At 39.1% G+C, this 262388-nt stretch overlaps 1 protein-coding gene and 1 long non-coding RNA gene across 7 annotated transcripts; one reads left to right on the top strand and one right to left on the bottom strand.

The window, feature by feature from the left end:
- Window positions 1-44069: 44069 nt before the first annotated feature.
- Window positions 44070-251979, bottom strand: ZNF704 (zinc finger protein 704). The gene is given in 10 exon segments (XM_054692169.1): window positions 44070-56511; window positions 57199-57296; window positions 64756-64860; window positions 67018-67285; window positions 71164-71264; window positions 84095-84327; window positions 89686-89789; window positions 204505-204746; window positions 251486-251926; window positions 251929-251979. Coding segments are annotated over 10 exon segments (1755 nt in total). The 3' UTR covers window positions 44070-56399.
- On the top strand, window positions 66438-79511 carry LOC129145294 (uncharacterized). 6 transcript variants are annotated; one of them, XR_008550625.1, is made up of 8 exons: window positions 66439-66638; window positions 66956-67020; window positions 70876-70943; window positions 71626-71758; window positions 72803-72916; window positions 77050-77356; window positions 77490-77605; window positions 79207-79510. It is a non-coding gene; the product is annotated as an uncharacterized LOC129145294 (long non-coding RNA). The 6 variants fall into 6 exon arrangements; XR_008550626.1 differs by lacking the exon at window positions 72803-72916 and having other exon boundaries at window positions 66438-66638; window positions 79207-79511; XR_008550623.1 differs by lacking the exon at window positions 77050-77356 and having other exon boundaries at window positions 66446-66638; window positions 79207-79505.
- Window positions 251980-262388: the final 10409 nt, after the last annotated feature.

The raw sequence follows: 262388 nt of genomic DNA, 5'->3' as shown, positions 1-262388 counted from the left end.
GGAGGCCTATTCTGACTACTCTTTAGCGCTTGTATTGGTTAGCTTTTGAGACACAACCCCAAAACCCAACACTAAACAGTCACTTAGTATTATAACTCCTGCATCTGTAGGTTGGGTGATCTAGCTGGGCACATTAGGTGGCCCTGCTGATGCTGGCCCAGCTAATACATGTATGTAAGGGTTTCTGCGATTTTTGTCTTACACGTTAGGCTGTGGAAGCTTAGCTGTAGCAGCTGTGCTCCATATCGCTTTCCCCTTTCCTGTGACCTGCAGACAGGCTTAGATATGCAATAAGTTTTTACTCAATGTTGTGGCTAGGCCCTTGGAAAATACAACTTTAAAACCACTTATAGCAAAAAACAATTTTACGATAGGCTTATGGATATAAACAAGAGTTTAATTTTTATAGCATATATCTGAAGATAAATCTCTAAATAAAAAAATCTCTAAATAAACCCCCAATACTTCTAATATTAAAAAATAATTTGTATTCATTCATTTATTCATCTTCCTACCCACTTATTCAGTTCAGATCGTGGGTGACTGGAGTCTCTGTGGAAGCTCAGGGCACAAGGTGAGATCAAAACTGAGACAACTCACACATACCAATGAAGAAAACATGGACATCTTTTGGATGCGGCAGGAAACCAGAGTACCCAGAGAAAATCTAGGCAGACATGCAAAGTTTACACACACAATGGCACTGCTGGGAGTAGATTTTTTTTCTCACCAACTTTGTAGCAAAATAATGTTGAATGAAATGTTATTCCATCACCTGCTCTATTCTTTTATTGGCAGTGGAACAAGAAGGCACTGGAACCAATGGGTGGCTCCAGTCACTTAAGACCTGAATCCTGAAGGCCTCTTAGAATGGGGACTGGCACACTATTATTTCTATCTCATTCTGTTGGCCAAACTCAAAATCAAGGAGAAAGGAGATCAGTTCACCACAAAGAATGTGACAAAGGAAATAGACAGGGAAAGAATAAAGCAGTGAGGCCATTAGCACAATCTAACACAGCACTTGTCGACATCTGACATATTATATAGTTTTACTTATATAGACTTCTGTTTCTCTTCCTGCTAGAATGCAAGAGCCATATGGTGGGATGGTTGTCTGATTTTTTATTGCTGTATCCTCAAGACCAGAACAGTGGCACATTATTGGCTGAGTCAATGACGATAATTCTATTAACTATTTTGGTTTATGCATGAAGTCAAAATTTCCTGAGATAGAATGTCATTTTGTTAATTTATCCTTATTTTTTGATTTAAAGATATTGTTCATATTTGCTGACTAGAGAAACTGCTGGTTATTTAGAACAAACATTTCTTTAACGTTTAAAACATTTCTGGGTGTCAAAATGAATCAACATATCTCTAGAACATATAAATAGGTACCACATAAAAGTTGTTTATTAGATGAGTAGAAAATTAGTAGTGCAGAGGTGGGCTTTTACACATATTTTGGCACAGAATATATTTCTTATTATTGTATGGGAATACATTTCTCCTCTGATATCCAAAAGAAGAATGTACCAATTTGGTATGATTTGGTAGATTTTTTGGGTCTGGCAACATGATTGCCATTAATTTATATAGACTTTTTTTTAGTCTTTTCCGATTTGCAGAAGTCCTTTTGCATTCATTGCCTCCTCTCCACCTGACAGTTCCTCTACCTGAAGACTAGGATTTTATTCCTGGGGGGGGGGGCAAGGAGTACAAATGCTGAAGGGTGTACCATGTAGGGGGCTCACTTTGTAGGGGGAACCTGCATTTGTATGAGGGTCTCCTGATCCTCTTACAAGCTACAAGCTTGTTTCCAACCTCATCTGTCTGGCATGCTTGGTGATTTCCAGCTGTGTGGCCTGGTCAAGTCTTCCCAGGTTTCCCTTCCTCAAGTGTAAAATTACACCAGGTTCATGATGATTTCTAAGATTTGTGCCACTAGCGGTCTATAATTCCAAGAACCTTTGCTTCTCTAATCAATATGAGGAAGCTTGATGTGAAAATACTGTCATTTTTCTATTCATACTTTGCAGAACATGTGGCAGTTGGTCTTAATTTTTTTAAAAAAATATTTGTTTCAAGATGATAACATTGAGGAAGTAGGGCCCATTACTTCTTCGTGACTCCACAGGGTACTAGTGGGTCAGCCTTCATGCTTCTGTCTCCTGAGTTTCTGATTTCTTGTTCCTCTGTGTGAAATGGCTTTCCTGGTATCTTTTAGTTTTTATTTTATTCCCATTTCTAGGTGTGATGCTTAAAACTCTTTTTTGAAATTAAATGTCCTATTTTTTCTCTAGTTTTTTTTTTCTTTAAAGATTTATTCATTTATGCATACTAGAACTGGGGTGCAGGCCAGAGGTGTGGTGGGTGAGAGGATTCACCAGAGACAGTATGGGAGCAGAACAGGCAGATCTACTGAAATACACTGCTGAGGGAGCAGCGGGCAAGTCAGGAGAGGTCTGCTGTGCCATGTGGGTAGCTCCCTGGCCGGCTTGGGATCAAACTTGTGCTGCAGTGGCTGCGGATAGCTTCATAGGTTGCGTCTTAACTCATTGCGCCACCAGGGAGGCCCAGGTCAGACATAATTTTAATTATTATTTTATTTTGAACCAATAACCTTTGAAAATGGTATGAATTCCAAAAAGACCTGTACATGTTTTTAAATTTTTCAGCTGAGAGTTAACAATTGGGGATTTCATATATAAAAATCTAGATTTATGACTTATTATGAAAATCCAATCTGGCAACACAAGGCCAGCTCTCCTATAATGCTATCAATCTGTCTCAACCTTTTGGAGGCTTGTGGGTTCACAACTCCTGCACCTTTACTCCAAATCCTCACTGCTGACATGTCAATCTTTCTTTTAACCCTTGCTTGACCCCTGCAGACATCTGTGTTTGCTCATTGCAAGTATTTGCATATAGGAGCTCCATTGACACACAAGGAATTCTCTGTGACACCCAGGGGTGCAGGAATTCTCTGTGACACACAGAGGGGCTGCTGCATCTGGGGCAGAGCAGCAACTAGCCAACTGGTGTTCAGAAAGTGATTTTCACCTGCAGTGTTAGGGTGAAGTGGTTAAAGTCAAACATAAGATGCTTGAGGCCTGAGAAGAAACTGCCCAACAGGAGCGACTTGGGGTTAGCTAGGAAATTTGCTCTCTAGACCACAAACCAGCAACAGTAACAACAAAGCTGGTCAACCAAAGGAGAAAGAAAAGAAACAACAGGACTCATGAAAGGACAAAGTTTGCTAGTGGGGCGGGGCCAAACAAAGAATCACATGAAATGGCCACTTTGAGCAAATGATTAATTTCCTTACCTCTCATCCACAAAATGTGGCTCTCTCTCTTAGAGAGAAAGTCATGAGGAGAAGGGCAATATAATTGAAGCCTGTTCTGTAAAGCCTGGCCTTGGATGGATGATAGAGGATGAAAGATGGAGTGATAACCCCTTAATGTGGGTGTGAGTGCCTCATTATATGTGGTAGGAAGTTAAAACAAAATACATCTTTTTTTTGTGGTAAAATTCTATTTTTTATCTCTCTACCCTTTGGGTATTGAAAATGAGTTTTTGAATATGGCAGTGTTTCTCTTCCCAAATACATGTGGGCCTCCAAAAAAGTTATATAGGCCTGCAAAATAGGCACCTGTACAATTAGGGCGATAGCTTGAACTTCCACACTATGTGACTTTATTTACTCATAATTCTAGTAAGGTTGTGGCTGAAGGGGTTCAGAGTTTGGTTGTGTGCATACCTGACAGGTGGGAGAACATCTATTTGAGTGGGTTTATTTGATGTCATCAGGTTGTTCACAATTCTGTTTCTCTTCCTTCCAAGCCCTTGCTAAGATTGCACTCTCCTATCCACTTGAGGTAAGTCATGCCCATGGGATTTTTTTGGACTGATGACATGCATTTAGAGGTGATTTCTGTCACATCAAACAGCTTTTAGGAGCCAGGCCACAGAAGCATGTGGAGATGGAGCCTCCTTTGGCTTGGTTTCCTAGGTGACTCAGAGAGCAGAGACCCACCTGACAATTTGCATTGCATGCAAAGGAGGCACAGGAAATAGGCTTCTGCTGTGCTGTGTCACTGTTGATTTTGTTTGTTATTGCCACATAACTTGGTCTATCCTGACAAAGTGGATATTCTAGAGACTTTAAGCATTTATTTTAACTCAAGAAGAGGATGTTAGTATGTTCTCTTGCTTCTTTCGTGGAAGGAAGTGGAAAGGTAGAAGGGACAAAGACAGTGGAAGGAGATGACACTATCTTTTCTCTGTCTAGGCCTTTGGTCTAGCTTGAAACCCCACTGGAGAACAAGATGGGTGGATGCATCTCTTTTCATGGGTGATTATCAGAGAGTGTTAGGGCCCTGAAATCAGGAGGGGCTTATATGTCCACCTCTCCCACAGACCCAGCAAAGCTAGGGCCGCTCATGGACCAGTGGTTTGAGGTGGAGACTCCACTTAATCAGACACTGCTATTTCCACATGGGGGTACATCAGAGGCAGGTATGATGTCCTGAAGTAGGAGCAAGAAAACATGGGTAGATTTGTGACTGGACATGCCTGAGACATCACTCTGGAGATCTCAAAAATAACTGGAGGAACAGCTAAGGTCCTGGTGTTACCACTTGATGCCAAGAGCTGCTCTCATTAAGAATTAATATTAATGTGACCTCATATGTATAAAAAAGGAGGGGACATTGAGTCAGATAATTAGTCAGCTGCTCTGGTTCAGCTGGGCCTGAGGCATGGCTGCAAACCAGTTATAATATATACCTATTGATCTTTCTGATTAAACATCAGCTTTATACTTGGTCTTTTTACACATTGAATATCAGCAGCAAGGATCAGCATATGATTTCCTTTAGCAGTCAAACTGAATGTCTGAAACTATTCATTCTGGAGGAAAGAGGATTTGACATTATTATATAGTAATTATAAGGAAATATTGATATATGCTAACATAAATAAAATATCATAATTTAATATTATTTTTAAAACCACTGTAGCTTCTAGACTTCATTACAGGACCAACATTGCTTTGTTTTTCTTTTTTTTATTAAATAATTTTTGTTTTTTAAAAATATTTATTTATTTATGCATACAAGAACTGGGGTACAGGCCAGAGGGTGGGGTGGGGGTGGTGGTGGTGAGAGGATTCACCAGAGACAGAGTGGGGAACAGAACAGGCAGACTGACTGAAATACACTGCTGAGAGGAGCAGTGGGTGGGATAGGAGAGGTCTGCTGCACCACGTGGGTAGCTCCCTGGACGGGGATCTAACTCGTGCTGCAGAGGCTGCGGATAGCTTCATAGTGCTGTGCTTAACCCCTTGCACCATCAGGGAGGCCCTTAAATAATTTTCATTTTTGGAGTGTTTGGCAGGTAATTTGCCAACCTATATTTACCTTATATAAGAAATGACTTTAAGAAGCCAGCATTTACTTGCAAGGTAGATTTTATAATGAGTGAATAGTTTTTCAAGAGAAGAAATAATAAAGAAACTGCTTTCGAAGCACAGATGTCTGTGCAAGTCTAAATGATGCAAAAAAGAACAAGCAGCTTCCTCCCTGCCATGTATTAATTACAGCCCTCCACTCAGGGTTTGCAATAAAAATGACAAAATAAAGAAATAAAGATATAGAGAGACTATTTTATTATAGTTAAACTTAAATTGGATCAGGGGATCCCATTGTAACGCCCTTTGCAAACTCAGTCCTACTACCTAGGAGATGTTATTAACAGCTTACATTCATTCATCTTACATTATCTGACCCTAGAAGGTGATCTGAGAGGATTGACTACTTGTGTCTCTGTCTCTATTTTATTGTCTGTTTCCCTATATTTAGGCAACAGTGCAGAATTTTCTGGTGACACCTGCAATTGTGACCCCAGCTTTGAGAATCCGTAAATTCTCCTCCATCTACTGGGATGGATGATTAAGGCAACTAGGCAATGTGGTTTTATACATAGCAGAGTCATCTTACTCTTGAAATATAATGTAAAAATCTGGGATAATGTCATGGAAAATAGCAGGTAGCCAATGGCGAATTGTTATATTTGTTATAAGGTCACATTTCTTTCCAATGATGTATCTTAAATTTACAAAGTCTTTCATATAGAGTATAATCTCTCACTCCAAAATGGGGAAGTCTAGAATCTGACTCTGTATCACCAGTTAGTAGCAGAAATGGAACTCAAACTCTGGACTTTGGGATCTCTGAGCATTGCCCTCCCCATCATGCTCATTTTGGGGCCATTGCTGAATAATTAGAGGGTAACATTGTCTATGATATTTTAAACTTTAACACTGTTACTTTGATTCTATAGAAAAGACAAAAGAAAATTGATTTCTGCTTTAATGTAAAGTGTGATGACATACTGCCAATGCAAAAATTGCTCTATTTCTCTGAATAATAGTTCTCTTTCTTACACTGGCAAAGCAATCCTGTGTCTCTGAAACATCCTACAGATTTATTAAAAAATCTAGTTGCTAAGGAGTCTATTTACAAGCAGATATCTGGACTCTGACAGTTTAGGATTAAAAAATATTAAAAGAGAAGTAAATAGTGGTCTGGTCATTACTCTATCCAAATCCTTCCTTATAAGTTGTAAAGGTGATGATGGTGATGATGATGACAAACTGCTAGTAGCAACCACTTTCTGAATGTCTGCCTGGGGTTAGCCACGACATTCAGGCTGAGGTCTGTCTACTGTCACTGGAGGCTCACAAAACCCCCATGATGTCAGTACCATTTCTAACCCCATTTTACTGGTAAGGAACTGAAAACTTGTGTGACTACTCCAGGTTTTGCAGCAAGCAAGAGAACAACTGAGCAGTATTCACCACCACATCATTGATTTTACTCTTAAACCCAAGGAACATCATTTAAAAAAAAAAAACGACTTTCCACAAATTAAAAAAAAATTCAACCAACCCAGAATAAGCTGAAGAAGCCATGAAACCCATGTAACAAATTTAAATTTTGCTTATTACAACCTGACTTCAAGGGTCACTTGTTAATCTTGTCAATTTTCCTAGAAAATCAGTTTACTCTGGAGCAAAGCCTTGCGTCTGTGTGTATTAAATATTACAACTAAGCTAGAACTGTCCTACTTATAGCTGGGCAAAACCTGTACAATTTAGAAGGGAAAACCAGTAAATTAAGATAAAGTAACATTTTTCATTTAAAGAAAAGCTAGTCGTTTAATATATATATATTTTTCTAGCCACTGGGTCTTGACCTTTGGGGATATTGAAAAGAAAGGAAAACAACATTGATTGAGGAGAGGAAAAAAAGCAACTTTAAAAAGGTTGTGGCAGATTAGATGTCGTTATGATGCCCGGCATGATTTCCTCCTGCCAAATGAGATTCATTAAAGAAAATGCTTAACTAAATTAAAATTCTCCTTGTCAATAGCTTCCCCTCCAGATGTTAACAACCGGCTGCCGTCATTTGACAGCATGGCTGTGGGCAGTCAGTGGAAATCTTTCTAAATAAGAGAGATGACCAGAAGCACTGGAAAATATTTATTTACTTTTCATGAAAAATGATGAAAACAGCTGACTCTGATGAATGACTTGTCAGGAGGCCCCAGGAGACAACACGGTGTTCTCATTACAAGGGCCAGTTGCCCCTAGCAAGTTCAGACACCACTGTCCCTGCTCCAGCGAGGCGCTGTTGTTATTTCCCGACTTACACGAGGGAAAGATGTCTGGGAGAGTGGCCACAAGGAGACAAGTGTCAGACCCCTGGTGAATCACAGGCTTTTCTATACTGGTCACCAGGAAGTTTGTGCTCTGGCTGAAAACTCCTCCTGTGGGCATTTCCATGGATGGAAAAATGGCAGAAAACAGAACTGCACCTGTCACATAATGTCTCTCTAACTCCAAGGGGCAGTTTAGAGTGCCCCCTCCCATCACCTTAATCCCAGGAATAGAAATGTTAAGGTACCTCAAAGTAGCATTTATTTACTTAAAACTTCTACTGTATTACAAACTCCCTAAAAGTAGGGACACAGCATTCCTGGCCTGAGTGCTTTAGCCATCATCTCTCCGTCACAATCATGAACAACGTAACTGTAGCCATGAGTCAATCCCATACCATGAGCGTGAAATTCCAAGGACTGCCCCACACATGCGATTTACAGGACATTTTAACATCCTCTGATTTAGTAGATTAGCAGTAGTTAGAGTGACCTTTTCAAGGAGTTAATACATAACACAATCTTTTACCTATGACAGTAGGAAAAAAAAAGTAAGGACACAACTCATCTGATTGCCCAATTTCTAGCATGGCTCAAAAGAGGAGCATAATAAATATTTTGAATGAATTAGTAAATGAATGCGCTTAGGTCTTATTTTAAAATGGAGGAGGTCTGACTTTTTTCACTTTCTTTGAGGATGGACTGTCAGATAGTGTCCAGTGGTGTATTTGTTGGTACTTCCCCAGACCACCTGCATCAGTATCAGCTACAAACTTGGCAGGAATACAAATTCTGGGGCCCTACTTCAGACCTACTGAATTAGAAACTTTGGGGTTGGGTCTCTGTTATTTCACAAGGCTGGCAGATCATTCTGATGCCTGTTCAGGCTTGAGAACCTTTGCTCTAGTTTCCTGTTTCTCAATGAGTGGGACTCAGATCAACAGCATTGGCATCACCCTGGAACTCGTTAAAATGCTGAATCTCAGGTTTCACCCCAGACCCCACAAGTAAGAATCTACATAAACAAAAGAGTTCCAGGTTTTGTATGTCCATTAAAGTTTGGTAAGTTCCACTTATGTCCAGATAAATATCACATTGCTATGGGGATAGAAAAATGTAAAGTTCCATTAATGAGAAGCAGAATCTAAAATCAATAATACAGGTATCTTCCGGTTTCAGAAGCTTTCTTTGTCCCACTTTGCTTTTAGTACCGGTTTTCCCTATAAAACAAATCCAAAGAAGATTTTCATTTTTATGACAAAGGTGTAAAGTGAAAATACTTTTTAGCATTTGTTTTGCTGCACTTGTAATAGAGGAAGCCCACAGCCCTAGCATCTAGAGTGGCATCATCAATCAATCCCCTTCCCCTGGACTACTTTGTAATTGTTTGTGTATGCCTCAAATTATTCCTGCTTTTGCTCAGTGAGTTTTCTCTTTGGTTTTATGCCTTATTTGGTTGGTTATTTTTTGGGTCTAGGACTGCTAAAAATTGTTACATACAAATTAATGGTAATTGCTTCTCCTTATACCATTTTGACTCGCAAAAGATTTCACCAGAAAGCTTTACTTTTGGGTAGTGGAGAAAACCTGTATGTCTCCCTTTAAGAGTAGAGATAACTTTGACAAACAGAAACTATGAAGATCACTTGGAACTATATTATAATATATACATTCCTGCATTGTGTTGTTAGTTAAGCAGAAGTAGAAGATTCAAGTAAAATTAGATATCAAGATCTTCTAACCCTCTTCTCACTTCTTTCCAGCCATGTTACTTTTTCTGTACATATAATTCAGTTTAGAGTTTGTCAAAGTATTTTATTCTAGAGCCTAACTTTGGAATATAAATGCCATACACACATGCTAAACATACAAACAGACATGCAAATGTATTCAGTTTTCCAGAGAAACAGAGCCACAGTGGGGGGGGGTGGAGGGGAGACTCTAAGGAATTAGCTCTCATGGAAGAAGTCTGTTACCTAGAAAGTCCAGCAGAACTGCTGTTTCAGTCTTGACTTCAAAGGCAGTCTGGAGGCAGAATTCCTTCCTTCTCAGAGGATGTCAGCCCTTTTTTCTCTATAACCTTCAACTGATTGGATGAGACCCACCCACATTATGGAGGACAATCTGCTTTATTCAGTCTACTGATTTCAATGTCAGTAACAGCTGAGAATTGTCCATACAGAAACATCCAGTCTGGTGGGTTGACTAAACCACTGGGTGCCATAGTTGCAACAGCCAACTTGACACATAAAATTAATCTTTCATATTTATGAGACATAGTTTTTGAAAGTTCTCAAAGTCATAAAATGTGACTAGAATTAGAGCTAGTGATTCATAAGGTGTGCCTATTGTTAGTCATTTGAAAGGCAATTGAACTCTGGGTTTTTCTTTTTTTTTTTTTTTTTAAAGATTTTTATTTATTATTGTTTGTTATACATACAAGCACTGGGTACAGTCAGAAGTGCGGAAGGTGAGAGAATTCACCAGAGCCGGGAGCAGAGCAGGCAGAAGACCGAAGTACACTGCTGAGGGAGCAGTGGGCGGCAGGAGAGGTCTGCGCGCCATGTGGGACCCTCCTTTGGTGGCCAGGGAGCAGCGGGGATTGAACTGGTGCTGCAGAGGCTGCGGGCAGCTTCGCAACCAGCGCTCACCGCTGCGCCACCGGGGAGGCCCGAACTCTGGGTTTTTCTTCTGTCCCCCCTACCACTTCCTCTGCCTAACATTAAATCTTGTGTTCAGAAAATACAAAATCTTGGTGCTACTTGTGATTTTACATGTAGCTATTATCATTACCTGCTATAATTCTTCATGAATATGAATTAAATAAAAACTTCCTGACCGTGGCAACTGAAAGCACACTGGATTTTCATTTATCTTCCATATTTCCCTTGAGGTTTAAGTAAACTTGGCCTGAATTCATCTTTTAAAGCCTGGATCAGTCAAAGGAACTTACTGCTTTTCTTTTCAAGTTATCAGTTTAACTTTGTCACTGCTTTGTCTGCCTCTATTTCTGTGGAGGCCATTTAGTTGTGGCCTCTGTTATAGGAAAGTCAGATTTCAGATCAGACAAAGACAATGGGACAACAGACTTGGGAACTAATATCTACTAATTCTAAGGTCATTTCCTTTATTTTTTAAACAAGAAATGATCTTTGTATGACAGGATAGAGGTACTTTTGTTTAAGCAAGACTGAAAATATTGTGGTTTTGTATGCCCCAAAAGTAAAACAAGAGGGCTGATTTTATAAGAAAATGTTATAAAGTGTGGTCCCTGATAGCTCCCTGGATCTTTGCTTTGACTGTTTTTAGTTGCTGTGCATGTGAGTCACCTTAGCCCACCCCTGGCATAGGGTTTACTAAAAAAGTCATGCAAAACACTGTTGGGCAGGACTGCCATTCCAGAGCTGCCTATGTTCAGGTGGATGATGTTATCAGGAGGGACTCTGGGATAGAAACTTGACCAGGTTTAAGGATAAGGGAGACTTTGTTGGAAGCTATCACAGAACTGAAGACTGACTACAAGACTGAGGGTAGCTATAGGCACTTAGGATTGGCTTATCCTTTGTAATTCTCTCAGACGTCTCTGTAGTTGGGGGTGAGCTGTGTTACATGACCATTGCTAATGGTCAAAGAAGGAGCAGCCTTCCCTTTTCATCTCAGAAGAAAAATCTTGAGAGGATTTCACTTAGTCCCAGTAGAGGCCCATGCCCATTCTAGACCAGTCTCTACAGGCAGGGAGAGGATTCTGTGATGACTTAAGCTAGGGTCATGTGTACTTACAGATGGGGCATGGGGTGTTTCTAGGAAAAGTGGGGACAAGCTAGTAGTATTTAACCAAGAATATTCAGTACATGGGAAATGAGGAAATATGCTCTTATCATCTGGATTTATTTACCTTTGTGATGGGTCAATAATAGTATTGCGTTATAATCAAAGTATACTCTAATCAGACAAAACTACAGGATTTCACGACTAATGCAATAGTAGGCCCTGATTTTGTCAATTATGTCTCATAAAGAATATGAGAAGAGTTGTGGAATAATAATTAAAGATAATAGATGAAGGACAATATTATTAAATATTTTGCGAGTAGCAATCAAGGGAAAGATCACATCCTTGACTGTGTTAGATTCTTCAGATTTGATAAACAGAAACATTTTCAGTTATCTCAGTTACTGGAAGTTTTTCTTCCTAATATAAATTTTATTTTGAAGAAATCTACTGAAAGTTGCAACTTCAGAAAAGACGTTTCCTCTTTATCAATTTGAGGATAATTTGCCGACATAACGCCTACCACTACTGAATACTTTTGTGTTCATATCTACCATGATATTCTCCTACATAACCATATGCAGGAAAAAAATACTGATATTTCTGCATCTAACTTCAAATCCATTCAAGTTTTGCTAATTGTCTTTACAGTAAAAAAATCCAGTTTGGAAGTAAGCATTGCCTCTTCTTGTCCTTCTCTTTTGTCTCCCTCCAACTGAAAGACTTCCAGTCTTTTCTTGACTCTCCTGCCCCTGATACTTTTGAAGAATACAGGATAGTTATTTTAATATCACAGAAGTGGTGCTGTGTTTTCCTCATTACATCTTATCAGGTAGCATACGATTTTGAGTCATCCAGTTTACTATCTGTTCAGTAGATTTAGATGGTGTCTACCAGGTTTTTTCACTTTCAAATTATTTCTTTGCCATTTATGGTTAACAGGTATCTTGGGTTAGGTACTCTGAAACTATAGAAACATTCTATTCTTTGTCAAACTTTGAATTTATATTAATATGGACTCATAGTTTCTTATCATTCAATGGGTTATAATACAGTGCTATCACTATGTATTGATTGTTCCAGCGTTGGCTGCTGTGATCTTTTGACATGGTCCTATCATTTTTCAAGTTTTGCGGTGCAGACTGAGGGTACCTCAGGATCCCCAAACCTGCACACTCTAAATGGGTTCTGCCATCTGCTACACAAAGACAAAGCATATTCTTAGTATGAATAAACATTAATAGAAAGTGTGCCTAGAAAGAGAAGAAAGGGTAATAGTTTCCCAATAAAATCCATCCCCTTGTTGGTAAATGTCCAGTCAAACAGTGTTGGCTCAAGGCTGGGCCACTGAGGCCTGAAAACTTGCCAGCGGTCTAAGGCACCTTCTATCAGGGAAGCAAAGGAAAGGGGCAGAAGGAGCCAAACAAGATTGGGATGAAAGGAGCAAAATTAAAATAAAAATCAAGATAAAGACTACCATTATTAGCCTTTCCATGGGTCTTTCACCTACATCTCCTCCAACTGTCTCCTTCCACGTTCCTCAAGTCCCTGGTGCAAGTCCAAGAGTAAGAAGCAAGTGGGACTTCTTCACATATCTCTGGTCCACGTTCCTCCTCCAAGCCGTCTTCCATGTCTTCTCTAAGTCTTCTCTAGCTTCCCCACTCAGCTTTACTCTTCATTAGGTGGGCAGGGCACATGGAACCTCCCCTTTGACTGAGACTGCACTGTTACACAAGCATTTTCTTGATTTCTGGCTCAAGATGTTTGAGGCTCATTTTATACATTTCCTGCCACAGCCTTGGAATCAGCCATTTCTTCAAAAACTTCTGGTTTATTTTGAAAGTATGTTTTTTAAAAAAACAGAATATAGGTACTAGGCATGTTTATAGTTGTTGTGCTGTGCTCATTACTCCCCAGTTCTTTTTTTTTAAAGATTTATTTTTATTTATACAAGAGTTGGGGTACAGTCCAGATGCGCGGGAGGGTGAGAGGATTTACCAGAGGTAGCGCGGGGAACAGAACAGGCAGACTGACAGCAGCGGGCGAGACATGCTCGCCATGTGGGCTGCTCCGAGGCCAGCGGGGATCGAACCGACACTGTAGAGGCTGCGGACACCTTCACAGCGCTGTGCTCAACTGCCTGCACCACCAGGGAGGCCCACTCCCCAGTTCTTATGTACAAAGAACTAGGGAACACACACACACTATATATATGTTAAATATATATATAATATACACTTTTTGTGTATATATATATACACACATGCATATATATTTGTTTCTATAACTAAATATTATCTATCTATCTATCTATCTATCTATCTATCTATCTATCTATCTATCTATCTCTATCTATCATTGCTCTTTTGTCAGTCAAAAAGCCTAAGGTCATACAGAATTTACAACACCATGGGGCCTGGCTTCCATTATCCCTAATATTGCTACTTCTTTAATCAATCTCCCTTTGTGTAATCCCACTACCTCTGCTGCCTCCTCCCTATCATGGCTACCTCCTCATCCAGCCAGTCTTCAACCCTCCATGTTGCCTCCACCCTCCTGGGTGGACACACTCTCCATCCTGTCTGGGCACTAAAACCTCTCGAAAAGCTGCCCTTACCACCCTCAAGGGCTGTGCCCTTTTCACCCTTCTTAGGCTCTGACATCACTTTTTGGGAAGTCCTGCTGCATGAACAGAAGGTTTCTTTTAAGGGAGAAAACACCAGAAATGGCTTTAGAAAAGACTGCTTTGGGAGCCTTTTGTCTTAAGGGAAAATCATCATAAAGCGTGGGTGAAGTACAGCAGCCATTTGGAACTGTTAAAGGGGCATGCTAGACTACTATGCACCCAAAAAGAGCACAGAAAAGCTAGAACTCTTCAATGTGACATAATTTTCAATGTAAATGGCCTCCCGCCAACTATTTTGTTCTTGAGGAAACCAATATCTAAGCGGATCGCTCATACATCTCCTTTGTTTTTGTCCATAAGAGCACAGACCTCACTCTCAAAAAAGTGTTCTGTTCCTTCCTACGGCACCTATCTGATATTTCTAAAGTTATTTGAGTTAGAAAGTTGAGTTTTTCTCACCCTTCAACCTTAGTGGGGAATTTCTGTTGAAGTCTCCGCTGCAAGTGTCCCTGTGCTTTGGGAAGACAAATTCAAAGATAGCTGTTTAGCTGAACATGGGACTACACTGAGAGGAGGCTCTGGACAGACTTCCTCCCAGCAGATGCCAGATGGCATCTGTGACTTACCAAAGCTCATAGAGGTGGTGGGAGGCACAGGTGGGGCTAAGCAACCTGGTTCCTGACTTCTGGACTGGTATTTTTATTTCAACATATCTGGTTGTGATAGTTGTTTTTATGTGTGAATTTGAATGGGTCACAGATGTGCAGTTTAGCTGGTTAAAAATTATTCTGGGTGTGTCTATGAGGATGTTTCTGGAAGAAACCTTGAATTGGTGGACTGAGTAAGCAGATGGTGTTCTCCAGGTTGGGCCCAGTCTAAGTGTTTTTAAAAAAGGAAATCCTAACATGAAACACACAGGTTATTTGGAACTTCTGAAGGGGCATGTTGGACTAACAGTGCAGCCAAGGAGACCACATAAGAACCAGACTATGAAGAATTAGAGCATTTTGGATGTAGATGAATATTCTATGAAGTGCTCAAAAAATCTGACCTGAACTGACATGAAGCTATTTTTGTTTTTTATTTTTCCCATTCAGTATAATTATTTTTTTCTGTTGTAGAAATATTAATGCTATTATGGGCAGATTTTTGGCTCTCCTTACAGATATATTCTATTGCCTGGGCCTTAAGAAACAGCCAATTAAGATACTTCTTAATGTTTTCTCTTTTCTACACTCAATTTTCATTTAAAGCAAGTATTTCTATTATTTCCCTGATGGGATGGGAATAGAACAAGGGCTTAGTGAAATGAGCAAAAAAGAACGAGGATAACTTGCCACATTTGTGATCATTCCTCCTTTATGGTTCTACTTCTTCCTCTTCATTTAGAGTTCAGTGGAGAACTCCCAAGTGAAAAAAGAATTCTTTTCTATCCAGGACTTTTTCCCATCCAGAAATAGTAAATCATTTATATATCTTTTATTAATATAACCTCCATGTGGCTTGCCATGTGGAATCTCTGCTTCTCAATGCTTTCTAGGCCTCTCCTTCCTTGTACCTGGAAATTGTTACCTGCCTGAGCCCTGAAGCGTTCTTCTTTGCATGGCTTCCTTGTGAGTATTGTAGCACAGAACATGTCATGATGTGAAAGAAAAGAATGCATTATATAACATTTTTGATATGAATGAATTTGTGCACATATTGAATGAGATAATATAGATAGCACGTGTAACACACATCCTTGCATTCTATTCAGACCATCACTGTAAACCCCAAAGCTGCTGCTGACAACAATGATGATTTTTAAAAAAGATTTATTTATTTATGCATACAAGAATTGGGGTTTAAGCCAGAGATGCGGGGGTTGAGAGGATTCATCAGAGAGAGTGAGGAGCAGAACAGGCATATCTACTGAAATATACTGCTGAGGGGAGCAGCGGGTGAGACAGGAGAGGTCTGCTGCACCATGTGGGTTAGCTCCCTGACTAGGAGCAAACTCATGGAGCAGTGGCTGGCAATAGCTTGACAGCACTGTCTTTAACCCCTGTGCCACCAGGGAAGCCCAATTTTTTTTTTTTTTTTTTTTTAAAGATTTATTTATTTATTTATTTATACATGCACTGGGTACAGTCAGAAGGGCGGGAGGGTGAGAGAATTCACCAGAGCCAGAGCGAGGAGCAGAGCAGGCAGAAGGACCGAAGTACACTGCTGAGGGGAGCAGCGGGCGGCAGGAGAGGTCTGCGCGCCATGTGGACCCTCCTTCGGTGGCCGGGAGCAGCCGGGGATCCAACCCGTGCCGCAGAGGCTGCGGGCAGCTTCGCAACCCAGCGCTCAACCACTGCGCCACCGGGAGGCCCGGAAGCCCAATTTTGGGTCTAGTTACTGTTCTCAGAATCTCCAGGCAACCTTCTTGTTGTCCCATGTTCCTTTCCCTTGAAAGTGACTCTGGGCTCATCTTGTATTTTCTGATGCTTCTGCTTGAATCAAAGTTTCCCCCAGTTTTGTGGAAACTCAAGGAGAAGGCTGATTTTCAGCAGATCTTAATCTGGATTGCCTCCTCATGCAGGGAAATGGGACACTGCCTCCCTACAACTGGTGATTTTGTACAGCATACATTTAGAGGGAGAAAAACTGATTTGTGCCAAAAGACTGGTCAGATTTCCTCTTCATGGATCATAACACTGTTCCCTCTTCCAAAAAAGCTCAACCTTTCCCATTCCACAAAAGAAAAGCAAATCCTTACTCTAAGAACACTCCTACATGTTCCAAATTTGGCTGCCTCCCTGAATCTTCCAAGGGCAATTCAAAAAAATTATACCTTGTTTTCCCAGGAAAATGTATATAATTTATGAATTATCTATCCTTTGAACCCAGATTCTTCACATATTTTATTTTTCAGTATTATATTAGTAACCAATGTTTATCACCAATGATTACAAAATATGTGAATTCCATAAAAAAAGAAAAGAAGATTTTATATAATGTCAACACCCAGGATTTGCTCTATGAGCACATTAATATGCGGCCTTCCATATTTTGTCATACTGTCCAATCCTTGGGATGAAATTACTTCACACTTGTCATTTTTTAATTTGAATTAAAAGACTTTAATTTAACGTATTTGGAAAAATTTTTTTTTGTCAATAAATGAAAGCTAATGGAATCTCAACATAAAGTTCCAATCACAGAAGAGAGAAGAGATATAGTTAATAACAAATGGTTTATCAGCATTCCCATGGAGCCCAAAAATGACAAATCACCATAGCAGAGAGGCACCCTAACTATTAGTTCCCACTAATATTTCTCTTTGTGGCTCATATCACCACTTAGCTATTTCTTATATATTGTTTGTGGATTCTCTGTGATTTCCACCAGAATATAAGCTTTGTGAGAGCAGAGATTTGGTTTTGTTTGTTATTATATTCTTGGTACTAGAACTATGTTTAATACAAAGCCAGCACTCAACCCATATTTGAATTGAATTCAATTGAAAATTGAATGAACTTTGAATTCACACTATAATCTATGTATTCTTGTTCATTTACTTGTTATCTTGTTCATTGTTTATTATTCTTCACTAGGAAAATATAGACTTTTTTTTGATGAATGAATGAATAGGCAAATTCAGAGCCTCACTTAATATCACATAACCAAGTAGATAATATCAGAGACAGTGCCTACAGAACATCTATATTCACCCCTCTGTGTCCCAGCATTCCTTGCAGAGAAATGGTAACCATGTGACAAGTTCTGACCATTGGACTTTGAAAGGGAGTAACCTGTGTTACTCTGGGCATAAGGCAATTAAGAGCTAGTGGTTCTTTCTCTTTCTGTTGACTAATCTTGGCATAAGGCAATTAAGAGCTAGTGTTCTTCCTCCATCTCTTTCTCTGACTTAAGATCTTGGAGCAAGGTACTTTTGCTGACATTGCTACAGAGTAGGAGAAAGACACCTAAGCCATATCAGACTTTGGATAAATGAGAAGTAAAGCTTTTCTTGGATTAAGTCACTGATATTTTAGAGTCTGTCATTTTTAGGACTTACTGTAACAAAGCCAAAACTACCCTGACTAATACAGATATAAAGCCAGAATTAGAAATTTGCTCTTTGGCTGTGGAATTGAATAATTTTAGTTAATATAAACTGGGATGTAACCTATGAGCTCAACCTTATGATTTTCTTTGCTTGTTTGTTTTTGTAACACCCATCCTAATGTACTTGGCTGAAAACAAAGGACATAAAACCTGGCAATGTAGTGAACATAAATTAGATTTCTCCAGATGTGTCATGGATTTGAAATAAAACATGTAGTTTGTATATTATATAGATTTTTCTATCATTAATTCTAATTTCACTGAACCTATAGGTTGTTTTTAATTTCTGAACAGGAGCAGTTACCTTAGAGCTATAGTAAAAAGCCAACAACTTACACACTTAGAGGTGTCATATTTTTAGGTTGACAGTGGCAGCGATGGCAATTATGAGGAAAATAGAAGCTGTTGGTTTGCTGCAATCAATTACCTATTTGGAGGTTCCCAAACCTTTTTGGTTCATGGTTGTACAGTCAATTCAGTAAGTTATTCACAGGTGTAAGATTTATATACATAAAATATAGGGCCTCCCCTGGTGGTGCAGACAGTTGAGCACAGCACTGTGAAGCTGTCCACAGCCTCTGCAGCGCCGGTTCGATCCCAGCCGGCTGGCGAGAGTCCCACTTGGCGCGGCAGACCTCTCTTGCTTCTCCCGCTGCTCCCCTCAGCAGTGTATTTCTGTCATCTGCCTGTTCTGCAATCTGCTCTGTCTCTGGTGAATCCTCTCACCCTCCCACGCATCTGGCCTGTGCCCTGGTTCTTGTATAAATAAATAAATAAATCTTCAAAAAATACATAAAATATATATTATAAAATATATTGCAATATATTAATATATACTATAAATGTATATGTAATAAATAATATTTATATATTATATATTCTAAATGTATATATAATGATATATTTTAATAAAATATATAATTTTTATAAATATATATAATTTTTATTAAAAATTATAATTTTTATTAAAATATATCATTTTATCTTAGGTCCATCTGATTCACTGTGGTTATCCACAGTCCTTTATTATGCATAGTTTTGAGTCTACAGATCTTTGACTCAGCATTTATAAGGATTTGAGGAGCCCAATCTTTTGAGAAGTATTTCATGAATTTCCATTTTGCTGTAGAGAAATCTGAATATTTATATTCACAACATACCAAAAGTTAGTTACTTGAGCTTCTCATAAAATTTGAACCACGTGTTTTGTTCTGTATATTTCACATTTCACTGAAAGAAGTCACCAGACTAGATTAAAATCAGTAAGCTCATCTGACAAAATTGCAAAATGGACAGTCTAGTCCTTGGTACTTCCAGACTCTGTTCTCTTGGCTTCCAGAGTCTATGTTCTTGTGGGTTTCCTGTGACCTCTCTGGATAATCCTTCAGTCTTTTTGATCAGCTAATCTTTGCTATGAAACTTTTAAGTCTTGACATTCTTCAAGTTTTGGTCTTAGATTTCAATTACAGTCTATGAGCAGATGTCTCCCAAACCATTCATTTTTTTCTTCCTACGGTGTTTCCCTTTTAAAATCACCCCAGTCCGGGAGAACATTTTTGTACACAACACTAATGATAAAGGACTGATCACAAAAATCTACAAAGAGCTGATGAGACTCAACAACAACAAAGAAAATAATCCAGTCAAAAAATGGGCAGAAGAGCTAAAAAGAAACTTCTCCAAAGAGGAAATGCAAATGGCCAACAGGCATATGAAAAATGTTCAACATCACTTGTCATCAGGGAAATGCAAATCAAAACTACCATGAGATACCATCTTACACCAGTGAGAATGGCACATATTAAAAAAACTAGCAACAACAAATGTTGGCAAGGTTGTGGAGAAAAAGGAACTCTCCTGCCCTGTTGGTGGGAGTGCAAACTGGTCCAACAACTATGGAGAGCTGTGTGGAGATTTCTGGACCTACTAAACATAGAGCTTCCATATGATCCAGCAATTCCACTCCTAGGTATTTACCCAAAGGACACAGAAACATCAATTCCAAAGAGCACCTGCACCCCTATGTTTATAGCAGCACTGTTTACAATAGCTAAACTTTGGAAACAGCCCAAATGCACAAAAATAGATGACTGGATCAAGAAGATGTGGTACATATACACCATGGAATATTACTCAGCATTCAAAAAAGATAAACACATGCAATTTGCAGCAACATGGATGGCGCTGGAAGGGATCATGCTCAGTGAAATAAGCCAGAAAGAAAAAGAAAAATACCGGATGGTCTCACTCATAGCAGGAATCTAGAAAACTTAAATAAGGGACCAGGAAAAAGAATAACTATAAGAAAGTGAAAATCAAAATCAACAAACAACTATGAACCAAAGACACTCTATGGGGGGTGGGAGTTGGGGAGGGGAGGGATTGGGGTCAAAATAAGGGGGTTGCAATTGTATGGGGAATATAAAAATAAAAGTTATTTTAAAAAAATGTAGGGAAAAATTAATAAAAATAAAAATAAAAAGATAGTTTTTTTAACAAACAAAACATATAAAAAAATAAAATAAAATAAAATCACCCCAGTCCTTTGGCAAAAGACAGTCAACCTTGACAGTTAGGTGGAGAGATCTTGGGAGGACAGAAAGGCAGTGCAGTCAAGGGGGGCTTCTCGACCTCCTTCCCTCAGGCCCCAGAGAGAGAAGCTAAAGCTAATGAAGCGCACACAGGTGTGACCAGCAATGCAGGGAGGGGTCCCTTGATGAAGCAGCATCCAATGGGGGGAGACACATGATAGTCATACATAGTGTCTGGGGAGATGACTCCAGAGAAACTTCCATTTTCCTTCAGTATGCGAGATCAGGGGTTCTAAGCACTACACAGAATGACCTGGGGAGATTTTAAAATGCCAAACCCCATCTTGATCAATACAATTTAGGAAGAGAGACCTCGGTATCAGGAATTTTGAAAAGCTCCTGAGAGGATTCTGGGGAGTAGCAAGAGTTAAAAACTACTTTTCTAGAGGAAGCTGACCTTTGAAACAAAAGGAGGCAAGGGTGGGGAAGAGTGAACTGGAGTTTCTCCCTGGTCTACCAGCAGGTGCAGGGCAGGGGCCTGGATCTGTGGGCAGCTATCTTGCCACCACAGAGAGCACATCACAAACCTAACGTGAAAAATTGTGGAACTAAAATCTGGAGTCAAATCTTGATGACATCATTTGAGACATTCTTGAAACTTGCCCTGTGTCTGAAAATTCTAGTTTTTAGATCCATACATCTTCTCTCTCTTTCTCTCTCTCTCTCTCTCTCTCTCTCTCTCTCTCTCTCTCTCTCTCTCTCTCTCACTTCAATAAGTATGGTGTGTTTTTTTTTTTTTCCTGCTTTGTAAAAAGAGATAGCAGAGAGCTGCTTGTATTCCATTACTCCTCGCCTCCCTCTTTTCCACCAAAACCTTCAAGGGTTTTTCAAGGGGTATTCACATCTTAGGTCTTAATAAAGGACTTTGCTTTTGCTTTGGTTGGCTAAGACTGCTCTTTATGTCCTAATATTTGTTCTCCCTGTCTTTCATGTAATAGCATTTCTAATGAGCTGCCTAGAAAAATACAGACTACAACTCGTGGCCTCCACTGCAGCTATTGCTAAAAGGTTAAGTTTGGGCCACCAGGATGCAAGCAGACAGCTAATGTGGTAGCATCTAGAATTCTTAAAAGACAACAAGAACTGGCCCTTTTTTCTACCTTTACTTCGTTTTACTACCTGAAACATAGATGTCACCATCTTTGACTTGAGGATGAGGTCACAATTTAGGAATGGTGGAGTGGCAAGCTAGATGGGGGGCTTGAGTCCTGGGAACTCTAGGGAGCAGAGCCACCAACCATGTTGATTCTGGCCTGACACTTCCAGAGTTCATTTATGTGAGTGAGAAAGACATTTCTATCATATTTAGCCAATGTTATTTTGGATTTTCTGTCAATCACAGCTGTCTAATCCTAACAAAAACATCCCATTAAGTTTCAGCTTGATAGATTTGGACCACCACTTTGTATTTTTGGGTGCTGAAGTCACCATTTAACACCTCTACCCCATCCAGCTCTCTGTCATCTATTAGTGAGATCATTTGCCATCTGTGCCACCATCCAAGTCATTAATAAAAGTAGGATCAGGAGAGGGTCAAGGATAACAGTTTCTACTCCAGAGATTCCTTTTGTTAGGGGCCTGTGACCTCTCCACCGTGTCTTTGGATACAGGAGTAGAGTGCTGTAGAGGAAAGCTGAGGAGCGACCCCCATAGATCAGTGGGTCTCAAGCTTTAGTGTTCATCAGAACCATCCAGAGAGCTTGTTAATAGACAGGCACCAGGGCCTCATCCCCAGAGCTTTAGATTCAGCACATCTGGGGTGAGGCCCATGAACTTCCATTTCCAGCAAGTCCAGGTGACGTGACATTGGTGGGACAGTGTCAGTTTCTCCACCTTGAGATGTGGTCTCCACTTTGACCATTACTCTAGGCTGTGCCTTTTAGTTGGGGGTTGGGAGTAAATCATTAAGAAAGAGAATATTTAAAAGTAGTTCAGCTCTGGACGGAAAGTCCTTGCGGCGACAAGAGGGAACAGACTACAGGGAGGCCTGGATTCTGGCTTTCGGGAAGGAGGTCAGCAAGGTCAGGTACACATGAAGGCAGACTGGACTATTAGATGTTGGGAGGTTGTGGGAACTCCTGTCCAGTGGCTTCTATTTTCTCTGTGAAGAATATACAAGGGCACTAACTGCAAAGAGGGATGTTAGCTCTGTGAGAAGAAATGATGAAATGCTTTCAGCATGTCCAATAGCCCAAGGGAGTGTAGTACATACTAGGGAGATATAGGAAGACTCAGGTAGGGCTGAGTACCTGTTTAAGGTATTAAGTGACTCATCTTCATTACATTACTAAAAATAAATATTAAACTTTAAGCAATTCTAGGGAGGAGATGGCAGGTCCAGCAAAGTGCTCACTGAATATTCAGTTCACATTTAACAGTGAACGAGCATGTGAAGCGCAATTTGTTGTTTAGCCCATCCCCCGCAAACAGAGTGACAATTCCTTAGTTTGTACATGGGTATACTTTTTAGTACTTTCAATGAATAAAAAATAATTTGTTTCATAGGCAGACATTACTTAATGTGTGATTGTCTTAAGAGAGAGAAGTCTTCACACACCATCACAGCATCACACCTTAAAAAAAAAGTCAACAAATGTACAACCACCAAATTCTGAAATGCAGTTTTTTTTCTAGAGTACAATTGCAAGCTATTCCAACAGGTGTAGCCCCCTATCAGCCTATTTCAGCTTACTGACATGTGAGCAGCCAGAATCGTGGTTCAGCCGCCTTCTCTCCAGGACTTGAGAAACAAGGCACTAAATTGGGGGCATTTGGAATGGCTCACACCCAGCTCAGAGATGGGCATTGACTTGCTACTGGTTCTGATAAGCAGAGAACAGTTCTGTCACTAGATGGGTCCACAGAGTACAAGGTGGTTCTCAAATATATTAAGTTTTGAGGAGTAAAGCGGGTGCCTGGGAGATGAGGCTTCCCATGTTAAACCTCTGAAAGTCCAGGGCAAACCAGGACAAGTTTGTCACTCTAGCAAGGTCTGACCATTGTGAGGAAAAACTCACACACAGAAAAAGCATCTCCAACAGCAAGATTGTTGTTTTGATTTATGGTAGGAAACAGGAGCTCCATGGGTGTGTGACCAGTAATAGTGTCGTCACACATCCCATGATCAGAGGAGCTCAGAGGAGCTCTGTGTGTAATCATCACTTGAAAGTCGTAATAATTTTTTTAAAAAAGATTTATTCATTCATACAAGAACCGGGGTACAGGCCAGATGCACGGGAGGGTGAGAGGGTTCACCAGAGACAGAGCAGAGAACAGAACAGGCAGAATGATGAAATACACTGCTGAGGGGAGCAGTGGGCGAGACAGGAGAGGTCTGCCGTGCCATGTGGGATTCTCGCCAGCCGTCGGGGATCAAACCCACACTGCAGAGGCTGCGGACAGCCTCACAGTGCGGCGCTCAACCTCCTGCACCACCAGGGAGGCCCTCGTAATAATTTTTTTTAACAACAGGTCCTTCATAATGATTTTGTACTAGGTCCTGCAAGTTATGTCATATGCCTTTGTGACATAATGTATCAGCAACTAATTTTAGGAAGGAAGCTGGGATTTCCTTTTTTATTTCTGTGTGACAGAGAAAAAGATGGAGAAAGATCTTTTCCTCCTCTTTCTCTCCCCTTCTCCTCCCTCTCTTTTCTCTCTTCTTTTTGGTCAAGCAAAAATGATGTGAAGACTGCTTTGTCCATCGTGTTTTTATCTATCTATCTATCTATCTATCTATCTATCTATCTATCTATCTATCTATCTGTAAATCAATTAAATCAATCATCTATCTGATCCAGTATGTTTATTAAAGCCACATTGTCATAGCACAAATGCTAATATATAAAAAATTAATGGCTCAAGTGTACCATTTTCTCCTTGGAGCTGCTTCTTTCAGCAAGAAAAAGTGAGCAGAAGAAGGAACAAATAATGTATGTAGAAAAGTTTGAGAAAGTGTGACAGAAATATCACTAAGTGTCTCCTGCCATTCCCTGAGAAAAGCTGCACATAACCCCCGATCAAAAGAAAAAGCCTCAGTGAAGATAAAAAGGGTGCTAATTGAAAGTTGAGAGAGAGAGAGAGTTTTATAACAGAGGTGATAATAATAGGCACTTCGTGTGAAACTGAGGAAAAGTTAAAATTGCGGAGGGTGGGTGGTGTGCTGAGAGGGTCCATTCACAAATCTCTCCTAAAGTTCTGTGTGCTGGTAATTTTAAATCTTTCAAGTAATTTTTAATTTCCCTATGGGATGTTAAAACCAAGCTTTTACAAACAAAGGGATTTTTATTGGGGTACTTTTGGTCGTTTTTAATGTGCTCTGAGGACAGGGATGGTGACTGAGAGAGGGTGAGTAGGGCTGAAATGGGAGTGGAAGCCAGGATGTGCAAACTGGTGTAAGGTTATAGAGGTGGCCTTGGGGAACTAGCTGAGCTCTGCTGTGTTCCTGTGTTCCCTCAGTGACAGAGCCTCCAAACCGGGAAGGTTCCAGGAGATCCACGAATGGGCCTTGGAAGGTACTGCTGGCCCGGGAAGGTGAGTGTGTTCCCTCTGGAGCCGTGTCCTCATCAGATGCAGCCAAGGCATCTCCCTCTGTCCTGGCACGTCCTGGCATGGAGGCCTGCTCTGAGCATCATGCCGTTGGACAACGCCACTTAGAAAGTTCGGTGGAGAAGGGCCTGCTATGCAAAACACAAATTCTTGGAGATTTTAATTTTTTTTCTAATTTTTTAAAAAAAGATTTATTTATTTATACAAGCACCAGGGTACAGGCCAGAGGCGTGGGAGGGTGAGAGAATTCAGCAGAGGTAGAGCGGGGAGCTGAACAGGCAGAAGGACAGAAGCACACTGCTGAGGGGAGCAGTGGGGGAGGCAGGAGAGATCTGCCTTGCCATGTGGGACTCTCGCTGGCCGGCCAGGAATCGAACCCGTGCTGCAGAGGCTGCGGACAGCCTCACAGCGCTGCGCTCAACCCACTGCGCCACCGGGGAGGCCCTCTTGGAGATTTTTAAAGGTCATTTTCTTCCTATCTTTAGGAAGGGTACATGTCCGGTAGTGTGATGAATGAGGCCACGGAAATGGCAGTTGGAATCAGATGCTAGGATTCTGCCCCCAGGCCCTGGAAGGAGGCTTACATCCTTATTTCTCTTTCTCCATCTGTTGCTCGAAGGTAATAGGGTTAACAACTGCGCTGTGGAGATTTGGAGAGAGAAGTCTGCATTTCTTGGTGGAGAAATAAGTGTACTGCAAATACAAAATACGACCTGGCTGGAAAAGAATAATTTCTAAAGCTTATAAAACTTGGCAAACTGGTGTTTGGGCCCTCGGTTATATTAAAGTAAGCTATGAATGACTTTCAGGCAGTAAGGGAGAAAGGCAAGAGAGAAGTTTCCAAAGGACTGCCAATACACTCAGAATTAGGACACCAAAACTGGGTTCCCTACTGCTTTTTTGCTAAAACGCTCTTTCATTATAAAAGTTGCTCCTTTTTAAAGCTCTGCTTTATCAATATTAAAACTCAGGGCCTCCCTGGTGGTACAGGCAGTTGAGTGCAGCACTGTGAAGCTGTCCGCAGCCTCTGCAGTGCCATTTCGATCCCCACCAGCCTCGGAGCTACCCACATGGTGAGCAGACCTCTCCTGTCTTGCCCGCTGCTCCCCTCAGCAGTGTTTTTCATCAGTCTGCCTGTTCTATTCCCCACTCTGTCTCTGATGAGTTCTCTTACCCTCCCGCGCATCTGGCCTGTACCCCAGCTCTTGTATAAATAAAATAAATCTTTAAAAAAAAAACAAAAAAAATACACCCCCCCAAATTATTTAAAAAAAAGAAAAACACAAAACTCAGAGCAGGGTTGTTTGATATGTGGTTTTAAAATTATTGTGCGCATCTGCTCATTTTAGAAGTAAATTTTATAAAACTGGATGCATTTAAGCATTCTGTTAGGGTGTCTGTAAAGACAACTCAGGTCCATCTAGGAAAATATATAGGCTAAATTTGTGTGTAAAGGTAAAATTTTGTCAGAAAGGTAAATATTTAAAATATTTAAGGAAATTATGACACTGTCAACATTTTATGAAATTGAAATTATTGTTGGATAGTGAATATTTAATTTCAGAAGATGCGCAGCTGTTCATAATGGCCTCTTAAAAAGCACCTTAAGCCTTAATTAAAATCTATTTTTAACTGAAGTCTTTACTGAATTATCCACTAGAGGGCAGCATTCGATAAGTTTCAACCGAAATATACATTAACGGTAATTTATAGAAACCATGGAAGTTTAATTTATTGTATTAACAATGATAATAGTAGAAAATACTTATCCTGTTTCCATCAGTACAACTGACGTAAAGAAGCTATGCATGCTTGATTTATACAAGGAGCAAAGTGTTAAAGCAGCATATCCTAAGTTGGAAAGGGCGTGTTCTATAGTTAAGATGAAAAAAGCAATCAAAGGAACTAAAAACAATTTAGGTAGTACTTTACAAGCCCTGGATTGATCCCATTGGTTTGCTAAAAAGGAGTTTGGTTGTTTTAACTCAATCTCCAGCACACTATTTACCCTCCCTGGGAAACCATCCAAATTTGGCTGCATTCCATATGCTAGAAAAAGCTCAGAGCCAGAGCCAACTGTGGGTTTGACTGCGGTGACAGAACAGCAATGAGGAGAGGATGCTGGCTGGTTGCCAGAGGCGAGGACCATGGTGGCCACACCCACGGGTGATGGGGAGGTGGCAGGGAGATACGCCTGGTACTTAGAAGGTCATCAATAAATATTGGTTTTTCTCTAGCCACTTGCTATGCATTTTTTTCCCCTCCTCGTGGTATTGCTTAACTTTTGCTTGTTGTATTTGCAATTAAAAAATTTAAACACACACGCGCATGCTAAACAGCGTCTATCTGATTCCACATAATAAATCCACTCTTCAGAGGAATACCAGCAATGATATTTTTTTGTTTATTATTCAGAAAATTTCCATGCAAAAACTTGTCTTTATAGACGTATATATATTACAGACATATTATATATATATATATATATTACTCACCTATAACTTACCTATATAGGCAAATAGGAGCACACTATATAGATGCTTATGTAACACTTGTCTTTTTTTTTTTTCTTCTTGTTCAAAAACACATCTTGGATATTGATTGCTAAATTGCTTTTTTTCCCAGCAAGATACATATCTCAATGGCAGATATGTCTTTCTCTGTTTGCCTCACAGAGTCAAAGGAGAGTACTATCAACATACTAGGCATTTAATAGCCATCAGGGGTTGATTGGCTGAATTTCAGTCTCCTCCTGACAAGGTGGAACAGAAAGAAAGGATTATAATCACACTGAGGAATTCGTGCTGTTCATTTCCCCAAACTGTGAACTAATAAGAGTACACTGGGTCAGCTTGTCTAATATTTTTCTTAGTTTCTAGTACTTAAAATTGACCACAAAAGCCTTGCATGATTTTTGTCTGTGGGTTGTCTCATCTCCTCTCATGTAACATTCTACAGAGAGCTTTGCCTTTAAATTGGCAGTTGTGCATAGTTTCATTATTACGACTGAATATTCTGATGAGGGGACATGAGGAACCCTCAGGAGCCAGAATGACGTTCATGCTGTGTAGTCCCAATCATGTCCTTGTTCTGTCCCCCTTCCCCCACACCTCAATCAGGACTTGGGTCTCCAATTCTTCATTTTATTTTACATAGGGCTAAATTTAAAAAAATATCTATAAGAACTGGACACAGAAAACATTGCCGAGTGAATTAAAGGAGATCTAAATAGAGAGATAGTCCATGTTCTTAGCCTAGAAGATTCAATATTTTAAAGATGCACATTATCCTCAAACTGATCTAGAGATTCAACGGTATCTCATTCAAAATCTTAGCAGTCCTTTTAGAAATTAATGAAATGATTTTGAAATTTCTGTGAATGAGAGGGCCTCCCTGGTGGTGCAAGGGGTTGAGCACAGAATTGTGAAGCTATTCGCAGCCAGGGAGAAACCCACATGGCACAGCAGACCTCTCTCGCCTCCCCTGCTGCTCCCCTCAGCAGTGTATTTCATCAGTCTGCCTGTTCTGTTCCCCAATCTGTCTCTGGTGAATCCTCTCACCCCCCACACCTCTGGCCTGTACCCCAGTTCTTGTATGCATAAATAAATAAATCTTTTAAAAAATTATGTGAATGCGATCTAAAATGCCCAGAACATTTTTGTTGTTGTCTAAGTACATGTTTATATTTTTCCACCACCATCATTTAATACCACTTTGATCCTTTCTCTTGCCCCCATTTTCTTAACCTCAGGAACCTGCCTGGTTATCAACATCTAATAGGTGTTTCCTTGTATGTAGTGTATATTTCTCTGGATGCTTCCAATAACCTTTCCTTGTCACTTGTTTTTTTTTAGACATTTTATTATAATGTGTTTTGGGGTATATCTGTTTAGAATTATTTTGTTTGGTACTCTTCAGGCCTCTTGGGATCAGGGTTTCTGTTTCATTTCTCAGATTAGGGAGTCTTAGCCATTCTTTCTTCAAATAAAATTTCCACACCCTTTTCTCTTTCATTTTCTTCTGAGATCCACTTATGATACAGTTTAAGTTACCCTAAAGAACTCTTACACTGTTTCCCGCTTTTTTGATTATTCTCTTTGCTGGTCTATTTGTGTTTTCCACTGTTCATTCATGTTTTCCGATTCTTGCAACTATTTGTGTTTGTCTACTGTTGTGGACTCTCTATCACATTGTTTTAGTTCAGCTGTGGTATTTGTTAAGTTCATTAATTCCATTTGAAACATCATATTTTCTCTATCCTTGTTGCATTCCTGATTTTGTTCGTTCATTGTTTTTCTTATTTTAACAAAAATGGGTATTGCTGTTACATTAAGTTCCTCATCAGGCAAGTGACATTGTTCTGCTGGATTCAGACTTCTAGAACTTGTTCCATAATTTGTGGTATGGTTCTCTAGTTCCTCATTTTCAGTTTTTATAGGTTGAGATAAGAAACTTTCTTTTCTTGTGTCTATGAATTGGCCTTTTATTACATTGCAGGTTGTGGGATATAATCCTGGGTTGTTACCCAGAATCCTTGGGTATCTGTCACTTCATAGACTGATGCTTCTGCTCCTGTTCAGAGGACCAGAGCTCTAGTTGGGCAGGAGATAGGAGCCAAGGCAGTAGGTTCAGGAAGGCTGCTGGTAGCCAGTACCAAGAGTGCAAGTCACTGAAGGTGTTGTGGGTGCCTGAGTTGGGGATGGAAGAATTCACAGCGATCAGTTTCCTTAGGGAAATTCCTCGTTTCAAGCATCCCAAATAATGTCAGCATCAGCAGCTCAGCTGTGGGTCAGTTTGGGCTGCAGGTTCCACAACAGTGGGATTTCCCTCCCCAGGGATGTGTGCAGGAGCAGGGTTATAAGAGCTGCTTGCTCACACTGTGAGCAATCAGGTTGATTACAGGCCAACTAGATGTGTGTGGTTCTCAAGGTTTGCATTTGCCTTTCACAGCCTGCCCTGCTGACATCTCTCAAGCCTTTCTAATAATCTTAGGACCGGGAGGAGGCTATCTTTGTGACTGTGTGGTGGGCAGGGTTTCTTTCCCTGCCTTTCAAATACGGTGTGTCCTGAGGTGCTTGCACCTGTTGTTAGGGCCCAGGTGCTATGAATTTTGGTTAGGGACAGAATGCACTGGTCTATAGTTATGTAGCCTCTGGCCCTGTGGTGATTCAGGTGTTTTGCATAACACAGACTTGCTACAAGAGGAGTCTCCCCTGTATGGAGGAATAGCTGGGTCAATCTAGCCTTTCCCCACCAGTACTGGCTCCAGCTGCTTACTTTCAGGAGCTATTGGCTCCAGCCGGCCGTCACCACTTACACAGTTGCACAGGGCAGGACTGTCCACAGAGCTCAGGATCTCCTACTGGCGGAGGTGGCATGTTTCATGCTTAAGCCCTGGCTGCTGTTTGGGATATGACATCTGCTTTTGCAGGTGTCGATCTGTTCCCTGACAGGTTTCTGCTCCTCTGCTCCTAGTCCTCTGGAGGTAGAAGCCTCTGTCCTACCCATCACTCCAGCACAGTCTCCCAATTCCAAGTCCCCTGTGTGGGCCAGAGCACATCAGTGACAATAACAGAGGCCCCTGTGCAGTTTCTCTCCTGGGCTTTGCTGCCCCATAAAGCTCCAAACACAATTGAATCTCAGTTTTTTCTACTTTCTCAGCTCATTTATCCCTTTTTATGCATACAGCACCCCCTGGGGGTGCTCCAGGGGTCATTGGCTTTATTTACATATAATGTGGCTATAAATATCTGGAGGAAGTGAGCCTGATGTCTGCAGTATCTCCCCGACACCCCACCCTTTGCTGGACTCCTTAATTCTTCTAAAGACTGTGATTAGCATAGTTGAAATCACATGCAAAAATCTTGGTACATTTTATATCATATCTTTAAAAGCTAAAGTTTTGATAGCCTTGATTTGAGAATTTTTTTTTTGTTCTCAAAAGATAGATGGACTTTATCATTTAAAAAAATTCATACTTGGAGACATGATTGTGGTGTAACCTCCTATTTTTATTTCAAACTGGGATGTTTTAACAGTTGCCTAGTATTAACAGTGAGTTTTGACTATTTCCTTCTGCATAAAGGCTAACTTGGCATGTTAGGATAAGATCAGGTGACACTGAAATATCTATTTCCTTCCAAGGACCCATGTATTAGCACACTGCACTGCTCCCCAAAGGTGCCCCCACATTGTGCCTCTGGGTCTTTCTCCTCGTTTGCCCTCGGAAATTGCCAGTTTCTTACAGCACAGATTCAACGCTGCCATTTGCATTCAAACCAGGAGCCTTTTTTTTTTTTTTTGTGGGACCCTCGTCAGCGGCCAGGGAACGAACAGGCACTGCAGAGGCTGCGGGCAGCCTCGCAGCCCAGCGTTCAACCGCTGCGCCACCAGGGGAGGCCCAAGCCAGGAGACTTTGAGGGCATTCTGTGCAAGACGCATCATGGGCCTGGGGTACCAAGGTGGGTAAGGCCTGGTTTCTTGCCTGTGGCAGCTCTACAAACGGTGCTGCTAGGGAGGCCCCAGAGAGGACAGAGGGAGCAACTGGGGGTGCATTTGCGGGTCACAGCAGCGATCATTGAGTTGGTTTGACTTTCAAGAGTTTGAAGTTCTTGGTTAATTCATTAAAAGTGAAAGAATATTTCAGTTCTGAACAAAGGCTTTTGGTATGTCTAACGATGGCATTTGGTGAATGGCAAATAGCCTGTGTCTGAAACGCAGGGTGCATGTGGAAGGGGCTAGAGGAAGACCTCATCTACATTTTGAAGAGTCCCTGTTATGCACAAGAATTTGTTGTTGTTGTTTTTTAAAAAATATTTATTTATTTATGCATACAAGAACTGGGGTCTAGGCAAGATGTGCAGGGGGTGAGAGGATTCACCAGAGACAGAAACAGAACAGGCAGATTGACAGAAATACACTGCTGAGGGAGCAGCAGGAGAGACAGGAGAGGTCTGCTGCGCCCTGTGGTTTGCTCCTTGGCTGGCTGGGGATTGAACTTATGCTGCAGAGGCTGTGGACAGCTTCACAGTATTGTGCTCAACCCCTTGCGCCACCAGGGAGGCCTGCACAAGAATTTGTAATGGAAAACCATGGAAGAATTCCATGCAAGGGATAACTGATGTATGATGATTATTTTAATCAAAACAGGTAACACAAGGTGACCAGGGAAGGAGAGAGAAGAGAATTATATGGGTCTTATACCTATTGAACTTAGGGTGAATCAGAGACCTCTGGTTGGTGGTTCTAATATGATTTTGGGAGCTCAGGTGGTAGGCATGGGAATGTGTGAGTAAAAGGTTAACAAAGAATTTTTTGCTTTATTATGAAAAAAATGACTTTGGCTTAACCTTCTAGCAGTGTTTGCCTGGAAACCTGACAGAAGTGAATGTCAGCCGCGTTACCAGGCAACACTGCGGAGGGCGAGAATGACCGGTGGTTGGTAAGTTGTGTGTGGACTGGGAGGACCGTGAGTGAATGTAGCAGCCTGGTGAGAAGGCACAGCTCAGGGCTTCCTGAGTGTGGTGACATAATGGGGCACTGTTCTCGAGGACTTGGGAGCTGTGGCTCTGGAACTATTAAAATGTAAATGGTTCTTCCAATATGGGACTTCTGAGCCACAGGGAATTTTGCACCCATCTGTATGTTCTCAGGCTCTCATCTTTGACCTGTGACCTTGATCCTTAAAACCAGTTCCTGGTGTGCTGGGAGCAGCTCTGTGGGGCACTGCTTCCTGCTCTTACCCCAGTGAAGCCAGCAGAGGAGGCTTCCTAGTTTCTCTGCGTTCCCCTAGCTGAGCCTAAGACTACAAAGAATGGACATTTCAGGAAGTAAAAATTGGATTTATTTATATGTAACAGGCAAAACCCCAAATTTCTTCCCTGGTTTTGTGTAATCAGTTTTTTCCTCCACTGAACCCCAACAATGCACAGTCAGTTCTGGTTACATGGCAGATGCTTAGTAAGTGATTATTGCATAACTAATATTTATTGATTATCTGTCATATTCCAAGTATCCTGTTGTTTGCCAGGATACAGATAAGTGTCAGTACATCCCTTCCCAGGACTTCACATTCTATCAGACAGAAAACACTTCAAATTTTGCCATAGCATGTGGTAAAGGTAGTGGTGAAGAATGGCTAGAAGTGTTGCTATTATCTTAGAGTAGCAAAAGTGAACCCCCCATTAGGATCCATTGTTAAAGTATATCTTTATTTTTTTTAAGATTTATTTATTTATACAAGAAATGGGGTACAGGCTAGAGGTGTGGGGGATGAGAGGATTCACCAGAGACAGAGTAGGGAACAGAACAGGCAGATTGACTGAAGTACACTGATGAGGGGAGCAGTGGGCGAGTCAGGAGAGTCTGCTGTGCCATGTGGGTAGCTCCCTGGCTAGGGATCAAACTCATGCTGCAGCAGCTGTGGATAACTTCATAGGTTGTGTCTTAACCCCTTGCATCACCAGGGACGCCCTGTATCTTTATTTTTAAAGGGTATTACTTTTTTCAAGTTTATATTTAAATTCTCAAAATTTCCCCCCCACCACCAACTAATCATTAATTTTTGTCATCATCATCATCATCATCAGCAGCAGCAGCAGCAGCAGCAGCACATATTATTTGTCAGGACCTGTGCTAAGTATTTTATATAATTACCTAACTGAATCCTTATAAAAGTTCTGAGGTAATTTAAAAAATATTTTTTTAACTCTTTTGTTTTCTTAGCTCCTTGTTCATTTTTGTGCAATATTTGACTTCTTCCCTCAGGTGTAATCCCCATAAACCTCCCACCACCACATCACCCTGGGAACCATCACCATAGTCCCTTGTGCTCTTCCCTCCCCTGTTTTCACCCCTCCCCCTCCTCTCCCCTGTTATATGCCTCAGGTCTATGGTCAGCTTGCAAGCTTTGTCTTTTTTTTTTTTGACCCTTTGTTTTGTTTCCCTATATCCCTCCTATAAGTGAAACCATCCAATATTTTTCCTTTTCCTTCTGACTTATTTCACTGAGCATAATCCCTTCCAGCTTCATCCATGTTGCTGCCAATGACATAATTGCATATCTTTTTTGATTGCTGAGTAGTATTCCATTGTGTATATGTACCACATCTTCTTGATCCATTCATCTGTTTTTGGGCATTTAGGTTGTTTTCATACCTTAGCTATTGTAAATAGTGCTGCAATAAACATAAGAATTAAGTTTTCCTTTCAAATTAATGTTTTTGTGTCCTTTGGATGGATTCCTAGGAGCAGAACTGCTGGATAAATTGATAATTTGTAATTTGAGGGTCCTCCATGAAGTAATTTTATATATGAGAAAACTAGGTTGGTGGAACCAGGATTTAAAACCTGAAGTGTGACTCCAGAGCCTGCCTTCTGAATAACCCCAACACCCCACTTGTTACTGCCATCACCTCAGTGATATTTAGGTGGACTCTGTCAGGCATTCAAGACATTTATGTCCTAGGCCACAAAAAGGACAAAGCTGTATCTTCTATGTGTCTGCAAGTTAATTAGGACAAATTTTTCTTCAAATTTGCCAAAGTTCAGGGACCTCCCTGGTGACACAAGGAATTAAATCTCATCACTATCAAGTTGTCACCAGCCAGTGCAATATGAGTTCAATCTCTGGCCAGGAGCTACACACATGGCGCAGCAGACTTCTCCTGTCTCACCCCCTGCTCCCCTCAGCAGTGTATTTCAGTCAGTCTGCCTCTTCTGCTTCCCACTCTGTCTCTGGTGAATCCTCTCACCCCCCGCACCTCTTGCCTAAACCCCAGTTCTTGTATGTATAAATAAAAAAAACTTTAAAAATAAATAAATGTGCTAATGTACAGAGGACTTAGGACTAATGTGAGAAATCACATAAAGTTAAAGTTCCATGCAGGAATTTAAAAATTGATATGAAGCCAAAAAATATGACTTAAAATTGGACAAAATACCTAAATAAATATTTTGGGCTAATAGGTATATAAAAGGTGTGCAACAGCTTTAATCATCAGAGAAATTTCTATGAATTCACTTTTAAAAATATTTTATATATATAAAATATATACCATTTATATATACATTATATAGAGATAAATATGTGTACATATATGTATAAATATATACATATATGTATACAAATATGTATAAATATGTATACATATGTATCTCTATATAATATATAAATGGTATATATAAAATATAATATATAAACAATATATAATATAAATATATTATACATAAGTATATATAATATGTATAAATATATTTTTTATAAAATATAAAATCAAAACCACAATGAGAAATCATTTCATGCCTGTTAGGATGGCGAATCTTCAATAGACAAGAATAAACAAGTGTTGGTGAGGATGTGGACAAAAGGGAACCCATGCACATTGTTGGTGGGTATATAAATTGGTACAGCCACTGGGAAAGAATAAGGAGGAGGGTTTTAAAAAAATTGAAACTAGAACTACAACATGGTTCAGCAATCCCACTTGGGAGCATATATCCAAAGGGAATGAAATTAAGTTCTTGAAAAGATACCTGCACTCCTATGTTATTGCAGCATTACTCACAAAAACTGAGATATGGAAATGACCTGGGTCATGGATGGATGAACAAATAAAGATGTGTTACACACATACACACACACACACACACAGGAATATTATTCAGCCAATAGAAAGGAAGGAAATCTTACCATTTGCAACAATGGATGAAGTGGATTACATTATATTAAGTGAAATCAACCAGAAACAGAAAGACAAATACTCTATAAGTAGCTTGTGATCATACTTACATGTAGAATCTTTAAAAAAAAGTGAATTCACAGAAATACAATAGTGGAATGGTGGTTACCGGGGGCTGGTATGATATACCACATTGTATTGCATTGTATTTGACATTTGCTAAGAGAGTAGATCTTAAGCATTCTTACCACACACAAGAAAAGGTAAAAACACACATGAACAAACAAAACTTAGGTTCTAAAATTAGAAATTAATGTCTCCTGTATTTTAATTAGAGTTCAGGTTACAGGACTTTTTGTGTTTTATTTTGCCTTACATGTGTTATTTCGCTTTATTCCATCCTTGTGGAAATCACAATAATTTTACCTTAAGCTTTAATGATGCCCGAAAGAATGTTACAAGTGTTGTTATGGGTTTAACGGCAGTAGAGCCTTCTGCTTACTGATACTGAGTTTTATCAAGCATGGGGAAATGGAAAGAAATTAATCAGTCCAGTTTTTCTTGGTAATGCTTGCAAATGCCAGGAAAGCTTTGTTTCTCTTTCCTTTCTTGTAGTGGGCACCCCTTTCATTCCCTGACACCTCTCTCACCTCCCTGTAGTTTATACCAGGAAAGATGATTTGGTCTCACTTCCCCTTCAGACTCCGCTTGCCTCTCCCCTGCCCTTGCACTGGGCTCTGACTGAGGTGACAGGGAAGTCCAAGCTTCTCTTTATAGTCATCTCCCTGTCTTTACAACACCATGAATACAAGGTTGTGTACACAAGGAGTCGATATGATGTATCATCCAACAGAGGAACTCCTGAGAGTGAAACTGGGACTGTTAGTAATTACATCAGACCTCAGACAGTGGCAGTCTGAGCAAGCTGAGAATCTGACCCTAGCATGGAAGCCATTTACTGAAGGTTTGTGGACAGTAGGAGGAAAGAATAGAATAAGCAACAACTTAAAACTCTCTCTCACGCATCACTTTCTTGAAAGTCTGTCAGCATCCTGACCAGGATAGATACTCAGGAATTTTCTGGTTTCTTCAGGCTTCTCCCTGATGCTTGTGGTTCAAGTTTGGAATGGCGAGGGATTGATGTGAAGGATCTTTTTTTCCTTAGTGTCCAATAGGGTAAATCTTAGCTACATATCGCAATTTAAAAATAAATACAATAAATCAAAAAGTTCAGTTTCTCACTCATATCAACCACCTTTCAAATGCTCAGTAGCCATGTGTGGTTAATGGCTACTTTATTGTATAACATAGATGTAGAACATTGGAAAGGTGTATTGGACAATCTACTCTCTTCATGTCTCTCTACTTGCTTTCCCTGTTCTTTTATCACACACACACACACACATACACACACACACACACACACACACATTCTCTCACACTACCTGACTACCCAAATTTTGTTTTCTTATCATGCAGAAAAATTGGCCATTCACCCTCGCCCTGAGGGCTCTTTTTCTTTCACTAAAAAGAACTGTTAAAGCTCTCTGACTTATTTTCCTCATAACCAAAGGCCTGTCTACCTAGAAATGAGTGATCCCTTTCTCCTAGAAGGCAGAAGTATCTATAGTCAATTTAGGTTTCTCCACAGTTATAACACTGATATTTAAATGTGGCATTTGGAAGCAGTTTTATTACTTTATCATCATATGGTGAAGAAAGAAGTACAAGAAGTTCTAAGTCAAATCCTTTGTTTATTTGGCTATAAAAAGCAAAGGGAGGAAAATGAAAAAAGAATTACAGTTCAGCCTTAGGCACAACATCAACTTTTAAATAGAAAATATTTGACTTGTGCTGAGGAAGAGTTCGTCTGCACTGTGTTGACTAGTCTTGCCAGATGGCCGGCCAAACAAATGAACTGAAGCAAAACAAGGTTAATGGTTTCGTTGCCGTTGAAAATAACTTTTCTATTATTAAAAGTAATAATTTCATGTTAAGGTGTGTAGTTTACATAACAATTTTGGATTGTGAGAGTTTCTGGAGGATAGCTATGTTGCAGAAGAAGGAAGCATTTGCCTGAGAGGAGAGATGATTCCTTCTGTCTAGACAATGTCAAGGGTGTAAGTTTGGAATTTGGTATTTCCAAGTGACCAACAGATTGTAAAAGTTCTAGGGTATAAACCTCTGTTCAGAGTCACTATTGCTGATATTTTCTTAGAAAGTTGTATTTCTTCCATTGCTACTATCTCAAAATAACTTAAAGGAGAGATGCTGCTCTTTGTGTTTTCTCTTTTTTGCAGCACCCCCCCCCCACTTTTTTTCAGGGACTATCAGATTCCATGTGGCTGAAGTAGACTTGCAGTTCTTTTTCTCTATTTGTTCATTTAACAAATGTTCGAGTACATTTGATGCATGTGTCAGTCTAGGCCTTATTGCCTTCCTTTCCCCTAAGTTTGTGTGATTTTAATTTTCCATTTCTGCCTTTGGTAGATGAAGTAGATAGACACTGAACATCTATCAAAGCAGGTTGATTCTTTTTTTTTTTTTTTTTTTTAGAGGCATGTTTTATTTATTTGTTTGTTTGTTTATACATGCACTGGGTACAGTCAGAAGCGCGGGAGGGTGAGAGAATTCACCAGAGCCAGAGCGGGGAGCAGAGCAGGCAGAAGGACCGAAGTACACTGCTGAGGGGAGCAGCGGGCGGCAGGAGAGGTCTGCGCGCCATGTGGGACCCTCCTCTGGTGGCTGGGGAGCAGCCGGGGATCGAACCGGCGCCGCCGAGGCTGCGGGCAGCTTCACAACCCAGCGCTCAACCGCTGCGCCACCGGGGAGGCCCAAAGCAGGTTGATTCTTAAGACTTACTTCAAGTTTCCCACCTGGATCTCCTGCGGCCATTCTTTGTATTCATTCATTCATTCACTCATTCATTCTTGACATTTTTGGGGTGCTACAAACCAGAGAAGTAGCAGGTAAGACCCACATAATTTCTGCTTTTACAGAGCTCCCGAGAGTAACAGAGAGACCTAACTGCTGGCAGGGATGGGAGGCTTCCCTGAGGAAGTGATGAGAAGGAGCTAGCCTGATAAAACGTGGTGAGGATGGAGTACAGAGGTGACATCAGGAGAAAGGACAATGAAATGCAGGGGGAAGAGCAAGGGCCAAGGCACTGGGATGGGAGATAGAATGAGTGTGTAAGAGCTGCTGGAGGGCATCAGGTGGGAATGAGGTGCCTCTAGACATATCCAGAATGGGCAGGGATCCATGCACAGGCTATGCCAGTGATTGCTGTGTTTGGAATTGGCCTGCCAAGATTCTAGCCACGTGTGCTGGCAGTTCAATAAAAGTATCTGGTGGCCATTTTTCACCATGTAAATGCCAAGGGAAGCCAAGAAGGCAGCTATGTAGAGAGAAGCATCCCACAGAGAAGACAGGACTCCGGAAACTGCAGCCCCCTGGAGGCCAGATGAGGGGCTGGGACTGGAAGAGCAGGGAGCATGACTTCCTTGTTGCCCCCAGCTGCCTTCATCTTTGTTCTTGGACTCCACAAAGATGGTCAACATTATCTGATCATGGGGCTCACCCTGGATCCATTCAGCAAATCCCCTACTTATGTTTGCTTAATCTAGTTTCAGTGGGATTATTACTTTCCACAGACCGTGTCAGACAAATATGTTGAACTGGTTCAGTCACAGGTGAATAGGTGTCAACTTTTGCATTGAGCCCTTTTGTAAAATCTACCTTATGATATTGTCCTGTGGTGAGCTGGGAAGTACAGCGAAGTCTGCAAAATGAAAGGATGTATTGAAAATCAAGAGATGATATGAAAAGAGGTGGTGAGAAGCCTGCGAGCCAGTTGATTGGTCTGGGGTCTGAGGCTAGTTTGCAGGTGTAAATTAGAGTGAGGATGCTTTCTTGTTGTTTTTTTTTTTAAGATTTATTTATTTATGCATGCAAGAACTGGGGTACAGGTAAAAGGTTCAGGGGGGTGAGAGGATTCACCAGAGACAGAGTGGGGAGCAAAACAGGCAGATCTACTGAAATACACTGCTGAGGGGGCGAGACAAGGAGAGGTCTGCTGCACTGTGTGGGTAGCTCCCTGGCCAGCTGGGGATTGAACTGGTGCTGCAGAGGCTGCAGACAGCTTCAAAGAACTGTGCTCCACCTGCTACGCCACCAGGGAGGCCCAGAATGCTTGATTGTTTTCAGGTTACTCAGGGTTTACCATGCTTTATGGAATTGATTTATAGCCAGAAAACTCATGAGAGTCTCCTAGCTCAGCCAGTGGGCCAGCATCTTGACATCCAGGGAGAAGTTTGTGTTGCTTGGAACATTAGATCTTGACAGAGGCACCTTGGGTGAGGCTCTTTGCTGTCTCTGCACACTCTGCAGCCTCACGCTCAGCCCTATCTCTCTTGCTCTTGAGGGTGTTGATGCCCTGACCTGTGCTAGTTTTTCTATTCATCTGCACTATTTGCATATAATTTAGAGAAAATGAAGTCAAATATCAAAAGAAATTTAGATGAATTCAAAGTAGCAGCTTCTCACTATTTACAATAGGTGAGGTATGGAAACAACCCAAATGCCCCAAAATAGATGACTGGATCAAGACGATGTGGTGTATACACACACACACACACACACACACACACACAATAGAATATTACTGAGCAATCAAAAAAAGATAAACTCATGCAATTTGCAGCAACATGGATGGAGCTGGAAGTGATCATGCTCAGTGAAATAAGCCAGAAAGAAAAAGAAAAATACCTGATAGTTTCACTTACAGGGGGAATGTAGAGGATCCAAATAAGGGATCAGAGGGGAAAAAGTTATTATAATAAGGTAAAAATAAAAATCAAGAAGCAACTATAAACCAGAGACATTCTACAGTGGTGGGCAGAAAGAAGGATCAAAACAGGGGTGGGAAGAGCACAAGGGACTATGGTGATGGTACACAGGTGAATGGGTGGTGGGAATTTCATGGGGACTCTAACCGAGATGAGAAAGCATACATCGTACAAAAATGAAAACAGACAAAAAAACCCCAAAGTGGCTGCTTCTGGTGCCCAGGGATGAAGTTGTGGAAAGAGGCAGAGCAGTAGGGACGTGCTCTCAATATGAACTTTTACTACCCTGTTTTTAAAAAGCTATATATTTACTTAGATGCAAACAAATAAACAATCATTCTAATACTCATTTCCCCATCAGAAAATAGTATCATTATGTCTTGGTGCCAGCCTAGATTTTCTCTCCTGTGTTATTAACTTAAATCCTAGCAGTCTCATTCCATTTACTCTGCATGCTCTCAGTGGCACAGACCTATGTTGCAATTTATTTCATTCAGAAGCATTCAGTTTTTTCACTCAGATGTTTATTAAATTCTGGCTATGTGCAAGGAATTTCTACATGAAAGTAGTGTATGTTACTATATACTTTATCCTACATTGGGTAATTATTAGGTAATCAATATAGTCATTTGGAGTTGGCAATTTCGAGAATGAACACAGTCCAAAGAAACTTAAAAAATACTTCTGAGAACAAATAAATATCTATGGTAGTTTTCAAAATGTTTGCTCACTTCTTTTGCCTGTGTTCAAGCAATGGGAAACTGAAAGCAGAAATATATGTAAAGGCTGAAGAAATGTTATGTCTGTATAATTTGCTCCATCATTCATTAAAAATTTTATTGATCACCTGTTAGATACCTGACTGGGTACTGGAGGCGGCAGAAAGGACATAGTGTGTACCCCCAAGAAATGTAAGTTCTTAGAGGGTATTTTGAGAGAAAGGTAGCTTTCCTTTTTACATGAAAAACATCCATTACTTCATCGGCTGTTTGCTGCAGTGTCTCCTTAAATAGTAAGCATTTGGTAAAATTTGTTTTGCAGATATATGATTTACACACTTTGCAGGACAACATCTACAGTTCAGATTCTCAATATTTTCTCCCATTCCCCACCCCTGAAGGCAATCTGGCTTCTCAAAACAGCTCTTGCAGGAGGAGAACTTCTTCTGGAGGGACCAAGGAGCTGGAGAAGCGGGTATAGGTACTTTCAGCACCATTTATGGATTTTTTAAAAAAAGATTTATTTATTTATGCATATAAGAACTGAGATGTAAGCCAGAGGTGCAGGGGGTGAGAGGATCCACCAAAGAGAGTGGGGAACAGAACAGGCAGATCTACTGAAACACACTGCTGAGGGGAGCAGCAAGCAAGACAGGGGAGGTCTGCTGCACCATGTGGGTCACCTCCCTGCCTGAGCATTGAACTCGTGCTGCAGTGGCTGCAGATAGCTTGATAGCACTGCCTTTAACCTCCGTGCCACCAGGGAGGCCCCATTTATGGAATTTCTATATTGCAAAAAGGTGGGCAGTAAAAGTCAATTAACTGTCTAGGAGCCCTGCAGGCTTCAGAACCCCTGAGGGTGATCATGTTGTGTTGAAGGACAAACGGCATCTGGTGTGGCTGTGGGTCTGGCAGACGCCCTGAGGGAAGTCTAAGGAGAATGGCCACTGTTGGAAGGTGAAGTCAGGGTCGTGCTTTCCCTGCAGTGGTTCTAGGCTGTGGGAGAACACTCAAGTCAGAAGAGTTGCAAAGCGTGGGGAAGACAAGGTGGAACTGGAGTCAACAAGGGGGTGGAGAGGCACCCACACCTGGTTGGAAAGTGGAGGAATGCCAATTAACAGGGAAAAGAGATTTGCTCTGCCTGAGATAATTCACAATGAAACCATATACTAATAGCCTCTCAATAAAATAGAACATCGCTTGGGTGGGGCCAGGCGTGGGGGACATCGCATCCGTCAGGACTGTGTGGCCTTGTGCTAGTTACTTAACTATTCTGAAGGTGTTTCTTTCTGGATAAAATGGGATTTTTTTTTTGCACTCCTCCCCAAAATGGGAATATTTTCCACACACAAAACTGTTGTGGGAATTAAATGAGATGAAGACATAAAAGCGTTCATCACATTGTCACGCTCAGCAAAGTCTGTCCATCTCATGACCAATGGCAGCTCAGGAAATGTCTAAGAGCTCAGTGTCCTCTGTGCTGGGCATGAGAAAATCATAGAAATTCCATGACCATGAGTTGGCTGGGGCCTAGATGGTGTGGAAGAAAGAGGTGTGTGGGGGCTGGCTGCACCTCTCTAGTTCTCTTATGGGCCAAGCTGAAAAATCTCTGTCTATGCTGCTCCTTCTAATTGGTGAATGATGATGGCCAGGCGTAGCCAAGAAAACATTTAGCTGTGGTGGATAAGCCATTTATTAAGGCAGGGCGTTTTTATTTTAGAACATCTTCTCAAGAAATTGAAAAGATAAAATGCTAGCCTTTGGGGCACACATCCTAGAGAGCTTTGGGTTCCAGATTTTGAGTATTTTGGCTTCCATGTGAGCAGTGCCTTCTGTGCACAGTGACGTGTTATCTCAGGCACTCTCACAATAACCCTGTGATGTGTAGGAACGTCTCTGGACGAGGAAACAGACCATGAGCCACTGTCCTCCCTGCCTTGGTTAAGGCTGACTGAACTAGAAATAAAGATACTGTCTAATCAGGACCATTAGATTCTCTTTTATTAGCATTCCCATTATAGGAATGAGGTTTACAAGGTTTAAACCACTTGTCAGGTAAACTGTCTTTGCAAGAGGCAAAACTCAACTTTGTGTCCAAATCTGTTGAACTCCAGTGCCTGCTGCTTTGCTTCACACATACGTATGCTTGGCAGTTACAGGTGAACATATCAAGGGGTGTGGACATAGCCTTGGCCTATGGGCCTTGGGAAGGTCTTCAGGTGGCTTTGGCAACAGAATGGACAGTCTTTCCTCTGTTTGCCACATTGTATCTACATGCTTGGACAATTGAACCACTACTCAGGGGCACCAGCTACCATATCTGGGTGGTCATGGTTAAGGGCCTGGGTTTGAGATGTCATTATTGGGGGAACAGCTGATTTGGGGAAGATCTCCCTTTGGTTTTAAATTATTTTAAAAAATATAGGTAAAAGCTCAAACTCTCCATCCCCTGTGAACCTTTCTTGGATACAAGTTAGTTATCTTTTTCTTCAACAAACAGCTCCCAAATAGAAGCAGATACACAAAAACTTTTATTAAGTGGAAGTTAGACTCCATGGTAATTAACCAGGTACAAGTGCATTTAAATTCATGTGTGTGGACACTGTAGAAGTCAGAATGGTCTTATCGCAAGTCCAGTGTTCTGGCGTGGCATGTGCCAGTGCAACCCAAGGTAGAACCATACACACAGTAAGTACAGGTCAACGATGATGTCAGACTAGATCGGCGACACCATATTCATTGTTACAGCTAAGCATTACAGAACATGAAAGTCCAAAGACCAGAAGACTATTACTAAAGTGATTCTTACTATAAGCATTTACTTCTACTTAAATGCTTCCATAGAACCAATGCAGCAAATCCTCAACTCTTGGGGGGACAGAACCACTTATATTTTACATGTAAATGGGCCACAGAAACTGTAAACATTCAGTGGTCCTCCTGATGCCCATTTCAGGTAGATGCCAGGTGTCCCCTTAGGAAAGTGCAGTTTAGTTTAGTTTAACTGGTGTGAGCATTTTATATTGTAAATCTTCTGTCTGAAAGTTTTCTTGTTTCAATTAGCACCAGTTTAATTTAAATATTTTTTCTGGTGTTAAATAGTTAGGAAACATTTTTTTTTAAACCAACACACAAAGTCCAAAAACAATGGAAAGCAAAAAACATTCAAAAAGTTTTAGAGAACAGCATTTAGAAAAACAACATCATTTAAACATTCAACAAATCTATGTACAATGTGCCAAAAGCTGGCAAGGAGCATGGCTGAGCAACAGTCATGTAAAAGATTTATTAACCTGAACCCCCACAGGCTGTATTTACAGTCAAATAGGTATTCAGAAATGTATCAGAACATCTGAATTTGGCTAAAAATCATATAAAAAGACATATTCCCGCTCCCAGTAACTACTAAATATGTAGCAAACTTATCCAGTATAATCATAAGTACCAGGTTTAGAGGTGTGTTTCCTCCTATTTTACATACAACCATTTGAGAAACTTTCTCAATGGACCTAGAAGTGAACTGGAATGGCAGAGAAATGGAGTTCTGTATTCCACATTGTCAGAGGAAGAAAAGAATATTTTTTCATGCTGAACAGTAAAGCACTGATTAAGAGCAAAGATAAAATATTAGGGGAAAAGTTTATGGAAATACAAAATCAACAAGAAGGCTGAAGAAATGTATGTATGTTCTATAGGGGTTTTCCAAAATATAAGTAATCATCTCCATGATATTTTGAAAAGGATCAAGGATTTGCTTTGCTGGACAATATTTTTATACCTTGTTTTCTGAAATTATATAACCCAACCCCTTTGAAGAATACTTTCGTTCCTTAGATTGAGATTAAACACAACAGACACCGCCTATGCTCTCTTTATCCAACACAATACTATTAACTCTATGCAGTTTCATTTACTTGTTAATTCAGGGTTACTAGAACATCCACCTTTAAAGAACTGGGTACATATTATAACATTTCCCATTTATGATTAAGAAGCAAAATATTTCCGATTTTCCATTTATTCACCTTAATGACTACATTTGTTTAGAGCCTGAAGTTTCAATGCACTGTCTTTAAAAACATCAGCTAGAAGAATATAGGAGGGAGTTCTACATCCCCACAACATTATTCATTCACATTTATTTTGAATAATTTGCTGTTGTGATAAATCTCTATGAAAAAAATTTACTTGGATTAGATAGAAAATACGTGTTACTCTTTGAAAATGCATAGTTTGTAACTTCATACATTCATTCACTAATATTAAAGACTTTTGTAAGCAAGTATTTACCTCTAAATGGTAGTAAGATTGTATTTTAAAAGTTGGATAGAATTGCCACATTGTTTTTGGATTATTGCCCAATTGCAAGTTTATGTTTGTCATTTTAACATTAGCATCTTACAGGAAGGACTGCTTCTGTCTCTAGCATTTTCCCCTTACTTGTTTAGCAGGCACTAAAAAGCAATACTTTCTACTGACAGCATTTCCACTAAATACTCCATTTAATATATGTCTTAATTTCTTTTTAATATTTTAGATTTGGTGTGGACAGGAAATCAAAGATGGCTTAATTTTTACAGCAGATTTTTTTTTTTAAACCTTGTCGTGAAATAAGGGCAACCGAGGTTCGGTGATAACTTGTTCTCTTACTCCTCAGCCCCTCATTTAAAAAAAGATTGCAGGCCACCAGTAGTTGCACTTGATGAGAGTCACGAACCCTTTGGGACCTAGCAATTTTTTCTTATCCTGAGTTCTTCTTCTAAGTATATAGATTTTGATACATGAGATACTTTGGAAACTACACTAGTCTGGTTATTCCAGAAAGTGTATGTTTAAATGGTCGACCATTGTTCAACCATTCATTACAAAAATAGGAATTTTAGGCATGTTGTAGGAAAATATTGATCAATGGCACTAAAAAAAAAAAAAAAAAACATAGATGATCCACATTCCTGGGTGATTTTACACCCGTGGCATTTTCAGTTCTCGAAGTCATAGAACAAGTATATTTTGGGGGTATTTCCCTAAAAATCTAAATCTACTCTAAAGCTTTCTACCAGTGATCACAGAGGTTTCCCAAACAGTTGGGAAACTTTGGAAGAAAGGGCTTTGCTATCATCACAGGGCTTGGTCAAGTCACAGTCGTTGATGTCCAATTAGCAGAGTCTAGGAAAAAAGGCATAAAAAGCAAAGCAAGGATTTGTAATCTGCAAAGTGATGCACTCTTTTTTTGAGGGGTAGTGGCTTATGATCACGCTACACCATAGATCCCTGAGGGGTAACTGGAGCCTCAGCCCAAAACACTCTCTTTCCTCTCTGGCCAGCCATCTCAGCCCAAAACACGGGAGGGGGGCGCCCACTGGGCAAGGGATAAGTGTTTAAGTGAACATGAGTCAATTGGAGTTGTCCTTTTCTCTTTCCAGAAATATAAAACCATTATATGCTGCAGGAGCCACTTTCTTTTCACAATAGAGGCCAATTCAGTTTCCAAGTTCTATAATTGTGGGGAGAGGTCCGGGCCTGGAGGCTATTCCTTTGTCCTTCCTGGTCCCTCACACTGTGAGGTGTTGGTTGTAATTATTCCGTTGCTTCTCACATGGAGGGAGCTGGAAATGGGTGAAAGGGTTGGATACCTGCCTTGTTATTCCTTATCAGGGACCCTGAACCAACCTTTTGTGATGAGCATGGCAGGTTGTAGGTTCACCGACCTGCTCTCTGAATGATCACCAAAAATTGTCCAAGCAGATGGAAACTTTTCCTTAAAGGAAAGGGGTAACCTTGCTGATGAAACCTAAGGTACCATTCATGGTAACATGTATTCCATTGGAACTGGATTTAAGAGAAATCAGCAGCACAGAAGTAAGGATGCTTAATCAGGGCTTTGACAACGAACACACATAGTGACAGGCCGGTTTCTGGCTTAGGCAGCGGAAGTCAGAGATGGTAGAATAACATTTCACTTAGCAGATGTGATGTGGTAGCCAAGATGGGGAAGGAAGCAACATTAATAGCCACAATGGGGACTGTTCTCTCTCTTAATTTCTCAATTTCTTCTCCAGGGTACTAGTTTCCCTTTCCAGTGAGGGGTGTAGAGAATTCAGAAGCACACAGATGAGCAACTTTTTTTAAAAGAAAATTTCCTTCTTTAGTGGCAGCTCTTATCTTTTCCAGGAGTTGCTACTTTCCTACTGTGGTTTTCTGAATTCAAGACTTAGGGAATTAAATTCCTAGTAAGGAGATATAATCGTTAATTAGATTCAAAAATTGATTTTTAAGGATTTTCCTATTATAAAGGGAATCTTCTCTTTGGAAGGTGGTAGTTAATAATTATGTTGATGGTTTCCAATATGGAAGAATAGTTTGTAAAGCAAAGGACTACAATTTAATCCAACTTCCACCTTCTTTCAAAATCTAACTGCCCTCTTTTGGAATGGTAGCTTTCTTCCTTAAGTCCTGCTACCACTGCAGAATGGGCTTCCTTTCTAGCAGAGGAGGGAAGAATTCAGCTGTTTCTTCCCTCATCACTGTACCTCTTTAGAAACATAACAAAATTATCACTATCAAAAAGCCTGTTAACAAAGCAGGTGACAGACTAAAATGATTTAGGCTCCCTTCAGCTCCATGCCTAAACTCCCTAAAGAGGCTTTACCTACAGTCCAGATGTGAAAGCTGGTACACTGATGGAAGGTGGGAAGATGAAATCCATTCATAAAATAGACTGCCTTTTAATCACTCACAATGACAGAAATCTCAGGCACGGCCAGAGATTTAAATTGTTTAAATTGTATTCATAATTTAACATGACTGAACCCTATTACCAGGTGTTTTCAAATCTGATAGGACTTTTTGACTTCATTACTACAGATTGTAAACTTAAACTGTTTTTAAATTTTCTGGCATCTATTTAAGTTTGCATGGATAACTAATGGGTTGGTTGTTAGCAGCCAAATAACTTGTTCCCATAGGAGTCAAAGCTTTTACTTAGAACACTGAATTAGCTAATAAACTCCTATAATTAACCACTTAGATAGTTGAGTCTTAAGGAATAGGGGTATGGTAACTACAGTAGAGGGATTTGTTTGAGCATGATTAGGTTTGATTTGACAATGAAATCGAGTGGGCTCTTCACTTTCATGCTTAAGATATGAGCTGAAAATGTGAGTCAAGCACATGATGGGTCCCTCATCTTCTCAGATCTAGTCATTCTAGAAGGTTAGGTCTGAGCCAGCTAGTTAAGCCCTCTCCCTCCCTGGCAGGCAGTAATGAGCTTACTCACAAGTTCAAGACTACTCCTGGTTGGCCTTGGAGGTGGTGATTGTGATCTTCAATATTCCCTTCACCACTGGGTCCTTATAAGGGCAAATGAAATGTGCCAAAAGAGACATACTTTGTTTCACATATGAAAGGATTTGTGATTATTCCAATACTACCAGGACTCAGCTATAGGATAATTAAAAAAAAAAAACAAAAAACCCCAAAAACTCAGTCCATTCAAATACAGGAAGCAACTTCTAATTTCTTCTATGACATGTTTATTTGTATTTGCTCTTAAAGATGCAATGGGCTTTTATGCGGAAAAAACCTCCACTTTGAGGTTAGTGGACACTGTGAATACCTAAGTGCCTACCAGTTCCGAAGCAAGCATTTTGCCATATCAGAGGTGAAACAACAATAAATTTACACTGGAATGAAATCTTATGAGGCAGATGGAGCAGGAAGGAGTGTGGAGGGGGTGGCAAAGGGCTTTGGCACAAGGAGGCAATATGTGCTATTTTAAAACTTTAGTGGCTCCTGGCTGCCTTCTCTGAAGGCACAAGGCTGCTCTTTGCCAGCCCCTCATCACAGTGGTCACGGTAGTGAAAACAATAAAGTTAGGATTACAGTTATTCAATGCTTTGGGGCATGGTCTGGGCACAGAAGGAAGAAGCGTTAAGAGCTGGATAATAATTCAGTACACTTAGGAAAGGCTTAAAGATACGACATGTCTATAGTCAAGTCTTCCATGAGAATCATTTCTGGAGATTTTAGTTGCCCAGATAATGCCAATGCATGAGTTTGTGGGGCAAAGGGGAGAATGTGATGGTCACGGAATGTGAAATCTGCAAACCCCAATAAATGAAATTAGTGGCCAAAGGCTGCATCTGCCCACATTCGGGTTCTCTTTGGTCTGCAGTGTTGGCCAAGAATTTGAGTGAGTTGTCAACATATAGATTTCATGTAATACCATATTTCCAATTTAGAAAAACTAGCAGCCCTGAGCCTGATTTCTGAGTGGTGCTGATTGTCTAGAGCTGAGTGTGGGGTCCCCTTCAAGGGGGTATATGTGCTCTTCACCATTCTCTACTGTCCTGTCTTTTGCCTGATCTGACCTGCTCATTTACAGAACCTGCCCGTGAGGCATCTGCTATACACCATTAGGAAGAATCTATTTAAAGATGAAACAAGACTCAGTTGGTTCAAGACCATATGCAATAAACACTCCTTGGGAACTGAATGCTAACAGTGGAGATATTCCAAGGGAATGAAGATAGAGATCTGCAGACTGCCTCATCTGAGACCGGGAGCCATGGCTGCACATATTTCATCTAACTTCGTGCATTTCCAGTCCTCATGTGTGCATACTTTCTTTAAAGCCCATTTGACATAAAGATCTGAAGGACCCTCTGACCACTCATAGGATTGCCCAATGGGTGCATGATCATTCTATCCCAGCTTTCCCTTTGATGTTGTCTGCATACTTGGCTAATTAACCTAGCCTAAATGACTAAAATCTTAGAAAGAACAGATGCTTTTTTGTTTTAACAGTGAATGGGTTAGGGAAAAAAAATTGTACAGCACTATGAAATGGATTTGGCAAAGTTCAGAATTATTTGTGCAGTTAATAAACTGTCCATGGCTCCCCATCTTGTTTCCTGACTCTTGTGAAAGCGGTCACTTTCTGATCTCTACCTTGCATGTCTGTAAATTTTTTGCATGAAAAATCAAGTGCTTGTTCTGATAAAGAAATTAAAATTATTTACGTAGTGCTGAGGGCAAATTATTGTAAACACTACTAATCACCTAAGAATCCTATCTCTGGGCTTACCTACCATGATTTTAGAAATTTCCACCAAATGATACTTGCTAGTTAGGCAGGTTTTTGGTTCCAGCAAGTCAAACAGTCAACTTGTCTTTGTGATAGACTACCATTTTATACTAAAGAATTAATAAGAATACGTCTCCCATTGCCTATATGCACATCTAGGGACATTTAAAGATTTAAGGTGTACAGGATGATTCTGAAAGTGTCTTTTCTATAATACTTTGAAAACACACAGGTAATGATAAGAGGAAATAGCCATTGTCATCTCGATTCTCTTGTAATTGGCTTTCTATCAAATCTGCATTTCTACCTTTGTTGCAGAGGGTTAATTGAAAAGATATACATCAAAACACTTTGCTTATAAGAGGCATAGCCCTTTGTTTGGAGAGCAGGAATTGCTTATAATATTAACACTTCCTGTCTGGTAAAATACTGTATTTTAAAAAATAAGCTACAATGTATAAAACCAAGGTCATTTCCCACAAAATGTTCATGTTCTTCGTGATTACAAAACACTGTATCTTGTAAAATATTTCCAGTTCGGCTAACTTGAGAAGTTAAGTACTAATGTTTATTACTACAAAAGTGTCATGTCTCTTAGAATCATAGAAGCCTAAGCAGTATATTAGTTGTCTTATTTGGAAAATTAACTTATAATTATCATTGCATTTAAGATTACATTTTGACACAACACATTACCATTGTGATCCTCAGACCCACGAGAAAAGTTATAAAACATGAGATTGTCTTCAAAAAAAGGGAACTATTTACAAACCCAACCAGAAGTAAAATTTCCATTTTGATTTCTGGTCCTATGATAGATTATACACCTCTTAAAGCACTATATCCTATGGGCGTTTCCAAAGTCAGTCACAAAAAGCAAACCGGTAGGTCAGAAATACATTTTATACTTTCTTGCCTGCTTGGTGTGCATTACTTAGTGATACAATTGGTACCTAAAAGTGCTAATCTCATTTTATTTACTGACTTCTGGTTTGACTAGTTACAAGCAAAAAGATACAATAAGACAGTCCCCAGTCCCGTTACAGAGGAATCCTCACAGAATGAGGAACAGGGAGTGGGTGTATGCTGCTGGTAGGGTAATTTTCGTAGAGAAATGAAATTTCCAGTTGACCCATGTACCCAGCGAATTCTCCAAATTGATCCACATCCTCATCCATATTCATGAATCCTGCTCTGTTTCCACTCATTTGTATGCACAAATTCTTCCCTCCATTCATACAGGTCAATGCTACAGTTGATGTGGTCGATAGAATTTCTACAGGGTCATGAGAAAAAGCAGCATCTTGTCGACAAAAGTCCATGGAAGTTTGCTCCTTAATATGCTATTACAGCGAATACACATCTCTAATGGCTTTCGCCTACAAAATTCTGCTTATAGTTAGTAACCAGTCATCTAAGCGGGTGATTATAAAAAAGAACACTGAGGCTTCATATTCACAATTACATTCAGAAAAAAGACTTCCATGACTCTATGAATACCCACGAGGGACAGCGCCTGTGGTTCAAATGTCAGCCTTAGACTGCAGGTCAGCTACAAAGATAGCTCTTTTTCACAGAGCATCCCTCTGTACCTCAACAATCGGCACTGTCCAGTTCACACAAGTTGGTCTTGAAATGGTATCATGCTCATTGACAAAAACAAGTGTTCTGACTAGAAAAGATTCTAAAGATAATAAGTCTTTCTAGTCTCAGGATCCGCCAGATCTATTTTTCACATACCCTTTAATTTTCCCTGAGGAAATGATATTTTTACAGTATTTTGCTACTCTTCTCAAGGTATTCTCTCCTATTTGGACAATTCTTGCCACTTTTCTCTGAATTGTTCTTTGAATATTCTCTGAAAAGTGTTCTCTGCAACACTCTCAAGCAAATGCTGCCCTCTCATTTTCCAATGAAGACTGAAGAAGGGGGAGTGGATTCGGCAGTGCCAGTTAGTTTAGAACCCAGGGCTACTTTCAGAAGTGTGGCTGAGCATGACACCAGAGACCCCACTGAAACCCAAGTGATCTTGAAATCTGAGGGGGGCATTTCAGTTTCAGAAATCTTCTGTAACATACATGTTACCATTTCTTTAAGAAGTTTTATGAGAGTCCAACTGTAACACATCATTCCCTTCTGAAAGTTTTCATTTGCAACCTGGGTCCCCTGGACCAGGAATAGCCTGGTAAGTGGCACCTTGTTAGTGCAGGAATCTGCTGGCAGGCACTTTGCAGCTGAGCAAGCACATTTCTGCTCAGAATCCCCTCCCCCACACCTTGCTTTTACCAACCCAGGGATGACACTTTCCAGAAATGAGCTGGGGAGAGTTCTGTGCCCACCAGGGATACGCATGACAGGCCACACCCCTGGCCCAGGGACAGTCACCACGGGCCTATGAGCCCCAACATGATAAATAGGAGCTGTTCTCTGGTATCTTCTGTCTGTCCCCGATCCACTTGCTATTTGGGTGTTTGCTCCAAGTTGTCACATTGCCAACCACAAATTGAATGCACACATACCCACAGGGAAGGACTAAGGCTTAAAACTACTGTCTGATGAACACTTTTTGCAGCTATCAGGAGAGCTACCTGTTCAATATACAACATGCTTTCTTTGGAGAGAGATGAGATACCTTTGCTGAAGGAAGAAATATCAAGGGATAAAAAGCCAAAGGCGACAGCATGCCTTACTCAGAAATACTTTGGGACCGGAATCGATTTTTTTGCCACTCTGTTTGCACAGACAGGCCTCTGAGCACTCTGTGGATGGGGCCCGGCTGTTGTGTTCCGCATGCCATGGGGATCCCCCTTCCACCCATCCTCTTTCTTACCCTCTCAAATGAAGATGTAAAAGAATGTGGTACCACACAGAAGGCATACATTGAATGTCTGGCTTAATTTGGCACTCCCTTTAGTTCCAAAATATAACAAAATAGCTCTACTTTTTTTTTTTTTTTTTTAAATTTTAGTTTTCACAACCAAAGGATGTATATTGTGATTCTTGCTTTCTGGGTAGCTTGCAAGAAGTTTAATCCCTTTTCTTCATGGCCAGTCAGGCAAAGCTTGGTGGTCCCCCAGTTATTACATGTCTTGGTACAGGTAATAGGGTCTGCATTTGCAGGAAAGTAGTGAGGGTCTGTGCACCTAAATGTCAGATAGGAAGGTGCACCCCGGGGCTGGTAGGCAGAAAGGAGTCCTTGTGTGGGTCGGAGAGGTATAAGAGTGTGAACAAAGTAGGTTTTAGAAAGGATGAGAAATTCCAGGGAAGCTTATAGATCTATGCTTCTGCTTATACTTATGCACTGGCCAGCAGCCAGTGAGCTGAGCTTGACTCAGCCAGGCCGGAACTCAGACCTACTCACGGGCTAGGTCTCTGGAAGCAGAGCCACAGAGTTGTGCTCCAGCACTGCTCCACTCAAGGATCACTTCCCCCTTTGTTCCCAAAGTTCTTGGAGAGGGAATGGGTGTAGCCCCTTATCATTTCAATCTTTTTGATTACTGGCTTATTTGCCAAAGAGAAAACTTTCTGCTCCAGGCCTGAAGCCTGGCCACCATTTCAGCATATGGCAAACCTGCTCAAGTGCTTGCCCGGCCTGGGGCTCACTGGGGTCACTGTGCAATCTGCCCTAGCTCAGGGTCTCCGGACAAGGCCAGAGCATCAGCTCACAGCAGTAGATGGCGCAACAGGACAGCGGGGAGGAGAAAAGACATGCTGGGGAGGGGGAGGCAAATACATTTCTGCATTTAAAAAAAATGCCCTTTCCTGGCTGGCCATGTTGGTACCAAAACATACATAGTAGCTGGCACTATGCCTAGTACTGATTGGTAACCACGATGTGCAATTAAATGAAGCTCTTTCATCTCTTGCAATAGTGTTTTTAAAGAAAATAATAAATGAAGGAGGCAAACAGAATCTCTTTCAAGGAATAATGTTTACAAAGTCAGGAGACAGTTGAAAAAATAAAGTTGCAAACTCTATGAATGCACAGATTGTGAATGTTACACTATAGAACCTATTTCCCTCATTTATAAAAAAAAGGGTATCTGTTATTACTAGATGACTTCTTTCTGCTCTTTTAAAAAATGTGTATGTACAGTCTCTAAACATATATTAAACTCTCCTCTGTGCAATTTCATTTAACATTCCTATGGCTGATCCTAGGCCCCCCGTCCCAACACAGTGCATCCTATAAGGTGCTCTTACTTCTTTGCATAGGTATAGGAGAAAGAACTCTTTAGCAGGGCATTCAGGAATAGGGTAGATAGAGAATTGAGCTTATTTATAGGGCTTGACAACTACTCCCCTCCCCTGACACAACTGCCACCATAAACGCACAAACAAATTAACAAACATACCAGGCTAGAAGGAACACAGTACAAGCCCTGGTCCTACTAAATTGAAAGATTCCTATACCAACATGCATTTTCCTTTTGGTGCTCTGCATGTTTCCTTCTGAGTGAATTCTTAACGAATACCTCCAATATTTTTATAAGAAAAATAAAGGTTTGGGCCTTCCATTTACCCATATAATGTCCATATTATTCATTAACCCATCTCCCAGACATGCTAAAGCATAAAACCTATAAAAGTGCACTCAGAATGGATGTTGGCTTGTTGACCTCACACAACTTTCTCAACAGATGGAGACGCGTAGGCCGTGCTCAGCTGTCTAAAGCAAACCTGCTGGGACATTTTGCCATTCTCTACCTCTTTGGGAATCAGTCAGTGGTAGAGTTTCGTGGGAAGGCTGGAAGGCCCTGAACCTGACCACAACCTTGTCAGACAAGCACCAGCAAACAGATTCAAGCTGCAGTTTGCCTCCCATCTCTGAAAGGAGCAGCGAGGCTTACCCAGGTGGCTACATGCACCAGTTCCTGATTGGATTGTGGACTGCTAGCAGGGCATTCAGCAGTAGGGAAGATAGAGAAGGAGCAGGTAGGGAAGCAGCTGTGCTGCCTCTTGGGAAGGAGCTTCTTATAAAAATCCAAGGACTCCTAGACGTTTCCCAACTGTGACAGCTGGATGTCCTGAACTCAGCTGGGGGCTGAAGTCTGCTGGTGATTTCCATGGTCAATCTCTTTTTTGAGTTTAGGTCATCCCTGTAAGCTAACAGCTCTACCGTGGTTCAGCTGGGGCCGTTCTTCCAAACAAAACAAAATGAACAAACGAACAACAAAAAAAAAAGACCTCAAAAAGATACCCCGGGTGCTGCACTTTCTGGCAACACCTCATGATGTGTACTGCTCTAAGTCAGTGGCAAACAGGGAAGAGACTATTCACAATGAAAGCAGGTACTGTTCTCTGTACAAATGCTACTGAAGAATGTGTAGCTTCTTTGAAATGTCCAAAAAAAAAATCTCAGAAATGGCAGTTTTCAGAAAGGTTATCAAAATATGCCTTTCTAAGTAAAATGGGCTTTATTGGTTCGGTTGCTACAGAAGTCCAGTTTTCAGATCTAGACATACAGCAAAAAAGGTTGACTTTTCTTCTCAAGGAAAAAAATGAGTTATAGCTGCTCTAGGTTGGATTCTCAGTAAGAGCAGTGAGGGTGGCAGCCTTTCTTTTTGCTGTAATTCCACCAAGGTTCCTGGAAGTGCTTTTCCTGGGGTTTCAAGTGTATCTTGCTCAGAAGGGAAAGCTCTTTCCAAAATCCACAGTGGAAGGTGCAGACAGGAGTGATGGGGACATGGCCCCTCTGCCCGCTGGGGGCCTCTCAGTCGATGAACCTCTGGCAGGCCTTCTTCCAGCGGCAGGCGGTGCACCACATGTCTCGATTCTCCATGCCGTAGACCTTCCGGCACTTCTTGCCCTCTCCCCTGGGCTTCCTGCAGGACAGATAAGGAAAATGTATTCAGTAGAAGGAATTCCATGGGTGTTCTATGGAAGGTTCAAAAATCCCTTGAAAGAGCCAGAAAAAAGTTAGGAGAAAGAGTCGGTGTTCTCTAGGTTCAGACACAAGCTGTGTGTTTCCATGGCCACCACACTAAGTGGTTACGATTTGCTACCGTAACTCACAAGCTTCTGTATGTCTATATGTGGACACATCCATTTGGTCATCTTTATAATATTGAGCTTAACAAGTCAACACAAGACTTTCCAATAGAGAACACTACTCTTCCAAGTTTTTAAATAGGTACTTTCAGGTGCTCTCGTGTTTCTCAAATTTTTAGTGTTTTGGTTAAGGGATTTTGGGAGAGATCCTCCTTGATCCATGTTAAAAACTCTAATTTTTAGTTCATTTAATAGAGAGGTTAATGCACATGGCTTTAAACAGACCCAGTGATCACCATTACCTATTCTGTAAGAAAATGCACCACAAGCTGTTAGCCCCCCAAAACAATGAAAGTCCATTAATAGTGGAAAGAGAAGACCATGGGGACAAAAGAAAGGGGGCTTCATCCATTCTGGGGAAACTATGGAAGGTCATATCTGTGATTTCTCTTTTCCTTGCTATTCTTCTATTTCAGTTAATTTCCTTCAAATGAGGCACACACAGTTTCCAGTTGGCATACCTTAGGCTGACTGTCCCTCTGGGTGGGGAGGACAAGACGGTGTGGGTGTGCTGTCTCTGCTCGCCTGTGCCCACCGCATGATTATGTGTTGGCGACACCTGGGGAGTATATGGAAACAAAGTTGATGGGGCAGCTTCTCACCATGCATTTATTTTGCTTTTGCCCACATAGGTAGTTGTACTTGACCGTCAGGCATAGAGATGACATGCATCCTTCGCAGAGAAACATACGTTTGCTAAAGTGTGTTCACAGTAGAACTTGAATGCATCCCCGAACAGAAAAGACCCGACAGAAATTAAAACTTGAAAATCTGCACTTCCTCACAGCTATGCATTCCAAGTTGCCACAGTAACACAGTTTCACTTGAATAAAATTTTAAACTTTAGGGCCTCCCTGGTGGTAAGCACAGCACTTTGAAGCTATCCACAGCCTCTGCAACAAGAGTTTGACCTCTGGCCAGGGAGCTACCCACATGGCGCAGCAGACCTCTTCTGTCTAGCCTGCTGCTCCCCTCAGCAGTGTATTTCAGGCAGTCTGCCTGTTCTGTTTCCCAGTCTGTCTCTGGTGAATCCTCTCACCCCCCACACCTCTGGCCTGTATCCAAGTTCGTGTATGCATAAATAAATAAATCTTTTAAAAAAATTTAAACTTTACATTCCTAACTCGACTCATGACCAATTTTTTAAAGAAGAAAAATAACCTAAAGCAATTAAGAGTTTCTTTAAATTAGACTTAGGCAGTGGCAGTGACAGAAGGTGGGCCATAGCCTTCAGTTTGCTCTACGAGACTGTTCACAGTCAGTAAGTGAATGGTAAGTCTTCTTGCTTAAGACACTTACACAACGAACTCTGGTGTCCAAACAGGAATAAAGACAAGAAGCAAAGAGCAGAAGCAAACTGAAAAGGATGTCATCTTTCATAGTCTAATACCTGCTGAGCATTCTCTACGTAATGGGTTTGTTGACTACAGCTTTAATTTTCACCATGATCCCATGTGATCAGTGCTGTTGTTCCCACTTCATAGGTGAGGAAACCAAGGTACTGGGAGGTTAAATAATTTGCCTAAGGCCCTAGAACTGTAGTGGCAGGGCCAGGGCTGCATCGCTGCTTGGCCGGATGGTAGAGCACATGTTTAACCTCCTCACCCCGCTGCCTCTCCATCATAATGGGAGGGCTCCTCACCTCCATTTCTCACTTTCTTTGCATCATCTGTTCTCATAATACTAAATATCTCCCCCGCTTTGGGGATTCTCAAAGGCTGTAAAAAAAGTAATTTTCATAACAAAAGATAAATGATGTCTCAGGTATACGATATTGCAATTTACAGAAGAGCAGACATTTAATAAACTAAAAAGTTACTTATCTAGAAGCCAACATGGAAATGCCATTCTCAATGAATAATAATGGGAACATCCCTACAATATACCGATTATAGAGTTGGTTTTCTCTAATACAGGTACTAGAACTTTTTATTTTCTTTTGATATCAAGGAATGTACATCAGTGTTATTTCCCAGACAATAACTTCAAAAAAAATTAAGCAGATCAGTAAAAACTTAACACCAAAGTTACATTAAAATTTTATTTTTCTCAAGTTGTATTGATATGCATTAGTTCACATTACTATATAATCTTAGGAGTACAACTTCACACAAAACCTAATATTTTATTTTATTTTAAAGATTTATTTATTTATACAAGAACTGGGGTACAGGCCAGAAGCATGGGAGGGTGACAGACTTCACCAGAGACAAAGCGGGGAGCAGAACAAGCAGAGGGACCGAAGCACACTACTGAGGGGAGCAGCGGGCGAGATAGGAGAGGTCTGCCGTGCCATGTGGGTATCTCCCCAGCCGGCCAGGAATCGAATCTGTGCTGCAGAGGCTGTGGACAGCTTCACAGCACTGCGCTCAACCCACTGCGCCACCAAGGAGGCCCCCAAACCTAATATTTTAAACCATTGTTCATGTGAGTCTGAATTATTCTATATTTTTGGTCTTTGCTTTTTTTTTTTTTTTTTTTTTTTTGCTGAAGTTTAATAGAGTCAGGTCTAGCAGGAATGAGTGACACATAGAGACTTTGAACAAAGAAACACTTTGGGGTTCAGTGTACATATTTTATGTGGGTAAATAGCAGGTACTTCCAGAAGCAGAATCCTCCCTGCCCTCCAATTCCCATCCAGGATGTATAACAGCAAACCAGAAGGTGTGAAGATGAAGACCTCAAATGTTCAAGGACAACACAGATGATCTAGGCTAATAAGCAAAGGATGATTGAAGGAAAGCACATTGATGCATTGAGGGTGCTGAGAGGCCTCTGGGGATGACACGCCCAAGAAAGGGAGAGCAATGACAAAGTCCACCAAGCAAGCAGAGTACCAAAGTGGTCTTAAGATCTTGGTGGGAGGAAGGAGGTGTAGATTCAGGTCATACCCTGAAGCTGTATCGTTTGACTGTTACCCTAAGTGTAATGTAAAGCCACTGGAGAGTTTTACAAAAGCGAATTTTTAAATGCTTAAAAAAAAAAAAAAAAACCAAACTGCTTTGGCTTCTAAGGGAATGGATTGGAGATAGTTTGGAGAGAAGCCCTGTTTGCAACATTCCAGGGAAAACACACTTGCTTTAGTTTAGGGTGTGGCAAGGGTGGGGAGGAGGGGCTGGAATCATTGGAGGCAGTGCCTGGGGCTTGCTGACAGATGGTACGTGGCACCAAAAAAAAATAAATAAATAAAAATAATGATGACAAATGATGAATCAGAAATGAATCAAAAGGAGTCAAGGATAAATCCTAGGTTCTAGCCTGAACAGCTGGAGGGCTGGACAGTAGTAACAACGGACTAAGATGGGAACACTGCTTAAGTGGTAGGTTTGGGGGAACAGTGAGGATTTGGGAAATTGCAAGAATACAGTTTAAGGAATATGGACCTAGTGCAGAATAAGCTTGCGCTACATTCTTTATTTTGTTCTGGTTTTTTTTTTTTTGTTATTTTTGTTTTTTATTAGTTATTGTGTTCTGTATATAGTTCTGTCCAATAGCAGCTCCCTCCCCATTCCATGACAGACCTGGGTTTCTACTGAATCCACAAAGCAGAAGACACAGCAATGACAGCTCACTCCTCAGCATGAGGCTCAGTCCTGAGGGAGGACCAATATGACCTCACTTGTGAGTTTTTCTGGAGACTTTTTAATAGCAAGACCATCATGTGATCAAGACCACTTTTTAATAGCAAGACCATTATTTGTGATCTCTTTTAATCCTCATGAGAACCTTGCAAAATGAGAATGTTATCTGCATCTTATAGATAATTTAGGCTTCATGCAGAGCAGCAGCCTGCAGAGTATCTCAGAGCTGACAGCAATAGTGTCTGAGAGCTGGCTATGCAAGCTGAATACTTCCTCCAGGTTATCTGGTTTAACCTTCACAGAAGCCCTAGGATAAAAGAACTGGCATCATTTTCATTGTATAAAGGGGAAATGGAGAAGTTAAGTAAGTTTGAGAGTTTGGAAATGGTGGACCCAGGATTGGAATACATGCCGTCTGATACCTGCTGGTCTTGCAACTCAGTTCTGAATGATGTCAAAGCCTTGCTTTTTCCACTCATCCATCCTGCCATGTCACTGATGCGAGTAAAGAGTGCCCTAAAATAAAGCCTTACAAAGCATTATCTTCACCATTTAAATTCTATTCGGGGGCATATTTTATAAAGTAAATTATATACTTGGAGCGCATGAGATGATATTATTTCTAAGTAAAAATGTATCAGGCTATCTGCTTATAATTTGTCTTCTGATGAAGTATGACCTCAAAAGAGTTTAAAGAACTTAGGCTGCAAAAATCATGGCCTATTTCTCCCATATGTTGAATATGTTAGTATTATAGGAATCAATCCCAACTGTGGACAATCTCTTTTCTCTGAGCTCTGTTTTTTACTTATGAGACACTTCAAAGGTAGCAATACTGGTTAGTGCTCGGTAATGTTAGCCACGTGGCAAACACACTGCTGAACAATACAGTTCCACAGGTCATAGTAGAGTTGTGCGCAGAGCTTGAGAGAGGTAACATGAACCGCTGGGGGTCACGTGACCGGCTGGGGGTTCATAGCTCCTAAACGCCCCAGGCAAGATCTGCACCTAAGCCTCACACCAGAAAGGGGCTTTCAGGAAGTAACTGAAGTTAAATGAAAGTTATGAGGATGGGGACCTTACCCAATGCAGGACTAGAAGGATCAGTGTTCTTGTAAGAAGAGATGCCTCACTCTCTCTCACTCTCTCTCTCTTCAACCCCCCACTCTTTGAGCCCCCAAGTGAGGACTTAGTGAGAAGGCGGCTCTCCCGCTATAAGCCAGGAAGGGAGCCCTCATCAGTAATTGAATCTACCAGCATCTCAGCCTGGAACTTTTAGCCCCAGAACTGTGAGAAAACAAATTTTGATTGTTTAAGTCATCTGGTCTGTGACATCATGCATTGGCAGTCTGAGCAGACTAACGCAGGTCAAGAGCTCTCAACTTCTGTCATGAAAAGACAGAAAGGAATGGAGATAATTAGACGAAAATATGGGTCATTTGGGACAACCAGGTCAAAGAAAGTTGTAATTAATGGGGCCTTCTCCTGCTCCTGTGCCCACAGCCTTCGGCTAGAAAAGACTGAACTTCCACTTATATTTGCAAATATGCAGAGCCGCCTTCTTCGCTATAGACCTCTGGGATGAGGTCTTACCCAGGGAACTTATTAAAGCTAATGTTCAGGAAATCTAGTATAGGCAAATGAATAAATAAAATCCTGCAAACCTTGGGATTTCTCAGAAGGAGATTATTTCCACTCTCTAGGAAGCAAGGAAAAACATTCCCTTTTCAGTACCACATCTCAAAGATGCGGGAGAAGAGAAACCTTAAATGGGGTTGACAACCTCAGAGTATTTGTTTTGGAATACAAAGACAAATGTGATTCTTTAGAAAGTATTCTTATAAATGAAAATGGCTCTATTTTTCAGTTTGGATACAGCTGAAATCATCAAAAATACTAATTCATTATAATTTAAAACTTTCAGAGCTTCTGTCTGAAAACCCTATTACACTAAACTAGAAGGTAGGAATTCACATATTTTTAGGTTCACCTGGCTCCTCGTGTTCAGGGGTGCACCAGGCACTTGTAGAGAATTCAGGGACAGCTGCTAGCACCCACTCAGGGTGTTTATGGCAGTCCTGAACCTAGGGAGAGTGGGGTTGTGACAGCCCCCCTAGAAGGAGGAAGCACCCACTGTTTTTTTTTTTAAACATTGATAGCATATACTACATAAAGAACATTTTTAGTAGTAGTCTTCTCATCATCTAGAATTCTAAAGTAAAACAAAATTCTTTAAAACTAGTGTGCTTGGGCCTCCCTGGTGGGGAGGAGTTAAAGAAACAGCAGCCACTGCAGCACGAGTTCGATACCCAGCCAGGGAGCTAACCCACACAGTGAAGCAGACCTCTCCTGACTTGCCCACTGCTCCCCTCAGCAGTGTGTTTCAGTAGATCTGCCTGTTCTGTTCCCCACTCTGTCTCTGGTGAATCCTCTCACCCCCCACACCTCTGGCCTGTACCCTAGTTCTCGTATGCATATATAAATAAATCTAAAAAAAATGAAATTAGTGCTCTCTCCCTTTGTCTTTATTTTTAAATAGAATAGAAAGTTTGGTAGTTAAAACAGTCTAAATGCTGGCTGAAATAGATTATAGGACCAGTGGGATTTGAAATTCTCTAGTGAAAGAACAATTTTGAAGGTGACCTAGGATTTCAGTGGGATAGCCAGTAAATCCAGTCACACTATGTATGTTCTGTCAAAATTCTAGTCTAGAATGTCTCTGGTTACCAAGAGATAGTAAAATTAGGGACTCTGTGAAAAATACAGGGCATTGAGATGAGAGTAGAGTGTCCACTACCCAGAAGCATTTTAAAACATCACTATTTATTGAAACACAGGTAATAAAAGGTATCTTGGCTGGTATCCTACTGTGCAAGACTTTTAGGAACTTTTGAGGACAAACAACTAGTAAAAAGCTACAGTGATTTTGCTATACTTCAGGAGATAATTTAATTAATAAAGTAAAAGGAAAAATTTCATTTCTGTTGGTCACATTTGAAAAAAGGTCTGGACTGGGAATGATCCATCTACATGTTACTCTTTTTTCATACCAGATAAACAATATGTTACATGCATCTGAAAATTCTTAAACCAAAGACAGGAATTAACAGGATTCAGAATAACAGGTTTCCGTAATATTGTAGTTGTTGCTGCCTTGATGGGCTGGAAGAGTTGTTTCAAATATTGATATTGATATTGAGAGCCATTTGGGCTGTTTTTATAAAATAAATAGCCGAAAGGACTGTTAACCTCTGACACCCACTTCCTTGGATTATTGTTGCTGCCAGAAGCAAGCTAATACCTACCTGTCTAAGTTGTTCTCTTCTAATGTTTGCTAGCAAGGTCACTAACTATATGCTTGTTCTTTCAGAGCAATCAGCAGTTATCACTGTTCAGTGAAGCAGACAACTTTCTTAATTACTCCAGATCCCTGGTATGTTCAAAAGTTGAATTCCAGGAGTATTTTCTGGAAGCCACAAATTCCTAAATTGCTGTCAGCAGGATGTTTTTTATTATTGACTATTCACCTAGGGAATTTAATAAATATTCATCAAGACAGCGCAGCATAATTGGTTGAGCTACTTTTATTTTATCAGCTCTGCTGGAGGCCTTAGTCTTTGCTGCAAACCTCTGGGAGTTGCCAGGGGTTGACAATAAGAAGCTTTTGTAAGGTCCTTGGGGAGAAGAGTGGAGAGAAGAAAATAAGGTTGGTATCTATTATCATAAGCTACTTTCTGAACCTTATCAGGAGTTCTAAACCACTGTGAGCATCAACGATGTGCAGATCTATGAATATTCTATGATGTTATAAAAGACCCAATACATATTTAAATGATAGTTAGGAATCAAGTTAATTCATGGTGACTTATCAGATAGCAATCATTTAATATTTCAAGTCAATTCTAATCTACTACTTAAACTTGAGTGCGTATTTCTACACATTTATTTTCAAATTACCCATCAGTGTGGATTACTAGACTTTGAAAGAAAAAAGATGATTTCATTTTCTTTTGAACCTACACAATGGCATATCCAACAAAGAATAATTTCAAAATCATAAATTTAATATTTATTTAAAATGATAAATGTGATTCATATATAGGGGTTTTCTTCTATGTTTTGGGTCTGAGTTTAGATATTAAAGTCTTTTGGAAACATACAAATGTATCACCAACATAAAAAAGTCTTAATATATTTCCAACAACTTGTTTATCGACAGCTGGAACTCTCTAGTGTTCTAAAATAGCAGTCAGAACACCTTTTTGCATAGAAGTTGGCCTAAGCCATAAGCTACCTGGCTGAGGGTTTACAGATATCACTTAAGAAACAGTTTCTGGCATTGTAATGTTCATCTTTTTCTTGCATGTTTCTATAGTTTGCATTCTAAACTTACATTTGGTTTTGACCAGGTTTCTGATTTTTTGTTTTTCTACTTACTGGAATGCCCGTGAAGGTAACTGGAGGAGACTGCCAAGAAATGCTGAAGCTGCTGCCATTGGGGGTGAACTTGGCAGACCCAGGGATGGTCACTGGGGGTGTAGCCTGTCATATGGAAAACACAGAAAGTTGTTATGAAAGAACACATTTCCTTAAAGTTTAAGCTGCTATTACCAAAGCAGTTGTGTCAATCACTAAGACTAAAATATCTATCTAATAGGAGGACACTAAACCAGTGAAAATAGTTAGAAATAAACTTTTTATATATCTAAGTAATCTTTCTAAAGAGGTTTTGACTGTAAATTTTTGAAAAGAAATTTGATTATAACACCCCTATTTTAATACCTGTAAGATCCCAATCATCCAGATCAAACTGGGAAGTCAACACTTTTTTACAGTGATGGCAGATATATAATTGGCATGACATTTTGGGAGGGTAACTTGGCAATATGTATCAAAATTCTTAATATTCTGTATATTAGCTATCCCTCTTCTAAGAATTTATTCTAAAGAAATGGATACAAGGATGTTCACTGCAGAAACATACAAGAAAATAGGTAAATAAATTACAAATGATGTTGTTAAGGAATGTTTATTGGCATGGGAAAATGTTCATGACCATTAAGTGGAAAAAACAAAGCATTGTAAGAACAGCAATACAATAGCATTCCTTTTTTTTTTTTTTTAATGAGTATACATATAGACACAAAACAAAGTTTTGAAGGACCTAAATATACTACTCAAGAGGTTCTCATCCTGTGAGCTAGGGATGAATTTTCTTTAAGTTTTTAGTGTGTTCTATGCTGAATATTTATAATATCTATAAACAGAAAACAGCCAAAATTATGACTATAAGTTTGGGAGGGACCTTTTAGATTACCTAGTGTGTGTTCCAACTCTCATTATATAGATGAGTAAAATAATTAAATTAAGTTGGCTCAACTCCATCATTTCAGACCTAAATGCAACACTGACAAACAAGGACAAAGGAATGAATTATTCTTTTTGACCAACATAATAGGAGTCAGGAAGAAATTTATTGCATCGATTAGTAGTCAGCTCTATTCTATTGTTCTTAAGTTTAACTTAACTGAACAAGTGGCTGAATTCTTCCTCTACAGGTTTAGTTTTTAAAATTACAATGTAGTTGCTAGTGGCAGTGGTTTTGTAACTAGCACCACTGGAAAAATATTTTGGCAATACACAGCAAGAGTCATATGTTGTTTACGTTACATCCTCTGACTCAGTAGTTACTCTTCTAGGAATTTAAAGGAAAAAAAGCTACAGGATTTTTTTATGTTGTTGTTCATAGCAGAGTTGCTCATAGTAGACATAATAATGATAGTGAAAAAACTGGGTAGACTAAAAGAAAATGATTAAAATGATTTGGTGTTTTGATTTCACTGAGTATTACTCAGTTACATGGAAGAGTGTTTATAAAACAAGGGTGGGAAAACAAATAGATATGCAAAAAAGATTTTTTTAATTAATTTTTTTTAAAGATTTTTTTTAAAGTTGCATAAGTTAGTTGAGAATCATGGGTAAAATGTTTTCATAAGATTTGAATGCATCGAAATTTTATTAACACAAATCAACATTTAAAGGAGTTAATAATTGCTGGGGAACAAGAAGCTTTAGTTCTGTATTTGCAAGAATTTTCAGTAAGGTCTGACTTTGGTGAGATCATAATTGCCTAGAGGAGCTGTAACAACACACCGCTCGGCCCCATCCCTAGCCTCTGACCCTGGAGGTCAGGCAGGGTCCTGAGAATTGACATTTCTAACAAGTTTCCAGTGATGCTGACATTGATGTAGGGAACACTGCTCTGACGTGAGAGGGTTAGTTACTAACTCAGAAGATGGGGCATGAAGCCCAGACTTGAGGTACAGCGTGATTATATCAACATATATGCTTCTCAGTACTCACCTTCTTTTGTTTTATTTTTATTTAATGGACACTCAGAGCATGTGCCAGGCACCCTTCAGAGGGTCTTAAATAGTAGAGGGAATTTATCTTTTATAACTACTTCTAAGGGACTGGCTACTTAGTGAGTAGGGGGGAGTCCAACAATTCATTGGGTCCCATCTGTGTCAGAACTTGGCTTTAAAAAAGAAAGGAAAAGTATTCAGTGATGGGGATACCGTGTGTGACGCTATTTTCCCACTGAGTTTTCTTTTAATTTCTTTTCATTTTCTCACAGATTAGAATGTTACCACTTTGGATTAGGGGTTCAAAGGGCTCCCCTGCTCCCTTGCAAGTCACCTGGTAAGCATGGTCGGTGTGCACGAGGTAGAGGGTGGTGGGAGCTGAACGGCTCAAGGGCGTCATCAATTTAGTCTCGGTTTTGGCACAGGTTGTTTCTGCTCGGCTTGAATCTGGAATGGGGAAAGTAGGAGGCGAAGCCAGGGACTGGGAGGGGGAAACTGGGGCCAGGTTGCTCAGTCCGTCTGCTACCGAGTCTGTGTTGAGCTTGATCTCGGTGTAGTAGAAGTCCTCTTCGCCATCGCTGTAGTCAGAGTCCCCAACACGCCTAACGCAAAAGAGAGCCAAACAACTGTATTAAACCATCCATTTTCTTGCCTTGAAATCTCACACATGCTGCTCCCTCTGTCTGAAATGCTTTTCCTCTCTCTTGTCTGCCTGGCAAACACTTACTTATCTGTCACATTTAACTGTCCACTTTTATGAAAGCTTTCCTGGACTTTTTCAAGCAATTATTCAACCACTCAACAAATCAATCGATTGATTATTCAACAATTTACTGAGAATCTACTAGGCCAAGGCACTGCTATAGGGTTCTCCAATATCAGAATACAGTAGGAAGAATAAACTCTATCTTGATGGAAATCATAGTTTAGTGGGCGAGACAGACAAAAAAACCATAAAGGAACAGATATTTAATAAATTAGGTAGTGATATGTCTCAGAAATTAAGTAGTGCAAGAATGTACTTAAGTTGAGTAAGTCCTAGGAGGTGTTATCTCAAATAGTGTTCAGAGGGAAGTTTTTCTCAAGAGGTGATTTGAGCAGAAACCTGAATGAGGTGTTGGGGGAACCCATGCAAAACCATGCAAAGAATGCACAGTGAGAAGGAGCACAAGGCTCTTTGAGTGGGGCGAGGAGATGTCTGCCAAGAAGGGAAGAAAGGTCAGTAACGCTCAAGGCATCAGGGAGAAAAATACAAACCATGAAGGAACAAATGGCAGAGGCAAGTTGCAGTAGGACTTTGTAGCCTGCAGAAATGGTTTTGGGTTATTTTCTGAATGTGATGGACGCCACTGGGGAGTTTAAGAAATCATCTTTTAAAAGGATCACTCTAGCTATTGTCTGGAGAATAAAGACAGGAGAGCAAAAGCAAAAGCAAAATAAAGGAGCAGATCAGAGAGGCCATGGTCCTCCAGGGGGGCGCTGGCAGTGGCTGGATAAGGGGTGGTGGTAGAAGTGATGAGAAGTCAAATTTGGGATGTACTTTGAAGGTTAGGAGCTAGGATTTAACTCATAACTTAGCCTCTGTGCGCCCTTTGAAATGTACTCATTTTATTTAATTCAATTTATTTAATTCCTTGGCATGCATCTGTAAGTTTTTTAAACCTCTATCACCTCCCTAAGACTGTGATTCTCAGGGTTCTGTCTTGTTCAGCCTTATGTCTCTCCACACACATCGGGCATGGAGTTGGCATGTATGAAATATTGACTGGCTGAATGAAGTTATTGTATGTTATTGTAGCACAATGATTACCAGGATAAATTCTGGAGCCACATTTCCTGGGTTCAAATCCTGGCACCTTCTAGATGTGTGTGTAATTTTGGTGCTCACATAGCCAAGTGCCTCATGTTCTTCATTGATAAAATGAGGTTATCATAGTGTCAGTTTGTTGGGAGGATTAACTGAATAAATTATACACTGCTTAGTAGCTTTCCTGACATAATAAGCACAACGTGTTTATTAAATAAAAATAGGGTTAGTATTGGAAGGATTCAATTTTTACCATCACCAGGAAAAGTGTCTTCTTGGTGCTTTTGAAATTCTTCTCCCTGAGTCATGGGAAACTGTACTTTGCTACAGAAAACTCTGGGTAAAATAAGATACCTGGCCATAAGCTAGATTTGCAGATCTAGCGACCTGGTTTTATGGAACAGCTAAGCAGAGACCTCTATCCACCTTCCAAGGATTATCCCCAAATTTCATGGACACATCCTGCAGTAGTCACTGACTCAGAATAAAATTTTTTTCCACTTAAAATCCCTACATAGAACTTAAAATACAAATCCCCCCCCCCTTTGGTCTTTTTGTCTTGCCAAATCAGGGGCTTCTTCCAGCATCCCCCCCCCCTCCCATCAGCTCTCAGGCTGAGGTGCCTGGGGAGGTGTCTTGGTGCTGTATCAGGTCTGGCTGGCCTTGGCTTTCTGTCAAGCATACCATTCAAGACCCCAGAGAATGGGACGAAGAATGTGCGTCTGTTCTATTCCTGTCCCCACTTCCTTTCCAGTAAAGGGCAGGCTGACTTGCTACTGGCTGCTGAGTGCTACTAATAGACCCACAGGCCTGGGGGAAATTGTGTCCTACACTGGATAAATCAGGATCAACTCTGGGAGTGCAAGAATGGAGTGAGATTTAAGAGAAATCAGTGTACTTTTATACTGGCGCGGTGTGCATGCAGCTACATCAGATGCAAGATATATTTCCTTTGGGCTTTGATAGGCTCCCCTCCCCGCCCTCACACATAGCCAACACTCATTAAAAAAGTTCTATCATTTTACCACCACATAACTGAGCTTCTAGATTAAGGCAGAGGCATGAGAGAGCTCATGCCCTGGGCTTCACACACAGATAGGCCTGGAGTCCTGCTAACCCAGGTCCCGCGCTGCAGCCGGCAGTAATTCATCAAGGCAATTTTAAGAGCCCCAGTAAAAAGGAAATCCTGGGGAAGCATTATGAATTTTATTCACCATGAGAGCACCCTAGGAGCACAAAGGAAAACTATGTGATGCCGCTTACCATCTATAAATACGTATATATGGTGTGTGCCTCTGTGCTGTGCTGAATAGGATTCAATTTTCTGGGCAGATGGACTTTAAAACAAGTACCTTAGCTCCTGACGATAGCTTTGCGAAGTCTTTCTAAACCTTTAAATAAGTCTGAGCCATTTACGTTGTGAGTAGTCCTGACAATGATTGAGGGGAGACATTGCAGCATTTCCTTCCTTAATGACGTCAGGAACAGGAATGTGGGTGTTCTGCCTCATACTACTCCAGTGTGGTATTTCTCGGAAGATGAAGGCAAACCCACTGGCTTGGGGAACAGAAATCCAGTCCAGCTGGGTCACACCCACACTGTTCTTTGACCTGCAAGTGGTGCTCAGAGGGGTCAGACTGTGCCCCCAAATATCAGCATTATGAATTAGGGAGCTAGATCCCTGTTTCTCTCTACTCCATAGTCCTACTGAAGGAGTTAGTACACAACAATCAGCAAAATCAAAATCACCTTAGAACCCTATTTTTTAACCATGTTTTTATGAATGATGCAGTCCCTAAATTTATCACTTGCAAGGCAAATTAGCCATAGATTTATTTCTCAACACTCATCTTGTTGGAAGAATTGCTCCATATCCAACCATTTGGGGTTGTGATCATGCATTTGACTTGCCTTATGCACAGCAGGTTATGACTTAGAGCTTTCCAAGGCCTCTTCTGAACAAGAAAGACCTAGACGCTAAAGAAGACTATGAAGATTATTGAACCATCGCCCTCTGCTGTGATTCCTAATCACTGCAGCTCCCAAGGCTTCATTTTATCTTTCCTTGGAAGGTTTTTTATAACAAGTTAAAGTGTAGGCTGTATAAATAAAGAGCTTATGAGAACAACCAAAAATGACAGAGCTCAGTCAGCAGGCATTTTAAGAACAGCAACAGAGCACTGATTGACACAGTGATTCTTCCTTTTCCACGACTTTGAGTCACCAATGCTCTCTACTCGCAAAGCACCCATTTAATCTTATAGTCAACTTCCAGGGGTCAAAATCCCTTGAAATGCAACCACAGATCCCAGCTTAAGACACTCTACCCTAGTGTTTTGTATTTTCCAAATCATTTTCACATATGTTTTTTTTTTACCCTTACAGGGGATATTATTGGCCTCATTTCCAGAGAGAACTGAGGCTGGAAGCAGTAACTTGCCTAACATCACCTAGTAAGTAAATGAGGGAGACTTTACAACCTTTAAATCCCACATTTGTTACTGTTCTATATTGAATTCTATTACATGCAGCGCCCATCTCCCTAGTGATTGGAAAGGCCACTCAAGTCCAGTCTCTATTCCTGCACTGAGAAGTTTCAAGGCACCATGCAGGTGTGCAGGTGCAGATGGCTGGCAGAGATCACATCAAGCTCGGAAGGGAGGGCTGCCTCACCCAAGGTGAATGGTCCGGATGTGTTTCTGGATACCGGCTGCTGTGCTCAACACCTTCCCACAGTTTTTCCAGAGGCATTTAAACATCACCTTCATAGAGTTCTATAAAGGAGAGAGTTACATAAAAATGAAAAGTAACCCATCAACACGCTCTTTCTGTCATCCCAACATAACGTTTCATTTACAAGAAAAGACTTTCATTAGAATATCTTCCCTTATCTTGACTATAACACAGCACACCATTCTAGAACATTTTCAGCTTATGAGAATCTTGGTGACTTTAGATATTTCTCCACACCCTTCAGAAACACTAAACTCTGATAGAATATTTAGTTCATTAAGATGGTCACAGTGTCCTTTAGGCATGAGTGACAGTGGCAAACATTCATTGAGCACTTACCATGTACCAGTTCATCTCATTTAATCCTAAAAGATGGATATTGTTATTATAATCATTTTACAGATTCATAGAGCATCAGTAAAACATGTCCAGACAATGAAGCAGCTACTAGCAAAACTGGAATACTAATCCGGAGAGTCTGGCCACAGAAACCACCTTCTTCACCAGGACACAATTCCACATTCTTCTATAAGAGGTTCAGTATTTTCCCAAAGCAGTCCAACACAGTGATTTAGAACACTGGCTTCGGGCTTATTTTCTTAAGTCCCCAGTTCCTTTATTTATTGAGTAGGAAAAATAATATCTCATTGGGTTATTATGATTAAATGAGGTTATGAAAATGAATCCTTTAGAATAACACAGGCATAATTATTCTACCAATGGCCACTATTGTTATGACTGTATTTCTTGGAGTAAATTTGACAAGGGATGAGTTTTCTGCAGGAAGGGCGCTTTTTGCTGAGATACTATCTCTTTGCTTATTGTTTCCTTGGGCATACTCACAACCGCTTCCATGTGCTCACCAAGCTCCATTTCCTCTTCCCTCTGGCCACATAGCTAGTCTCATTTCCCAGTCTCCCCTGCAGCTGTCACTAAATTAGGACCAATGGAATATGGGCAAAAATGATATACATCCCATCTAAGCCTCACCCCCATGCTACTTCCCAACACCATCCCCAGCTTGCTCTACTGACTAGATGCTGAGGATATCTGAGGGGACAGGGCAAAACCACTGCCTCTGGGTTCTTACTCTTTTGTTTGCTACAAACCCTATTTGGTAGTCTTGTTATAGATACCTTGTTATAGAAAGCTATAGATCCCTTCTTAGAATAATGATTGTAATGTCTTAAATAAAATACATAGAGTTACAAAGAAAAGTGAGTGCATTGAAGCAGTTATTAAAATATAAAAAATATTTAGTGGTATGGCAATTTAATATATTAAATAATATCTTCAAGTAGGTTCAGTAATTACCATAATTTCAAAGTGGTGTCAAGCATAGATAATATTTCATGATACCTATTAAAATTGCAATATGACGTGAAAATATCTGATTTCAATAATAAAGTTACAGGTGGCATTAAATTTATTTATTGTGAGTTGATATCTTAAATCATAATTGCAGGAAATGCAAAGTTACAGTTAAGAGGTTAATGATAACAGTGACATACCTTCCCCCTAAGTCATGACCACAGACCCCCTAAATTATGTCCATCCTTTGGGGATCTGTGGATTCCAGGTAGTGACCACCTGCACTAGAAGGAAGGAGTCTTGATTCCTGGAGGTTCTCTGTGTGGGCCAGAAACATCCCCTTTACCACCCTCACTGACCTGCCTGGATTGTGACATGAGAGGTAAAAAAGCCACTGAGGTTTGGAATTGGGTTATTTCAATCTTAAGCCTATCCTGACCAATAAACATAGGCGTGATGGTATCTTCCCTGAAGACTGAATTAAGGTAGCTTTGTTGATGAGTTTAATCAGATTTCTGTTATCAAGTTCTTGTGGTCCCCCCATCCTAGTCTGTTCTATGAATCATTTACACATTTAGAAGATGACTCATCCAGCCATTACTGATATCCTGATTCAGATAGCCATCTCCACTGAAGACTATGTCTTAGTTTCTCAACTGAAAAGGTACTTGGAAACTGCCAGAACTGAGGTCCTGTATGTTGGGAAGTGGTCTCTTTCAGGATGCTGGCAAGTGGAGATGAGCATATTATTGCAGTCGCCAGAGGAGAGTGACAGCAGAAAGAGCTCACTGTTCTGTGAGCTTCATGAGCCCAGGGCCTCACTGTGTCGCAGAGGCTTTGCCCAGTGGCCGGCATTCACACCACAGCAGCCTGACCAATACTGCTGCAGCTCCCGGGCATCATGAGCAGCTCACAGAATCATGCAGCACTGGGCTATAGGAGTGTCAGCTCCAAAGAAGCTCCAACTCTTTGGAGCTGAAGCTGTTCAAGGGAGGTTGAGAAGCAAAGATATGACTAGAAGCCTTTGAAAGTATATGATCCTATGGACACTGTGTTATTCTAAGGGTATTTTGTACAGGGTCCATGATCTCCTTGGGTCACTAATCTAAACACAGGGGATGTAAGACGAGCCAGGGGAGAGTTTAGATCCCACTCCCTCGCCCCCAAGGTTTGCAGAAAGGAATGCTGCTGGCTATTTTTTATGTAAAGCATAGAACTTGCCTTAACAATATTAATGAGCAAATCCTTACACTATGCATGCTTTCTGCCCATTTTTCAAATGATGAATTTATACTATAAAAAAATCTTCCACTTAAGGGAATTAATGACTCAAACTGAAATTATAGATATCTGGTAGTCAAATATCTGTCTAGAAATGAAGTCATGATTGATGAAAACATTTTGATTCATTTCAAATCTTTCTGTTGATAGTATTCTTCATTTTTTAAGCAAAATATTTATTTAGCAAGAAATATTCCACATGCCAAGGAGAGAGAGTGAAAGAAAGAGGCTACTCTCCAGGAACTTACATCATAGTGGGGAGAGAGAAATGACAATAAGTGGGAATTGTTTTCCATATGACAAGGTTACTGGAGATGGTTGTGGGGCTACTTGAGGTCAGGTGATGTGTCTAGAAAGCAACTTTTTAAAAAAATTTATTTATTAATACAAGCACTGGGTACAGTCAGAAGCGCAGGAGGGTGAGAGAACTCACCAGAGTCAGAGTGGGGAACAGAACAGGCAGACTAACGAAATATACTGCTGAGGGGAGCAGCGGGAGGCAGGAGAGGTCTGTGCGCCATGTGGGACCCTCGCTGGTGTCCGGGGATCAAACCGGGGGGCTGCAGAGGCTGCGGGTAGCTTCGCAGCCCAGAGCTCAACCGCTGCGCCACCAGGGGAGGCCCTAGAAAGCAACTTTTGAGCCGGAACTTGAAGGACAGAGAAGGAACCAGTCATGTTAGGAACTAGAGTTTCCCAGGTAGAAGGAAGAGTTACTACAAAAGTCTGAAGATAGGAAGAGTTACTACAAAAGTCTGGAAGATCAGAAAAGACTGAGTTTAGAGGGACAAGGGAGAGGGACTCATTTGTTTGAGATAAAGGGTAGAGGCAAGGAGGGCCAGATGCCAGAGAACCAGGCAGGAGCAGTGTTTTTAGCATGGTGGGATGGAAGTCAGACTGCCATGGATTAGAGAAAAAGTGGGATTTAAAGAAGTGGACAGAGCAAATGCCAACTTTTTCGGGAATTTTTGCCAATATATGAGCAAAATACGAATCCAAAGACTTAATGATATTTATTTGATTTATTTATATTCATTTGGTGGTTCCTACCAATTACTCAATTATATAAAAGCTTTCCTAATTAATATAATGTATTACACAAGATATCAAGCCAAATTCCTTCTCTATCTTAGGAATTTCTTAAAATCTCAAAATGTTGATTGCTTTAGTAAATGACAATTATAGTAATATTTTTGTGGCATAACATATTATTTATAACCTTGCTGTTTATAGTCCTTGTAATAATGTCACGTTGGTCTTCAAATTGTAAGTAACAAACTTGATATGGATTATAGGAAAATAAATGTCATTAGCATAATTCCATTCTTTAGTTATCATTCATCAGTTCCAGAGGCTGATAAAGAGACATCAAACCCCAAAATACAATAAAGTTGATCACTATCCTCTAAATCCTATAGAATTAGGATAAATTATTTGAGCATTATCTCCTCAGTAACGCCCACACCTTGTCTGGCTGGAACTCTGCTGAGGAGCCCAAAGAAATCTGTTGCCCCAAGAAATTTACAGTGGATATGAAAAAATATGATCAATTTTGCCTCCTTCTTTCTTTTTAATTTTGCTGAATTTTCAAGAGGCATGTTGGGGGATAGACTAAATAGTTTTTAGCAACATAAGCTCTTTGAGAGCAAGAATCAGGACTTCTAGCCCAACATGCTACTGCAACGCCTAACAAAACATACCAGTAAGTATTTGTTGTGTTGAATCTTGGCTAAGATGTGTTTTGGGGCAATGAGGCATATTTGAGACATCTTTACTTAGTCATTTTAGAATTTACTTAGTAAACAATCTATGTTCAAAAAATGTTTTTCAAAAAGATTATCATTCTGTAGAATTCAAGATGATTTCCCAGCATGATTGCCACTTGATTACCTTCTCTGGCTGTAAATTGCCTTCTCAAGGGAGATCCGTGGTGATGATGGGCACTGAATTATACATGGTTTCCTCTTCACTCCATATTATACTTTTTTCACTCCAACCTTATACACCTTCAATTGGCAGCAACTTGAGAAAGGTCTAAGTTCACCAGGAGAGGATGGAAAATCTACTGCAGGAAAATTATTTTCTAATTTATAATGTCTCAGGTCATTAGCATTAGCAATTAGAAGGCCTTTACACTTTAGATGCGCAGAGAAAATTTCTGTTGATTTGCAAAGTGGAGGCACTGATAGGAGTTCAGGAGGTAGAAGACCCTGGGAGGCAGGAGAGGATGAATTCCTCAGCGGCCTTTTGCCAGGCTACCAGCAAACAGTGACTAAATTCTCCTGGACAAAATGCTACTCTGCTCTTCCAGAATTCTGATAGCCCTCTGGGATCTGGAGACCCCTTTCTTTACTCGCCTTCTCAGGCTTAGGAGTGGAAATGGCCATGCTCTGTTGTTAGCTGCTCAGGTAATGCATCACATCCATCTACTTTCCCCAATCCTGTCTACACTAAGTGGCCTCTTTATTGAACTCTTCTCAATTACCCCACTTGGGTATACTACCTGCCTCTTGCTAGATCCTTGACTGATGCAGGGGAAAAGAAGTTACAAAAGAATATAAACATCATCTTTTGTGGGGAGGAGCTGGGGTACAGAATGCAAATAAGAATGCATTATTGTATGGCAGAAATATTGGGGCAGGGTTATCTTACTTTTCATTCATTAATAGCAAATTTAAAAAATACCCCATCTTTAATGAGAAAGTTATTTCTTTAAAAATGGAGGTCACTCTATAATACCTGCTGAAGTAATTACAGAGAGCACAAGTACACGAACATCATTATGTCAACTTTAATGAAATCAAATGGCCTCAATCTACACAAGCAAAGGATGTTCTTGCATTAAACTATGAGACCCCATAAATGGCAATGAAGTACTTTTCAAAGTCCCTAACACCCTCAATGGAAACAAGTCCTTTGTCTACAAATAGGCTGCTTGCTGTTGCATTAAAGGAAAGCAAGTTATGGGAAGAGAAGAACAGGAAAACATAGCTCAATAAACGACGTCCAGGTTGCCCACGGGTACAAGCTCGCCCAATGAAACCAAAGCAAGCAAAGCTGCTGGCAGTTGCAGGAGCCAAGTCTGAACAATTTGTGCTTCAACCCCGGCTTCTCGGCGCATCTCTCACAGATATTCACAAAGCTGCATAAAGTAGAGGGAGGCCACTGTGCTCAGGAACTGCGATGTGTTAGGGTCTTCACACATTTGCCTTACTCACACTCCACTTCCACTCCCAGGAGGATCAGCTCCCAGCCGTCACAAGCAGACTCGTGGAATCTCACATGAACCCGAAGTGAGATATGCAGCAGCTTCCAGGCAAGCTCTTTAGAATCACCTAATGTTGAGCCTGTGGGCTCTGATGGTTGGAGAGAACTTCCTGGAGATTCTTCACTAGCTCTCAGACTGCCTGACACCAACTTCTTTGGGCAACAGGCTGCTATGTTTGGCTGAGGCTTCCCTCACCTCTCTGCTCACCCTTCCTGTGACAATCCTTGATCCTGTTTATGGATCATTTCTTACTGAGGGAATTGAGAAGGTGCTCAGGTATGTTTTACATGATGACTGGTGTGTGTGTGTGTGTGTGTGTGTGTGCTGGGTGGGGGTAGGGACGATGTTCATGTATCCAAGTCTCTGACCATGGTCTCTGGGAAAGAAAGGATCCAATTTTTCTGTGCAGCTGCATTCGACGTTTCACAGCCTGCCTCATGGGAACCCACACCCCTGGGTGGAGGTGCCAGTTGCTCTCTAGGATCAAGAGTTCCACTCAGACCTTCAGCAGGTTCTAAAAGACTAGTAAGTGAACAGATATATTTGGAAATCTGGCTACTGTCTCAAAACTGTAGGGATTCCAGTTCTTTCCTTTATTGGGAAAGCAGCCTTATACACGCCATCTCGCCACTACAGAGCTTTATTTATTTTTTTTATTTTTTAAATAAGAGAACTGAGCAAGATTAGTGGTTTGGCATCTACAAGGTATATGAGGGTGATACAAAGCAATGGGTGAATTAAAATATATGCCAAGCATGGATTAAACACCTCCCACCTAATAAGCACTGTTGATAGATTGTGAGGATAACAAAAAAAGTTTTTGTCATAAAATACAGAATGTATTCCTTTGTCTCTGGCTTCTTTACCTCAGTACAAAGTTTTGAGACCACCCACTGTTCCATATATTAATAGTTTCTTCCCTTCTATGGTGCTATAGTTTTCCATTGTATGAATGTACCTCAACTTGTTTATTCAAATTGATGGACATTTGGGTTTTCCACTTTAGGTAATAATGAATAAAACTCTTACGACTAATTGTTTACAAATCCTTTTGTGGATATACATTTTCTTATCTCTTAGGTAAATATCAAAGAACAAAATGGTTGGGTAGCAGGGAAAGGGTATACTTAACTTTATAAGACATTGCCAAACTGTTTTACAAAGTGATTGTACCATTTTACAGTCCCACCAGCAATAAAATGAGTTCCTGTTCCTAAATCTGGTATTTTGTACAGCAAAAAGTGCACACTGTCCCCACTTCCTTAAGTTTCTATAATTAGCAAAATGAATCTATAGTCACGGGAGTCAGATCAGTGTTGCCTGTGGCGAGGGGAGGCATCTGCCTGCTGGTATTAACCGGCATGGTGGTTACACAGGTGGACACAGTCAAACTCAGTGTTCATTTTATCATGTGGAAATGATACCTAAGTAAAGCTGATTTTAACGGATTTCTATAATAAAAACAAAAGCACTCATGACTTCATATAGATTCATAGTCACTATATATTTTCTTGACCCGTGGATTGTAAAAGTGCGTCTCATCTTTGGGAATATCTTTGGGAATATCTGTAGGTTTCTAGATTTGGTAAGTGATCTGGACAATTTCTGAAGTCCTCTGAGCTCCAATGTTCCAGGTCCTATGTACTGCGTGGCAGGTTATTCTAAGATCCTGTCGCTAAATTGCCTAGCCCTCACTCTTCTTTACCCTCATCCAATCAGCTCCTCCATTCTGGCTGGCGATGCTGTGTCATCACTGAGAAATCTGTACAGTGTGACCCTGAGCTGCTTTTCTTAGCACCGCCCTCCCCAGCAGCTCTAACAGATGGGTCTATTTCTGGAGCAGCAGTTCTTGCAGAAGGTGCTCTCTGCTCAAAATTAGTGGGTTAGGAATTAAGTCAGCTCAGAGACTGGCAACATGCTTATTCGTGAGGACTTTCTGGGTTTGTTTTCTTTTCAGAGCAGTCATTCACAGTTTAAAGTGATTCATTACTTTTTGGTTCTGAAAGATTGAAAATGCAGAGTGGAGCAAATGATTAATTCATTGTTTACTACTGCACGACTATTACTGAAGCATTTTTTGTTAACTCAGCATGTTTCTCTGACTTGATATTCTCTCTACTCCACAGGTAAAACTGCATAGTCAAGACATCTGTGAAATAAATGAAAATGATGAAGACTGGAATTCAGTGATTGCCTTTGAGTTGCTGTTAATCTGGAATCTAGAGTCCTGAGTCAGATTTCCTTATATGGCCTCCAATTTCTGTCACCATTATAACTGCCCTGACCCTTTTCTTCATCATAGGCTGGCCTCTCCCATTAACCCTAATTAAGTATCAGGTGTCCGAGGGGCCCAGTGACATCCTGTGGCATTAACGGGTCAATATAGGGTCAGAAGGGAGGAAAGAGACAAGCACCTCCTTTTCTTCATACCCATGATTCTCAAATTTCCTATATAGTCAAATGGGCAAAATGGGAAAATGGGCAAAAGAGAAAGCAAAATATTCGTAGCTCATGTTTATTGTTCATATAATCCTCACAACAACCCTATCAATGTGGTGGAATCATCAACAAATGAGGAAACTGAGGTTTAGAGAGGTTAAGTGAGTTTTGCTTAAGGTCTCATAAATATTAGAGCTGGAGTGTAAATTCCACACCCTAAAGTATTTTATCTTGTGCAGGAGTAGAAAAACACAGAACCTAAAGGAATCAGGAGTCTGACATGGAGAAAAGCACATTTCTAATTAGTTATCAGCATGTTTTGATTTTCTAGAGGTCTTCTGGATTGATGGTTAAAGCTATCTTTACATAGAATTTTTCTAACTCCAGGAGAGGTATCCAAGGTCACTGCGTCACCTTGTGGTCATGATGGGAACTGCACCCACAGACCCAGATTCCTGGCTCACATTACCAGGGTTTTCCCTGAGCGTGGAATTACTGTCTGAAATCTCAGAGTAAAAATTCTGTTAGAACTGGGCTTGACACAGTTGATTGACTTATCTCTAGACCCAGAAGAAAGATTTTCATTCCCCTTCTCACATTCCTTCCTACGTTGGCTCAAGTTCTCTTAAGAGTGAGGGTCCTTCATGCAGTAAGGTGGTTTTCTCAGCAGAGAGCCTGGAGTTCTCGCTGCCCTAGATTTCTTTCCAAATGCTCTGGCACTCCCCACTTCCACCCTGCCATGTAAAGTTGGTTGTAGCTGTGTCTCATTAGTTCCTTTCTACGTTATTCTCCTCTGTGGGCGGAGGAAAATGTGGATTCTTTGAATTAATTTGTCCCAAGAATTTCCTCTTTGCTATTTCAGCTAAACTGATCTTATCCCTGCTACATATGAGCTACATGACTTTGGGCAATTTACATAATCTCAAAGATTCTCTTCTGCAAAATGGGAAAAAGAATATGCCAAGCATTTTTGTGATGTTTAAATGAACTGCTACATTTAAAAGCATTTTGTAAACTACAACTAAGTGTGCAAATGCAGCTATTATCAGCAAATATTTTTTCCTCACTACTGATAGTGAGATAATAATGCACATCATGCTTTTCCTCTGTCATATAAGTGCACAGTGGACAGAAAGAGATGAGAATGAGGAGTCCTTTTATGGGAGTATAGATGAAAGAGAGCTTCCATATGAGGGGAAAGGTAAGGACTATTGCTTCATTATCAGATATAGGAAATGCCACCTCCTCTTTTGTTTGGGGTTCTAAATGTCTATCATGATATATCCCATTTTTAGTACATGGGGGCTTGGGGGTTGTAAGAGTTTTTCTACTTAAGTTCACATTTAATTTTCATGAGTGTCCTGAGACACGTGTGCTAAAATTTGTTTGACTGTTTTACAGATGAAGTCCTAGAGAAAGACAGATAAACTCAGTTCTGAGTGTTTGCTTATTCCTATTATCCAGCATCCTGTGGGATGGGTCTGTGCCCACTTCAAATAAATGCCATTTTTTAGCCCAACGAATCAATGCTAATAAACTCAGAAAGTGGCAAAATCCCAAACCATATCCCAAAGTCACAATGAAGCTGGTTTTGTACTTTTGAGTTCCTGCTTTGGCCTGTGGATCTATCTTCCAAAGGATTATTGGTAAATCAGATATTTGAACAGAGAACTCAAATGCCAGAGGAGACAGGAGTAGTGGAGGGTTCCCGACCAGGACATAACTGCCGATTTTGTCTGCGAGCTAAACACTAAGTATGGGACAGAAAGAACTCGGGCTTCTGAGACCACAAGACTCACTTGTATATGGCCATTTACATCTCAGTAGAAAATCAGACTGCAACTAGCACCAAGCATGTGATGACATGAAAGATGTTTGAAGGAGCCAGTAGGGGAAGGGGTGAGAAGACAGGGCAGCACAGTGCTGGAAATCCTCCTAGAGGTTCCTTAACCCAGAGCTGAGGATGCCAAGAGAGACTTGGTTGCTGGTCTAACCTGGGCAGCAAAGAACTAACTAGATCTTAAAAAAACAAAAAAGATTCTATAAATGCCATTTTGTTATGAAGTTTTTTTTTTCTTTTTCCTCTATTACTAGAGGAAAGTTAGTTGAAGTTAACTTCCCCTAAGTTAGTTGAAGTCTGTAACACTTAAATACAATTCTGATCAGTGCAATCGCATTGCAATGCAAGAGGATGAATTTTGTCTCATGGCTACTTTAGCAATCTAAGGCTCTGAGTTTTCAACAGTGAACTTTACACATACTGTGCTCTGAGTTTTTGTCAAGGGCTGGGCCCTGCCTGATGAGAGCCTGGATCATGCTCGGATGACCCTAGATAGAAAGTCTGTGCAGCCTGAAGCAACAGGATAAGACTTCAGGTCTATGCATCTGTCCTGCCTGCATGTTCCCATTGCTACAAGTGCCACTCGCTCTCCCAGACTAGTCAAGCGAAGACCCTGCATCCCTGGGGAGTCACAGAATGCCAGAACAACTCTAGCCCCCCTGCTGGATGAACTCTGTGTGAAACAGCAGCTCCTCAAACCACTGCCTCCAGGAAGGACAGGAGACTACATTAATACTTGGTCTCTGGGTAAAGCTTGCCTATATAACCTGGGAATGATGTTAAGAGAGCTGCCCGGAGATATGGTGTTGGCTCAATGCCATCTCTTTGTTTTCTTTGAACTGAATTGGAGGGACGAGGTTGTATTGAAGTCCTCAGGGTTTGGTTTTGAATTTTCCTTTGTGAATCATCATTAATAATGAAGTTACCAATACCAAATAAAAGACCAAAATAAAAAACAAGAATTTCATATTTAAATGGTAATAATATAGAAGTGTTACAATGTTTTCTCGGTATAGCAATGGTATTGCTTTATTCTATGAAACAGAAATGATTTTTAAAAATTATGAGTGAACATAATTTAAATGTATGTGAAGAGAATGAAAAGAATATGAGTTTCAGGTTTAAAGGGGTTAAAGGGCAGCTTGGCTTATTCTAACCTGCACAACAGGGGCGGAGGGTGGAATTTAATGTAGACTTTCTGATCCTTAATTTCCTCATCTCAAGATGGGAAAATAATACTGTTACAGGTCTGCTATGAGGAGTAAATGAAAATATAATATTTCATTTATTAAATCAACTTATTAGAATTCCTTTTATTCTTTTTTTTTAACTTTTTTTTTTTTAAGATTTATTTTTATTTATTTATTTATACAAGCACTGGGTACAGTCAGCGCGGGAGGGTGAAAGAATTCACCAGAGCCAGAGCGGGGAGCAGAGCAGGCAGAAGGACCGAGTACACTGCTGAGGGGAGCAGCGGGCGGCAGGAGAGGTCTGCGCGCCATGTGGGACCCTCCTCCAGTGGCCGGGGAGCAGCCGGGGATCGAACCAGTACTGCAGAGGCTGTGGGCAGCTTTGCAACCCAGCACTCAACCACTGCACCACCAGGGAGGCCCTAGAATTCCTTTTATTCTTAATTTAGGAAATATATAATTTTTGGTAGGGATGCACATATATTTATCACATATATTCATAGGTCAGTTTTCATGTTGAAGCAAAAATACATTATTGAGCAAATGAATATAATAAAGATTCCAGCAGAACTTCCAGCCCAGGTGCAATGAACACTCCAATGTTCTTTTGTTAGGAAGTTTTTTTTTTTCTTTTTCCTCTAGTACGTGACTCTCCCCTAAGTTAGTTGAAGTCTGTAACACTTAAATACAATTCTGACCAGTGCAATCGCAAACAACAATTAATAAGTTTGCTTACTTACAGCTCTTTCCCTTTCAAGATTCATGGCCAGGGCCTCAGCACCCTTATCTACAAGGTCAGGCAGCCAACTAGTTGGTCTGTCTCTCCAAAGCCATGCCCCAATGCCTGCATCTTTCCCCCCCTTGCCTTGCCTCCCTTGTCTGGGGATTTCACCACAAATGGTTGTGCCTGCTGAAAAATGATGCTATCAATGTAACAGATATGGACAGAGTTGTGCATAAAAGGAACCTTGGTCTTTAAACGGGTGCTCAGACCTTACCGGACTACCCAGGTCTGCGACCTCATGCATGAGTAATAAAGCTTCTCCTGACCTCACCATTCCTGAAGTACCTCTTGTTCTTCCTCTGCCTGGGTAAAAGGCTAGAATTCACTTCTACAACAATGTAAATTTCACATTCGGTTTTATAAAAATAAGATGCAAAACACTCTTTCCAACAACACATTCAGGGCAGGTTGAAGCAGAAAAGAGAAACTGATATCAATTATATTTTACAGAGGGAAAAAAAAGAAGACCCACCAAAAGAAACCTACCTTGGAGTTCAGTTTCATAACTTGCCAAGAGAGTTAAGCCCTAGATTACCTGACGCTAACTCTTTGGCCAGCTCAGCAATTATCACCCAGAATGGGAGAGCATGATTACGTTGAAGAAATGTATCAATGTTTTAGTCACATACCTGCTTCTATTCATCAAAAGGGGCTGGAGGAGTGTGAGATTCAGCCCCTAAGCTCAATTCATCCCTTTAAGAGCAGATGCAAAGCACGTTCACGCGACTAAGGAAAGGGCGCCACGTAGTCAACAAACCAACCTTTCTTTTCCTGGGAATGGGCTCGTCAAAGAGGAGGTTGCTGGCCTCTGCCTCATCGATGCCATCGTCCGCCGGCGCCAGGCTGCGGAAGGGCTTGAAGCTGTCGGCAGACAGCGGCGGGGACGGCGTGGACGGGTTGGACTGGTCGCTGGGGGCGCTCCAGCTCCAGTAGCCGCTGCTGCTGGTGCTCGACGGCACGCCCCCGGCCTCCTTCCAGGATCCGCTGAGCCCCTCTGTCCAGGCCACAAACACAGCGTCAATACCCAGCCGAGGTGAGCCCCGGGGTGGGGGATAGGGCCCTTGATCCTATTGTTAGGGGGAAAAGGATGTCCTAAAGCTAATTCCATACAGGCTTTGTGGGCTCCACCCGCACCCCAGGCCAAAACCAAAGACACTGGGAACTCCAAATCCCATTACCACCAAAGGGAAAGTGGCTGGGACCTGAGGGTGGGGTTAAGCAGCCAGGTTGGTATAAAGCCAGACACGTGGGCTTTGGAGGGGTCCCCCATTTTGGCTCTCCGCCAGCTCACAGCGTCCGGCCAGCTCTTGAGAGTGCCTTTGGGTTTCCAGGTCGTCGGATCGGGTAGGACGCATTAAAGACTTTATTTCCCTATTTTCTCCCTGAGTTGTACATTTTCCTTATTTCCTTTTCCCTTGTAAATAAACCTTTTATTAACCTTTTGTGTGTGCCTGTAGTGGAGTATTCATAAGTCCCTTTTAAGCGCGCGGGTGAGGACCCACAGCCAGGAACCCGTTTAATATCGGGGCTGTCCTATAACACTATCACTGCGAAAGCACTTTCAGCCCGCTCAGTTATTTGCAACAGCTGGGTATGGAAGTTTTTACCCTATTTATTCTTTAAAAAAGCCACATAATGTTTATAAACAGTCATCTACCCACATGATCACAGGTTCTTCTAGCAGTTTTCGGATGTGTTTCATGTACCGTTAGTTCCTTAGGGTGATAGTGACGAATATAAGAAAAAAATAAAACAAGAAACCACAAACTTGCTAAGTTTGGGGAGCTCTGTATTTATTGACTGCAGTATTTCTAAGAGGGAAATCATTTTCAGTATTTGGTCACAGTGTTTCTCCCTCATTTTAAGTTTTTAAAAGAAATTTTCATAAGGACTGTGGTCCTTGGAGTACATTTCGTGGAAAAGTTAATCTCAGATTTAAGAAGCTAAGAGAAATAATAATTTCTCTGTAAAGTTTTTCTACCTAAAGTCGTTTCCCATGCTGGTAGTGACTTATTTTTGGTGTTTTACATTCTCACAATGCTTAGTCATGCAACTTCATGAATTCTCACAACTGTCTCTCAGAATAAGGATTATTATGCATCTTTTACAGATGAGAACCTTGTGCACCAGAAATTTAGTGATTTGCATTTGGGCCCCAGGCTGAAACCTTGGTCTACCTGTTGACCTTCTCTCTCTGACAGTGCATGTGGGTCCTGTGTTGTGAGCCTCTTCTTTTATCTCCAGAAAAGCTGAGATCAGAGAAGAGTTTATTGGTATTAATGACTGATAAGACTGGTGTTGAATTTTACCCTGCCACTTGTGGGAAAAAACATTACGAAATGTTTGCTAAGGTAGAAAGATCTTTGCTCAGCTAGAATGTCTTCAGGGGAGTTCTTTTAATCACTGAAGATTTGCTCTACTATTCCAGATGCCCAGTCTTAATTAACATTTGTATAAATTCTACTTTCTTTTCAAATAATTTCTCCATATTTATGTGTATTTGGAATATATTAAAGCTATATTCTAACTACAAGGGGGGAAAATCCCAAATTGCCTCATTAAAAAAATACTGTTAACATTTGCATAATTGGTAATGAAGTGAAGAGAAACAGTAGACTAACATTCATGGATAAACTTCTTGACTAGTTTCACCTAATTATAGACTTCCAGCATATTCCTCAGGTATATGAAGTAAAAAGTTCAGTTAGAGGAGTGAAGTTTTGAGTTGTAACATCAGAAGTTACCCATCTCATTAAAGCAAGATTCTAAAGAATCAAATGTCATTTATGCAGGCTCACGCCTTGCCAACATCAACAAAACCAAATCAGCTTCTCACTCCCTGCAGTCTACACAGAGAATGAAGCACTCACTGGATCCGAGTTGCCTATTATAAATAAGAATGCTTCATCCCATATAAGACAGCTTCAAAGAGGAGCCTAATGTAGGGCCTTAGGTAATATTACCTAGTGTGACAAACTCACTTGGCAGGCCCAGGAGGCTTATAAATATACTGCAGCATACGCTTATAAAATAAGTTCATGGTGCTAAATGTGTAATCATGTTAAATATGTGGGACTGAATTTATTTTGAGAACCAACTATTATTACAATGTGGTTACATTGCTTCATGTCAATGCCAAATAAATAAATAAATATCCTGTTCATTTGCTTACTTGGCAATGACATTTCTGCAGAAACACTATTTAATCAGAAAGACAATGTGATATAAAAATAAGTTTTTTAGAAAAAAGTCAGAATCAATTCATAATATTTTTTAGAGAGCAATGTCTCCTTCTCTGAAACCAATATATGCCAAAAAGGCACTGCTAGAAACTCACTCTTTTTGTAGACCCACATGCTGACAATATGATCCTTTTGGGCACAGAAAAGGATCACTGCAGTTCCCAAAAAGTGATTTAGTTCTACATGTTCAATCTCTATATCTGTATAGATTTAATTTCTATAAATAAAATGATTTCCATCTAAAAAAATTAGACTTTTTGGTGATAAATTGCTTTTTTAAAATTAAATCAGAGATAGAAGGCAATTTAGGATTATTAGTTGGGTAGTTTTCAAATGCTGATGAATTCTGAATTTGTTTCTTTAGAATTCTGCTAATAAAAGTATGCCTTAAAGGAGCAAAAGGTTTATTTGAGTTCTAACTTTTCAAGACAAGAACATTTTTAATGTTCCCAATTTAAAAAGATTATGTTAAAATAATGTTAACATAAATTATGTTAAAATAATGATTATGTTAAAATAAATTTTCCTCCTCTGAGAATTCCATGAATTTCTGCAGTTCCTTTTTCCTAGAATAGGATTTTTTGGGTGGACCTTCAGTTTTGCTTTTGTGGTAATCCTTCTTAGCGGTGTTGCCAACTTGAGAGAGGGAAATCAGGACACCTGTTTGCCAAGAGGCTTTGAGTAAAGAGGCCAGGATAGCAACAGGTGTGGTCAGGTTTACCTTAGCTATTCTTTTTTTTTTTTTTAAAGATTTTTTTTTTTTTTATACAACAGCTAGGGTACAGGCCAGAGGCACGGAAGGGTAAGAGGATTTACCAGAGACAGAGTGGGGAGCAGAACAGGCAGACGGACCGAAGACACTGCTGAGGGGAGCAGTGGGCGCCACAGGAGAGGTATGCGGCACCATGTGGGTATCTCTCTGGCCGGCTGGGAATTGAACCCATGCTGCAGAGGCTGCGGACAGCTTCACGGCGCTGTGCTCAACCTGCTGCGCCACCTTAGCTATGCTTACCTTAGCTGGGCCTCACCCTAGCTTGTCAATCATGATGGCAAGTGACTGATTTATGGTATTAACTTGAATTCCCAGCATTCTGATCATTTTTCCTACTTATAACTGGAATACATTTTGGTGAGGACTCATAGGCATTCAATAAATTTATTTTAACACCTCTTCTTACATCCACATTAAGTGTGAACAACAGCACAATCCATAATTGACTAGGTTGGCTTGACACAAGTTTTCCCTTGCAGCTATGTTTCTTTCAGTGGCCTCAGTGCATTACATTTCAGTGACCTGCAATCTGGCTTCTACTCATGGCTAGCCCGCTGTGAATGTGCTTCCCCAAACCACTCGCGAACTTCTTTTTGGGGCAAAATTCTGTGCTTTTCATGCTTGACCTTCTGAAGCATCAGCTATCTCTCCCAAAAGATAATTTTTCCCTTGGTTTCTTGGAAAAAACACTTCTGATCTCCTCTATTTCTCCTGTCATCCCTTGAGTTCTTCCTAGGTTCTCTTCCCTTACATGATGGAGCCTCACCACTCCCCCCTCCTCTGCCATCTTCTCTTTGTCTCCATGACTACACAGCTCTCTCAGGGTGAGGTCATCTACTCTCATGACTTCAAAATGTTATCTTTCAATGTTATCTTTCAATTCTTCATCCTCAGCCCGGATTTCTCTCTGAGACTTCACTAAAATCTCCATCAGATATGATTGTTATGATCTTCAGGTATTGCCTACTAAACATGGTTCAAACTGGAGTTATCTTTTTTTCAGCAACCCTACCTCTTTCCCCAAACATTCACCATTAGATCAATTTGCCTTTGATTCCTGTCCCAGGCAGTGAACCTGCTTGCAGATGCATATCATCTGGCTGGAAGTCACTTTGTTATTCTCCCTCCTTCATCCTCTCTGTTCATCACGAAGTCCTGTTGATTTGACCTTCTTCACACTTCTCAATTATACTCTATTCATCCCCACTGTGACCACCAAGGTTGAGGACACCATACAATTTTTTTTTTTGTTCTATACTCCCCATTATATTTTTCCAGTGCCTAAGTCACCTTGAAACCTCTTCTGTAGCCTCAGATTAATTCCAAACTCCTCACCAGGCATACATATCCCCTTATGAGATATCTCCTGCAAGGCTCTCCAACTTCATCTCCTGCTGTCCTCCTGATTTATCATATTGAATTTTATGAGTCAATATTATATCATGATTAAGATAGTAGATCTGGGCCTCCCCTGATGGCGCAGTGGTTGAGCGTTGGGCTGCGAGGCTGCCCGCAGCCTCTGCAGCGCTGGTTCATTCCCCGGCCGCTGGTGAGGGTCCCACAAAAAAAAAAAAAAAAAAAAGTAGATCTGGAATCAGAGAGATAAGGAATCACAATTTCAGCTTTGCTATTTACAAGTAATTAATCCCCATGTACCTCAGTTTATTCATCTATAAAATAGTGATAATATCTCATAGAGTTGTGGGAATTACATGAAATACAGCAAGCCTAATACTGGGCACATATTAGCTCAATAAATGCTAGCTATTCCTATGGCTATGATTAGTATTCCTCTTCTCTTCCTAAAGAGACTTATACTATTTAGGAGTATGGACACTATTTTTCAATATTGTATTCAAGCCATCTAGCAGGTGCCTGGAAAATATATATAAAATGAATGTATGAACAAAATAATGATATTTGATTAAGAAGTCTGGGAATACTTTTTAAAAATGTTTAATCTTTAGGGTTCTTTAACTCAACTACCTCTCCAATCAAACAGAAATAATGCTGGGGAAATAACTTCATTACCAATCTCCATGCTCCTGGGGAAAAAGCACACAAGGACTGCAAAGATGTCTTCTGGAAAGGTGGTAGAGCTTGATAAGTGAGAGTTCGATGGATAGAGGTATGAATGAGATCAGTGGGGTGTCTGGGGAGATAAGAAGAAGGCTGATAGATCTGGGGTCACCATTTCTTCCACATTTCCTCCTCGTTTCTTGCTAGCAGAGAAGGGCTAGTTATTCATGGTATTTGATTGGAATGCGATCTCTCAAAGAGAGATTCTACTCTGGCTATCCAGGGGTGCTTCCTCATGCCCTGTATATCCCAGGCTTACCATTCGGTCGCACTGGAGGGCTTCGAACCAAAGGACTGGTAGATAAGCTGGTTAGTACCATTGCGGCTGTGACCTTGTCCATGTCCAGTTCCTCTGAAGATTTCCTGTAAAATAGGGAGGGGCACTGTTAATTGTGTTCTCTCAGCACCTACAGTGGGCCAATACCATGTGCTACATGCTACCACACACATTTACTCCTTGAACTTATTCCAATGAAAATGCAATATTTTGTTAGCTTTACTGTAAAGAAGAGGAAGCTGGGGTCCAAAGAGGAAGTGATTTTGTCAAAATCATATATTAGGAAGAGATCAATCATCCATTGGTCATTCATCGAACAAGTGTCTATTGAGAGTATGCTGATGGGTAGTATTCTAAGCACGGGTGATGTGTAGAAAACAGGCAAGGCTAATGGGGAGAAACACAACTATGAGTAAACAAGCAAAAGGGAACATAACAAGTTCTGACAGTGACAAGTGCTTTGAAGGACATAAACAGGTTGACACACAGTGACTGGCTGCACTTAAGGTGCGGGAAGGTTTCCTTGAGGAGGTGACAGCTGAGATGAAGTATGAGGGGGGAGGAGCCCGTTCAGAGGAGGTGGGAAATGCACTCCAAGCAGAAGAGACAGCTGTGTAAAGGCCAGGCTGCAGGAATGGGCATGAGATATTTGAAGAAAGGGGAGAGCAATTTGGCGTGATCGATTGGGGTGTATGGACATGGAAGGCGTTTTATTTTATTCAGAGTGGAACAGGTAGTCAGTGGAAGACTTTAAGTAGGCATAAAGATATAACATAATTAATATTTTAAAAATAACTGAGCTACTATATGGAGAATGGATTTTAGAGAAAGCAGAACAGAAGCGGGGAGGCCAGTAAGGAGATACAGCTGGGAGTGCAGATGACAGGCAATGGTGGCTTGTGCTAGGGTGGGAACAGTGGCAGAGAATCTGGTAGGACTGGCTGATGCCCTGAGTGTGGGAGATCTAGCTAGGGTGGCTCCCAAGTGTTTGTCTTGAGCATTAACCACATCTGCTGCAATGGGAGAGTGGAAGAGAAATGCAATTAGGGTGTTTGAACTCTAGGGCTCTGCTTTACTTTCTGTTAGAGGCAGGCTGGGTCACAGGTGTAAGTGACCAAGTTGTTAGAGTGAAGAGACATTGGTGATCATACATTGAGATGAAGAAGTTGCTCTGGTTCATTAATTTTGGCCAGTTAACCCTGAATAAAGGTTCATAAGATAATGATCATTGTGAACAGAGTCAGCTTGTATGAGCTTATTTCAATATAGAAATTAATATCGAGAGGCAAAAATTTATGTAGTACATTGACATCAGATAAATTGCACTACCTCCTGAGAAATGAACATTTTCAAATTAGGAACAGTTGAACAAGCACAATAGAGGATTAATAAGCCATATCAACAAATGTATTATCACTTAGACAAATGTGGCTTTCATTCACAGGTTTGCTATATAATTTGTAAAAGCAATGAACTCAGAGATAGAAACTTTTGCTATCGCTTCACAATACAGTGGGGAAAGAGTCCGAAAATGAAGAAAAATCAAAGGGTTCCCAATTTTGGGGTAAGGCTGATTAATTAATTTCATCAAAAAGTTACAAATATTATTACAACTTGACTCTTTAATATCCACCATGATGCTGAATTGCTGATCAAATTCTACTCTTCCAACCCAAGGTGTCAAAAGATGAGAATCTTTGGAATTTTCTTCTATAGTTCTTCTCAAAGTACCTTATTCTCTTTTTCAGCAAAATGTTCAGTCATGAGATAAATGATTTGTTTCAAAGACTGTTAATTAAAAATACTCCAGGAAAGCACACCTCAGAGTACACCTCAGTGACATTCACTCTGTAGAGGTTTGCAAGACGATGTTCCACACTTAGGAAAGAACTGCTTGCTCCTTTGGCTTACCATTTCAAGATTCTACAATATGCACAATTTATAAAATTCTTGCACTTGGGAGTAAAGGTGATGTCAGTTCCCCACAGAAATAAAGTCTCTTGCAACACCACCAGGGAAAGGCTATCAAGCACCTTAAATTAATTTTGAGTGTTTTGTTGGCTCAAACTCCCCATATAGTTATGGTCACAGGGGAAGGAATAACTTGGGGGCCCCAATGGAGAAAGGCCGGTTATACAGACTGCATGTAGACACGGGGTCTCCTGTTACTGTCCTCCCAGACCCCAGCCGTCAGGACCAGTCCACCCCAGTGCAGGGCACACAGGAGCAGGCTGCTCTGCTGTCCCTTCTGAGTCCAAATTATAGGAGCTGCTGACTGCTCTTTTTGATTTCTCTTATTCACAAAAGGGTTAAGAACCTGGATAAGAGGCCCAGGGGTCTGCCACAGGGAAATGGCATAACTTTGTGGGGTAAGGTCCTGATTTCTAAAGGGAATTGCTATCCAGTCTCACCTTTTCCTCGCCTCTGTCTTGGTTTTAGGGATTTTTTTTTTTAAAGATTTATTTATTCATGCATACAAGAACCAGGGTACATGCCAGATGTGCAGGAGGGTGAGAGGATTCACCAGAGACAGAGTGGGGAACAGAACAGGCAGACTGACGAAATACACAGCTGAGGGGAGCAGCGGGAGAGTCAGGAGAGGTCTGCCATGCCATGTGGGATTCTCGCCGGCGGGCCGGAATCGAACCCGCACTGCAGAGGCTGTGGACAGCCTCACAGCACTGAGCTTAACCGCCTGCGCCACCAGGGGAGTCCCTGGTTTTAGGGATCTTTATTTCTCCTTCTTTATACTGCTTTTTATCCTCTTTGTTTTTTCATATTCTAGATAAACATTTGTTTTAGAGGTCTACTTGATAATTAAATACTGAATTATGTGTTTTTATATGAAAATCAATAAAGAAGTTATCATAATAAAATATGAAATTATTTTGCATTGCCAAATCTGTGAGTACGTTTCAAAATAATTATTGTCATGAAGTAAACTTCTCATAAAGAGTGAAGAGAAGAGGAAATGGTATAATCAGAGTGCTTTTGTCTTTAAATCATCTTTGTTTCCCATTGGCAGTGGAGGGTCACTAACAACAATAAAAGTATCAAAGAAATAATAACTTGGTTAGCCCGTATTTCTCAGGGAGTATTTTTATCATGCAAAACGAAATGATACCAGATGATATGGCCTTGTTCAGAGTTGTGTTTTTGTTTTTATCTTTGTCTAATTTCTTTTGGTAAAGTACTATCTAATTACTGATTAATTGGTGCTGCAAATTCAAATCCTTATAATTAAACATGAAGAGATAATATACAAAGTAGAATTTGTTACACTTTGAGAAAACCACTCTAAAGACCTGGTAGATTTAGTTGTTAAGGGAAAGAAAACACTAGAGGTGATATTAAATATTCTTTTCTGAAATTGAATTTGAATCTACTATTGAAAACCTTACTGAATAAAAGTAATATTCATTGTCATTCTCAATGCTATTTGTCCCTCCGGGTGACCTGCCTTCAGTGGACGAGCATAAGCTCAAGATGGAACAATCACATTTCAGGCAAGGAAGCATTCAAGCCCTTGAGTTGCAGCCTCCTTAAGAATCCTATTTAAAGGAAGTAATGTTGCAGATACGAGAGGACAGAGCATGGACCAGATCATGGAGGCCACATGTCAGGCTAATAGTTTGTTGTATTCTTGCAAGTAAAGAGAAACCATTGAACATTCATGAATCCAGGAAAGAGACAGATGATCAATCTGTAATTTAGAAATGGAAAATGTAATGGAAAAGGAACTAAAAGTAGTCTATCTAGCTGTTTAAAAAAAGGTTTAATTCAAACCCAAAGTATTAGACTGAGAAACAACTGTCTCTATAGACAGACAATATTTAGTCTATGACTAAAGAACTTCCTGGATCTCTGCTAGGGATGTGTCCTGACCTCTCTGGGAGAGATGGCACAGGTAATAGTTAAGAGTACAGGCTTCAAATCATGAGGCTTCAAATGCACTCTGCCAGTGCTAGCCTTGTGACCTTGAGTAAATTATTTAACCTCTCTCCATCTTTGTTTCTTCATCTGTAAAAGGAGGATAAAAATAAATCTGTTGAGAGGATCAAATGAGAAACCATATGCAAGCACCGGGATGAACTTCTCCACAGTAAACATTCCATGGATGTTAGCTATTATTAACCTTCCAATTCATGATCCACCCATCACCTATATCTCCCATGAGAGAGGAGGGCATTAAATAATTTCACTTGCTCTTCTTATTTGACATCAGCATTATCAGTTGTTGCTTTGCTTTGCTTTTTAGTGGTGGTGGTGTTATTTGTCATAAAGAACAAAGCTGTCATAACTTCATAGGAACTACCCTGTAAGAGGTGGCAACTGGCACACAGATGAACAGCTGCTGGGGCCCTCACTGGAGTTTCACATTGGTGCTTTGGCAAAGAGACAGCTCATGACATCATGGCTCTTGAGGTCTGTACATAAATAGCAAAGCCTGGAGTGCCATTTGGACTTTATATTTAAGTGTATCTGCATTCAATCTTCATGCTCGGGGTACTAGCCATGTGCTAGTAGCTTCTGGATACTGGAAATATAATCTTGAAGAAAATCCAGCGGGGTCTTTCTCTGAGTTCTAGCTTGCTGGAGAACCAGGTCTTTACCAAACATGTACAACTAAACATAAACTTAAGATGTGACAAATATAGGGCAGGAGCAGTATGGATTTGACGAAGCTCTACCTAAGTCCTCCTGGCTAAGGGAGAGCTGCTGGCTTGGGGAGTGTGGACGTGAGCACTGGCATCGCTGAGCTGAGGGCACAGAAGTGCTTCACACTGGGCTGTGAAAGGGCTGGGCAAAGATGTCCTTAGAAGGAATGGAAAGGCCAAATAGCATATGCAGTGCACTTGGAGAGGAGACAATCCTGGTAGGGCCTTCAAATTCTGTAATGGTTTTTAAATTCTTATCTTAAAGACCTGGAAAGCAAGAAAGTGTTTCAAGCAGAGTGGAGCTGGGAGAGGTCAGGTCAGGTTGGGGTGATGCTATCAGATTTGCTTTTCGAAAAGCTCACACTGGCTGCCGTGTAGAAAATGAGTTTCCTGGGTTTTACAATTGATCTTTTATCTGAGGAATTGATTGCCTGGTGACTGTGGCAGCAGGTTGCAGAATGACATCATATGTGACATAAAGAAACCATCGGGAGTGTGCGTGGCCACAGCAGTCACGGCCCCGGGCCCTGGGTCTGATGCTCCAGTGGGCTCTGCGGGTCTGGTCCTGAGCACTCGGCCGTGGCCTGCGCTTACAAGGTCAGCTATTGTTGGTGCCATAAGAAGCCCTTTTTCTCCTTTTGAGCCACTTGATCCTGAATGCTGTCTACTTAGAGGGTACATACAAACACGGTCTCCCCTGGCTAACTCACCAGCTAAGAGAGAAATGTTTTACACCCCAGAGAGTCATAAAAGGCATTTATCTGCAATTAAAGTGCTGTAGTAACAAATGGAAATAAAAGTGAATAATACATTCCTTAGATTAGCACTAATCCAGTTCCTTAGCAACTACTGAAACCTGTCTAGACTAAGTTCAATTACTTTAAAACGTGGTAATCCTAAAACAAGGAATAAAGTCTGAAAATAAAATCTACTGGAAAGGCCCCAGTAACCATCCCCAATCTTAGAGTTCTAGGAGAGTTTATATAAAACTGGATTCAATAGCTATTATATGAGATTAAGTACAAAAACTTCATTTCCATCTTAAACAAATCGTACAGCAAAAGTGATAAATGTGGGCCTCCCTGGTGGCGCAAGGGGTTAAGCACAACACTAAGAAGCTATCCGCTTCTGCAGCACAAGTTCAATCCCTGGCTGGCCAGAAAGCTATCCGCATGGCGCAGCAAACCTCTCCCGTCTTGCCTGCTGCTCCCCTCAGCAGTGTATTTCAAACAATCCGCCTGTTCTGTTCCCCACTCTGTCTCTGGTGAATCCGCTCAACCCCACCCCCGCACCTCTAGCCTGTACCCCAGTTCTTGTGTGCATGAATAATCTTTTCAAAAAAGTGGTAAATGTTAACTCCCCCAATTTTAGCCACTCTTCAAGACTATGGGAAAGATGAGGGAAGCTACCTATTATAGTAATATCCAGTGCTCTTGATCAACAAAAGGGGGAAATTAGAACAAACATGTCACAATACATAAGGGCAATATAGGCCAGTGCTTCTGAAGCTGCCTGTGGTGAAAGGTCATTTTTAAGAAATTGCTAATCTGTCTAATTTGTATAATACGAAAAAATATATGGCCCAGGGAAGCTGTGACAATGTAAAAATGCTAAGCAAATTTCTAAACTGTTTGCTTACAAGCGTCTACCCAGCTCACAGAGGACTGGAAACAGTCTGCCTCAAGCACTATGTTGAGTGCTGTGGAGACAGGCAACTGCTTTTTGGTCTTTATTTCACTTTCCTAAAAAGCCAACATTCACTCCTGTCCCACTTTTCTCCACTTGCTGCTCTGCTCCCCAAAGACCCTCTCATCACTGATTTCTCTTCTGGCCCTTATTGTTCTGGCCACTGGACCCATGTCCCAGTGTAAATAGGCCCTTACCCTCTCCCATGAGGTTCCCTCTCCACTGGAGTTACTCTGTCACCCCCATTGAAGTCAGGTGGGGCCTCCCCTAGGAGACCATCCCTCTTCATCTATGGGTCTTTGAGGTTTAGCTGTGCTATTATCTTGCTCTTTCCCTCTTCTTATTTTAGGCATTAATTAGCCTTTCCTTCAGTACCTCTCTCTTCTGAGAGTCAAGTATTTGGACACATAAATTCATAGCCATTTTTGCCTTGCCTGGAATTCTGATCCTAGGAGATGTCTCAAAAGCATTCAATATCTTTTTTTTTAAAGATTCATTTATGCATACAAGAGCTGGGATACAGGCCAGAGATGCAGGGGGTGAGAGGATTCACCAGAGACAGAATAGGGAACAGAACAGGCAGACTGACTGAAATACACTGCTGAGGGGAGCAGCGGGAGAGACAGGAGAGGTCTGCTACGCCATGTGGGTTGCTCCCTGGCTAGCCAAGGATTGGACTTGTGCCGTAGAGGCGTGGATTGCTTCATTGTGCAGTGTTTAACCCCTTGTTCCACCAGGGAGGCCCAGCATTCAATATCTTAACACTGTAATTTTTGTCCCTCTAGCTCCAACTGTTGTTGAACTTGCCTAAAATCACTCAGTGAATCCAATGCTGAAGATTAAACCTCAGCCTTTTTAACTGCAGCATCTTTCAAGTTCAACAACGGTTGGAGCTAACTGACACGACCACATAAAGAAGATGGGGTGCAGATACATAATGGGATAGTTCTCAACTATAAAAATGGTGAAATTTTATCCATTTGGAACACTGGTGAATCTTGGGGTGATTATGCTAAGCAAAATAAGTCAAACAGATAAAGACAAATACCATATGATTATCACTCGCATGTGGACTATAAAGAAAGCAAGTTAAAATAAAACAGAAACAAACCCTTAGACTCTGACAACAAAATGGTGGTTACCAGAGAGGAAGGGGGAGGAATGAGTAACGGGTAGAGGGAGTCAATGTGATAATGAATGGTAATGGGAACTTTGGTGGTAGGTGGAGGGTGATATATACCTTAACAAGGTGTGAAGCTGTACTTCTGAACTTGTATTGTAAACCAAAGGCATGTCTATGAAAAAAAAAAGTGAGATTCCATATGGAGAGGAATGCTTGGAGATGGCAGGGCTCAAGGTAGGGCTGTTGGAGTCAAGGGTGGAGGTGGAGTTGAGAGATGGTCACCAGGATGAGGCAGGATTGAGGACAGGAAAGCTGAGACCAGCTGGCTCAAATCTTCAATGAAGACGCATGTCCAGCATGTCAGGGAAGTTGAGGCATGAGGAAAGATGGAGGTGGAGGAGACTTAAACATCACAGGAAGTTTACACAGAGTAGAGGGGCATTTCGTGCTAAAAGCAATGGGGACATGGAGAAATGGGGAGGTTCCCACTGACTTCAGGATAAGACTCTAACTCCAGTGTGGGAAGTTCTTGGCCCTGGCTGTCCCTCCACCTGTCCCCCCCCATCTTATCACACAGCTCCCCCCAGTGGCAATTCTCAATAAGCACATGAATCCTCCTCTTCATACTTTTGCACAAGCTATGCTCTCTGCTTGAACAATGTCCCCCCTTTCCACCTGCCCTATTCTACTCATGCTTCCATTGTCCCCCCTTTTCACCTGCCCTATTCTACTCATCCATCCATAGTCAGCTTCATCCATGCCAGGGAACTTTGCTTACATCTGCCAACCTGTGCCAGGTGCCCGCAAGACCATACTGCATCTTCCCAATGTCTTGTGCTTGCTCCTCCTGCCTCCTCATGAGTAGGACCCAGTCTCAAAGCTCTCTATTCCTAACATCTGGCACTAAAACTCTGCTTGAGGTAAGTCCTTAATAAAAGTTTGTTGGTACATAAGCAGTAAGTAATGGTTGACAGTCGCCGAGGGATGGCGGGGAGTAGTACAGAAAGCATAGCTGAAAAACTCCTGCAGTTGGTTCTTTGCTCTCTCTCATTTTATTAGACCTGGTAATTTATTCAGTTCCTCTTGTGGAAAACAATTCCTCAAAAATTCAGCTATTAAATAAATCATTCATATGAATACCTTTTTACTGGCCCTAAAAATGTTGGCTTAGCTATGCAAAATTGATTTTGTTCCAGTGTCTGTGATAATTTTCCACATTCACAAAGGCTCATAGACCCATCAGTGAACTCGAGAATGGCAGCAATAACATTATTAAATAATAACTTCCAAATCCCCTGAAAACAATTCTGTGTGATTAGCTGGACTTCTTGATGTGAGCAGGCTGTGAAGTGCAGCTAGGGAAGCATCGTGAACATCCCCAGATGGTCCTTTTGCTTTGTAGGTTTGGCATTCTTGATTGCAGCCAACATGTTCTGCCGGGAGTCACAAGGCGGGTTTTAAATCATTGTGTTTCTCTTCGAACACAAAGCCCTCTGTGCACAGGGGAGCACCCTCCTGGGACTGCCATTTTGGTGCTATGTGATAGGAAAGCAGAGGGAACACATCAGGTTTCTGAAGGTTGAGTGTGTGTGTCTCTCTCTGGGTCTGTGGCTGTGTGAGTTGATGCCTTGTGTGGGTCTGTGTGGGTCTCTCTGTGTCTGTCTCTGCGAGTATGTATCTGTGTCTTATGTGTATCTGTGTGTGTGTGTCTGGTTCTGTGTGTGAGCATCTCCATGTGGACCTCTGTGGGCTCTGAGCATGGAGGAGGAGATGAAATGAGTTGGAGGTGCCCATGCCCCGTCTCAGGCCCAGAGGTGGACACATTCTTTCTTCCCAGCTCTCTGGGATGGCGAAGTCTTTGCTTATTTCTCCCTTATGTCTCTACTTAGCCTGCTGCTACTCAGGAATGGCCAAAACAAGGCTACCAAATTATCTGTAAAGGGCTCCTGGATGTTTCTGGAAGCTTTTAGCCTAGCTGCTGTCTGTCCCAGCTATCAGCCAGTTAGCCCTGGAGTCTTGGGAGCACCACAGGCCATATGTGCAAGGCCAGTGGGGCCTGGACTAATGGGGTTGAAGTGTCCTCAGTCATCCAGGCAGTCTGCAGGTTAACAGCCTACAGAGAAATGTCACAGTCGTCCTCCAAAAGAAAACTGTAATCAAAATTGTGTCTCTCGCTATTACATTTGTGTCCAAGTCAGGCCATTCCAGACTTATTGGTGGGGTTAATTATGTTATTATTTGGAGCTCTCAAATCCTTTCAGACCTCAATAATGTAAAGAATTTACAGTCACATTTTATTGTGATAATAGTTTTTTCAGGCGGGCAGCTGGGGGAAAACAAATCTAGTGTTTTCTGGCTGTCAATTAGAGAAAAACAAGGTGACTTATTTTCTCTAGATTAAAAAAAAAGGTTAAAAGGGGCTTTTTCTTATTTCTGTTGTTTCTCTTACCTGAAATAGTAACACTATTATGTTGTCAAGAGATCTGAGTGTGGGTTAGTAATGACCGTTGTAGTCATTTTACCTTTTTGTTTTTTCAGAGAGAGGACTCATTTTGTTTCCAACCAAGCCATCCCTAGCCAGCCTCCCAGAGCCAGAGGCAGAGGGAGCTCCCTCTCCACGAGATAAGCAGTTTTGGAGGTATCACTGCCCAGGTATCGCAGAGACACTAGGCTAACTGCTCCAGGAGAAAGGCCCTGCCCTCCAAGAGTGGCTGTTCACACTGGCACAGGAGAGCTGTTAGGGCTAATTCGCTGTTATGCTCTAGGCAGAAAGCAAATTGGGGCTTTTAATTATATTTAACATTTTTGATATATATCATGTTCAACCTGCCTGGGAACTGTATGCAGGTTTTTGCCACTTCTTGGGAAAATTCTGGCAGGACTGATGTCTCCACTATTGTATGCTATGACAGGAGAGACAAACTGGTAAGTGATATAGACTAAATTAATCCCCCTTAAAATTGCTTTAATTTCAGATTGGATTTGAAAAAAAAGTAATCTTTTTCAAAAACTGCATTTTCTTTCTAATAATAGCTAATATTTATTGAACAATCCCTATACCTGACATTTATGCACACTATTTTTTTTTAATTTTTTTTAGATTTTAAAAATTTGTTTACACATACAAGAGCTGGGGTGTAGGCCAGAGGTGAGGGGGAAAAGGGGTGAGAGGATTCACCAGAGACAGAGTAGGGCACAGAACAGGCAGACGGACTGAAATACACTGCTGAGGGGAGCAGTGGGTGAGACAGGAAAGGTCTGTTGCGCCATGTGGGTAGCTCCCTGGCTGGGATGGAACTCGTGCTGCAGTAGCTGCGGATTGCTTCATAGTGCTGACACTTAAGCCCTTGCGCCACCAGGGAGGCCCCTATGCACATGATTGTAAATTGTCATTGAGGGTTGATTATTATTGTCCTATGTATTTGTAAAATATGTAGGACTTTGGTGACTTTCTAAGGGCACTTGGCCAGTCAACCAGGCTTGCCTTATTCAAGTGACCCAATGGATCTTCAAACCACAAATTAATGATATTTTCATGATCATCTCAATAACCCTGCTTTAAATTTGAGACATACATGTAACCTATAACAGCAATATATTTGTGAATGAAGTACAATTCATTTTAGATCATACATTTTTCCTGTATTACATTTTCAATGATCTTATAACAAAAGAATTTCTTTTGTATATATGGTGATTCCACATTAATGAGGGCATAGTAGGTAGAAGTTTAGGTTGACAAGAAATAGATTAAATTATAGACTTAGTACTCATTTTAAAAGAGTGTTTTGCTTTCAAAAGGATGCTCTATGGATTTTCTTTAAATAGAATTCTTATCATGTGCTTAAAATGTTTTCAGTGGTTACATCTAATTCAATTCACATGCCCTAATTTTAACCCCTACACCAATGTTTTATACTATTAGGTTGAACCATATGAAATTGTGGATAATCACATTTTTTATCTACTCAGGTGGAAATTTCATATGGTTCAATCTGATATTCGCTTTTATTCAAATATTTATCTTTAGTTTTACAGACCAGAAATGAAACAACTTATCTTTATTTTAAATATTTAGTTAAGTTGATGGTTTCATAAAGAGTCAGACAAACCCAAACCGAAAACATACCCTAGAAATATGACTGCAAAATTGTGGCTTCCAGAGCAGGGTGTGCAGAGAAGAAACAGGAGAACACAGTGGAGAGGAGGAACATGGACTGTGGGTGCCTTGGTGGTGGGTGTGGCTTGGGAACATGCACCTGAAGAGGTATGATCCTCTCCCTCTGCTTTACAGCCAGTAAACCAACATTAGCTCAATAAAAAAGAAAGATGACAAAAAAAAAAAATAAACTAACAGTTTTAGATCAGTGAAACAGATAATAGTTCTCTAAGGTGTATATTATGGGTATTTTACTTCTGGATTTAGCTTTCATTGAAGATAATGTTCTATTAATATAATTTAAGCAAGTTTGAATTCAATAATATCTACTACATGCAAAGTATTGCTTTAGGCAGAATTCCTTGCCCCACAACTTGTTAGTGCTCTACAGAAAGCCCTGAAAATGTCCAGATTCTGGGAAATGAATGGGACCATGCATATTACTGCTGGAGAATTTTCATGCATAACAACATTGCTGGCTCTGTTCCGTGTTTTGGCATTTATGTTTAACCATGCTACCAATATATGTTTCATCAATTCCTACAGCCATTATGGGATAACAGATCAATTCAGATTGTCAATGTAAGTATCTTCTTGTCCCTAGAAAATAATTCAATAATTCTTAAATTTATTCATAGCAGCACAATTCTAAGCACTATGAAATTGGCACTATTTCTTAAATATCCAAAGGCTGAACAGTTGCATATTTTGCTGTGTTCACTTTGTGCACAAGGAATATGACTTCCCCAAAGGAATAAGTAGGAGAAAGTGATAGAGCGATATAGTCAGAACACAATGCAAAGGTTACCGCTGGGCACAACAGCAGATCAGTAACATGGATAAGTGGCTACTGGCCAGGGCATATCTAGTTTCCTGCAATAAGAGGTAGATGAATGCAGGTTAGAAAAGCCCAATGAGGCATAGGCTAAAGTCAAGTGAAGTCTACAGTCCAGGGAAAGCCAAGCACTGTGGCTACTGTTTCACATTTCTTCTGAAAACAACACAAATAGCTCACAGTCATAGGACATTGGAATCAATATTTAATGTAAAAAGCATCACTAAAAACAAGTGTACAGCTATCAGGTATAAAATAATAATTTCCACCCCCACTGGTAATTTTTTACTCATTTAGGATGTCGTACTATTGTCGCAGAGGGTTATAGGTGCACTTACTGTAAGAGCATGCTGATTAAATGGTGGTGGAATTACCTATTCAATATATCTCTCAATTCCGTGCTATTAGAAAGTTCTAAATATTTCAAATGCAAATAGCCGTCTATTAGGCAACAGCTTGGTGGTTACCTATCTTCTTTTCTTTTTTTGAATCATTGGAAAAGCTGTTATTTTTGCTTTTCTACATATTTGAAATGAACCCATGAGCTTATGATAAGGAATTAACAAACATAGAGGTTACAGAAGCTAGATTTACTTGAAATTTGATGAGAAAATGAGCCAATTAAAAATAATTTCAAAAATATGGAGAGAAAAGCCTTTTCAGTATGACACATCACTAATTCCACTAACACTTCTTTTTTCAATCGGTATGCTATTTCTACAAAGGTTCATCCAGAACAGAAAGGAATAAGCACCTGCTTTCATTTGTAAGCAGGTAAAACCTTTAGGAGTTCAGAGAGGTCATAACAACTTCTATGTCAGTTTGAGTCCTTCAAGAAGCAGTTGCTAAGATGGGGTCAGCCCTGTGAGTGACTTATTGGGGAAGATGCCTCTGAAGACTAGGGAGGGGGCCAGCCACCAAGAGGTCTGACACTTGTGAGAAAGGAGAGTAGGTAGGATTGGGCAGGAAGTAGAATACTTTGAAGTAGTGCTGAAAACGTCTCAGTTCAAGCTGATGGGGAGTCCTGAGCAAAGGTTGTGTATTTGAGGAGTCCCATGTTGGGCAGAATTGTCTGGCTCCAGTAGCCCAGCTGTGCTAGGTGCTTGTGGGGGAGAAACAGTTCAAGGGGAGTATGTTCTTGGTGGCAATAGGATCCAAAAGAGTGGCAGCAGTACCTGCATACCAGTTGTGCTCCCCATAGCAGATCTGAGTGTTACACTTCCATGTCCACCCCAAGTGCTACTTCTTTTTGGTGTCCTCCAGTTTTACATGGGGATCTTGTTTCTTTCAGATAAAGCTCAAAAATTCTCTGACCAGAGAGTGTGACCATTTTCCCTGAGATACATTCCTTGAGGAACAACTGTATGCCTTCCTATTTTCCTGACCAGGTATGGCTTAGATTTGCTGTCATGTTACAGAGGACTATGACAGGCAAGTTAAATAACACATCTGGAAGGAACTGTTCAAAGACCACTCCAATATTTGCTGGAGAGTTTCCTTTATTATATAATTCCTTTGGTTTAATGGCCTGGGTGAAATCCAGGGGTATAAACTCCCTTCTTAAATAAATCATAGTAGTTAACATTTATATAGTATTTACTACATATCAACTCATGAGATTGATTCATCCTTAAAATATGCCTATTCCTGCTTGTAGGCCTGAGGTAACTGAAGCACAGAGAGGCAAATCAAGTAAGCACTGGAACTTTAATTCCTATTTAGGCAATTGGATACTACAGAATGTGTTTGTAATGGGCTGAATGCTTGTGTCCCCAAATTCATATGCTGAAGCCCTAATCCCCAATGTAACAGCATTGGGAGATACAGCCTTTGGGAGGGAATTCAGTTTAGTTGAAGACATGACAGTACAGTCCCCATGATGGGATTCATGTTCTTATAATAAGAGAAAGAGCCACCTGAGGAAGAAGGCAGCTTTCTCCAAGCCAGGAAGAGGTACATCACCAAGAACCAAGTCAACTGGCATCTTGATCTTGGACTTCCTAGCTTCCAGAATTATGAGAAATAAATGCCTGTTGTATAAGTTATCCAAGCTAGCCCATGCTGACAGTGTTTTCACCAAGTATGCTAGGAAAAGAGACTGACAAGAATTAGGCAAGTGCATAGGGTTGCAGACATGTGAATTTACCACAAGCTGGGAACTGGTGACACCTACTTTATAAGCTCAGCCGTTTGGCAGCAGGAAAAGACAGGGTTCACCTTGGTTAGCATGGAGTGTGTTGTGTACTACTCTCTGCTACTACACTACAAGGCAGGCAGGCACCCAGAATCTCAAGCTAACAAAACTTTTCCTGTGACCACCCAGTTTCCTAAGGTACTCTGGCCACAATCTGAATTCTTTGAGAACTGTGCATGTTCTAGCCTAAGAAAGAGAGATGTCAGAAACTGTAACAAGCAGTAACTGAGAATACAGAGAGTGACAGTAGTCCTGATGGAAGTGATAGGTCTGATGGCAGCAGCAGTGGCAATGGAAGTAAGCAGCTGACAGCAATGGTCTCATGGATGTTGGGACTAGTGAGGTTTTGATCACTTACAGCAAGAACAGAGAGACCAACTATGACTAGCAGGTCAAATTCTGTGTCAGGAAAGAAAAATGTATATATATATATATATATATATATATATATATATATATAGACAAGATTTTGTAGATTATTTGAAATTGATCCATAGCCTCCAGTAGATTAAAAACTCACTGTTTTAAATTAACTTAAGAGAGAGCTAGTGAAGCTCAAAATATATAACCGATCTTTAAATGGCCCTGTGCTAAAGAGCAGAACAACAGTAATAGCAGAACAGTAATAATTGTTTTCTTATAAAAAAAGGATTCTCAGGAGATAGTGGAAGCCATCAAATACTGAAGTTCAGAGTTTTTTTTTTTCACTTTTATGATGGAGAAATTAATAGGGTAAGACTATAGAACACTAAGTGAATGATATGACTTTTGCAAAAGCAAATTATGCTGCATTCATCTATTATACTTCTTTGGAGATAAATATGCATGTAGGTAAAGGAAAAACAGTGATGGCTCACAGCTCCTCCCACCCCCCCACCTTTTTATTAATGTGAACTTATATATAGTATCTAGCTGGGTAGACGATGCATGGCTCTCAAGCCAATTCTAATTGTGGCTGAAAAACACTGAAGGTGATCCCTTTAGTTTTCAAAAAAGTCATTAATAAGATACCATCTTCTGTCTTAAAAAAAATAACCAAACAAAAAGTTACCAATGAATTGTGGGAGACTTTTCATGAATAAAGAATAGGTTGAGAAATTTTTAAATTTTAGAGGCATGTCAACAACCAGGTTCCTGTGGGGCTGCTGCTTGGGACCATTTTATAAATGATGGGGATCTGTGTACAGAAAAAATTCTGAATTTTCTCATGATCCCAATTTCTAGGATCATAAGGATGGATTTCAGAGTATATTAAATAGATGTCAACACTGCTGTATTTTAATTGATGAGAAAATGCAAGGTAATAAATGCATTAAGGAAAAAAGTATCACAAACACCCAGGCATATAACATGAGTGATCAGTTACAACCAGGAAGAGTTTTCTGGGATTAAGTGATAGAATCCATTAATAGGAAAGCTACCTAGGGGTCAGTTAGTCCAGCCTGTTACCTGAAGCCACTGTCTCTTTCCATTGCATCTTTACCACATGAACACTGAGCTTTTTGCTTTTACATCCCAGAAGAAGTCAGCATCCCAGAGGAAGCCCCTTCTTTTTTTCAGACAATTCAAGGCTTAGCAAGTTCTTTGTGTTGAGGCAATACCAGCTGTCTCCTTATGTAGTAATGTTCCAGGAGCACAGAGGGCAATGCTGATCCCTCTTCTACGTAAATGTCACTCCAATTTGAAGAACCAGAATGCTCTCTGTAAGTCTTTTTCTTTTTTAAACAGGTTAAGCCTCCCACACATCTTCAGTGTTTTGCTGGGAACAGTCTAAATGTCCTAATTATCTAAACTGCTTTCCCATTGGTGAACAAAGCTCTAATTTGATTCTGCCCTTCACTCAGGACTGAATTCAGTATTTAAGACACGATATAACCAGTGTTCTGGGAAGGGGGACCTTGTTCTCAGAGACTTTTTTTAAATAACAGCTTTATTTCGAAATAATTTATATATACATAATTCATGCTTTTAAAAGGAGTACAATTCAGTGGTTTCTAGTATATTTATAGAGCTGTGTAACCATTATCACTTCGAGAATATTTTTATCATCCCTCCAAGAAACCCTGTACCCATTAGCAAGTCCTTCCTATTCCCCACCCTCCTTTTTGTCTCCATGAATTTCCCTTTTGTGGACATTTCACATAAATGGGCTTGTACAATATGTGATCTATTGCAATGGGCTTCTTTTATTTAGCATAGTATCTTCAAGGTTCATCCATAATGTAGCATTATTAAACTTCATTTCTCTTTATTGCTGAATAATATTCTATTATGGGGAGATATCACATTTTATTTATTAGCTGATAGACATTTGTGTGGTTTCTACTTTTTTTGGCTCTTATCAATAATGCTTTCATGAATATTCATTCACATACAAGGCTTTGTACAGCCATGTGCCTTCATTTTCTTGGGTCTATATGTTAGGAGTGGAATTGCTAGGTCATATGGTAACTACCTTTACCTTTTGAGAAGCTGACAAACTATTTCCCACAGTGGCTGCACCATTTTACAAGTCCAGTAGCTATGTAGGAAATTCCAGTTCCTTAAAATCCTCTCTAGCACTTCTTATTGTCCATTTTTTTTTGATAATAGCCACAGAGTGAGTGTGAAATCACTTTGATTCACATTACCCTAATGCCTAATGATGTTGAGCATCTTTACATGTGCTTATTTTCCATTTGTATATCTTCTTTAGAAAAATTTCTATTAAAGTTCTTTGTCCTTTTGACTGGGTTGTCTTTTTTTATCATTGAGTTATATAAGTTTTTATATATCTTGAATACTAGACCCTTATCAGATATTTGATTTGGAATTATTTTCTCCCGTTCTGTGGGCTTCTTATGCCTTCACTTTCTGGATAGTATTATATACAACATTAAAGTTTAAGTTTGATGCAGCCTGATTTATATTTTCTTTGTCACTTGCATTTTTGGTATCATAGCTAAGAAAACATGATTTAACTCTACATCAGGAAATTTACTCCTATGTTTTATTCTAAGAGCTTTACAACTTTATCTCCTACATTTAGGTCTTTGGTCCATTTTGAGTTACTATATTATATGATTGAGGTGGGGGGGAGGTCTATATTCCTTTGCATGTGGATATCCAAATGTCTCATCACCATTTGCTGAAAAGGCAGTTCTCACCCTCTTTATTGAAAAATCATTTGACTATAATGGTAGATTAATTTTAATAATGATAATAGACATTTTCTTTTCATGCTGTTGACTTGTATTGAGTTTATTATCAACTAAATTCTCTAAGGGGTTCATAGGTGGTGGTGTTAAATTAGGGTCTCCCTGTTCTGTGTGGATGGTAACTGGGCCCAGACAATAGATTTTATCAGTATTAATCTTAAACATTACCTTTTCTGTTCATCTGGTCATTCCACTAAATCAAGAGCTTTGGGATGTGCAGTCAAATGTCCCTCCCAGGTTCATATCATCTACATCATTATTCATCATTATTCATTATACTTATTCATATTAGTCATGGAATATTTAATAAACTTCAGCTCAGTTAACTGGTCTAGGCATTGATTAATGAGACAAGACACCTGCCTTTATGGAGGAGGCACAGAGAAGACAGGTAACACAGAATTAAACTAACAAACATGATTTCAAATAGTGAACATTTCAGTAACAGATTATTTAGAAAAATCTCTTCAGGGCCTCCCTGGTGGCGCAGCGGTTGAGCGCTGGGCTGTGAAGCTGCCCGCAGCCTCTGCAGCGCCAGTTCGATCCCCGGCTGCTCCCCGGCCCCGGAGGAGGGTCCCACATGGCGCGCAGACCTCTCCTGCCGCCCACTGCTCCCCTCAGCAGTGTACTTCGGTCCCTCTGCCTGCTCTGCTCCCCGCTCTGGCTCTGGTGAATTCTCTCATCCTAAGGCGCTTCTGACTGTACCCAGTGCTTGTATAAATAAATAAACAAATAAATCTTTAAAAAAAAAAGAAAAATCTCTTCAACCTCTGATTTCTTTTAATAGAAATTATGCCTTCACTATCATCTTAGAAGCTATCATGTCTAAATGCCATTACTTACGATTCATTTCAGTGAGTGTTGTACTTTGGGAAATGCCTTCCTGGTATCTGATGTTGCTATCAAGGACACACCATCTTTGCTACCAGTCAGAGGGGCATAACTCAGGAATGGTAGGGCTGTGAGCTTCACCCAAGAGAGTCTTGCTTTGCAGGCTAGAATAATACATTGAAATCCTAAAATGATTACTTCATCTTGTTATACTGGTGATGCCTGACAACACTCTTGCCATTTTTTTTTTTTTTAATGGATAAATAACACCAGTCATTTCCAGTTCAGTCCAGATTCTCTCACAGTACCACAACATGATATGCACGTTCTTCCTCTCTGTACCATTGTGTGGTAAGTTTGTAAAGTCAAAAGAGAATATTCGACTTAGGAGGAAGTTCCACTGAAACTAATGAAAATGAAATGTACTAGAGAGAAATCTTCTCCTGAACCTCTATCATCTCTGAGATGAAAGTTTACCAATACTGATGTAAACAGCCTTATTCCCTAAACAAAAACAGCACCTGATATGTAACATCCAACAAATATCATTTTTTTTTTTTGCTGTTGATCAATTTTGTTTTTTAATTCCTTCCTGATCAATGAATGATTGGCTACTCCCAAAGCTCCCAGATGGTTTTAGTGACTGCCTGGAAGCTTTTGTCCTCTAGACAAGGCAAAAATTATTCTACGAGATTACTAGCCATTATCGATCTTCGCTGACCAATCTCCTTTGCATGCTTTGATTTTTTTCCTGTATTCACATATTGACATCAGCAGTTTTCATCAAGAAAAGAGGGCTGCAAAATTGAGTTTCTCTTAGCAACTGTTTGTTTACACTTGATTAAGTCATCCCATAAGTGCAATTGTGAATAACATATAGATCCCGTATAGGGTGTTGGTAGGAGGCGGACAGAGCCAGGACTGTGATAGTTTTGTAAAAATATTTTGTCTAGCACAAAATTTCTCTATTGCCACTAATTTTTCTTTTCTGCCCTTTTGCCTCCATGCGTACAAGGAGAAGTCAGATTTAATATTTATCAATTCAATTGATTCCATGGAAACAATAGTGATTTCTAAGATGAGAAAGAATCATGGATGCATGCTAGTCATACTTCTTGGCTGAAAAAACCAAAATTCTGACTCATCAAATTAGATCACTCATTAGAATACTGGCCAAGTAAGTAGACTCCACATTTATTTACTGATGTCTATCAGCTGGGACAGGGAATGAGATAATATTGCAAAAGATTCAATTCACTTCCTTGTTCTCATAGTCAGCAATACCATATGCATTTCTACAATCCCTATTAATTTATTAAGCCCACACAAGCTGTCAATTAAATTACCCTTGTCCTTTGTTTTCAATAAGACTGTCTGAAATGGGTGTTTTTGTACTTACCCAAATAAGAAATGCTATATTTTTTTCTCATGAGACAAGCACTGAGAACCAATGGAGGACTCTAGAGCCTCATAACAGGTTCTAGAACATACAGCACTTTGGGACAGTATCCCTTGCACCACTCATTTTTGGCAGTGATTTTGCTATTTGGATTAAAGGGGCCCACTCCTGGTCCCTTTGTACTGTGGCTTCTGATTTCTACTTTGGGCATGTGGGGTTATAGGGGTGCATGAGGCCCAAAGGAGAGGGTGAGGCCAGAGATTTTTCCAGTCCTATATTTGAGAGACTTGCTTTAAGTTTGGTCAAATTCTGCATTTCTCAAATCTTTGGCACATTTGGCTCCTTTGGAGAACTTTAACAAATACTGAAGATGTTCTCCATACCCATCAGAGTTTCTCTGGGGTCGGTTTGGGGCACTGATATTTTAAAATCTCCCCAGGTGACTTGAGAGCAGCCCAGGTTAAAAACTATGGAGACTGATTTAGAATTGAACAGATGAGAAAACCTTCATGGTAACAGACTGGGGACTTCTACCTTTTCCTTTTCAGAGGATCTCTTTTCATATCATCTAATTTCTTTCATCTTTCATCATAAACATTCATCATAAACAATAGGGGCAGAAGCATTAAACCAAGTCACATGACATACTGAAATTATGAGAGTGAACCTTATAGACTTTGGTGCTTATAGGTCAAGAAATTTTAAGATTCTCTCCAACATTTACAAAGATCCACAACCTTCTGCCCAGCATGCCTTCTAAAATACTTCCCTTGATAGAGTCAAAGGAAATACAATCACTTAAAAAGAAATCAACAACTCACGGAAGGAATCTTAGTTCATTGGAGAACCTCTATCCTTGGAACACCCAAAGGCTTCTTCCCTTAGTCTTCTAGCATCTGGAGTCAAAGTAGTCAACACATTTAACATTCTTAAACACTGTAACGGATGGATACTGATTACTCACAGGATACTTATTATGTCAGGATTTGATCCACAGGAGGAGTTTCAGGACAGATGTCTAATTGCATGTCCAGAAAACGTCAACTAATCCATTTTGAGTCATTTAAACTGTTTTTGTTCATAATTTAGCAACTTCAAGCAAAATAGTTACATTTTTGGCACTAGTCTCTATGCTGTATCCTTTAGATTGCACTGTCTGCTTCTAAAATCTGAAAACAAGAACTCAAGAGTCTATTCAAACTGGGATTACAATATTCATTAGTCTTATCAACTGAAGGAGCTTTATATTAAATTCTACATGGAAGGCAGGCACTGTCAGAGTCCATGCCTAAGTGCCACATCAGCAGGATTTGTTACTTGCTGTTATTCACTGTCAGCTTCCTCTGCCGTTTGGTTTACCGCCTCAGGGAAAACTAAGAAAGGCCAATTAAAACACAGCTTAAACTTCATCACACTTCCATTTTTGAGTTGCAAAGGCATCCCACACTCTTTAAATAACTTTAGTAGTTAAAGCCTCTCTGAACACTTTTTGCTAACATAAAACCTCCTTGCCAGGGAAAGGTTTAGTAGAAAATATACATGTGAAATGTCTTAAGTCCAACTATACCCACCCGGTGCACCATGATTCCTGCACTAACAGCAGGCCTGTTACTATGCTAACAATGCTATTACTCTCACTGTGAGAGAAGACATTAAGATACCCCATGGTTCTGTCACAATACTATTCATGCACACACACACTTATTCATTTAATTCTTTCAATTCTTTCTTTGGGTAAATAGTTATTGGTTCCTACTATGTGGAAGTTTATGCCAGGCACCAAGGACGAAATGGGAATCCAGAAGGCCACATCGTGAAGCTTCTCATTTAGCGGGAGGATGAAGTGGAACAAGCAAGCTCTGCAGCCTGCATAACTGGGTTAAAGTTTTTGTTTTGCTACTTACTGTGTATCTCAATCTTCTCAGCAATAAATGGAAATAGTAACACCTACTTTTAGGGCATGGTGAGATTTGAGAGACACTGTACACAAAAACCTCCGAAAAACTTCCGCCACCTTTTCCTCTTTGCCAACCTGAACTCTCGGTTCCTTTGATTCTGTTTCTGCAATTTCTTTTCCGGCAATTCCTTTCTTCTCATATTCCCATTTCTGGTTACTGTCCCTTTATTGGGAGTGGTGGCTATTGACTAGTGGCTTGGCTGCTTGTAGTTTTTTTTTCCTCCCCTTCTGGCCATTATCATAATCAATTCTTAAAACTGTCTTTTAAGTGTTCTTGCTGAAATTTACTCTTCATGACAGTTACAATTTTCCAAATCAAAAGCCTTTGGTAACTTCACCTTACTGGCTGACTGAAGAGACACGCTCCCCACCCCTGCTTAACCACCCCCTCCCCACCCCATGGTGTTCATGGCATTCAGCTCATGGGCTAATTCTAATCTAGAATTGCCTTCTATTGCACGTATTTATAGGGATGAATTGCATGTAAGTATTTGTGCGCATGTGAATTTTTCTAAAATAAATCTTCAAAGCATTCAACTAATTCTCAAATGAACCTGAAAATGTTTAAGAACTACTAATTGTGCCTGTTTGGTCTTTGTTTCCACTTTCCAATGATCCCTTGCTTTAGGGCTTCAACTGCCCTGGAAGATATTTTATCCCCTTAATAAGTCAGTATTGGCTATGATTTTATTCATAGAGTTCATTCTATCTGGAATTCCCAAAACCAACACTTGACAAATGTAAATTTTACACACTTTTCCAGGTTATCTCAAATTCTATGTTCTCCGTAAAGTGACAACTGATTTTCCAGCTATCGTTAATTACTAGTTATATTATGCTGTTCCTAAAAGTTTGAACTTTTATTATATTACTATGGTACTTTGCATCATTTTTCACAGTACTTTACTCCTGTTGTCTCCCTGCCCTTTTTGAGTTGACACTGTAGTTCCTTCCTCTAGAGGTATTCTTCCTCACTTCACTGTTTTGGGACTGATTGGACCCGTGGGATGAGGCAGACATCATAGTGTACTAGTTCTGAATCCAGGTTTCAAGGGTAATTGCAGCTTTCTATGTATCCCTCTTCTGCCATCAGAATGAGAAGAACACACTCTGGCCAGGTTGCTGACCCAATGCAAGTGAGACTCATGTCAGGCAAATCTAAACCCAATTTGCATTTGGGGTCTAGAGCAACTGACCCACAGCCTGCATTTGAATAAGTAAAAATACATAACTGTAGTTTTAAGCCACTGACTGTGGGGTGGCTTCCTACTCAGCATTTTCGTTTCAGTATTTTAAAGTTGCATGTACACAAGCCTGTTCCTTTTGGTAGGCAAGAGCCATACTCTTCATCTTTGTGATCTTCGATGACATAGTCCATGTGTTGCACAGATGGGCACACGATGCATTTTTGTTGGTGTCAATCGGATTACAAACAATTTAGTAAGGTTTAAAATCAACATCTAGAGTTAGTGATGTCTTGATTATCATCAAAGAGTACGAAGTGTGGTCCTGTGGAGGTACCAAAACAATTTGACAAGCTTCCATGGAATGTTTCCAGGACAGATCAAAGTAATAATAACTGCTGATTAGGATACAAATAACTATTTGTTGCTAGGCCAATAATGGCAGGGTTATTCTTTTCAAAATGTGACATAGGTCAATTATCACAAAGCTTGAAGGAGCTAAGACAAAGGAGCTACCACTTGCTTTGTAAATAATAGATTGGGGGGATTTTAACATGCACTCCAAAGGGCTTCTTGCTTCCACAAATTTTCTTTGGGGACCTTTTCTTTTCACCAAGGATTTTGGCTAGATCATGAATGTTTAACTTAAAAGAGGTTTGTTTACCGCTCTGTTTTTAGGAAATGTGTTAGGAACTGAGGACTGGAAGAAAGCAGGTCACTGTTGCAGCTGGCAGAAATAGGTTACTGCGTACATGAGAAAAGAACAGATTCCCAATTCAAAACTAGGTCTGCCTTCCAGTCCCAGATTGACTTCTACATAACTGTGTGACCTCAGGAAATCACCTGACATGGGAGGAATTAATACTAATGGAATACAGTCACTGGTCTAATAGTCTGTACTTGTTTTATTTCATCCTCATAGCAATACCATGAGAAAAGTAAAGAGCTTTTGTTAGGGGGCAAGCAACCCGTTTTATATCAGGGCTGCCCTGTAACACTTCGATTGTTAATTTGTCCATGTCACACAGCTATTAAATGGCAAAGCCAGGGTTGAAATTGAAGTCTGTCTGTCTGCCTTTAAAATTCATTCTGTTCCCAGGACACCGTTGCCTCCCATTGGTGATTCCTGTGGCCTTAGCCCAGGTTGAGTCTGCACTTGATCTTAGCCAAAAGGCTAAGGTGACAAAGTTCCCCATACAAGATTTATATTTCTGTGCCCTACCTCCCTTGGAAGTTAGCCTCAGGGCTTCTATTCCCAGCCACACTCACTTCCCTTCTTTTTTCCCTGCCTGCTCTCAAAGTTTCAAAGTCAAGGTCATGTAGGTTATGACAGCACTTCTAAAACCCCTTTTGGGCCTCCCTGGTGGTGTAAAGGGTTAAGCATAGCACCATGAAGCTATCCACAGCCTCTTCAGCACCAGTTTGATACCGGGCCAGGGAGCTACCCACATAGCACAGCAGACCTCTCCTGACTTGTCCACTGCTCCCTTCAGCTGTGTATTTCAGTAGATCCTCCCGTTCTGCTCCCCACTCTGCCTCTGGTGAACCCTCTTACCCCCGGCACCTCTTGCCTGCACCCCAGTTCTTATATCCATAAATAAAAAAAAAATAAAACCCCTTTTAATAAATGTTTGCATGTAGGAAATGCTAAAGTATGAGGTGAATTTTCAAGACTAGTTTATGGAGCAATTTCTTTGTGGCAGGCACAGGAACTTCCTATTTGAACTTCTTCCTGTATTAATCCAGAATGTCCCACTTCAGTAACTCAGCATGGAGGATACTACACACTTGGGTATGGAAGAGAGTCGTTGTCCTGCTCGTTGTGAGCTTTCTTTTTTACTAGTTGCATGCAGCAGCCTGTGGAAAGAGTAGCCACAGTCATGGGGGAGGAGAGGGAGCCAACAGAAAGTGCCTCTCATTCCCCTCAATGATGAAGAAAACGCTAGGCAGGACTATGTTTCCATGTCCCCTTATTGCTTATCTAGAAAGGGAAGCTTAAAAGCTGGGACCAAAGCCCTGTAGTTAGCCATTCTGAAGGTTAATCAGCAACTGCTCTTTGATCAGCCTCATCCATCTAAGTCATCCAGCTAGTCGACTAGGGTCTCAGTGAAGCTATCAGTCATTCAGGAGGCAGCCTCCAGGGCCAGGCGGAGGTCAGGAATTTACAACACAAAGGCTGATTTTCAATGGCTCATCAACTAGTATCCCCAGGCGCAGTGACAGAGTAAATCTACTACTCTCCAGTACTGTTTATCACACTGGCTTGTGCTTGTGATTCAGGTGCTTACACCCTCTCTTAAACTATAAGCTCCATGAGGGAAGAAACACTTCCTTTTTTGCTCATAAGCTGTGAGTTCTTAATGGTTAGACACTAATCCAATGCACCTCTTTACCTCCACTGCTGGTGCCTGGTACATCATCATACACCAAAAATGGTGGACACAGATTTACAAGAAGAAAGTGAAAATAGTAAGTCACCGGGGAAAGTGTCGTGATACCCAACCCCTGGAATTGGAAGGGGTATAAGTGCTCAATCACAGAACTAGGAATAAGACATGGTGTTTGTATTACAAGATGGTGGGGAGGGCCTCCCCAGTGGCGCAGCGGTTGAGCGCTGGGTTGCGAAGCTGCCCGCAGCCTCTGCAGCGCGGGTTCGTCCCCGGCTGCTCTCCGGCCACCGGAGGAGGGTCCCACAGGGCACGCAGACCTCTCCTGCCGCCCACTGCTCCCCTCAGCAGTGTACTTCGGTCCCTCTGCCTGCTCTGCTCCCCGCTCTGGCTCTGGTGAATTCTCTCACCCTCCGGCGCTTCTGACTGTACCCAGTGCTTGTAGAAATAAATAAATAAATAAATAAATAAATAAATCTTTAAAAAAAAACATGGTGGGGAGATACATATATATACAGCTAATTAAAAAATGTCAGGGTGCTTAGATATTTAAGAAGAGGTTTCAATAAAGTGCTGTAGTAGCAGGATGTGGTTCCAGAAAGCACCCAGGAAAGCCTCCTGGAAGACAAGCCAGTCCTTGAAGGTTTCCTTAGGTTAGCAAGTCAGATAAAAACTCAGTTAAATTTGAATTTCAGGTAAAAAATCGAAAAAAGTTTTTGTATAGGTATGAACCATGATACATGTAGACTAAAAACCTGTCCATTGTTTATGAGAGTTTGTGTTTCAATTTAATTGAGTTTCCTGTATTTTTCCCTGTATTTTTATTTACTAAATTTGGCAACTCTACCTATGTATATGGAATAGCTTGAGAACAAGAAGAACAAGGATGGAAAAGCACAAAGATACAGACAGTTGTCCAAAACAGTTGGGATGTCAGGTATATGGGCCCAGGGAGTAGAAGAAGTGATGGAGGATATTGCTAGGGAAGTAATCAGGGTGATCACAAAGGCTTTGAATGACCTTCATTTGTCAGAGAAGAATATGATGTCATCCTGGGAACTGATGTTCAGCAGTGAAACACAGACTATACCCTTCATGAAAAATAAACTAAACACACAAATTTTTATGGACATAACTCATGCCTTCCTAGGAACTTACTGTTTGTTAACAATGATTATATGAATTCCAATCATATTAGGATTCATACAGATTTACATATTAGGATTCATCCATTTCCTTTGAATGGAAAGAGATGTGCTTCTTTCTAAATTAAATGTTTTTACATTTAACCAAGAACAGCTATTGGCAATGCAGGACATTAACATTTTTCCTAAACAAATTTCTAAAATAGAAAGTGATCTATAGATGCTAAATTAAGATGAAGCAAGCTAATAATATCTGCAACAGGAAAAGAATAAATTATGATCTTGCTTGCACATTAAGTCATATGTGTAGATGACATCAACATATTGTCCATCTGAATTGCAGATATAAAATTAATGATAAAAATTAACATTTATCATTTGTTAGTGCTAACCAGTACAAAAACCTCTTCATTGTTTTATAATTTTTTTTTGAGGCCACAGTGGTTTATAACACTGTATATGATTTAGGGGCATATGGCCACACCTCTTTACAGGTATGTTATCACACTACACCCACCAAAGCACACATAGACCACTGGGCCCCCTCCACCTTTGCCCACCCTCACTCTTTGCCTCTAGTAGCCTCAATTATAATGCAGTTATATTTCTAGGGCAAGACCTCTCTAAAAATAATCCATTCAGATTAAAACTGATAAAAACAAATTAATAATTTTTCCCTGTTGCATGAACATCAATATTTGTGGTTTTTAATCAGTATGAAAATTACCTCTGAAAAGGCAAAGATTTATAAGCCATAGTTAGAAATCCCTTTAAAAAATCTAAGAACTGAGGATTTTCTGTGAGTTTTTTGAAGTATAAAAGGACTTTTTTTTTAACAATTTGAAAAATTTCAAGATAGAATGGACATTAGATGACAACAAAGGCTTATTTTAATGTTGCAGGGTGTCATAATAACTGTGGTTAAATTAAAAATAATATAAAATCCTTTTTTGTTAGAGGTACACAGTCAGTTATTATGGGTGCAATGGTATAATAATGCCTGAGATTTGCACTTAAAACACTCTACCTTAAAAATGGTGGGGAGCAGATGAGACAAAGCTGACAAAATGTTTAAGAGAGATGACGTGAGTATGGGGGGTTCAGTATATGATTCTATTTTTGTGTATGTCTGAAAATTTGCATAATAAAAGGTAAAAAGCCAACATAGGTCTTTTCCTTGAAACTATATCATATAATACCTTTACATCTTCCTTCCAATTAAAATTTAAAACATGTATATATTATTATGATACATATATATATTTTCTTCCTATGACAGGTTAATACAGTAACCGAGCATATCTATCATATTAAATAAAGATCACTCACATTTACGGAGTACATGCCACAAATTAGGCACTGTGCTTAGCCATTACCATGCAATATTCATTTACTGTCTGCAGCAATCTTTTGATCTAGGGTTCATTATCCCCATTTTATAGAGGGAGAAACTGAGGGCTGGAGAGGTGACACAAATCTCGTATCATAAAGATCACATGTGTGTCGGCTTTGGGATCCAAACCAAGGCTACTTTATTCTAAAGTACATATCTATTAAGCAACGACTGATATTGCCAGGTAATCTAGGAGTACAAAAATACTCAACAATACATATTATATGAAAAGAATGTGGAAAATCGCTCACATATTTCTCCCTTGCCACAGCCATGTGACCCAGGGCCAGACTTGTGATCAGCTCAGATCCATCATGGGTTCAGTCTTAGATCAAGCTGCTGTTGGAAGCAGAAAAGAGGAAAGATGCTGCTCTCAGACAAAGGAGCAGAAGCACAGAGAACCAACAGAAGTCTCCTCTCATTGACAACAGCAGTTCTGTAACTGTTTTTGTTTTTTTTAAAATACAAAATAACTAAAATTCACAGTTTGCTTTTCTTGGTCCTTCTGATGCCTGGTTATAATTTGCTGGACTTAGCTTGGGTTTAAAATCATGCATCACGCAGAGCCACTCGTTTGGCGCAGGGGGTGTGGAGGGGTAGCAGGGAGAGGCGAGCTTCGAGGAGGCATATCACACGAGTGAGGAGCTGGCACAGCTGCAGCCCGGCGAGACCCCGCCCCATGAGCTCATCCCCTGGCAGTGCAAATTAGGATGACATAATGTTTCTGGAGAGCTCCTTCCAGCCCACTGCAGAGGGAGCGCTCTTGTTTTTCCTGAGCTCAGGAAAAATTAGCATCGGTATTTCTAGCTGTTCCTGAGGAAATGGCATTTTATTCAAGGGTGTCGTGGGAAACATAACACATTGCCTACATTAGTATCAGCTCCTGCACCAAAGGAAAACAGAGCTTATCAGTAAATAAGTCACTGATTGCTGCCCTTACAAGACTTTGAAGGTAACTAGCATTCTTCAAAAACAGGGTCCAATTATAATGGCAAGAGACGCAGTTTCTGTGTTTCTTCAAAGTTTTTTAGCCCAACTATAAAAAAATAACCACAGCAATAATGTTAAATAATAGCAATAATCATTATCTCGTATGCTGGGAACTATGCTAAATGTTTTACATATATCATCTAATTTTGTCTCAATTACAACCTTACAATGTAGGCATAACCTACATCCCCAACCACACAAGGACACACACACACACACACACAAACTTTACAGATGAGCAAACTGAGGCCCAAAGAGGTAGTTAATTTGCTAGGTCAGACTTTAGCAACTGGCCCAAAGCCTACGTATTTGTCGCTATGCTAAACTGCTCCATAGAGCTCTGCTGGATGCCTAGCAATGTTTAAAAAACAACTCAATAAAACATGGAAGAGAGGATTGCTTTGACCAAGAAATCACAGACAACCGAAGTTGGGACATCTTCCAGGCTGGGCATTTCTCACCTTATTAGACACATTATCTCATAAAGGGGGAGAAGTAGAATTTATTAAAAACCTACTATGAAATAATAGATCACACACACATATACATATGTGTGTACATACATAGATATTGGTCTCTGTTCCCAATTCCTGGCACAGAACTCCTAAAACACTTGATTTCCAAGTGATTAAGAGCACTAGCAACACATTTGTTCTAATATTTGGTCACTGACTCTGGCTCCTAACACTGAACTCCTAATTCCTTGAAACTTCCTGGGAGATAGGAGTGTCCTTTGTTTCAATGAGCTATCTCTTGAAAGTGGGCTGGTCACCAGAGAGACAGAGCCAGGAGTAGAAGATCAGATTTTCAGCTCCCTCCCACCAGTGTGCAGAGGGGAGAGGGAGTGCAAATGGAATTAAAAATTTTCCATGCTTTTCTGATGAAGTCTCCATAACAATTACAAAAAAATATGGGGTTCAGAGTTTCCAGATTTTTTTTTTATTTTTATTTTTTAAGATTTTATTTTTTATGTAATTATGCATACAAGAACTGGGGTACAGACCAGAGGTGTGGGGGATGAGAGGATTCACCAGAGATAGAGCAGGGAAGCAGAACAGGCAGACTGACTGAAAGCACTGCTGAGGGGAGCAGCGGGCGAGACAGGAGAGGTCTGCTGCGCCATGTGGATATCTCCCTGGCCAGCTGGGAATCAAACCTGCGCTGCAGAGGCTGCAGATAGTCTCACAGTGTTGCGCTCAACCCGCTGCATTGGGGTGGTCCCAGGCCTGTTTATTTTTAAAGCAGCATCTGGTAAAATATGCAAAAATTTTGGAGTCAATAGCTCTGGGTTTGAATTATGCCTCCAACACTTATTTTGTAACCTTGGACGAGTTATTACATCTCCTGAGTCCCAGCTTCCTCTTCTATGAAATGGAAGCGACATTTCAATGTAAAGTAATGAGGAGTAAAGTAAATGAGAAAATATAAATAAGATAGCCATCACAGGGCTTAGCCATAAGAGGCAGTCAGAAATGGTGACTCCTATTTAATCTTCTCTTGAACAGCAAGCACCTTTGTGAAAATATTTAAAGTAACATGAGGGGACAAATGGAATATGCCTGCAGTTTTCATCATTCCCTCTCCAAAGCTCTCAAATAGTCTCTGTTTAATCGAAACAGGGATTTGGGGGAAACAAAAGTGGATGACAGGAGTGGGAAGTAAGAAGGATGAAGAAACAATGACCACAGAAGAGAATAAAGGACAGATAGGGGAGAAGAAAGGGCAGGTGGAAGATGAGATGAAAATCACTAAGGGGATGAAATGTGGCATAGCGGGTGGTGGCTCTCAGGTCTAAAAGATTTAGATTTATTTGATCTACCACTAGAGCTGGGAGGCCTCAGGCAATAGATTAAAAAAAAAGTGTTGAACCTCAGTCTTCTCTCCAGTGGCATGATAATTCACTCCTCAGTGCTCTTCGAAGTCTCAAATAAGATAATGTAAAGTTCTGCACCTAGTGTCTGGTGTGCGTTTTGAGCTCAATAAAAGGTAGGGGTATGCAAATGCCCAAAAATAGATGACTGGATCAAGAAGATGTGGTACATATACACAATAGAATACTACTCAGCAATCCAAAAAGATAAACTCATGCAATTTGCAGCAACATGGATGGAGCTGGAAGGGATCATGCTCAGCGAAATAAGCCAGAAAGAAAAAGAAAAATATCGGATGGTCTCACTCATAGCAGGAATCTAGAAGACCTAAATAAGGGACCAGGAGAAAGACTTATTATAATAAAGTAAAAATCAAAATCAACAAGCAACTATAAACCAGAGACACACTATGGTGGGGAGAGGGAAAGGAAGAGGGACTAGGGTCAAAATAAGGGGGGCAGGGAATTGTATGAGGAATATAACCAAGATGAAAATGCACACATTGTGCAAAAATGAAAAATGATGTAAAAAATATATTTAAAAAAAAAAAAAAGGTAGAGGTATGACGACTAAGGATAGGGCCAAGACTGCCTTCTACCCTGCCCTAGCTTGGCATCCTCTTGGGTCTCAGAGAATACAGCTGTTTCACTGGATACAGTGGGAGCTGATCACTATTCTGTGAATCTTTAGGAAGATTTTCTGCCCGAATCTGTTTCACTCCTCATCCTCCCTTTTCCAAGTATTTTAGGTCCAACACTGTTGTGGCCTGGGGAAGTACTGTGTTGTTGGCAGGTAACTGAGCATTTCAACTCAGCTGTAGTGCTGATCTTGGATCAGAAACGCAAACATGGCTCTGGAGGATTCCAACCAGAGATGAAATCTATTCTCTATGTGTAAGACGTCATTAAATCTGGGCTGATTGGATATAATGAAATCACACCCATGGAGACTAGCTTTTGATTACTACTGGATGCCCCTGAGCCAGGATCAAGTTCCTGATAGCCTAATTGCAGGAAATCACCTGGATGACTGACTGGCTTCTTATCTATCTGGAATCTTTGTCCATAAAATTACATGCCACTTTTAAAATCTATTAAGCAAATTTGGGTTGATATTAATGAAATCTGATAGTGCTATAGGATACTGAAACAATATGCTTGGGAGACCCTATAGTAAATTGTACACTAACTTAGGAAATTTAACCTTCAGTCATATGTCAAGGAAGTAGATTTTTAAAATGTCATTCCTATGAAAACATTTCTTCTCTTAAAGGTAAGAGGAGAAATACATAAATGTCCAGAAAATATCGTGTGTACACCCAATGACTGTATCTGATATCATTCTGTATTGTTTTAATAATTCTTCATAACAGTTGTAGATTTAACTAACTAGGGTTCCAGATGATAACATATAATAATCTCCCACAGTAAATTTATATTTTAATTTTGAAGAAAGTAATTCAATTTTTGTCTCCAACTGCAGAAGTATCTCCTCTCTTACAAAAGGATTTCAACTTTTGAAAACCGGAAGTCTGCAAATGACACTGCTCCTGAACCTTGCCCTGCCTGGCATAGTAAAGCTGTAGTTTACATCAGGGAGAATGTTATCCCTGAATGGAAACAGAAACCCACTTGAACATCAGGAGTTTAATGCATCATCCCTTGGGAAAGGAAAAGTATGACATGGATGCCTCATATGTTCAAGTTTTGATGAAACTGTGAAAAACATAATTTGCTTACTGGAACTGACTTAAGACACTTATTTTAAATGCTGTCATATTTGGAGACATAACAAGTTTATCTGAGAATTTTTTTTTTTTAACTGAAAGAGTCCAATCTAGAAGATAATGACTTAAATCCAATCTGCTTTAAGGTCGTTGCTTCGTCATAAATGCCACCAAATATGTTTTGAAGCCGAAAGGGCCATTGCCCCCACCTGTCACAAACAAGGTCAGATTCCATCTCTAATCGATGGCAACCACTGTTTTAAAGTCCATACTAACATTTTGGGGGCTTGATGTTAGAATTTCTATTGCTAAATTCTTGCCATTCGTTGATGTATTTTCCATTTAAAAGGCAACTAGAAGCAAAATTTGTAGTTTTTCTAAACAAAGGAGTCAGGTCAGGTATCTCTCTCTCTCTCTCTCTCTGTCTCTATCTATCTCAAGTGAACTCCTGCTGAAATAGCAAGGCCAAAGGAAGATGTGTGCTTATTCAGGTATTCAATTACCACTGCTCTACATATACCATCAATTTTTAAAGAACTGCATTACTTGATGGTGTATTTAACTCCCAAGTATAATGAATACCTCAAATCATTAAAAGAAAGAATGTTATGGGATTTCCACATTTCAAATTCATTTTTATAAACTCATCACTGCTTTCTGTATTATGAAAGCACCAGTTAGTAGTTGAATGTTAGATAACATTAAGGTAATGAAAGTTTTATTCTCTATACTAATGTACGGTGCTTCAGATTGACTCAAAGCTTAATTACTAGGGATTAGGGACAATTACGAATGAAACACAAACAATACCAAAATTTCATGTCACATTAAGGTAGGACTTTTTCAAAATTATAAAAATGAGTAGCTGCATTCAAACCAGAAATAATATCTTCAAATAGAGACTAAAAATTATACAACCACCTATATGTACATAAAAGTGTGGGAGAGAATATAGCTTTGCATATTTGTCCTGCTTAGAATTCATACCATTTCTGGAATTTGTGCTTGGTATCTTTCATCAATTTTAGAAGATACACAGTTGTAATCTCTTCAAATACTGCTCTGTCTTCCCTCTGAAAATTTATTTATATACTCTTATATCCATATCCCCTCTTCTGGATTTTTAATATCCTTTTGGCTCTTCATGTCCATCTGTTTCCTAAATCCCTTTTCATGATTAGCTATTCTGCTGTGTCTATGCTTTAGCTAAAACAAACATGATAACCAGCTATCAAGTACCCCCCAACATCACTCATTATCAAGTATTCACACCCTGAGTGGTTTCCTCTCACATTATCAGAGCTCACCTGTATGACCAATAGAATATGGTAGATGTGGTAATGTGTGACTTTTAAAGGATAGGTCATCAAAGGCATTGCAGCTTCTGCCTTGCTCTCTTGGATTCACAGCTCTGAGGAAAACCAGCCATCAAGATACTCAAGCAGCCCCCACACCTCAGAAGTCCATACTGAAAGGCACTAACTGCCATCCATTTGAGTCCCCTTATGACCGCTCTAGCCTAGGTAAGTCTTCACATGGCTGTTTCCCAGTCACTGTTTGATGGCAACCTCATGACAGACCTTGAGCAAAAGCTAGTCAACTTAGTCACTTCTGAATTCCTGATTCACAGAAATGAAGGCATATATTAAATGATTATTACTGTTTTTAAGTCACTAAGTCTTGGGGTAATTTTTTTTTTAAGACTTATTTATTTATTTATATAAGCACTCGGTACAGTCAGAAGCGTGGGAGGGTGAAAGAATTCACCAGAGCCATAGAGGGGAACAGAACAGGTAGACCGACGAAATACACTGCTGAGGGGAGCAGCGGGCACGGCAGGAGAGGTCTGTGCGCCATGTGGGACCCTCGCCGGTGGTCAGGGATCGAACTGGCACTGCAGAGGCTGCGGACAGCTTCGCAGCCCAGCGCTCAACTGATGCGCCACCAGGGGAGGCCCTTGGGGTAATTTGTTACACAGTAACACATAGCTAATCCACCATAAAATGTTTAATTTCAGTTCTTGGATTTTTTCAGCGGGTTCAATTTTTTTTTTAAAGATTTATTTATTTATTTATACGAGCGCTGGGTACAGTCAGAAGCGCAGGAGCGTGAGAGAATTCACCAGAGTCAGAGTGGAGAGCAGAGCAGGCAGACTGATGAAGTACACTGCTGAGGGGAGCAGCGGGCGGCAGGAGAGGTCTGCGCGCCATGTGGGACCCTCGCCGGGGGCCAGGGATCGAACTGGCGCTGCAGAGGCTGCGGGCAGCTTTGTAACCCAGCACTCAACCGCTGCGCCACCAGGGGAGGCCCTCAGCGGGTTCATTTTTATAGTGCCCAGTTCTCCTAATTACCAGCCTTTTTAAAGAATCTTCTGGAGTATGTTAAGAGTATTTTAAAGATTCCTGCTATGAGTGAGACCATCCGGTATTTTTCTTTTTCTTTCTGGCTTATAGAAAACTTAAATAAGGCACCAGGAAAAAGAATAACTATAAGAAAGAAAATATCAAAATCAACAAACAACTATGAAGCAGAGACACTCTATGGGGGGTGAGGGGCAGGGAAAGGAGGGCTTGGGGTCAAAATTAGGGGGTTGTAACTGTAAGGGGAATATAAAAATAAAATTTAAATAATTAAAAAAAAAGTATTTTCAAAAAGCCTATATCTGCTAAATTTATTATGTGGAGACCCACCCATGTTTCCATTATCTCTTATTTTTCTTTTCTTTTCTTTTTTTTAATTCATACTATTTTATCTCCCCATAAGGCTGATTCTTGTTAGATGAGTAATGGATATAGTATGTGAAAACATGTAAACATAACTTGAGGTCTTGATGACATTCTTTATTTTGAAAAATGTTTTACCATGCTATTGGCAGGTTTAGAAACCAGCAATCTGAGATCACCTTGATCCAATTTCAAGGATTAAAAATGACTTGTAGTTGAGCGTCAGGCTCTGAAAGGGCAATCTACTTATATCCCATTCTTACTCCTACAGGGAAGTCATTCAGTATCTGAATCTAAAAATCTTCTTCCCCCTTACCTCCCCAGCTTTGGTGGGTTCTGGAATCCAAGATTTATTGGATTCTACACGGCTGTCAAAAATCCTGTTCATTTTCTCATTTATATCTTCCAGGATCAGCAGACATCTGAGTGGCCTCTCACTGAGGCTGCCCTTTCTAGATTTTCTTCATTTTTCATATTGTTTCCATAATTCTGACTTGTAAAGTCTCCAATCCCTCCCAACAATTCCTTGTAGCATATTGTGTCCGGCTTTTATTGTTCTCAGTGGCAGAGTTGGTTTCAAATTTTAATCCTTACAAGAAGTGGAAGTTCTTGTATTGTTTCATTAGCTAATCTCAAATTGCAGTCAGCTCATAAAACAAAAGCCAAACGCATATTTTAAAAAACTGAGTCTGATAACATCACTTCTTCAAAACTCCCTCATATTCTAGGAACCAGAATACTTGAAATGAAGTTGTGAAGAACTGCCAATCTACTTCTTCAAGAAAAAGCCGCTAGTCAGAGGAGAATGTGAGGGGAAAAAAACAAAAAACCACACAACACCTATTAGAAATAGTTTCTAGAAAATGTTAAGCAAATTTTCCTCCAAGTCTTCCTGGCCAGATTGTTCATTAATCTTCACATTTAGCCCTCAGAAAAGGGCTTCTAGCTCTTCAGAGAACCCGCAGACATGTTGCAGGGACACTCAATCTGTGGTGGTGCTTATAGGTCACTGGGAATATTCCCCACTCTTTTCTGGATTGTTTGATACATTGTCATTATCTTGGAAAGTCCCCTACAGGTTAGTTCCTAAACAACAGAAAGAAATGTTTCTTTTTTTCTTTTTTTTTTTTTTTTAAAGATTTATTTATTTATTTATACAAGCACTGGGTACAGTCAGATGCGCAGGAGGGTGAGAGAATTCACCAGAGCCAGAGCCGGGAGCAGACCAGGCAGGAGGACCGAAGTACACTGCTGAGGGGAGCAGCGGGCGGCAGGAGAGGTCTGCGCGCCATGTGGGAAATGTTTCAAACACAAAGGAAATCTTATTTTTTAAGTAGCATGACACTGACCAGAATTAAATGTCTAGTATAAGCTCAAACAAGCTAGTCTAGAGCTTAAAATGTCTGGTCCTTTTTTTTTTTTAATATTTATTTTTTATTTATACAATAGCTGGGGTATGCTGGGGTACAGGCCAGAGGCACAGGAGGGTGAGAGGATTCACCAGAGACGGAGTGGGGAGCAGAACAGGCAGACAGACTGAAAGCACTGCTGAGGGGAGCAGCAGGCGCGACAGGAGAGGTCTGCTGCGCCATGTGGGAATCTCCCTGGCCAGTGGGGAACCGAGAATCAAACCCGCGCTACAGAGGCTGTGGAAAGCTTCACAGCGCTGTGCTCAACCCGCTGCACCATCGAGGAGGTCCTGTCTGGCCCTTTTGATTACAAATGGAAGAAACAAATTCCTAAATGTAACAATGACATTTTAAAAGTGATATTTTTAAGTATATGTTGCAGACAAAACCTTATTTTCCTCCTGAAATACAGTTTAAGTTTGTCTAGAAGGTAGAAAAAAAACATTTTATCACAACGCCTTCACAAGTTTTACTATGTACTTATATGCTAGTTGACTGGCATGTTTTTTATAGGAATTACAGGATTATAGAATTATACTTCAGAGTTACAGACTGGGATTTAAATGTTTAAGGTAGGTTACTTGTTGATTGTATTTTTACCACCAACACTCTTTGCTAGTTGAAGCTGGCCCTCAGTTGAAGATCCATCCACTAAAGTATTTGGAGACAAAGTATCCAATTAACCATCATTGAGTTCAAATTTCTTAATTTATTGCTTCACATTTGTTTAGCCTTCTAATTTCCTACTCTTTTCTAATTGTCCTGCAAATTGCCTACTCTTCCTACCATCTTCTCTATACACATCCCCCTAATTTCAATCTGATCAAGAACCTTCAATGGTTTCTAGATGCTTAGCCTGGTCTTTAAGGCTTCCATGTCATCTGATCATAGCCTACTTGTTTAAATCACTCCCCTTTACTTTTCAAATAAACTTTCATTTTATATAAGTCAAGCACTTTACTACTCCCTACATGATGCTTAGTTTGTTTTTTGTGATTCCCTTTGAGCTTAGATGCTCTCTTTTCTCCTTATTTAACCAAGCTATACCCATGATTTGATCATCAAATAGCACCCTTATTTATAATGCTCTAACACTAACTTCTTCCATATATCTTCTCTATCAAACCTGATCTATACTTCCTATCATTTTCTGTGAAGTTAAATTTTATTCATGGTTTAGAATGCAAACATTCAAAGCACATCCTATACAATCTTTGATTTTATCAATGGTGTGGCAAACCAGAGACACACATTCCATTCACTACACAGATATTTTAAATACAATCAATCTAATGTTAAAAACTAAATAAAGAAGTTTCACTGAACTGTGAGGAGCCTTCTCAGTCCAGGGTTTACCATTTGCTTCACTCTTTACCAATGAGCTGCCCAGATGATAAAAGAGAAAGGTCAAAACTCATTTTGGTAGTGACTGGCTCCTGGTGGATTATTTCCTTCCTTGGGTTATATAAGGAAATAAAATGACACACTCTTTTATGTTAATTATAGGTTCTTTATTTTATGGCTTCATGCTTTTAGGATAAAATATACAGATTGTGTGTGTGTGTAAAAAAATATTTGAACAAATTGGTAATTTTTTCCTAAATGCCTTAAGCAGATAATTCCTTTAGACTCACATGCACAAGTGTTGCTTTAGTATTTAAGCTTGACAAGGAGAAAGAAAACATAAACAAGAAAGAAGGAATTCTAGTTCAGTACATTAAGCAAGGAAAACATTAACTGTCCTTTGGAATACAGTCCACAAAGTCTATTTTGCTGCCATAAGGTCAACAGAATTATCCTGTGGTTTCCTGCCTAATTGATAAACTCCTTTAGTCAAAGATTGCTTCTTTCCTTTCAAAGAGACTGTATAATCACAAGCTATTCCAATGGACATTTTTAATCTTTTTTCTTTCCAATACATTTTCTCCAATGCATAAAATCGATTTCAATGAAATAGCAAAAAATACAAATTTCTACTCTGCAGTTCAGAGGTCTTAGCAATTTGGTAGCCCTTATTTAAATGTTACAGTTTCCCTAGTAATGGTCCTTTACTATGCTGTCCATGAAAATTATTAGGGGAATTAAAAACAAACACTGGGCCACCCTGGTGGCACAGGGGCTAAAGTCTCAGCACTATCAAGCTATGGCCAGCCACTGTGGCATGATTTTGATCCCTAGCCAGGGAACTGACCCACATGGCTGAGCAGACCTCTCCTGTCTTACCTGCTACTCCCCTCAGCAGTGTATTTCAGTAGAGCCACCCCTGTTCTGCTTCCCACTCTATCTCCGGTTAATCCTCTCACCCCCTGCACTTCTGGCCTACACCCCAGTTCTTGTATGCATAAATAAATAAAAATAAATCTTTTTTAAAATTAAAAAAGTTTAAAAAAATAAAGAATACTGATGCTTGATCCCCATTCAGAATTTTTTTACTTAGTTAATGTGGTCTATGTCCTGTCCTGCATCTATAGTTAAGAGACTCCTGGGCCCAGATCCTTACTCACAGACTCCAGGGAAAAGGAAAAAGCTTCCTTCCCATCAAACAATATGGGGCATAAGGACTTAGGAGAATTTCTAAATATGCATTAAGGATGTGTCTCTATGATGTTAGTGAGTAAATGTCATCAATAAAAATCCCGCTAAAAAAATATGAACCAAATGTGATCTGGGAAGAGAGAAGCACATGCCTGGGATGTTCAGAAAAGCAGGAAAATTTCAAAGCCAACCTAGCAGCTCTCCTAGCTGCTGGCTACCACGCTGCACACCCTCCATTCTCCTGATCTGTGAGGGTTCCTGGTAGCTCAAGTCAGCCAGGAATCTCCAGTCTAGCTCTGAGGCACAATGAAGTGGCGGGGAGGGGGGTCAGCAAACTGGGATTCCAATCTTGACTACACCACCTACTACACACGTGATCTTACAGGTGACATTGTATCCTGGTCTTCTCGTGTGTAACATGGAGATACTGATGCCCAACTGTACAGAGTCACAATGAGAATTAAAGGAGATGATGAATTAGTATAACATGCTTATTAGTTCATGGATGATTCAGTGAGAGATGGCTTTTATAATTACAAAAACTTAGCTTCCTAATGATCTTAAAACATGAGGATAGTGAAATGTGGCTCTAAACTAAGAAAAAGTAAGAGATTTTGATGACAAAACCAGCTTTCAGGATGTGAGAGGGAACTCTTTTTATTCTTGAAATGTGGCTAGCCTGAATGGGATGTGTTGTAGGTAAAAATAAATGTCAGATTTTAAAGACTTATTTTGAAAAAAGGATTCTAAGATATCTCTATAATTTTAATGTTAATGACACATTGAAATGATAATATTTTGGACATGTTGGGTTAGATAAAATATAAAAGTTAATTTCACCTGCTTCTCTATACCATATGCGTTACTTCAAGTTACATTTGTGTCTCACAATAAATATCTTTTTGACTGTGTTATTCTAGAACACTGAAGTAGCACTGAGAGAAGTACTTCATTGATTACATCCTATGGCCATGAAAGAATTAATGTGACTCCCCAAGGTACTGCTTGAAAGTAACTTAATCACAAAGGAACATGAAGCCAAATATGTCACAAATACCTAATCACATCATTAAATATAGTCTCCCCTGTTGCAAAATATAATCATGTAAAGCTTGGGGACCTTTGAATCATGCAAAAATTCAAATATCCATTCAAGAAATCTTCTTGTCATCCCTGTTACATTTGTTATGATCTAATCTGGCTGCAATTTAGTGCATGACATTTTTATCACATCTACAAATGCATTCAACTGGCACAAATATACTTATTTATACAGAGAGCTAGGGAAAGGGTGATCTTTGCTTAAAATAATGTGCTTAACTAATGGGCCATTCCTTTTACCACTGGGGGAACTGGAGGTAATGGGAAGACACACATGAACTAACTAACATTAAATATTCAACTAGCTAATTACAAGGTTTATTTAAACGAGAGGATAAACAGATGTGTCTTCATTTTTGAATGTTTCTCAAAGCTCAGTAGTGGCTAAATTTTTAACTTATTCCCTTGTAGTAGTATAGTGCTTTAAAAAGAATTCAAAATGATATAAAATAAAAAGAAACAACACTTATATGTGTTGGTAAACTCTATTTTAATGAAATTTATGGTCACTTATTTAGAAAAATTATTTCAATTGGAATGATTAACTTTTTAAATGTGTAAGCTTAGGCTGAAAGAAGTCTGTTTTTTTTTTTTTAAAAAAAAGATGATCTATTTCTTCTGCTCCTATATCATGTAGTACTCCATACAGGTATATCAAGTATCAATATCAATATACTTGATATAAAAATTCTGAAATTCCCAAATTCATAATTAAGGAATTACATAATTTTTAATTTTTTTAAGTCCCTGTAGATTTTTAAAGCAGTGTTACACTTTATTATTGATCATCGTCCCTACTTATACAATGCTATTGAAATATCTAGTGTATTAAGTTTTGTTTTTTTTTTTTAAAGATTTATTTATTTATTTATACAAGCACTGGGTACAGTCAGAAGTGCGGGAGGGTGAGAGAATTCACCAGAGCCAGAGAGGGGAATAGAACAAGCAGACTGATGAAATACACTGCTGAGGGGAGCAGCAGGAGGCAGGAGAGGTCTGCATGCCATGTGGGACCCTTGCTGGTGTCTGGGAATCGAACCGGTGCTGCAGAAGCTGCAGGCAGCTTCGCAACCCAGCGCTCAAGTTTTAAAGATAGTCAAGGTTAAAAAGAGAAATTTTAATTCAAGGACTCTCCCAAGCACAGCATTCTTTAGTTTTGGTTGTTAGGGCTGTGGCAATTATGTGGCAAAGTCTAGCCCTGGAAAAATGCTCTAAAGGGAAATTAAGTTACAGGTAAAAACAACAGCTTCTTGGAGAAATAACATTATACATGTTGATAATGTCTGATGTCTTAACAGACTTAATAGACTAACTACCTCAAAGGTTTAAATAAGGGAGATACCCTAAACTTACAATCGATAGACTACTCTAGAAAATCTGCATTCAATTTTGTTAGAAAAGTATATCACAATAGGAGGGATTCTTATATATGCGTATCCGTTATAAAAATTACTTTGCAATTCCTCTTTTTATAATTTTGGAAGTACTTTCAGGTCCTAAAAAACCAGTAAATGCACATGAGCAAGGCCAAATTCCATACATTAGATTTTAGTTGAAAAATGTTGTACTTCAAAATGAAGTTCAACACAAGTGCAAAACCAAGCAGATCCTAAAGACAGAGTGCACAGAATAGAAACAAGCAGGTCCTTTTGAAAGATAAGAAAATCATCAAACTCATCTGAAAAACTCTTACCTGATTAAATATATTTCTATCAAGGGAAAGTAAATTTAATTTCCTAGCACAGCTCAGAGTTTCTCGGGACTATTGTAAGGATTGCAAAATGGTACAGTGCTTTAGAGAACTGTTTGATAGTTTCTTATAAAATTAAACAAGTGTCTACACTATACTTCTAGTATTTACTCAAGAGAAATATACCCTCACACAAGAATGTTCCCAGGATTGTTGCAAAGGATTAAATGAGATCATGTATGTGAAAATAGTTTACAAATACCATACATGTGGGAGGAATTTATTAAATAATATTTTATCTCCTTTCATGTTTGTGGATAGAATAGAAAGAATATTGGATTTTGATAGCGCAGACTTGGATTTATGTCCAGGCTCTACTAGTCACCTGTTATATTCACTCATTCAACTGTTTTCAACATCTACTCTGTCAAGTACCCTTCTAGATACTGAGGGAAAGGATGTTGTTTATACACTGGGTTAGGTCTATGAGGAAACTTGTGAGATCCTCCCAGAGCAGAGTGCTTTTAAGTACTTTACAGATGCAATGGTGGCACCAGACAGCGCGGGCAGATTTTTTGGAGAGCAGTTGGTGCTGTGAGAGAGGTAACAACTTAGTGCTACAAGGGACACTCAACCCAGTCCATGGAGGTAAGGAAATTGGTTGCAGGAGTGGGTCAGAGAAGGCTTCCTGGAAAAGGAATATTTAAATGTAAATGCAGAGCGTGCCAGGCAAAATGTACTCAGAAATTCACTATGTTACTAGGAAGACGAAATGAAATATAGATGTGAAAGCACTAGTAAGTCCATAAAATCTATTATAATGTAAAGCAATACTATTTCTACTTTAAGGGCAATAGAATTAAAATAGAAAACCATTAGGTAATCCTGAATCCTGCTTATACTCTATAACAATATGCTGTCTTTCTAATATATGTGCTTAATCTGGGTTTTCCACATCTCCTCCCTAGATCCCAACACTTCTAGTTTTCTGCCTGAAGGAACTGGGTAACTGAATAAATTGTTTTTTTAACTGCATGAAGCCAATTCTATCTTCCAGTCAAGTTTCTGGGATTTGCTAAATTCAGTCTTTGGGGTAGCTCCTTTGTAGGCCACACTGGCTTCTAAAACATGAAATGGGCTTTTGAAACAACCTAAATTCTTGTTATTCTGGAACACATTTTATTTTTTTCAATTTAATTGGAAGTCTCTATTTATGGGACTTAACTACAGTTTAGACCATAAATAACCAGAACTACAAAGTGGTACAAAAAACACTAGCTCTGCTGGAAAACTCTTGATCTGCATTTGCTTTGTTTTATAGGCTACACAAATGTCAGGAAAATATGCAAATAGGAAGTGGGACTGGGCACAAGAGCTTTGAAAATTATTCTTTCCAAATACTGTGGCATAAAACTGAACTTGGATCAAGGGTGTCATTAGAGAAATACAGACTCTTTCAGCTCATCTTCATTCTATGGTGTCCATCCAGGCTGACTGAAGACCTTCCTATCCATCACCTCAGCAGTTATGATGAAAGTCACTCCAAACACATGAACCTTGAACCATTTAAGTAGATTTGGGAAAAATGTTAAAAGTACCTATTTTTCTTTTTGGGAGGTTGCAACAGCTGTTAAATAGAGCAACACCCTCTGTAAAGGCAAGGATTTCTGTAAATGTTATATTCCATTTTTAGAAAAATCAGATGTTAGAGATGTTGCATGATTTGTCAGAAAAGAGGGATTGTGATAGAGATGTCCCTTTCAAAAGTAACGGTACAGGCTTAGAAGCAAAAGTGTGGGCATATCCAGTGAAAGTTGGCCCCATGCAAATACAATGGAGCCCTCTCCCCAACCTGGATATACTCAAGTATCCTCTCATGTGAACAGGGATAGTATGTGTGCTGATTCAATAATAAGAAGTTTCTTTTCCTTGGAAAGGGCAAGCTGACGTATAATATTAGTTGCCTACGGCATTTGTATTAAGGGCTTCATCTAGTCCTTATAGCCTCGGCATCAGTGCCTTATACTTACAGGCAACCAGACTTCTGACCTGGAATTCTAACTCTGCTCTGGAAGGATCTCCCAGGATCCCTCACATCCTTGAACCTGAACCAAAGTATTAGCAGCATCCTTTCCTTTTAAAACTACTATACAAAATCCTTATCTTAGATTAGAGGAAAGGATATAGGAATGGGTAATGACTGTAGGAAATGGAAGAGGCAATTTGTTCTTGGGTGGGAAGAGAAGAATAGAAGGAAAAAGTTCTGGAGAGAGAAAGACTGACTGAGGCAGGGGGCCATGCTTAGAGTCAGGACAGTCACCAAACTGAGGCAGGAATTTAAGGAAGGAAGGAAAAGAAGGGAACATAGGAAGGAAGATGACTAGTTTGAAAATGTTTTCTCCTACTTCTAGGCCTCCAGGAGTGCTGTGAAGCCTGTTTTGTGGAGAGGAATGGGAGAGTACAGAAATTCTTCTAAGCCACACTCCATTATTTATTTGCTTATTTTTTGTGTGCAATCTTTAGCTTCATGTATTTTTTTATTTTATTTTATATATTTTTAATATCACTTTTCATTTTTGCACAATGTATGTATCCATTTTCATCTTGGTTATATTCCCCATACCCCATACAATTCCCACCCCCCTGCCAAGCTCCATTTAACAAATATTTGTTTAACACCTAACTATTCCAATCATTGTTTTTAGTGCTGGGGATTCAGCAGTGAACCCACAGAAACAAAATCCCCACAGTTACGGAACCTAGATTCAACCTGTGGGAAGGCTAAGGCAGTGCTTTCTAGGCTCATCTCCCAGCGTGTGAGGTATGGGATAAAGTCCCTTGTCCGTGAAAGAATGTTCCCATCTACTTCCTAAGGACTACACAATTTTAACCCTCTTCAAATGACAAAGACATACCCCCACAGTAGATTATAATCCCTTTGAAGTCAAAAACCTCTAATTGTATTTTTATAATGTAATGTTTTTACCATTTTTTAAAAATTAGATTTAAATTTTATATAGACTTTTTTTTTTATAGAGGCATGTTTTATTTATTTATTTATTTGTTTGTTTGTTTGTTTTGTTTTGTTTATACAAGCACTGGGTACAGTCAGAAGCGCAGGAGGGTGAGAGAATTCACCAGAGCCAGAGCCGGGAGCAGAGCAGGCAGAAGGACCGAAGTACACTGCTGAGGGGAGCAGCGGGCAGCAGGAGAGGTCTGCGCGCCATGTGGGACCCTCCTCCGGTGGCCGGGGAGCAGCTGGGGATCGAACCAGCGCCGCAGAGGCCACGGGCAGCTTCGCAACCCAGCGCTCAACCACTGAGCCACCGGGGAGGCCCTTATATAGACTTTTAACTTAAGGAATTTATATGTTTTTCTTATTTAATTGTTTAACATGCAGAAAGAAAACAAGTGCCTGGCCCACAGTTAGTATTTAATAAATGTACAGTTAACATTCAGAAAATATCTTCTGAGGACAACTGCCACTATGGAGAGAACACATAGGAGAACACCTATGAACCTTGAGGTGTTAGTAACTGACCCAGCAAAGAGGCCCTCCTTTTGCTCTCTTTCCTTCCTTTTTTACCAGAAGTAATTTTTCCGAGTTGACCTTAGATAATCTGGCTTGTTCCAGGTGTGCAGATCTCTTCTCACCTGTGCTGTATCAACACTATGAGAGTGTTCACTGTAACAGAATCACTTTAATTTTTACTTGAATTAGTACAGTGCTCTGGAGCTTCTACTCAGATCAAGAACTATGAACAAGTGAGTTCAGGCCAGGAGCCTGAGGCACTCATTCCTGCTCAGCTAAAGTATGATTTTCCTTCTCAACAATCCCCCTCACATAGTGGCATCCCTGTTCAAGGGTTGGCACGGGAAATGACTCCTCAGGGTCACTCAGATCAATCCAATCAACTCCTAGAAGAGGTAATTAGTGTGAAGTGGTGTGAAATTGAAAGTATTTTTTCTCACTTTCACTGATTCAGGGGCTGGGATCTCTTCAAATTCTAAGACAACACCGTGCAATAGAAATATGTATTTTTTTTGATACGTAAGTCACATATGTCATTTTGAATTTTCTAGTAGCCACATTAAATAAAAAAGGAAAGGGGAAATTAATTTTCATAATGTTTTTTATTCAGCACATGTGGAAAATATTACCATTCTCATATGTAATCAATATAAAGATTAGTAACAAGGCATTTTATATTCTTCTTGCCATCCAAAATCCACTATGCATTTTAAACTGAGAGCACATGTCAATTCTGACCAACCACATTCCAGGGCTCAGCAGCCACATAAGGCTGGTGGCGATTCTGGACAGCACAGCTCTAAGGAGCTTAGTGAACTCTCTGAGGACATGGTAGGGTGGATGATCCAAGACAAATCTGTTTGCATAAAGATCAACTTAGAAAAAATAAAAAGATATTTATAAACTAATAGCTCTAATCCATTTTGCCAGGGAAAATGCTTATTCTTGGGACAAGATTACTAACTTTGCTTTAAGAAAGCATGTAAATGAGAAAACTCTTGCTCCTTTGTAGCCACTAAAATCTTAATATCTGGAGACATTTGAGAAGTGGCAAAGATGAGGAAGCTTTTAAACTTTCACTGGCAATCATGTTTAAGGATCACATGGAAAAGTGGAGGGGGCAGCAGGAGGTTCATGATGGCTGCTGGGCCCTTGCCCTGACAGAAGACGGACTCCCTGGCTAAGGCTGCTGCTTCTTTGGCCCTTGTTTCCAGTGGCAGGTCAAGGGCCCTATGGAGAGGCACAGAAATAGACTGCATCTTGGTTTCCAGCCTGGAGGCTGTGATGTTTCTGTCAGTCTGCATAGACACTAACAATTGTCCATTGACTGAATAATGTTTAATTTTCAATTGAAACTGCATACTGACTTCAAATTATGAGGCTGGCACTGTTGCAGGAGCTACAAGTTGTCAACCCCCTTTATTTGTACTATTATCCAAGTATATAAAATGAATACAATAAAAATTAATATAAAAACAGTAATGATTACTAGTAGCTCTCTGTTCCTTCCATTATTCTCAGTCAGTGGAATCTAAAAGTACATGGAAGGGGCCTCCCTTGGTGGCACAGGCGGTTGAGCGCAGCGCTGTGAAGCTGCCCGCAGCCTCTGCAGCGCAGGTTTGATCCCGGCTGGCCGGCGAGGGTCCACAAGGCGCCGCAGACCTCTCCTGTCTCACCCGCTGCTCCCCTCAGCAGTGTATTTCGTCAGTCTGCCTGTTCTGTTCCCTGCTCTGTCTCTGGTGAATCCTCTCACCCTCCCGCACATCTGGCCTGTACCCTGGTTCTTGTATAAATAAATAAATAAATAAATATTTAAATAAAAGTACATAGAAGGAGTCACGAATTTGCCTGATGCTCAAGTGTGGTCTTTTGGAGTCACCAATACATCCACTGTTTTTGCTCTCATTTGAATGGTATTGCCCACTGTTAGCCAGGGTCTCCCAGAGAGGGGCTCCTCCCTCTGCTTTCTGTTACCATGTTAATGATTTCTGGTTAAGAAACACTGGGATTTAGAAACAACTGCATGCTGAGTTTAATTGTTCACCACTAATTCATTCAACATAAATTTCATTACATAACATGCACTGGCTACTTTGCAGTATTTCCTTAGGCATAATAAGCTTTTACCATTAAAAACCAAATCAATGTTAATCTGCAAAGCTGTCATTTTATGTCCACTGCCAAGGGAAAAAAACAACAAAACAAAAACAAAGCGAGATAAAGTAAACCTTTATCAAGGAATTGGACCCAAACAAATCAAACCAGCTCTCTCCACCCCCTTGCGGCAATCTGATTTGCAAGCTGAGGTTTCAAAATACTGTATATTTTATTTAATTGCTGAGGGCAAGAGAACAGTAGGCATTCTTTGTTGTTGTTGTTGTTGTTGTTTTTAAGCTGAGCTCTTTAGGGTGCTGGCCTGCTCTGCTTTTGCAGAAGACTGAAAAACAGTCTTTTAAAGTTAGCATTTTCAAGCTGGTCTACTAATCCTGCCAGATCTATTCCCTTTTAGTCACAATGAGAGTAAACAGGTAGGAAAGAGGAAAAAAAGCTGCCCAGGTGAGCAAGTGGAAAGTAGTCAAGTTTTAGCTCTGGCTGGTAGACAGTAGCCAGCAAAATCCTCCTATATTTTCCAGCAAACACAGAGAAAGCAGAAAGTTTACCTCTTATAAACAATCTGTGTTTAAACAATGCACACACAATGCCTTCTTCCAAGCCTCTAAATGCTGGCCATTGTTATGTGCTTAATTATACTCCTAAATCCTAAAAAGTAAAAATAGCCAGCTAGGTAGTGATTGCTTTTTGATCTACACAAATTGGCTGAAGATATGAGTACAAAGAAAACCTATCCAGGCTCCATTTTCTATCCTCTTCCAGTCAGGAGAGCCTGCGGCTAGAGGTGTGGCAGAGCCAGCTCGCCCCTTTCCACTGGAGGTGGCAAGGAGTAGTCAGTACACACCAGTGGCATTCATCAGGAAACAATCTTCCTGCCCACCCAGCACTATATTTAGAGTCATCTCTTGGCATGGAAACTTATATTTCTGGGCTTTCTGCCACTCAGACAAACATGCTCGCACACAAGTGCGTGCACAAGCACACACACACTAACACACACAAAGGGACAAGAAAAACTGGTTTGGTTCCAATGCTGAACCCAAACAATAAGCATTAAATGTGCCTTTCCCCATTGATGAATTTCTGTGTTAAACATCACTCCTTCTTCAAAAGCAGTGAGTACTGGATGTGGCTCTGAAGAATGCTTTTTTCTCCTAGTTCTAATGAGTAAAATATGTCCCATTCTCTACGGGGCTATTTTGCAAAGAAGGAAGCAATGAAGCAAACTTCTATGAAAAGGACAGAATGTTTTGAAATTTTATAAGTAATATTCTCCAGGCTGGCACTGGTGACTTCCCCAAACATGTGGCAGCCCTGGAGAAAAGTTACATCCCAAAGCTTGCTGCAGAGTGGATGGAAAAAGAACATGTAATGCTAAATCACCAGGCCTCTCCAACCCTCAAATGCAGACCCAGAGAGAAACAGTTCTCCAAAATTTAGTTGTTTTGCCACAAGTATAGCTGGGACCCCAGAATAGCAGAGTTTTGCGCAAGGGCAAGTGGCACAGGCAGAGACCTAGATACAGACACCCTGGGGCAAGTAGCTGCAAGTCTTACATGGATTCCCAGCCTTGGAATGCTGCAGCACGTCAGAACTGAGCAAAACAAACGTGCTTCTTGTCCACTCCCAAACCTACAGCTTCCATACTTTGTCCTTACCATCATATTTTCTCAGGTAATTTCAACATTTCCTTCAGCTCAATATCCTACTTAGAAATTCAGTAGTAACAGGACAGCTAGAGACTTCCATGAATGAAATCGCTAGCAGAACAAGCCATTTAGGGGTCTGGATAAGTAGTTCCTCCACACTGGCACACATCATCAACTGTAGTTTAACAAATATATAAAAGAAAAAAATGAAAAAAATCAGCAATTTTGCAGTCATTCTCCCAAGCTAAGTTAATATTATAGCAAAAGTATCAAAATAAATATTAAATCAGGGGGAAATACCACATGATACAGATGCAAAGTAACTTCACTTGACATGAAATCAGAATACTTCTGAAAGTTGCAGGCTAGTTTTGTAGGATACCTGCTCTAGTTTGGGATTTCATAAATGGATAACTGCACAGGAAACTGACTTGCTGCCAAACTGAAACACACTCTCAGTGTTCAGGTCTTTGGGGTAGGCAGGACCTCCTCCTCCTTCCAGGCCTTAGGTGGGAGTGCAAACCCCCCTCTTCTCTAATGTTACGCACAGTTGTGCTATTTGCTAGGGTGAGTTGAATGTGGGTGGAAGTGACACCCGTCACCTATCTGATGTTGATGCTCTGTCTTCTGTGCGCTCTTTCTTGCCACATTTTCCTGAGTGCTAGATAGATCCAAAGCATACGGCTGGCCGAGCTAAACCTTTATTGTTTAAATGCAGTGAGATTGTGGGGTTGATGATCACCTAATCAAACTGAGCTTAATCTGAGCAACATAGCTAATTAGTAAGAAATTAGTAATAATTATCAGAAGTTGTGTAAAATTCCATCACAGGTTCTGGTGCCAAAAAGGCACTCAAGTCTATCCTTACAAGGTTCCCCATCCAACCACAGCCTAAGATTTCTAACCAGTTGATTTCCAGGATATTTCCTAGCAGGTCAAATGAACTCAAAGAAAACACTTGAGAAAAAAAAAAAAAAAAAAAAAAAACAGAACAGAATGGGTCCAGTTGAGGAAAGCAGCTATCAGGACTAAAGAAAAGCAGTGGTCCAATCGCTAAATACATGGTTTTCATGTGGCCCAACCCTAGAGATTCAGATTTACTTGGTTCCAAGTATAATCCAGGCACCATATCGCTTTCCAGGCTCCTTTCCCTCTCCCCCACCAGTGATTGAGGTGTCCATTCAGATTTGAGAATCACAGTTTCAGCAGGCTGGGCTCTATCATTACCAAAAGTCGGTTGCAGGACATAAAATATAGGAAAAAGGAAATGCACAAACAACAGTACCCCAAAAGAGCACGTTCATGTATCATGAAACAAGCATCCTTAGACTTGGGATGCCAGTTTCCCCAAGGCCCATCAGTAGAGCATGTTCCTAATTCATGGTGTGTAGACAATCCCATTTTTACTCTACCCTATTAGTAACTAGAGGCATCAGCAGGAAGGCCAGCACTGTAGGGGCTGACTACCCAGAGTCAGTTAGGTCTCCTATAGGTCTCACTGATGGCTGAATTCCTATCAGTGTGAGCTCAAGATCAAAGCACAAAGTCGGCAAGGCCTAACATTACAGACATAAGGAGTCCGCCAGGAGAGAACACATTTTGCTGCATCATCCTTTGGATACTAATAATTAATTTCTTTGCAATTAGTTATACGAACACATGGATTTCCATGATGATGATGTTATTTACCATTCATTCGTTGCTTACAATGCACTAGGAATAGTGTTAGGTATATTAAGATGGCTTCTTCTTATCCTCACATCAACCCTAAGGGCAGTATTATCATCACTACCATTTTATATACAAGGCCATTGAAAGTACAAACTCAGTGACCTGTCCACTGTCACAACTATGAACATCGCTGAAGGTGTTTGAGAATAAAGAAGTTCACACACTGCCCCATGATGTGGAGTGAAATTGTGGATAGGTGGTTTACCATGATTTCTCTATTGCTCTTCCAGTTGTCTTAACATCAGGTTCCCAGGAACTTGGTTTAATCTAAAGAACATGCTTTATTAGTGGTAGGTAATTTCAACAAGTATTGACAAAATTTATTGAATAATCAGTTCTATAAAAATTTTTTATTTTTCATTTTTAAAAAATTTTACTTTTATTTATTTTTCATAGAAGAACTGGGGTGTAGGCCAGAGGTACGGAGGGGTGAGAGGATTCATCAGAGACAGAGTGGGGAGCAGAACAGGTGGATCTGCTGAAATACATTGCTGAGGGGAGCAGCGGGCAAGAGAGGAGAGGTCTGTTGCGCCATGTGGGTTAGCTCCCTGGCTAGGGATCAAATTCAGGCTATAGCCTTGATAACACTGAGATTTAATCCCTAGGTCACCAGGGAGGCCCCAAATTTGCTGCACCTCCCCCTGCAGTGACCCTTAGGGCTAATGGCTTGCGCCACGGTCCCTAGCTCCGGCTGTGCAACCAGCACGCAGGGGGAGAACAGCAAAACCCCCTGAAGATATACCTGCTGCACCTCCTCTTGCAGTGACCTCTAGGAATCCCTAGGTCCGGCTGGGCAACCAGCACGCAGGAGGAGAACAGCAAAAACCGCCTGAAGACATAGATAAGACGGAAGCCTGTTGAAAGATAACGACCACCAGGAGCCACTACAGGAATGCTGTCCGCATGGAAACTTATCTCACCTTCTCTAGACCCACAAACTTTATTCTAATACAACTGTCTCTCTAAAATCTTTTCTCTTTCTCTGTTTAAAAGGTCATTGGTTTGCCGATTAAAAAAGAACATACGAAATCTAATAACTAGGCTGATTCAAATGAAACGTTACTAAACTCTGTGTATTAATAGAACTGCTAGCTTAATAATTTCTCTGTTGTATACTTAGCCTTGTTTGTATTAATCGAAATGATAAAAATATTACATTGTGAAAAGTAAAATTCACCCGTGTTAATTAATAGTAATAGTGAGTAGTTAAAACAAAAAGTAATCATACAAAACAAAAAGAAAAATTAATAGCCTAACTACTTAGGAATGCGCCGGGGTCCAGATGTAAATCACTGCCCTGTCAATGATAAGCTAAACCTATAAGCAAGCTGATTTCTTCACTGATGTTCGCCATTCCTATGCTTTTAGAAAACATATATATACTGGTCACCAACTCAAATAAAATTACACTCAGATTTTCACTCTTGAAGTGTGTCTGTTTGTCATTTCTTTAACCGAATCCCTGACCACTCTGCGCAGTCTCTCAACCCTGAGACGGCCTCATCGTTCACTGCTGTGCTGGTCCGCGGCACAAATTCAAATTTTTAAATTTAAATTCTGACAAAGTTTTTTTTTTTTTTTTTTTTAAAGATTTTTATTTATTTATTTCTACAAGCACTGGGCACAGTCAGAAGCATGGTAGGGTGAAAGAACCCACCAGAGCCAGAGCGGAGAGCAGAACAGGCAGAAGGACCGAAGTACACTGCTAAGGGGAGCAGCGTGCGGCAGGAAAGGTCTGCGCGCCATGTGGGACCCTCCTCCGGTGGCCTGGGATCGAACCAGCACCCAGAGACTGCAGGCACCCTCACAGCCCAGCGCCCAACCACTGCGCCACCGGGGAGGCCCCTGACAAAGTTTTGAACCATTATAAATAATTTACATCTCTAATGTTAAACAGTGAAGGTTGTAGAAAATTCAGAGTGTGAGTACTGTACATATAATGGGGAACAGGAAAGGCACAATCACTGCCCTCTCAGACTTTACAGCCCAGCTAGGTTCACAGGCTATTAAACAGCAAGAATAGTGTGCTAGGCACATGATGGGACAAGTATTATGCAGTCTTTCAAGGTGTTGGGGAGACAAAGAGTAACCAGCTGTCATTCCATATACTTGAAACGTATTGGGCTTTGCTTTTCTAGCTGCAACCAATTTAACAGATACCCTCTCTGACTAGATTTGTCTTTCTCTGGGTTTGTACTATAGCTGTATGTGCCTTTAGAGCAACGGGTATCAATATCACATCACTTCAATAGATCTTCATGGTCATTTGAAGTATTGCCAGCTTCGTGCATAAAGGCCTTCCTTCAGTGCACTGTAGAGCAATTGCTCAGCTAGTCACCAAGTTATCAGTTATCATAGGAGCAGGCAAGCAGAGAAGAACTGCATTAAAAGCTGGCTTTCAACCTGTTGAATTACTAAGCATAATTTGGGCCTTTATTCTGCGTTCATTTAAAAGATGAAATGAGGGAAGCACATTTTCTACCAAAAGACCTTTGTTAAGTGTCACACATTTAATTTTTGGACAGAACTGGAGGCGAGTGACAGCTAATAATCCCACCTCTCATTTGCAAAAATCAACACTGGCTTTGTAGATTTGTTCTTCAACTTGATTTCAGATATTAAAAAAGAAAACAAGTACAATGACTTGCTTAGGATTTGCAAGATGACTATAATTATTAATGATAAAGAAAGAACTAATACTTATTAGACTGTTACCACATGAAAGGTACTCTTTGCTAAGTGTTCTGTGCATGCTATCTAACTTAAAGTTTATAAAAATCTTATGTTAGGCACTATTCCAATGCATTAATTCCTAAGCATATTTGTCACATCCTAATGTTTGAAATCAAGATACAGCTGATAATCAAGTTATAGCGTAGTTTAACTGGTAGCAATGTCTCTTTATGAGTTACACACAAATTAATGCTGTATCCTTAAAATTCATGATGCAACGAGAAATAGATTTTATTATCCCTATTTCACAAATGAAGAAACTGAGGTGTAGAGAATTTAAGTAACTTCTCCAAGGTCATATAACAAGTAAATGGCAGCAAGGATATGAACCCAGATTATTCTGGCTCCAAAGTTCATGCTCTGAACTGCTATAGTATCACATGGTCACTTCCCAACACATGGAAACAAAAGGTTTAAAAAACATCCATTCATTTATTCAGCACTAAGCCTTCATTATGCGTTAGCTACCAACTACTGTTGGGTAAATAGATAAGTAGGACAACTTTTTAAATTAGGGACTCTGAGTATATGAGCAGTTAACTATGTTAGCCTCACTCACTATTGACAGATTCTAGAGGGAACACCAGATCTCAGATTGGGGTTTCCTTTCGGTACCATATTTTTCACAGAGCTGTTTTTTCACTAGCTAAATATTTCAATCCAAGCCACTGTTACTGGGTGAGTACTATTCAAGTCAACACTAGCATAACAGACTCTAAGATCACCACCACTGTTCTTCTCTTTCTACTATTCTGTGACTTGCTTATAACCAACAAATACGGCAAAGATGATGGGATGTTATTTTCATGATTAGGTTACATAACTTTATGACTTCCATCTTGCTAACAGACTATCTTACAACCTTTGATGAAATAAGCTGCTGTGTTAGGGAGGCAAACATGGCAAAAAATTAAGGGTTGCTTCTGGACAACAGTCAGCTGGGAACTGGGCCTTCAGTCCAACAAACCAAAAGTAAGTGAATCCTGCCAGCAGCCACATAAATGAACTTGTGAGGGGACCTCCCCAATTGTGCTTCCAGATGAGACCCCAGCTCTGGCAGCCACCTCAATGCAGACTCATGAGAGAGACCGTGAGTAGTCAACCTGCTAAGCTGTGTCTAGGTTCCTGACCCACTTAAGTTATGAGATAATACATGTCTTTTGTTTTATGCTCCAAGTTTGATTTGCTGTGCAGTAATAGATAAATACTACTTTTTAGAAAAGATTACTTTATGGTGTTCTCAAATAATCCATACCAACATCCAACTGTGACTTTAATCTCTTGGTTAGATCATAAGAATAATACCTACCATTTATTGAGCACCACTATGGGTCAGGTCACTACTAGCATAGTACTAAACTATGGTCACATCTACCAAACAACAGTTTATTAGTGTAATTATTTCATATATAAAAATATTAAATGTGCATTTTATTTAATTTTTTTTGAAAAAGGTTAGTTGAGCCTTACCACTTTATTGGGCAATTACTTAACCTTTCCTTCTTTTTTTTTTTAAGATTCATTTTATTTTTTTATGCATACAAGAACTGGGGTACAGGCCAGAGGTGCAGGGAGTGAGAGGATTTACCAGAGACAGAGTGGTGAGCAGAACAGGAAGATATGCTGAAATGCACTGCTGATGGGAGCAGAGGGTGAGACAGGAGAGGTCTGCTGCACCATGTAGGTTAGCTCCTTGGCGGGGGATCGAACTCAAGCTGCAGTGGCTGGGCTAGCTTGATAGCACTGAGACTTAAACCCCTGTGCCACCAGGGAGGGCCCTTAACTTTTCCTTCTTTATGTAAATGGAAACTTTTCTTCTAGAAAATGCTACTTCCCTTAACCCCAGTCACATTATCCTAGTGTGTCCTTCATCTCATATGACTCATTTCCCCACTCACAGTGACTGATCTGAGATTGGGTATCTCATTCAAGTTGAGTCAACAAGCACCTTTCTCTTGGATTTTCTTTTAATTTCAAGCAGGGAAGAGTAATACAGAGCCCCTCTTGACTTCTATAGCTATGAGAGGCAAACATGAAGCCTCAATGGTCATGTTCTCTGCTATATTCAGGAAAACAATGTACACAGAGAATGACATGAATGTTTAGCAAGAAGCAGGGACAGAGAGACTCTGGCCTCTCTCAGTCCCTGCTCCTGTAGCTCCTAAAGACCAGCAAGACCAGCAGCACCCCTGCACTTCCTCCAGATCACAGAAGGCTTACTGTAAACACCTTTTGACATCCAAGCCAGCATAAACTTAAGATTCGGTCATCTCCATCAAGAGAAATGAATGTATCAATGAAGATTTTTCACTATCTCAGATTATCCTTTCCTGATCTATGTTCTTGATGTTTTAAAATATTTGGATCCCTCATACTTATTTAAATATGATTGTTCTGTTACTAAATGCCACACCCAATTATTTGCTGCCAACAGAAAGTTAAAATGAATATTTTAACTTTAGGGGTTATTCCGTCTGGCTCTTGTTTATAAATGAGGGGACTACATTGCAAGGAGGTTAAACTATTTTCTAAGATAAAACTTAGTCCAAGCCAGAATTTCCCAAAAGTTGACTTTTTACACCCAGGGACTATGAGTCACTGTCTACACACAGTGATTGGTGTCCATCCTGGTGCTATACTGAGGAATTTATAAGGCTTAAGGAAGATGATCTTTGTCAAGAAGATCCTTCACAAGCCTTTCAGACTTTTAATTAACTGATTAATAAGTAACTTAATAAAAATTAAGAACAGTTTAACTCCACCCATAAAGTATTCATTACTGATTCTCACCACATTGAGAAATATATAGCCCACAGTGTTCAAAATTAAATAAAAGGAACTATTACTATTTGACACCCTGGTTTGGTTTAACTACTTCATTTCTAGACTGTGTGATTTTTGCTACACAAATAATAAGAATAATATATATGTATTATATGAACCTAGGACTGTTTCATTTTCTAATCATGTATAATTTTAAGCATTTAATGAAATATAGAAATACGGAAAAGCAAAAAGAAAACAACCACTCATATCTTACATTTGAAATTGGTAGTATTAAAAAAATGACCTTGCATTGTGTAATTATCAGGCTAGTTTTGTAAACTTATAAATACTGAGTAGCTAAAAATCCAAAGTCCCCAGGAAATAGACCTTAATATGTTAATCACTGCCCTAGATGTTCTCTCATTACCATATTTACAAAGAAATTCTACCATTTCCCACTTCGGCTTTTCTGATACTTTCAAAAGTTATCAAATCATTCTTCCTAGGGGTTTCTTTTCTTATAACACATATTTTAAGACTATCTGGGTCTAATAACTATCTGGAGCTTCAAAAGTTACTGACCTGGCTTCTCTGAGCTTTCCTTGGACAGGCTAGCTAACTTGAAATCTCTATAGCAATGCAAATACACAGATATCTTTGGATAAATAAACCAAGCAAAGAGAGATTGTGGCTCAAGGGCATATGTGTTGCCACACAATCTTTGAATATAGATTATGTAGCAGCTGCAGGATAGAGTGAGGAGAAAATATCATCTTTGAGACAGTTTCCAGAAACATTCAACAAGATTGAGAATAAGCAGAGGGTAAGTACGATTATTCAGATGTTAGAAATGGTGTTTTAATACTAAGAAAAAAGCCCATAGCACAAAGCCAACTGGAGATTTCTCTTTTCAGAATCCTTGAAAAAAAAATTCTTTAAATCATGTATCTTTTTAAGTACATCTACCATAAGTAAGTAATCACTTCCAAGAAAAATTTTAAAAGCTAATCAGCAAAAAAAGCTTCTACATGAGTTGGACACCATTAAGTCATTATAATTCACATTTTTCTCAGTTCTGCACAAGAATGTCTTATCTATCATAAAAAGGTTTGTATTCCCAACAATAAGCCATGTCCTTTTACAATTTTCTTTTCTAGGTGGAGGTGACGGATTTGCTTTGAGCCAACCACTTACTGGTTCTCATTGGATCTCTTAAGCCAATATAACATCTTTAACAACACATGTGGAAGGGATTAGGCAGTAACCCAAAAAAGGTCCAAGTTGTTGGAACTTAAGAAAACTGCCCTTAAGAAACTTATTATTGAAATATTTGATTTGGTGATTCTTCAGAAGCCCACTCAGTTATTTTTTTTAAGTTAAACTTTTTATTTTGAGATAATTACAGATTCATATGAAGTCCTAAGAAATTTCACAAAGAGATCCCATGGGTCCTTTACTCACTGTCCTCCAAACTACAACACAACCAGAACACTGCCTTGGACACAGTGGAGCAAGAGAATGCTGCCATCACAAGGAAACCTCACGGTCTGTATCAGTCATACTCACCTCCCATTATCTCCTTCACCTCTAGCAACCACTAATGTGTTTTCCATTTCTATAACTTCGCTGTCTCAAAAAATGTTAAACAAATGAACTCACACAGCATATAACATTGGAGGATTGGCTTTTTTTTCATTCAGCATAATTCACTGGCAATTCTTTTTTTATTGCTCCTGCTGGATAGGGTGGGGATAAAAAGCTAGGTCCCTTACTGCACTTCTCTGAAAGCCAGCCAGTTGGAAAGTTGGGCCCTCCTCATAGCTTCAGAAGGGTGTAAGTCTAGGTTCCTCATTGCACCTTTGCTAATGAAAGTAGATGCGTGTGTGTTGGGGCAGTGTCTGGCAGAAGCAGAGAGGTTACTGTCTAAAAAGTTTGTGTATTTCTAGGCTGCTGCTTTCCTATCGCTTGGCTAAGAAAGAGCAGGCTTTTTTTGTTGTTGTTGGTGGTGGTGATGGTGTTCATGTTTCTGGTTTGCCAGCTTCTCCAGCTGTGCAAAAAGTAAACCCAGGGAACTCATAACCCTGTCTTTCCCCTGATGCCAAGGTCTCCAGCCTGTCTGCCTCCTCTCTGCTTTTAACTTTGTTTATTCATACAAAATGTCCATAGGTGTTAGTTGTACTTAGGGGATGGAATTAGAAAAGTATGTCTATCTGATCTTCTGGAAAGCAGATGTCTCCCACTCAGCTATTATTTTTAACTATTTTTTCACTTATGGATTAAAATACACCACTCGATCCCAACAAATCAGTACATATTCTTGCTGTAATTAGAAAATCAAATATCTTGCTTATAGAAACATGATATTTCTTACATCAACTGTAAAGAATTTACTGATTAAACAGAAGCTATGGGTTTGGTGACCTTTGTTTCATTATCTATTTCTATGAAAGAATAGTTTTTAAATTAGATTATCAACTTTTCCACTTAGAGTTGAATGAAAGAATGGAATTTAATGATTTGGCTGTCCTACTGGTCTGCCTTTTCTATAGTTATAATAGTGGCATCTTAGAAAACATGCCAAGTGCCTGAAGCTAAATAAATAATTATAAATGCATTCTTAACAAGTTGTTTTTCAGTGTTTACACAGTCAAGTGGTCTAGGTTATACTCAGCTGTGGATGTAGACCTATATAACTAGAACTTTCACTGGGATAGAGCTAATTCTTGGCAGGTAAAAATTTTAGAGTGCTAACTATCATTTAGTTGAATATCCCAAATACATCATTCTCCAAGACAATTTTCTCCTAGTCTGCGTCTTGATTTACTCAGAGTATGGTAAAAATTATAGGGTGGGGAAAATGAGAAAATTATACAGCAAGAACAACAAGAAAATACATTTGTTTGAATACTTATCTTTCTGGGCAATTTTAGAGTGAAGTGGCAAGTGATGAAAATTTGCTCTAATGCATAGATAAATGCTGCCTTAGAAGGATGACTTCATTGATTTATCTTTCTTCCTTGGAGACGGAAAAAGTTCTACTATAAATGGAAAAAACTTTAGTAAGATGAATGAAAATTTATTTTAATGATAAAGAGGTCACTCAGAAAGTTGGCTTTAAAAATATCATTTGCATTCTGCATGTAATTTCTCAACTTCACATTTCAAAATAGTTCCTTAAGCAATCTCCATAATCATTATTTTTAATAGCCACACAATCTTCTCTTGGGCACTATACTATAATTCACTATAGTGCATTATTTCTAAACATTTAACTTACTTATAATGTTTTACTTTTATAAATAACAATGTGACAAGTTTTTGTATATAGTTTGCTCTCTACCCACTATTTTGTAATATTTACTAAAGCTAGAATCTGTGAAAGAGAATTACTGAATTGAACATATGATGTTTTTTCTGACTCATGAAAAGCACTGTTACTAACAAAAAAAAGAGAGAAGCAACTCAAACATAGTAGAAATGAATGAAGAGACATTACAACTGATACCACAGAAATATAAAGGATCATAAGAGAAATGATGAACAATTATATGCCAACAATTGGACAAACTAGAAGAAATGGATATATTTTAGAAACATTCAACCTAGAAAGACTGAACTACAAAGAAACAGAAAATCTGAACATACTAATTACTAGTAAAAAGACTGAATCAATAATCAAAAATCTTCCAACAAACAAAAATTCAGAATCAGATGGTTTCCTCATCACAAGAAAAAAAATAGTACCTTTGTTTAATGAGAGATGTTAATGAAATTTTTATGGTAATCATCTTGCAATATAGTCATATATTAAATCATTATATTGTATACATAAAATGAATACAAAGTCAATTATATCTCAATTTAAAAAGAACTGCTAAATTATTTCTCAACAGAATTGTTTAGTGTTACATTGCCACCAACAAGGTATGAGGATCAGTTTGTCTGCAAGTTGCCCCTTCAGTCACTATTACTAAAAAAAGTGATTTTAGAAATATTATTCAATTTTCAATGATTCGGTAAATGCCTTTTTATTAGGTTTTGCTTTGTTTTTGTTTTTGTGAAATTCTGTGACTCTTTTCCATTCATCTCCTGGGATTTGAATTTGGGGCTTAAAAGAAAATCTGTTTGAATTAATTCTTCATAATAGTAACAATATTAAGCTGAAAATTATTTTCTAAATCAGTCTTTTTATATTTTTTAATGTAATAAGAATTTAATCCTTATATAGTTAAAATTTCTACCTTATATTTTTGAAGGCTGTGCTTGAGAGTAAGTTATTTTATTCCCCTAGCTATAAATTTTTTTGCCCCCTTAATTGCTGATCATTTTCTTTGTGATTTGTTCAGCTTATCCTACTATTAGACTGTCACTATATTTTTATCTTTCCTTTTTCTTTTTATATTTATTATTTTTTACTTTCAATTCAATATAATTTAGTTCAATATTCATTTTGAGAGAAAGGGCAAAATTGATTTTTTTTAAATTGCTAAGAATGTATCGCATTCTTATGATTTATCACAAGTCATTCATATGACTTCATGAATAAAATGAACTTAATTACTAGCCAAGGCAAAAATGTACATTGAATTCCAGACTAAATGACTCATAAATAAGCATAATGTATTTATTAGGGAATTTATGTATGTGTGAAAGCTTATAATATCTACAAGTCTCCTGCATATAGGATTTCTTAGTAAAATCTCATGGAACTTTCAAAAAACAGCAAAATCCTATGGGACCTGAAAGTCTGATAACAGGATCCACTATCAGATGAATCAGGTCTCTTTTTTATAAAACTGCAGTCTCTGCATTGGGGCAGATTTATCTGATATTGCAATTGTGGCCAAATTCTTGTAACAACTTGGAAGTTTGCTCAAAATCTGCTTCTTCTAATGTAGAGCTCAGCTCATTCCTTTACTACTTCCTACCATGACACGTGGGCCTGATGTTTTGAAAAACATGTTTTCACTTCTCTTTAGAACCATGTTCACCAACTGGGCTAAGAAGCTTCAAGGCCATCTACCATCCCAGTCCCTCCTTTCTCAAGATCTGTGGGACATCCATGTCCACAGCAGTGTTAGGTCATGAATCATGGAACCAGTACAATCTTCTAGGACTGCATTTTTTGTGGGATTTGCCACAAGGTCAGTCTTCCTTATGAGCAACCCTATAGTCTGAAAATTACCTGGTACTGGCAGTTATCATGGGTCTGTGGCTCCTTTCCTTTTCCCTGGCACTTTTTCCTATCATTGGGCTTCCTAACAAAGAATGGCTCTACTCTTTGGTTTCTTTAGGTCATTTAGTGTTTGACTACAAGTTAGGTTGTATGACAGAAATCACTACAAATGAAAACCATATTTAATTACCAACTGTCTATATAATAAAAAGGAATAGATTCAAAAGAATATTATATTCCTAACAATACTCACAACTAGAAAAAGTTGTTTACCTTGATTCTTGCTAAAGATGTATCATACCAGGAATTGATAAAAGTAGGGTTTAAACAGGAAAATTCAAGACCACGTACTTCTGGTGTCAGGTTTGAATTTGATGATTTAAGTTCTATAAGTACTTACATAGTACCTACTTATAGAAATCCTTTTATTAGACATGAGAAAATAGAGATAAGACAATAGTAATAGCTAAATATTGCAAGCTTATTATGTGCCAGGTACTTTGCAGGCATTATCTCATTTGATCTTTGTAACAACCCCAGGAAGAAATTGTTATTATTATCATTCCCATTGAAGATGAAAAAACTATCATGAGATCTTGAATAGCCTGCCCAAGGATACAAGGCTGGTAAACAACTAAGGTCCTGAGATATCTGATTCAGTCCTTGTTCTTAGCCACCGTCTCTCACAGTCCCTGGCCTGAGGAAATACATCCCAAGCTGTGTGAACACAAGCATAGCCATCATGGCATGAGGTAGGATAAGGTAAATACCTTCACAAAGGTGCAGAGGGCTCAGAAATTCATATCTAGTGGGAAGGTACAGCAAAGTTCTCATGCAGAGAAAGGCCCTCAAATGGGAACTGAAAGATGCCTAGGTCTTATGAGAAACAAGGGTGGGGTTTGTGGTGATGAGGATGAAGGAAGAGCCAGTCTTCCAAGAGGAAGGGTGAGTCCAGGGAGAGGGCAGAATGGGGAAGGTAATGGCAACTAGTACAATATGGCTGGGAGGTAAGGGTCATGTAGGGATACAGAGAAAGTACATGGGAAATACTACCGGCAACATTTCTGCAGACAGATCCTAATTACAGACTCAGAAATGAGTTCTGAACTTTTCAGGGAGTAAGAAACCATCATAAATTTCAAGTAAGTATTTTTTAGAACAGAATCTGACTGGTACCAATTGGACTGAAGAGGGAAGGTGAGAATCTTCAAAACTTGGGGGCTGAATTTTACTGGGGGCAAAAAGAGAACAATAGCATCTATACTGGGTTGAATGGTGACCTAGAAGACATTTTGTCCTAATCCTGGAGCATATAAACATGACCTTATTTAGAAAAAAAGTTCTTTGCAGAGGAATTAATAAACTAAGGAACTTGAGATGAGATAATCTTGGATTATCTGTATGGGCCCTAAATACAATGACAAGAGTCCTTACAAGAGAAAAGCAGAGAGAGAGATGTATCAAACAGATAAAGAAGAGGTGGAGGAGGCAACAGGGCCCTGAATGCAGAGACAGGAGTCATGAGGCCACAAGTCAGGGAACCATCAGTTTCTGGAACTGCAAGAGCAGAGAATAGTCTCTTCCTGAGACTCCCTGGAGGGAGCACAGCATTGCTGGATCTGAGACTTCTGGCCTCCAGACTACAGAGAATAAATTTCTGTTGTTTTAAGTGACCCAATCTGTTATGGCAGCTTTAGAAAATGAATACAGCATTCGTCCCACAAAACAGAACAAGTTGGAAGACAGCTGATTTGGAGAATAGTATTTAGTAACTGATGAATATAATTTGTACAATTTCTGGGAAAAGTGGTACATAGGATAAAAAAGATAATACATTGGGCAGAAGAGCAGGATAGAATCTTTTCCTTTTCCATATCCTTAGCTCATTATCATCAGTTTTATCTTAGTGTTTATCTAGGTGTGAACTCTGTGAGCTTGCTTAAAATGCACATTCTTGGACTCCACCTCCAGATTCAGATTCCTTTGGTATGGGTGGGGCTCAAGAATTCAGTTTGAAAAGCATCCCACATGAATCTGATGCAAGTGAAAAAAAGCACAGGGGTCCACAAACATTTTCTGTAAAGGGTCAGAGAGTAAATATTTTATGCTTTGTGGGCCATAAAGTCTCTGTCCCAAGTACCTCAATTTGTTGTCAGGGGATAAAAACAGCCAGTGGCATTATATAAACAAATGAAAGTGGCTGTACTCCAGTAAAATTTTATTATGCCTACTGAAACTTGAACTTCATATAATTTTCATGTATCATGAAACATTATTCTTTTTTTTCCTCATTCTCCACCCCCCACCCCTCCCCAGTCCCCCGCCAAACTATCTAACAATGTACAAACAAAGGTAGTAAGCCAGATTTGGTCCATGGGCCATAGTTTGCCAATCCCAGCTTTAACATGCTGCTGTTTGCAAACTGTGGCTTTAAATGTTAGAGCTGAGGTTTCTCAAGCCAGTGGCGTGTTATGAAGCAGCAGCAGAGAGAGGAGGATGGAACATCTGATGCATGTCAGCACGGTAGCAGCTTCTTCTGAAGCAGCAGCCTATAAAGTGCAACCATCTTACAAAAAGGTGTCATTTATTGGAACATGGTCCTTCAAGCATGCTGTAGACTTAAAAATAAACAGAGGGCCATTGCGCTGGAGGAGTGATGGTCAAATCGAGTCATAGACTGTAGCCTAGATGAAAAAGCCTGGTTGCTACTAGTTTAATTCTGTCCCTTTTCCTCCCATTAAAGAAATGTCTCAGAGAATGCAAGGGAGTGGGAGGAATGACAGGGTGTCAGATACACTCTAATGTCTAAGGTTCTTGATAAACTTCAATTTGTTAAATGCAATAAGCCACAAAAGCCCTTCAAAAAATCTCACAAAGTTGGATTGTGAACTGCCAGCAAAAATATTAAAGAGTTGCCAAGGTGTTAGAGAAGCCAGCTTGCCTTATTTGCCCCTAAGCAATCATCACTGCAATCTCCTGTCTATAGATCTGACTTTGAATTAACCCACTGAGATATTTTTGTTTGTAAGCCTCCTCTACCTGGGCTGTAGACACAAGCAAGTACACATAACAGAAATCCACAACAGAACCAATATTCAATAAAATCTCAACAAGCTGCAATGCTAGGCTCAAAATAACAAGATGAAATTTAACTGGGACAAATGTAATTGTCTGCATTTACATTTAAAGAGATTCGATTATAAAAGCACAAGTTGGAGGAGAGACTTTCACGAGCTGCTGCGTGATGCACCAGTTCACAGGATAAAGGCCTCGGGATGTTTTTAACTACAGTCTCAACAAGAGCTAGGGAGAAGGAGCTGCTAAAGTACTTAATGTAATTTTGGTTTGCATTAATGCAATTACAATGTCCAGATGAATACAAGAGTCCTCTGAAATAATCAGATGGCATGTAGAGTCCTTCAGCAGCTCTGGGCATTAGATTTTAAGAGGAAGGTTAAAATAAAATCATAGAAAAGGTATTTAGAAATGGCAGTTACCCAGTAGAGGAAGACCACAGTAAGGAGAGCCTGAAAAATGTTCTACTGAGAACATTTGAACCAGCTGGAGATGTCAGCAGTGCTTTTGAGGAGGTACTTTGAAATACTTAGAAATGAAACAAATGTCACATTTTGAAAGTTAAACTATAAGATCAAAGCATAATGGGTAAAGACCATAAATATGTAAAATGTATATAGTTGGGCTCATGGAAACAGACCTACAGAAAACCAGACAGAAAATATGCGTGAGTCACCAGAGATGTGTACTAGGAAGCAAACATCTGTCTTGCCCATCCTACATGGTGCAGGCAGACAGGCCTGTTCATCTGAGAAAGATGAGAACATTCAGTTATTGGAGTTTTAAGTCATAATACACTTAACTCATAAAACTTAAATCTCTTCTTGTTCTGATTCCACATTCTATCAACTTGGTTAATCTTTGGAAAAAGAGATTTCCATTTAGCTTGCCTACTGGAATAAAAGGTATTATATTTCTTATTGATATTTTAAAAATTAGTAAACTTCATTTTTTTGAGTTTAGATTGATTGGAAAATGAGTGCAATGTAGACAGAGTTCCCACTTACTGTCTGCCCCCAAAAAACTCTTTCAGATTTGATATCCCCCACCACAGTACCATAGTTGTTACAATCAGTGAACCCCCAGTGATGCATCATTATCACCCTAATTCCACACTTTAAACTAGGGTCACTCTGGGTTTTGTTTAATTGTATGGTTTTGACAAATGGATAACGATATGTATCAACCATAGTCTAATACAGTTTTACTGTCCTAAAGATGCTCCATGCTCTACGTATTCTTCTCCCTCCTAATCCCAAGCAACCATCAATCTTTTTACTCCACAGTTTTGGCTTTCTCAGAATGTCTATAGTTGGAATCATAACAATATGTAGCTTTCTCAGATTGGCTTAGTAAGATGCATTCATATCTTTTTATGGCTTACTAGTTCCATTCTCTTGAGTGTTGATGAATATTCCATCGTCTGGATATATGACCATTTATTTATCTAACCACCTGCTGAAGGATGTCTTGGTTGCTTCCACTTTCTGGCATTCTGAATAAAGCTGCTACAAACATCTGAGTGCAGATTTTTATGTGAACATAGATTTTCAACTCCTTTGCATAAACACCAAAGAGCACCATTGCTGGAGTGTATGGTGAGTGGATGTTTAGTTTTGCATGAAATTGCCAAATTGTGTTACAAAGTGGTTGTGCCGTTTCACATTCCCACCAGCAACAAATGAGTTCCTGTTGCTGCACATCTGCACCAGATGTTGTCAGTGTCCCACATTTGTGCTACTCTAATAGGTGTGCAGTGGTGTTGCATTATTGCTTTAATTTATGTTTCCCTGAAAACATATAATGCTGATCATCTTTTCATATGTTTACCTGCCATCTGTATATCTTCTTTGGTGAGGTGTCTGCTCTGATCTTTTGCCCATTTCTTACTTGGGTTGTTTGTTTTCTAATTGTTGAGTTTTAGGATTTCTTTGCATATTTTACTTAACAATCCTTCATCAGATGTATCTTTTGCAAATATTTTCTCCCAGTCTGTGGCCTGTCTTCTAATTCTCTTGGCATTTTCTTTCACAGAACAGAAGTTTTTAATTTTAATGAAGTCAAGCTTATCAATTATTTCTTTGATGCATCGTGCCTTTGATATTGAATCTAAAAAGACTTTGCTATACTCAAGGTCTTCCAGGTTTTCTCTTAGGCATCTTTAAAAACTTCTTTAATAAATAAACTTTCTTTTTCAGTACAGTTTGAGATTTACAGAAAACTGAAAATTTGGTAGAAAGTTCTGATGAAGCTCCTCATCCAATCTCCCCTATTGTTAACAACTTATACTAGTATGGTCCATTTGTTACAAATAATAAACTAATATAGATATATTATTTACTAAAGTCTATCATTTATTCAGATTTCCTTATATTGCCTAATCTACTTTCTGTCCTGGAATCCTATCTAAGATACCACATTGAATTTAATTGTTATAGCTCTTTAAACTCGTTTTGACTATGATAATTTCTTAGACTTTTCTTGTTTTCGGCGCAGGACTTTTCTTGCAGTTTTAAGTAGTATAGGTTAAGTATTTTATAGAAAATCTCTCAATTAAGATTCATGTTTCACTCATGATTATATTGGGTTTACGGTTTTGGGGAAAGGAAAACATGGAAATAAAGTGCCATTTTCGTCACATCATATTGCAGGTACATACTAGAAACATGGCTTATAATTACTGGTGATGACCTTGATAACCTCGCTGAAGTGGTGTTTGCTCAGTTTCTCCACTGTAAAGGTACCTTTTTTTCATCCTTCTCTACTGTGCCCTTTTGGAAAAGGCTCACCATGAGCAGCCTGTGCTGAGGAGTGGTGACTTATGCTCTATGTCCTTGAGAGTATTGACATAAATTATTTGGAATTCTGCAAAGGACATTTGTCTATTTTATTCCCTTTATCAAATTGTTAATGTATATCTAATGGACTCATGGGTGCTTACTATATACTTTGGTTGTCATTTGGTACTATTTGATTTTGTTATTTAAACTGTCTTGGCTTTGGACTTTGGGACCTCTCTCTATAGGCTCCTGTGCTCTTTGGCATGCACCTCACACTGGTGTTTTGTTTTGTTTTTAAAGGCTGTTACCTTTTTTTTTTTTAAGATTTATTTATATATACAAGCACTGGGGTACAGGCCAGAGGTGTGGGAGAGTGAGAGAATTAGGGAACAGAACAGGCAGAAGGACCAAAGTACACTGCTGAGGGGAGCAACGGGCGAGACAGGAGAGGTCTGCCTCGCCATGTGGGAATCTCCCCGGCTGGCTGGGAATCGAACCAGTGCTGCAGAGGCTGCAGACAGCTTCATAGTGCTGCACTCAACCCACTGTGCCACCGGGGAGGCCCCTCATACTGGTGTTTTATCTTAAACTTGCTCACTTGCTGGCATTACAAGATTCTCTAGGCTCACCTTGTGTATTTTCTGCTTCAATACTAGAATTAGCTTTTTCCAAGTCTCAATTCCTTTTTTTTTAAATTTTATTTTTATATTCCCCATACAATTGCAACCCACTTATTTTGACCCCAACCCCTCCTTTCCCCGCCCTCTACCCCCCATAGAGTGTCTCTGATTCATAGTTGTTTGTTGATTTTGATTTTTTCTTTCTTATAGTTGTTCTTTTTCCTGGTCCCTTATTTAGGTTTTCTAGATTCCTGCTATGAGTGAGACCATCCGGTATTTTTCTTTTTCTTTCTGGCCTATTTCGCTGAGCATGATCCCTTCCAGCTCCATCCATGCTGCTGCAAATTGCATGTGTTTATCTGTTTTTGAATGCTGAGTAATATTCCATGGTGTATATGTACCACATCTTCTTGATCCAGTCATCTATTTTCCTTTTCTTGGAAAACAATATTAAAAACTAAGATCTGGGTACAAAGGTGTGCTCATTCTTACTGGGATATTTTTGCTTCTAGACCTCCCTAGAAGAAGGAAATATATGTGTGTGAATACTAACCCATGTATAAACACACACACACACACATACATACATACATACACACACACACATAAATATAGCAGTGAAACCCCCTTCTTGTATCAGCTGCCTAGGTGTTGAGTTGCACTCAGGTTATCTGGTCAACTCAGAATAGACAGAGCTTGTGTATCTGCCTGTGCCCACCGGTCTCTACTTGGAAGATGTCCTGCCATAATGCCATACATTATTCCTCCCTTTCTTCAAACTTTCAGAGGGATATTTAGTCTGGGGGAGAAAATATTTAAAAGGATATAACAGCTGCATTCAAGCATTTGCATAACAGTTAAATAGAAGAAAGTTTGGGGTCATTCCATAGAGCAGATCAGAGCCAACCATGTAAGTTATATGGAAGACGATCTGAAGTTAATACGGAGAAAAAAAATATGCAAAAATTAGAACTTCATTATAAAGAAGAATGGGACAGATTTAAAATGTCATAAATTCTGTATAAACAGATGTGCCTCCTAAAGTAAAAAGTCTTAACCTTTAGTAAGAGCTGCTTTTGAAACAAATGATCTGATAGTCGAAAGCTATGTACTTATAACCCAAAAGACAAGGATTTATTATCAAGAGATGAATAAAGAAGACTCCTGACTATTATTATACAAAAAACACATTTATAATAAGTTCTCATTAGTTGTTAAATATAGAAGTAAAATATTCTAAATATCAGAAGAGGCTTGTTTTTTTGAATAAGTGTGACTGAAGTAGAGGTGGATAGTATACACTTTAATTGCTAAAATTACAGCAAATATTTGAACCATTGCAATAACCTCATGCAGAGAAAATATTTCAAGCTCTATTTTACATCCACTGTATGCTGTGTGCTAGTTCATTTGATGAGAGTCTTCTGGGACAGCATCCAAGGAAATCAGGCAACTCTGAACACCTTTCTTAGAAATGTTGCCAGATTCTTTTTCTCTTTACTTCTCCTTTTCCTCAAAAATTACACATATGGGAGCACGTGTGTATATGCACAACTGAATGTGTGCAAGTACACATACACTCTTTCCCTCTCCTGAAATAAGTGAGATCTAATGATGTCACCACCACATCACCAGATATACCTACTCAGAAAAATAATATAAAACCCCACAATAGTTAGGATATAAAGCAGTTTCCTAAGCTAAGCATTTAAAAGCATAGATACCACATTATGTGGATGGAAACTGCATTTTAAAATGTACCTGTATTTTGTGGTCCAGAATGAAAGTATTAGGAATTTAAATTAAAAAAAAAATTTCAACTGAGTCAGTGAGTAGAGCTGATTTCTCTAATTTTTAGGCTTTTTAAAAAAATAACAAGAAAAAATTATTACCTCATGTTTACTTCTTTTTTTAAAAAAAAATTTTTTTAGAGGCATGTTTTATTTATTTATTTATTTGTTTGTTTGTTTGTTTGTTTGTTTGTTTTGTTTATACATGCACTAGGTACAGTCAGAAGTGCGGGAGGGTGAGAGAATTCACCAGAGCCAGAGCCAGGAGCAGAGCAGGCAGAAGGACCAAAGTACACTGCTGAGGAGAGCAGCAGGCGGCAGGAGAGGTCTGCGCGCCATGTGGGACCTTCCTCTGGTGGCCGGGGAGCAGCAGCTTCGCAACCCAGCGCCCAACCACTGTGCCACCGGGGAGGCCCCCTCATGTTTACTTCTTCCCAGTATATTTTCTGCTAACAATAATCACAGTCCATTTCCACTTCCCCTCCCCCTGATGTCTGGGTTCTATAGTTCACAAAGGAGCTACCTAATGACTGAAAATACTGGATGAGTGCCATCCATATGTTGTAAAGAAAAAAGAAAAGGAATTAAAAGGGAACGTAACTTCTTTAAAATATTATCTTGTGTAATATTTTAACTACAAGAGTTTTCCTTCTAAAAATCCACTTAGATGTAGGGGAGAAACTGTTTCTTTGCCATATTGTAGGCATAATGATTCAGCAGACTCCTATTTTCCCATATTAGCAGTATTTCAAGTATATTTGCAAATTTCAAAATCAAAACACCAGGCAGCATGAATTTATGACACATTTTATTTTTATTAATAAAATTCCATGCATGACAATAATCAGAATTTTGTACAATATGCAGTGATATGACAAAAAAAAGTGTTGGAACAGTTAAAGCGGCGGAATACTTCATACAATCATAAGAAAGGAAAACTTCACTCATTTGAACCAAACTCATTTCAAATTTATAAAAATCTAGCAAATGCTGGACTTCAGTTAATAAATCTTTTAAGACTTTAAAATTCATAACTTCTAACAACAAATCTAAAGAAAAAAATTAACGATCCATGGAATAGAATGGCAGTCATTACCAACTGCCAATTCTATCACTAATCTCTTCTTTCTTCCTACATACCAGAATGTACTGGTACTACATACCAGAATGTTTGGTTTATTTGGGATGGCATTGTTCCCAGCTAAAAAATTACATACTCCAGACTGTTGAAGTAGCCAAATGACAATTCTGTTCAATGACTTGTAATTGGAAGGCATAGGGTGGCCTTTAGGGCAGGGGAATTCAGAAAAAAACTCTTTAGAAGGACAAACTCAACTCTTATCTTTTGTTCTTTGTCTTTCATCTTATCTCTGCCTGGGAAGAGTGTAATGCTGGAAGCTACAGAAAGGAACTTAAGTCATTTCAGGAACTAGAAAAAGAACAAAAATATCCAAAAGCCAGTGGCAGGAGGGAAATTAAAAAAAAAATTAGAGCACAAGTAAATTAAATAGAAATCAAAAAGACAGTCCAAAAGATGACAAAACCTAAAACTGGTTTTTTGCAAAAATAAATCCACAAACCTTTAACTAGGCTCACTAAAATAATAAGGGGGAAAGCTCACATAAATAGGATCAGAAACAGAAGAGAAGTTATAACAGACACTACAGAAATTGAGAAGGTAATAAGGGATTAATATGAACTTTTACACGCAAACAAATTCAACAACCTGGATGAGATGGACAGATTCTTAGAGTCATACAATCATCCAAGACTGAATAGGGAAGAAATAAAACCTGAACAAACCAATCACAAGCAAGGAAATTGAAACAGTAATCAAAACTCTTCCCCAAAAACAAAAGTCCAGGACCAGATGGCTTCACAAGCAAGTCCTATGAAACCATGAAATACAAACTAATACTTACTCTGCTCAAACTCTTTCAAAATACTCCAAATACATTTTATGAGGCCAACATCATGCTAACAGCAAAACCAAACAAAGACAACACATAAAACCGAAACTACAGACCAATCTTCCTAAAGAACACTGATGCTAAAATCCTCACTAAAATCTTGGCAAACTGGATCCAACAATGCATTAAATGATTATTCATCATGACTAAATGGGATATCAGGAACACAAGGATGTTTCAACATCTGAAAATCAATCAACATTATTCACTACATCAACAAAAAAGGAAAGTAAAAACCTAATGATCTTATCAATAGATGCCAAGACAGCATTTAATGAGATTCAGCATCTATTTATGATGAAAACCCTTGAAAAACTGGGGGTAAATGTAACATATCTTAACATAATAAAAGCAATATATGACAAACCCACAACTAGTATCATTCTCAATGGTGAACAACTGAAAGCCTTTTTATTCAGATCTGGCACAAGACAAGGAAGGACCTATACAAGGAAAACTATAAGACATTGCTAAAAGAAATAGAAAAGAAACCAAGAAATGGAAACATTCCCTTATCATGAATTGGAAGAATCAACATTACTAAAATGACCATGCTACCCAAAGTCAATTTACAGATTCAAAGCAATCCCAATAAAAATCTCAATGACATTCTTCAAAGAAATGGAACAAATATTACTGAAATTCATATAGAAACACAAAAGACCCTGAATAACCAAAGCCTTCCTGACTAACAAGGGGGAAAGGAGTGGTATTACATTTCCAGACTTCAAACTATACTATAAAGCAATAATAATTAAAACAGCTTGATACTGGAACAAAAACAAACACACAGATCAATGGAATAGAATTGGGAGCCCAGAAATAAAACCACACATATATGGGCAACTAATCTGCAACAAAGAAGCAAAGAATATACACTTGGATGAGGAAAGCCTCTTCAATAATTGGTACTGGGAAAATTGGACTGCCACATGTAAAAAAATGAAACTAGACCAATGTCTCACACCATACACTAAAAATCAACTCAAAATGGATAAAAGACATGATGTAAAATCTGAAATCATAAAACACATATAAGACAATGTAGGTAAAACACTCCATGACATAAACTTCAGAAATAACTTTAAGAATTCATCCCCAACAGCAAGAATAACAAATGAGAATACAAACAACTGGGACTACATGATGGAAAAATGTTCATCATCACTTATCATCAGGGAAATGCAAATCAAAACCACAATGAGATACCACCTCATACGGTGAGAATGGCCCATGTTAAAAAAAACAAAAACAAAAAAAAAAACCAGAAACAACAAGTGCGGGTGAGGGTGTGGAGAAAACAGAACCCTCTTACACTACTGGTGGGGATGTTGGCTGGAAAAACAGTGTGGAGTTTCCTCAAAAGACTGCAGTGGATCTGCCATATAATCTAGCAATTCCATTCCTAGGTATTTACCCAAAGAACATCAAAATAATGATTTAAAAGAAAATTTGCACTCTTGTGTTTACTGCAGCACTACTTACAATAGCCAAACTATGGAAACAACCTTAATGCCCTAAAACAGATGAGTAGGTCAAGAAGAGGAGGTATATATGAACAACAGAAAACAACTCATTCATTAAATATAGATAAACTCATACCTCAACATGGAAGGAACTAGAAGGAATTATACTAAGTGAAATAAGCCAGAAAGAGAAAGATAAATACTGGATGGTGTCACTGACATGTGGAATATAGAGAAACCAAACAAAGGGCTAGACAAAAACTTTAAAACTAACCCTTGAAAACTGTCCATAGACCTGAGGCATGCAATAGGGGAGGGGCAGAAGGGAGGAAAGAGGGATTGATGAGAATGTGGGGAAAGCACATGGACTATGGTGGAGAGTTGCTTTGGTGGTGGGAGAGTTACAATGACCACACCTAAGGGGGGAAATCATATGTTGTCAAAATATTAACAAAGATAAAAAACAATGGTACTTCATTAATTAAAAAAATAGTTTAAAATTAAAAATGTCTTTACTTACGGTGATAATATGCATCTATAACATTACAAAGCATTCAAGTAAAAGGAAATAATAATATATATATATGTGCCATTACTTTCAGTTGTTGAGGTCCCCTATGCAATGACACAATAAAGAAACATACTCCAAAAGAATTCATTAGGTAGAAATGAGAATGACTCTTTGAAAGAGAAAAACAGCATTTCTGACGATAGTTTTGAAGTGGAGAGATGATTCAGAACTGGTCTAACATTGTGAGGAGTTAGATAGTGTGACATCAACGTGCACTTGTGAGAGTGTCTCAATGTGGTTTTCAGGTCTGGTGCTGGAGGAGCCAGCCACTGATTATTATGTCCAATTGCAGTTACCATATTTAACTTCCATATCAGCAGGGACAGACTATACCATAAATTTAGACAAGGTAATGTAATGGGCTAAATCAAATTGTTATGGATGGCAAAGATCAAACAATAACAAAAAATTCATATGATTTGCCTTCAACAATTACACAGACTGAACGAAATGAAGTGTCCTCAAAGCTTCTGCCACTATCCCAAGGTTATGCTTTTGTCTCTGCTTGATGGTAATACCTTGTTGTCAAGAAGAAGCAGGCAGAGGAAGGGTAAATCTTCATGGATATATTATTTGTATGTTAAAATCAAGTGACTTGTCAGTCAACGGATTTACTAATGAGTATGCACTTGAGCATCTGGTCACAGAACAAAGGCAAATTGGATGGGAAAAAATCAGTGTGGAACTGGTTATAAATGCCACAGCACTGTCAGAGCATGTTTCGTCAGCTGGAAACTGCTATTTCCACTGTCCAAAGAGGACCAGTATCACCTGGGGGGAGCTGAGAAAAAACAAAGACACCGAGTGCCACCCACGAGTTAAAGGCTTCATTTGCTCCAGGATTGGACCCTGGTAAAGTATTATTCAAAAATTCCTCAGGAGATTCTAATGTGCAGTTAGGGTTGAGATTCCCTGGATTGGAATAAAAAGGAATGAACTTTGAGCTGGATATTGGGCAGGAGATAAATTATGAGAAGGAAGATAAATAGTCTAGAAGGGAAAAATACACAAAGGATGGAGGAAGAAATGACAAAGGGTAAAAGATAGTGATCAGCTGTAGATCAGTATGTTAGGAAGTGGCAGGAAATAAAAATCACATTCATTTAACACACAGAGATGGGTTTGGTTTATAGAGTTTTTAAATAATGGGAAGAAATGGGAAACTATGGGAAAGGAAGTGAGCAGGTGACAATGATCCTAGGCAAAGTCCAGTGTGGTGGGGTCCTAATGGATGAGGGCCAATGCTGATACAGAAGCCAGGAGTGCGGCCTCCGTGGTGGTACAAGGAGTTAAGACAAAGCACTATGAAGCAATCCACAGCCACTGCAGCATGAGTTCGATCCCTGGCCAGGGAGGTTACCCACATGGCACAGCAGACATCTCCTGACTTGCCCGCTGCTCCCCTCAGCAGTATATTTCAGTAGATCTGCCTGTTCTGTTCCCCACTCAGTCTCTGGTGAATGCTCTCACCCCCACACCTCTGGCCTGAACCCCAGTTCTTGTGTGCATAAATAAATAAATCTTAAAAAAGAAGAAGAAGAAGAAGAAGAAGAAGCCAGGACAGCAGGCAGGTGCAGAAATCCAGGTAAAATAATGAGGTCCAGACTTGAGTGGAGGCACACCAGGAAAAGTGGATGATCTGGAGCAAAAATAAAAACCTCTGAAGATATCAAACTAAGGTTATTGGAGGGTACTGTGGGGTACAATAGGAAAAGGGGTGGGGCAAAATGAGAAGAGGAAGCATTGAAGGAGCTGCAGACAATTAAGAAAGGATTTCTCAGAAACTCTAATTTGAGAGACTCCTGTGAAAAGGAGAAAAGAAAACTTTTGTGCATTTCAAGGACCTTGTTGCAGAGGTGGGGAGAATTAACAAGGAGACAATATTAACAATGCTACACAATATTTTGAGTTGCAGTGTGAGGCTGGGGATGGGAAGGGCTCTGTGGGCACTATAGAAAAAGATTACAAGTTGAAGTGGAGTTGCTTTAGTAAATGCATGAGATCTTACAGCTCATCAATTGCTCTGACCAACTCAGGCAGGTAAAATGGAATTAAAATGTAAGTAGGGATTGTAAAAGAATATTCTCTATGTGCAACCCAACAAGCATGTTTGTATGGAAGAGGAAAATTAATGAGGCACTTTTGCTTATACTCCCCATGACGAGAGGAGAGTATTAGTAGAGGTGAAGTGTTTCTTTCAGTAGATAGAGTCATCCCTGTTCCTGGCGCTCTGGAAGCAGAAATTCACAGCAGTCTGCCCTGAAAAGAGATGCTAGAGCAGTTAGAGCAGGTGGTCCATGCAGGGCCCAGGTTATAAACTTTCAGAGGAGCAAAATGTTGTAGGTGCAAGAGATGCCTGGAGTCTTGAAGGCTTTGTAGGGGGTCTTCTTAGTGAGGAGGTGATTGCCAAATCTCAGTCTGGGAGTACCAGTCTTATGAGAGGACTCTGATTCTTTGTAGAAAATGGCCCACTGATCTCCCCTATTCTAAGTGGACTCCTATCCACACTCGAAACTCTTTTTACTCTGTGCAGGAAGAATCTGCTGAAGCTCTTGCTGATCAACCTGTTCTCCGTGTACTGTTATCTTGGCTGAAAGAAGGTGTTGACACTGGAGCAAGGGACAACTAGGACAGAAAAGGCTGTGTGGGGAGGAAAAAGGGGTCAAAGAAGTGATATCTTTAGGTGGGGAGTTTTAGTGTGAGGTGTTTCCAGGGTATCCATGTTAAATACATTTATAGGTGACTGGAACGCTAGAAGCAGAGCAAGGAGAGAGTGGAGGGACATAGTCAACAGACTCCAAAAAAAAAAAAAGATGCCAACCAAGAATACTCTATCCCGCAAAGCTCTCCTTCCTCTATGAAGAAAGAATAAGGACCTTCCCAGACAAACAGAAACTCTGGAATTTCTTTATGACTAAACCCCCACTCCAAAAAATACTACAAGGAGTTCTAAAGCCAGAACCACAGAAGGACGAATAACAACAAAATAAGGCCCCCAAAAAAAGTTATTAAAAGAATAAATAAAATCAAAGGAAAGACAAACACAATGGCAAATACAGATGCTAACATATAAATTTTAACTCTAAATGTAAATGGACTAAACTCTTCAATAAAAGGACACAGAGTCACAGGCTGAATTAAGAAACAAAACCCAACCTTTTGCTGTCTCCAGGAAACACATTTAGCTACAAAAGATAAAAATAGACTCAAAGTTAAAGGATGGAAAACAATCCTACGAGCAAATGGACCAAAAAAGAAAGCAGGAACAGCTATACTTATATCAGATAAAACAGATTTCAAACTCAAAAAGATAAAAAGAGACCCCAACGGTCACTACATTATGATCAAGGGGACAATACTTCAAGAAGAAATAACACTCATTAACATATATTCACCCAACGAAGGAGCACCAAAATATATCAGACAACTATTGTCATCTCTGAAAACAGACATCAGAGAAAAGTAGTGGGAGACTTCAACACACCACTATCAACAATGGATAGATCAACGAGACAAAAAATAAGTAAAGACACTAAAGCTCTAAATAAGGATCTAGAGCGCTTGGGCTTAACAGACATCTTAGAACACTAAACCCCAAAAAATCTGAGTATACATTTTTCTCAAATGCACATGGATCATTCTCCAGCTTCCATCACATACTGGGACACAAAACAAACATCAACAGATACACCAAGATTGAAATCATACCAACCATCTTTTCTGACCATGGAGGCATCAAACTAGAAATAAACCATAAAAAGAAGGCAAGGTACTCTCCTACCTCATGGAGATTGAAACCCACACTACTCGAAGACCACTGGACTAACAACGAGACCAAAGAAGAAATTAAAAAATTCTTAGAATTGAATCACATGGAGGACACCAATTTCCTAAATGTATGGGATGCAGCAAAACAGTAAGAGGAAAATATACAGCAATAGAGGTTTACATCAAGAAACAAGAAAGAACTCAAAGAAACAACCTAATCTCGAAGCTCAAAGATCTAGAAAAAAGAACAACAAAAAAACCCCAAAACCAGTAGAAGAAAAGAAATAATAAAAACCAAAGCAAAAATAAATGAAATCGAAACTGAAAAAACAATCCAAAAGATCAGTGAAACCAAGAGCTGGTTCTTTGAAAAAATCAATAAAATAGACAAACCCCTAGCCAGGCTCACAAAGGAAAAAAGGGAGAAAGCACAAATAAACAGGATCATAAATGAAAGAGGAGAAATCACAACGGACACAGCAGAAATCAAAAGAATAATCAGTAACTACTATGAACAGTTATATGGAAACAAGTTCAACAATCTAGAGGAGATGGACAAATTCCTACAACTCTACAATCACCCAAAGCTAGATAAAGAAGAAATAGAACACCAAAACAGACCAATTACAAGCAGCGAAATTGAAATGGTAATCAAAAACCTCCCCCAAAACAAAAGCCCAGGACCTGATGGATTTACAAATGAATTCTACCAAACATCCAGAGATGAATTAGCGCCTATCCTTCACAAACTCCTCCAAAAAATTGAGAAGGAAGGGATAATACCAAACACGTTCTATGAAGCCAACATTACACTAATACCAAAACCGAACAAGGACAACACAAAAAAAGAAAACTACAGGCCAATCTCCCTAACGAACACTGATGCAAAAATCCTCAATAAAATTTTAGCTATCAGAATCCAACAATATATCCATAAGATAATTCACCACGACCAAGTAGGATTCATTCCAGTCACACAAGGATGGTTCAACATCCGAAAATCAATCAACATTATCCAACACATCAACAAAAGGAAATATAAAAACCATATGATAATATCAATAGATGCCGAGAAAGCTTTCGACAAAGTGCCACACCCATTCATGATAAAAGCCCTTGAAATTCTTGGGATACAAGGAACATACCTCAACATCATAAAGGCCATATATGACAAACCAACAGCCAGTATCATTCTCAATGGTGAAAAGCTGAAAGCATTTCCATTAAGATCTGGAACAAGACAAGGATGTCCACTCTCACCACTGCTTGTCAATATAATACTGGAAGTCCTAGCCAGAGCAATAAGACAAGAGAAAGACATACAAGGAATCCAAATAGGAAAAGAAGAAGTCAAACTATCACTATTTGCAGATGATACGATAATATACGTAGAGAACCCCAAAAACTCCACAGAAAAACTCATTCAACTCATCATTCAGTTCAGTAAACTGGCAGGATACAAAATCAACATGCAAAAGTCAGTAGCCTTCCTATACACAAACAATAAATCTCAAGAAGAAGAAATAAAAAAAAAAACCATCCCTTTTATTATCGAAACAAAAAAATCAAATACTTGGGAATAAATCTAACAAAAGAGGTAAAGGACCTATACAAAGAAAACTATAAAACACTGTTAAAAGAAATAGAAGAAGATACAAAGAAATGGAAAGACATCCCCTGCTCATGGATTGGAAGAATAAACATTATTAAAATGGCCATCCTACCAAAAGCAATATACAGATTCAATGCTATTCCAATAAAAATTTCAATGTCATTCTTCAAAGAAATAGAACAATTATTGATGAAATTCATATGGAATCAACAAAAACCCCGAATAGCCAAAGCTCTCCTGAAAAAAAAAGAAGGGAATGGAGGTATCACACTCCCAGACTTCAAACTATACTACAAAGCCAAAATCATCAAAACTGCATGGTATGGAACAAGAACAGACACACAGACCAATGGAATTGAATAGGAAATCCAGAAATAAACCCACAGATTTATGGTCAACTAATCTTTGACAAAGGAGCAAAGAATATGCATTGGAGCAAAGAAAGTTTGTTCAATAAATGGTGCTGGGAAAACTGGGTCACTACATGCAAAAGAATGAAGCTTTACCACTACCTCACACCATACACAAAAATGAACTCAAAATGGATTAAAGAACTAGACATAAGACTTGAAACCATAAAATACACAGAAGGAAATATAGGCAAAACACTATGTGATATGCACATCAAAGACATCTTTACAGATACATCACCTAAAGCAGTGATAGTGAAGGCAAAGATAAACAGCTGGGACTACATCAAATTAAAGAGCTTCTGCACAGCAAAAGAGACAATAATAAAAACAAAGAGAAACCCCACCGACTGGGAGAACATTTTTGCACACAACACTAATGATAAAGGACTGATCACAAAAATCTACAAAGAGCTGATGAGACTCAACAACAACAAAGAAAATAATCCAGTCAAAAAATAGGCAGAAGAGCTAAAAAGAAACTTCTCTGAAGAGGAAATGCAAATGGCCAACAGACATGAAAAAATGTTCAACATCACTTGTAATCAGGGAAATGCAAATCAAAACTACCATGAGATACCATCTTACACCAGTGAGAATGGCACATATTAAAAAACTAGCAACAACAAGTATTGGCGAGGTTGTGGAGAAAAAGGAACTCTCCTCCACTGTTGGTGGGAGTGCAAACTGGTCCAACCACTATGGACAGCTGTGTGGAGATTTCTTGATCTACTAAACATAGAGCCTCCATATGATCCAGCAATTCCACTCCTAGGTATTTACCCAAAGGACACAGAAACATCAATTCCAAAGAGCACCTTCACCCCTATGTTTATAGCAGCACTGTTTACAATAGCTAAGCTTTGGAAACAGCCCAAATGCCCCAAAATAGATGACTGGATCAAGTAGATGTGGTACATACACACCATGGAATATTACTCAGCATTCAAAAAAGATAAACACATGCAATTTGCAGCAACATGGATGGCGCAGGAAGGGATCATGTTCAGCAAAATAAGCCAGAAAGAAAAAGGAAAATACCGGATGGTCTCACTCATAGCAGGAATCTAGAATACTTAAATAAGGGACCAGGAAAATTCATAACTATAAGAAAGTGAAAATCAAAATCAACAAACAACTATGAACCAGAGACTCTCTATGGGGGGTAGGGGGCGGGGAGGGGAGGGATTCGGGTCAAAATAAGGGGGTTGCAATTTTATGAGGAATATGAAAATAAAATTTATTAAAAATAAGAATTGATATGTAACCTTAAAAAAATAAAAAATAAAAAATGAAAAAATAAAAAGAATTTAAAGATCAATGTTCAGGTTCTCTGGAGTGCAACTGTTGGTAAAAATGCAAAATTGAACTTCTCCAAAGCAACAGGCATTAAAATGCTCCTGAATGTATGTATTGTAATTTATCAGGAATATTTTTTCCTAGGTTTATCAATAACAATATGTAAGAATGTGCACAGAGTTTAGCAAAAAGGGAGATGACAGATGGTCTACTCTAACATGACTTCCAATGTTTCTTCCTCCTAGTATTCACATCCCTGTAAAATCCCTTGTGCGTGGGCTGGCCTACTGAGTTGTTCCTAACAAACAGAATGTGAAAAGGTGATGATTAGTTTACACAGGTTGTGATTCTGTCTTGCTGCAACACTCTTTCCAACATAGTAAATGCAGAAGATACGTGTAACATCTCAGGAGTAAAGGAGGATTCCTCTTGATGGCTTTGCTAAAGCAAACTGGCAAGTTAACAAGGACCTGAGAACCAATTCTTCACGTGAATTCTTAGTTGTAGAATTCCCTTCCGTGGATGTGTCTGTGATTGAGCCTTCAGATGAGACCCAACTCTGGTAACCTCATTGCAGATATGAAAGCAGAGGAATAGGCTAAGCCATGCCCAGGTTCCAGACCCACAGAAACACATCTGTGTTGTTTTAAATCTGTAGCTTTTGGGGAAATCTGTTATACAGAAGATATATTGGAATAGCTAATTCAGTTAACTATAGTACTATTTGTAATAATAAATAAATGAAAAACCAGCAAAATATCCACTATGATATTGGTTGAACAAAAATAAGACATACATATAATGTTAATATAATTCATCCATTAAAATTATGACCTAGAAAATCAATATTCATAAAATATCAGTAATATATTTACAACATATATTTAAAGCTCAAATACATGTGGCATATAAAATCATTATTTGAAATAATTATGATTTTATATAAGCAAATATAAAGGGATGAGTAGAATAAAATATCACGAGGTGTTAAAAATAGTTATCACCAAATGACTAGTTTATGGGGGCTTCTTGAACTACTTCTTCCATTTATCTCTATTTACAAGTTATTTAAAATGATTGTGTACTGCATTATAATAATAAAAGAACTCACTAATACATGGGTAAGAGGGAAAGTACAAATAACAAAAAAGGAACTGTTAACAATCAGAATGCCAAAATAAATTCAGGCATTTTCACTCATTGTTTTTATCAATTGCTTTCAATGTGCCAGGATGAAACTGAGGAGAGTGATTTGATTTGATTTGGCAGAGAAAGCAACTGATTATCCAAGACAATGCAATGTCACCTCTTCATTCGTGGAAGAAGGGCAAGTGATTTGTTTCTACTTGTTAAATGCCTTGGGTGGCATCCAATATAAACAAGGAAATGAATTTCAAATAACATGGCAAAAGGCATCATAATAAGTGTTGAAATGGGTAGGAATCATTACATAGACAATATCTGAAATCTATATCTGATATAAATAATAACAAAGTTGACATAAATTGGACAAAGCTGAGAGGTAACACAATTACAATAAACGAGAGGGTCTAGGCAGTGAACTTACAAATAGATGAGACAGAAGTACACTGCAGAAGGAAAATATATTACTGCTAAGGAAATCTTAACATTGTTTTGATGAGTTTTGACTTTGTTGCCTGGCTGATCTGTTCCTTTAGAATCAAGTAATTTAAGGACAGGAGTTTGAGTTTCTTCAATTCTATTTGTTATATGAACAGATATATCCAAATAGTAATCATTCAGAGTTCGATTTTAATGATAACTATGTATAAAAAATATTAGATCAAATTGCCTATCAATGAAAATTGAAGTTCATCTTTTTAATTCAACATTTCAAAAATCTTTCCAGGAAACAGTCCATAAAAAAGACAACCTAATATAGAACTACTCTGCAGGTGACAAATTACCTCTTTGAGGCAGCAAGATATCACATTGCTATCTTTAAAAAAATTATTTTAATTTCCCAACATGTCTCACTTATTCATTGGGAAAAAGCATTGCAATAAGAAACAAACTTCCTGGATGAAGGAGGGCAAATGGTAAAAATGTCAAGATCTCTGCAAACAAATGCAGACTGAATTACAGATTCTGCTTGAATTTGGACATACACAAAGCTGGGCCATGGTACAACCAAGTGAATATGTAATTACCATTTGAAAAAGTGAATCATATGTGGTAAATGTGTAAATGATGAACCTGTCATAAACTTGAGGTTGGAGGAAAATTCCAGGATAAATTTCCCTGTCTAGTCTGATAGTTCCAAGGAACTTCTTTTTTTTTTTTTTAATAGAGGCATGTATTTATTTATTTATTTATTTATTTGTCTGTTTGTTTTGTTTATACAAGCACTGGGTACAGTCAGAAGCGCGAGAGGGTGAGAGAATTCACCAGAGCCAGAGCGGGGAGCAGAGCAGGCAGAAGGACCGAAGTACACAGCTGAGGGGAGCAGCGGGCGGCAGGAGAGGTTTGCGAGCCATGCGGGACCCTCCTCCGGTGGCCGGGGAGCAGCTGGGGATCGAACCGGCGCCCCAGACGCCGCGGGCAGCTTAGCAACCCAGCGCTCAACTGCTGCGCCACCGGGGAGTCCCCCAAGGAACTTCTTCACGTAAGTTTATGAAAAGAAAAATAAAGAGCCACTGCACAGTACATGAAGTATCACAAGGGATACAAGTGCAGAGTGTGCACGTGGCACTGGGAAAGTGCATTCAAAACCAGAGGAGTGACATATGTTATTTTGTGGATACAGAGGACCTATATATGGGAGGAGCCTTTCCCCTCAAAACACACACACACACACACACACACACACACACACTCTTCATATGAATAGCAGCAGAAATCCTCAGTAGAGGCAGGTAAGAAACACCAGCACCCCAAAATGTAGAGACAATGCAAATGAATGACCCTTGGGTTTCTGAATGGAACTTGCCATTTCCTTTTTTTAAATGCTGTTAGCTCTGTTTAAACTGCACAGTATAAAAATGGCACTATAACTTGTAATTTTGAGATATAAAATGTGAAACATAAAACAAGGGGTTATAAATCAGCTGGAGACCAATTAAAATACTTAGACTGTCATTCAAAAACATTCCACAGAATGTAATAAAATGAGTAGGTGGTTAGGTCTATTTTAATAACTGAAGGCTGCAGGAAGATTTTATTTCTTTAAACTATCAGCCAAATATATCCAGGATTGGCTGGAACATGGAAAATACACTTTTACATTATGTTGAGCTAAAAAGTGAAGTAAAGTGACTCTAAAGAGTATATCTGACAGTGTTCTTCTGATTCATAGTGAGGCCCATTTGAGATCACTACACTGTACCTTCAGTATTTATAATGATGTTGATAAACAAAATTTGCTCAGTTAATGCAATAATTAAATTATATTAAGGAGTTATTCTACATTTTAAGATAAATATGACATCAGCTAATATTTCTCAATGAAGCTATATTGGCATTTGGAACAGGAGAATTATTCATTATGCGGGACTATTTTGCACAGACAAAACTACCTCCCAGACATTTCCAAATGCCTCTGGGGGTAGGTAGGACTTGGTGGTGAAATGATTTTGACTCTATAAAATGGGAGTCCATTAAATGGCATAACCATTTTTTTAAAAAAGTGATACTTATTTAGAAAAGAAAGAAAACTTGCAAATTACTGTTAACATCCCACATTATGGAAGGAATAATTATAATGATGTACTATGCTGAAGCATTCAATTAAATCATAAATAAATTTAAACTTGAATTGGATTTACTATAGACATGAATTATAGTCTTGAACCCTGAGGTAAATGCTGACTTTTCCTAAGATAAGTCAGTATTTAATGAAGAGGCTTGATGTTTCTTGAGGAGGTTCATGCTGGAAAGGGATTTTAAGAGCTTAGCTAGTCCATGTGCCTAAAACATCCATAAAAATAGTTGATAAAATATTATACTTTTCTACTTTACCAAAGTTATGCCATAGGTGGAGTAGAATAATACAAGTCTCTTAATTTTTAGGGGACAATTTTTTCCTCTAGTTTCCAGACTTTGGAATTCTAAAACACCACCCATCCAAATATTAAAAATAATTGGAAACCAATTCTAAGGTTGTTAGCTTTTATGTTACCAACAAATTAAAAATTAAAAACCTATCATCTATCACCATGACTTCATAAAAGTCATTCTAACATCAAAAATGTAGAAACTACACAAAAGATGTCAATTAGCACTGAAAACTCATCATGGATTGTGTAGAGGTTGTACCATACCACTTGATTTTTTAAAAAAAAAATTCTTAACTCTGACCACCACAGCAGGCATTCCAGCAGTGACTACTACTAAGCTTTATGGTTCTTCCTTTTAAATGCCTGCTGGGATGTAACTAGAAATAACATGACCAAATTGTACAAATTGAATATCTTACAATTAAAGAAGGCAAAGACTAAGTTTGTAAAATCTGACCCTTCATCAACAGACCGGTGCCTGCTATGGAAGTTTCCAGGACCCACTCTGTCACTTAATAGAATTACTGCCTTTTAAGGAGTCATCCATGTTTTCTCTAACACTTTTGCCTTGTGATGCTGCAGCTCTGGGTGACGTGGAGAATGAATTAAAACAAGGAAATCCTCATTCCCTGATAAGATACTGCACTGTATTTGTGAATCCACAATCTGGCACCAACACCTACACAATAGGAGGGTGTTCAGTGGAATCATGGGGGACCCAGTTTCGATGTAACATCTCCTTAAAGAACACAGTGAATGTTGCTTGGCAGTAATGTTAATCAACTAAGAGAAATAAAGCCCCTGAGCATCAAGGAATGAACATTAAAACTAGTTACCATCTTTCTCATTGTAGAGTTATTAGATTTTTTTCTTTCTTGGAGATTTTTGAAAAAAATGAAACAAAACCAAACCAAACTGCTCATTTATTGTCAGCACCCAAAAGGTACAGGTAAGAATACAACGATAGGTGTTCAAGCCATTTTCCAAAAGATGGACTGCAGTTCTGACTCTAGTTACAGTGATCTTTTCCTACCCCTAGAATTTATATAAGACTATGTCTGTCTTTGACTTTTAATTTCCTGCCTTGCTCTAGGATTCTCACTCAGCTCCTGTACTCGACACACAGCAATGATCACCCTGGTTGCATGGAACACCCCTGAAGCTGCCACCTGCTATCGCCTCCCACCTTTGATCCGTTGCCACCACCAGTGTTGTCTTCAAACAGCACTGCTGTGTTCTAACTGCAAAGACAAGTGCACTCCTCAGTGGAAAAATACCATATTCCAGCTTGGTGAAGCAGGTGGTGAATTTCATAGGATGGAGCAGAAAGCAGAGTCTCCTCCTCTCAAACAAGAAGGAGGACTATTAGTGGTACATCAGCAAGTAAAGTCTTGCTCGATGAATTTTAAGTGCTGCCTCACAAATGAAAATGTGGCAAAATCTGAAAACTCAGCTTTTACAAAATGTTTAAGTCCATTATTCAAATCAAACTTTTAGCTTTTCGCTTTTCTTTAAAAACCGGTTTACCCATCTTTCAAATAATATGAATGGGCCAGATGATTTTCAAGATGCTAATGCTTCGTTTTGCTCTGGGAGATATACAGCCTGACTCTGGCATAACACACATACCACCCCACTCAGCCCCACCTGACATATTTTACACAAAATATCCTATTTCACTTCCAGCCCAGGTAGGCAAAAAAAGGAAAATGGATGTTTTTTCTTTATGTGGCTATAAGAATTAATATGATTAAATTACTTAGAGTCTGGGAAATAAAGAAATAAACATATCTGGACAATAAAGTTTCACCTATAGGCTCAGAAAAACTCAGTGTTTTATAATTTCTGGTTTTGGAAGGTTTTTATTCCCCTTCCTCTGAAGCCAAATAGGATATATACTTTTTGAATTATACCATTATCTGTGTGTATGTGGGAAACATGACTTCATTGTTTGTTAGGAATGAATCAAAAGGGAAACCTGTTAGTCCAAAAAAATAATATGTGGGAAAACACAATTCTTTAAAAAAAAAAAAAAAGGTTTCAATGGGTCAATGGGAGTAATTGCTCCCAATAAGGTAAAGAACTACCACACAGGCTAAATGCCAAGCTCCCCATGCCAGCCTCCTTATAAATGTAGTACATCTACCTGGCACTTTAACAGAAAGAGCTCGGTACAAGCATTAACACTATCTGCTCAGTATTTGTGAAATTACCCTGCATGTACAAATAATTGAGATTTTGAAAAACACATGGTTAATCTATTTACCAACTACAATTATACAACACAATTCCTCCAAAATCAGTTCACAATTACCAGTATTTATGATTCAGTTTCTCGTTTTATTCAGTGGCCTTTGGAGAATGTGGTAAAATCTGGTCACATCCAATTAATGTTAAAAATTATGGCCAGGCACTTGCTTCTCAGCCTTGGGCTTGTAACCGGGACTTAGGGGACGTGGAAGGAGACACTTGGAAGAGAAAGAGACAGCTTATTAAAAATATGCCAGAGGAGGAGGGGCGGAGCAACATGGCGGCGAGGAGACACTGCGAGTAAGATCTCCCATTAAAAAAAGTTAATAGGGAGGAAAAGCGGCAGGTCCCAGTGAGAACTGGGACACGGAAGATAAACGGACGACTCCAGCAAACTGCCCGAAGAAGAAAGTTGCCATAAAAGAGGACGAGAAGGGAGGGAAGCGCAGAACCCTGCTCCCCTCCCCCGCCCACAAAGTCGGCACTCTCCGACCGGCAGAGAAGAGGGAAACAACAAACCAAAACGGCCAACAAGAAAAACGGACACAGCAAGCGGGACTGTGAGTGGAAAGGAACTATTGCAGCCACCACACCCCGTGAATGGGAGCTGAGGCGAACCCTGCAGGATCCGCCGCGGAGGTGAGCTCCAGGCGCCATTAAAGAGAGCCCCGCCCCCCAGGAGGAGACCAGCACCAGCACACAGCCCCGGCCGCCCGGTAAGCTTGCGCGGAAAGTGGCGCGGATCCAGACCGGATCGCAGCTGCCCAGGTCCCCGCGCGCGCCTGCGACCTAGGCTTGCGGGGAGACGGCGGAGGCCCTCCCTGAGTGAGCAGGAACAAGGCGCCCAGGCAGGGGAGCGGGATTCAAAAGGCGCCACTCCCGCGCCACTGATCTGGGCTACAGCCCGCGTCCTGGAACTGAGGGCTTTGGAACTGAGACCCGGGGCACGAAATTAGGGGCGTGGGTTCCCCACGACGGTGGGGCACAAGGCAGACACAGCACCCCAAAGCCATTGAGGTGTACCCTACCATCCCTGCTCTGCTCCCTGTCCCACGGGGTGGAAAATCAGCTCCCCAAGGGCTCTAGGAGAGATCTCTGGCGCCACCTAGTGACTTGACCCCAGCACAGGCTACTGAAGGAGCTAGTGGCCAGCTGGGGAGTTAGCCCACACCTGGCTCCTTCCGAACAAGTAGTCTGAGCCCACAGGGAGAGCGAGCACCCACAGCCGGGGCAGACCAGGCGCGCGGAAGAGTGTGCCTGAGACCAGACGCGCAGGGAGTGTGTCCCACATCACCATTTTAGAACAGGGACATTTCTTCAGTAAAGACTACCTGCAGAAGGCTTCCTCAGGAGCCAGAGGTGAGCGGGGGAAGTTCGCCCACGCCAGACCCCCTCTGGCCTGCAGTCCAAGCCCAGAGGGGAGCAGGAACCCACCGCCGGGGCAGACCAGGCGCACAGGGGAGTGTGTCCCCACATCGGCATTTTAGAACAGGGACCTTTCTCCAGTAAACACTGCTTGAAACTGACAGATGACTCCTGGAAGAACCAGAGGGGAACAGAGAAGCCCACCCAAGATGCCGGCCAGTCCCAACAACACAGTGTCCCAACGCATACGGCAAATTAGAAAACAGACAGTAGGGAGGAGAAGAACCACACGCAACCTAGCAACTCTCCAGAGAAAAAGCACACCACAAAAAGAAAGCCAGCCCCCAGATTGCAAAGACAATAACTTGGAAGAATTTCTGAGCCTTCCAGAAAGAGAATTTAAAATTGCCGTGATTAAAAAACTGACAGAAGTCATAAAGGAAAACAATGATAAGGGAAAAATAATCAACGATCAGAAGAATGCAATTGAGTCCCTAGAGAGGGAAAACAATGGTCAGAAGAAAGAAATTGAGTCCCTAAAGAGGGAAGTAAAAGAAATGCAGGAGATCAAAGAATTAATGGAAGAACTAAAGAATTCTGGGAAAAGCAATGAAAGCAGAATAGATGAAATGGAAGAACGAATAAGTAATCTTGAAGACACAGAAATAAAAAGAACCAAAACAGAAAAGGAAAGAGAAGTACGAAGGAAAAAGAACGAAGAAAGACTTCGGGAACTATCTGATTCCATGAGGAAAGGAAATATAAGAGTTATAGGAATACCAGAAGGAGAGGAGAGAGATGTAGGAACAGAGAAAATATTCAAAGAGATAATTGAAGAGAACTTCCCAAATGTGAAGAAGGAGCTGAAAATTGATATACAAGAAGCAAGAAGAACACCAAACTTCCACGACGAAAGGAAAAATACAGCAAGACACATAATAGTAAAGCTCCCAAGAATCCAGGACAAGGAAAAAATAATGAAGCTGGCAAGAGGGAAGAAACAGATAACATTCAAAGGAAAACCAATCAGGCTGACATCAGACTTCTCCGAAGAAACACTACGGGCAAGGAGAGAGTGGAGGGACATAGTCAACAGACTCCAAGAAAACAGATGCCAACCAAGAATACTCTATCCCGCAAAGCTCTCCTTCCTCTTTGAAGAAAGAATATGGACCTTCCCAGACAAACAGAAACTCCGGAATTTCATTGCAACTAAACCCCCACTCCAAAAAATACTACAAGGAGTCCTAAAGCCAGAACCTCAGAGGGACGAATAACAATGAAAGAAGGCCAAAAAAAAAAAAAAGTTATTAAAAGAATAAATAAATAAAATCAAAGGAAAGACAAACACAATGGCAAATACAGATGTTAACATATCAATATTAACTCTAAATGTAAATGGACTAAACTCTTCAATAAAAAGACACAGAGTGGCAGCCTGGATTAAGAAACAAAACCCAACATTTTGCTGTCTCCAGGAAACACATTTAGCTACAAAATATAAAAATAGGCTCAAAGTTAAAGGATGGAAAACAATCCTACAAGCAAATGGACCAAAAAAGAAAGCAGGAACAGCTATACTTATATCAGATAAAACAGATTTCAAACTCAAAAAGATAAAAAGAGACCCCAATGGTCACTACATTATGATCAAGGGGACAATACTTCAAGAAGAAATAACACTCATTAACATATACTCACCAAACGAAGGAGCACCAAAATATATCAGACAACTGTTGTCCTCTCTGAAAACAGACATCAGAGAAAACACATACGTAGTGGGAGACTTCAACACACCACTATCAACAATGGATAGATCAACAAGACAAAAAATAAGTAAAGAAACCAAAGCTCTAAATAAGGACCTAGAGCAATTAGGCTTAACAGACATCTATAGAACACTAAACCCCAAAAAAACGGAGTACACATTTTTCTCAAGCGCACACGGATCATTCTCCAGGATCGATCACATACTGGGGCACAAGACAAACATCAACAGATACACCAAGATTGAAATCATATCAACCATCTTTTCTGACCATGAAGGCATCAAACTAGAAATAAACCATAAAAAGAAGGCAAGGAACTTTCCTACCTCATGGAGATTAAAAACCACACTACTGGAAGACCATTGGACTAATGAGGAGATCAAAGAAGAAATTAAAAAATTTTTTGAATTGAACGACAAGGAGGACACTAATATCTTAAATGTATGGGATGCAGCAAAAGCAGTAATAAGAGGAAAATATATAGCAATAGAAGCTCACATCAAGAAACAAGAAAGAACGCAAAGAAACAACCTCATCTCGAAGCTCAAAGATCTAGAAAAAGAACAACAAAAAAACCCCAAAACCAGTAGAAGAAAAGAAATAATAAAAACCAAAGCAGAAATAAATGAAATTGAAACTAAAAAACAATCCAAAAGATCAATGAAACCAAGAGCTGGTTTTTTGAAAAAATCAATAAAATAGACAAACCCCTAGCCAGGCTCACAAAGGAAAAAAGGGAGAAAGCACAAATAAACAGGATCATCAATGAAAGAGGAGAAATCACAACGGACACAGCAGAAATCAAAAGAATAATCAGTAACTACTATGAACAGTTATATGGAAACAAGTTTAACAATCTAGAGGAGATGGACAAATTCCTACAACTCTACAATCACCCAAAGCTAGATAAAGAAGAAATAGAACACCTAAACAGACCAATTACAATTAGCGAAATTGAAATGGTAATAAAAAACCTCCCCAAAAACAAAAGCCCAGGACCTGATGGATTTACAAATGAATTCTACCAAACATTCAGAGACGAATTAGTGCCTATCCTTCACAAACTCTTCCAAAAAATTGAGAAGGAAGGGACAATACCAAACACGTTTTATGAAGCCAACATTACACTAATACCAAAACCGAACAAGGACAACACAAAAAAGGAAAACTACAGGCCAATCTCCCTAATGAACACTGATGCAAAAATCCTCAATAAAATTTTAGCTATCAGAATCCAACAATGTATCCATAAGATAATTCACCACGACCAAGTTGGATTCATTCCAGGGGCACAAGGATGGTTTAACATCCGAAAATCAATCAACGTTATCCAACACATCAACAAAAAGAAATATAAAAACCATATGATAATATCAATAGATGCTGAGAAAGCTTTCGACAAAGTGCAACACCCATTCATGATAAAAGCCCTTGAAATTCTTGGGATACAAGGAACATACCTCAACATCATAAAGGCCATCTATGACAAGCCAACAGCCAGTATCATTCTCAATGGTGAAAAGCTGAAAGCAATTCCATTAAGATCTGGAACAAGACAAGGATGTCCACTCTCACCATTGCTTTTCAATATAATACTGGAAGTCCTAGCCAGGGCAATAAGACAAGAGAAAGACATCCAAGGAATCCAAATAGGAAAAGAAGAAGTCAAACTATCACTATTTGCAGACGATATGATATTATACATAGAGAACCCCAAAAACTCCACAGAAAAGCTAATTCAACTCATCAATCAGTTCAGTAAAGTGGCAGGATACAAAATCAACACGCAAAAGTCAGTAGCCTTCCTATACACAAACAATAAATCTGAAGAAGAAGAAATCAAAAAGACCATCCCTTTTGTTATTGAAACAAAAAAAATCAAATATTTGGGAATAAATCTAACAAAAGAGGTAAAGGACCTATACAAAGAAAACTATAAAACACTGTTAAAAGAAATAGAAGAAGACACAAAGAAATGGAGAGACATCCCCTGCTCATGGATTGGAAGAATAAACATTATTAAAATGGCCATCCTACCAAAAGCAATATACAGATTCAATGCTATTCCAATCAAAATTTCAATGTCATTCTTCAAAGAAATAGAACAATTATTGATGAAATTCATATGGAATCACCAAAAACCCCGAATAGCCAAAGCTCTCCTGAAAAAAAAAGAAGGGAATGGAGGCATCAGACTCCCAGACTTCAAACTATACTACAAAGCCATAATCATCAAAACTGCATGGTATTGGAACAAGAACAGACATACAGACCAATGGAATCGAATAGAAAATCCAGAAATAAACCCACAGATTTATGGTCAACTAATCTTTGACAAAGGAGCAAAGAATATGCATTGGAGCAAAGAAAGTTTGTTCAATAAATGGTGCTGGGAAAACTGGGTCGCTACATGCAAAAGAATGAAGCTTGACCACCACCTCACACCATACACAAAAATCAACTCAAAATGGATTAAAGAACTAGACATAAGACCTGAAACCATAAAATATATAGAAGGAAATATAGGCAAAACACTATGTGATATGCACATCAAAGACATCTTTACAGACACATCACCCAAAGCAGTGATAGTGAAGGCAAAGATAAACAGCTGGGACTACATCAAATTAAAGAGCTTTTGCACAGCAAAAGAGACAATAACAAAAACAAAGAGAACCCCACCAACTGGGAGAACATTTTTGCACCCAACACTAATGATAAAGGACTGATCACAAAAATCTGCAAAGAGCTGATGAGACTCAACAACAACAAAGAAAATAATCCAGTCAAAAAATGGGCCGAGGAGCTTAAAAGAAACATCTCTGAAGAGGAAATGCAAATGGCCAACAGGCATATGAAAAAATGTTCAACATCACTTGTCATCAGGGAAATGCAAATCAAAACTACCATGAGATACCATCTTACACCAGTGAGAATGGCACATATTAAAAAAACTAGCAACAACAAATGTTGGCGAGGGTGTGGAGAAAAAGGAACTCTTCTGCACTGTTGGTGGGAGTGCAAACTGGTCCAACCACTGTGGAAAGCTGTATGGAGATTTCTGGACCTACTAAACATAGAGCTTCCATATGATCCAGCAATTCCACTCCTAGGTATTTACCCAAAGGACACAGAAACATCAATTCCAAAGAACACCTGCACCCCTATGTTTATAGCAGCACTGTTTACAATAGCTAAGCTTTGGAAACAACCCAAATGCCCAAAAATAGATGACTGGATCAAGAAGATGTGGTACATATACACCATGGAATATTACTCAGCATTCAAAAAAGATAAACACATGCAATTTGCAGCAACATGGATGGCACTGGAAGGGATCATGCTCAGCGAAATAAGCCAAAAAGAAAAGAAAAATACCGGATGGTCTCACTCATAGCAGGAATCTAGAAAACTTAAATAAGGGACCAGGAAAATGAATAACTATAAGAAAGTGAAAATCAAAATCAACAAAAAACTATGAACCAGAGACACTTTTAGGGGGGCGAGGGTGGGAGGGGAGGGATTGGGGTCAGAATGGGGGGGCTGCAATTGTATGGGGAATATAACAATAAAATTTATTATAAAAAAAAAAAAATTATGGCCAACAGACATATGAAAAAATGTTCAACATCACTTGTAATCAGGGAAATGCAAATCAAAACTACCATGAGATACCATCTTACACCAGTGAGAATGGCACATATTAAAAAAACTAGCAACAACAAATGTTGGCGAGGGTGTGGAGAAAAAGGAACTCTCCTGCACTGTTGGTGGGAATGCAAACTGGTCCAACCACTATGGACAGCTGTGTGGAGATTTCTGGACCTACTAAACATAGAGCTTCCATATGATCCAGCAATTCCACTCCTAGGTATTTACCCAAAGGACACAGAAACATCAATTCCAAAGAACACCTGCACCCTATGTTTATAGCAGCACTATTTACAATAGCTAAGCTTTGGAAACAGCCCAAATGCCCAAAAATAGATGACTGGATCAAGAAGATGTGGTACATATATACCATGGAATATTACTCAGCATTCAAAAAAGATAAACACATGCAATTTGCAGCAACATGGATGGCGCTGGAAGGGATCATGCTCAGTGAAATAAGCCAAAAAGAAAAAGAAAAATACCGGATGGTCTCACTCATAGCAGGAATCTAGAAAACTTAAATAAGGGATCAGGAAAATGAATAACTATAAGAAAGTGAAAATCAAAATCAACAAAAAACTATGAACCAGAGACATTTTTTGGGGGGTGGGGGCCGGGAGGGGAGGGATTGGGGTCAGAATGGGGCATGTGCAGTTGTATGGGGGAATATAAAAATAAAATTTATTGTTTAAAAAAAAATTAGTTATACTGGCCTCATGAACCCCAAGTAACAAAAATGTGCATTTCTACTATGATTTGACGAAATCTCACATTCTGTAAATGAAAGCCACATTTCATATTTTTTCATTACATGGCAGCAAATGGGATATAGAAAACTGTAGACGACCTTTTGAAATGTTATGTTTAGAAAGGGGCTGTAAAATTAGGCACATCTATTTTGTGACTGTACTATTTGGGGGATTGATTTAGTAAAGCTGGATTCATGTGCTCCATTGATGAAGTTACTGTTTGCCAAATCCAGTCAAAACAAATCCACAGTGGGGGAGAACAATCAAAATCTTTTCATTATTTAAAAATTGAGCCATACACGTGAAGTTTAAGTCCAGAAAAGCCAATACATGAAAATCAAGATATAAAGAGATGGTATTTACCTTAAGACAATAACCTAAAATAGCGCACACTTTAAGTATATTTTATGATATTATGAATTGACTATTTTAATTAATTCTTAAATTAACTTAATTCTTTTTAAATATATTTACCATGCACTTGACTTTTGTTAAAAGTATATAAATCTTTGTCAGTTTTATTTGCTAAAGGCAACTTAGATTTAACATGTCTAAAGCCAAACCCCTTATTTTCCCCCACCCACACCTATTTTCTTTTGTATTATTCCTTAACTATTTGCTTTTTAAAAAAAATAGTATTAACAGCCACTTTCTCCATCAAGATATCCAATTTCTGGAACCATCTGGGGCACCCTTTCTTCCTCACTAAGCTCCCATATGCTTATATCCTTCTGAGTTCTGTAGCATATACTCTCTTGAACAGACAGGCCTCTTCCCTGATGCTTTTGTCCTGGCTGAAGGTTTCATAACTACTCTTCTTAGATTTCTGCATCTGCTTCTTAACTATTCTTCAATGTCAAAACTATACAATCCTCCCTACCTCGCATTCCCACAGCACACCAGGTTACTTTTCTGAAATGTCAATTTAAGGAATCACTTGCATAGTTCTCTCTATATCCTGAGAGATAAAAATCAAATTCCAGAGCTATTCCATATGAAGCCTAATTCTCCAGACTTATCTCTTAACACCTCCCAGCCTCTAAGAAGCATTTCCACAGAAGTGACTGTTCCACCACTATTAATGTAAGTGAGGAACTTTCTTCATGTGTCTGTCATGGTAGAAAAAAGAGAGAAAGCCCTGTCTTAGGGATACATGATAATCTGGGCTGACATGTACAACTAAGCAATGTTTTACTCCTAAACTGTATTGTCCAATACAGTCCTCACTAACCACAGGTGGTTGGTTGTTGATCAAATGTGTCCAGTCCAAACTGACATATGCAGTAAGTAAACTATACACTGGACTTTGAAGACTTAGTATAAGAAAAGAAAAGACAGTATAAGAAAAGAAAAATATACAATATCTCAATAATAACTTTTTATATTGGCTATATGAAATAAGGATTCTTGGGATATATTAGATTAAATAACATATAGTATTAAAATTATTTTCACCTGTTTCTTTTTCCTATTTTAATGGAACTATTAGAAATTTTGAAATTATGTATGTAGGTCACATTAAATTTTTACTGAACAGTTCAAACATTATAGTAATTTAAATATCTGACCAATATTTTCTTTAATTTAAAGTAACTGACCAATATATTCTTTAATTATTATGTTCCCTTCCATACTAAAAGCAGAAGAACCAATCTTAGCAGGGTAAGTCTAGAGAGGGAGAGAATAGTAATCCCATTATTTCTGCTACCTAATTGTTTAAATTTTGGATAGATCTAGGGAGGAAAAAAATAGATGTTGCATAAAATCTAAATGTAAACCAATTCTGCAGAGGTAACCTGTGGTACAGGTTTACAAAAGTAAAATCATGGCATCAAGAATTTGAGACCATTCCCATTAACCCAAACTGAGCAACAAAGTCAGTGCAATTAGACTGTCTGAGGTCTTAGTTGCTAAGTTTTCTATATTTTGATTTCAGAAATGATTTACACAGAAGGGCCTTTATTAATTATCTGGAACTCTTTGGAAGAGATGCTGCAAATGCCTGAATGTCATATTTAATATTTTATTTCCTAACTATCCAATTGATCCAAAGAACATATCTTAATTAACAGCAAACTGACATAAATTATTAATTATTCTGAAAATTACCATTAATAACTAATTTGAAATTCATAGTGCCATTCTAAAGAGGTGGCACATTCTAAAATGGCACCAATATGTTTATAAAAGAGACATAAAACAATTATTGGGACTCAATGTATTTTAAGTGTCATGTTTAACAAAATAAGAAGTAAGTAGTTTTTTTAAAAAAAAAAACAGAAACATACAATCTGAGCCAAATTTATGTCATAAAACAAAACTTTCTTAAGTTATTATGAAGAAGATAAAGATAACATCAATTAACGTTATCAGTGTTAGTACAGGAAAAAGAACTGCCAGCTTAAGAAGGTTCTCTCTCTTACCATATCAACTTCCTTCACATTTCTGTAGAATATTAGGAAAGCGAAGTATCTGGGTACTTAAAGCACAGAAACTCAACTATAGGCACTTGGCAAGAAGAAAGAGCTACCTTAAAAACAAACAAAAAAAATCCCACTATTTCTTTCAATGAAACATTGCTCAACAGTAAGAAGGAAGAGAATTGTCTCTTTTTCAATTGATTTCAGAACCTAAATGTCTCATGGTGGGTTCTGGTCTCACAAGTGATTGAAGACACTATAAAGAATAATTTTGTCACTTCTCTACTTCATCTTGACTTATTTGTTGGCTTTAGAACCTAAATCCCCAGTGGGCTCTGGCTTGATTATGTACTGATGGCACATTGTGTTTCACTAAGTCATCATGTCAGCAATATTGGTTGCTAACATTTTCCTATCTCCATTCCTCTATTTACTTATTATAGCAATACTTATGCTTTAGAAAGATCACTGTGGTAACAAAAGTTTTTATAACAAACATTCTAGCAAGAAAACTGGAACAAGAGCTACTTGCTAACCTGACAGTCACTAAAATGATGGAAAGGGGTAGAATATTTCCTGGTCTTTATAGCTGATTTTAGAGGTTGTTTCAGTTATCAATGAGTCCATAAATTATACAGTATTAATATTTCTCCATTATTGATGGGTACATTTATATTCTTCTCCGATATATCTCTTGAAAAGAAAATATTCAATAAAGTAGCTTACAGTGATATTGTTACCTCTCCCCGCCCCCTGCCCATTCCTTGTAGTTTCATACTGATTACAGTAGTTTGTGCCATGAAAAGTTTTTAATGCATTAAACATTGAACTTTTATATAGGAGCTGCTTAACTTTTGGAGATTGAAAAATAATTATACCCATCTTACCTTATCTCTCACTTATTTCCAAATTTGGCATATGAACTTTTCTATAAATGGCATATAGAAGATAAAAACAAAGGAGAAATTGTAGACAACACTATTAAAAATGGCAGCCAAATTAGTTCACAAGTCTCTGTTGTACACACAGAATCTGCTTATAGCTGAGGTAATTTCCTAACTTTGAACTTAATGATCAGTTTCTGAAGTTCTTTTAAACTGTACAATTCCCAGAATCACATCCTAAAAGAAGAAGATGGTTTCATTTTATGCAGCAAGTGATAAATATGATGTATCACTATATTTTAAAACCCTGAAAAACAAACAGTACCATATGGTTCATTTTTTCTCGAATACCAAACTAACAATCTGGAGTATTCTAATAAACTGCTGTTAGGTCTAGGAATATTTTTGGCCAAATTTTTCTTTTTTCCTGTTACAACTGGTTTGCTAATAGATTTCTTTAGCTTTAGAGTTATAATTAGAAGACAGTTACTACTTTATATAATCAAACTGTAATTGCTGCTTGGGTGAAATCCAACCAATTTAAGCATCAGTGTACTTCCAAAAACAATGTCTGGCAAAAAGAGAATAACAAATGCCATGTTCTAATGATCTAGGTTTTCTAATAATGTTTGCCTAACTATTGAGGTTTTTTTTTTTTTTTAAAGAGACTGAATAGCAACCAATACTGTAATTATCAGTATATATTAAGGTATCACACTAGTAAGTGACAATAAATAAATTAAATTAGTGTTCTCAGTAAACACTAATGCTGATAATAAGGAAGAAAATTCACTTGGGGTTAGAAACTTACCCTAGTCTTAAGTCTGTCATTTGCTAAATGTGTATTCTTGGATAATCAGTTAATATTTCTGAGTCATTTACAAAGTGGGGAATTATGTGACCTTTTTATAATAGAGATCTGTAGAATTTTTTGATGCCCAAAGGATAAATTTTTTTCCTGTGTTTAGAAATATGTCTAATTTTAGAAGCCCAAAAGTTCAATTACAGGCCCTGATTCTGTAAAATGAACAAACCTAACTTCGGGTTCCCTACCCTCTTGTCTACTTTCTATCTTGGTTCTCCAGCCTTCCCAGTAATTCTATGAGTCTTCCAAAAAATTCCATCCTTTGTTAAATTAAATTAGCCAGCCATTTTCTGTTGCTTACAACCACAAAGACTCATTTCTACTTCAAAAATGTACCTCAAATCTTTCTATCTCTCTTCATCCTAAATGTGACTGCTCTAGTCTAAGCTACCATGATGTCTTTCTGCACTGATGCAGTAGCTTCACAGCTAGTCTCACTTCACTCATTCTTGTCTTCCTGCAACCCAGTTCACATAAAACAGCCAAAGTGATGATTGCTAAATGTAAAAGGGGTCATACCATTTTTTCCAAAAAATTCTTTTCACTGACCTTATAACCTAGTCAATATAGCTCAACATGATTTGGCTATTACCTATCTCTCCATCCTCATCTCCTGCTACCCTCCCCCACTCTCCTCACTGGTCTTTTCATCTCAGGGCTTTCAAACATGCTCTCCAGTAACCTGGAACACTTTCCTCCGAATACAATCCAGCTAGCTCCTCTTCATATTTCAGATATCAGCTAAAATCTGCTTTGCTTAAAGAGGCTTTTTCTTTGCATCAATCTAAATAAATCTTCCTGTTTATGGTCCTTTAATTGTCTACATTCATCAATTAAAATGATTAGAATGTCTATGTATTTATTTGTGTGTTACTTGTTTAATGTCTCTTCTTAATCCTATGAGAGCAATAAATGCCATAATTTATTCTACCTTGTATTCCAGCATCAGGCACAAAAAATCCACTTACTTAATAAAATATGTTGACTAAAAGGAAAAATAATATTCTGGAGACTGAACACTGGTAGATATTTTACCAGGTCACTCATTCATATTATCTTCTTGCTCTTATTGGAACTGAACAGCATGGCACTCTTTGTTCTAAAAGCAAATGTGTGTATGTAGCTCTTGTTAATAGATGTCATCCACAAACCACTGGAAGGTTTATTATTAGCTTTATATTGGTCATAAGCCAAATAATAGAGTTGGAAAGAGATGACAAAACTTTTGTTGAGTCTAGAATGAGAACCCTGTATTTATGAATATTCTAACAATGTTAAGCAAGAAGCCTTGTTCTAAAGACATCTAGTGATGTCCTTAGAAGCATGAAGGAGAAGGAAACAGGTTATCATTCATCTTATTTTTCTAGGTTCTGTCCAAAGTGAATACATTATATGCTGGTTCAATAACCCTGTGGAACCTAGAAGCAACTACCAAAATTTAGTTTTCAAAAGCTACTGGGTGACAGCTATTTTTTTTTAAGTATTGTAAGGATTTCCTCCTTTTTTTCATGGAAACAAAGTGCAGCCACATGACACAGGCTGGTCACAGTACTCTATCCCTTGGCCACACTGGGTGGCCCAGGTGGCACTGACAAAAGCTGGGCTAAGCAGAGTACTAACCAGAAATTTTCTTGGTGAAGAAATTGAGGAAGACAACCTCTTGCTTCCAGGCTAACAGTGAACATCTTCCTTTGGACAAGTGCGTTAAGGTAAAAAAAAAAATCTGGTACTTGGAAGCCACTGTTCTTGTTTCCTAGGAAATGGTAATGCTGAGACAGTAGGGAGTGGCACAAAGAGAGATTTCATGATATCAATGCAGAGATAAATTTAAATATTTTTTGTTTCACAAATTTTAAAGCTAATTTACTATATCACAAAACCTTTAAAGAATAATTAATACTAATTATTTACAAACTAAAAAAAAGAAGTGATATTCATTCTCTAAGGTATTGTCTTGATACAAAAACCAGCTAAAAACATCAAAAGGAAAAAAAAACTTACAGAACAATATTGCTTATGAATATAGGTGCAAAATCTTCATACATTGTATGTAGGTATATAAAATGGTGGGATTTCTTTGAAAAACAGTTTAGGGCAGTTTCTCATATACATAAATATGGACTTTCCATGTAATTCAGCTATTCTACTCTGAGATATACACCAAAGAAAACTGAAAATATCTGTACACATGTCAATTAGAACATTATTACTTACACAACATTATTCACAATAGCCCCAAAGTGAAAACAATCCAAATATCCATCAACTGATGGCAGGATGAATAAAATGTGATTTCCATGCAGTGGTATATTATTTGGCAGTAAAAATGGACAAAGAGCTGATAATGCTAAAATGCGAATTGTAGGTTAAACGCTTATGTCCCCTCAAAATTCTTATGTCAAAACCCTAACCCCATGTGATGGTATCAGGAAGTGGGGCTTTTGGGAAGTAATTCAGAATAGAACAGGTCATAAGTGCAGTGCCTTATTTCGCTGCTCTGGTCTCCTCACATGAGTAAACAACAAGCTGGTCATCTGCATCGTGGAAGAGGATCTTCAGTAGAACCTGCTCATGACCTCAGGGTTATAGTCTCCAAAACTGTGAGAAATAAATTTCTATTATTTATGATCTACCATTTCTCGGTGCTCTGTAACAGCTCTGTAATATCATAAATAGCCAAGACAATTGATGAATGCTGAAAACATGTTTTCAAGTTTCCAGTTTTCAAAGAAGTCAGGCAAAAAAGATTACATGATTCCAATTTATATGAAGTGTCTAGAATAGTCAAATATATAGAGACTACAAAAGTAGGTCAGCAGTTCCCTAGGGTTCAGAGGTTGGAGGAAGATGAAGAATGGCTTCTAATAGACAAAGTTTTTTTGCAGGCACAGAGGACGGTGATAATTGTCTAAAATGAATGATGGTGAAGTTGTACAGCTCTAAAGATATGCTAAAAATACTGAATAGGTGAATTGTATTGTATGTGGATTATTTCTCAAGAAAACATGTAAAAGAGATAACTAGAGAGATAGAAAAAATTAATAAATGCAAACTGGGAAAATGTAACATTTAGAGGTATGAAATTTATGACAGAAATAGTACAAAGGCCAGAAGGTGTAATGAAAGAATATTGTAGATGGTTCCTGCATCAAATGTTAAATAGTATAATATTATTTGTATCACATTTTAACTGTGATAACTTAAAGTATCCATAGTGTACACTTTAAAGGAAGTACAAATCTAAAATAAGGAGAACATTCTACCCCACAATATAGTACTACATAGATTTTTTTATGTTTTCTTTTTTTTTATTTTTATATTCCCCATACAATTGCGCCCCACTTATTTTGACCCCAATCCCTCCCCTCCCCGCACCCCACCCCCATAGAGTGTCTCTGGTTCATAGTTGCTTGTTGATTTTGATTTTTACTTTCTTATAGTTATTCTTTTTCCTGGTCCCTTATTTAAGTATTCTAGATTCCTGGTATGAGTGAGACCATCCGGTAGTGTTTCGTCTATATTTCCTTCTATGTATTTTATGGTTTCAGGTCTTATGTCTAGTTCTTTAATCCATTTTGAGTTGGTTTTTGTGTATGGTGTGAGGTAGTAGTCAAGCTTCATTCTTTTGCATATAGCGACCCAGTTTCCCAGCACCATTGTTTGAACAAACTTTCTATGCTCCAGTGCATATTCTTTGCTCCTTTGTCAAAGATTAGTTGACCATAAATCTGTGGGTTTATTTCTGTATTTTCTATTTAATTTCATTAGTCTGTGTGTCTGTTCTTGTTTCAATACATGCAGTTTTGATGATTTTGGCTTTGTAGTATAGTTTGAAGTCTGGGAGTGTGACACCTCCATTCCCTTCTTTTTTTTTCAAGAGAGCTTTGGCTATTTGGGGTTTTTGGTGATTCCATATGAATTTCATCAATAATTGTTCAATTTCTTTGAAGAATGACGTTGAAATTTTGATTGGAATAGCATCGAATCTGTATATTGCTTTTGGTAGGATGGCCATTTTAATAATGTTTATTCTTCCAATCCATGAGCAGCGGATGTCTTTCCATTTCTTTGTAACTTCTTCTATTTCTTTTAACAGTGTTTTATAGTTTTCTTTGTATAGGTCCTTTACCTCTTTTGTTAGATTTATTCCCAAATATTTGATTTTTTTTGTTTTAATAATAAAAGGGATGGTTTTTTTGATTTCTTCTTCTTCAGATTTATTGTTTGTGTATAGGAAGGCTATTGACTTTCACATGTTGATTTTGTATCATGCCACTTTACTGAACTGATTGATGAGTTGAATTAGTTTTTCTGTGGAGTTTTTGGGGTTCTCTATGTATATTATCATATCATCTGCAAATAGTGATAGTTTGACTACTTCTTTTCCTATTTGGATTCCTTGTATGTCTTTCTCTTGTCTTATTGCTCTGGCTAGGACTTCCAGTATTATATTGACAAGCAGTGGTGAGAGTGGACATCCTTGTCTTGTTCCAGATCTTAATGGAAATGCTTTCAGCTTTTCACCATTGAGAATGATACTGGCTGTTGGTTTGTCATATATGGCCTTTATGATGTTGAGGTATGTTCCTTGTATCCCAAGAATTTCAAGGGCTTTTATCATGAATGGGTGTTGCACTTTGTCGAAAGCTTTCTCGGCATCTATTGATATTATCATATGGTTTTTATATTTCCTTTTGTTGATGTGTTAGATAATGTTGATTGATTTTCGGATGTTGAACCATCCTTGTGTCCCTGGAATGAATCCTACTTGGCCGTGGTGAATTATCTTATGGATACATTGTTGGATTCTGATAGCTAAAATTTTATTGAGGATTTTTGCATCAGTGTTCATTAGGGAGATTGGCCTGTAGTTTTCTTTTTTTGTGTTGTCCTTGTTCAGTTTTGGTATTAGTGTAATGTTGGCTTCACAGAACGTGTTTGGTATTATCCCTTCCTTCTCAATTTTTTGGAAGAGTTTGTGAAGGATAGGCACTAATTCGTCTCTGGATGTTTGGTAGAATTCATTTGTAAATCCATCAGGTCCTGGGCTTTTGTTTTGGGGGAGGTTTTTGATTACCATTTCAATTTCGCTAATTGTAATTGGTCTGTTTAGGTGTTCTATTTCTTCTTTATCTAGCTTTGGGTGATTGTAGAGTTGTAGGAATTTGTCCATCTCCTCTAGATTGTTGAACTTGTTTCCACATAACTGTTCATAGTAGTTACTGATTATTCTTTTGATTTCTGCTGTGTCCATTGTGATTTCTCCTCTTTCATTTATGATCCTGTTTATTTGTGCTTTCTCCCTTTTTCCCTTTGTGAGCCTGCGTAGGGGTTTGTCTATTTTATTGATTTTTTCGAAGAACCAACTCTTGGTTTCATTGATCTTTTGGATTGTTTTTTCAGTTTCGATTTCATTTATTTCTGCTTTGGTTTTTATTATTTCTTTTCTTCTACTGGTTTTGGGATTTTTTTTTTTGTTCTTTTTCTAGATCTTTGAGCTTCGAGATTAGGTTGTTTCTTTGAGTTCTTTCTTGTTTCTTGATGTAAACCTCTATTGCTGTATATTTTCCTCTTATTACTGTTTTGCTGCATCCCATACATTTAGGAAATGGGTGTCCTCCTTGTCATTCAATTCAAAGAATTTTTTAATTTCTTCTTTGATCTCCTTGTTAGTCCAGTGGTCTTCCAGTAGTGTGGGTTTCAATCTCCATGAGGTAGGAGAGTACTTTGCCTTCTTTTTATGGTTTATTTCTAGTTTGATGCCTCCATGGTCAGAAAAGATGGTTGCTATGATTTCAATCTTGGTGTATCTGTTGATGTTTGTCTTGTGTCCCAGTATGTGATGGAAGCTGGAGAATGATCCATGTGCGCTTGAGAAAAATGTATACTCAGATTTTTTGGGGTTTAGTGTTCTAAGATGTCTGTTAAGCCCAAGCGCTCTAGATCCTTATTTAGAGCTTTAGTGTCTTTACTTATTTTTTGTCTCGTTGATCTATCCATTGTTGATAGTGGTGTGTTGAAGTCTCCCACTACTTTTCTCTGATGTCTGTTTTCAGAGATGACAATAGTTGTCTGATATATTTTGGTGCTCCTTCGTTGGGTGAATATATGTTAATGAGTGTTATTTCTTCTTGAAGTATTGTCCCCTTGATCATAATGTAGTGACCGTGGGGTCTCTTTTTATCTTTTTGAGTTTGAAATCTGTTTTATCTGATATAAATATAGCTGTTCCTGCTTTCTTTTTTGGTCCATTTGCTCGTAGGATTGTTTTCCATCCTTTAACTTTGAGTCTATTTTTATCTTTTGTAGCTAAATGTGTTTCCTGGAGACAGCAAAAGGTTGGGTGTTGTTTCTTAATTCAGCCTGTGACTCTGTGTCCTTTTATTGAAGAGTTTAGTCCATTTACATTTAGAGTTAAAATTTATATGTTAGCATCTGTATTTGCCATTGTGTTTGTCTTTCCTTTGATTTTATTTATTCTTTTAATAACTTTTTTTGGGGGCCTTATTTTGTTGTTATTCGTCCTTCTGTGGTTCTGGCTTTAGGACTCCTTGTAGTATTTTTTGGAGTGGGGGTTTAGTCATAAAGAAATTCCAGAGTTTCTGTTTGTCTGGGAAGGTCCTTATTCTTTCTTCATAGAGGAAGGAGAGCTTTGCGGGATAGAGTATTCTTGGTTGGCATCTTTTTTTTTTTTTTGGAGTCTGTTGACTATGTCCCTCCACTCTCTCCTTGCCCATAGTGTTTCTTCGGAGAAGTCTGATGTCAGTCTGATTGGTGTTCCTGTGAATGTTATCTGTTTCTTCCCTCTTGTTAGTTTCATTATTTTTTCCTTGTCTTGGATTCTTGGGAGCTTTACTATTATGTGTCTTGCTGTATTTTTCCTTTCGTCGTTGAAGTTTGGTGTTCTTCTTGCTTCTTGTATATCAATTTTCAGCTCCTTCTTCACGTTTGGGAAGTTCTCTTCAATTATCTCCTTGATTATTTTCTTTGTTCCTACATCTCTCTCCTCTCCTTCTGGGATTCCTATAACTCTTACATTTCCTTTTCTCATGGAGTCAGATAGTTCCCGAAATCTTTCTTCGATCTTTTTCCTTCGTACTTCTCTTTCCTTTTCTTTTTTGGTTCTTTTTATTTCTGTGTCTTCAAGAGTACTTATTCATTCTTCCATTTCATCTATTCTGCTTTCATTGCTTTTGCCAGAGTTCTTTAGCGCCTCCATTAATTCTTTGATCTCCTGCATTTCTTTTACTTCCCTCTTTAGGGACTCAATTTCATTCTTCGAATCGTTAATTATTTTTCCCTTATCATTGTTTTCCTGTATGACTTCTGTCAGGTTTTTAATCACGGCAATTTTAAATTTTCTTTCTGGAAGGCTCAGAAGTTTTTCCAAGTTACTGTCGTTGCAATCTTGGGGGTGGTTTTCTTTTTGTGGTGTGCTTTTTTCCTGAGGAGTTGCTGGGTTGCATTTGGTTTTTCTACTCCCTGCTGTCTGTTTTCTAATTTGCCATATGCATTGGGACACTCTATTGCTGGTACTGGCCGGCATCTTGGGCGAACTTCCCAGCTCACCTCTGGCTCTTCCAGGAGCCATCTGCCAGTTTAAAGCAGGCTTTACTGAAGAAAGGTCCCTGTTCTAAAAAGGCGATGTGGGTTTGCACTCCTCTGTGCACCCAGTCTGCCCCAGTGGTGGGTTTCCACTCCCCCTCTGGGCTCCAACTGCAGGCCAGAAGGGGCCTGGCATGGGCGAACTTCCCAGCTCACCTCTGGCTCCTCCCGGAGCCTTCTGCAAGTTTCAAGCAGTCTTTACTGAAGAAATATCCCTGTTCTAAAATGGCAATGCGAACACACTCCCTGTGCACCCGGTCTGCCCCAGCGGAGGGTTCCCGCTCCCCCTCTGGGCTCTGACTGCAGGCCAGAAGGGTCCTGGCGTGGGCAACCTTCCCAGCTCACCTCTGGCTCCTTCGAGAGCCTTCTGCTGGTTTCAAGCAGTCTTTACTGAAGAAATGTCCCTGTTCTAAAGTGGTGATGTGGGGACATACTCCCTGCGTGCCCGGTCTGCCCCGGCAGTCTGATCCACAGACAGACTGAAGTTTGGCTCTGTCTAGTACAGATAATGAGGACTTCACAAAGGATGGGTTATTGAAGTTGAGTTCCCAGACAATGTCCCGAGTCCAAACCAAAAGTGGCTCAAGAAAGACGGCACCACTTCTGGTGGAGGAAGGAAAACCCTACATAGATATTTTTAAGGGCATCTAGAGCACTCACAAGAGCATATTCTGAGCACTGTCTTACTAGATAGAACATACATATTCTCTGAATACAACAGAATTAAATGAAAAATTTATTAAAGAATGAAATCTTAAAAAAAATCCTAAATGCAACAACTTCTAAAAATTAATGGCAAAAAAAGATCACAAGGAGAATTAGAAAATATTTTGAAGTAAACAAATTGAACACATGACACAACTTCATAGATAGGAAAACTTAATCTTACTGAAATGACAGTTAATATAATCTATAGATTCAATGTGATCCTGATCAAAATCCCAGCAAGTCATTTTGTGAATATTGGTAAACTAATTCTAAAGTTTGTATGGACAGACAAAAGAGCCAGAACAGTTAATAAAATGTTGAAGAAGAACAAAACTGTAGGGCTGACAGGACCCAACTTTAAGACTTACAATAAAGCTGCAATAATCAAAACAGTGTGGTACTAGTGAAAGAATAAACAAATAGGTCAATGGAACAGAAAAGGAGCCCAGAAATAGACACACATGAACATAGTCAACTGATTTTTAACAAGTAGCAAAATAATACAATGCAACAAAGATAGTCTTTTCAACAAACAGTGCTAGAACACTTGGAAATTCACAAACCAAAAAAATAAATCTAGAAATAGATCTTATACCTTTCACACATATTAACTTGGAACAGTTTATAGAGTAAGTGGAGAACTATAAAACTCCTAGAAGATCACATAGACGAAAACTTAAATGAACATGGGTATGATGACTGTTTCTTAAATAAAATAGCAAAGAAACAACAACCCATGAAAGAACTAATTCATACAATACTTCTGATTAAAACTAAAAAAAACTTCTGCTCTGTGAAAGGCAATGCCAAGAGAATTAGAATATAAACCACAGACTGTGAGAAAATATTTGCAAAAGCTACATCTGATAAAAAATTATCACCCAAAATATACAAAAATAATCTTAAAACTAAAATTAAAAAACCCAAACAACCCAATTAATAAATTGGTAAAAGACCTCAACAGACACATAATCAGTGGAGATTAATACAGATGGCAAATAAGCATATAAAAAGATGCTTCATATTAAATGTCATTAGGGAATGTTTATAGCAGCACTATTTACAATAGCTAAGCTTTGGAAACAACCCAAATGCCCAAAAATAGATGACTGGATCAAGAAGATGTGGTACATATATACCATGGAATATTACTCAGCATTCAAAAAAGATAAACACATGCAATTTGCAGCAACATGGATGGCGCTGGAAGGGATCATGCTCAGCGAAATAAGCCAAAAAGAAAAAGAAAAATACCGGATGGTCTCACTCATAGCAGGAATCTAGAAAACTTAAATAAGGGACCAGGAAAATGAATAACTATAAGAAAGTGAAAATCAAAATCAACAAAAAACTATGAACCAGAGACACTTTTAGGGGGGCAGGGGCGGGAGGGGAGGGATTGGGGTCAGAATGGGGGCGCTGCAATTGTATGGGGAATATAACAATAAAATTTATTATCTAATAAAAAAAAAATAAATGTCATTAGGGAAATGCAACTTAAAGCAACAATGAGATACCACTATATACTTATTAGAATGGCCAAAATATGTAATTGGCAATTATAAAACACTTCCATAAAGAAAACTCCAGGTCCAGGGCCTCCCTGGTGGCACAGCTGGTTGAGCGCAGCACTGTGAAGCTGTCTGCAGCCTCTGCAGTTTGAGTTCAATTCCCGACTGGCCACGGAGATACCCACATAGGATGGCAGACCTCTCCTGCTTCTCCCGCTGCTTCCCTCAGCAATGCCTTCGGTCCGTCTGCCTGTTCTGCTCCCAGCTCTGTCTCTGGTGAATCCTCTTACCCTCCCATGCCTCTGGCCTGTACCCCAGCTCTTGTATAAATAAATAAATAAATCTTTTTTTAAAAAAAGAGGAAAACTCCAGATCCAGTTGCATTCACTGGATGACCTATCGCCTTTAAGAATTAATGACAATCCTAGAACAATCTCAGAAAATAAAGTAGGAAACATTTCCTAACACATTTTATGAGGTCAGCACTGAACTTGCATCAAAAACAAAAAGACAGGAGTAAGTAACATTACAGGTCAATGGGTGGAAAGAATCCTTAATAGAATTTTAGTAAAATGTAATCCTTCAATATATTAATATATAAGGGAGTTTTAGCTTAGAAATGGAAAACTCAATGGTTATAAACCAATCAGTGTAATTCAACTTATTTAAATAATTTTTAAAAATAGGCTCAGGTAAATATAGATTTTCTTTGAAGACAACATTCAACAGCTACTGATAAAAAAAAAAAAAACTTTCAGCAAATAAATGACAAAATCAACGGAGCCACAAAAGGAACCCTGCTGCTATCACCATTCTTAATATTGAAAGACTTGAATGCTTTCCTCTTTTTAAGATCACGATGAGGATGTCCACCTGTAAAGGGTCAGGAATAGACACAGTGCAGGTTTTCTAGGATCCAGCAGACCAGGTAAAGGAGGAGTCAGAGTCCTCAGTGGCTTTTTGCAGGTCTTTTATTGGGATTTAGCGGGTACATGGCAGGCAGGAGTGCTGGGGGGCCGGGAGGCTGGCAGTCCTCCCAGCCCCCAGCAAATCTTCACTCTATCTGGGCTCTCCGGCGTTCTCTCTGCTTCTGCTTCTCTTGCTTCTCTCTTGGCTTCCACTGCTGCTGGCCCTTAAAAGCACAGTCTTAGCCCAGGTGAATCCCACCTACCTATGCCCACACCCTACTCCAGGTGCCCGCCATCAGGCATGCATTCATCATCTATCCTGGTGGCGGGAGGGCAGAAAAGCCTGACATTTTTCCTTACCCTACACCACCTTACCACTTATATTCAATACTGTACTGTAGATGCAAGCCAATGCAAAAAGACACAAAATAAATGAAAGGAATACAGACAGAAAAGAAGTCATGAGTTATCTTTATTTGCAAGTAGAATGATGAACTATATAGACTCTCTTAAGGAGTCTGTAGGGGCAGGACTGGACACTGAGCAGGTTTTCTGATCCAGCAGACCGGGTAAAGGAGGATTCAGAGTCCTCAGTGGCTTTTGCAGATCTTTTATTGGGATTACCAGGTACACGGCAGGCAGGGGCGCTGGGGGGCCGGGAGGCTGGCAGGCCTCCCAGCCCCCAGCAAGTCTTCACTCTTTCTGGGCTCTTCGGCATTCTCTCTGCTTCTCTGATCTTGGCTTCTTTATCAGCTTCTTTCTCTGCTTCTCTCTTGGCTTCTGCTGGCGTCCCTGTGATGCCGCCCTTAAAAGCACAGTCTTAGCCCAGGTGAATCCCATGTACATCTGCCCACACCCTATTCCAGGTGCCCGCCGTCAGGCATGCATTCAGGACTGTGGGGAGCCATCATCTATCCTGATGGCGGGAGAGCAGAAAAGCCTGACATTTTTTCCTTACCCTACAGAATCAAAAAAAAAAAAAAAAAACCCAAATTCCTGAGTTCAGCAAGATTTCAGTTATATGTGGTCAAATTACAAGAGACAGTTGTGTTTCTATGTTTCAGCAATGAGTAACCAGAAATGGAAATTTAAAATAATATCACTTAGAATGATATCTAAAAACATAAAATACTTGGAACAAATTTAACAAAATAAGAGCAAGACCTGAGTACCAGAAACTAGAAGAAAAGGACCTGAGGAAAAGGAAAGAAATATCATGCTAACAAGCTCAGTATTTTTCAGATATCAATTCAGGTTGACACGTAGAGTCAATGTAATAACCATCTAAACCCCAACAGACTTTTTTAGGGGTAGAAATAGACAAGCTATTTTAAAATTTATATAAGGGAGTTTTAATATGTAAGGGAGCAAACAAAGAATAGTCAAAGCTATGTTTGAAAAAGAGGAATAAAGTTGGAGGACTCATACTAGCCAATATTTACATAACCATTTACTTAGGTCTAAGCAGAGTAAAATAAGGAAAAAATTTCTCCTCCAAAAATACTCCAGATTCTCTTTTCTGTTACAGGTTTTACTACCACACCTCATTACCCACTGCCATCAGTTGAAACACTCAAAATGAACATTTCTTGGACTGTCAAAGAATTTGGTGTTACCATTTACATTCAATCAGGCCAATCATAAGAAGTCTCATGCTATTATTCAGTCAGCTTGGCATATATTCCAAGAACTGAACAACTCTTTCCATTACTTCTATGCTTTATATTCCTGATCAATCTGTAAAGTGTCTACTCCACATTTCTCTCCCCTCCCTCACCTTTTTTAAATTGAAGTAACTCTGCATCGTAACATTAGTTTCAGGTGTTCGTCTTTGAGAATCAACATATGTCTATACCACGTTAAGGTCACTGCGTTAAGTCCAAATCTCACCATTGCCATTCTACTCTGGATTTCAAATTCTTCATTCTCTCCAAATTTCCACCACTAAGCTGAGCATGAATCATTTATTATCTGGGCCCAGATTCATCAACTTTTTCACATCCGCTGGAATTACTAATCTTGGCTAATAAACCACTGAGTTCTATTGCAGGAAATCTGACAGGCCCTGGTCTTACTTTCACTCGGCTTCTTATTTATGAAGCCAAACTACAGTACTGGCATTTTATGCTGGCTCGACTCTTCAAAAGCTCACATCCCTGTTTCTTTATATTCTCATACTTAAACTTTTAAAAGTTCATTTCCATCAAAACTTTACAGAACTTAAGAAAGCTAGCATTTTTCCCCTCCATAGTAAAACAACATTTGATAACATTTAACTCCTTTTTCTCAATTCACAATCTCTTTTACTGCCAGACATTACTGAAAAATCAGTGTTGAAACCTTCACAGAGAAAGATCAGTCATTTAGAGATTATTGTTCCCACTGCAAAATATAAAGTGAGAAAGATTGTAGAGAATTGATTTTAAACTGTGGAGGAACTTTACACCAGAGACACTCTATTCAACTGAAACGGTTATGCTGCCTTTCTAAAAACTGGCCAATATATAACTGGAATTGGGAGAAGCTGCAATATCATGTAATATATGTAGCTATATATAGTGTGATTTAATATTAACTTATAGACATAGATTTCTTTGGAGTGATAAATCCATAAATTTCCCTCTACTGTAGACTTTCATAAACCTTATTACTTACACATTGCCAACAGATATAATTATATTTCTCCTTAATGAATAAAAAGAAAATTCCTGTATTTCTTCCATGTTAGGTATGGGAGTTTCTTTTAAAACAAAATACCAATCTACTTAAATAAAAATGGAAATTGAAATTTACTAAATGACTTCATAACAGTAAGCAGAAATAGAACAGAAAGGATTTGAGAGTTAGATCATTATAGCCCACAATTTCTGATTCCTTCATTGTCACAAAAAAGAGTAATTTAATTTACCAACTGTTGGCATATTTGTGATGATCAAATTCTTGTAGCAATGAAAACAAATATATTAATGGAGTCCCCAAAAATGAAGTTTTAAGTAGTATTTCCCATAATAGATTAATACATCTAAATTATATTTTGTCACTGGGGAATTTTTGCTGTACACTAATGGATGTAAAAACCTAATTAACTTTCCCTGCACTGTTGAAGCACAGTAACATTGGCTTGACTTACAACTTTTAAGTAGAGTTGGTGAATGTGAGAAAGTAGAAAAATATACCACATGAGTGTCAGAAATAGAAAACATTTTTTCTTACTCCCTTTTCATTATTTTCCCCAGAAACTACTTTTAGAAGGGTGAAGTTAAATAATAAAGGTATACCTAAAACAACCTATGGCAATTTAAAACCGTTAATTCCAGGTTTTTTAACATATCACTGAAAATTATAACATATAATGAAAATATTAAGTAGAGTAAGTCTTACAGAATCACACTGGGAAGTCTGTATCTTGCCCTACAGCTTAGGATGAAAATAAAAACATAGCTATTCATATTTCAAATTAACATGTCATTTTTCCTATGAGTCAACCAAATAAAAGATATGAATTGAGGTGCCTACTAAGTTCAAGGCATTATAAAACATTTATTATTAAATAATAAATGTTAAATAAACTAATCCTAAAGAATTTAACATACCCCACTGTATGAAAAAAAACGAGAAAAGCAAATAATTCCAGGTAGTTAAACAGAAGTAATGAATATATGAAAAGTTTCCATTAAAGATGAAGGAAAACAAAGAGGCCTATCATTTTAGAAAGTCTGACAAATTTGGTAGCAGAATAGAAAAATGTACAATTTCCTAGAGAAGATTTCACATAGAAATTAATGATATTCTAATTACAAAAAGTGAATTGGCTGAAAGAAATGTTTTTTCCTTTTCCAAAGAGACTATTTTCCAAGTTAGCTGTCAGAAGCCACTCAAGCAATGAAGGACTTCTTGAAAAACTGCTTAAAAAGTTGCACTACAAGTAATTTTTAGCAAAATATGGTACACAATCTTTTCATGCCACAGTATTTCCTGCTTTTCCTTCATCCCACAAATATTTAGAGAACTCCTAGTATAAAATTAAGCATTGTTCTAGTGCTAGGACTACAGCATGACAAAATGGACTAAAATCCTGGCCAAAAAGGAACTTATTTTCCAGGTGAGATAAATAACCTATAAGCAAAAAAGAAGTAAAAGGTATCATGTGTATATTCCATTATGGTACCAGTGTCATTTTGCTATAATATTGTCCTTCAGTTCCAAGCCACAGGATATGGTTTACATAAATTATGTGATAAAAGCCTTTTGATATTTCAAATAAACCCTTTTGGCTCAGATCTAAGGATGATCTGTCTTAAAAAGATTACCCTAACAGAAACCAGGATCACCAAATTTTTTCCATGATGTGTCACATACAATTATTTTAAACATTGTAGGCCAGTTATGGTCTGCATCTCATATTCTTCATTTCTTTTCACTCTTTTAAAATATAAAATCACTCTTACCTGCAGGCCACACAAAAACAGACCAGAGGCTGAATCTGGTCTGCAGCCACAGCACTTAAACACCCCCGGAAAAAGGGAACTCCGTATACTCCTGTTAAGTGGCTATGCTCAGGACTACATCTTCCCCCCCCCCACATTTATTCTTTTGTTATTTATTACTCATTTGCCAAAATTTAGTAAAACATTCTTTCCTAGAGCTATAGTATTCCAAATACCACGGCCTCAAAGTCAGTTCTGGAAGAGCAGTGCCGCCTGCTCTACCTCACACAAGCCACAGAAAAACTTCTTGGCAGAATACGTCTCCTAAGTCTACACGCCTCAGAGAGACAAGGGGAAAACTGGACATGCTCTCCATGACCTCCTGGGCAGACATACACGGGGCTAGTGTCACCTTACCTTGCTGGAGGTACATCAATATTGGAAGAAACAACTTTTCGTTTTTGCTCAAGAAGACAGATGGAGCGAGTGTTTTCTTTTTCATGGTCAAGGACTCGGCTGATCTTTTTGGTGTCTGCTGTTTTCACATCTTCCTCCATGGCCAAGGGGAACAAATTTTGGTGAGACATTTTTTTACTAGAGTCACGTTTTAAGTCCTCCGGTTGAAATGTGAAGGTCATTTCCCGCTTAATGCTTCCCACCTGTAAAATGAAATACAAAAATCTTACACTCACAAAACATCAGCTTTGCATGACTACATGCAAATGGTCATGAGGAGACAGTAGACATGCTCCTCCCTATTCATCATGAAGGACTTTTAGTTTGAATAGGGGAAATGTAACAGAGAAATAAAATAAGTGACATTACAAAGTAATGTGCAATTGGTATATCATAATACAAACAAAAAGCAACACAACTACAAGACAAGCTTGGAAGAAATGAAAGCATAAGATTTTTAAAAATATCTAAAAATTTAAAACATCCTGGTTTCTGCTTCCACAACTCAGAAACCTTAAATAGTAAATCAATTTTTAAATATTTTGTGCTAAATCTTTTATAGAAGAGAGCTATAAACATAAAAACAAATCTTATTATATTTGACTATGAAGACTGATCTTAACCATACTCTTTAGTTCATGAAGAATATTTTTTATTTTTTATTTTTTTTAATAAATTCTATTTTTATATTCCCCATACAATTGCAACCCCCTTATTTTGACCCCAATCCCTCCCCTCCCGCCCTCTACCACCCATAGAGTGTCTCTGGTTCATAGTTTTTTGTTGATTTTGATTTTCACTTTCTTATAGTTACTCATTTTCCTGGTCCCTTATTTAAGTTTTCTAGATTCCTGCTATGAGTGAGACCATCCAGTATTTTTCTTTTTCTTTCTGGCTTATTTTGCTGAGCATGATCCCATGAAGAATATTTTTTATTCTTTATCTATAGCTGTTATGTTCTTAATGAAATCCTTTCATTAGTATGATGATAAAGAAGTTATATTAATTTTTCTTATAATTTTTAACAAAATTCAGTGATTACTAAGTTTTATGATAAATTTAAAAATGAAACATCTGAGTATCGAATCCAATTATTTCCGATTTTGCAGTGACTGAAAATATAAAATGTTAAAGAAATGTTTTTATATGGTGATTGGGATTGTACGTATGATTTGGAACAAACCTGTTAAAGTCCTAAGTGTACAAAGACGGGGCAGACTATCTGGTAACCAGAGCCTCACTAATCAGTGAAGCATGTTGCAAAATATACTTGCATATAAGATATTTGTCTTATCTATATGACAGTCCAAACCTCTCATGGAGTTACTGCGGAGTCCGTAACGCTTTCCTCATTCACTTAAGTAGAAAACATGCTCGTTTCTTTCTTTTTAGTATCAGATATGAGGAAAAGCACAAGGAATTTGATCCAACAGATTAGATTTACAGAAGCTAAATTATAGATTACAGAAGCTAAATCCACAAACATAAGGCTTTTTCAGACAAAAGTAAGTTTATCAATAATAACAGAAATTGGTCAAGTATGATGTTAACGACTAGAAATTCTCTGATGAGAGCAAACCTCAGCTACGCATCTTGCAGCCAAAGGAGACCTGCCCACTTAGGAGAATTTCTGGAGCACAGGGTGACTTGTGCTTTGGAATCCACTTGACTGAAAACACCTTTCATCTGAACACAGGGCTTACACTGAGCTCTTTTCTCTCTGCAGCTTGTATTTGTCTTCTTCCCCTGGTCTTCCTGTCAGAACTAAGCTGTGTCTCTTCAGGAAAATTGTCAGCCACTTTTGTTTTACTTATAGCTCATTAAAAAGTTACCATATTTCTTAGAAGGCATTAATGAAATAAAAGAATTTGTCTGCTTTGAAATGTTGTTTTGATGATATCAATACACAACAGAAAGGAATAAGAAAATATTTCACTTCCAAAAATGCAATGAATGCTCAATAAAAATAGTTTGGAAAATCAAACTAGCAAGCTGATCATAGATCTGAGGCATATAGCAAGGGACAGGGGAAGGGTGGGGATGGTGTGGGAAGGTGGTCAAAACAGGGGAGAGAAGGGCACAAGAGAATATGGTGATGGATCACGGGTGCTATGATGGTGGGAGAACTATGAGGACTACACCTGAGAGGAGAAACCAACTGCTGTACAAAAATGAACAACAGTATAAGGAAGTAATAAAAACTAATGAAATCTCTAAAATGGAAAAAAAATAGTTTGGAAAATCAACAAATGTAAAAACAAAAAATTTAAATATTCATCACTGACCACTTTTTATGTAACTTTTTCTGTGGAGGTGGGAGAGAGGGGAAGAAATTTTTTTCACTTCTACAGCAGCCCATTCTTACCCTATGTTACAACAGGAACACTCTAAACACCAGGCATAAGGGATGAAAACAAAGGCCTAGTTTTGATAATTATAAATAGTTTCTCCCTAAGTGTCAAGTATTACATTAATTAAATATTTAAGCAGTCATTAGTATTAAGTTGTAACAATAATTGACATCCATCTCTCCCTAGGAGCCAAGTGAACTGATTAAATGAATTCAATCCCAAGAGAGATGGGGTTGGGGGAGGACCTTAAAAGAAATTCAGCTTTCAGCTTCAAAATTTAGAATAAAACTCCCAACATCTAAAACAAATTAATACAAAGTAGAATAAATTTCCTAAAGAAATGATGTTATAATTGTATGTCATGAGCTTTGCCAAGATTTCATAATAAAATAAATTACAGTAACATTCAACAATGTAAGCCATAAATCTTCTATAATACATTCTAAACAAAAAATTAATCAGGGAATTTAGCAGTGTAATGGATTCTAAAGACTATTTATTTAGCCCAGACTCCTCATTTTAAAATGGACTTAAAACAAGTAGATGTGACCAAAGGGACCAAAAACAAAACAAAAACAAAACACTACAGAAAAGCTAAGAGATTTTTAGACATTTGGAATCATAGGTTCCACTGTCTGTAAGGCTGGTGGAAAGAGAAGGTGACAGATGTGGTTATTTATTATACCACCATGCTTTAAAATTTACATGTATGGATTACATACTCTTTTTACAGTTCTTTTATTCATATTAGATTTTTTAAAATCTTTTAAAAGGAGAGGTTACAAAAGAGAAGAGAGTATAAAAGTCAAATTTTAAGAGACTGGGTTCAAAAATGGCCCGGAGAAACAGGGTGGTAGCTGCAAAGCATGTTGGACAAGGGAGAATGTTTTAAGATGGAAAATAATAGAGATGTTTGAATGCTGAGAGAGAAAAGAAAGGAATGAGTAGGGAGTTGTGCCCACAGTGTAACTGTTGCACTCTAGTAGATTAACAGAAGAGAGCAGCTAAAAAAGTTAGGATCTCATTTATATGAAATGTCTACTAAAGGCAAATTTATAGACAGAGAAAGACTGGTGATTGCCTGGGGCTGGAGTTGGAAGTAGGAACTGATTGCAAATGTACACCAAAGAACTTCTGAGGTGATAAAAATGTTCTGGAACTAGATTATTGTGGTATTTGTACAATGCTATAAAAATTTTTTAAAAATCACTGAACTATATTCTTACAATGGGATGAATATTATGCTTTGTGTAAATTGTATTTCAAAAGTATTGTTAAGTAAAGAAAGAAACAAAGAACAAACTAACGAAAGCAGGTGTAACTAGTATGGAAGTTGTATTTCCAAGAACCTCTAGATCAGAAATTGGAAAACTGCTGCAAAGAGGCAGCCACAAAGCCTATAGGTCTAGCCCTTCTTTTTAAAACCCAGGTGGGCTAGTACCCAGGCAGCTAAAGCAATTGTGTAATTCTATTTTACACACTAGTAAAATGGGTCTAAAATTCAATCCCCACTCAAGCCAGGTCCCAGACTTTTCATTTGTGGAAAACAGACATTTTTCTAATTCATCCACCTAGAAAGGAAATTTTTGTATTTCATCTGCCTAAAAGGGGCACTCACTTACCACCACGCCCTGCCCTCCCCAGCATCCCCAATTTGCCCCATGTTATGAGACAAAAGGAAACTGCTCTGGGGATCTGTAGGAACTGGGCTACATTAGCTTCCTTCCTTGAAATTGGTATCAAACAATGACGTGACTCATAACATAAATGGGTATTTTTGTTAATGAAAAGTTGAGGCAATCTGAGCAATCGCTGTGTACTACATCTCAGAAGGAGGGAAAGTGTTCAACAGTAGAAGAAGACAGCCAAAAAGAACCACAACAAAAAGTCTGCTTGGATGGAGAGAAATCAACAGCAGCATCAATGTTCTAAGTACAAAATGAAGGCTAAGCGGAACATGCACAGAACTAAGTAACAAGTAAGCACGTTCCACTCTGGTGTAAACCTAGATCTGCCAAGGGAAAAAAAATGGCTTTCCACAGCTGTAGGCTTCTGTATAAGAACCAGGAAGACAACAGCACAAAAGAAGACAGCTTCCCCTATGTGCTATACCTAGGGGTCAGGGAGAATAGATATGGCTATTTGAAAAGTGTACTTATCTTCCTCAAGCCTGGGTCATTTCCAAGCTTCCTGACTCACTACAATCATTGATTATGAATTGCAGGGAAAAAACAACCAACCAAAACGAAAAATTATTCCAGTAACCTTAAAGATTCATCCAGGTAATGTGAAAGATTTTGTAATTTCTAGTAGGATTTTGTTGCAACACTCAAAGCTTTAGATGGCAAAGGAAGACACTGGAAGCTAATAATTGGCTGTGCAAATAGGCAAAGATGATGATTTGATTCTCCATACCAGAATAATGGACTCTTTGCAAAACAATATGAATTTTGTGAGATCAAGAATTTCTTTGTCAGGTGATTGACTAACCTGAAAATACTACTTTAATATAAAGCCATATTTAAATCTATGATTTTAATCTATGATTTGAGGAGACCACCCAGATAAAAGCACCAAGCTAGAAGTCCTGCATGACAAATTACAGTAAGACTGCTGACTGACAATTTTCAGGAAAAAATACAAGACAGGGGCTTAGAAATAATCATAGTCTGAATTTTGTCTCCTGTGTAAGGAAGGATTAATCTGACCATACATCACATTGATGAGACTAAAAGTAAAAACCAATTAATATTTGATTCTGGTTGTCGCATTTCAAAAGGTATACTGATAAATAGAAAGAGGCACAGTTGATCAGGGGGACAAAGGATCTTATTGGGAAAAACTGGGATTATTTTGTCTAGAAGATTTAGAGTCTACAAAGCTGATCCTAAATATGTGTAGTGATCTCTTGAAGAAAAGGAATTTGATTTCTTCTGTGTTCCTGTAAAAGCAGGATCAATTTTGCCCACTTCAGTTTCTGGTAACTCCCTTTGACCTTATAGTTTATTCTCTCTTCCTCTTTTCTACTCACTCTTTACATTATTGTGTATGAAATATTTTGTATTTATAATACCTCCTGCTTAACTCTGTTTTCATGGACTCAAAAACTTTTAAGCAAGTAGAATCACTAAGTCTGCCCAGTCTCATTTAAGCATTTTATTCCTCACTGTTTTAGTAGAGTTTAAATGCACTGTTCACTTTTAAAAAATGCTTTCTTAATTACAAAATAGTCAATCATTAAAATTTCAATAAAAATGTGTGTAAATACAATAAGGAAAGATTTTTATTCCTCTCCTGTCTCCTCCCAACCCTGCCCACGCAGGTCCAACCCCTAAAGAGAAGAGCTTTTAACAACTTACTGCAAAAACTTCAAATTACTTAAAATCCTATATACTATTTGGCATGGTTAAGCATGAATGTAGGCATACTAAATGTACTATTCTAGATCTGAGGCTTAAAGCAGAGGAGGGGGAGGAAGAGGGATCAAGACAGGGATGGGAAGAAAACAAGGGACCATAGTGATGGTTCACAGGTGATGTGGTGGGGGGATAGTTATGAGGACTACACCTGAGGGAAGAAATCAAATGCTGTAAAAATATGAACAAAAATGTAAAAAAATTAATAAAAGGAAAAAATATTATTCTGCAACTTGTTTTTTTACTTCACAGTAAATCATGGGCATATTTTCATACTAGTGGATCTACATCTAAAAAATTTGAATTCTATAACATTTCATAAAATCATACTTTTAAGCCAATCTCTTCTTGACAGACATTAAGTACTTTTCAACTTCTCATTTTTAAAAAAAGCCCACAATGAACATTCTTATATATGTATGATATACCTTTAAGCAATGGTGCAAGTATTTTTGTAGGAAAAATTCCTGGGAGTTGGAATTGTTGAATCGAACAACCAAAATTTAATTTACTGAAGAACATTGAAGTATGGAATATCCACATAATGGACACATTATGAAGTAACTGAAAAGGACATCAGATTTATTCATGGATATACTCATGATCTAAGAGGAACACATCTGATCATGATTTTTTTTTTAATTAATAAATTTTATTTTTATATTCCCCATACAATTGCAATCCCCCCATTCTGACCCCAATCCCTCCCCTCCCGCCCCCCAACCCCCTAAAAGTGTCTCTGGTTCATAGTTTTTGTTGATTTTGATTGTCACTTTCTTATAGTTATTCATTTTCCTGGTCCCTTATTTAAGTTTTCTAGATTCCTGCTATGAGTGAGACCATCCGGTATTTTTCTTTTTGTTTTTGGCTTATTTCACTGAGCATGATCCCTTCCAGCACCATCCATGTTGCTGCAAATTGCATGTGTTTATCTTTTTGAATGCTGAGTAATATTCCATGGTATATATGTACCACATCTTCTTGATCCAGTCATCTATTTTTGGGCATTTGGGCTGTTTCCAGAGCTTAGCTATTGTAAACAGTGCTGCTATAAACATAGGGGTGCAGGTGTTCTTTGGAATTGATGTTTCTGTGACCTTTGGGTAAATACCTAGGAGTGGAATTGCTGGATCCTGTGGAAGCTCTATGTTTAGTAGGTCCAGAAATCTCCACACAGCTCTCCATAGTGGTTGGACCAGTTAGCACTCCCACCAACAGTGCAGAAGAGTTCCTTTTTCTCCACAACCTCGCCAACACTTGTTGTTGCTAGTTTTTTTAATATGTGCCATTCTCACTGGTGTAAGATGTTATCTCATGGTAGTTTTGATTTGCATTTCCCTGATTGCAAGTGATGTTGAACATTTTTTCATATGCCTGTTGGCCATTCGCATTTCCTCTTCAGAGAAGTTTCTTTTTAGCTCCTCGGCCCATTTTTTGACTGGATTATTTTCTTTGTTGTTATTGAGTCTTGTCAGCTCTTTGCAGATTTTTGTGATCAGTCCTTTATCATTAGTGTTGTGTGCAAAAATGTTCTCCCAGTTGGTGGGGTTTCTCTTTGTTTTTGTTATTGTCTCTTTTGCTGTGCAGAAGCTCTTTAATTTGATGTAGTCCCAGCTGTTTATCTTTGCCTTCACTATCACTGGTTTGGGTGATGTGTCTGTAAAGATGTCTTTGATATGCAAATCACGTAGTGTTTCGCCTATATTTCCTTCTATGTATTTTATGGTTTCAGGTCTTATGTCTAGTTCTTTAATCCATTTTGAGTTGATTTTTGTGTATGGTGTGAGGAAGTGGTCAAGCTTCATTCTTTTGCATGTAGCGACCCAGTTTTCCCAGCACCATTTATTGAACAAACTTTCTTTGCTCCAATGCATAGTCTTTGCTCCTTTGTCAAATATTAGTTGACCATAAACCTGTGGGTTTATTTCTGGATTTTCTATTCGATTCCATTGGTCTGTATGTCTGTTCTTGTTCCAATACCATGCAGTTTGGATGATTATGGCTTTGTAGTATAGTTTGAACTCTGGGAGTGTGATGCCTCCATTCCCTTCTTTTTTTTTTCAGGAGAGCTTTGGCTATTTGGGGTTTTTTGTGATTCCATATGAATTTCATCAATAATTGTTCTATTTCTTTGAAGAATGACATTGAAATTTTGATTGGAATAGCACTGAATCTGTACATTGCTTTTGGTAGGATGGCCATTTTAATAATGTTTATTCTCCCAATCCATGAGCAGGGGATGTTTTTCCATTTCTTTGTGTCTTCTATTTCTTTTAACAGTGTTTTATAGTTTTCTTTGTATAGGTCCTTTACCTCTTTTGTTAGATTTATTCCCAAATATTTGATTTTTTTTGTTTCAATAATAAAAGGAATGGTTTTTTTGATTTCTTCTTCTTCAGATTTATTGTTTGTGTATAGGAAGGCTATTGACTTTTGCGTGTTGATTTTGTATCCTGCCACTTTACTGAACTGATTGATGAGTTGAATTAGTTTTTCTGTGGAGTTTTTGGGGTTCTCTATGTATATTATCATATCATCTGCAAATAGTGATAGTTTGACTTCTTCTTTTCCTATTTGGATTCCTTGTATGTCTTTCTCTTGTCTTATTGCTCTGGCTAGGACTTCCAGTATTATATTGACAAGCAGTGGTGAGAGTGGACATCCTTGTCTTGTTCCAGATCTTAATGGAATTGCTTTCAGCTTTTCACCATTGAGAATGATACTGGCTGTTGGCTTGTCATAGATGGCCTTTATGATGTTGAGGTACGTTCCTTGTATCCCAAGAATTTCAAGGGCTTTTATCATGAATGGGTGTTGCACTTTGTTGAAAGCTTTCTCGGCATCTATTGATATTATCATATGGTTTTTATATTTCTTTTTGTTGATGTGTTGGATAACGTTGATTGATTTTCGGATGTTAAACCATCCTTGTGTCCATGGAATGAATCCTACTTGGTCGTGGTGAATTACCTTATGGATACACTGTTGGATTCTGATAGCTAATATTTTATTGAGGATTTTTGCATCAGTGTTCATTAGGGAGATTGGCCTATAGTTTTCTTTTTTTGTGTTGTCCTTGTTCGGTTTTGGTATTAGTGTAACGTTGGCTTCATAGAACGTGTTAGGTATTATACCTTCCTTCTCAATTTTTTGGAAGAGTTTGTGAAGGATAGGCACCAATTAGTCTCTGAATGTTTGGTAGAATTCATTTGTAAATCCATCAGGTCCTGGGCTTTTGTTTTTGGGGAGGTTTTTGATTACCATTTCAATTTCGCTAATTGTAATTGGTCTGTTTAGGTGTTCTATTTCTTCTTTATCTAGCTTTGGGTGATTGTAGAGTTGTAGGAATTTGTCCATCTCCTCTAGATTGTTGAACTTGTTTCCATATAACTGTTCATAGTAGTTATTAATTATTGTTTTGATTTCTGCTGTGTCCGTTGTGATTTCTCCTCTTTCATTTATTATCCTATTTATTTGTGCTTTCTCCCTTTTTGCCCTTGTGAGCCTGGCTAGGGGTTTATCTATTTTATTTATTTTTTCGAAGAACCAGCTCTTGGTTTCATTGATCTTTTGGATTGTTTTTTTAGTTTCGATTTCATTTATTTCTGCTTTGGTTTTTATTATTTCTTTTCTTCTACTGGTTTTGGGGTTTTTTTGTTGTTCTTTTTCTAGATCTTTGAGCTTCGAGATTAGGTTGTTTCTTTGAGTTCTTTCTTGTTTCTTGATGTGAGCATCTATTGCTATATATTTTCCTCTTATTACTGCTTTTGCTGCATCCCATACATTTAGGAAATTGGTGTCCTCCTTGTCATTCAATTCAAAGAATTTTTTAATTTCTTCTTTTATCTCCTCGTTAGTCCAGTGGACTTCCAGTAGTGTGGGTTTCAATCTCCACGAGGTAGGAGAGTACCTTGCCTTCTTTTTATGGTTTATTTCTAGTTTGATGCCTTCATGGTCAGAAAAGCTGGTTGGTATGATTTCAATCTTGGTGTATCTGTTGATGTTTATCTTGTGCCCCAGTATATGATCGATCCTAGAGAATGATCCGTGTGCTCTTGAGAAAAATGTATACTCAGATTTTTTTGGGTTTAGTGTTCTATATATGTCTGTTAAGCCCAAGCACTCTAGATCCTTATTTAGAGTTTTAGTGTCTTTACTTATTTTTTGTCTTGTTGATCTATCCATTGTTGATAGTGGTGTGTTGAAGTCTCCCACTACGTATGTGTTTTCTCTGATGTCTGTTTTCAGAGATGCCAATAGTTGTCTGATATATTTTGGTGCTCCTTCGTTTGGTGAATATATGTTAATGAGTGTTATTTCTTCTTGAAGTATTGTCCCCTTGATCATAATGTAATGACCACTGGGGTCTCTTTTTATCTTTTTAAGTTTGAAATCTGTTTTATCTGATATGAGTATAGCTGTTCCTGCCTTCTTTTTTGGTCCATTTGCTTGTAGAATTGTTTTCCATCCTTTAACTTTGAGTCTATTTTTATCTTTTGCAGCTAAATGTGTTTCCTGGAGACAGCAAAAGGTTGGGTTTTGTTTCTTAATCCAGGCTGCAACTCTGTGTCTTTTTATTGGAGAGTTTAGTCCATTTACATTTAGAGTTAGTATTGATATGTTAGCATCTGTATTTGCCATTGTGTTTGTCTTTCCTTTGATTTTATTTATTTATTCTTTTAATAACTTTCTTTGGCCTTCTTTTGTTGTTATTCGTCCCTCTGAGGTTCTGGCTTTAGGACTCCTTGTAGTATTTTTTGGAGTGGGGGTTTAGTCGTAATAAAATTCCGGAGTTTCTGTTTGTCTGGGAAGGTCCTTATATTTTCTTCAAAGTGGAAGGAGAGCTTTGTGGGATAGAGTATTCTTGGTTGGCATCTGTTTTCTTGGAGTCTGTTGACTATGTCCCTCCACTCTCTCCTTGCCCGTAGTGTTTCTTCAGAGAAGTCTGATGTCAGTCTGATTGGTTTCCCTTTGAATGTTATCTGTTTCTTCCCTCTTGTTAGTTTCATTATTTTTTCCTTGTCTTGGATTCTTGGGAGCTTTACTATTATGTGTCTTGCTGTATTTTTCCTTTCGTCATGGAAGTTTGGTGTTCTTCTTGCTTCTTGTATATCAATTTTCAGCTCCTTCTTCGCGTTTGGGAAGTTCTCTTCAATTATATCCATGAATATTTTCTCTGTTCCTACATCTCTCTCCTCTCCTTCTGGGATTCCTATAACTCTTATATTTCCTTTCCTCATGGAGTCAGATAGTTCCCGAAGTCTTTCTTCGGTCTTTTTCCTTCGTACTTCTCTTTCCTTTTCTGTTTTAGTTCTTTTTATTTCTGTGTCTTCAAGAGTACTTATTCGTTCTTCCATTTCATCTATTCTGCTTTCATTGCTTTTCCCAGAGTTCTTTAGCGTCTCCATTAATTCTTTGATCTCCTGTATTTCTTTTCCTTCCCTCTTTAGGGACTCAATTTCATTCTTCTGGTCATTAATTATTTTTCCCTTATCATTGTTTTCCTTTATGACTTCTGTCAGTTTTTTAATCACAGCAATTTTAAATTCTCTATCTGGAAGGCTCAGGAGTTCTTCAAGTTACTGTCGTTGCAATCTGGTAGATGGTTTTCTTTTTGCGGTGTGCTTTTTTGGGGAGGAGTTGCTGGGTTGCATGTGGTTTTTCTACTCCCTACTGCCTGTTTTCTAATTTGCTGTATTCCTTGTGACACTGTGTTGCTGGTACTGGCCGGCATCTTGGGCGACCTTCCCAGCTCACCACTGGCTCCTCTGGGGAACTTCTGCTGGGTTCACAAGACTCCAGCAAAGAAAGGTCCCCGCTGCAAAATGGCGATTATGGAACGTGCTCCCCTGCACGCCTGGTCTGCCCCAGCGGTGGGTGCTGCTCCCCTCTGGGCTGGAACTGCAGGCTAGAAGGCGCCCAGCATGGGCAAGCCTCCCAGCTTACCTCTGTCTCCTCGGTGAGCCTTCTGCTGGGTTCACACAGTCTCCAGCAAGAAAGGTCCCTGCTGCAAAATGCTGGTGCCGGGGACGCGTGATCATGATTTATTAAGAGGAACACACAAGTTGTAGACTAACATTAGGCACACACCTTAAGGAATGGAAGACAGCATAGGTCAAGAGGGGTTATTCACTTTTTTTATATTATTAAAGATATGCAAACACAGATTATGGGATATTTTTACTTTTTAAAGGTTTTCAGTTATACAAATTAAAACAAAGTAACAATTTTTTGCTTATGAAGTTCACAAAAATTATAAAGAATAATGTCCTGTATCGGTCACTACATGATGGAACTGGGACTCTCAACCACTGGTGGTAGAAGCAGATATTTATAAGAAGCCAACCTGGCATAAGGTAGCATATTTAACTGTCTACCCCTTTGTTTCAGCAATTCTAAATTTAAGTGAAAAATGTAAACACACAAAAGGATCTATATCACAAAAATTATGCATCATTTTTATATAATTAAATTCCTCAAAAATTTGGCCTTTGGCATTTATATAACTAATGTTTTTTCTTCTAACTTTCAATAATAATTATTAATAATTATTAATAATTTCAATAATTATTAATAGTATACATTTTAAATGGTAGAAATGAATTACTTAAAATACTCTCTGGCACCATTACTTTTATTGATTATCATCACCTATTGGTCAAATTGTTCTACAATAATTACCACTGAATTTCTTCTTTCTGCCCAACACAGAAGCTCTTCATATAGTATATCACAGACACATGCATGAGAGAGCATAATTTCTTGCAAAGAGACAAAGTTTCAGTGTTCAATTATATGAACTATTACCAATCACTTAGTTAACTGACAAAATTCAAATTTTTTATTGTGAAGAACAGCATTTGTTTTCCTAGAAGACAAATAGCATATCTATAAATATGATATGCATGAGGGAAATGCAATTTTTAAACAAGAAGTTAACATAATCTATTTAAATATTAAATGTCTATAAATGGGGTCTGCTATAAATTGAATGCAACTTCTTAAGAGAGGGATTGTAGCTCATCAACCTCTCTTAATACAAAAATGTCAGGTTTCCACAGGAGGATTATAACAGTACATCAGAAAAGAGGATGATTTCTCAAACCAGCCCATGTACTTGATTAAGCCTTTCTCTGCACTCAAATGCATTTAAGGTTACCTTAATCCTATACCATCTCTATAGATTTATAGCAATAAGATGCCAAAAAGGGTGTGTCAACACTCACTCACTCTTGGAAACTCTCCTCACTTACTCATCTCAACCCAGTAAGATTTGAGGAGTTGGCTTCGAGATTAACTGGATTTCCAGGAACAATCTGCAGAAAGCCAACCCATTTGCTTTCTGGGGCTTTCTATCTAGTAAGAGAATGAAATTCAGGCCACAGCAAAAAACACTGTTGGAGGGCAAGTCATGGGAGGCAAGTGACTTGTCCACTCATCAGGAAACCACAAGGTTGGACAAACTTTCTTAGAGGATGTTTCCTATTTCAGATTGTTTCCCCACATTAGGATTTATTTTTAAAACTTTTTTTCAACACACACACATAAAAATACACAATTCACTGAAGACAATTATAATCAATTACAGTGTAGAACACGTAATCAGACCCACAGATCAAAAATATGTTGCAAAAGAAGCAAAGGTTGTATTAGTAATAGGAACAATGGATTTTTTAATTAATTAAAAATATTACTACAAGGGGTCAGGCTTAATGAAAAGTCAGACTAGAGTCAACTGATAAAAATTATATCCAAAATCAGCTAACTAACCTGAGGGAAGAAATCAAATACTGTACAAAAATGAACAATGATGTAAGAAAATAAATAAAATAAAATAAAATACTTGGTGAGGAATACTGAAAAAAAAATCAGCCAACACACCTATTACTTGAGATTGAATATTTCAAATTTCATGTTAGGTATAGTTAAAAAGTAACAACATCAAATTGAAAGCCAAATTCTATACAGTTCTAGTAAAGAGGTGGGTAGAAATACTTTAAAAGCAAATTGCTTCTAATTGGCAGCCCCTTAATTATATTCTCCCCCAACCCCTCTGGAATTAGTGAAGTATTTATTGACTGCCTTGTCCTCAAGTGTATTATTTCTCTATATCAAGACAGAGGACCTGGCTGAACAAAATCAGTCTGGTTTGGTTGTGTGATGATAAGGAGAGCAGCGAAACTCAGCACCAAATAGTTGAAACCCTGCGTTAGGTTTTGGTGTCATGAATTCCATCCATACACCTTCACTATCTCAACAGTCAGCTTTGTTAATACTGAGTTTACTACAGCAAGTTTTAACTTTAATATCTTGACAATCTGATATTCAACAAAGCATGAGTTGGCTTGCCTGATGGCAGATTAGTCAGCTGCACATTTCAGATGGAAAGTTATTGCAAAATTTTTGGTGGAAGACTACTTGGCTGAGGTTTCAAGCCTTCTATTAACATTATGCAAGTGAGAATGCACAACTTGGGTATTTTTTTTAAAATCCTTTCTGAAAATCTCTGAATGGAAATATTCATTTCTATAAAGGACAACAATAAATTCAAGCACAATAAACGTCTTGTACATTTTTTTCCAATCAAATGAAAGAACAGAGGGGAAGCCAATATCAATATGGGCTGACATTGAATACATTTAATTCCAATATACAGAATTCTGAACTAACCACATTAATTAAGCATTCTATTTGTTTTCTATAAATCAAAGTGTAACTCAAGCAGTCACATCCAATCTCTGTAAAATCTTGTGACCTTTACTTTCAGAATATATCCAGAATCCAATCACTTCTTACCATCGTCACAGTTACCACCTTTGGTCACCATCATCTTTTGCCTTGATTTGTACAAAATCTCCTCCCTCACTCAATCTGTTTCCACCATATCCCCACCTAGTTCACTCAAAATTAAAGCCAGAGTCTTGGGCCTCCCTGGTGGTGCAAGGGGTTAAGATGCAACCTATGAAGCAATCCACAGCCACTGCAGCACGAGTTTGATTCCCGCCAGGGAGGTGACCCACATGGTGCAACAGACCTCTCCTGACACTCCCGCTGCTCCCCTCAGCAGTATATTTCAGTGGATCTGCCTGTTCTGCTTCCTACTCTGTCTCTGGTGAATCCTCTCACCCCCTACACCTCTGGCCTATACCCCAGTTCTTACATGCATAAATAAAATAAAATAAAATAAAATAAAATAAAGCCAGAGTCTTTGAAGTGGCCACAATCCTGTTGGGAGGAGCCAGGGACCCTGGGCACAAAGAACAGACCCTCCTCACTGAAGCTCTTGCCAACAACTTCTCATTTCTCTTGCACTGGAACCTTACTCTCTCTCCAGTACACTAAACACAAGGGCTACTATGGAGACCACAAACTTCATACAGTCTTTTCTATGCCCGTACTCCCTGGTATGGAGTTGGGAGCCAGTCCCCCATATTCCTGAAGCTCCCTCGCCTTCCTCTATGAGAAGCTGCTGAGCTCCTGATCCCCCCTGGCCTGCGTCTTAGGCAAACACACTCAAGAGAAAGGGGAAATCGGTAGGAACTCAAGCAGAGCGGTTCATTTTCTACATGGGTTAAACAGTTACTTACCACTAACCTTGGAATGAAACCAGATTTTAAAAATATGCTTTCGCTGACCAAGCCAAACATCTCACTAAAGTGTTAGAATGCAGCTTTTTGGTAATTTGAAGAATAGTTTCCTGACATTTATAAGTAAGCGGGCAAATCAGGTCTCAAAGAGAATATTGCACAATTTCTCTGGGCACAAATGGCACCAAGGGCATTCCATTCATTCTCTTAGGAATTTGATTTGAGAGACCCATAAACTGATGTCAATTAGTGGTACTGACTGAGAGTGAGAGTGCTGGTGACCAGCCCGGGCCATGTGCCCCTGAGAAAGTGGATGAAGACAGGAAAGAGTAGGAGGAGGGTGGAGTAGACTGCAGAGAAAAAGAAACAAAGCCTGGAGGATACTCAAAAAGACCAGGGCTCTGAGAGCTGCCTCACTGCCCAGACTTCCAGTCCTGTCTGCACAGCAGAGCACTGGCTGCAGGTCTTCCATGCTGACAAGCCTTGACCTTCCTCCTCATAATAATTCCCACCCCACTGACCTCATCTCAACTTTTTTTTTGTAAAACCTGAGCTGATTTCAACTTCTTGAAAAAAAAAAGTTGGACTAACTCAATAACCTGAATTCCTTTGGCAATGAAAACTGTAAAGATAGCTTTTCAAATTATCAAACTTGGGACAGTATAACATGACTTGTTTAATTTTCAGGGCAGATTAAGAAGCAGATTTTAAGTAAAAAAAAGTATTGGTTGCTCCGTGTTCCTTCATTCAATACACATTTCATTAAAATACAATTTGTCAATTCTTTCTGTAGTAAGCAGTTAGTAAACAGTAGGTGAAATTATAAACTAAAGTTGAAAATTAATGAATTCATATTTAAGCTTGGTTTGTTCTCTTCATTACCAGACAACCAATTACTTTTACTAGCTGCACAGATGACTAAATAAAATCTGTTAATAAATGCAGATAAAGTGTATTCATGAAATTAAGCAGTGCATATTAGAATAAATTTGTGTATCTGCTTATCATAAATTGAATTAATTAGATAAAGATCCAACTGGTGTATAAGAGAGGAGATGGGAATAAGACAGAGAAATACCTCCACGAGAAGGTAAATGCTCAACAGAAGAAGTCTAATCCATAATAAAAGAGCACAGGAAGACCTTAAGATAAAAAGATGTGCTCAAAGGGTTTTAGCCTGCTTATTACCCTTTCTCCCCACCCTCTTGCCTGTGGACTTTGAGTTTTGTTTAGTCAGCTGTAGTATATACACAAACATGCGGTGTGTGTATACGTGTGTGTATAAGTGAGTAAGGAAATCACATACACAGACACACACCTCTTAGTGGTTTTACTCCTGTTAGAACCCTGATACAAAAAAAAAAAAAACAACTTGTATAAAGCACTTATGTTTATGTATCTCTTTTCTCTAGCGGTCCAGAAACTACTTGAATACAGAAAATAAATTTTCTGTTTTGTATCCTAGAATTCAAATACAAGCATACTTGACATACACTGGGTGCTTGAAAAATGTTTACTTAATTAAGTGATGATAAAATGGCAAGGGGGCTAGTCTCTAAGAGCTGAAGGAAAGATTTGCAAATTCAGGAGACAGGATTATGATTCCATATTCTGAAGTATACATAAAACAATAACAGTAGTAGTAGTAATAGCTACATTTATTAAGCTGTTCGTAAGTACAAGACACTATATTAAAATTTCATTGGAGTAATATATCATTACTCCAATTCCAAAAATTCCTAAGAAGATTTTATTATTCAAATTTTATAGGTAAGGAAATTAAGACACAAAGAAATTATATAACTTACTCAGTCTCACAGATCTGTTCCCTCATCATTCTCCTATATCTCCCTCTTTAATGTGTATTTCCCATTAGCAACCAAAATGTTCTAATATCACTTTTTCCAACAAAACCCTTTATTGACCTCTGATTTTGCTCAATTACTGCCCCTCTGCTGTATTCCTTTGTCAGTCAATAGAGTTATCTACATATGTTGTCCTCAATTCCTACCTATTTACTCTCCAACTTACTGTAATTGATTTCTACTTACATACACACACACACAAAAGATTTTGCTGGAGTCACAAGTGAACACTATATCCTAAATTTAATAAAAAACACATTTTTGAATTTCCATTCTCAATTAGCCTCCTTGAAGCATTAACTTTTCTTGGCATTATGAATACTGGACCAATCCAAAAAATTTTTTTTCTTTTTACATTTTTAAAGGATAAGTTTCTTAGGAAAGGGAGAAAGAAAAAGAAAGGCTCCTGCATAGTCACAGACGGGCAGGAGAGCTACCCCAATCCTCTCTTATTTGCATACAATGAAAGGGTTATCAGTAGTTCCTAAATCTCCAGGAAGTCTGAGAGTCAGATTGGCATGATCAACAGAACAATGCAGGAGAAAAGTCCAACCACATCACAGTTCTGAACTAGCCAAGTGTCACAGCAACGCCTCCCACCATTCAACACTCATGATAACTGGGACCAAAAGCCACAACTTCCATGACAGATGCCCCAATATCACCAGGAACTTTTTTTTTTTATAAAGCAGAAATTATTTTATTTATTTATTTTTTAAATAAATTTTATTTTTATATTCCCCATACAATTGCAACCCCCTTATTTTGACGCCAATCCCTCCCCTCCCTGCACCAGGAACTTTTGACACTACATTTGCCAGAATATTTTTCTGTACATGTCCACCTCTATTTATCACTGTCTTATTTGTGCCTCTTGTCACATGCTTCATGAGGATGCACTGCTTTGGTGGAACCTAAGTCACATATTAAAGTCTATCTTAAAGGTATTTGAGGAAACTCTGGTCACAGCAGCAAGGAAAAATGACATTGAAGGGAATGGTGGAAGCATTCAAGGAGCTGATCTACAGTATCTGCCACACAATATCTGGATTTATCTTTTTTGTTTGTTTTTGTAGCCTACTCTGCCTGCTATCCTCAACATATAAGTTCAAGCTATGTATTTATCTCTATTTCTATTGCCCATCATTTTTCATTTGGATTACTACAATAACTTCTTTTTTTAATCTACCCACCTCCACTCTTAACTCCCAAGAATCCACACTATTAAGAGAGTGAAATCATAAAGAATATTTCATAACTTCAATATATCAAATAAAATATTTTCAATAAAATATTATTCTTAGTTATAACTATTTAACTTAAAAAAATATTTAAATAGGCAGCTACCTATGTGACCTGACTTGAAGATGCCAGAGACATCTGAGTCAAGATATATATGCCAATGGCTAGGAATTATGCCAGAACCCTTATCAACAGGATTAAATAATAATATCATTAACCCAGTATCCCAGGTTAAATAATAAGTATTTCAGGAAAGGCATTCATGTTTGTTATGAAATCATATAAAACTGGAATCAAATTTCAGTCCTGCCCTTTTTTTAGATGGTGTGTCTGGGAAAGGATTCTTTTTATTTTTTTTAAAGATTTTTATTTATTTATTTATACAAGCACTGGGTACAGTCAGAAATGCGGAGGGTGAGAGAATTCACCAGTCAGAGGGGAGAGCAGTGCAGGCAGAATGACAAAGTACACTGCTGAGGGGAGCAGCGGGCAGCAGGAGAGGTCTGCGTGCCATGTGGGACCCTCGCCTGGTGGCCGGGAATCAAACCGGCGCTGCAGAGGCGCTTCGCAACCCAATGCTCAACCGCTGTGCCACCAGGGAGGCCTGGGGAAGGATTCTTAACATCTCTGCACTTCAAGGTCTGGACCTAAACCATAAAATAGCAAGATAGTTTTGTCGAAAGGATCAAATGGAAATATCTAGTAAAATGACTAATGCATGGTAAACAGGCAATGAACTGTACTCCATCCTTTCTGGAAATATCTTATTAAGAATTCGGTTATGAGAGTGATTGATAACCAGCATGACAGTTAATGAAAGCAAAGTGTTACAGCGATTTGACATAGAGTGAGTATAAAAGGTACTACAAACACACAGAATAGGAGGACCGAGTAGGTAAGAATAGGGATCTACTCAGGGAATAGTTTGGGTCCCCAGGGGTAGCCAGTGATAGGTCTCTAGGAGCCCTGAGTGGGAAGTAGGTCCTAAGAAAAATAGAAATAGCAATAAAAACAAGAAGAGATAAGGAAAATCATCTCACCCTCTTAAAACCTTTTGCCCGGAATGAGCCCATGGGGAGCCATCAATGTCTCGGACCACTGTCCACATCATCCTACCTCCTGAGCTCTGAGCTCACTAAGGCAAGGATAAAAAATACAAGCAGCAGGGAAAAATGTGCAGGCAGCAGGTAGAGGATGTGCTTACCGATGGCACGCCATTCTTTGCTATATTCCTTCCCAGAACTTGTTCACCAACAGCAGCAATCTCCCTCAAATCCATGGGATTCTACACTTGAGTCTCCTTAATAGGGAAAAAGGGCAAGTCTGCCAGCTAAATAACATGCCAAATAGATGTCTACCTTCCCACCTGCTAAATCTTCAACTCAAGAAATGAGCCACAGCCAACTATATTTGGCTGTTGCTGAAATGTACCTATGGCTGTTTACCACTGAAAATCATGTGGAAGAAATTATTTTCCACCAGTATTTTTATATATACAGCCTATGGACTAACTAAATTAAAAATATTTTTTTGAATGAGGAACTTTCTACTGGTGTAAATTTTATTTAGTATCAGTTTGTATAATCTAGAATGGTACCATTTAATATAGTACTTTCAGCGACAGAATCTATAGGAGGTAGGACTTTTATATACAGTTTTTTTTTTACAGACTTCGTATATTAATAAATACACCCACGTGGGCCCTGACATTTTAAGAAATAAAACTTGGCTAATAGCCAAATAGTACTTATCACAGGGCCCAACACAGAGCAAATGATTAACATGTATTTATTAATATCAAAGGCCACACATTCAGCTTTTTTAAAGTTGAATTTTTTTGTTCAGTTGTTAGCTATTTAAAGGATAGTCTACAAAAGAAGGTAAAATATGAATAAGTCACAGTGTATTTTCTAGCTTCAAAAGGCAAATGAGTTGTTTACAGTGAGAAACATGTACATTCTTCCAGGAAACAGCAGAAAAGTGATAGACACTATATAAACACCTTCTGTATATCTCTGTATAACACACAATTTTTAAGTATATGTTAATACATTAATTCCCAAGTAAAACACCTCTTAATTTTCTTATTTAAAGATCATTTTCATGGAACTCTTTACAAAGGAGGTTGTATAAAAGATTTCAAAGAAGATAAAAATTCTAAAGCTTGAATATTTACTCCAACCCACACATACAGCAGTCTCCTTTTTACCCATGATAATAAGAAATAAAGATATTTTAGTAGACCTTTGAAAAGAATATTTGCTTGAAAAGCAGTCACTCATTCAACAAATATTTTTATTAGGAGTTACAGGCACAAGGGATAAGTGACATATACCTATGTGTGTTTACGCTAAAGGTATAAGGGTCCCTACATTAATGAAGTTTGCAGATCAATTGGAAGGCTAGCTATAAATCAAAGAGTCATACAAACATAGGTATTACAAAAGCGATAAGTGCTCTGATAGACAAGCACGTGGAGAAACTAAGAGCATAATAGAGGAGAAAATGCAAGAGCTGTCTTGGAAGGCAACTCTGAGGAAGGTCTTTGTAAATTGGGCTGCTATGATTAAAAATACCATAAGCTGGGTAGCTTACACAACACACATTTATTACTCACAGTTCTGGGGGTTGGAAAGGCCAACATCAAGGTGCTGGCAACTTTGGTGTCTGGGGAGGACCAGCTTCTTAGATCATGGACAGCTGTGTCCTCACATAAGAGTTGGAGCTCTGAATTCTTCATGCCTTACAAGGCCATCAATTCCATCATGAGATCCACCCTCATGACCCCATCCAGATCTAATTACCTCCTAAAGGCCCTGACTCCAAATACCGTATCATCACAATGGGGATCAGACATTGACATATGAATTTGGGGAGTGGGAGGTGAAAGACACAAACATCTAATCTCCAACAGGAAGTAAAAATCAGAGATCTAATGAGAGGTGGAGATATCTAGGTGAAAGGTGGTCGTAGCCAGAAGGCAGAGCAAGTTTATGAACTTAAACACCACCACCGCTGGAGAATGGAAGTAGAGATGGCAGAGGGCATGGCATGAGGCTAAAGAGACAGAGGGAACCAGATCATATGTTAGAGGCTAAATTGTGTTGCCCCCAAACTCACATGTTAAAATCCTAACCCCTAGGACCTCAGGATATTACCTGCATTTGGAAACAGCACCTTTAAAGAGGTAAATGGGGTAATATGGGTAGGTCCTAATCTAATATGACAGGTATCCTTTTAAGAAAAGGAGATTAATACACAGGTAACATTCAGAAAGAGGGATGATCATGTGAGAACAACAAAAAAAAAAGACTCATGCAAATATGTCTAACAGTTTTCTGTCAAGGATGGACATGCAACTCAATGAAGAAAAGGTAAGTTTTTTAAGAAATGGTGAAGCAATGGCCATCCATAGGCAAAAACATGAACATCAACCTAATGCTCACATGCTTTGCAAAAATTGGTTCAAAATACATTGCAGGCATGAATGTAAAAATTACAGTCACTACAGAAAAATCTGTGACAGTTCTCTGTAAAATTGAACATGCATTTATCATAATTGATCCAGAAATTGTATATTTAGGCATTTATGAAAACATAAAAGTTCACAAAAATATATGTTCAATTACATATACATGTATATACATATACATATATGTGAATGTTCAAAGTTGTTTTATGTATAATAGTCCAAAATAGGGAAGAACCCAAATTCCTTTCAGTGGGTGGTTAAAATTGTGGTATATTCATATCATGGAATACTACTCAGTAATAAAAAGGAACAATGGTTGATACACACAACAATTTGGATCTCAAGGAAATTAAGTTGGTGAAAAAAAGCCAATTTCAAAACACACACTATGTTGATTTCATTTATGTAATATTCTTGAAATGACAAACAGATCAGTAGTTGCCAGGGGTTATGGAGATACAAGTGGGAAGGAGGTAGCCATGTTATAAAAGGACAACACAAAGGATCCTTGTGATGGCACTGTTCTGTATCTTCCCTGTGGTACTGGTCATATGAATCTGCATGTAATAAAATTGCACACACACACACACACAGGTGCATAGAAAACTGGTGAAATTTGAAAAAGGTCAATGAGTTGTATCATTGTGCATTTCCTGTTGGTGATATTATACTATAGTTACACAAGACGTTATCAATGAAGGAAACTAGGAGAAGGATATGAGGAATGTCTCTATTATTTCTTACAATTGTCGGTGAATTTAGTTATCTTTTCTGAAAGCTGAAAAAAATTGGTAAAAAGGAAATGATGTATACAATTTAAACCCACTTTACAGGTTAATAAAGGAACAAACACCAAAGGAAATTTACTGGATATTATACCATTAACTAAAAACTAGATCAAAAATAAGACTTGGGCCTCTGAATTTTCCATTATGCCATAATCCTTAACACAAATAATAAAATAAGCACTCATTATTGTTTCATGATATACAGAGGGATTAAAGTAGTAAAGATACCTTCAAATAGCTAAAAATCTCGTTGAGGGGACATGGAATAATTTTAAAGGAATAAATACTAAATTTATGTATTAAATTCTAATAGATAATAGTGAAAACTCAGATATAATAGGTATGGAGTTATGTGTATTACACAATTCTACTACAAATCTGAACAAACGCAAAGCAAATAACCTCGTTTATACAGAATAACCAGATCACAGACTTACCCCAAAACACATTGCATGCTTAGGGTACCCTGTTATGGGCAGAAGATGGACCACCACAGAGGTATGGCTCATAAAGTTACCAGAACTACTACCCTAGAGCAGAGGCAAACAGCAACACAAAACATCCCAGGAAAAACACAGGTCCTTTAGTTCACCAAAATAAGTCACTATTACAACACACAAAACAAAAACATCTACCTCAGTTGAAGTAGAATTCGTTATTACTCCTGTACTCTATATTTAAATTTATTACTGTTATAATTTGGCTCAAAGGTGACAAAGGCCTTGCAATGTCACTCAGTTGCAGCTTAGTAGCACAATCTTTGCAACAAAATACTGTGTATGGGCTGGAAAGCCATGCTCTTTCTGCATATGGGCTGATCATTTGGCATTGTGGTGAGTTCCAATAATGAAGAACATCATTTGGTTCTGGTAATGATATGGGTTTACCTGGCTCTGAAGCGGATGAATTTTTAAGGTCTGAGGATGCAGATTAAAAGTTTTATGACAGTTTTGCATATTTGGGGAATTTGTTAAGTAAGTATTCACTGAAATTTTCTTTTTTAAATTCAATTTTTCTTGTGCCCAATAAAACACTTGTTTTTACTGCAATGAGTATAAACAAGGGATTCCATTAAGTTTTGTTATGTTTCATATCTATTTTCCCTGAAATACTTTTTTTTTTTTTAAAGATTTATTTATTTATACAAGCACTGGGTACAGTCAGAAGCGTGGGAGGGTGAGAGAATTCACCAGAGCCAGAGCAGGGAACAGAACAGGCAGACTGATGAAATACACTGCTGAGGGGAGCAGCGGGTGGCAGGAGAGGTCTGCGCACCATGTGGGACCCTCGCCGGTGGCCGGGGATCAAACCAGTGTTGCAGAGGCTGCGGCAGCTTCGCAGCCCAGCACTCAACCACTGCGCCACCGGGGAGGCCCCCTGAAATACTTTTTACATTCCTATTTAACAATAACTTTTTAGAATTTTACTCAAATTTATTGTGATTTTTCTGATTTTGTACCTTTGTTTATATTTGCTTTTCAATCATGTACTCGATAGAAATTCATTCCCAATAGTGGCTAATGCTGTGACCTGTTTTTTTGTTTGTTTGTTTGTTTGTTTGTTTTTACAAAGAGCCACAGATACATTATTTTTATTATTATTATTATTTTTTAAAGATTTATTTATTTATATAAGAACCAGGGTAGGGCCTCCCTGGTGGCGCAGCGGTTGAGCGCTGGGTTGTGTAGCTGCCCGCAGCCTCTGCAGCGCCGGTTCGATCCCCGGCTGCTCCCCGGCCACCGGAGGAGGGTCCCACATGGCGCACAGACCTCTCCTGCTGCCCGCTGCTCCCCTCAGCAGTGTACTTCGGTGCTTCTGCCTGCTCTGCTCCCCGCTCTGGCTCTGGTGAATTCTCTCACCCTCCCGCACTTCTGACTGTACCCAGTGCTTGTATAAATAAATAAATAAATCTTTAAAAAAAAAAAAAAAAAAAGAACCAGGGTACAGGCCAGATGCGCGGGAGAGTGAGAGGATTCACCAGAGACAGAGCAGGAACAGAATAGGCAGATCCACTGAAATATACTGCTGAAGGGGAGCAGCGGGCAGAGACAGGACAGGTCTGCTGTGCCATGTGGGTTTCTCCCTGGCCAGCCGGGATTGAACCCGCGCTTCAAAGGCTGCGCTTCAGAGGCTGTGCCACCAGGGAGGGCCTGTTTTTATTTTTTAATTACAACCTCTTTATTTGCTTTATATCACAAGTATGGTAAGGGATAACATTCACCAGAAACCTGTCTTTTTTTTTTTTCTTTTGTTGTTAATATTATCTAGCATAGAAATGAGTTGTCTGCACATTACTTTTTTTTTCAGAGTGGGTAGACTATCATGATCTTTGCAGTTATTATTTCTGTATTTATACACATGAGTGACAATTATGCATAATACACGCATCAGATCAGAAGTATTTGACAGTTTCCCCATACCAAGTAAAACCTCTTATAAAATTGAAGTGCATCTTCTATGACATCATGTCATGGTAAAGTTAGAAAAGCTGATGTGGTCCTAGCACTAAAGCCATCTCCACAGCTGCCATCACCCTGGGCTCACACAAGGCTCCTTCCTGCCTGTCCCCTGGTCTCTGCACTTGCAATGTGCTTTTTGCTATTGTTTTCTATTACGTTTTACGTAGAGTGCCATTCACCTTATTCTCCACTTTACAATCTCTTTTTCAGTCTGTAGACTTAGTTCTAACATCATTTACTCCAAAGCCTTCATGGACTCCCCTAAGTAGTTAACTTTCCCTTTACTATGTTCCCAGAACACTTTGGTCTTGTTCCTATAGAACTCAAAAGCCTGCACTATAAATATCTACAAATACTCATTTCCCCTATTTGACAGGAACACCTCAGGTGGGGACCCTAGCAAAGCAGCTAACAAAGCAGGTGATGATTTGAGCAGGCTGGCTTCCTGGGAGTCCCTAGCCATCAGTCTGCTGGATGAGGCTACTGTTTAGTTTTTGGCAAAGAGGGTAAGTATAGTCTCCTGATCTAAGAAAAAGTATGAAGCAACTACACCAGCTGGAATGTCATCTTTTTCCCAGTTGATCCTGGCAGGGACCTCCCATTTAGATCACCAGGACTGAGAGAGAAAACCCATGCTTGTTCAGTTTCCTACATGTTAAGGGCCACATGAGGGGCAGGACTTACTTTCCCCATAGGTGAATTTAGAGGACAATTCCACTTAGAAAGCAATAGCTAAGAAAGGACTCCAGTGCCATTAGGGACCCCTTGAAAAACACACAAAGTTAAATGCCCGATGTATTCTGGACAATGAGGTAGGAAATCATCTCTTGGACCTTTAAGAATTGCATTTAGAAAGGAAGGGCAGGAAAGTAAAGTGGGGCTTTCCTGATAGAAAAGCTTAGACAACTACTGATTCTAATGAATAGGGAGTATCTTCATACTGTACTCATGTAAAAATAGTTGTGCATCAATGTTGGTGCACATATACCACATAAATCATTTTTTTTTTTTAAATATTAAATTTTATTTTTATATTCCCCCATACAATTGCAAACGCCCCATTCTGACCCCAATCCTTCCCCTCCCGCCCCCCACCCCCCAAAAAGTGTCTCTGGTTCATAGTTTTTTGTTGATTTTGATTTTCACTTTCTTATATTCATTTTCCTGGTCCCTTATTTAAGTTTTCTAGATTCCTGCTATGAGTGAGACCATCCGGTATTTTTCTTTTTCTTTTTGGCTTATTTCGCTGAGCATGATCCCTTCCAGTGCCATCCATGTTGCTGCAAATTGCATGTGTTTATCTTTTTTGAATGCTGAGTAATATTCCATGGTATATATGTACCACATCTTCTTGATCCAGTCATCTATTTTTGGGCATTTGGGTTGTTTCCAAAGCTTAGCTATTGTAAACAGTGCTGCTATAAACATAGGAGTGCAGGTGCTCTTTGGAATTGATGTTTCTGTGTCCTTTGGGTAAATACCTAGGAGTGGAATTGCTGGATCATATGGAAGCTCTATGTTTAGTAGGTCCAGAAATCTCCACACAGCTCTCCATAGTGGTTGGACCAGTTTGCACTCCCACCAACAGTGCACAAGAGTTCCTTTTTCTCCACATCCTCGCCAACATTTGTTGTTGCTAGTTTTTTTAATATGTGCCATTCTCACTGGTGTGAGATGGTATCTCATGGTAGTTTTGATTTGCATTTCCCTGATGACAAGTGATGTTGAACATTTTTTCATATGTCTGTTGGCCATTTGCATTTCCTCTTCAGAGAAGTTTCTTTTTAGCTCTTCTGCCCATTTTTTGACTGGATTATTTTCTTTGTTGTTGCTGAGTCTCATCAGCTCTTTGCAGATTTTTGTGATCAGTCCTTTATCATTAGTGTTGGGTGCAAAAATGTTCTCCCAGTTGGTGGGGTTTCTCTTTGTTTTTGTTATTGTCTCTTTTGCTGTGCAGAAGCTCTTTAATTTGATGTAGTCCCAGCTGTTTATCTTTCTCTTCACTATCACTGCTTTGGGTGATGTGTCTGTAAAGATGTCTTTGATGTGCAAATCCCGTAGTGTTTCGCCTATATTTCCTTCTATGTATTTTATGGTTTCAGGTCTTATGTCTAGTTCTTTAATCCATTTTGAGTTGATTTTTGTGTATGGTGTGAGGTAGTGGTCAAGCTTCATTCTTTTGCATGTAGCGACCCAGTTTTCCCAGCACCATTTATTGAACAAACTTTCTTTGCTCCAATGCATAGTCTTTGCTCCTTTGTCAAAGATTAGTTGACCATAAATCTGTACCACATAAATCATTTTTTAACAAAAGAAGCTTCTACCTCTTTAACTGATAAACTTAAATAATTTTTGTCACAAATTTAGTTGCTTTATTGCCTCTATGTGAAGCATGATGAATCACTTTTGGATGGTATAAGGTCATGGAAATGTTATTACACAATATCATAGAGTGATATACCCTGAGAGCTTCTTCCCACATTAAATGCACCCTGAGTATTAATCCTCCTTACAGTGTTTTAAATATAAATTCCATATCTACCATCAGTATGTTTTTCATGTTTGCTGCTCTTATGACATTGACTGTTAGTAGAGAAATGTACCTTCTTTCTGATTCTGATAGTCCCAACTTTTAATTTGTTGTTAGCCATGGAACCACATAACCGTATTTGTTGAGAATGAGTGTTGAGTAAGGATAAATAAGATGTGACATGCTACAATATGAAAACACAAAAATCTGTGGCATTTCTATCTACAAACAAATTAGAAGAAAATTAGGAGAAAAATAAGTTAAGAAAACAACCCCATTTACAATCATATCAAGAAAGAATACACTAGCTAGAAATAAATTTAACTAAGGGAGTTGAAAAGCCTGCATATTGAAAGAAATAGAAAACACACAGACATGAAAGATATTCCATGCTCATGGATTGGAAAAATAAATATTAAAATAGCCATATATGTAAAACAATATACAGAATCAAAGCAATCCTTATCAAAATCCCAATGGCATCCTTCATGAAAATAGAACAAACAAATCATAAAATTTATTTGTAATCACAAGAGACCTTGAATAGCCAAAGCAATTCTAAGGGAAAAAAAGAACTAAAATAGGGGTATCAACTATACTACAAAGTTATGATTATCAAAACATGTTATTGAAATAAAATCAGACATATAGATCAAGGGAACAGGACTGAGAGATTAAAAAAAACCTACACACATACGAAAAAATAAATTACAACAAGGGAGTTAAGACCATACAATGAGGCAAGGAAAGCCTCTCATAAATAAGTTTTTGGGCTTTTTTTTGGAGGGGAGAAGGGAGGAACTGGGCAGCTACAAGCTAAAGGATTCAACTAAAACATGATGTACAAAATTAAATTCAAAGTAAATCAAAGACTTGATTGTAAGTATAAAATACACTGAAGAAAACAGAGGTCATATGCTCCCTGACATTAGCTTTAGAGACATATTTGGGGATGCAATTTCAACAGCAAGACAAACAAAAGCAGAAATAATCTAATGAAACTAAAAAGTTTCTATACCATGAAAGACACTATCATCAAAATGAAAACATAACCTACTGAACAGAAAATATTTGCAAATCATATATTTGACAAGGGGTTAATAACCAAAATATAGAAATAACTTATACAACTCAACAACCAAATTCTTATCAAGATTATCATAATTTTAAAGTGTTCTATAAACACTCTATAATATAAATGAATCAATCCTAAGATTAATAATTTTAATAATTCAGAGGAAAACAAACTTAAATGAGGGGATTATGGTAACAAAAAGTAAGTAATGTGGATACATTTGGAATGAAGAGAGTAATTACTGAGGAAGAAAAAATGGAAAAAATAAACAGGACGTGGTAAGAGAGGAGACACGGAGAAGAAAGGTAATTGAGGAAAATCAACAGAATGTTCAATGACACACTTGTGATTCAATTTTCTATTAATTTAAACATTTATTAAGCATCCATTTCTACAAAAGTATTTTTATTTGGTACCACGAATAATGGAGGAAATGAAAGTCAGTGGTTGTATTTTTTGTGGGGAAGCAGAGATAATGGTGACCTGGAAGTCACTGGGAAACATGATGTGTGTCACTAATTTGACATGGTAAAACAGAAGACTAAAGCAAAAATGAGTCATAATGGAAGGTATTAACCTGAAAATGAACAAATACATGGCAGAAGAGAGAAAAATGGGGAAGTCAGACAGAAAGGATTCCAATTTATTAAGCCATCTTGAAAGAGCCATTTAACCCTCTGACCATGGTTGCCTCATGATTCAACTGAAATAATAATGACTGACAGAAATATCATAAGAAAAAAAAGAGATAATATATGTGAAATGATTCCAAAGAGTGCAGAGCACTGCAGAACCTAAGATGCCATGTTTTGCTGTCGCAAATCCAAGGGTAAAAGGAAGAATAAACGCATTCACTTCCCATTACACATTTACTTTAAAAAGTAAAGTCTTCTCGGGCCTCCACGGTGGCGCAGAGGTTGAGCACTGGGTTGCGAAGCTGCCCGCAGCCTCTGCAGCGCTGGTTTGAGCCCCGGCTACCGGGCAGGGGTCCCACATTGCGGGTACCGGGTGGGGGTCCCACATGGTGCACAGACCTCTCCTGCCACCCACTGCTCCCCTCAGCAGTGTACTTCGGTCCTTCTGCCTGCTCTGCTCCCCGCTCTGGCTCTGGTGAATTCTCTCACCCTCCCGCGCTTCTGTCTGTACCCAGTGCTTGTATAAATAAATAAACAAATCTTTAAAAAAAAATGTGGAATATATACACAATGGAATACTACATGGCAATCAAAAAAGGGATCAAAACAGGGGTGGGGAATAGCACAAGGGACCATGGTGATGGTTCACAGGTGATGTGGTGGTGGGATATTTATGGGGACTACACCTAAGGGGAGAAATCAAATACTGTACAAAAATGGACAACACTGTAAGAAAACTAAAACTTAATAAAAAAATTTTTTAAAATTAAAAATTAAAAAAATTCAATTCCCTTTGCTTAGAAGAAGAAACCAAAAAAAGGGGGTGGGGGAGAGGCTGGAGTCAGCAAATATGAGCTTAGATTGGCTTTGAAACTTAACAAATTACTATCCACTGCCAACTTTATATATTTGCAAAATGATAGGAGTACTGTATTTCAATAGCCTTGCAGTTGTCATTTCATATTGTAATTGCTTATTTGTTCAATCATTTCTTCCACTAAATTGAATGTTCCATTAGGACCATGTCTGTTTTGTTTTGTTCATAGTATATTCTCTGCATCCAACAAAGTAGTTGGTATAGCATAGGCAATAAATGTTTGGCTATCACTAGTTAAGTGACAGCAGAGGAAATTTATTTAATTATTAATCTATTTTCTTAATTATCACTTGTTAAACATGTTTCTTCAATTTTGATAAAGTCCAGTTAATTTTTTACACTTATAATTTGTGTTTTCTGGCTCTTGTATAAAGTCTTTGCCTTCCCTAAGGTTGCAAACATATTCTGTTTTCTTCAAGAAGTTTTATAAGTTTTAACTTATACATTTTTATTTATTAATTCTTTTGAATTCTTCTTTGTGTGTGGTACAAGGCAGGAGTAAAGGGTATTTTGGGTTTGTTTGTTTTCATTTTTTTCTTTCCACATGAATAGTCTTTCCAGGACCATCAGTTAAAAAGATTTTTCCATTGAACTTCTTTGGTGCCTTTGTTGAAATATTTCACTCTGGGTCTGATTTTTGGGCTCTCTACTCTGTTGCATGGATGCTACAGTAGCACCAGCTACTGTATTACTCCCATTTTATAGTAAGTCCTGAAATCAAGTAAAGTAAACCCTGCAATTTTGTTTTTTTTCTTATTGCTTGATTACTATAGTTATTTTTCATTTTCAAAGATATTTTTTATAAGCTTGTGAATTTTTACAAAAGTCCTGTTGAGCTTTTGATTGGGATTATGTTGTATCTATTAATCAATTTTAGAGACCGAATATTGCAACCATATTGGATTTTCTCATCAAACATGGTATATCAATTCATTTATTTATATCTTTTTTTTTTTTGGATTTTTTTTTAAGATTTATTGATTCATTGATTGATTTATGCATACAAGAGCTGGGGTACGGGCCAGAGATGGGGGGCGGAGGGGAAGGTGAGAGGATTCACCGGAGACAGAGTGGGGAGCAGAACAGGCAGACGGACTGAAACACACTGCTGTTGGGGAGGGGGCGGGGGGAGCAGGGGGCAAGACAGGAGGAGAGGTCTGCCTCGCCATGTGGGTTGCTCCCTGGCCAGCCGGGGATCGAGAACTTGTGCTGCAGAGGCTGTGGACTGCTTCATGGTGTGGTGCTTAACCCCTTGCGCCACCAGGGAGTCCCAAACTCCCTTGCATTTTCGCTACCTTAAAGGTTTTTGTTGTCGTTCTCTCATCGCCAGGTCCTAATTCCCATGTTAACCTTGCTACTAGATCCCTAGAGCCTTGCTACTCAAAGGAATGGACAGAGGATTCACTTGGCGTGGGGGAGGGGGTGGTCCTGTCTATTTATATCTTCTTTACCTTCTATGTTTCATATTTTCTTTTGAATATTTGCATACTTTTTGCATTATCCACAAGTGTTCAGTTTTATATGCCATTGTAATTTTTTCAATTTCATTTTCTAAATACAGTTATACAATGGGTTTTATAAACTGATCTTGTATACTGCGACCTTGATAATTTGACTAATTTTAATAGATTGAATCTTTGGATGACATACCATACAATTTTACTTTCTATTTTATCTTTTTATCTTTCATTTATTTTTCTTGCCTTATTACACTGGCTAAACCTCCAGTATGATTCTGAATAAGGAATTTAGAGCATACATCATTGCCTGGTTCCTGACATTGACAGAGATCGCACTCTTTTGGTAATAGGTTTGGTGTCAGTTATTGGTTTCCTACATATGATCTTTAGTGGGCTGAGACATCAAGATCTTATTTATAATTTGAGGTTTTGGATTTTTTAAAACCATATATGGTTGTTGTTGAACTAAGTTTTTTTTTTTCCATGTCTACTGAGGTGATCACATGGCTCTTACCTTTCAATCTGATTACACCAATTGATTTTTAAATATTTAATCAAAATTACATTCCTGGAGGGAAAAAAAAGATACTTTTATCATAATGCATTATAGTTTTTACATGGTTAGATATGATGTGCTCATACTTGATTTAGTATTTTTGTGTATATCTATAAAGTCTATAACCTACTTTTTTTTGTAATGTCATTGTATGTTTTTAGTATCAGGATTCTGCTGGCCTCATAAAATTTATTGGGAAGATTCCATCTTCCTCATTACTGGTAGAAGTTTTTGTAAGATTGGTATTTTTTCTTCCTTAAGGATTTGATAACTTTCACTGGTGAAGTCATAAGAGCCTGTAGTTTTCCATGTGTAATAGTTCTTAATTATAAATCCCATTTCTTTAACAGATGGTGGTTATTAAAATATCCTGTTACTTCTTCTGGTCAGTTTTGTTAATTTATGTTTTCTTAAGGAATTCACCTATTTCATTCAGGCTGTCAAGTGTACTACTATAAAGTGCTCTACCAACATAAAACAATCTGTACTGAATATTCTTTTAAAATTGGTAGAATCAAAAAAAAATAAAATTGGTAGAATCTGTAGTGACATTCTCTTTCATTCTTTATATTGACAATGTTTCTCTTTTTAAAATTAGTATACCTAGGGTTTATCAATTTTTATTGATCTTTTCAAAGAATCAGTTTTGGTTTCATAGAGTTTTCTCTATTGCTTTATCCTTTTTTTATTGATATCCATCATACTAGATTTATGTCCTTCCTCTCCTTTTTCTAGCTTCTTGAGATGGAAGTTTAGGTCATCGATTTAAAGCTATATATTTCCCTCTCAGTAGTGAGTTAACTTCCACAAATGCATTTTCACTTTCGGTCAGTTGAGTTACATTCTAATTAGTCTTGTGATTTCTTCTTTATCTAAAAGGTAATTTTGAAGACTTGATTTTCAGGTATTTGGGGATTTTTACTTAAACCCTGTTAGTGATTTCTAATTTAATTCCACTGTGGCAAACAAATATACTCTGTATGATTTCAATCCTTTAAAATTTACTGAGACTTGCTTCTCCCACCCACCCACTCCCAATATAATGTATCTTTGTAAATTATCTATTGTAAAATTTTTCATTTATTCAGTGTAATATTTTATAAATGTTAATCAGACTTAGTTGGTTGACAGTGCTGTTCAAATATTCTTATATTCTTACATTTTTTGCTAGTAGTCATCAGTAATTGAGAGAGTAATTAAAATATTCAGCAGTAATTATGGGATTGTCTATTTTTCCTTATGGTTCTGTAGACTTCTGTTTAATAATACATTTTGAAGTTGCTATTAGGTGCACAAATATTAAATATTATTGTGTTTTCTTGATATATTGACTCTTTTAATGTTTTCCTTTTGAAGAGGGACATATTTCCCAGCCTAAGGTGAAAATATAATCATGAGACCAAATTCATAGATTCAAAAGCCACCACTTTGTGTATAAGGGAATCTTTTAGGGACACGTTAGGATTTCTCCCTGTCTTGTGTCCTCCATCACCCAGTAGTAGTATAGGGTGTATTCAACTATCCAAAGCCACAGGTTACAAAAGTAACAAGAGGATAAAGGATAAAGGGATAACAGATGCAGGAGTGCTGTCCTTAGTATTCACTTCCATTATATTCTGGGCTATTTATATTATTAATTCCCCTGAATAGCTCTAACTTGGATCATGGTTTCTCCCAGAATTGAAACATTCTCTAGGTAGGTATGAATGATAATTGATAATTAAAATATTTTCTTTATTTTTCTTAATAGAAATATTTTGATTTTATATTTATAATATATTAATATGAGAGGCTCTCACTCCTATACCTTGTGTCAGGTGTTGCTCAGAGGTAAGTCAGCAGCAGCTCCAGGTCTCCACAGCAGGAATAATTTTACTTCAAACAACTTTAACCTACCTTTAACCTAGAATGTAGATTAGATGCAATTTAACTTCATGTTTACTGCTAGAAACCAAAAACTGTATCTTGAGTTAACAAGGAAGAAAAGAGTAGTGAAGAAAACATTGACCTGTCTGTGTCCTTTCTCTGATTTTTTTCTCCTTATTCCTAAACTGTAAGAGATGGAACTCCCTTGCAATGTTGTGATCCCATCAATGGAGTATATACATTGGATAGTTGGTTCTGCTACATTTAATTTTTCCTTTTCCTCCCTTTAGTATTTTCTACTACATGTTAACCCTCTCTACCCTTACTCTTTTCTCCTCTGAAGACAAAACAAAACAATGAATGAAGACTTAGAGACACCGAAAAACAAAGTAAAACACTAACACAGCTGCATGCAAGGGCATATGAAGCAGTGATTGTTAATGGCAAGGGACTTTTTTTAGGGGATATCAAAAAATACTCCAAAATTAGAATGAGGTGATATGATGATTGCACAAATCTGTGACTATATTAGAAAACACTGACTTGTACACTTTAAAAGGGAAATTTATATGGTAGATGAATTATATCATCTAAAAGACGGTTGAAAAAGATGTGAAAAACCTATACTGAGAACTATACAAGACACCACCAAAACATACAGAAGATACAAAGAAATGGAGAGATAGTCCATGTTCATGGATTAGAAGACTAAACATTGTTAAAATAGCCATCTTAGGGAAAGCAATTTACAGGTCTATAAATCCCTATTGAACTTTGGAGGTGGGTGTGGTGAGGTATATATACACATATTGAGATGGGAAACTATATTTCCAAAACTTACACAATATTGAAAATCAAGGATAAATCAATAAAATTTTACCTTTATTTTAAAAAGACAATAAAAAATAAACTGTTGAAAGAGCAAGAAAGAAATTAGTATTAACATAAGCTTTAAAATATTGTCCCTTTGATTCTATCTCTAGCTCTATATTCTCCATTGACCTCCAGCATGCTAGACAGCTGCATCTGAGGGTCTAAAAGGCACCTCAAATTTAATATAGTGATGGCTCTTGATGTCTCTTTCCAACTCAGATCTTTTCCTCTGCCTACATTCTTGTCTCAGCAATGCACTATTACCTGCAAAGTTTACTTTCTAACTAGGATATGAGCAGGAATGTTTCCAAGTCTTGTTCTTTCCTGTGCACTTGGAGTTGGCAAAGAGTTGAACTCAGTGAATATTTGTTGAATGAAATAACCATGAGATTAAATGAAATATCCCTGAAAATTAAATAATCAAACCATCAACTGTCACTGAATTTAAGAATGATCTTTGAAGTATCTCAATTTTAACACACAAAAATGGGCATGGTTGGGCCTCCCTGGTGGTACAAGGGGTTAAGACTCAACTTATGGGGCTGTCCGCAGCCTCTGCAGCACGAGTTCGATCCCTGGCCGGCCAGGAAGCATCTCACATGGAGCAGCAGACCTCTCCTGACTCACCCGCTGCTCCCCTCAGCAACGTACTTCAGTCAATCTGTCTGTTCTGTTCCCCACTTTGTCTCTGGTGAATCCTCTCACCCCCCCACACCTCGGGCCTATACCCCAGTTCTTGTATGCATAAATAAATCTTTTTAAAAAATGGGCATGGTCTATAAACTTTGAAAATGATATCATTTCTATTATAATTTTTAAAGTAAAAAATAATTTTCCCTAATAACTCTGTGTTAGATTGCAAGAAACATTCGAATGATAAAAATCAATACAAGGAGTTGAGAGAAAGACATATTTGAATAGGAATTTCTTTTAGAATAAGAATAAAGAACTAAAAAAAATTGCCGTCACCCAACAGATGGCTAAAAACACATTTTCAGAACCTCTTAAACACCCACCAAGCACTCATGTAATAAGAAATGCAAATAGCAGCCCCTGCTCTCTCTCTCTCTCTCTCAACCCTATCTTGGGTCATTTCAAATCTTCAAGTGATTCCTTCCTTATAGTCAGCCACCTATTTCCCACTCTTAAGATGCTATAGTGTTTAGGGCTTACAAAGGCTCATGTATCTATTTTCTTTCCTTTTCTAAGGTAATTTTTACTGCAACTAGTGTTTGATGAAACAAGATTTTTTTCCCCAGATAATCTTCACACATTCTTTTTTGCAAGTTCTACACACCTTTTTCTAATAATTCCAATATTTTTCTAAAACTATTTTTGAGCCATATGTGAACCTGTTAACTGAAAACATTTTCAAAACCTTACATTAAAAAAATAGTTATTTAAATTAAACTTTGGGCCCTTAAGCCAAATTGATAGGAATTAGTGAGGTTTGGTCTTCAGTAAGCACTGGAGCTGACTCGTTCAACCTTTATGAAAGTCTTATGAGAACCCATGAAAATCATATTTTATACTGTTTGAATTTATAATTTACTACAAAATAAAGCCATTCTCTCCTTAAATTTCCATTGTTGCTTAGGTACCAATTCCAATTATTTTTTTAAATCTGTTGATCCCAACTGTTTTCTGAATGTTTGGCAAACACCTAAGTCATTTGGTATAAAATCACCTCATATTTTTATATTTTTGACAGAAACTGCCCCATTCTTCTCTGGGATTTAGTTTCTATACCTGCAAAATGGAGATAACTATATCTACCTCCCAAGATTATAAAATGGGTCAAATGAAGTTAGCCATGAGGGCCCTTGATAAATGATAGTGTGTTAAGTGTTGAGTAATATTGAAATAAATATTGAACAATATCAAACAAAGACTCCCTACAAAGCCTTCAATGTTTGTTGTTTGCAACAGTATAGTGATGTTGACAGAAAAGGTGCCATTCCAGGAATCCTAGTAAATTTATATGCCCTTTCATTTAGACTATTCTGGTATTTTCCATCTTTTTTCATTTAGAACATTGAAAACAAATTACCAAATACACTTTCCTGGGTATAAACACCTTGTGATTTTCTGTTCCCTTGGCACTTTTTAATTTTGTGATGATAGCACTTGTCATACCTTTTATCTTCCCCACTAGACCCATCGTTGAGCCTGAATCATGAAGAAAGGCAGCGTTCTCTACAAATTTTTAAACCTCACACACAAGGATGGTATTCACAGATACACAAGTGAAAATTTACCACATGAAATATTCTTTTTTTAGAAACTTGATACTGAAGAAACATCAGTTTTTATGAGGAAAAATATTTCAAAAATTGCCAGACCCACTAACAACATTTTAACCTTCTTCTGTGAAGACAATAATTTATTTCTTTATAAATAGTTTTAGGTTTTTGTCCCAAGTGCAAGCCACCTATCCATGGATTACCCATTTAAAAAAATTATTATAACCAATATAGCCCCAAATGTGTCCCAAGGGAAAGATAGACTAGGAAAAAAAGGCCTCTAAAGTCCAATAAACATGTAAATGACACAATCTAGATTCACCTTAGAAAATATAAACGGTCCTTGGTTACCATGGTCAGTAACTTCCTTATTTGGTACATGGGTATTTCACTACCCTTCCATTTTCCTCTATGTTTAAAGTACTTCATAAATTAAAAAAAAAAAATCTGCACCTCTGTTTTTAACTGGAATGTCCTAAAGTTGTTTAAGCACAGAGTCCTTTTTTACATGTTCTGGATATCTCGCTAATAATACAGACAACTATATTTTGGATTATTCTTCTTCATCTACCCCAAAACAATGACTTTGTCACTAAACAGAAGGACAGCAGGTCCTGGGTATGAATGCAGAGGAGGACGGGAAGAGTAAACCCACACCTCAGAGTCTCAGCCACATGCAAGTCATAGGTGATATATTGCATTTCCACTGCAGTTTTTAGCTACATATTTAATGTGTGCGGTAAACTCTTTCCACCCCTCTGGATGGCAGCCAGGTTTTTGTCAAGATAAAAGTTCCAGATCTGAGCAGATTGATGAACTTAAGAGAGAGAATGTGTCTGTCTTCTTTGCACAAGTAGGCAAAAGATTCATCAGTTTCTGAGCTGAAAAAGAAGATTTCTGAGTTCACCACACATATAATGGAATAGCAGAATTCGGATGAACAAAGTCACTTTAGAAAAGACTATGAAATATCTTGGTAGCATGAAATGAGGAGGAGGCTGTAGTCACCAAAATAACTATGAAATTTAGGATGCTTGAGTAAAGGCTTATAAAAGATTTCTTTCTGAACCCATAAAGAATATAAATTACCTTCTATGCATAGTTGCAGGTCTTTGGATCATATTCAATAACAATAGGTAGCGACAGAACAATATTCTCCCAATTGTACAGAGGGGAACACTGAAGCATAGAGACATCAAGTTACTTGAGAAGGCCATGTAACCAGCAAGTGGGGAAGCTGGAACCTGACCCCAGAGCCTGTTACATAGCTGCCTGTTCTACAGAGAAATAACGGCAGGGTAGAATCACCTGCTTTGACCCAAACCTGTTCCACCCATCTTACTAACAAGCCCACGATGAGTGCACAGTTAAGGTCACATTCATGAACTAAAAATTATCCTGTCTGCAGATTTTATCAAATAGTATTTCAAGACACATGGCCTTTTAAAAAACTGAACTTAATATAAAATGTTGGAGCACTTTTGACATTCACTTATTTTAACTGGCTATCCCCAATTAGTCCATATCAAGGAGATTTTACTTTTATTTAACCTTCCATTATGACAAGAACATAAGAAAAGCAAATATGGCCCTGGCAACTGTCAGGCATAGCATGGAGATAGGACATTCTCAGTCAGTCTTGATGGAGCAAGGCACAGGCAGACAGATGCTTTAGTTTCTTTGCACCTCAAGGCGCCATGATGTTCTGTCAGATGAATGAACTCCACCTGTATGTCACTGCAAAGCTGTAACCCTAAAATTACAGACCCTCCTCCAAAACTGTACATCCCCCTATATAACAGGGGTTTTCCAAAACTGTATCTCCAATGAAATGTACGAATGTAATCACTTAGATTTTGCTACACATATCTCAGAGTTATATTCTGTTCCCTTTCATTCAGCATATAAGAGCATCAAAGGTTATTTACCAAATTCAGTGAGCTATTTGAATATTTAGGAATTACTCCCTAGCCAAATCATATAACTTTCTTTATAGAGATGGTCTGGCCACAATTTTTTAGGGCCCACGTGAAAATTACATCCCAAATTGTCTTAGCCAAGCAAGGTCTCTTGAGAGATCTAACCTTGATGTTAGTGATAAAGAGGAAGGGGGGTTTTCAATCTCTTGGCAGACAACTTGGCTTACAAGACAACTTGTAAGCTGTGGGCTCTTGAAAGTGGAACTAGACCTTCTCCACTGTTATTTCCCACATGTGTATTAGGAACATGATAAGCAATGGCCCACAATAAATATCCACAAGGGAATGAATAGAACATGCAAAGCTCACCAAAAGCAAACAGTCTAATTGAAAACAGTCAACAACAAAGGATTTGAGTAGGCTGTAAGGTTGGTTACAAGAGCTTTAAGCACTCTCAAATATTTCAGAAAGTCCACTGGAAACCACACACTTAAGGAACTAAAAGATGAAGTTCCCTTGATTTTAGCATACATTTTACCAAGTCACTGTGACAAGACTGGTTACTCTATGCAGCTAGAAGTTCAGATACTACTTAGTATAGTAGCAAAGAAAGACCCCATTCCTCTCCCCCCTGAGCCCATCTTGAGGTAGGAGGACAGAGTACTCTGGGCAGATTTGCTAAAGATGTCAAGTATACACAGAGCTCAGCTCTCTCTGGCTCCTCACTAAGAAGCAGATTTGGGCTAGGGCTTGACTTTTCACTTTTCCTCTTCTTTTTTTCTACCATAGTTATGGGACACAATCTGGTCACCTAGAAATAAAATTTTGGTGAAGGAATAGAGGCCCTAGTAAAGGGTGAAGAATACATTCTTTCCAACACCAGCTTACTGGGATCATCCACCAGGGATTACAAGCATGAAGTTCACAGTGAAATGAGCTAATTTCTCATTTGTTGTCATCTGCTGTGTACACATGTCCCTTGGAAACTTCACAGGGAGTGGGGCTGGCCCAGGCAGTAGTCACAGAGGGCCCGACCCATCCTACCACAGCCATGTGTGAGGCCGCCTCTACCTGAGGTATTATACTTTGCCAAAGAAAAACATTCCAAAAAACAGAAGTTGATTAGCAGTGAGTGGTAGATCACTTCATAAAAGTGAGATTTTTCTATCCACAACAGTAAGGGAGTGAAGGTCAGATCATTCCCTGGGTATAAGGCACTGAAACAAAGGAGGGTGACAGGCTGGTCGGCAGACCAGGACACTAATCCTGGCCCCACCTAACTTGCTAAGTACCCCGAGCTGGACAAAGCATTTCACCTTTTATAGTCTCAGTGTCCTCAGGAGTCAAATGAGGGTAGTGAATTACTAAACAATCTCTGTTCCTTTCCATCTCCAGCAGTCTACAATTCAGTGAATGACAACTTTGTCTGGTATCTTAAGTACATGCCTTTTGCTAGAGCCAACACAGACCATTGGCAAGACACACACTTGTTAGCAAATTGGAATTCAGTGTTTGCTGCACAGTCCCTGCCAAAGGCTTCTTAAAGTCATCTGATATTCAAGAGATAGTCTAATAGATGTGTTAACCATCCCTGAAGAGTTGGCACATAGGAAGCCCATTCCATCCCATTAATATTTATTGAGTACTCAATATGGGAACTCAGGCATATATTATCTCATTTAAAAGCTTTTCTTCCCAGTTTTCCAGAAGATGAAATCTTTCTTGGGGGCAGGGCTCATTACTAAAAGATGAAATCTTGATAGAACTGCTAGCAGTATTTCATGTCCAGATTTCTACCTAAATTTATACCAATAGATTACCAATCCCATCAAATTATCTGAATTTTGTCCCTAAAACACAGCATAGTGAGCACAGTCCCAGGCCTTGGTATCTCAGCCCCCACTGTTTTGCCTTCACAGAGTAACAAGTTATTAAACTGCTCCTCTCATTGACAGTGTCCTTGTATTTGTTTTTCCTAATTAAACTCTGGTGGAAGATATTATTCACTATGCTACTCAGTGTTCCTCACACTAAGCCCATTAAGTTAGTTTTCTGTTTGTTTGTTGTTTTTTTGTTTTTGTTTTTGTTTTTTTTTTGGTTGGGAGGGTGGTTAGAATCTTATCACTGCAGACAAGTTACTAAGCCTCCTTTGATCAGAATTGATACCATGTAATACAGTGTTACTTGTTGTCCCATTTAAGTTTAAATTAGTGTCCATTAGTGTACTCAAGGAATACATCTGAGATATCCATAAGATAATAAGCATCCATTCCACTGTTCCTTTAGCCATTCCAAAGCCTCCTAGGAATAAATGGGCATATAAATCTCAAATAAATATAGGGAGATTCCAGTTCAGTGATTAAAAGCACAGGCCATGAACCTTTGCTCCCCTGAGGCCACAGGACTCTATGTGATTTCACTTCTAAATCAGTATCCTCAGTTTAAGAATGAGATTGTATTGATGACCAAGGTATAATTTCTCACGAGCTCCTCCTTCATATATAGCATTTAGTACAATTCCTGGTTTATAAGTATTCAGCAAATATTCATTCATATGGGCATTATTCTGAGACCAATTTGTCCTGTATTTCATTCCATTCTTCTATTGATTTTACTGGTTTACTAAACTTTCAAAAATCACCCTCTCTTGTCTTAGTCCTCACGGTCCATCATTATAATCAAAACCAGGCCAGCTTCTTCAACAATAAGTTCCTCTCTCATGCTCTCCACCATTCACCATTCTGGCTAAATCTTATCCCTGCTGAATTCAACTTTCTATTTAGTCTACAAGAGACAGCGTAGTGTAGAGCATACTGGTGCTAGTTCAAGTGTTAGCGGGCCCAAACTGCTGCCTTGCCACATAACAGCTATGCGTCTTTAAGTAAGTTGCTCACTGTTTCTGCAAGATGAAGAGGGTAATAATAATGCCTGACTCATGGACATGTAATGAAGTTTAGATGAAACTATATACTTAGACTGATACTGGCCACAATAGGCATTTAATAAACATTAGCAGGATTATTTTTATTATTATTTTTCTGAGCATAAACCAATGGAATAAAGTTGGGGAAAATCAAATACCCAGACAGACGACTTGAACCACAAACAGAGAACCATGAACATCATATGGAACTTCAATACTGTCTGGAAATTCTATTTGATTCCCCTCTCCTAGTCTCCCATACTATTTCAAGCCTTTAGCTCTTCAAATCTCCTTCACCTCAGCTTCCTGCTGTGTGAGGAAAAAGGAAGCCATCAGACAAGTACTACTTCCTCTAACCATCATCCAGTATACATCTATCTACATCTGACCACATTTTCTTCACCTCTCTAATTGAATGGCATGAAGATCTTTGCATCCATCAAGTTCAACCCCAGTATCTGGCTGTGGTCCCTACCCCCTGTGGATTTTCCAAAGACTTTCCTGCTGCACTCTTCTCTCTTTTCTCAAGATCTTCAGTTCCTCAATAAGCAAACCCCAATAATCCTCACTTCCTGGTATCCATGCCCTTGTATTTCTCCTCCCCTTAAGTGTGGGTGGCTCACATCTAACCAAGAGAACATGGCAAAGTTTTCAGAGTGTCACCCCTGTGATTACAGTGCATTCTATGAGACTCCCTCTTACTAGCAGACAGGCACTAAGGTTCTCCCTGCTGGCATGAGGAAGAAAGAAAAAATACAGAGGAAGCCCACATGACAAAGCACTGAGGGGAGTGGAAACTGAGGGGAGGGGAGAGGGGCTTTAAGAGCTGAGGGCAGCCAGTAGGTGACAGTCCACAAGCACCCTCCTCCTACAGATGCAACGAAGTGAATTCACCTAATAAGTGAATTCTTCCCTAATCAAGTCTCCTAATGAGAACATAGCTCACCAACACCCTGACTGCAGCCTTGTAAGGCTCAACAGCAGACCCAGTTAAGTTAAGCCTGACCTCTAACCCATATACTATGAGAACTGTTTGTGATAATTTGTACAAGAAAATGAATAAACTCTTCCTCTACCAAGTAATTCCCATCACGCTGCGGTCAACACACTAGGTTCGACAGTGTCATGTTTTTAAAAAATTTGTAGGGCCTCCCTGATGGTGCAGGGGGTTGAGTCTCAACACTATAAAGCTGTCTGCAGCCACTGCAGCACGAGTTCAATCCCTGGCCAGGGAACTAACCCACATGGCGCAGCAGACCTCTCCTGTCTCACACACTGCTCCCCTCAGCAGTGTATTTAAGTGAATCTGTGTGTGCTGCTCCCCACTCTGTTTCTGGTGAATCCTCTCACCCCTGCATCTCTGGCCTGCACTCCAGCTCTTCTAGATCATATGTTCTTCAAAAACTCCCCATCTTCTTTCCAACAAAACTTGCTAAAAAGACTTTTTCCTATGTCTCACTATGACCTTATCTCCCATTCACTGTTCAATCCACTATAGCAACATCCCTGACCTCATATTCTTTTATTAAGGATACTAAAATCGGGCCTCCCTGATGGCGCAAGGGTTAAGACACAACCTATGAAGCTAACCGCAGCCACCAGAGCATGAGTTCGATCCCCGGCCAAGGAGCAATCCACATGGTGCAGCAGACCTCTCCTGCCTCACCTGCTGCTCCCCTCAGCAGTGTATTTCAGTTAGTCTGCCTGTTCTGTTCCCCACTCTGTCTCTGATGGATCCTCTCACCGCCTGTACCCCTGTTCTTGTATGCATAAATAAATAAATCTTTTTTAAAAAATAGGAAAAAAAGGATACTAAAATCAAGGCTACATTATCTATTCTCAATAACATGTTTTTATCCTTATCTTATTCAATGTCCCATTCAACACAGTTCACTACTCTCCACATTTAGACCTATTTCTTCTCTTGGCTTACTGGAGTTAACAGTTTCTAGTTTTCCTCTGACCTATGCAGCTGCTGCTTCTCATTCATCTTACTAACCTCTCCTCCTATACCCCAGCTTAAATAGTGCCGGGTCACAGGGTTTGTCCCCTAAGGCCCTCCTCCCGTGGTCTACTACATTACTCTTCTAGTCCCCAGCTTTAAATGACATGAACATGTTGATGACTCTCAACATTTTCTCTCTAGCCCTGACCACTGCCCTCGGTTTCACACCCTACAGCCATCTGCCTAATTGTCATCTCCACTTGGATACCCAGACATCATCTCAGACTTAACATGTACAAAACAAAATATTTGATTTCACCCTCACAAAAATCTATTGATCTTCCAGTTTTCCAATCTCAGTACATGCCACATCTAACCCATAGGGACCTCTCTGTCCTTACAACTCTCACCTAATTCATCAGCAATTGCCTGCAGATCAAATTTTGCAACAGATCCTGAAGTCTACTTAAGTCTACTCCCGTAAGTCTACTTCTGTTAACCTAGTCCAGACTGCCTTTCCCTCCCTCTTGGACTATAGTGACAGTCACCTACCTGGTCTTCCTTCTTCTCCCTCCTGTTCTCTATACTCACATAGCATGACCTTTTAAAAATACAAATCACCTTTTATGCCTTTACTGCTCAAAACTTTCCAGAGATTCTACATTTAAAAGACCCACTGGGTTTTCTGTGGCTGGCCTCTACCTTCCTTTCCAACATATCTACTACCAACCAAGTTACAGTAACATTTACCTTTTCCTCCTTCCCATCCCAACATGTTTGCAGTTGTTATCACCCTGCCTGGAAATATCTTCCCAAACTGCAAATTTGTGATCACAGATCAAATGTCCCCTCCTCAGTTAGGTCTTTCCCATAGTAGATTTCATTCATTCCCTCATAGAGTATATTACAAACTCAAGAGCCACACTTACTTGTTTGTTGGTTTGGTAGATCATTGCTGTATATCCTCTTATTAGATTTAGGCATCTGGAAGATGCTTGTTGCTGTTTTCTATAATAGCATTTGGCACATAGTAGGTGCTCAATAAATATTTGAGTAAGTCAATGCATATGTATCATACATATGATGTTGACATTCTTATTTGCATTAGAATAAAATATTGCATTTGAAAATATCTTTAGAGGCTGTATGAAGAAGGCTTTACAGCAGTAAAAAAAAAATTCATAAGAAGTATACCTTAAGTCACTCACTCAATATGTGAATTTCTGAAAAGTGGCCAAACCAAAACATTATAAACTAATGCCCACTTTAAAAGAGTTTAACAGAAATTTCTTTGAAGATAGGAAAAAAATTATGTGTATTAACACACTCTATTTATTATGTTCTTACAGATTTTTATCTTTTCCTACACTGGGGCTGCTTTGATCACAGACTATAAATTATATTGTTTCTATCACAAATTGTTTTACTACTGTTCCAACTACAAGAAATTGTCAGGGTCTGGACAGAAATGCAAAGGCAAATGCAAATGCAAATGTATACCTCTTGTTATACAATGTCACCGATGCCAAGTGACTTAATACCCAGTAATATCCTGTAGCCATTCAATGCAGGCTTTTTGGCAGACCATGGTAATGAGCGTGGTCATGGTCTATATTCCAACAAGCAACTGTCAAAAACTATCACCCCAAACGACTACTTACTGAAAATTTCTCACTCCCAGAGCTGGTACTTCCAGGGTGGTCTAGGAAAGAAATTTGTGTCATTGTCTACTCTAGGGCTATTCTAGATGCTGATGCTTAACATTTCTTTGGAAATGCAATTTCATGCTTTAAAGGAGGTTTTTTTGTTTTTTGTGCAAGTCCCAAAAATTTTTTTAAAAATATTCTCTATTATGCTCGTTTATTTGTGTAGTTTATACACCAGTATCACCTGAAAACTCCAGTAGTTACTAAGTTGATGTTAAGAACCACTCTTGAGAAAAATCACTCCATCGCTTACCACTTGCTGCCCTCAAAACTTCTTAGCAACATACTGCATGAACCTCAACGTGGTTTGCTTTGTCCAATCGCATGCCTGAAAGCCCAGCCAGTGAGTTGTGTAATAATAAACCCCTTATCTCCTGAAGATACACAAACGGGAAATCTCTTGGTGCTTCACTTCTTTAGAATTCTCAGCAGAAACTCATGTCCATTTTAAATTAATGCCAAATATCCCCACCCCCCACCCCAACATACACTTTTCCCGATTTCCTCCTTTTTCCTTATTTACACTTTTGAGAAGGAGGGAAAATGCTAAAACAATGTCGAGTTCAAATCAGGGAAGGGGTGGGGGCCGCACTGCCAAAAAGCTGCCAGCAAAATGCATGTAGAAACCAAGGGCTTGGTTTTTGCCGTACTGGGCTTACCGGTTCCCTCACAAGCACCGGTGATGGAAACTCATCAACAACTGATCTTGGGTGATGCCAGTTGCCATAAGCCTGTCTCAAAATACGGACAAGGGGACACTTGTGCTACCTCCGGGAAGAATAAAATCGCGGTCCCTCCTACCTCGCCCGTCCCCATCGGGCGCAAACCGGCGCCTACCGCGTCCCATCTCCAAGTTCCCTACCTCACCAGGGCGCAGTGTCCTTCTGCACCCGCTCGCGATCGCAGATCTTCCCGGACAGCGAGCGCTGCAGCCGGGCAAGGTGCTGGGGGCCCCGGGCGTGAGCTCATCGGTTCCCAAGCGCTGCCCCGCGCAGTCGCCGGCCCCGCCAGACACACCCCTCCCGGGCCGGTCCCCGCCGGCCGCAGCTCCCGACCTCAGCCCGCGCCGCGCCGCGCCCGCCCGCCCGCCCGCCCGGGGCCCGGCCCCTTCCCGGGCCGGCGGGTCCCGCGCGCGCCCCCGCGCCCACACGCACCTTCATCGCGCCCCGGGCCGGGCCCTTGGGGACCGCGCGGCCAGGGCCGAGGGGCCCGAAGCGCTCCTCTCCGTCCTCCTCGTCGTCAAAGCCGTCCACCACCTCGACGACCACCTCCTCGTCCTCGTCTTCCAAGTCGTCCTCCTCCTCCTCCGCGCCCCCTCGGGGCTTCTCCGCCACCCGCCCGAGCCCCCTGCGCCGCCTGCTCCCGCCTTCCTCGTCCTCGTCTTCCTCCCCGAGCAGCAGCAGCACCGGCGACGAGGCGGCCGCAGCCCCGGCGGCCCGAGGGGGGCCGGTCCCGGCGCTGCGCGGCGGCGGCAAAGGCGGCCTCCAGCTCTCCGCGGCCGGAGGCGCGGCCGGGCCCGGGGCGGGGGGCGGGAGCCCGGGCAGGGCGCCCTCGCGGGCGGGCGCGGGCGCGGGTCCGGGCGGCTGCAGCGCTGCACCCCCCGGCGGCTGCCCAGGCTGGAGCGCTTGGCGAGACGCCGCGCCTGCATGCCTGACCGCGGGCGCCGGCCGCGACGCCGAGCCGGAGTTTGTCACCTCCTCCTCCGCAGCCTCCTCCTCCCGGGGCGGCCGCGGCGGTCGCCGGGGCCCGGGGCGCGGGCTGCGGGGGGCTGCGGGGGGCTGCGGGAGCCGCCTCCCCGCGCTGGCCGCGACCACTGGCTGCAGAGGCGCGGGCGCCGCCTTCGCTGGACCGGCCCGCGGGGACGCCGGCGGCCGGGGGTTACGGCGGGGCGGCGCGGCGGCCGCGGGCGGGGGTGGGTGTGAGCGAGCGGCGCGCTGCCGCCTTCGCCGCAGCCGCCCGGGAGCCGCGGGCCGCGCTGCGCTCCATGCGGCTGGCGGCCGGGCCCGCGCGCGCCTCTCCCGGCCCGAGGCGCCCGCGCGGTCCGGGCCTACAGCTGCTGTCCCTGGGCGCGAGCTGTTTGTGTTGTGTATTTTCCACCACCGCCCCCCTCTTCGCGAGTCATTCCTCACAGCCCTTCGGTCCCCCTGTTCAGACAAAACCCGGACTGGATTTGGTTCCCCTACCCAAGCCTCCGAAATTCTGGTGCTTCCAAGCAATTGGCTCAGATGCTGGGGCAAACGCTGCCGCGTAGCTGATTATTCCCTTCGAGGGAGGAGGGTAGACTTTGCTGGAAGTAAGGTTGTCAGGCAAAGTCAGACTTTGAACGAAGAGGTTGGCCACCAGTCTTTTTTTTTTTTTTTAAAGATTGATTTGTTTTTATACAAGAGCTGGGGTACAGGCCAGAGGCACAGAAGGGTGAGAGGATTCACCTCACCAGAGGCAGAGCAGGGAGCAGAACAGGCAGATGGACCGAAAACACCGCTGAGAGGAGCAGTGGATGAGACAGGAGAGGTCTACCGCACCATGTGGGTATCTCCCTGGCTGGCCAGGAATCGAACCCGCCCGCGCAGCAGAGGCTGCGGACAGCTCCACAAGCGCTGCGCTCAACCGACTGCGCCACCAGGGAGACCCTGGCCACAAGTCTTTTTAATGGTCTCTGCTGTGTGCAAGGGGACTCCTCTTAATCTTATGTGGAAAATGGAAAGGTATACCAATCTGAGATTTGGGGTCAATTCCTAATAGGAATCATGAGAGTCTTTTGGATTTTGGAAATACTGTTTCATGACATTGTCTGCCTCATCCTCTTTGATCACATCATTCTCGGCCCTGCCTGTTGCGCTCTCTTGGCTCTGTATTAGGTCTGTAAGTCTTTCCAGTTTTACTCCTACATTTTTACTGATTATAACGGCTAAATCCCAAGAAGCTTGCTCTTGTCATTCAATCCATAGACTACTGGTCAAAGCCTTTCCAAAAAACAGGAGTCCCCTTCAAGATTGCTTGTATTTGTTATTTAAAAATATTAACATTGAATAAGACCAAGTTGAGAAAGCAAGCACATGAGCAATTTGCCAGGTAACTAATGACACTGTCACTTTCTGAGGATTTTTAGGTGATATAGAGGTCATTTACTTGGGGTTAGGTTTTATAGTAAGCCACACTCTACTATATTCAGACCATGTGCAAAGTTCCACTTCTGTGGGGGAGATTAAGGGAGGGGTCTAACTCATCAACTATTCTGGCAGGTGCTTCCATGAAGCCAGTATAAAAGAGTCCCTTGCCCTCAGCTCCCTTTCAGGGAACATCAGTGCCCTGGTAGACACCTGAAGGGAACACATTAACAGCTCACTATGGTGTCTTCCAACTGTTGAATATTTCTACTTGGTATGATGACAAAGATTCTAAAACTTTTTGTTCTCCCTGAATGAGATTAACTTCCTGTTATACCTATTTCAGGTAATGACAATCTCATTAGAATCATTCAGGCCCCAAACAGCAATAAATATCATTTTAACTCCCTTGTCTACCTTGCCCCTATCTGCAGTTGCCCATAAATTTGGTTCATTGTTCCTGAATCCACTTGTTCCTTCCCATTTCCAAATCTCCTACAGTATTTTATGACTCTAAAAGTGAAAGCACTCTACACCCAGTTCCTCAAGAACAGCTTCCCCTGACCTCCTCCAGATACCACCACCAGATTTGTGTTGCCCAAAGACTATTCAGATCATCACATTTTCCAGTGGAACTGTTCATCTGTAGATATTCCATTCATGTATTCAGAGTGAGAAAATCCTCTGAGCACTGTAAGAGATGGGTGTTTGATCAAAGCATAGAACAGTAAGTAATAGTCAAAAATTGAATTAATCAGATTCAGTACTTACAAAGAATGAAGAAGAGTCACTGAATTGGTTCCTAATTGCAAGAAATTTACCTCGATCAATTTGGGAGATGAAACTACAAAGATGCAGCAAGGTCTTTCTTTGAGCAGAAAGAATGAAACTCAGGGGCAAGGTGTTGCCTGGCAGGTGTAGGCAACATGGTAAAGGAGAACAATGGTGCAAGACAAGAGTTTAGGCACGTGGTCTCAGGAGTCAGAGTGCTTGGGTCTAAATCCAGGCTCTGCAAATTACCAGATAAATGTCCTTAGTCCCCTCTCTGTCTCAGTTTTCTCAATGTAAACTGAAGATATTAGTAAACTTGTTTGGTAGGCTATTGAGTTAGGATATAATCAACTTAATTGAGAGCCTGGCATAAGGAAGGTGTATACAAGGACTTCTTTTAAATATATTGATAGCAGTATATAAACAAGGTGGCTTTGGATACTCTCAAAGAATAACATGGTAGCTTTCTTTTAAGTAAACTCAGAACTGTCAATAACGAATGAGAGGGCTTCCCCGGTGGCGCAGCGGTTGAGCACGGGGTTGTGAAGCTGCCCGCAGCCTCTGCAGTGCTGGTTCGATCCCCGGCTGCTCCCCGGCCACCAGAGGAGGGTCCCACATGGCGCGCAGACCTCTCCTGCCGCCCGCTGCTCCCCTCAGCAGTGTACTTCGGTCCTTCTGCCTGTTCTGCATCCTGCTCTGACTCTGGTGAATTCTCTCACCCTCCCGCGCTTCTGACTGTACCCAGTGCTTGTATGAATAAATAAATAAATAAAATAAATCTTAAAAAAAAATTAAAAAAAAAAAAACAAAAAACGAATGAGAAAGCTTTTAAAACCCCGCTTCGCTTTGTCTTATCAAGGGGCTGTGATCAGGCTCAGGTTTAAAGCTTTTTATGTCTGAAATTATCATAGATATAAGAAAGTAAGTGATTTCCTGAGAATAGAGAGAAAAGACAGAGTTAAGGAAGCCAGTGATTGAATATATTTGTGTTTTAGTGGAAGAGGTACTAGTTTCACCATTTATTTCTATCAAATTGCTATATAGGCTTTGAGATCAGCTTGTTCTTTCTCTTAGGCCATCTCAACAGAGCCTATACACACCCCTACTCTGTCTCTAATGGACATGAGAGAGTGTCCTCTGAATAGGAGAAAAAGACAGGCCTTGGTATTGGGACCATTAAGTAAAAGCTAATGTCACAAAAGACATGTGACCCAAGTTGGGTTTTGAGGGGTGAAAAGACTCTAGATACACAGGAGAAAGTATGGGCCATGAAGATCAATCTCAGGAAATCAGAAGACATTTAGTGGAAAGTAAAATCTAATTACTTAATTCATCAAGACTAAAGAGATATGCCATGACATAGACTCATGATTATGGGCTGAGAAGTCAAGAAATATCTTATTATTACCCAAGCAAGTGGGGAGGACTCATTGGTACTTTCTTCCTCCATGTTCTCAAAACATAACCCATTTTTATTTCAAAACCAGGAATAGGTTGGCCCTGAGGATAAAGTCTGACTCTAATATGTGCCTTCCAGGCAATTCAGTTTATTATTATCATTGAAAACATTCCATCAATCACTCAATATGTGTTTATTGAGCCCTGCTAAGTGCCAGAGCTTGTTCTTAGCACTGACGTGCAACAGTGAACAAAATAACACTCACTGGGGAGGGAGGAGATGACCAAAGAAAATAAGTGAGTTATATAGATTTCATCGATGAAATAAATGATGCAATAAATGCTGTAGAGAAAAGTAAAGCAGAGAAGTAAACATAAATATTTATGTTTAATGTATTTATTATTTATTATAATTATTATATTTTACTTATAGTTGTCTAAAATCATTTTATATACTATATTTTTAACATATATGTTAATATTCTATATTATTTTAATATAAATAAATATATTTAAACAAGCACAGGAATAGTATGGAATATAATGTGAAATCTGAATGAAAGCTTGTGTAGTGTGTTGTTTTGATGTGTTGCAGTGGACTCCATTTTCTTCCCATGGATAGCATCTGTTCTTCTTTGTATCTAGCTTACTTTAGCTGAACAGTTTGTGAAGTACTTGTTAGCATGTGACCAAGGGGTCCCCAGGGACTCCAAGCTCTTGAGGGGTGCATACTCTGAAAGGGATTTGGCCATTTGTCTGCACAAAAACAAAGAAAGCAGATTCTTGGTGTGAAAGATTTTCCATAGGATAGTGTCCATAGATAGAGAAGAGAAGAAAGGATATTGTAATAAAACTCTAAACATTACCCATCCCCTCATGGGCAAATTGCCAGGCCAAACAATCTTGGCCAGAAGTAGGGCCATGGAGGCCTGAAAGTTTGCCATTAGTCTAAGTTACCGTCTGTGGCTACCTTAGGAAGGAAAGGGTGAGGCAGTTCCCAGAGAGCATAAATCCAACATGAAGTTGAGATAATGGCTGCCATTGTTTCTCTGCCAAAGACAAGGAGCAACCTCCCTGCACGTCTCTCCACCCATGTGTCTCTTTCAAGTGTCTCTACATGTCTTTCCTCCATCTGTCTCCTTCCATGTCTCCCCTCCAAGTTCCTGGATACAAGTCAAAGCTAGAGAAGCAAGAGAGTGGGCCCACCTGCCTTCTCTGTTATATTGGTCCACCTGGCTTCTCAACTCCACCATAATTCCCAGTAGCTCCCCTGCTCAGGAAGTCCAATCATGGTACACTGGGAGTCACAATCCAAGGTGGCTACATTTAAGTGGAGGTGAGGTGAATGGCACTCCCCTTCACAGTGGTGTGTCTGTAATACACTGATGAGGAAGACTGAGAATGAGCTTTGGAGTAAGCATCACTATAACCACAGAACAAACAGTTTGACTCTCTCATGGCTGGTTTCTTTTGAGGCTAAATAATTCCTAAATCTTCAAGTTACAACTCCCAAAGAAACCCAATGCATTTTTTTAAAAATGTGAGAAATTATACAGAGAAAATCAGACTTAAGTTAACATTTTATTCAGTTTTTTTTTTTAAATTCAAGATTCAGGAAAATAATAATCACACTCCCCAACTTATGACTTGTGACCATAATCAAAGCAGGAATACAATAGCATTTTACCTGCTAGCAATAGCTTTTTTATTCCTAGAGAAACCAAGAACACTCTTTGAGAGTGGTTACTTTGTTTAAAAATAATTTCAAAACTAATAGCAAAAGTTGCCCTTTAAACAGGTTATAAAAGTAACATTAGGTTAGTTTTTCCACACTTCTGGGAAACTTAAAAATGATTTCAGATGATGACTGTCATTTCACATATGAAAAATAGATTAAGGTTAGGAGAATCACTCATCTATTACAACCTTTGGGCTGACAGCTTGTGTGAGTCAAACATGAACCTCCACCCAGGTAAATGTTTCTTCCATGAACAATTAACTTAAACCCTCTTTACAACACAAGGTACTTCCAATACAGTTCTTGTATTGGATATTTGGGGTTTTTTAAGTGAGTATAAAAATGAAAGAATAACTTTCTTTTTTATTGTAACACTTATGTGCTCATCTGGGGGACGTGTATGTGTGTGTGTGTGTGTGTGTGTGTGTGTGTGTGTGTATAAGAGAGAGAAACTGTGCTTGTCCCCTGATCACTTTACTCATCCCATATCAGCACTTGAAAGGCAACAGAATGAACTGGACTATGAAATGAAGTGTTCCAGAAACTTGAGTTAGACTGTGCCAAGGATTACTAGCCACGTCTTACTAGTTAAATTCCCTAATCTGCAAGGTTCACAACTCTAAGATGACTGAGCTACACTCTTTAATAAGGTCTTTCAACTCTTGAGTTCCATGGTATGAGATATTGATCTAAAGTAAGTTTAAAGATTAAGCCAAATACACATTATTAAAATTCCCAGATGGAGTCTAATAAGTATGCTTATGAATGTAGGCATATATATTTATTTATAGATATCTCTTCTAAGCCAATTTTACGTGCTTATCTTAGGTCTGCCATCTCTGTTCCTATCACTATTCCCCTTGGTTACATGAGCCCTCCCTGCTTTGCTGGAGATACAAAAATCATGAAACTATGCATATACCCACTAACATTTTATGTGCTAGTAAACCCTTTGGTAGTAAAATGCCCTCATGGTAGTAAGAACCACATAGTTGTTATTTTAGATTATATGTATTCATATCTTTCTCCATAAAGTGAGGCTAGCCTTGGTTTAAGATGTGTGTTTATATCCTACTAATGATAGCTTCATATCCCTGAACATTTTCTCATATAGCTTTTTCCATCCAGGACCTATCTGGTGCAAGTTACTGAAACCCTATCCATAGTAAAGGAAAAAAAGGGAAGAAAGGGATTTTATCATCTAAAGTAACTCAAACACAGATCTGAATTTTGGGAAAATTACATTTGGCATTTAACAGCTGCATGGTCCTGTCTTTCTGTCTCTCTCTCTGCATGTGTGTGTATCTCTCATTTCATTGTCTGGTCAACCAGAACCAGGTTCATAAGTAGCTCTGGCCACAAACCCACGAGACTTGGGGGTAGGGCAGGGGAGCTCTTTGCCACCTACAGCACTTCAGGAAATCCCAGCTAAGAATTCTGGCTGACCCAGTCTGGATTATGAAACCTTATCTGTAGCCAAGGGTGAAGCACTGTGCTTGGCTGCCTTCACCAAACCACATGGTTAAAAGGAAAAAAGATGGTTACCGTACTGGGCAGAAGCAGAATACAAAAGGCCACCATGTGTTATGAATATAACAAATACTACCTAAATGTGAGGCACACAAAAAAATTGAAGGAAAAAAATCACCTTTTCTCCCTTGTCAAAGACAATGACTGATATTGTCGTGATATATTTATTTTAATTCCATTACTACATATCACTGCTTCTTTTCTATTTGGTCTCATATTGTTTTCCACCTGGTTTTATAATGTATGTTTTCCACTCACACATGACAGTATAACTTGTATGAGCTAGCTAGAGTATGAGCTAACGAGAAAAAAAATTCATAAAAACATAAGAAAATATGCGCGAATATTTTTATAATCTCTGGGGCATGATAGCCATTTTAAATTTGATATCAAGTCAGAATCATACCAAAAGGCTTACAGATTTGACCACAAAAACTCTTTAAAGTTTATGACAAAAGCACCATTAAAAAGCTCAAAATAGTTAAAGGTAATTAAAGAATATATTCAGTATAAAGCCAAAGATTAATATGCAGCAAAGTAAAAATAATTTAGCATTATTAACACAATTAGATACAATATTTACCTATCAGAGTGTAGAAAGATTAAAGCATTGATAACAGGAAGTGCTCATGAGTATATGGAAGAAACAGGTACTCACGACCTTGGGACAGAGTCTACCTTTAACTAAATGTATTTGCCCGATGAAGGCAGCAACCCTACTTCTAGATATTTATTCTAAGGAAACATTGGTGTTTGGACACAAAGAAGCACAGAGAGTGTATTGCTATGGCCCTGGTTTAAAGAGCAAAATAGTGAAAACTGTGATTAATAATCAAAAGGAGAATGATTTATTTTTTTTTAAATGTGTTTATCTTTTTTTTTTTAATTTTTTTTTTTAAGATTTATTTATATATTTATTTATACAAGCACTGGGTACAGTCAGAAGCACGGGAGGGTGAGAGAATTCACCAGAGCCAGAGCGGGGAGCAGAGCAGGCAGAAGGACCGAAGTACACTGCTGAGGGGAGCAGCGGGCGGCAGGAGAGGTCTGCGCGCCATGTGGGACCCTCCTCCGGTGGCCAGGGAGCAGCCGGGGATCGAACCGGCGCCGTGGAGGCTGCGGGCAGCTTCACAACCCAGCGCTCAACCGCTGCGCCACTGGGGAGGCCCCAAAAGGAGAATGATTTAAAAAAGAAATATTTGGCATGTATGAAGCCCTCTGCAGCAGTGAAAAGGAGTGAAAATTCCACTACAGTAAAAGGGAAAGTGCTCACATTTTTAAGTAAAGGGCAAATTATAAAATAATATTTAAACATGATCTCTCTTGTACCCAAAGCACACCCCTTGACCGTGGGGAGATTTCACATAGAAAGAAGGCTAGATGGACTGGATGGCAATGGGACAGAAGGAAACTAGCAGCCTCTGGGGAGGTGCTTGGGATTGAAGGAAGAGGCAAAGGTCATCTCCCACTTTCCCTTTCCATATTTTTAGCATTTTTTAAGAGAAAATATTCAAATATAACATAGCTAACTTTAAAATAAAGAGTAAAAAACTCTTCATAGTATAATTTTTACTCTAGAATACTTCTCAAGCCATGGAGCCCTGAATTCAGCATGTCTTGCTACTTTAAATAGGGTGTTGTCAGCCTTTGTGCAGAAAGCATTACACATTTTTTGGATTCCTTCCCTAGGATGAGCCCTGAAGTGGAATCATTGGTCAAAGTCTGTGTACATTTCTTCCATACATTTTACTGACAGCTGAGTTGCTCAATTTACATTCTGAACTATGGGAAAGTGACTGGTTTCTGGCACTCTTCCTTGCTTTGATCCTATCTCACTCTTTTCATTTTCCCCTCTCTTTGCCACTTTGATAAATGTTTCATCAAATCTTATTTTACTTTAATTTTTTTCTTTGATCATTAACGATGAAAAGTGTTTCTCCATTCTTTTCTTATTCTCTGGCCATATGCCTGGCAGAGACTGGATTTTCCTTTCCACTCACACAGAAATGCTCAACATTAATAATCCTATTGTCATTTTTTGCAAAAACTTCCCTATCCATGTTGTTTGCCTTTAAATTTCTCCACATTTTCTTCCCAAGATTTATCTATGAGTGTTTCCTCTTTTCTTTGCTGATTTTATCCTACAAATTCTTATCGCAATTTTCCACCAAAGATTGCACTGATAACCTCTGCTATATGTCATCCCTTATCATTTTCTTCAATTCTTGTTTGTTGTTTAATTTCTTTTTTTTTTTTTTTTGCAGCAAGACTTCATTTCAACCACCATTATTTTGTTTATGTGCTTGTCTAATATAATAATTTCCCTATATTGCAAGATGTGCCATTTCTGAGATGAATTCTTAAAACTAAATTCTCAGATTGAATCTCATTTACTTAGCTCCTGATTACATGCCTTCCTATGCATATTTTAGTTAATAACCTTTGGTCAATCTATTCATCCTAGGAGAGATATTTCTAAGTTTATTTATTTTTTTAAAGATTTATTTTTATTTATTTATACATGCACTGGGGTACAGTCAGAGGTGCAGGAGGGTGAGAGAATTCACCAGAGCCAGAGCAGAGAGCAGAACAGGCAGAGTGACGAAGTACACTGCTGAGGGGAGCAGCGGGCAGCAGGAGAGGTCTGCGCTCCATGTGGGACCCTCCTCCGGTGACCAGGGAGCCGCTGGTGATCAAACGGCACTGCAGAGGCTGCGGGCAGCTTTGCAACCCAGCGCTCAACCGCTGCCCCACCGGGGAGGCCCTATTTCTAAGTTTAAATCGCCATCATCACATCATAATAAGCAACATTTTTTTCAAACTATTATAACTTATCATTTTATACATTTAGCATTAATACAATGTGAGCACTCTGAGGTGCTGGCAATGGTCTATGTATGCTCTATAATATGTACTGTGGAGCAATTGAAAATCAACTAGTACAAATAAATCTTTAATTGTGTTTAAATTTAATTAAGTTTAAATAGTCACATACAATTAATGGCTATGGTATTAGACATGCAGACTCAGACCTTCCAAGGGTCATTTTCTACTTTTCAGACCCATTTTTAGGTGAACCTGACTAAACTGTTTACAGAAATGGCAATCATACTTTGATGCTTTGCTGCAAGTCCAAAACTCCCAGTAACAAAAACAACTGTTTCCAATTTACCTACCTAATTTTTAAAATCTAATGTTTTTAATTATTAGTTTCATCAGGATTTCAATTGGGCTATTTTCAGGCTTGGGGATAGTAAGATGTAAAAAGCTGCTGATTTATTCCCTCTGCCTTCAGGACTATTTTTGATTACACCATTTTAGTTCCTATGTTTGTTATTTTATTCCCCACTATTCCAGGGGAAGAAGTACCTGAATCATCCCTGGCAACCCATTATAAGAGTGTTGAAAACCATAAAATATGAGACATGAGGCTACATGATGATGTAAAGTCCCTGGAATTTCTTAAAATCTACTTGTAAATTTGTTGTTGTTATTTTTATGTCTGTCAATATG

This window comes from Talpa occidentalis, unplaced genomic scaffold (genome assembly GCF_014898055.3).
Source record: "Talpa occidentalis isolate TD23 unplaced genomic scaffold, MPIMG_talOcc4v2.1, whole genome shotgun sequence".
Classification (NCBI taxonomy): Eukaryota; Metazoa; Chordata; class Mammalia; order Eulipotyphla; family Talpidae; genus Talpa; species Talpa occidentalis.
This window is presented reverse-complemented; position numbering and strand designations above follow the sequence as displayed.